Genomic DNA, 288,358 nt, shown 5'->3' on the forward strand with positions numbered 1-288,358 from the left:
AAAATGTCTTTTCCTCAAGTTCACTTAGAAGGGTTCTCAATTATGCTTTAATTATGCTCAATTATGTTTAAAAAGGCAATGGACTTACCCCCATGGGGCACAGACTACCTCACTACCTTGGTTTTCAGCCACTTATTTACATGACTCAAGAGGAAATATGGGATATGTTTATAAATATATGGCTACAACTAGTTGGAGGTGGGGTGGGAGAGGGTCCTTCACTGAGGAAACAGCTCTGAAACACAACTAATTGTCCAACAGGAGGGACTCTCTCCTTTCCACCTATGGGAAGACAGACCTGAGAGTTGAGGCCCTAAGAGAACAGAATTGGAGAATTTTTTTTGCCAATCCTGAACTAAAGGTCCTAGGCCTTTCTGAAAGAGCATAATAGCACTCCACTGGAAAAGAGAGCACTGTTGACACCCCAGTAGAAAGAAGAAAGTTAACACCCAACTGAGCCCGAGGCTGGAGGTGGAGAGACTTCAGCAGCTCATGGATGGATCGACCCATTCAGCAGAATGTGTCTCTGGTGAGGATCTGCCCAGCCATCACCCGAAAGGACTAAGCCCAGCTGACGCCATGCTACTGGAAGCCAGAGCAGCTTAGCAATGGGCTACTCATCTGCCACTGAGACGTACACAATGAGTTTTCACTAAAACTCCCTGGAGAAAGGGAACATGCAGGCTCTGCAAGTCCAGAGTAGTGAGTTGCCTTGGCCATACACGTTCCTCAACACGGGCTTTACCATTATTGTACCTTTCAGTGTCTGCCTATTCTACCCACATGGACTCTGTATATCTGTGGAAGAGTCTTACTAAGTTTCTTTATTTTTTAAAAATGCTTTTGAACTGTTATGCCGTTCGAATAAATGCCTTTTCTAAATCCTAATAGAATCTCCTGCATGTTTGGGAGGCACTACATAGGGGCTCATGAGTTATTGTGATAGTAGTCACTGACAGGGTTATTCCTAGAACCTGATGTATAGCAGCTGCCCCTCTGGGGACCCAACCTACCAGTGAGTTAAAGTTGGGAGAATGAACACAAAGGGGATACCACACAGACTTCAGCTAATTTCCTTTTTCTTCCCAATCTGATGCTGCAGAATTACTTAGAAGGCCCTGGAGTTTAGATGAATGTCTTTGGCTTAAACCCACACAGTAAGCACATGAAAAGTCTGACATAGAGAAAAAACATTGTAGTAGTGGTAGAATTAAGTTTGAGACCCAGCATTTACTATTTGATCTGTAAGTTTCAGCCTCATTGATAAAACGTGGATAAAATGATCAAAGAATGTAATCGCTAGAAAAGACTTTAAAAATCATCACATTCAACCCTCTTAGTTAGCCAACATGCATTTATTATGTACCTACCAGTGCATTGTACTAAACATTGGAAAAACAAAGAAAAGCAAAAATAGCCCCTACCTTCAAGGAGCTAACATTTTAATAAAAAAAAAACAACATGAAAATAACTAGATACACATAAGATAGATACAAAGCAGATGAAAGTTCATATCAGAGGGGAAGGCACTAGGCAACTGGAGGAACCAGGGACTCCTGGCAGAACATGAGATGTGAGATATGAAGGAATCCAGAAAAGTTAAGAGGCAGAAATAAGGGGGGAAGGAAGAGGCGAGGCAGAGAAAGATTCCTCTCCTGATGCATAGATGCAAATGTCCCCCATTCTTAAAAAGAAAAATCTTCACACCACCATCCCCTCAAACTGTCACCCTATATTTCTCCTCCCTTTCCCAATCAAACTCAGAAAAAGCTACCTATTCTTGTGGTCTCTACTTTTTCTCCTCTCCTCACTTCTCAACTCTTCGCAATCTGGATTCTGACCTCACCACTAAACTAAAATTGTCTTCCAAAATTGCCAATTATTTGTTAATTACCAAATGTGACAGTCCTGCCGTGCTGTGACCCCCCCCCCCCAATCTCTGGTTAGGCTTGGCTTTGACAGGCAATGAATGGGGTGGAGCGGATAAAGTTACTGGCTGACTGATTGCTATTTTCACATATATGCAATATCCCATACACAGTGCCTGGCACATAGTAGATGTTTAAAAGCTTGTTGATGGGTTAATTGATGTAAGTATGCCCCAAACAACATCATTTTGTAAGAACACTTTTTATGTTATCATCATATTGCATTGTGAGATCATAAAACCCTGTTTCAACAACTTTGGTCAATCACTTCTTTGTAATAACATTCCCATAGAAGTGACAGGATATTCCTGATAATGCTGATTCACCAAGCATGTTTTTGGTGGAACAAAGGCACAAGGTCAGATGGGATATCTTGCATACCTCTTCAGTGTGATGCCATTTGATGCCTCACCCAATTCTGGGCTACAGCATGAGTATCATGACAGCACTCTCTGGTGCAACCACGGTAGTCTTCATCTGTCTAGAGCTCTGCAAAGAGTTTGTTGACACCCATTATTAGATGCAAGGCACTGATCATACATTTTTGGAATTGGACTGAAAGATTAGTTACCACATTTCCCTGTTAAAATGACCAAAGAATGGAAACATTTACATTTAGGGGAAAAAATTTCAAGTAAATGTAAGAAATATAAGGAAAAAACTCCACCATGTTTTTCAGAGAAATTTTTTATAGGTAACATTGCCCAGTTTAATTCAGGTCAAATGAAACCCAGTTTCTTGGAGAAAAACCTCTTCTTTATATTGTGTATAATATTATCAATGCTAAGTAAATTAATACAGACAACTGGAACCAATATGACTTTAATGAGGCACATAAGATGGCAGAGGGGGAAAAAATTTAAAAAGAATGACTCTTAAGTTTTATTATTTTTAGAATACTGATTCTCATAATATGTATTTATACTATCCCATCAGGAATTATCTTTCACTTAAAGGCATTTTTTCTTCTTTACCGGACCCCAAGTGAACAACCACATGCATAAATGAAAACCCTAAAACACATGCATAGTTACTTTATAGGTATTCCTTCTGGCACAGTATAAATAAAATGTGTCATAAATAGTTAAATACTTTCCCTCCTACATTTGGAATGGCTAGATGTGCGCAAAGATTAATGTCTCATGAGTTATTATCAATAACGTAATAAGGAATACTACTTTTGTCAAGAAGACACTTCCATGATACAGTCACACATGCCCTTTTCTAATAATATCTCAGTCATCATCATTATACTGCTATATGCACCCTACATTATTAGTTTGATGTATGAAGCTCCCCTTTAAGGCAATCTGCATGAAATTGTATTACAAAATACTTTTTGTATAAAATTGCAATTAAACAGGAAAAAACAACAAATTGATATACTACCCATAACTCCTAACAAAGCACTAAGCTTAGGGGAAAAAACCCTTTCTTTAAACTGTAAAAAAATTTAAGCTGCTTTGCAACCATCCTTTACTAAAAGTTAGATACATTACACCATTCTAGCAGCAGATTAATAAATAAAAATTAAATATTCTATTTTACAAAAACATACAGATTGGCTGATTTAAAAGTAAAGAGATTGGGGAAAATTCCTACAAAATCATACTCGTTAAGAAAGAATAAGGCCATGCTCAAATGAAAGAATTGTCAGTGCTAAAACCAGTCTAGAGACAATCACATGAGTTATTTTAAAGTGATATGGCACCTTGGTTGCAAATTTTTTTTTTAAAGTGAGCTTCCAGGAACTAAGAAGACGACTACTTGTCTCATAGCTTTTATTAAGCAAACTTTATATAACCACCACATAGTGGCAAGAGATATAATAGCTGTTTCCAGCTACAGAAAGTACTGAATCCTACCCTAACATCCAGATCATTAAGATGTCACCTACAAGAAAGAAAGAAAGTAATATTTCAGTTTGTATTTCATTTCCTTGAAGGCATTTTTCACATGGGTCCAGTTTCATTTTCCTGTCATTTCTGTGGGTGTTGTTCAGTAACTATTTTCATGGCCAGCCAAAATGTAGAGATTGCTGTGTGCTGTAGGATTTTCTGTTGGCCTACTTTCCAAAACAACAACCCTGCAATTAAACCAAAACAATAGAACTGTTTAGAAGTAAAAGCATGTATTTCATGCTTCGAATAAGAACGCACCAGAAATTCATCTCACAGTTCACATTCTCATAAGACTACAACTTTGCTTTACATTCAATTCCTTAAAAGCTTTAAAATTCTTTATAGAGTAGTTTGGCAATATCTGACCTTAAGGAATCAGAAAACTTTGTTATATAGGATGGCTCTGGGAGGGGATAAAGGAGGTAGAGAGGGGGCAATTTTCGGCAATGCAAGCCAAAATGTATCAATAAAATTCTTTTAAAAACTTAAGAAGATTGAAGTTTTGCTCATTTTTTAACAGAAACAGAAAATTATATAATACTAAAATACTACTAATAATGACTAGCTGGGAGAATCAGTGAAACAGGCCCAATTCATCAAGAGGTCTCTTACTTAGACCGGTTCTCAAGGTAGTGGGAAAACTGGCATCATGATGAAAGTACTGATGTTCATCGCCTTTCTCTCCTGCCCTGTCTCTCTAGGGTATGTGTAAGCAGGAACAATTATGGACCATGAACACGGTAACTTTCCTGAGGATGAGAGGGAAGTCGACAGAAAGAAATACTGAAGATTAAATTTGACTACCACTGAAATTAGGGACAGGGAATACAACATATCTCACATTTATATATGATACTAACATTTTGAGCTGGAAAGGACCTTAAAGTCATGCAGTTCAACCACCTCATTTTATAGATGAAGAAACTAAGCCTCAGAGAAGTCAAGCGACATGTTCTTCATTGCACAGCCAGTAAGTACTTGAGCAGAACTTCTGCTCTGTTGTTAACAAAAGCCCTTTAACTCTGGACTTCTTCCTCTTATCCCTCTTTCATCTTCTGGCACTCATGGAAACCTGCCTGTGCCTGACCACTCTCTCCAGGATAGGCTGTTCTTCCTCTCCTGCCACACTAACAAAGTGACCAAAAGGAACGGGCAAACTCCTGGCTCCTTCGTAGATCCTTCCAGACCATCCTCCCCTCTGGTGCCATTACTGTGTCCTCTGTGCTCACGAAACAAACTCTACCCTTTCATCACTCTGCCCTGATTCGTGTAATTACTTATTATTAGCCTTCAGGTCACTATCCCCCTGACTCAGGTGCCTGGATTTCTTCAGTAGTTGGTTCAGTATTTGTTTCCACATTTATTCCTATTCTCCTACTGATGGACTTCAATATTTCTGTTGGTGTGCTCCCTGAACACCTCAGATTCTGAGTTCATCAAACTGCTTAACACCCATGTTAACTCCCATAACTCGTACCTTCATGGTTTCAGGGACATACCTTAGATCTCACCATCGCAGTAACTGTTCCACCTCCATGCTCTCAAATTCTAAAATTCCATTCTCTGCTCATAATCTGCTGCCCTCCCATCTTTCCCTTTGTTTGCCACCACCATTACATTCTGCTCTGCTATTCTACCACCATGTGCTCTGGCCTCACACCATACTTTCTGTATGTTATGTTTTCCCCCTGTTGACTTTTGCTAATTTTTTCCTGCCACTGTCCTCTGTGATGACAAATGAGTCTGTATGCTAAAATGGGGCTGCCATTGGTCATCATGTTTCTCTGGCTGGCAAGGATCTTACGTGTCCTCGATGCAGTGGTTGTAAGGCTCTTTTAGTCTTATCATTATGGCCGTTCACAGAATTAGATTTGGGGAGTAAGGAAGTAACTTCAGAGACCATCTTCTGGTCCAGGGGTGAGGAACCTGTGGCCTTGAGGCTACATGTGCCCCTCTAAGGACTCACGAGTGGCCCTTTGACTGAATCCAAACTTCACAGAAGTAGCCTTGAGACCACACGCTCCCCATCTCTCTAGTCCAATTCATACACAAAAGGAATTCCCACCGTAATATATCTGACAAGTGGTCATCCTTTGCTTCAAGTCCAAGGAGGGGGAACTTATCACCTCTAAAGGAAAAATACAGGAACTTTTGGAAGCAATTTTCCTCTTCACAGCTCCCACCCACGACTCTGGACCCAAACAGAACAAGTCCAGTCACTCCTCCAGTAAACAGCCCTTGAAATATTTGAAGATAAACTGTGTGCCTGCTCCATAAGTATTCTCTTATCAGTTCCCACAATCGATTCACATGTGACATGGACTCATGGGCTTTACCATTCTGGTTACCCTCCTCTGGACACTCTCCAAGTTAGCAATGTCCTTTTAAATCCACAGCTGAACATAATTGCTGCTTGTCTAATCTTGGAAGCTATGCCCCCCCTTAATGTAGCCCAAGATTACCACAGCCTTTTTGTCTAGGACATCACACTTACTCATATTGGGCTTGCAGGCCACTACACCACCCAACATCTTTTCAGAACAACTGCTGTGTACCCATGTCCTGTTCCTATTTTTTGCTGGTGAAGCTGAATTTTTAGTGCCTCAGTGAAAAACTTTACATGTATCTCTACTAGATTTCATCTTATTAAATTTAGCCCAACATGTTAGCCTGTAAAAAACTCTTTTGGATTCTGACTCTGTCATCTGGTGTGTGGGAAGCTATCCCTTCCAGCTCCCAACAAATGACTCAGTGATCTGTAAGTCTGACGAGCAATTATCTATGGCTTTATCTAAGCCACTGATAACAATGTTAACTATTCCAAAGCCAAACACAGACCTCTGGGTACTTCCTTGAAGAGCTTCTGCCAGATTGATATTGAACTTTTTACAATTATACTTTGAGTTCTGAACCATCTGATTGTAATAATGTCTAATCCAAATCTCGCCATCTTCTCTACAAGATTATCAAAAGGGTTGCAAATTTCTCTAAGGAATACTGATGAGAGTCAAGGTCTTTATTTTTATCCATTTCTTACTTTTAGGAATCAACTTCTTATTTAAAAAGGATGACTTGGCATTGTTGTAATTGCATGCAGTAGCCTCTTCTCATCTTTATCCTTTCTTCTAACTTGATATTAATTTTTAGCTTTACTTTATGTACAGGCAATAGACTGCACAGCAAGATAATTCTGATATGGTTCCCATACCAGTAGCCAATTATTTCCTATATGATGGAGTCAATTTCATTTTTTGTGACGTAGTCCAGTACCTTTTATATTCTGGAAGAAAATACTCATAACATATAGATAAGAGCTTCTGAGTAATTTACAAGGCTTGAGTATCTTATTTCTTGTTCCCAAATAATATTTCCTTGTCCTGCCTCGTATCACATTCACATGAAACTGAGTATCAAAATTTATGCTGAATAAATATGTAGATCTTGTCAAATTCTTCATGGAATTTATTTCATCATTCTTTGCAATGGTTATTGGTTAATAAGTTGCATTTATTTTTATCACAGTCCTACCCATACTCATCATGAGTATTATGAGAGATAACCAACCATCTCATGTAAATATTTTTCTTACTGCTTTTGGAAACATAGCAAAACCAATTATTCTCTACCATTTACAGTCTGGGTGACCTTGTGCAAGTCATTTTAACTCTATGGGTTTCTTAAGGTCTTGTTCAGCTCTACATCTTTCTTGAGAACTGCTTTATTTGCCTAAAAGTGGAAAACTTATGAGCCATCCATTTTACATCTTCTCATTTCATGTCAAAACTAATGTTGATTTCTTCTAGTATCTGTTAATTCACTAGTTTTTAGGAAAAGATCTCATACTTAGAGTACCAATAGTTAAACTAATATTTACAAACCGTCTAAAAATGGTGTGCCTTTCTTTCTACTGCCATCACTGCAAGAGTGAAAGGGAGTGCATGAGACTGAGTGCGACTTTTGATTTTTTTTTTTGCACCACTGCCCCCAAATTTATCATCTAGTGGCTAACCCGCTCATTCTGATGTCTGTATTTAACCAACCTGGTCCTTGGACAGTCTGTTATTGGGACCAGCAATGTAAGAATTAAAACTGCAAATCATTCAATGAGCAATTGTAAGATAGATGATGGATACAAATACACTCTAATAAAATATAGTGTACGACTTTCAAGGGAGAAGCACTGTAAAAGCATTGTCCAGGCACATTTGTAACTGGAAAAAAGTAATATACTTGTCATGTATCAAGAATGAGACCACTGATAGACAACCCAAGATATTATATGATCAAGAGGGAGATCTCTAGCATGTTAAATAAACTATCTAGATAAGATTCACATAAGATGAGATGGTATGGAGGGAGAAGGAAAGGTAGGTTGACAACTGCATCAGAAGATGAAAGCATAGATCTATTATAGATCCAAATTTTAACATCTTTTTTTGTACTTTTACTGGCTAGGCAATGGGATTGAGTGACTTGTCCAGGGTCACACAGCTAGTAAGTGTCAAGTGTCTGAGGCTGGATTTGAACTCAGATCCTCCTGATTCCAGGGCTGGTATTCTATCCACTGCGCCGCCTAGCTGCCCCATTTTTCTGCACTTCAAAAGGATATTATATATTTTAACTAAAGAAGAAATCTGTATTTTAAACAAACATTACTTGAAGGTTCAGACAAAAGTAAATCAAGGGCTTTTACAAAGGTTATTTACTGGTTTTTCATGGTCAATAAACACTACTATAATCTACATGGAGTAGGTTACTTTTATGGTAGGCAAGCAAGCAAGAATGAATATTTTGTTTTTTATGTAGTCTAGTTTGAAAGAAGGAAAAGGAACGTGGTGGAGGGTAGGGATGGGGTGGGGGGAGCTAAAACAACTTTGTGAAATGGTACGTTTTGGGGTTTATCTTTAATTTTTTCCACAAAGAGAGCTAAGACTCTTTAATGTTGACTGAGTTTCACAATAAACAAGGAATATTGTATTCCTTTTGATGGATGGGTAAGTGTTGAAAATCCAATCTGATTTTTAAAATACTTATTAGAGAATGATCAGAAAATTGTTTAGAGCAATTATAGGGTCTGATAATTTTCATAACAAAGATATGTTCCTTTTAATTTTAACTTTGAGTGATCATGACTAATAACTCTTATAGCAGTAAGAGATCTCTAAAAATATTAGATCATCTCAACAAGGAATTTAGAAATTTTCTCTAAAACGGCTGAGTATAGCATGAGTTCCATTTTTAGAATTTTCAGACTCACTTACATGAACAAAACATTTGCACCCTTTTAATTTTTTAAAAATTAATTATTACCTGTCAGAGCCTAGCAAACGGAAAACTCTAGTTTCATCTGAAATCTCCTGGGTAACCTAAAAAATATTAATAGTATGAGTCAGGTTAGATAGCATGCCAAATCATAACTATGAAAGTTTTCCTCATATATAACAGAAAAGTACAGTAAACAAATTTTCATAACAACAAGCATTTACTTAAGACAACAATTCTTTCAAATAAATTCAGAATTTACGAAGAGCCTAGCTAGGAGCTGTGAGAAATACAGAAGACACACATAAGACACAGTCTCTGCTCTCAAGAAGTTTATAGTCTTGTTGGAGAGAGAAGACGAATACACAAAGCAATTGCAATGAATACAAGAATATGTGCAGAGTTTTGCAGAACATGTTATAGGCGGCTCAGTAATAAGTAGTTCAGAAAAGTAGAGGCATCAATTCTACCCATGTATTCTATTCTTGTATACTTTCTGAGAATCTGTTCCATTAATTAGCATCTTAGTGTTTCATTTGTTTCCTCTCTGTCTATAACCATACTCAAACACCCGCTATTCTAAAAACTAAACAAAAAACCTGACCATGGCTGGTTAGTACTTGAATTCCTTTAAGAGATACCTGCAATATTTTTCTATGACATGGAAGTTTGGGATTTTGGCTACGGCATTCCTGAGACTTTTCCTTTTGCAGTTTATCTCAGGAGATGCATAGATGGATTCCTTTTTTTTTTTCCTTTTTTGAGAGGCAATTGGGGTCTGAGGCCAGATTTGAACTCAGGTTCTCCTGACTCCAAGGCTGGAGCTCTATCCACTGCACTACCTAGCTGCCCCAATAAACCAGTGACTTTTTCTTCCTCTCTGGTGAGGCAGTTGGGGTTAAGTGACCTACCCAGCGTCACGTAGCTAGTGAGTGTTATGTGTCTGAGGCCACATTTGAACTCAGGTCCTCCTGACTCCAGGGTCGGTGCTCTATAGCTGCCCCCTCTTGCTTCATTTCTTGTAGGTATTGATCTAGACACTGTAAGAAAGGCCACTAGTCTCTTTTTGAAGCTATTACAGAGTTACTATCTCCTTTTCAGAGATCTCTAGGTTTACAACAATTTTTTATAATGGTTGATGTTTTTCTTTGATTCACTTGTCTCTCCATATTAAAAGTTCCTGAATTGGGCTTTGTGCCAGGGCCATTCTCCATCCCCTCCATCCCCTTTGAATGAGGCTCTACTTGGTCTTGCTCAGGGGTCACCTGGGTTTCCATGCTGACTTCTACTTCAAGGGGTTAGGTCCTCCTGGATATTTGAGTACAAAGCACTGAGCTTTCAGGGCCCTCTCTGGAGGGCCTTAGAGCCCTTGGGCCTGGGGTGTCCTGGTCTGAGTGCTGTGGCCCCATACTGGCTACCACTAATAGAGGTGTTCTCCAGAACTTCCCAGGTGCCCTCCCCTCCCCTGGGGCCTACTACCCAAAGACATAAAACCTCAGCTGTCTCAAGTCATGCTGGGAGGCTGCCCTGTGATGCGGCTGGTAAGTCCCCTTTCCTACTGGCTTTGGGTTTCTGGCTGATAGCTGGGGTGGAAAGAGTAATTTCTCATTGGATTTCTTAATTATTATTTGGTCTGCTGAGTATTTTGAAGTTTTGCTAGAGGTATGAAGAAGGTCTGAGGTATGTGGAAGCTTTTTAAAAAAGTATCTAATAGATTCTATGGGTTACTTTTAAAACTATCTTGCCTAGGCTTCCTTCTGCTCTCTTTAGTCAGTCAACAACTCTTATTAAATGTTTCCTATGTTGTAAGTACTGTGCTCAGTGCTGGGGATACAAGGAGAGACAAAATACTGTATTGTTCGACTGTGCTTACTTGTTATAAGAAAGGGTTATTTTTCACTTGGAGGCAGAGGGTAGAGAGAATCAGGAGGAGAAAAGGGGCTAACAACAGTGATGCCTCCCAACCCCCCAAAAGAAGAAAAGTAAACAGAGTGCCAATGAAGCTTATAAAAATAATGCACAGAAGAGAAGATGAAAACTTCTGGGACAGAAAGTTAAGAACAGCTTAACATGTTGGATCTACCAAGTACTTAAAAAATAAAACAACAAGTGGAATGTTGTGAAGATTTGCATTTCCATAAGCAATCTTCTCTCATTAGATTCCATCAATGTGCTTCTCCCGATAATTATCAGTTGATGTTCATTAACTTTTAGAAGTATTTATGAATTGTAATAAAATAGCTGGTACAAAACATCCCCCCCAATTCAAGGGTCATAAGTCCATAGAGAAGTCTGGGGGAAAGTGGGCTCAAGCTTAGAACACATGAGGTAGCAAAGAGGGTAACAACTTCTAGCTCTTGGAATGGAAATTCTTTGGCCCCCCCTGGTGAGGCCTTCACGAAATTCTCCTTAAAACTATGGCCAAAGGGCTACAAAAATGTGCATACCCTTTGATCCAGCAATAGCACTTCTAGGGCTATATCCCAAAGACATCAAACAAATGGGAAAAGGACCCACATGTACAAAAATATTCATAGCAGCTCTTTTTGTGGTGGCAAAGAATTGGAAATTGAGAGGATGCCCATCAATTGCGGAATGGCTGAGCAAGTTGTGGTATATGAATGTAATGGAATACTATTGTGCTATAAGAAATGATGAACAGGCTGACTTCAGAAAACCTGGAAAGACTTATATGGTCTGATGCTGAGTGAAGTGAGCAGAACCAAGAGGACTTTGTACACAATAACAGAAACGTTGTGCGATGACTAATATTGTTAAACTGAACCCTTCTCAGCATTACCTAAAACATCTCCAGAGGCCTTGGGATGGAAAATGCTGTCCACATTCAAAGAAAGAACTATGGAAGTTGAATTGCTATCAGTTATTTTTACCTTCTGTTGAGTTTTGTTTCATCTTTCTGATGGTTCCTCCTATTGGTTTTAATTTTTACTTACAACTTCACTAATGTGAAAATATGTTTAATAGGAATGTAAATGTACAGCCTATATCAGATTATGCGCTGTCTTGGGGAGGGTGGTGGGGAGAAAAATTTTCAACTCAAAAGCATATGGAAGTGATTGTTGATAAATCAAAATAAATTAATAAAATTTTAAAAAAAATTCTCCTTAAGTACATACAGCGTAGCTTTCTGCTGGGCTGTCCTGAAGCTGCCTTCTCTCACTGTATCCACTGCTGTCCTAGGGACACTGATAGGATAGTGATGACAAGTTCAATCTTCTGACCCTTCAAAGTTCATCTGCTAGTCAAGGAGGGGAACTGTGGGGCTGGAGCAACATTCTTCTCCAGTACCCCAAGGGATTCTTTCTCAGGGGCCTCTCCTCTGGCTCCAGACATCTGAAAGCTGGAATCTAAACTAGCTTGATATTTTACACAGGCTCCAGAGGAAATGACTGAGTCACTGGTTGCAAACTCAACAAACTTCCTGTGTAGTGTCATTTCATTTCTTCCAGTTCAATCTTTCCAAACTGAGTATGGACTTTTCACACTTAGTTTAATGCCTTTAATTGACTTGTTGATTGAATAAGGGTATTTTCAATCTTATAAAGGCACCATCTTATTAGTTACTTTAATTGTGAGTAGGATGAATGGTTCAGTTAACCTGCCCCCCTTCCCCAACTTTAAATGTATTATCAGTACAGAGCAGAGACTCTAAAGAAACCCACACAGAGACAAAACAACAGGTAATGTCCCTTAGGCCTTTTGAATCGTAAAAATTTAAATCACTGAAAATCAATGAAAACAACTGATAGTAACTTACTTCATCTGACTTGAAGCTTTTACCCTGCATTCCATGTTTCCAGAAGGCTAATACACTGTCTTGAAGGCATACTAAAAAAGAAACACCAGAAAGTGAAATTTTTAAGCTAAAACCAGTATACAATGGTTTATTATGAATTTTGTCAAACAATTTTAACAAAAGAACTATGAAGTTCCTTTAGTGTTTGACCATTAGTTTCTAGACCATTAATTCCCAACATTTTTGTAGTTAAGCCAATCAATTCCGAGCTTCAGTAATTTGTTGATAATTGTTTATATGAGTTTTCAAAATTATATAACCTATGTACTCATTTACACCAGAATAAAGTTTTGATGACCTTAAGGTCAATTTTAGAACCCACAGCTATTTCTTTAACTGGATGAAACAATGGAAACACCATTCTTACAATAAAAAACATAGCAGTAAAATAAAATCATGATTTATTAAGTAACTTCTGTATTGTCTCTGTCACAAAATTAGGTTTTAAAAAATAAACTTGTTCATAGGCTACAAGACACTAGGCAGAGTCTAGATATAAAATATCTAATAATTAGATTCCAATAATAGGTTACCAATGAATTAGATAATCAGTAATAAATAATGTGATTTGGGATTTAGTAACTAGGGTGTCCACATAACAAAATCATTACAAAAATTCAAATGGAAGTGGCAGGAAAAGGTAAGCAAGATGTTATCAGATAAAGTCCTTACAATAGCCCTGCTATTCATAGAAATTAGATACCTTATAATTTAGTTGGGACGTGAGGTTGATTTTTTTTTTAAGAAGAATGTTCTAGCAGTATGATTTTGTCCACCATTTAAAATAAATTACAACTGATGGATTCACAGGCTGCTTCAAGAAAACACTGCTTTCACTAGAGGCAATTGTGAGTGAGAAGCAGAGTAGATTAGTGGATAGAGAGCCAGCCTCAAAATGAGGAAAACTTGGGTTAAAGTCCCACCTTTCAGTGTCCTGGGTAATCCTCTAATACTAGAAGTGCAAAGCAGGTACCAGTCTGAACTGGTAGAAGAACTCTCCTCAGAGGGAGTTCCTCTTAATGAAACCATAGGTTTGGTTTAAATAATGACAATAGTAACATATGGACTGCTAGCCAGATTTTGTTATTGTTGTTTAGTCATTTTAATCATGCATGACTCTTTGTGACCCCATTTGGGGTATCCTAGGCTGATCCTGGAGTCATTTCCTTCTCCAATTCATTTTGCAGATGAGGAAACAGAGGCAATTTAAGTGACTTGCCCTGGGTCACATAGCTAAGTGTCTGAGGCAGCATCTGAACTGGAAGACCTGTCTTCCAGACTCTAGGCCCAGTGTTCTACCAGTTGCATCACCGAGTGACCCATGTTATAAGCCAGAAGGCATCCCTAAAATCAATGCTCTTTCCATAGGATCATACTATTCTTCACATTCAAATGACTAGCTTTATTTTCAAATACAATTTGCACCTAATAATAAAGCTTAAGTTTTTGTGACAGTCATATCAATATAGTAAACTGTTATAATCAAAAATTTTCTCATGTCCCAAAGGGAAACTACCAAGACTTTTTAACTTCTGATTTAAGGCAATGTCAATTTTCCAATTTAAAAAAGAATTCTAGTTCACAAAATCTTTTTCACAAATTTTACTGCCAATAGGCCTTCTCTCAAACACATGCCATTTAATGCGCCACACTTCACCTATCTATATATAATTGATGAGATGAATAATATTTCTTGTGTAAAGATTAGCAAACATGAAAGAATATTTCCCCTAATATATACAGACACATTGCAATCAGAAGGATAAAATAAAATAAGTATATTTGTCAGTCTTAAAACTGTTCTGCCTTAGGGGCAGCTAGGTGGCGCAGTGGATAGAGCACTGGCCCTGAAGTCAGGAGGACCTCAGTTCAAATCTGGTCTCAGACCAAACACTTGACACTTACTAGTTGTGTGACCCTGGGCAAGTCACCCAACCCCAACTGCCTAAAAAACAACAACAACAACCTGTTCTGTCTTCAAGGGGCAAGTCTTGCAGGTATAAGAGGAATTTAAAATCATTCACCATCACAACACACCAAGCAGCACTTTACAGATAAGAAAGCCTTAATATATCTAATATTGTCACATCACACAAATACCTCCAAGGTATCAAAAGAATTGGGCTCAATGTAACTCACTTGATGCAGTAAAGGGGACAATGAAGAGAAACAAATGTAATTTCAAACTTTAAAATATTTAGAAATTTTAAAAAAGTTAGCTATGACCTAGTAACCTAAATGTAGTTTGAACAAAACATATCTTCCTATAAAAAATACTGAAGAAAAACTCACTGACTTACCTACAGATTCAATGCAAAAATCAAAACTCAGCTCAGATGCTAGTTTCTTGCTTGACTTCAGTTTTCCTTGAAGATTTACAATTTTCACAAACCCTCAAAAAAAAAATCCACAAAGACCAAGCATGGAATAAATATTATAGAAATAAATGTAAACTGATATGCATGTATAATAAGCAGGTAGACAGAAAAGTCCTGATGAAGTGAAAATAATTATAACTGAGTGAAAAGTACCTTCTTTTTCTCTTCATCAATGTATAGTCAGTAAAAAGTCAGGGGGGTTTTTTTGGGTATGATTTAATATATATTTCTACAAAGAATACTCTTTATTAAGATGTCTCCTTTGAACAAAAGGTAGATATCATGAGTTCCTTACTTATAAAGCATATAGGAAAAATTTTAATCTCTGTAACTGAATTTTCATAAATACATCACTTAAACATTAATGTCAACTAAATTATGTACTACTTTAAGAAAAATGGGCTATATCCCTCCACAAAATTAAATTATTAGTTAACTCATAAATAATATAAAACTAGATTATGCTAACAATTCATTTGCACAAAGTATAAAAAATACATTTTCTTACATTTTAATTTCCTTGGAGGAAATAAATTGGACTATGAAATTTAGTAAGAGCTAAGATAAGAAATGCACATTAACTTCTCAACTTTCCCTGAGTTTTAAGCTTGCTAGCTCAATTTCCATTTTGACTACGGCATCTCTTCTTTTTTAAAAACCAAATTCTCATTTATCCATAACCATACTTTTTGGCAAAATATCCACCTTCTGCCTTATGGAATCCTGGTTGTAGTATTACTCCCTGATTGACTCAGCTTGTTTCCTGGGCCTGGGATCTCCCAAATCCCCTTTTTTCTCTTAAGAAACAAAAAAAATTCAGTAATGAAGAAATTTATGATTGTATTTTATTGATTCTAATTAATAAAATTCTAATTAATAAGAGATTACCAGGTATTATATTTACAAATCTAATACAGAAATTTCCCCCAATTAATAACAAAAACAACAATTGCTAACATTTACATAGCACCTAGTATGTGCCAGGCACTACACTAAGTGTTTTTGAAAGATTATCTCATCTGATCCTTATAGCAATCCTCACATGTAGGGACTATTATTAGCACTATTTTAAAGCTGAGGAAATTGCAACAAACAGATGTTAGATGCCTGGCCCAAGGTCACACAGTTTGTGGTCGGGCTCACGGATTCAATTCAGAAAGAACCTCACAGGTCATCTATTCCAGCCCTTTCATTTTATGGATGAGGAAACAGAAGCCCAGAGAAATTAAGTGACTTGACAAAGTTTAGGGTTTGAACAAAGGTCCTAGGACCCCAAATCTAGCACTTTTTACCTTTAAAATACCAACTCCTGCATGCAGCCTTCCCTAAGTCACCCATATCTATAAGGACCTCTATTATTACATGGCATGGTTTTGCAACTTGCTGATGCATTTATCAGAGACTCTGTGCATTATAATGATCTATGTTTGCTTCTCATTCTCCTACTGTATAATAAGCTCTAGTAGGGAATGCTAACTACACTTTATATCTTCTCCCTTCCCTAGTACAGTGTCCTATATAAAACAGGTGCTTTACAATTATTTTAAAACACATTTTACCATTATAGAATACAGTGAAATATATAAAGCACTAAAATTATTCTAAGTACATTTCAATTTCCTTGATAAATCATAGGGTATTTCATGATTTTGTAAGATTTTATGAACATCAATTATCACTATGTAATAGCGTGAGGAAGATGGCAATTTGACCACTCCAGTTGTCTGTATGCTATTAGGATGTAAGTTGTTGAAGAGCAGGAACTTTTCCCCTTTTATCTTTATATTTCCAGTGTTTAGCAAACAGCCTGTTATATAATAGCTGCTTTAATAAATGTTTATTGATTTATCAATCAAAAGATGGGAATTTATTGCAGCCATTCAGGGCAACTCCATAATACTCAGTCTTTCTTACTCCTTGTGACAAGAAGATAACCCAAGAAAGGACATTGGGGCAATAACAGCATCTGGGTACAAAGTGTTCTCATCTGTAGGACAGTGGGCTAACTGATCTTTAAATGCTGCTGCTTCTAGCTTCAAATTCTACGATTCCATGAGGAATCTATAGTCTATAGAATAGTTCAGGTAAGTAATACTGAAATTTGAGAGAAAACATTACAACATATTCTCTAAAATGTTTTTTCACTACTGCAGAAATGACTAAATTTTAAAATTAATTTAGACTGGCTTTACTATAGCCAGTTAAACTGGTCAAAAAAGGAGTATCTTCTAGGAATCAGTACTAGATTAACAAATTCCACTACTTCCTAATAATTTTTTTTGAGTTGTAGAGAGTAAACTGAATATTTTAGGTATGAAAGAATATTCTTTTGAAAATTGATTGGACATCTTATGGAGAATAAAGATAATTCTGAATTAATTACCACATGATCATTATTTTTTACTGAAAAAGAAGTAACTATTGTCAACATGAATTGAAATGGAGTAACCATGAAACTTTTTGAAACAATACAGTCAAATTTTGCAATTACAGAAATTTTTAGAAAACAGATGAGAATAGTACTTACTGTCTAAACACACTAGAACTGTATCTCTTTCCAATTGTGTCACATGGATGGAATCTAACTGCTGGTTGCCTTGATGAAAGGGGAAAAAAAAGATTATAATTATGTGTAATCTTAAAAAAATTTCAAAACACAGAAACTGGAACTTGGAAAATATATACCATTTTAAAATTCTGCTCTAACTTTGGTTCTTTGGGTTTCCAGCTAACTATGGACACAAAACGAACAGTAATTAACATCGTAATCATCATCTTCATCTTTTTTAGAATAAGGTATTTGAGCAAGAAAAGAGGATATAAAAGCTAAACATACCCATGAGGATTAAGTTTGGTCTGTCGAGGTATATGGTGACAAAGAAACATGATAAAAGTAGATTTGCATTCCCAGACTATAAAACCTGTTACAAAGCAGTTATCAAAACGATTTGGTTATAGGTAAAAAAGGAAATAGATCATTGGAAGAAATTATGACTACTAGTCATACCTGCAAATATATATCAAAAACCAAAATTCTTAACATACTTACAGAAACTAAAAACTGGGGAAAAGATTTATTATTTAACGAATGTACTTGGGAAAAGTGACCAAGTATTTGGTTGGATACATACAAAACCCACATATCACACTACTAGCTCAGTTAAGTCCAGTGAGATGACAACTAAGCACAAAAAAGAATTGTAAAAAAATGGAAATGGAATAATGTATTTATATCCATTGTGAGAAGAGGTGAGTCAATCTATTAAAAACACAAGGAATCAGAGGGAACATATGTACTTGATTACACTAAGATAAACTGCACAAACTGGTAAAGATGACAAAAAGTGGGAATAGTTAATGTTAGAGGGCTTGTGGAAAGACAAGCATATTAATGCATTGTTAGTGCTGAAGCTATGAATTAGTATAACCATTCTAGAAAGCAATTTGTAATTATGCTAGTCAATGACTAAAATTTCCATAAATGCAGCCTAGAAACTGTGTTGTATATATCCCAGGGAAGTCTTTGACAAAAAGGCAACACACACACACACAAGTACATGCATGCATGCACACACGTGAATGCTAAAATAAAAAGTTCTGCTCTAAATGTTTGTAATAGCGAAGAACTGGAAACAAAGTAAATGCCCACTGATTTGGGAATTGCAAAACAAATTGTGGTAAATGAATGCAATGGAACGTTACTGTGTTGTAAGAAAAAACAAACCAAAGGAATACAGAAAACACGGAAAAACTTCCATGAACTCATGTAAAGTGAAATAAGCAGAGTCAGGAAAACACAATGAGTACAACAAAGTAAACAGAAAGAACACCCACCAAACAATAAAAACTGAATGTTATGAAATTATAAAGACCAAATTTGGCCCCAAAGAAGACATATGAGAAGATGGGAGAGGGAGAAGGATGAAGAATAAGGACAGGGACAGGGACAGGGGACAACAAACTTGGTTACCCAACTGGAACTGGCCAGCTGGGTCCCATTGGCTGAAAGAGGGAATAACACAGACAAGGGGTGGGGAACCTGTGGCTTCAAGGCCCGTTAATAAAAAGATTTGTGCTGTGAAGTTTGGATTCAGTCAAAGGGCCACACTTGAGGACCTAGAGAACGACATGTGGCCTCAAGGCTGCAAGTTTCCCACTCCTGACATAGACACTCAGCTGGGAGAGGGCTGAAGTTGACAAACTTTCATTAGTAAATTATCTTGTACTACGATATAATGAACTAACTCCTGACTAAAGCATTAAATTATATTTAAATGATTTTCTCTTTATCATGGGAGGGGGGTCAGGGAGAAGACAATATGTATTCTAAAAACAATTAAAAGCTTAAAAATTAGTTATGTTTATTTTTGTTACACATACAAACAACACCCCATATTCTTTTTTTTTTTTAAGGCAATTGAGGTTAAGTGACTTGCCCAGGGTCATACAGCTAGGCAAGTGTCAAGTGTCTGAGGTCACATTTGAACTCAGGTCCTCCTGACTCCAAGGCTGGAGCTGCAGCCCCCCATATTCTAAAAGAGAAAAGAACTCTACTCACCTGCACCAATTTCTGTAAACCATGAAGATGCAGAGTTCAAGTTGATTGTCTCAAACTGAACAACCTGACCTGATTCAATCCCCTTGCTAAGAGCTACACACACCATGGGATATTCTTGCTCTGGTATCACTAGCATTTCAAATACATTCAAAGGGCTGGGCAAAGGAAAATCAAAGTGCTATAGGAAAATAAATGAGAGAATTTTAGTTAACATATTTTCCTATCATTCAGACAGATACTGAATATGTATTCACTTCCTCATAGGTATAATTCCAGAAAGCATTACTTTTAACAGAACTTAAAACATGAAGCATGTAATAGTTTCTAAAAAATGTGTTGTATAGATTTAACTCAATCTTCAAAAATGTGAAGCTTCTCTGAAGTAGATTAGCTTAACAAAATTAAATTTACTTGTGCTAAATAAACAATAAAATTGGTAAGAAATTTTAACAAATGACATGATACTTTTATAATTCCACTTAATTTTGACACCAGTAGTAGCTCTTTATAATTTATTAGAAAAAGAAAATAAACTATAAATATAGAGAGCACACCTTTATTAACATGAATTTCTGCATTGGCTCATACCACTGAAGCAAAACAATTCCAGACTGCAAAGCTCCACAGAGGTACTTGTGTCCCGTGTAGGGGTTTCTCACTTGAAGGAAATATAAGAACATGAACATCACATAATTACAGCAAGAAATGACAAATCTGAAAGTACTAATATCCAAGTTTTTCTCATATTATTCTCCTCTATACATTCCAGGCAAAACGAATTTGTTTTTCCTTCAAACACACTGCACTCTCACTTCTACGTCTTTGCTCATGAGGTTCCCTATGCTTGAAATTCCCTCTTCCCCTCTACAATAATTTCATCCATTAAAGTTACATCAAATGTCAGGTCCTCCAAGAAATCTTGATTAATCATGACCTTACCAACCATTTTGGAAAGAATCTAGAACTGTACCCAAAAAGACATTAAACTGTACACAGTCTCTGACCCATGGTAGCCCTAGACATATACCCTAAAAGATATCAAAGAAAGAGGAAAAGGACCCATATACAAAAATGTTAATAGTGGCAACTTTTTGTTACAGCAAGGAAGTGGAACTAAGAGAGTGCTCATTAACTGGGGAGTGTCTCAAAAATTAGGACATATTAATATAATGGACTATTTTAACCATAACAAATGTTGAACATAACAGATTCAGAGAAGACAAGGAAAATTTGTATGAACTGAAGCAGAGTAAAGTGAGAACTTGGCTAACAATCTGTACAGTGACTACAGCATTGTAAAGGAAAACAACTGTGAAATACCTAAGAGCTGTGATTTCAGATGACTGGTGACAAATCATGCTTCCCACCTCTTGGAAGAGAGGTGATGGACTAGACGTACAGAATGAGCTGTCATTTTCAGACATGGCTAATATGTGGATTTTATTTTGTGTAACTACGTTTGTTATGAGAGAAAAGTTTTTTTGGCAGGAGGGGAAGGGGATGAGAATAAGTACTCATACAGCTCCTATCACATGCCAGGCACTGTACTAAACACTTGACAAATATTATCTCATTTAATCCTAACAGCTCTGTGAGGTAGGTGGTATTGTTATCTTCATTTTACAGATGATGAAGCTGAGGTAAAAAAAAAAAAAGATTAAGTGACCTGTCCAGGAACACAGAGCTAGCAAGTGTCTGCGGCTGAATTTGAACTCAGGTCTTCCTGACCCCAGGCCCAGCACTCTATCCACTGTATAGCCTAGGTACCTCAAGAATATTGAAAAGTAAATTTGAGGAGAAAAAGAAGATAGTGATAGTTACCCTAATAAAAAGGAAAAAAAGAAAAAGATACCAATGAATCATGTTTGCTGAATGAAGAGAAAATGATGAAATCTGGCCTTAATGTAATTTAATTCAAAAGTATTTATTAAACACATATTAAAGGTACAAGGTAAGATTATTATTTGATATGACTGAGGTTTAGAAAAAAAATTAATTCCATCCATAGAATATCTTTATTCACCAGAAGGGGAAGAAGAATCAGGATGCAAAAAATAGATGTGCATTATATTCTTTTTTAAACTTAAATACTTGCATATTTAACATATTTAGATAATCTGAAAAGTAAAAGAATCCTTAAAAAGACCTTCCCAAATAAAATAACGTTCTTACCACTTTATAGGAAAAAAATATTACCGGCAACTATTATTAAAGACTGACTTAAAATCTTGGTGCAATATTATATACCTATGTTCTTTTTTCAAAACTCAAATACTTTAAATAGTCTTAAAAGGGTCACTTTCCTTTCAATTAAAGCTGCCCATTATAATTCTCTTGGCAATCAGTTTATAGGCAAGTATAGATACATAAAGGAGACTATGCCTTTCAGATTACCCTTCCTCTATTCTACTTTAACCTTCAACAACCATAAAAAAAGTTATAATAGTGTTGTGTTACAAAAACTAATATTATCTGTGTATTAATAATCTTAGGATATAAAATGCTAGAAGGTATGGCTGTTTTTATATGGCATGTAGCTCAATAAACAGAAGAACACAACAGAAACATAAGCAATTTCAAACATTTATTAAATTCCTAATATGTCCCAAGCGCTATGTTAGGCAGTGTAGATACAAAGACAAAATGAAACAATCCCTGGCCTCAGGTGGTTTGTATTCTAATAGAGGAAAACAACATGTACTCATATAGATATATACAAAATACATAGGCAGGAATATACAGAACACCGCCCCCACACCCCATACATAAAAAGCAGAAAAAAAGGCAACCTTAGAGTGGAAGGCATTTTCAGTGGGAAAGATGAGGAAACATCTCATGCAGAAGTTGATGCTCAAGTTGAGTCACAAAGGAAACCAGGGATTCCAAGATGCAGAGGTAAGGAGGGAGAACACAGCTATGAAGACAGCAGATGGAGCGCTGTGTATAAGGAACAGCAAATAGGCCAGCACGTATATTGAGTAAGTGGAGGGCACTAATATATGTAAGAAGGCTGGAAAGATAAGCAGGACTTTAAATGCCAAACAGTAAAGTCTATATTTGATCCAAGAGGTAACAGGGATCCCCCAGAATTTGCCAAATAGGGAGGTAAAATAGTCAGGCTTTAGGAAAATTACTTTGGTAGCTATTTGGAGGAGGAATTGGAATGAAACGAGGCTGGAAGATTAAATGAGTGGTTATTTCAACAGTACAGATAAGAAGGAATGAGGACCTAATCTAGAATGGTGAAAAGCTGAGTATAATATGGGGGTGAGGGGGGGGATGGATTTTTAATGGAATAGAAGACTTTTAAGCATTTCTGATGAAAAGATCAAAGTTGAGAAAGGAATTTGAAATGAATGCAAAAGTCAAAAGAAACCTAGAAAGATAAATTTATCTGAGCAATAGGAAGGGGCTATATGATGATGAAGTAGGTTACCATTCTAATAGGGGGAAAAAACCCTAATGTCTCTTCAGAATTTTAATATCTTTAAAGAGAAGGAATTAATAAGAAAAACAGAAGACCTGGGAGTGGAATGGTTCTGTTCTGAAGGCCTGAAAAGGGAAAAAAAGAAGATAAAGTAAGAAGAGGAAAATACTACTATAGAATGGAGGGAGAAGGGGGTAGAACTGGGATATGTGAGATTATACTATGTGGAGGAAAGAATGAGGTGAGCAGGCATCAGATGTACCTCATTCTTATCTAAAATGGACGAAGGAGGTCTGAACACATACACAAAGAGCTTGGTGAAGAAAAACTCAACAAGAAAATAAGTGTGGATAGGAAGGGGAGATATTAAAAGGTAGGATGATTTTGGGGAGGAAATAGCTGCAAACAAAACAAATTTTCTGATTCTGAAGGAAGTAGTAGAAGAGAAAAAAGGAAATAAAAGCAAAAAACTAGGATCTGGGGGGGGCCCCTTAAATTGCCTTTTACACAACTGGGTAAAGGCTAATCAAATTATGTCATATTAAAGTAATGGAACATTACTGTACCATAGAAAATGACAAGAGAGATATCAGAAAATTCTGGGTAGTATGAACTAGTGCAAAATTAAGTAAGCAAAATCCAGACAATAATTTATACAACGACAGCAAAGTTGTAAAGTAAAACAATTTTAAAGGATTGAAGAACTCAGATTAATGCAATAATGATGTCTCCAGAAGACCTATAATAAAGCATGTTACCCACCGCCTGACAGATAACTGATGGATGTTAATGTTTAGAAAGACATATTTTTTTAACATGGTCACTGTGCGGATTCATTTGACTTGATTATATTTATATTACATGAATTATTTCTCCCCTTTCTTTCACTAGGTTTTCAGTGGGACAAGATTAACAATAGTGATGCCAAAAATAAAAGGGCCATTAGAACATTTTTCAAATGCACAGAAGAGAAAAGGAGGAAGTTCAGAAGGAAGCGGAGACAAGCAGTACAGTTCTCAAAGTAATGGGTAGAATTTATTATATACTTTAAAAAATGTAGGTGCTAAGGGCAGCTAGGTGGTGCAGTGGATAGAACACCAGCCTTGAAGTCAAGAGGACCTGAGTTCAAATTCGGCCTCAGACCAAACACTTGACACTCACTAGCTGTGGGACCCTGGGCAAGTCACTAAACCCCAATTGCCTAAAAAACAAAAAACAACAAAAAAATGTAGGTGCTATTCAATGGCAATGCATTGTGAATCCTTTTTGTTCTGCTGTGTGAGTATGGTAATACTCTTTTTGGTGTTTAAATTCAGAATAAATATTTTTAAAAAAGATCATGGGTAATTTTGGGAAAAAAAACATTTTCAGTTGAGTATTAAGAATGAAAGTCATATTGTAGAGGGTTTAGAAGAATGTACAAGGTTAGGAAATGAGGGGATAATAATTAAACATAACTATTTCAAGGAGTTTGGCTGAGAAAGGGGTGAAAGATACAGTATGATTACAGGTATCAGGAATGGTAGGATTTAATGATTTTTTTTTTTGGGGGGGCAGCTAGGTGGCGCAGTGGATAGAGCACTGGCCCTGAAATCAGGAGTACCTGAGTTCAAATCTGGCCTCAGACCAAACACTTGACACTGACTAGCTGTGTGACCCTTGGCAAGCCACTTAACCCCAATTGCCTAAAAAAACCCCAAAAAAACCCCAATTTTTTTAAAGGATGGGTGATACCTGAATGTACGCAGCAGAGAAGGAATCAGTAGATAAGATGGAAGATTGAAGAGAAGTGAAGGACAATAACAGTAGGGACAATATTCTAGAAAAGATGGGAAAGAGTTTCAAGGGTTCATGTAGAGTGACTGGCCTTAGCAAGAAGAGCCACTTCATCACAGACTAGAGTAAAGGAGTTCTTAGCACATGATATTGTAGGAATATGTAATGAGAGAAGAGGGAGCTCACGGTGAACAGCCTTGATTTTCTTGGTAAAGTATGGGGCAAATGATCAAATTCCTAGCTAAAAGGGTTACTGTGGGAAGCTTGAAGAGGAACTGGAAAGTTCAGAACAAAACTATTTGTGGTGTGAAGCAGAGAATCAAATAGGGAGTAAAAAAACTGCCTTGCTACTATCAGGGCCTGGTTCAGATTTGCTAACAAAAATCTGTAATGGATCAAGTTAGCATGGTTCTAGTTCAAGAGCACATGAGTTTTAGCAGGATATGAGCAGATAGAGATATAGCAGATAGTAAAAGTAATCCAAGGCTGAGGTTTGTCAATATATGAATGACAAGCACTAGTGATGGAGGGAATAAGCATTTATTAAGTACCTACTATGTGCTGAGTACTGTGCTAGGTGCTTTACAAATATAAGCAAGTGTGGATACTATAGAATTAAACTTGTTCATTAAAGGGTTGAGATTTGGAAGGAAAGGCAGTGTAGCCAGAGTAGGGATGATAGCCTAGGAAAGCACTAAGGGATAGGGGGACTAAAAGTCCAAAGAAAAGTTTTGGAAGAACAAGGTATAGGAGGAAATGGAGTTATAGATTACGTTCAGCTAAAGGAACCCTACCACTTGTGAATGATAGCACAATCAAAGTGGAGGAGCAGGTCATGAGTTTAGTGAATCAAGGAATGAGGAGGTTAGGGTTTCTCAGTCAACAACATGTTTGCTAAAGTGTCATAGCATGGGTGAAGGAATGAGGGCAGAGGGGGGTCTGTGAGCCAGGCAACTGAACTCATTGAGAAGGGAATGAGAATGTCTTGGGGACCAGTAAATAACAGTAACCAGGATATAGGGTGAGTGATAAGGGATTTTAAAGAGGATCTCAAAGGAGGAGAGGATGATGAATGATGCTGGTAGCACAAGAGAGTATGGAACTGGCAATGGGGAAAAAGGAATATTCTGACTATCTTCAGGACAATTGACTCAGGTGGTAGGAAGGAAGGTATAACCAAATCAAACCACAATAAAGAGAGAAAGCCCTTAGATAACACAGTAAAATGCTTTTAGAATTACACACATCAAATAGCAATAAAATAATGGTCCTCAAACTTTTTTATATTATGATCTCCCAGAGATATCACCAAAAAAGAAAACACAAAAACCTAAGAACTCCAAACATTATTCCTGGGCACTCTTAAAATAATATTTAAAAGCCCTTATCCTCCAGTTAAAAAATACTATTCTTACTTACCTATGCAGCATTTGTGACAGCCTTTTGTATCAGGAATCTTTGTTGTTAAGGCAAATTTCCTGAAATTATAAAAAGGTCTTAACATACTTTGCTGTACTCTTATGATAACACATATTGTATACCCTACTTCTCAAAATTAAGTTGGGGAATTTTCACTATCAACAAAACTGGATTCTTTTCTTTTAATTATTATTGGATAATATACTTTTTATTGATTTGGTTTTTAAAATGTTTTATTTATATGTTTTATCTTTACATCAGTCACTTCTGGAACTACCTTCTACCTTCACACAACACTGAATCCGTCTTTGTAATAAAGAAAACAATTAAGCATAAACATATGATATAGTGACTCAATATGACAATGTATCCAATATTCTGCCTTGGTAATCTTTTGTATCTCTGTAAAACAATATTCGAAGCCATTCACATATCTTAGGGGTTTTTTTTAACTGTTTCCCCGGAAAATTGTTATTGTTGCTGTTCAGTTGTTCCAGACTCTTCAAGACCTCATTTGGGGTTTTCTTGGTAAAGACAGTAGAGTAGCTGCCATCTCCTTCTCCAGCTTATTTTGCACATGACAAACTGAGGCAAACAGGGTTAAGTGACTTCCCAGGGCACACAGCAAGTAGGTGTTTGAGACTAGATCTGAACTCAGGAAGATGAGTCTTTCTGACTATCTAGTGCACCACCTACCTGCCCCTAATAAGCATTCCTTGTGTTTTGCTACCACAGAGAATGTTAGTATGAGTATCTTATATACTAGCCTTTGTTTTTATCTTTGATTTCTCTGAGGTATATGCCCAGTAGTATAACTGCTGGGTCAAAGTCATTTTTCTTAAGTACTGTATTCCAAATTGAGAACTCAAATGGCTAAACCAATTCACAGCTCCAACAGAATATGAATATGTTGGTCTTTTAAAACTCTTCCAACATTGATTGTTCCATCATGGTTTGGCCCATCTTTGCCAATTTTTTTTGTGTGAGGTGAAACTTCATTTGCTTTCATTTTAATTTATCCAGTAGTGATTTTGGAGTATGTTTTCAAATGGTCATGCAATCCTTTTGAAAACATCATATCTTTAACCACTCAGCTACTGGGGAATGGCTCTAGCTCTACCTATTACATATGTATCAATATCAGCCTTTTATCAGTAATATGTGGTGCAAACATTTTCTCACTCTACCATTCTTCTTCTAATTCTACCTATATTGCTTTCATTCCTGCAAAAGCTTTTTATTTTTATAACTTGTCTATTTTATCTTTTATGATTACCTCTATCCCTTAGCTTAAGAATTCTTCATAAGAAACAAAAATAAAAACATTCTTTGTCTACCCATAGCTGTGAAAAGTATCTGATCTCATTTTTCTCTTCTAATATTTTCATAACTTTTGGACACAGGTCACATATTCATTTTTAGCTTATTTTGGCATATGGTGCCAAATATCAGTCTAATTTCTACAAAATTTATTTTTAATTTTCCCAATAATTCTTGTTCAAAAGATAAGTTCAGTAATTTATATTTTTTGCATTTATCAAATGCTGGAATGCCATACAACTGCTTCTGCTTTTTGCTTATCCAAGCTGTTCCAATGATCTAATTTTTCTTTTTTAACCAGTAGCAAATAGTTTTGAAGATTACTGCTTCATAGTATGACTTAAGGTCTGATACATCTCTTCTATGTTCCCTTTCAGTCATTATTTCCCTAAAGACTCTAGATTTTTTAGTCGCTGAAATAAATTTTCTTAACTGTTTTATTTAGTTCTAGAAACTAAATGAATTTGGCAATATGCTCTGAAATTCAAGTGGTACTGCACTAAATACATAAATTAATTTAGGTACCATCATCACTTTAAGTATACTAGCACAGATGTACCAGTCACAGTAAATACTTCCCTCCTTAAGAATGGCTGTAATAATGATTACATAAATCTTTATTGTGTGGTGGCAGGCTAACTCTCAGGTATATTACGCATTTTGTAGTTATTTTCAAAGGAATTCCTCTTATCATTTCTTCCTGATTTACAAATGAGTGCATTTAAAAATATGATTATTTCTCAAAATAAAAGTTCATATTTTGTACCTTGGCAATATCCGATCTGGAAATCTGTGAGTTTGAATATGGGCCGCTAATCCTGGTTTTTTGGCTTGTTCAAACAAGGCTATTAGATTATGGGAATAGAGTTGAAAAGTTTTTCCTACAAAAGAGAAACATGTTATTTTTGTTATAGACATTCACAGCAGATTAATGCAATTTTCAAGTAAAAGTGTAAATATTTACCTTCTAAAAATGAAGAGTCCAGAAATGTTCAAAAAGCCAAACCCAAAAACAAGAAATTTTTAAAAAGTTAAAACTATTCTGAGAGAATTTAAAACAGTAGCCAAAATTATGTTTCATAATAAAAAATTAAGCATTTCTTGGTAGTACATAACCATAGTGGATTTTGCTTTTAAATTCTGACTTTAAAGAAAATTAATTATTCACAGAAGCATACACAGAAACATACAATCATTTATACCAACTGGGGATATAGCAAAAATTTAAAAAGTACAATATAGACTAATAAAAGCACCTTATAATGGCATTACAAAGCAAGCCAAAACATTCTTTTCATTGTGACATACATATGGTCCTCACCCTGCCATAATATGGAAAAACTAATAAAATGTGTTTTCCTTGCTTACTGCCACATATATTATGATAGTTATGTTGTAGGTATTAGGTAGAAATTTAAATTAACTTAGTGGATTAAACCTAAATGAAAATAGGCTAAAATCAGCACAGTACAAAATCAAAATTATATCTAAAAAATATCTTTTTAAAAAATCACACTACCAGTACTTGGCAGTTACACTATAATTTTAATGCCATCAGATATAGTTTTGAATAACAATTATCAGCATCATCCAAATGTAACATTGGTTCATAAAAACTTAAGAATATTTAAAACAGATGTTGCCATATCAAATGCTCAAATTTCTTTCAGCTAAACGGACTGAAAAGCTTTTAAAGTGTAGAGACCTGACCAAGGATATTAAAATAATGTGGGAGCAGGATGAGGTAAATAGCATCCACGTTGTATTATCTACTTTTGGAGTTGTACTGAGGATACTTTCATTGAGCCTACAGAAGATGAGCTTACATTTTAATACTTTTATTTAATTACAAAAAGCAATAAAGAATTAAAAAAAAGAACAGAATGTGAAACATAAGAAAGACAACTGATCTGGAGAACAGATCAAGAAGAGAAAACATAAGAATAATCTGACTACCTGAAAGCTATGATCAAAAAAAAGAATCTTGATACAATGATACAAGAAACAATTAAAGAAAATTGTCCTTCTGAAGCATTAGAACAAGAGGATAAAGTAGAAATAGAAAAAATCCACCGATCACCTCCTGAAAGAGATCCTACAAAGTAAACCTATAGGAACATAATAGTTAAACTGCGAAACTCCCAGGTCAAGGAGAAAATATTACAAGCAACAAGGAAAAAAACAACCTAAATATGGCAGTGCCACAATTAGAATCATACAAGACATAGCGGCAGCAACACTAAAAGACTGTAGATCTTAGAACACGATATATAGATAGATAGATAGATAGATAGATAGAGATATATACAGATTATATATAGATCTATCTCTATCTCTATCTATATCTATAAATATATATAGATATATATAGATATATAGATAGATATAGAGATAGAGATATATACAGATTATATATAGATCTATCTCTATCTCTATCTCTATCTATATCTATATCTATATATATATATATCAAAGAGCAAAAGAACAGGGGTTGGGGCCGAAAATATCATACCCAGCAAAGTTAAACATAATCTTGAATGAAAAACATGGACATTTAATGAATTGCCAGACTTTCCGGATTTTGTTTAAAAAACAAAACAAAACAAAACAAAACCTAAACTTAATAGAAGATTTGTTATATATGACCCAAGCGAAATATAAGGTACATAACATATTAAAGAATAAATACAAGGGACTCAATAAGGACAGACTGTTTACTCTTTATATGAGGAAATGTAAAATGTACGTCTAAAATTGTTATTAGTAAGTGGGTAGTTCAAAAGAAAGAATGGGATAGACCTAAATGTGATATGATTCCAAAAAGTAAAACCATTTAGGAAAAGGTAAAAAAGAGAAATTATACAAATGAGGTGCAAGAGGAAGAACTGACAAAGAGGAATTAGATGGGGGAGGAGGGCTGGTAGTTCTGGAAGCCTATTTTCATCAGGAATGGGTTTAAGAGAGAATAATACACACACACACACACACACACACACACAGATATACATATATACACACACACAAATTCAGAAAGAAATAAAAGGCTAAGGGGATAGGGATGGGGAGAGGATAAAGAAGGGATTTTTAGAGGGGAGGGTGAGGGAATAGGATAAGGGGGAGTAATAGAAGAGTGTTTAGATTAAAGGAATGGAAGAATAAGGGAGGGATCCTTGGGGGGATCCCCCAAGATGGGGTAGGTTAAGTAACAGAGATCAAAGTAGCAGGTGGAAATAAAGTAGAAGAGTCAGGAGGAATGAATAAGAGATATCCACAAACAAAATAAAAATCAGAATTAGAATTTATTAGGGGGAAAAAAGCAGGGGTGGTAATCATGATCTTAAACAAAATTAAAGCTAAAATAGATTTAATCAAAAGAGTAAAATAGGGAAACTGCACTATATGCCAGCCATATTAATAACTATTGTTTTAGACTTTTAAAATAACAAGACAGTATAAAGTGGGAATATCACTGTGGAGTACGAAATGATAAGTTGGTGAACTTAGAAAAATATGGAAAGACTTGAACTTATGAAGGAAGAGCTTATCCACCCTCAAAGAAACAAAGGACAAATTATATATGAATGTATATTTCTACATATGAGTATGATTATAAATATCTAAGCATATATATATGCATATTTTTGTGTGTATATGTATATGTTTGTGCATGTGTGTGTGCGCGCGTGCACGTGTGTGTGTGTGTGTGTGTGTGTATAAATAAATATAACTGTGCTTAATTATAGCTTTCGGGGGGGGCGGTGTGGAGGAAGAGGGGAAAAGAAGAACAAAGTAAAAAAGTGCACAGCAGAGAACAAAAAAAAAATTTATGAAGAAGCAAAGATGTACAGTTCTGAACACAATGCATAGGATTATACAGGCTTTCTTCAAATTGAAATTTATTGCTGTATATTTTGAATCCTCTCTTACATTCTGCTGTGCACATGGCAATGCCTTTTCCTCACCTTTTATTATTTTGTGTTTAAGTTTTAATATCTAAGTTCATAATGTTTCTTTTTCTTTTCATCCTTTAGGACCCGGCTTAAATGTCACCTCATCCAAGAACCTTTTCCTGCCTCCTCAACAAGATATTATCTTTCCTTCTATATTCTTATATAAATGTGCAGGTTGGTATATTTGTGTATTGCTGTCTCCTTACCCCAAATCCCACCATATTGTAAGCTCCATAACAGAAGAGATCATATCTTAATTATATTTATATCTTTTTTGATGTCCTGCAGTTTCTTGTTCATGGTAGGCAATTAAATGCCTTTAAAAAAAATTAATGAATACATAAAATTTATTAAGTACCTATTATGTTCAAGACATTGTGCTAGGTAACCAGGATACAAGGATGAAAAACAAATGAAGTAGCAATGTTCTTATTAAATAAAAATTAAAATTACTAGAACTAGAGAGTGAAAATGTAATGCAAGCTAGTTAGGTCCCTTTACTCAGAGGAGGGGGGGACATTCAGAAAGAGAAAGCTAGAATAACTGATGAATATCCAAAGAAATTCTACAAATTTGGCCTTGTCTGACCTACTTTAGTAGGTTGCATTTGTAAGAAGTTTCAGTTTCCTTTGTTTAACTCAGTTAAAAACTGTAAGGGCTATGAGACCTGTGAATCATCCAGCAGTCACACAACCGGGTGCTGGATGACACACTGTGGAGTTGCATGCACAATTTCACCTTCCTGACAAAGATAGGACACCCAGTGCTTGGCAATGAAGCAATGTATAAATCTTCTTGAGCACATACATATGAGTATGTCCATGATGGTTTGCATAGCAATTCAATAAACCATGTAGAGAAATAAGCTTAATTTATAAGGCTTTCTCTATGTTCCTTGAAGTCCTCAAGTTGACTAGCACAGAGTGTATCTTATTCACACAACTTTTTTTTCTCTTTAAATATCTCCCCCCAGACTAAAAATATTTTCAAAGTATTTTGCATTGTTCAGAATATATGCTCAGATATCTCCAACCTACCTCATTTGGCACACATCTGGCAAAAACTCAACGCCAGAAAACTAGTAATTTGCTAACTCGACTCTTATTCTAAATAACTAACATTAAAGGTATAGGAAAATTTTTCTGTTACCATTTTTCTGAGGCTATTTTAGCAACATAATACATTAATGCAATGCTTCTATATCTTATTTTATTGTAGGATTGTTGAGATAATGTGGTGCAGAATAAAGGGCACCAGAGTAGTCCAAATTCTCCCATTAACTAGCTGTGGAACCTTCAAAAAGTAATTTTACCTCTCTTGAACCTTAATTTCCTCAACTGTCAAATAGAGATAACAATATTTGCACTATTTATCTTCCAGGTTTGTTGTAAACCTTAAAAGTACTATAGAAATGTGATGACCCAACATTACTGCTACAGGTAATGGCAAAGAAATGAATACTACAGGTCAAGGGAAGCAATTTTATGTGTTAATTTTATGTATTAATTCAGAAGGAAAAATTCAGAATTAAAAAATTTACACACTAACTTCAGTTGAAGCATATTCTTTCTGTGAAGAAAGGGTTTCATAAACAAATAAAGAACACAAGCATATTTGTAAGGAAAAACATTAAATCTCAGAGAAATATCTGAATTCAAGTATGTTCCTGCATTCCAGAAATTATTTATACAAAATTCAAATGCTAATTCAATAATTTGTTCTATAATACAGGTCCCTGAAAAATCCCTACCAGGCAATACAATCAATTTAAGTTACTGTATATAAGTAATAATGTACCATTACATTTATAAAAAAATTCATTGAAATTCAGACTTTTCACTAATGTAAACTGATGTTCCCACTAATAAAGTAGAAATGAATGAGGTTGAATTGTGTTGGTATTTATACTTGGATGTATAAATAGATGAAAAGGTACACATACTACTGGAAATCTAGGGGCAATATAAACCCTAAGGGCCATGAAGCAAGCATCTTATTAGACTTGTTTATTATAGAGAACCTAGAGATGGTAATTAGCAAAGTAGAAAAGGTAACACTGATTTTTGGATGGTACATAAGAAATTAACTTAAATCATTCAAAGTAGAAAAAAGGATGAGAGCTCTAAAATCCTATCATTTTTACTTGGCAGAGCAAATCTGCATGTTACAAAGCTATTTTACTAAGTTATATATCCAAAATGGCATTTAGTTTTAAAGTAGTACAGATAAAATTAGCTGAATATGTACCATGCTTATTTTTTTACATATATTAGGCTACAGTATACATACCTGATAATGACATTAATGTATTATTAATAACATACAGCCAGGTACACTTCCGTGGAAATAACTATAGAAAAAAAATCATTATTTTAATATAATATGAAAATACACAAGTATTTTTAATTCTCCTATTCCCATTCTGTATATCTTAAAATATGGCTAGGATACTTTCTTTCCTCCCTGACCTTTTTCTTTAAAACAAAACAAAACAAAACAAAACAAAACCACCTTTCAAAGAAAACATGGCAAAGAAACTAAGAAAAATCATCTTGAGGGTATTTGAGAATGAAAATAGGAGGGCAACAATGGAAAAGATCTGCAAAGATTTTTCAGAATAAAAAACTCTTTTTATTGTAAAAGACAGTGAATAGCCATATGATTCTAGTGGAAGTCAGAAATGTCACTAAAGAATAGAAAAAGACGGGAAAAAGAGCTGGGTTACACCAAGAGTACAAAGACAAGAGCTGTGCTGGGAGGCAACACAATTTTGAGGGCACTGAGAAATTCTCACAGGTATTTGAATGACATGTAGAAAAAAAAAACTTTATTAATACCAATCAAAGTTAGCCAAGAGAACATCAATAACTCCAGAAATATATACTTACTCTACCATTTATATAGAATATTAAAAACTAATCTACCCTTACATAGCAGGCATACTCAATATACTATCAGAACAGAAAAGGCAAGCTTTCACAAGAGATACTATACAGGAGAATACATTTTTACCATCAAATAACTGACAAAGGTATAAGGAACACAACTACGGTGCTTACTGTGTGTTGACTGTAAAAATGAATAAATGAAACACACAATTCCATGTAATAGAGCAAACTGTTGCCTTGAAATCTGTTCTCTTCCAACAAACATACTGAAATTACTTTAAAAAATGAAAGTGGGGGTGGCTAGGCAGCGCAGTGGATAGAGCTCTGGCCTTGGAGTCGGGATCTGAGTTCAAATTCGACTTTGGACAAGTCACTCGTGATGGGAACCAAATGACATTTAAGGTCTTTCCTAGCTCTAAATCTATTATCTTATGAAAACCAGGGCTCAACCAAAGGGCAACAGATAGGTTCATGGTGGGTGTGAACAGATTCTAACATATAACAAATACAGAAACATAAAAAATAACTGGAGTAAAGGATATCAACAAAGAAATGTATGGGAAAAAAAAAGATGGGTTGGTTACATGACTAGAGAGGAATAACTAAGGGATAGCCCATGACCACAGGCATTCTAGCCATGTAAAGAGAAAGTAAGGAAGGTTCCCACCATGTTGGATGGACCACCTTGTGGTTAAATGGAAGGGTTCAAAATGAGGAGGATGATCATTTCACTGAATTCATACCTAGACCACAGTTAGAAGAGAATGAAGTTCACTTCGAGGCATCACATCTGAAACTGATGATGAAATCTCAGGCCCAGACCAAAAAAATATGGGTCCAGGGAAATGCAGCAAAGAGGGTGAGGGAACTGGCAATCATATCATATAAAGATTATTAAAGGAACTGGGGATGCCTAGCATGAAGAAGAGAAAATTTAGGCAAAAATAGAAAGCTTTCTTTCAAGTATGTGAAAGGCTCTTAGGTAGAAAAAGGATCTGGCTTACTTGGCTTTTGCTTCTGAGTTCAGAACCAGGAAGAAAGTTTAAAAGAGGTACAATAAGTGTGATATGAGGGGGAAAAAACAAAAACAATTTTCTAACAGAACGACCCATAAGTGACATAGAAGGCAGTGAATTTTCAATCACTGGAAATGTTCAGGTGGAGGCTGGATGACCATTTGTTCGGAATACCATAGAGAAGATTCTTTTTAAAATATGTTAGACTAAATGATACCAAAGGCCCCTTCCAACAGATTCTATTAGTTTATGTACTTCAGAGTACTATATAATTATCTGTCATTATTACTAATAATTTATAATGTTAATATATTAATATCAGATGAGAGAACCAGCCTTGGTGTCAGGAAGATCTGGGTTCAAGACCTACCTCTGATATATATTGACTGTGAGGTCCTAGGCAGGTCATTTAACTTCTCAGGGACCTAGACAACTCTTTAAAACTTTAAATCTCTGGTCTGAAATGTTAAGAGAGAATTTCCTAACTGATAGCTTTTTACACCAATAAAATCACAGGTCTGGATTCAAAAATAAAAAACCTTTATTTTATGATGAATAATAAAATAAGAAGATGTTTTTAAGAATTAAACCAAGGATATTAAGTCTAGGGCTTCAATAAAACACAATCATCTGATTTTTCCAGTTAACAAAATGGAATTCTAACTTGAAAATTCTTAATTACCTGTTCCATTGTTGCTTCATGTAGTTCATTTAGATTCAATGTGTAAATACCATCCTCAGTTCCAAAAATAATGTACTGATCTAAATGGAAGAGATGAAAGTTTTTGTAAATGAATTCCATCTAATTAATGTTAAGAAACTGCTCCTTATAGAAAACAGCTATTTTAGTTACTTATTATAGTCCAATTATAGATTATATAGCAAAAGATCATCTGAAAAAATAAGGTCAATGTAAAAATTTTATACCATCTCACTCTTCTCAACCCTATTGTAACAACTATTTCATTTTTCCAAATGTAGCTACAACAAATAGCTCTACCCAACAAGGTAAGCACTTACATAAAGAAACTTTTATTTGTTCTGCCCACTAAGAAGTTACAGATGTCATTAGATTAAGGTTGAGAAATTTCTTAAAATGTGACTAAATGCTATGAGTAAATGCCTCTTGGACAAGCTCCAATCTTGTGATTGAGACTTCTATGTTTCCTCTCTTTCATTAATCAACTGGCATGTCATTAAAAATGTTCATATTTGTAATATTTTCCTTTTTACATCACTTTCATTTCCAAATATGTCCCCCTCCCCCCTTTCCTACTCTGAACCTTGGGCAAAAAATAATTTTAAAAAAGAAGTTCAGTAAAACTAATCAACACATCAACTGAGTCGAAGAGTTTAGGCACATCCATAGTTTCCCACCTCTATAAAGAATGGAGAAAAATAGATTTGCCCATTTCTTTTCTTAGGGTTCTGCTTGTTCATTATAAAATGTATGTATATATCATGTGCATATGCATTGAAGAGTTTCATTTTTCATTGGCAGTGCTGTAAACATTGTGTGATGTTTTCCTGGTTGTGCCTATTTCACTCTGCATTGGTTCACATAGGGTTCACACAAGTCTTCCTATGCTTCTCTCAATTCTTTATAATTCTTTGCATTGTATAGAATAGTAATAGTCCATTATATTTATGTACACAATTTGTTCAGGTATTCTAAAATCAATGAGGATCCATGTTATCTCTAGTTAGTTGCTTCCAATAAGTGCTACTATGAACGTTTTAGTATATGTGGGATCTTCTTTCTTTTTCTGACACTAGGTCCTATTTTTAAGGTGATCAGGGAAACTCAGAAAACTTAAATCACTAGATTCTTAATTCTACTGTGCTTGGAATTGTATTATGAATTTATAATAAAAAAAATCCTGAAATTTTACCTTTTGTATCAGGATGTATCCAGGATGTTGCACAATTTATCTTCAAAGGGCAACCATCAAAAACCTTTGAAAAACACGCTCCCATCTTTTAAAAAATAAATTAAAATGATTATTTACTTCAATATAGTCATCTCTTATCTTCTTAAAAATAGCCCTGTTATAACTTGGGATCTTCAATCAAAGAAGCCTCTTCTTCCTCCCCCAACCCCATGTTCTACCTTTTGGGCATCAAGATGCCACTTAACTATGACTGTGACATATACTATATTATTGCTTTCCCAAATTTTTATGGATTCCTAATTTATCTTCAATGTGAAAATATAAGCTATTTTATTGCAGGCTGTATTTATATAGTGATTATATTTACTGTGAAACCCCCTTATAAGGTTGACATCACAGGAGAGGACTAACATATTTGTTTTGTATCAGACAAAATATAAAGGTACTCCCTGACAATGTGCAAAAGTTCTGTTCACACAAATAGGTGGATTGCATCATTCCAAGGGCAAATTCTTTGTGGACTACAAAGTGAGACCTGTGGTCAAAACTGCTATTGGCAAGGTAAAAAACATCAGGCAGTTGCACCTCATTCTTACTAATGGCTAGATAGTAGGTTTATGATCAAATACACAAGAATTTCTTCCTTACCACATATCAGTCCCATAGGCACAATGGTAGTTACACTGCCAGACTACAGTCTATCTGAGCCAAAAGGAAGTAGAATACTACTAGTATTACTTTAGTTAACATCTTTTGTGATTAAAAAGGTAATCTATGAACTTAATTTCCATAATTTCTATGAAAATGTATTTTAAGTTTCAAAATAATAATTAAAAATAAAATTTCTGGAAAACAATATCTGACACTGGAATTCCCTAGAGTTATTTTTGGAAAATATTAACTTATGGATTATGATAAATAATGTTAATTAATAGCATTTTATATAGTACTTTAAGGTTTGCAAAGTACTTTATGAATATTATCTCATTTGATCTTCACAGAACTCAAAGTAGGTACTATTTATTATCCCCATTTCACAGATGAGGAAACTGAGGTAAATAGAGGTTTTAAGTGACTTGCCCAGAGTCACACAGTTAGTAAGTGTCTGAGGCAGGACTTGAACTCAGGTCTTCCTAACTCCAAATGCTGAATTCTATTCACTATGACATGTAACTACTAAATCCATATTAACATTGCATTATATATAACAGTATTCTATTATCCTACTTTACATTTACACAATAACTTTCTTCCAATCAGATCACTCAAGATTGAATAAATATATACTGTTACCAAACAAAAACATGACAATTTCATATTAAAATACTTCTTACCAATACTTTTGGGGTTGGTGGAAGGCCATTGATGGCTGGTTTCTGTGGGAAAAAATGTTTTAAATACTCTAATATTGCATAACACACAGAAAAACTTTATATATGTATATATTAATTGTTAATCAGATAGGCCTAATTAATAACATTAAATATTCCATTTACACTGCAAATATTATTACTTCTTTCAGATTATCAACGGCATGGAATACCTACAGGAAAGTCTCGCTTGTCCTTTTTTCGTGGTAACTGTGGTGCTTGTCCTAATCCTCCTGCATTTTCACTAATCAGTTTCAAAACACCATCACCATTTCCTAAAAAGAATCATTAGTGTAAAGGAAAATTACTGTATAAACAAGTATACATATTTAATATACACATTCTTCTTTTTCTATAATATTATGAGTAATGGGTAACCCTTGATTTGATTATGTTCTTTGTTACCAGATAAGGAAACTCAAATCTGAAGCCCTCTTCTAACATGTGCCAAGGCCATATTATCACTTTAACAGCAGGCTTAATATATGAAAACATTTTGAACAGAAAATTGTTCCAAAAAAACTAACTCTATGTGGAAAAAAATAGCTGGTTTCTCAACTCTTCTAATATTTATCCATTTCCCAGTATTTGGCTCTGAAAAATTCAGGTCAGCAAACCCTGTTAGTCATACCAAGAGAAGAAGTCTCAATCCCAGGAATACAACTTTGTCTTCTGTGAACTTGTGGAGCTCTGTTCTCTGAACTGGGACAATATTTTATGGTTGATGACTTTTCTTCATCTGGGAAACTGTCCTCAGAATAATAGCTTATCTTTGGCTAAAACAAGAGAAAACAAAATACTACTTAAATACACTTGGATTAAAAAGGTTTTGTTCTATGCCCTCTTCTCCCTCTTCATTTGCTCACTTGGTGATTTCATTAGCTCTTGGGGATTTAAATATCATCTCTAGGCAGAAGACTTCCAGATCTAACATATCCATCCTGAGGCTCTCTCCTAAGCTTCCATCCTCCATCACCAATTGTCTTTTGGACATTTTAAACTAGATGTCCTAGAGATATTTTAAATTTACTATGTAGAAAATGGAACTCATTATCTTTCCCCCTAAACTCTTCCCTCTTCTAAAATCATCTATTTATGTCACCAAGACCTGTCACGCCTTTCCAGTCTTCTACTTGGCATCCTTGACTGCTCATTCTCCCTAACCCCACAGAGATAATAAACTGACAAATCTTACCATTTTGATCTTTATGGTATTTTTCACATATTACCTCTGTACTCAGAGAATGACCACCTTAGTTCACGTCCTTAAAACCTCTTGTTTATATTAATGCAAAATTCTCTTAACTAATTAATAACATTAAATATTCCATTTACATCGCAAATATATTACTTGTTCCTATTTGAGACGCCTACAAGAAATGTAGTTCAAAATGGGTATTAGTAATGTGAGACTTGAGCCCAGAATAAAGACTAAGACTAGATATACAATTCTGTAAGTCATTTTAATAGAGATGATAATGGGCACTGATAAGGTCATCAAAAGTGAGAGAACGCTTTCAATTTCCTCATCTATAAAATGAGGGAGCTGAATTAAAAGATTTCTGAGGTCTCCTCCCACCCTCAACCTTAAAATTATGAGTTTATAATAAGATATGCCATGTAATGATCCAAAGGACTTGGTAACATATTAGATAAGAGAAGTGAGGGAAAGGTAAGAGCCAAAGTTATAAAAGGTTTTGAATTAGGAGCAATGGATTTGGGAAGGAAGAAAATAAACTCAGTTTTGGAAATTGTACATTGGAGTACCACACAGAAAACCAGGTGAATGTCCTATAGAATTTAAAGATACAGTTCTAGATTTTACACCATAAGTCACAGTAGAAGTGCCATAGTCACTCAAGGTTGTAAGCCCACTGATGAAAGGCATGAAAGCTCTGATGTGCTCCATTTCTGACTAGGACTGGTTCACCCCTCCTTAGCCAGTCTGGTGGTCCCCTACTCCTGGGTGGAGTGCTTATTACCACATTGGTGCCAGACTTAGTGCGGTCACCCAATAGGCTTTAGGCCTACTGTAACTCAGATCTCCCAAGATGAAGCAATCCACCAGCCTGCCCCACCTAGTAACAGGGACCATGGGCATCCAGAGCATCAGATCTCACCTACATTCTGCAATATATTTATTATAAATATAAACTTCATCTTTGTTAAGTGACACTGTTGACTCCATCAACTATACTGAGATTTTTCTTACTCCCATGGAATTCATAGAAGATACATATTAAACAGCTTGCATTGCTTCTTTTTTTTAATTAGAAGAAAGCTTCCAGTTGAAGTTCAGTTATTTTTAAACTTCACAATAACTTTGCAACTTACTTTAGGAGGTAGTGGTGGTGGTACTGCATGCTTTAAAGTTGACCTAACACAAGGAGAATAGGATCTTTTAGAAAACATAAATTCAGAGAACATAAAATACTATCTTCTATAAACCATGAAACTATTAGAACTAGTAAATTCTAAGTGGGTATCAAGAAATCTGATTCTCTTTGGAAGGCATATAGGACAAAAAGTACAGCTTACATATACACAAAGAAAAAAATCTTTTGGGACAATGCTGTAAAGTCATCACAATTTAAAATATATTTTATTTTTAAATATATTTAAAACATGATTACAAAGCAATGAGACATTCCAAAGGCTGAAAAGAAAATTGTCTCCGTATCATAGTACTCTCAATATACGATCATTTACGTAATAGTTTATGGTTTACAAAGCAATTTTGTTTTTTTGCTTTTTGGTGAGGCAAGCAGGGTTAAGTGACTTGCCCAGGGTTACACTGCTAGTAAGTGTCAAGTGTCTGAGGTCACATTTGAACTCAGGTCCTCCTGACTCCAAGGCTGGTGTGCTATCCACTGCGCCACCTAGCTGCCCATACCAAGCAATTTTCTCAACAATCATTTGAAGTGTAGAATGTTATCCTTACGTTAAAAGTGAAGAAACTGAAGGATTAGGGGTTAAGTGATCTACCAGTGGTCATACAACTCCTAATATCAGGATTAGAACTTTTGTCTGGGGTTTTATTTTGCCTTTTTTTTTAAAACCAGTTAATTATTCCCCTTATAATTTTAATGGCACTGATTTTCACTGGCTATTCTCCATCCCTAGAATTCTTTGTCTCCCTATCTCCATTTCTTGGCTTTCTCTTCAAGTGCAAGCTAAAATCTTACATTCTACAAAAAGAATTTCCCAGTCCCATTTAACGCTAGTTTATCTTAGATGTTTGCATGTTGTTTTTCACATCAGACTGTGAGCTCTGCGATAGGAAGGCCTGTTTTGCGCCTTTCTCTTTATCTCCAAGACTTATTTTGTGCTTAGGCTTACTGACTTGTTGACTTTATAGATTGAGGCCATGTATACATCTGGAACTTATTGTGGTAAATGGTGTGAAAATGCTGATCTGAACTTGATTTCTGTCCAGTCTTCTCAGCATTTTTTGTCAAACAGTGAGCACCTGGGATCTCTGGGTTTATCAAACACCATGCTATTGTTCTCATTTGCTTCTGTATCTTGTATGTGTTACACTAAATGACATTTTTCCTATTAATCTTGATCTTTTGTGTCTAGCCATGTTGTGCGATGACTAAGACTGTTAAACTGAACCCTTCTCAGCATTATGAGGATCTAAGACATCTCCAGAGGCCTCGGGATGGAAAATGCTGTCCACATCCAAAGAAAGAACTATGGAAGTAGAATCGCTATCACTTATTTTTACCTTCTGTTGAATTTTGTTTCATCTTTCTGATGGTTCCTCATATTGGTTTTAATTTTTACTTACAACTTCACTAATGTGAAAATATGTTTAATGGGTATGTAAATGTAAAGCCTATATCAGATTGTGCACCATCATGGGGGGGGGGCAAGGAAGGGGAAGAACAATTTTCAACTCAAAAGCATATGGAAGTGATTGTTGATAAATCAAAATAAATTAATAAAATTCTAAAAAAAGAGTAGGACATGACTGAAATGACTCAACAAATGCTTTTTTGGTATCTGTTAATATAATGATGTGGTTTTGATTGCTTTTTTATTAACATGTCTACTATGACTTTATCTTAATACTGAATCAACCTTGCATTCCTACTATACATCCCATCTGGTCACAATGCACAAGCTTTTTTACATGTTTCTTAAGTCATTTTACTAATATTTTATTTAAATCTTTGCATTGATATTAAAAATATTGATCATACTTTCTCTGTTTTGTCTCTCCCTGGTGTAGGTATCAAGACATTTGTACCACAGAAGTAACGTGGTTAGATGCCTTTTTTCTATATATGATACTGGAATTACTTGTCCTTTGAAGGTAGGATAGAATGCACTTGTAAATCTAATCCTGGTGTTTCCTCCTCTTTAGGAGTTACTTTATGGCCTGCTTCATTTTTCTGAGACTGAACTACTTAAATCCTCTGCTTCTTGTTCTATTAATCTTGGTATTTTATATTTTTGATAATATACATCTATTTCACTTATATTGGCAGTTGTCTGGACATAAAACTGGACAAAATAGTTTCTAATAATTTCCCTTTTTTCCTTGTTTGTTAAGAATTTCTCTTTTTTCATTTTTGATATTGGCAATTTTGTCTTCCTAAAATGGCTTCTCTTTTATTAGTTAGAAAAAAGCTTCTAACTTAAATTTCTACTTTGATGTTTAGTTGACCTTTTAAAATCTGTTGGTTTTCTAGATTTTTAAAAAGTTTGTATCCCTAATTCATTGCTGTTCTTTTGAAGAAACAAAATGAAACAAAACAAGAGATACAGATTTTCCTCTCAGGACTTTTTGGCTGCATCCCAAAAGTTATGGCATATTATATCACTTCCTCTTATTTCTTTTTGATGAAATAATGTTTCCAAGATTTAATCTTTGACCTACCAATTGCTTAGGATTAAGTTATTCAATCTCCAATTAAATGGACTTTTAAAATGACCTTTATGGAATATAATTTTTATTGCACTGTGAATTAAAGGATATATTTATTATGTTTGTGTATTTCCACATAAATATGTGAGGTTTTTGTGCCCTTAACATTGGCAATTTTTGTAAAGTTGCCACATACAGATCAGAAATACATATATTCTTCTTGTGATCCCTTTCAGTAAACTGACAGTATATTGTAACTTTTCTAAAATTCTTCTCAGGCCCTTATTTTCTTTCTTATTTATCTTTTTGGTTAGATTTGTCTAGAACTGAAAGGAGTACACCAAAATCTCCAAACTATTATAGGTTTACTATTTCTGCAAATCAACAAATTTTTTCCTTAAGTATTTAGAAGTTTGTCATTCAATACCCACACCAAATACTGAAATTTATTATCTATGGTGCTTTAGGCACACAGTAATGAAGTTTCCCCGTGTTATCTCTTTTAATCATGTCCATTTTTACTTCTGTCTTGTCAGAAGATCATGAATATTATCCCTGCTGTTTTGAATTCACCTTAGGTATAACAGATTTTTCTCCTGTCTTTTATTTAAAGTCTTTCTGAGTCTTTTAGCTTCATGTGTATCCTACTGGATGCTGGGAAGAGTAAAGGGAAGGGAATAAGCAAGCCATTTACACAGTGCTTTCTATGTGCCAGGTACTGTGCTAAGCATTTTAAAAAAACAAGTATCATCTCGTTTGATCCCCATAACAACCTTGTGAAGCAGGTGCTGTTATTATCCCCATTTTACAGTAAGGAAACTGAGTCAAACAAAGGTTAAGTGACTTTGCCCAGAGTCGCATACCTGGTCAGTGTCCAAGGCAAGATTTGAAGTCAGGTCTTTCTTACACTAGGCCCAGTGTTCTAAACAGTGAGCCAGTCATTCCCTGGATTCTGCTTTATTATACATTCTGCCATCCTTTCCTGTTTGATGGGTGAAGCCCGCCACATTCATGTTATGGTTATAACTACTGAGTATTTCCCTATCTCCTATCTGCTTATACTTTTTTTCTTTTTGTACTCATTTGTGTACAATAAAGAAAGTGGCAAAAGAAAAGGAAAAGTTCAACATTCATTGTTTATATTTCGTGGAATCTGTTCTGATATGGTCCTTCTTTTCTCCTCCCCTTGTCTAGTTCCTGATGACAGGTTCTCATCTTTTCTTCTTTTCCTTTTATTTCCCTCCTCATCATCCATTCTCCAGACTTGGAATTTGTTTCACTTACAATTATCTAACTTGAATTTACCCTCCTTCTTAACTCCCAATTCATCCTCACTTCCCTGTTCCCACCTGTTGTTTAGTTTTATTCATTTTTACACTAAATTCTTTGTATATGCTTATCTTCAGCTTTCCTTTCTCTGGTTCTGATTAAAGTGATCTTCATGTATGTAGTTTGCTTAACCTATGTCTTCCTCTATAGATCAGGCCTGCAAAACCTGTGGCCCACCAAAGGATTTCCTCTACATACAAAAGGTGTTTTCCTCCACATTTTTCGTGGGCCACCCGAAATCTGTATGTAGCCTATGGGCTGCAGGTTGTGCAGAACTGCTCTATGTTGTATAGTCTTCTCTTGTACTTTGATTATAATAATCAATTCAAACCCCCCTACCAATTTTTTTCTTCTCTAGCATATTCCTTTTTCCCTTCTTTTTTCTTCTTATTAAAATATAATAAAATTATTTCCATGCCTCTTGCAGAAATTTAAAGTTCTGAGGTGACACATTACTTTTCTCCCTATTCTAATGTAAATACTTCAACTTCTTTACCACATAACACTGTAACACTACCATAATTAATTGAAATGTTAATGACATATTAACTTATTGTTAGTAAACTGAAAATACTAACCCACCTACTATATTAGACAGAAGCTATTTTTCAAAAATAAAATAAAAACATATATATGTATAAACATATATCTAACTATGAAGGGGCAGCTAGGTGGCACAATGGATAGAGTACCAGGCTTGAAGGCAGGAAGATTCATCTTCCTGAGTTCAAATCCAGTCTCAGACACTTACCAACTTAACCCGGTTTGCCTTAGTTTCCTCACTTGTAAAATGAGCTGTAGAAGGAAATGGCAAACCACTCCAGCACCTCTGACCCCTAAGTCGGGTCATGAAGAGTTGGACATGACTGAACAACAACACATAATTATGATAAGAAAACATAACCTTATACTACTATTCAATCTGCAATGTTATTGAGGCATAATTAGATATTAAGTACTTTCTCACTTGAAAGTATATAGATGAACAACACCTAAGAAGGTTTGTAAAAGGTACCTTTTCTCAAGTGCTCACTTATACAGAAAAAAATTATCTATCATTATTAAGTCATTACCTGCTGGTGTTTGCACTATCTACAAAAGGATTCCACTGTAATGAAAAGTCTGTGTCACCTGATATTACCTAAGGAAATAAGAAAATATAATTTAATGTCATACACTTAATATAAGATGAATTACTGCTTGATTCAGGAGAAACAATATTTCCATTCATTCAATCAATCCATCAACATATATTTATTGAATATCTATTAAAAATGAAATAATCTTTACTTCATAAAGAGCTGTATCCTAGTGAGGAAATAACAAAAAACTATATATATAACTACATTCAAAATAAATATAAAGAGAATAAATATAAATAAATACAAGTTAGTTAGATAAAATGTAGTTAGAAGAGAGGGCACCAGCAATAGGGAATTGAGAAAAGATTTCACATGAAAGATAGTATTTGAGTTCTGTTCTTGAAAGAAGAGAGAGATTTTTAGGACGTAAAGGTGAGAAGAGAATACATTCAAGGCATGGGGAACAGCCAGTGAAAATGTACATAAATGGCACACGTGTTATATATCAGAATAGAGAGCACTAGTTTAGCTGAAATGTAGAGAGTGGTAGGGGAAGAGGAATTAATGAAAAACAGGGCTGGGAAAAAGGGTAGGGCAAAGTTGCACATCCAAAAGAAATGAGATCAAGAACAGCAGTTCAAAAGACAAATTGAATGTCAAAATGTTACAGTCTAACTAAATAAAAACCAATAATGTGAAAAATGCATCAGCTATTTTTTAAAGGATGAAGAAAAACTCTAATTAGACAAGATTTCTAATTTTATAATAGAGAAGGTAGGAGCAAAAAGTGACAAGGATAGAAAAATGGAGATTCTCTTAAATCCAGAACTGTAAGTCAGATATTTTGTAAAAAAAAAATATAGGTATATCTCTGTATTTATACATATCTATACTTATATCTATCTCAAAGACAGACAAAGTAGTTAAACCTTTTCTTTTCAAATTGGAAACATTTTTAACTTAATAAAATAAAGGCAAAGTTAAAAAAGTATCAGTAAATTAAAGAATACATTAAAAAACTGTAAGGCATAAAAGTAACACAGATAATTTACGACAGTCTTATAGGAAGCAGGAAAGGAAAATAAGCCCTAACATTCAAAACATGGGAAACAACTACCTAGACAGAGACCTCTGTTATAAAAGTCTAACAAGTTAAGTAAATATTTTTATTTGGAAAGAGCACAAATCATTTTTTAAAATGTGCTATCAAAATCTACACCTGAAGGTAAACTCATGCACAACACTTTACAACCATTTCAAACTAAAATTTTGAGACTTATCATTTTCCATGTGTTAAATCAAATGATTGACATGAAATGAAGACAGCTATTTTGTTTAAAAATTAAAACAAAACAGAAAAATTACTAAGATCCTTACCATTTCATCACGTGCTTCTGTTTCTTTTCTTAAAGGAGGTTCAAATTGTAGTTTGTCAACTGCAAAATACATGTTTAACAAATAATTATTTCTCCAAATGTTCACACACTAAAATTTTGATAAAACCTGTAAGAATTAATCTGTGTTATAAGGCACTGTGGAAAAAATAAAAACGACAAAACCATTAGGTTCTTTAGGAAAGAGGTACATAAGATACACTTTATACATACTTTACAACAAATTCAGATCGATGCAATAATACTTTTTTAAACTAATTTTTTTCTGTTATTTTATACTGGACATGAAATATGAATACCTACATAAACAAAGAAAAGAAAAAAGCAAATGAATCTAATTATATTCAACTTTTTGAAAAATTCAGTCACTTAATTTAACACATTAGTGCCAAAGCTGCAATGTTGCTCTATAAATCGCCTGTTTTCTTCTGTGAATTTTCTTTAACTCTTTTCTTCTTTTTTTAAGTGCAGTTTGAGATATTAGAAACTAGTTTAAAAATCAGATTAGCTAATGTTTTAATTATTCTTCCTATCCCTCAAATCTCCTAGTATAATTTGTTTATCCAATAATTTTTTTTTGCTTTCAATTGTGTTAACCTCTAATTTCCCACTTTTCTATTTTTTAAATTTAGTTAGGGTTTTCTGATTGGCTGCTTTTCTAATTTTTTTTTAAAGGTACATGCCCAATTCATTGATCTACTCTTTCCATATTTTGCCGATGAAGAGATTATGCAATATAAAATTTCCTCTACAGGTTGCTTTGGATGCAGCTAGGTGTCACAATGTTTAGAGAGATGACTTGGGAATCAGGAAGACCTTAAAATTCTGCCTCAGACACTAGATGTGTGACCCTGGACAAGTCATTTAACCTTTCTCAGCCTCAGTTTCCTCAGCTGTAAAAAGGGGATAACAACAGTACTTACTTATTTACAAAGGCTCTTGTGAGGATCAAATAAAATAACATGCATTAAGTGCTGCCAAACTTTAGAACACTATATAACTAACTACTAGCTAAAATTATTATCCCCAAAATCTTGGTATATTGGCTTTTTCGTTTGATGAAATTATCTAGTCTTTCTAAGATTAGTTCTTTTGCTTACCAATTCTTTAGGATCAAATTATTTAGTCTTGAATTAATTTGAAACCCTTTTTCAAAGGTCCCTCATTGATTATAATTTTTACTATATTGTAGCTGATAAAAATTTAGCATTCCTGTTTTTCTTTGTGAAATTTTTATGCTCTAGCACAGGGTGACATGTGGCCTCAAGGGCAAAGGTTTCCCACCCCTGCTCTAGCACATGGTCAATTTTCGTAAAGGTGGCATGAATGGCTGAATTATGTATATTCTTTCCCACTACCAATGAGTAATCACTACAACTCTATTATATCTGACTCTTTTTTTAAGGCAATTGGGGTTAAGTGACTTTTCCAGGGTCACACAGCTAGTAACCGTCAAGTGTTTGGCCTCAGGTAACATTTGAACTCAGGTCCTCCTGACTTCAGGGCTGGTGCTGTACCCACTGTGCCACCTAGCTGCCCCATATCTGACTCTTCTAAAGTTTTATTAAAGACCCTTAACTTCTCCTGTTCACTTTTCTGTTGGATTTGTCTAGGTCTAAGAGGGATATATTGAATTTTGCTCTCTATTTGTCCTTCTAATTTCACTAACTTTTCCTTTAAATATTTGTATGCTCTGCCATGTAGCTTACATACATATAATCTCAAATCAACAAATATTTATTAAGCTCTTCCTATGTGGTAGGAACTGTGTTGAACATTGGGGATACAAAAGAAAGGCCCTTCCTCATTTCTAAAATATATAGAGGGGCAGCTAGGTGGCACAATGGGTAGAGGACAAGCCCTGGAGTCAGGAGAACCTGCGTACAAATGTGCCATCAGACACATAACATTCACTAGCTGTGTGACTCTGGGCAAGTCACTGAAACCCAACTGCCTCGAAAAAATAAAATAAAATAAAATAAAATAAAATAAAATAAAATAAAATAAAATGCATAGAGAACTAAGTCAAATTTATAATAATACAAGTAATTCTCCAATTGATAAATGGTCAAAGGATATGAACAGGCAGTTTTCAGATGAAGAAATTAAAGCCATCCCAAGTCATATGCAAAAATGCTCTAAATCACTACTGATTACAAAAATGCAAATCAAAACAACTCTGAGGTACCACATCACATGCATCAGGTTGGCTAACATGATAAAACAGGAAAATGATAAATGTTGGAGAAGACATAGGAAAATTGGAACATTAATACATAGTTGGTGGAATTGTGATACAACTATAATCCAACAATTTTGGAGAGCAATTTGGAACTATGCCCAAAGGGCTATAAAACTGTGCCCTTTGACCTAGCAATAACACTTCTAGTGCTGTATCCCAAAGAGATCACAGAATGGGAAAAGGACCTACATGTACAAAAATATTTATAGCAGCCTTTTCTGTGCTGGCAAAGAATTGGAAATTGAGGGGATGCCCATCAATTGAGGAATGGCTGAACAAGTTGTGGTATATGAATGTAATGGAACACTACTGTGCTACAAGAAATGATGAGCAGGTGGACTTCAGAAAAACCTGGAAAGACTTGTATGGTCTGATGCTGAGTGAAGTGAGCAGAACCAGGAGAACACTGTACACAATAACAGCCACGTTGTGTGATGACTAATGTTGACAGATTTAGCCCTTCTCAGCAATGCAAGAATCTAAGACATCTCCAAAAGTCTTATGATGGAAAATGCTATCCACATCCAAAGAAAGAACTATGGAGTTTGAATGAAGATTGAAGCATACTATTTGCTATTTTTTTCTCTTCTATTTTGTTGTTTCCTTTTTCTTGTTGCTCCTCCTATTGGTTCTAATTCTTCTTTACAGCATGACTGATGTGAAAATACGTTTACTAGGAATGTATATGTATAGCCTATATCAGATTGTGTGCCATCTTGGGGAGGGAGGTAAGGAGGAAGTGAGAGAAAATTTAAAATGCAGTGCAGAAACTTGTGAATGCTGAAAACTAAAAATAAATAAATAAAATACAGTGAGTTTTGGAGTAAAAAAAAAAAGAAGAAAGAAAGAAAGGCCCTTAAAAATGGCCCGTGACTTTAAGGAGCTCAAAATTTAATGGAGGAGACAACATGCAAACAGCCCAAGAATAGAAGACAATGTGTCTGTGTGCATATATGTATATAATATATATGTACATACACACATATAAATAAAATCTGAAATTCTATAGTACTTTTTACACTCATTAAATGGATTTTTATCACCTATTCCCATCAATTATAATAACTATTAAGCCAATGTATATAATAAACAGAATCTGGTCTTATGTCATAAGTGTTAATAAATTAAATCTCTACATAGCATGCTTACTTATGTTTACTTGGTAGTTTAAAAAAATTGTTGGTTTAAGAAGGGGATGGCTAATTCAATTTTGAATCTTTTTCAACGCATATGATTACATCGAATTGAGGTATATCGAAATCAATAAGTCTTATAACCGTAACGTCTATTTTTTAAAAAAAAATTAAAAGTAACCATTGAAATAAAGAGGAACAACAAAAATTCAGTGCTTCTAAAACCTGTGATAATGGCAGATACTTATATTCTAGCCTTTCAAAAAATAACTGTTTTCTATAATCTTTCTCTAAAAATCATGTATAGATATTTATTAACCTATAATGTATAAATTTGACAACATACTAATAATAGCTGCAACTAATTTTTTAAAAATAACACCTCACTTCCATCATAATTCTTCACTTTAACAAAATAATAAAAACATGTCAAACTAAGATGCAGTAATTAAGACTGCAAAGATAAGCCAAATTTTGGTATTATTTTGTCAGAAAATAATTTTGAAAATCTGTAATTATACATTCAATCCTGAAAATTCTTTAAAAAACATAAGAATCATACAACATCACAGACAAATTAATATATATTGTAAATACATACAGTTTATCTCTGATGCTGTTCGTTCAGCTCTGACATTCCTGTTTGTAGACCGAATAGTATGACGAACAACTGCATGGGGCTGTTAATGTAACACCACAAAACAATCGAATTTCAACGACTCTTTTGTAATTTAAGTTCTCCAAAAACTTAAAAACTATGAAAATCAAGTATAAGTTAAAGGAAAATTCAAGGAAAAAACATAATGGATATAGGGAATAATTTTGATAATTGTAATTAGTCAAAGGCTTCCTAAAAAGTACACAACTTACAATCCAATTTTTAACACTTCATTTCATTTGCTTTTGAAACTCTTGCTCATTAATCCAAACTTCACAACTGTGATTTAAGAAATACTTTATAAATTCTTGACTATTTCTACTCAGTGAGCAAACATGAAGAAATCTGGTTTTAAAATACTGGTGATTGTTTTCTACTGAGGTCCAATGACCACAAAAAAAATCAAAGGCCATTAAACACTTATTTTTTAAAGAAAGAATTAAAATATAAAATGTGTCCACTTTATAAATTATCAGGAGAAAATTACATATAATAAATTTTAAAAGTTATGTAATATGTAAAAAGAGAAATGAACAGGAAAATGAAAAAAGAAACAGTAGGAAAGGAAGAAGAAGAATGAGAATAAAAAAAATGAGAGAGATATGTAGACTTTGTGGATATTGGGAATATTGTTACTAAAGATTTTAAGCCATGTTGTGTTTTCACAACCATCGGCATGTGTATGTACACCTATGTGTACACACACACACGCACACATGCACATTTATCCTGATGTCTGGGTGAAAATAAGCTGAGGACCAGATATGCCTCAACCTGATCAAGACTTTAAAAGTAATGAACTTAAAAAAATCAAACCTATCTTTACTATAATATTTCCCAGAAATGTTAAGCACATGGTTAAGCTTGATTGAATAAAATTGCTTCAGAAAATAAGGAGATTACAATGGAAGCAACTTACTTTGAAGACTCCAAATATAATATAAAATCATTTGTGTTTAAAAAATTTTGCAAATTGGAGAAACAAAGAAATATCATTCCTGATTCTCTTGTTGGTTAACTGCAATGTTTATATAAACTTCAAAAAACTTAAATTGATAAAATTATCAATTTAATTAAATTGATATTGAATTAAATCAATAAAGCAAAGAAAATATGCTATCAAATTCTCAACTGAACTGCTGGCTCAAGATAGAAACTAGAGTTTTGGGAGAAAGTTTTGGCCAAAACAACATGCAGTATTTATGGATCGAATTGCTTCTAAGGGAAAGACTATCTGCCATGCTGACAGATGAGCATAGAGATTGCATACTTCATGACCTATGCTTAATTCTAACTTCTTAATGACTTTACCTTAATGACTTTACTGGGGACCCAGATCATAAAACATTAATCTGGGGATAAAGAAAGCAGTAAAAGGAATAGCCCAGAAGACAAGATTTGCTATCATCAGCAAATTTAGGTAGAGAAAGTGCTGATTTTATAGGCTAATCATTTTTGTGGGCCAAAAATTTTTAACAGTAGTTTAAATTATATGACATAAGCTATTAATTATACCTTTATACATATTTATTCTCCAATATGAGAGTACAAATGTTTCCTCACCTCAAAATCATCATCATCTCCTTCAATATAATGTGCATGGTTGTCTGGATTATTTACTTTGTCCAACAATTCAACTGCTAGTGCCCTTGAGAGACCAGGCTGTCCTACAAAACTATGCTTAATTAAAAAAAAAAACCAAAATATATTCTGAGATTAAAATTTTATATATGTATGCGATCTACAAAATTCATTATTTTACTTTTTTCATTCAGTAAATTGTATAAAAGCAAATAAGAGAGCCGCTACTATGCAAATCAACTTTAAAAAGTATTGCATTACATGTCATTTGTATACAATTTCCTTATAGCAATGAAGTCCATAGTGGAGAGTCAGAGTTTCTTTTGCAAAACTGACTGACCCAAATATGAATCAAAGTTAAAAATTTGGCTACAATTAGTATTACATTTTAAGACACTGGCCAATGATCTCACAAATGTTATATATATATTGGGTTGGTGGGCAAAAGACTCCAGATGGTTCAGTGCAGTCCATTATCTACCACTGAAAAATCAACTCAAAATACATATCAGTAAAGAGAGCTCATTATCTTCATAGAAAAAACCAAAATATTTAAACCATGAAAAAAAATTTAAATGAAATTTCATCAAAAATGTTCTTCTCTGGGTGACTATAAATTCTGGCACTGATTTTTAATAAGACATCATTGTTTATGCTTACAGACCTGAGCTATAATAATAAAATCACAAACCCCAAAGTATTTTATTCTTCTATGAGAAAAATATTTGGTTCCTCTTCTAGGAGTAACCATTACAAAGGAAAAAAATGAATATTTCAGTTCAAAGGAGAAAGTCATTTGTTCTGATAATATTTCAAAATCCTGTTTGAAATTACATACAAATATCATGTAATTAAACACTTACAGTTAGAAGTCTTTCAGCTGTTGGCCTCTTTTTTGGATTTTTGGTTAATGCTATTTTGACAAAATTATGGAATGTTGATGACCTTTAGATTTAAAAAAAAGCATGTACAGATAAGTTTCATTACTATTGGTTTTACACAATATTACTGACAGTACTCTGTAAATATAATTTATAAAGTATGGTAAATATCAATATATATTTGAGCACCAAAAACCTTCAAAACTTACACAAAAGTTCAACCTGTTCAGTTGAAAACATCTAAGCCATTATTGGCAAACAAGGATTAGACAATATTAATGTAATAGTACAATTACTAAGAATCAAATACTTTGATAAGCGGAAACAAAAAAGTTGGACAATTAAGAATACAAAGTTCTGTATTTTATAATAAAAGTACCATTCAGAAACCACAATTTCCTTTTTAGACTGCCGAGTCTGTGAAAGCATAGCTATGAGGACACCCCAGAGGTAAAAAAGCCAGGTGTCCCTAAAGACTATTTGTACCCTACTACACCTCTGAGGAAAAGAAGACGCAAAGAAGACAAGTTGGGAATGAGAGATGTTAGCAACGGAAGGAGCTTTCTTATCACCTCCAGGTTTCCTGGGCTAGAAGAGGGACAGCAGTGTGCTGTAATGGAAAGAACACTGGCTCTGGTATCAAAGAACCTAGGTTGGTTCTGGTGCTGCCACTTATTACCTGTGTGACCTTGGGAAGTCACAACTTCTCTGAACATATTCCCCCATCTCTACAATGAAAAGATTAGACTGCCTGATTTCTAAGGGTATTGGCAGCTCTAAATTCTATTACTATAGCCCACTCAAAAGGGTCTGGATGACAAAGGTAGCTTTTTTGCTACTACCATTATATCTGTTAGGGGTTAGGAGAAAGAAGAAGCAATTGGCCACTTGAGAGACAGACAGTAATTTCGTCCTATAAACCACCATAATTCATCAAAAAGTGATATCAAGGTACCAAAGTCTTTTACTCTTAACTGTCAGCTGACTTGAGTACCTGGAAATGGAGGCACTGAAGGATGACAAAGATACCTAGCAGCTATAGAAGGTTCTTAAGACAGGAGCGAGTTGTGGGGAGGGGATGGGGAAATCAACTGTTTGTAGTACAAATTCTTCATAGATAAGTCCATTTTTTAAAGTGAAAACAAAATTTCAATCAAAGTCAACAAAAGTGAGACTAATGTAGCAAATCTGCTCCAATTCACAGTGAATGCAATGTAGTGATTATCTAAAGGAGCAGACACAAATGAGGTCAAATCTGAACTGGCAGATGTTTGTTTGATCTCTATGCTAGAGTGATTTGCTCCTGTCAGCTGGCATAAGCTGCCTGCTTCAATATGAAAGTGAAGTGTATAAATCTGAAATTAAACTATCTTTGTGTCGAATTTTAAAAAAACTACTAATTATAGCAGTTATATTAGTTACATTTCTCAGTGGCACCACTACCACTATCACCATTCAGGTTCCCTATGTGTTCAAAGGTTCTCCCTATTTTGAAACCAGCTTACGCTTCAAATTCATTCAGATCATAAGAACATTTAATTCCTGAATTAAGGCTTATGTCATTCCCAACTCTTGCTGACAGTATATCAAATGAGTACAACTATTATTCATACAGCATATCTACAAACTTCAAGTTTTCAGATTTTTGAAGGATATTCTGAGGTACAACTTAATTTGAACTAGATATTTAACAACTGAACAGTAGACCACATCCATAGTTCAACTCATCTGTGAACCTTAACAAACCATAATACTGAGCACTTGAGATTCAAAAATCATTCACTGTAAAATGTGATGGGTTAAACATTCTTTCCTCAAAAAAAAAAAAATCCAGCAATAGCACTTCTAGGGCTATATCCCAAAGAGATCATACAAATGGGAAAAGGACCCACATGTACAAAAATATTCATAGAAGCTCTTTTTGTGGTGGCAAAGAATTGGAAATTGAGAGGACACCCATCAATTGGGGAATGGATAAGCAAGTTGTGGTATATGAATGTAATGGAATACTATTGTGCCATAAGAAACGATGAACAGGCTGACTTCAGAAAAACCTGGAAACACTTATATGGTCTGATGCTGAGTGAAGTGAGCAGAACCAAGAGGACTTTGTACACAATAACAGCCACATTATGTGATGCCTAATATTGTTAAACTGAACCCCTCCCAGCATTATGAGGATCTAAGACATCTCCAGAGGCCTTGGGATGGAAAATGCTGTCCACATCCAAAGAAACAACTATGGAAGTCAAATTGCTATCACTTATTTTTACCTTCTGTTGAGTTTTGTTTCGTCTTGGTTTTAATTTTTACTTACAACTTCACTAATGTGAAAATATGTTTAATAGGAATGTAAATGTAAAGCCTATATCAGATTGTGCGCTGTCTTGGGGAGGAGGAGGGGGAGGAAGGGGGAGAAAAATTTTCAACTCAAAAGCATATGGAGGGGCAGCTAGGTGGCGCAGTGGATAGAGCTCCGGCCTTGCAGCCAGGAGGACGTGAGTTCAAATTCGAACTCAGACACATAACGCTTACTAGCTGTGTGACCCTGGGCAAGTCACTTAACCCCCATTGCCGAACAAAAACAAAAAAAGGCATATGGAGGTGATTGTTGATAAACCAAAATAAATTAATAAAAAAAAAATTTTTTAATTATTAAATAAGCCACAATGGAATACCTTTCAGTAATGGAAAAGCAGTACTTTTATTGAAGAGATTTATATTTAGGCTGTTTAGGGAAAAGACTTTCCTTCCAAACTATCTCATATTTAACTGCTTTGTACAATTATTTCTATTTATTTTCTATTTATTCTGTATAAACTAGTGTACGTACTTGTCTCCCTGTAAGATGCAGGTTCTTTGAGGAGGGATTGTGTCACTCTGTACACAACTAGCAAAATGGTTCTCCTAAGTATAGGTCTGACCATGTCACCCCTCTCTACTCAATAAACTCCAGTGACTCACTCTCACCTCCAGGATCAAAGATAAGTTATCTGTCAATTAAGCCCTTCATAACATGCCCTCTTCTCTACATATGCACCTTTCAAATATTCTTATACCTCCTATGTGTTCTGTGATATAGAGATACTGGCCTCCTTGCTATTTCTTGAACAATATACTCCATCTCTCAATTTTCGGGGCCTTTTCACTGGGCGTCTCCCATGACTTGAATGCTCTTCCTCCTCATTGCCACTTCCTAGCTTCTTTCAAGCTCCAGCTAAAATCCTACCTTTCAGAGAAAGCCTTTCCCAATCCCTCTTAATGGTAGTGACTTCCCTCTGTTGATTATTTTGAATTTATCCTGAATATAGCTGGTTTATACATAGTTGTTTGCATATTATCTTCCCTTTTAGACTGTGAACTTCTTAAGATCAAGGACCTTTCTGTGTGTCTCCAGTGCTTAGAACAGTGTCTGGTATACAGTAGGCAGTTAATAAATGCTTGTTAATTAACAATACGGAAAATTCAGAAACTTAAGATGAAAAGGCTTAATTTTCTTTCAATTCCTTGCTTCAATTCTTTCCTTTGGTTTGGTAAACCAAGCCCTCTCCCATCTCCCCCCAAAAAACACAAATTATAAAGTCATATAAGATTATTACGCAGGCCTTTTCCATTATTTAACAAATTCATGACAACACTAAATCAATTTTTTTAAAAAGCCTAAGAAAATGTGTTGGACTTAAGAGTCAGGAAGACCTAAGTCCAAATTCTGCCTCAGAAATTTATTAACTGCATGACTGTTGACATGTCACTGAACTTCTATCTGTCTCAGTTTGCTCATCTATAAACAGAGACACTCCCAGATTGCTGTGAGGATAAAATGAGACAATATTTGTAAAGCCCTTTGCAAACCTTAAAGTGCTTTATAAATGCTTTCTATTATGATGATAATGATGAACAAAAATTTTATTAAAAACAACCATTCATGATCAAAGTTAGGGCAGAGTAAGGGTACATATACGTAAGTGTTTGAAATTTTTAAAAAGCAAATAAAAATTTAATTATGAAATCATTCCATTCTGTAATGTTTTAAAAGTGAGTATCTTTTTGCGATGGATAGCTACACAACTGATTTGAAAGGGAAATTCACTGAAGCAGGTGAAACTAGTCTAAGTAAAGATAAGAATTATAGTTTAATCAGTGTAAACATTGAAAAACTAAATTCTTTAACCCAAAATCTAAAAAATAAGCATCTACTATATCCTATCATTCAGATCCTCAAATATCTTTAAGTACTATTACTGACAAAAAAGAAAACTACTGTTTGCTTTGTAACAATAGGTAGCATGCAACCCAACAAACTGAATCTGTATTTTGGAAGTGGACATGCATGGTGGCAAGACGAGATTTTTCCAAAAAGAATTAAGTGCTTTTATTAAGCAAATGAACCTTTTAAAAAGTTTTTAAAAGATACTAGGTCTGTATCCGCAAAAGATATATATTTTTCTAAAAAGGACCTATATGTACAAAAATATTTATAGTAGCTCTTTTAGTGGTAGCAAAGAATTAAAAATTGAGGGAATGCCCATCCACTGGGGAATGGCTGAGCAAGTTGTGGTATATGAATGTAATGGAATACTATTGTGCCATAAGAAATGATGAACAGGCTGACTTCAGAAAAACCTGGAAACACTTATATGGTCTGATGCTGAGTGAAGTGAGAAGAACCAAGAGGACTTTGTACACAATAACAGCCACATTATGCAATGACTAAGACTGTTAAACTGAACCCTTCTCAGCATTACCTAAAACATCTCCAGAGGCCTTGGGATGGAAAATGCTGTCCACATCCAAAGAAACAACTATGGAAGTCGAAACGCTATCACTTACTTTTATGTTCTGTTGAGTTTTGTTTCATCTTTCTGATGGTTCCTCCTATTGGTTTTAATTTTTACTTACAACTTCACTAATGTGAAAATATGTTTAATGGGTATATAAATGTAAAGCCTATATCAGACTGTGCACCGTCTTGGGGAGGGTCAGGGAGAGAAAGGGGGAGAAAAATTTTCAGCTCAAAAGCATATGGAAGTGATTGTTGATAAATCAAAATGAATTAATAAAATTAAAAAAAAAAAGAAATGATAAGCAGGATGCTTTCAGAAAAGCCTGGAAAGACCTACATGAACTGACGCAAAATGAAGTGAGCAGAACCAGGAGAACACTGTACACAGTATCAGCAATACTGCACGATGATCAACTGAGCTAATGACTTAGCTCAATCTGCATTCAAACTCCACAGTTCTTTTTTTGGATATGAACAGCATTTTCCATCATGAGACCTTTGGAGATGTCTTAGATCCTTGCATTGCTGAGAAGAGCTAAGTCTATCAATGTTAGTCATTGCACAACATGACTGTTACTGTGTACAACATCCTCCTTGTTGTACTCACTTCACTCAGCATCAGTCCATGCAAATCTTTCCAGGTTTTTCTGAAGTCTACCTGCTCATCATTTCTTACAGCACAATAGTATTCCATTACATTCATATACCACAACCTGTTCAGCCATTCTCCAATTGATGAATATCCCATCAATTTCCAATTCTTTGCCACCACAAAAAGAGCTGCTATAAATGTTTTTTACATAGCTAATGACTTAGCTATTCTCAGCAACAAAATGATCTAAGACAATTCCAAAGGATTCATGATGAAAAATGCTATACATGTCCAGAGGATGAACTGAAGGAGTTGGAATGTAGATCGAAGCATACCTTTTTTTAAACTTTCTTAATTTTTCTTAGGATTTTTTTGACCTGTTTTCTTTCACAACATGGATAATATGGAAATGTTTTGCATGACCACAGATGTATAATCTGTATCAAAGTGCTTGCCTTTTCAATGAAGGGAAAGTGGAGAGAATTTGGAACTCAAAATTTTTTAAAATGTTAAAAATTGTTTTCACATGTAATTGGAAAAAAAAATACTAAAAAGTTATACATGGCTGTATCTTCTATATAGCTTCTTCTTCTTGATCACAGATAACCAAATACTGATCCCCAGATGACCCCAGTATCCTTGGAGGCAGTCTGAGTCAGAAAGTTTGAAATATCTTTGGTTTTCAACTGGTGCTATCTGAACCTCAGAAGGGGCTCTTCTATATCTACTATACAGCTCCTTGGAGGAGAACATTCATAGGAGGATAAACCCAAGACTTGGCCTGGCTTGCTGAAATACAAGGACTTAGAGATAATTAGAGAGTATAGTGCTAAAGTGAAATGTAAAATCTCTGTTTAGTAATCCCACAAACTGCATAATGTTTTGGCGTTTTAAGTTTCAACCTCCCATGAGAATAACACAATAAGTAGTAATGTAACTATTGCTGTATATTTTTCTATTAATGTGCCTTTGTGTGTCTGGGTGTATTAAACATTTTCTTGTATAATAGAAACAAACAACTTTCCTATATCTGATCTACATTGTAGGCTGAGTGCCCTTCTACTTGACATTCTGAGGAAACTCTAAATATGAGCCAAAAGTTAAGCATAAGCAAGTAATTTCCCCTGGAGCTATGGAGTGAGCGTGGAAAGAGATGAGAGAACCTAGCAATAGCACTTCTAGGTCTGTATCCCAAAGAGATCATAAAAATGGGAAAAGGACCCACATGTAAAAAACATTTATAGCAGCTCTTTTTGTGGTGGCAAAGAATTGGAAATTGATGGGATATTCATCAATTGGAGAATGGCTGAACAGGTTGTGGTATATGAATGTAATGGAATACTATTGTGCTGTAAGAAATGATGAGCAGGTAGACTTCAGAAAAACCTGGAAAGATTTGCATGGACTGATGCTGAGTGAAGTGAGTACAACAAGGAGGATGTTGTACACAGTAACAGTCATGTTGTGCAATGACTAACATTGATAGACTTAGCTCTTCTCAGCAATGCAAGGATCTAAGACATCTCCAAAGGTCTCATGATGGAAAATGCTGTTCATATCCAAAAAAAGAACTGTGGAGTTTGAATGCAGATTGAAGCACACTGTTTGCTATTTTTTTCTTGTGTTTTGTTTTGTTTTCTCTTTCTTGTGGTTCCTCCTATTGGTTCTAATTCTTCCTTACAACATGACTAATGTGAAAATGTTTAATAGGAAAGTATACGTATTTGTTTTTGTTTTATTTTGTTTTGGCTAGGCAATGGGGTTAAGTGACTTGCCCAGGGTCACACAGCTAGTACGTGTTATGTGTTTGAGGCTAGATTTGAACTCAGGTCCTCCTGAATCCAGGGCCAGTGATCTATCCAACGCACCACCTAGCAGCCCCTTAGGAGTGTATATGTGGAGCCTATATCAGATTGCACACTGTCCTGGGGAGGGAGAGGGAGAAAAATTCAAAACCCAAAAGCTTATGGAAGTGACTGTTGATAGATTAAAATAAATTAATAAAAAAAAAAAAAGAGCAAAGTAGCGGGGGTGGGGAGGGAGAAGCAGGTAACTTTTGGTTTTGATTTCATGGGATTACTTATGTTTCCATTATTTTTTCAATAAGAAGAGGAATATACAGATCCCAAAGTTTAAAAAAAGAGAGAGAGAGATAAGAGAGAGGGAAAAGGAGAAAAAGAAGGAGAGAGAATGTCAACCTGACCCTTGTTTTAGGAGAATATGCTTCCCAAGGACTGTCACCTGGTACATGGATCCAGAACAGAGACAGGCCCCATAGTGGAGAGGGAGAAAGCAAGTAAGTTCCTCAGACCCTTGGGCCCAGTCAGGGTTATGAATGTTTAATTATTAAGATAATGAACATGAAGCCATTCATTTTTTTAAATTACCTTCTGAAATAGATATTTAGTGGATATTTATTTATTTATTTTACTCGCTTTTAGTGAGTATTTTAAATTAATTAATCAATGTAAGGTCATTAAATTTACACTCTGATCCAGAAGGATAAAGTGACTACACTTATGAAAAGACAGGGCTACAAATAATTCAATAACCCACCCACCCCGCATCTTCCTCAAAACAGAATATTTCCCAATTTTTAAATAACACACCCTCCAAATAAAACAGACAACCAGGCTACAAAAGCACTTATTGTTTTACTCTTAAAGGCAAAGACTTGCCTATACATGGATGAACAGATGCCCATTTGCCTTGGGTAAACATGATATACTTTGTCTCACTCCAGCTGAAGTAAAACCATTAAAGACTATTTTGGGATAGCACATTCAAATGACCGTCAGAACCTAAAAATCTTATGACATTCTGAATTTGGGTAAATAAGGCGTTCTCTAGTTTCTCTAACTTAGCGTTACAGATTGTGCTAACTTATCCCACAATTTTGTGTGAAACAGAATTTTCTTCTATATCTATCATAAACACAATAAACACAATCCTGAATGTGGCTGAAAAAGAAAGACATCAAATTTTGATAATTTACATTGAGAAACAAGTCCACTCAAAACAGTTTTGGATTTAACTATCAGGAAGGGCTATTATTTCACTTTTTAAAAAGTAACGACAGGGGCAGCCAGGTGGCACAGTGGGTAGAGCACCAGCCCTGGATTCAGGAAGACCCGAGTTCAAATCCAGTCTCAGACACCTAACACTAGCTGTGTGACTCTGGGCAAGTCACTTAACCCCACTGCCTAGCCAAATATTTTTTTTAAAAAAGTAATGACAACAAAAAATTTAAGTATAATTTTATTTAAATGTGATTTCTGAAAGTTTAAAATCATTATCCATAACCATTCTTGAGTTATTTCAATTTTTAAGAAGTTTCCCTTTTAAAAAAAAAATTAAATCATACAGTATTTACCAAAATAAATGATATTGAGAAATAGAACTGATATAATGGCACTTTTAACTCCCACATGAAGACTAACTTTGAGTTCACAAACTTATCATTCCAATGTGACAAGCAGAGAACACTACACATCTGTGTCATAAACCTACATTCAGTGACTGGGATGTACAGCACTGTTATTGTCCTGAAATCTGATGTGCCATCACCACCCTACACTGTCAGATGGAGTGAATTTGACATGTCACTCTCACTTTTGTTGACTTTGATTTCAACTTTATTTTCACTGTAACAAATGGATGTATTTAACACAGGAGATGTACTAAATAATAAAAAATGATGTGTCCACTACTTCATACCTCCTCTGAGAGAAGACTCTCTCTCCACACTTCCTTTCTAGGCCTCAATTTCCTCAGCTATAAAACAAAGTTAGGGGATGTAGCTAAGGTTCCATCTAGCCCAAAAGTCTATGAATCTGTGCATTCTGACTTACCATTTTGTCTTTTCTTTTAGCTTTGGAGGTTGAAAATTGCTTTTTGACATTAAGAACAAAGCCCTGAAATGAAAAGTACAAGTAGTTTCATTAATGCATCCTCACTTTCATTAAAATAGTCAAGATCTATCATAAAAGTACTGCAGTGAATTTACTCAAGGTATATTAACTTATTAACTGTACTAACAATACAAATACCAAGTTTATATTGTATAAACAAGCTGGAGGCAGGATTAAACAAGAGAATAGATGGCCTTCTGGCAATTACAAAGTTCCTTTGGTGACCTCAAGCTCCTCCTAGGAACAAAGGCCCATTTAAAAATATTCCTACAGTTTCACTGTATGGCTACAAGACATGGAAGACAAGAATAACCAAAGAATAAGACAATGAGCATCAAACAAAGGGTGATCGAGGCGAGTTGGCTGCTGCAACCAATAACCAACAAAGAAAACTGGAAAAGAACAGCAGTAAAAGCTGCCACCCAGGGACAGCTAGGTAGCGCAGTGGATAAAGCACACGCCTTGGAGTCAGGAGGACCTGCGTTCAAATGCAGCCTCAGACACTTGACGCTTACTAGCTGTGTGACCCTGGGCAAGTCACTTAACCACACTGCCTAGCCAAAAGTAAAAAAAAAAGAAAAAAAGCTGCCACCAGAGAAATCTATAACAAGAAACAGCCCATCTTCTTGGGATTTACCTTGAAGCAAGGGCCAGAGGTGACATGTGGATGGCTGAGCCTCCTAGGCTTAAGGAACATCCCAAACAGAAGAGGGCATGGATCCATTTGAGCACTGGACTCATTAATGAAAATACATATGGTTATGCCTAGACCAACTAGGTAGTTTCATTTGTCTAGAGTGACTCCTGGGGAGTGCCTGCTTTGCTATTACAGACTCAAGTTTTAGAGTTTCTGGGAGTACTAAGAGATTAAAAGACAGTAAATGTCTGAGACAGGACCTGAACTCAGATATTCCTAACACTACCACTAGCTCTCTATCAATGGCTGCTTCTCTCTAATTATGTGAACAATACAACTACTACAATACAAATGGAAAGAACTATACAGCAAAAAAAACTTAAGTAAATCCTACAAAATGAACAAAATAAAACCAAAAACAAAAGAGTGCCTCAAAACAAGAGATATGAGAAGACGTGGCAGTCCTTTGCAGAGGTGGCAGGGCCACAAGTCTTGCACATGTTTTTTTAAACTCATTCTTCTGGGCTACTTCTTGACTTTGCACTTCACCTAAGTGTTGAGCTCTGCTCACTTCCCCGGGTATGTCTAGTGTGAGCTTCTGTTGCTCTGAAGCTCAGTCTGAGGGGCTGCACGTTTTCAGTGCTTCCAAAGGGGTATGACCTGGGAGAGGTTCACAGCTCTGCTGGTCTAAGTTCTGCAAGTTCCTGAGGCAGGTCTGGGCTTGCTGGTGTGTGTGCAGTTGAGTTTGGGTAGACTACTGCTGCAGCTGGTCACTGGTTGCACACTGGAAGATTCTGCAGGATCAGAACAACTGAACCGCAGGCTCTTCTTTGATCTTGGTCTCTTATCCTTGAGTTTCCCACGCAGGCATTTGTGCTGGGCTAAAGGTTAGGACGGAGGCACTGCTCTGCTCCTGGGCCACACAAGTCAATTTCTGGACTTCATATCAGGCTCAATCCTTAAGCTGGGTCCTGCACATAGCTGTGCATACTTCTCTACACCTTGGATCTATGAACCAGAGCTGAATGACAGGAGACAGCTCTGCCAGATAGCACCCATTCCTGCTCCTGGCGCTAGTCAAGGGAACCCTGGGATCTTGCTTTGTCCCAGTGCTTGCTGCCCTGGTGTTCTCACAGTCCCCTTCCTGTGCCTGGGTGCTAGAACACTCCCCATTCCGCTTCTGCTGCTGCTATCACCATGCTGTGCTCCTAAATAACAGTGTCCAAAGACCTGTATTCCTAAATTGCTCTGGACTGGGAAAAAAATGACTCATTAAGGCTTTTTTCTTGATTTTTCCAATCAGAATTTGGTTTAGAGCATTTTCTAGGTTGTTGAAGAGGAAGCGTGTTGGAAGAGCTAGGCATTAATATTGCTGTCTTTCACTATAACACTCTGACTCCACCTTATCAAACTTTCTTTTTAAACTACTGCAAATATTTTCACACTTATTCAATGTATTGATCAGTTATGCTAATTTTTCTTCTTTAAAAGAATACTATTTGTTGGCATATGGGATGGCTCTATCTAAAGGGGAGGAGAAGGGATACCCGGGAAAACTATGGCAAAAACCACTCCAAAATTTCTTAATAAAATTTATTAAAATTTATGAATGAATAAGTGGTCTTTATCCACAAATGTATTTAATCACATTTCCCTGAACCATCATTAGAGACAGAAGGAATTGCTGGATGTCCTCCACTGCCTCTTCAACCCCAGGCTTCTAGTTCATTCAACTTTTCACTGTCAACATTTTAAAACCGAATTTTTAGGCCCTCTAAAGTTTTTTTATTTTGTTTTTGTTTTTTGGGGGTGACAAAAACCTAAAAATACATGAATGCTATTCAATGTAGCCACTAATATTATTAGCCACAAGGAAAGGATAATTGTTCATTATTCACGGTTCTCAGCTGAGCCCCTTGATTCATACTGTCCTAGAAAAAGAGAATCTCAAAACCCCTAGACATTAACTCCCCCTCTCTGTGTCTTTCCTCTAGCCCCTAGGGCCTAATGCCAAACCCTCTATATATAGCCTTGATTCTGTCTCTGAAATCAAGTTGTTCCCATCATCTTCCTCTACCTCTAATCTTTATTATTAATGGTTCCTTTCTCTACTGCCTACAAATACATGTAAGTTTTCACTACTCATGCTTAAAAAGCAAACAAAAAACCAAAAGAAACAACACTGCTTCAGACCCTACCATTTAAGTCATTATCCCATGTCTTCTTTTTCTTTGCCTAGAAACACCTAGAAAAACTTGCCTCCACTTCTCATTTTTCAATTTTGTTTTTTGACGTTTGAGGTTTTTATTATGAATTTCAGAAACATTAATATTTCCCAATACAAAGAACAGTGTGAACGTTATAAATCAAACAATCTTAAAAGTATATTTCAAATGTAACAAAGTAATTTCAACATAGCCCTGTCTGGCTCTGTCTCCTTCTGAACTTTCTTTTGCTCTCTTCTATATATTTACTACTATTACTATTATGAGAAATTATTATTAATAACCAATGATTTGGGGAGATCCAGTTTCCCCGATTTTAAAAAGTTTAGTCTCTTGAAGGACATTGCTGATAATGAAATTGGACTTCCTTGTTCAGACTCCACCCACATGGAGTAAGTACTGTATTTTATTCAGATGTGGGTAGCGCATAAATTGTCTAAATAGATTGTCCAAGGCTGGGGGTGGGGGTGGAGTGTTGTCTAGGTATGAATGACATTATAGCCCATTTACTGGTCTGGTTCATGGTAGGTGCTTATTAAATACTTATTGACTTGTATTCGTATAGCTCTGATGTGTGCTTTAATAGGTAGACATTGAGGAAAATTAATATTATACTGTATCAACTGATAATTAATATTAATATATAGTATATTTTTTTTGGTCAAAACCCCCATCTCTTAATCTAGCTCCAAAGGAGACCTCTCCCAACCAGAACTAAGGTGTGGCTGAGGAATGTGATTGCTCCCAGGCCCTAAGGCATCTGCTTATTAACCGGCTCAGTCCCACTCCCCAAGTGTGACCCTTCAGTCAGAAAACCAGCTGCAGCTCCTCTCCCCAGGGGACAGGTCTCCAGTTCTTGCTTTCTAATCAAAGTTAGGAGTGACTTGGTCTGCAATGTGGAAGCTAAAACCAGAAAGAACATGATTGTGATGGGTTTTCTCTAGCCAGGATTGCTAAATGCAGCTGGGTCTCATGATGCAGCTAGCATTAAGTGTCAGAAAAGAGCATGCATAAGCAGCCACATCCTAAGGTTTGTCCACTACCCCTAGCTGCAGACTGATCCCTTCACAGAAGGATTAGTCCTGGCTCCCCCCACCCCACCCCAAAGATGAAGTAACAGGGAGGAGTTGTTATTAACCCACCTTTGCCTTAAAATGTCCACAATCGAGAATTGCCTTGCCTTTACCAGGAGAGGTCCAAAAGATGTACTGTCAGGCCAATCAAAAGGAAGACACACCCAGGGTTTCTTGGCACAAATGGAGGTAGGCAAGAGACCCTTTATTAATAGGTATGGTACTCTATTAATAAACTTGTCTCCTGCAGAGAACTGCCTCAGTTTTCCCTTTTGTTAAATTCTACTTGTGACAATATTTAGTTATTTTATATATGTCTTACGGTTATTATAAAAGGAATTTCTTTTCTATCTCTTCATGCTGGACTTTGTGTGATAAAGAAAAAGGCTTTTGTTTTTTTGTGGTTCTATTTTATACCATGGTGCTTTACTGAAGTTATTAACTATTTAAATTAATTTTTAAGTTAACTTTCTAGAGTTCGCCAAGTAAGCCAAGTATGTTATCTACAAAAAGTCATAATTTTGTTTCCTCTTTGACTCTGCTAATTATTCCTTTAACGCTTTTTGTTATTGCTAAAGGCTAGTGTTTCTAGACACATATAATAATTACGACATAGACATATTTGATATACCCCTGATTTACATAAAGGCATCTAGAATTTTTCCATTAGATAATAATGATGGGGGCGGGGCCCAAGCCCAGATCTTTGCCCTTTGCCCAAAGGGAATCTGACTCACAGACCCCAGATCCTCATCTCCTTGAAAACCCTGGCTTAACTTTAGATATTGTTCAGATGCACCTTCAACCCTTGCCCTGAATAGAATCTGGCTCCTGTTTGTCTACAGGACCCAGAAAATCCTTAAACCATCAAATTTCCTAATAGACTCCCCTCATATCCCTTTGAAAGCCTTAGGCTCCCTCTTGTCTATAGGCCCCAGAAAGGCCTTCCTTTATCTCCTTTTGAAAGTCCTAGCCCCACCTTGATTTTGTGCAGATGCCTTTCAAACTTCGGCCTTCCTGTTTCCTCCATTATCTATTCCCACTGTCTATTCAATCTCTCTGACCTCCTCAATTAGAATTCTTATCTAGACCCTTTCCCCAACCCCCTTCTCTGGCCACCCAATGTTAACTTTAGTATCTAAGATCCACCTTGGCCCTCATTCAGATGCTGAGAATCTCATGCTCAAAAGGCTGAGAACCTCTCATGCCTGCTCGTCTTTACGGGCGTCACCTGGTCAATGTTATTTATCACTAATAAACTTTTCCTCTGGCTGAAGAAGATTTGAGTTGAATTCATTCAGCAGGGCCCGGTACCGCGATCTTGGGGTCCCAGCACCCCAAAACCCTAGACCTCTTCAATGCTGTATCTTAGTCTTAGTTTGTCAAATTAAGGAAGGGTACATTTACTCCTGAATGGGATGTCCCAGTGAAGACTCCTCAGTGTAAAGGTTTGGGATAAGGCTGAGAGGGATGAGGGTCCCGTGAGAACTTCTTAGAAGAATAAATAGAAATTGTATTAGACTCAAGGCAGGCATAACAGCCTGACAGGTCTAAGTTTCGATTTATTAGAAATCACCTGATTTATGGGAACTCAACCCCAAGTACCCCCCCATGCCATTGTTAAGTAGTTAAAGTTTGTCAAGCCTGAAACTCCTGAAGAAGCCCCCCTGTATTTTGTTGATGCACCTGTTGCTATATTTCGGTCATGGTGACCTGGCTATACAGTATAGTGTCTAGCTTGACTGCACATCTTTAATTGCTTCTTTGGTATTACTTCAGCAAACTAAGAAATATAGATATGTATAGTGTGTTCATTGTTTTGTCTTCAGTTTCTATGGACATTGAGATTGTGAGCCAAATAGTGGCCAGCTGGTGGGAGGGGGGAATTTGCCCATTACGGTATATAATCTGGTCCTTTGCTTCTGTCTGTGTCTCCTTTCATCAGAGTATTCTGGTGGAGGGACACCCAAATCTCAAGGTTTGATATAATAATAATAAATTAACTTTCTGTTTCTCCTTGGATACCTCTGTGTGTTCTTTATTTTGAGTGGCATCCCACATACTCCTAATCTTTTTAATATATATATATTTTTTAACACACAGGGGTGTTGTATTTTATCAAAAGTCTTTTCTGCATCTAATATAATCACGTGACTTGTATTTTTTTTTAAAAGGAGATATTCATAGGGTCTATTATATTTATGGGTTTTCCTAACAGGAAGCTAAGTGGTGAAATGGATAGAGCATAAGATTAAAAGTCAGAAAGACCTGAGTCAAAATTCTCCCTCAGACACCTACTAGTTCTGTGACCCCTGGGCAAATGACTTAACCTTTCTATGCTTCAGTTTTCTCATCTGTAAATGGGGATAGTAATAGCACCTACCTTATAGGGCTATTATGAGAGTTAAATGAGAAAATATATGTAGAGCACTTTACAAACCATCAAAAACTATAGAAATGCAATAAATAAATTATAAAAATATTGGACTAACCTTGCATTCCTGGTATAAATTCAATTTATTCATAGTGTATAACATTCTTCACATGTTGTTAAACCCACTTTACTAATATTTCATTCAATGTTTCTACACTGATACTTATTAGAAATACTTACTCTGTATTTTTCTTTATCATTCCCTGGTTTAGATGACTATTTCATAATTAACTGGATGTAGAGAATATAAGATCACATTGTATATTTGTTTGTTTATTATGTAAAGCATTGTCTCAGGTAGATGGCCAGAGTGTACCACTATTACCGTTCAGATATCAGGAGAAGTAAGGAAGGCCTGTAGCACAGTGGGTAGACCCCTTATAGATAACCTTTATGGAAGACACTGATGAGAGCCATATAAGATGGCCAGATGAGATGGGCTGTGATTTGCCCCTGAAGTAATAAAATCACAGATCCAGTTAATATTGGAAGAATTTGACAGGATTTCTTCCTTTTTTAAAAAACAACTTATGCAATACTAGAATTTCTATTTGAATATTTGATAGAATTCACTTTTAAATCCATCTGCTTCTGGATTTTTATCTTTTGGAGTTCCTTTACGGCATATTCAATTTCTTTTTCTAAGACTAGTTTATTTTAATTTTCTACGTCTTATATTGTTAAACTGGGCATTTTACATTTGTATAAATAACCATCTTTTTCATTTAAATTATTAAATTTCATTAAATACTGGACTTGGGAGTCAGAAAAACCTAAGTTCCTATACCTCAGACAGCTTGAAAGTCACTTCACCTCAGGCATTTAAGCTCATCTGTTAATTAAGAAAAAGAGTATCTATTTCACAGGGAAATATTATAGTACTATATAAATGCTAGCTTTCGTCATCATTATTTTCCTATAACTTCTTTAATTTTATCATGTTGTGAATTCTTTTTAAAATTTTGGCAATTTTTAAAAATCAGATTAGCTAAGCTTAATTATATTTAAGCTTATTTTGAAAAACCAGCTCCCAGGTTTATTTATCACTTCATCTTTTTTGTGTTCTATATTGTCTTTTCTTTAATTTTCAGAATGTTTTTGACTGAGGTCTTTTAACTTGTTGCATAGATTTTAATTTTTTCTAGTAGCATTTCTAATTCATTATGTTATTTCTCTTTATGGCTGATGAAAAACATTTAATAAAATTTCCCCTAAGGACTACTTTTGGCTGCATCCCAAAAGTTTTTCATATGCTGTCTCATTGTTGTTTTTCAATCAGATTATGTAGGTTTTTTTAAAATTTAAAATTTTTTTGTTATTCTGAACTTGACAAACATCAAGAAACAGAACACTTCCACAGACAAAATAGAAAATGAAGACTGAATTGTAGATGAAGCCATAAATCTTTATCACATACAATTTGCATTTCTTTTCAAAGAATATAATTTCAATCCATAAGTTTCAAAGCTGTCTTGCTTTTCTGTACCTTCTTCTGAATATCCTGTTTTCTTCTATGCATTAAAAAAAGGATTCATTTATTCTTTTTCTTCTGTTCTTTTTTTATAAGCAATACCATTGCTAATATACCTCTTCCTCCCCAAATCTCCCTCAATTAAAAAAAAAAACCCTTGTATCAAATAAGAATAGCCAAGGAAAAAACTGCACACATATGGCCACATCAGAAAATGTCCATTTCCTCTCTGGTAGGCAGTGAGTAGCATGCTTCACCATGGATTCTCTACAGCAGTGGCTGGTCAAGGTTTTGATCAGAGTTAAATCTCTGAAAATTCTCTTTAAAGGGGCAGCCAGGTGGCGCAGTGGATAGAGCAATGGCCCTGAAGTCAGGAGCACCTGAGTTCAAATCTGGTCTCAGACCAAACACTTGACACTAGCTGTGTGACCCTGGGCAAGTCACTTAACCCCAACTGCCTTAAAAAAAAAAAAAGAAAGAAAATTCTTTTTTAAAAAGTGTTACAGTCACTATGTAAATTGTTCTTAGGTTTTGCTCACTTCATTCTTTATTCTGTTCCTATTTCATACAAGATTTCTCTGAATATATCTCGTTTGAAATTGCTTGGCCCAATAATATTCCACTACATTCATAATCTGTTTAGCCATCCACAATTAGGGGCTTCCTCTTAAGTTTCCATTTCTTTGCTACAACAAAAAGTGCTGCTATAAATATTTTTGTATAGATGAATCATTTCCTCTTTATTTGATCTCTTTGGGGTATATGCCTAGTGGTGGTATCAGTGGATCAACAGGTAATTTTTTTAAGCCTTATATCAAATAAGCATAACTGAGCAAAGAAAAAAACACCCACATATTGGTCATGTCAAAAAACCTTCCCTTCTATGAGTTTAGTGTCTTTTTAGTTACAGTTTCAAACTGTCTTCAAGAGGGGCTGGACCAATTCACAGTTCTACCAATAGTACATTGGCATACTTATTTTTCCACAACCCCTCTAATAGCTGTCATTTTCCTTTTTAAAAACAATCTTTGCCAATCTGATGAGTGTAAGTTGAAACTTCAGAGTTATTTTAATTTGCATTTTTTATTAGTAGAGATTTGAAGCATTTTTTTATGTTTGTTGATAGCTTGAATTTCTTCCTTTTAAGAACTGCCAGTTCATACCCTTTGACCATTTATCTATTAGAGAATAGGTCTGGTTTTTATATCAATCAATCTAGTCAGAGTGCTGGCTAGCTCCAAGTCCATTTGTAGGAATTCAATCTCACTTCTCTGGCTTGGCTCTTCTCTATTTCCCCAACCCTCGATACTTCTGTTTAAGGTACCACCATCCTTCCAATCACTCAGGTTCACAACCTCAGCAACATCTTTGACTCCTTAGTCTCATTCAACCAACACATCCAATCAGCTACCAAATACTGCCTTTTCTATCTCCACAAAATCTCTTATATCTGTTGCTTTCTCTCCATTCAGTTTGATTATTTTAATAGAATCTTAACTAATCTCATGGCATGAAATATCTCCACTCTGTAATGCATCTTCCATATATCTAGGAAAGTAATTTTTCTGAAGTATAGTTCTGGTAACGTCACTCTCCTATTCAATGAGCTCCAGTGGCTCCCTATTGCCTTTAGGATCAAATATAAATACTCTGGCATTTAAAGCCCTTCACAATCAGACCTCAATCTACCTTTCTCGGCTCCTCATATGCTCCTCCCCTTCCCACATTCTAGAATCCAGCCAAAATGGACTTCTATTGTGCCTCATATAAGACATTCCACCCCATCTCCATGCCTTTAAAATGACTGTCCACCAAGCTTGGATTGTACTTCGTCCTCACCTGTCTCTCGGTATCCCCAGTGCCTTCAAAAACCTAGCTCAAACTTTAAAAACTCAGGGGTTCTTAACCTTTATGTCTTGGACTCTCTTCAATAAATCAGTGAAACCTACAGACTCTTTCTTAGAATAACATTTTAAAATGCTTAAAATAAAATACACAGGATTACTAAAGAAACCAATTATATTAAACTAGTTATAAAAACATTTTTAAAACCAAGTTTATGGATCCTAGATTATGAATTCTTGCTCTTCATAAAGCCTTTCTTAGTAGTCCCTTCAAAATTACCTAGTATTTACTCTGCATATAATCATCTATTACACAGATGTATATCTTCTTGACTGACCGAATAAGTAATTTAAATTCCTTAAATGACTGCAAGGACTATTTCATTTTTGTCCTTTTATCTCCAGTGCCTAGCAGAGTTCCTGGCACATAGCAGGTGCTTAATAAATGCTTGACTGATTGATTATAGTAAAAGAAAATATAAAGAAATTCATAGATAACCCTAATTCTCTTCCTCCTAAATTCAAAACTCATTTTTGTTAATAGCTTCAATCTCTTCCCTAGTCTCATTTTTTTCAAGATCAGCATGACTGATACTTGGTTTTTACCTTCATATTTTCCCTGCTGACTCCTTAGGGAAGATCAATAGCAAACAATCAATAAGGAAGGAAAAGGAAAAATAGTTAAAGGTCTAGAAAAATCTAACATGCCAGATAACCAGTTCTGGAACATAAGAAAACTGTTTTTGTGATCAATTCTTTTCTATTTCCAAAGAAGTGGACAAAAGAAGGAAAAATGGTTTAGCTTCCAGCAAAGTTAAAAATGTAATGAAAATTTTTTTGGTAGGATTAGATTCTTATAATCTAGCCAAAGGCTTGGATTTCTAAAATCTAGCCACTGCTTAGATTCTTATAATCTAGCCAATAGCTTACTATGTTCCAACTCCTTAAGAGTCTGCCCAATATGACTAATGTTCTAATAAACCTTGTCTTTGGCTGAAAAAAAAAATTTCTTGGTAGCTGTTAAACACTAGTATATAATCATCAAACTAAACATTTTCCATCTTTGTTTTGAGTGCTACAGATGTAATGCTATCAGAAAGCAGGACTTAAACTACATTATTTCAAAATTTCTTTTACAGTTGTATTATTCTACAATATACTGAAAATAAAACTTGAAATGTTCCAGTTATTAGCATTTTCAAAGAATATCATTATCCCAAAAAATGCGTTAACATCTTAATAAATACCTCATTGGATGAAGATCAAACATAGGTGGCTGAAGTTCTCCAAGTTCAATTGCTGTTATCCCTACTGCCCATATATCACAAAGTTGGTTGTATCCACCATTCTTTTCCACTGCAGCAACTTCTGGAGCCATCCTGCAATATGTTTGTATATGTGTGTATGTATATGTGGTGTGTGTGTGTGTGTGTGTGTGTGTGTGTGTGTGTGTGTGTGTGTGTGTGTGTGTGTGTGTGTGTGTGTGTATAAATATATATATATATATATATAAAATTCAATATATTATCACCAATGAAAAGAAATTTTCTATTTTTAAAACCTAACAAATGAAATCTGTTCCCTCTAGTTATATATAATTCTTACAATGTTATAAAAGAAAATCAGAACAACTTCTACAGTACAAAGTGGCTCTAAAGCATAAAGATTTTTTCCCCTCACGTGGTCTTTTAAAACAATGTTTCTCAAATTGGGGGAAGAGAACATGCAGTTAGAATTTTTACAGAGGCCTAAAATACTCTGACAGGTACACCAACAAACAAGCTGTATAAAAACTGTTCCTCCTTGTTTCTGGATTTTTTACCCCTCTATTCCCCTCTTAACACTTAAACATCTACAAAGTGTAAACAAGTTCTTGGTTACCACAGCATCACTGTTCACTAAGGTGTACTGTGAGGCCCTGCAGAGCTCTAATGTCTTGACTGCCAGCCCTGAGAGTTCTACTGTCTTGTGGTATGTCTTCTTCCATATCTCTTATTCCACTTCTCTCCCCAGCATATGAATCGTATTGGGAGCTGAGAGTTTTTAAACTAAGCAACAACACAGCACTACTGATTTCCAGCAAGTGCTAAACCTCCCTGATCATTCTGACCTTGTGTCTCATATAGTGGTAGTTTCCACATTTGAACTAGGCCCTTCTACATAGCTATGCTGGCACACATATTAACAATATCATCAACAACAAATACAAAGCTCTGTGCCAGATGCTGGGAATCCAAAAAGATATATGGGGCAGAGAAAACTATTAGAATACTACTTTAATAGTCCAGTCACAAGATGAGGGCCTATAGCTGAAGGGTGGCAGCAGGAATGAAAGGGAAGACTCAAGAAACAATAGTTCTCACACCTATACTCTCAGTGGCAAAATCAGGAATCATTACCAATTTATTATTGGGAAGAACAGGGTACTGAAAAACAATTTCCAATTGCATATATCAAATGATAGCTTATAATGAAGCCAAAGAGGATCTAAGTAGTCTGACAATGTCAAATGATTTCTTTCCCTTCTAGATCAGGGGTTCTTAACCTTTTTGTGCATCAGGGACTTCTTTCATAGCTTCATGAAGTCTATGGACCCATTCCTAGAATAATACTTTCAAATGGGTAAAATAAAACATATAGTATTACAAAGGAAACTAATTATATTGAAATAGTTGTCAAAATTCATGGACCCTGAGTAAAGAATTAGAGCATCAACCTTTTATAAAGTTATAATTATATTCAACAATCTTAAGGCAGATCCTAACCTTTAACAAATGATGAAATATCAAATGCAATTAAGGCAATTTCTTACCAATAAGGGGTACCAATGAAAGATTTCCTCTTTGCAATGGTAGCTGTTATTTTTGCAGCCACACCAAAGTCAGCTAAAAAACAACCCCCCCCAAAAGAAAATTGTTACATTTTAAAGAGATTTGGGGCTCTGGTTCATCTTAATAGAAAAAAAAACTGATGTCTACAACACAAAAAATGTAAAATCATAAAGAATACTTCAGAGACATGCAAATAAATCAGAGATGGAATATAAAACTAGAGCAGCTATCTAAAACACCATTATTTAAAGTTTAACCTTCGATTCACAAGGCTTGAAAACAAGAAAACTTCCTGACTTTTTTTTCTTTTCAGAATTTACATAGAACTTAATTTTTTGAAAAAAATTTATCTTGGAGGAGTTTGGGTTTCTCTTCCTCTCACCCCCATGTTAGAAGATCAATGACCACTCAAGGAGCCCAATCCCACTGCTGATTCATACCAAAGTTTTAAACTACTCTTTATAATTTAGGTTAGTTCTCCCCTTAGGAAGCTTGCTGGTCCTCTGCTCCCAAGGGCTCCCCAGATTGCTGCTAAACTTAACGCAAACACCCAATCCTGACTGCAGTTCAGAATTCTCCAACTTCAGCAAGCCATCAGCCTTAGCCTCCCTAGCACGAGCATTTTTAGCTAATCACACAATTCTAATATTAATTTTAAAAGTTTAGTAATAAATTAGCATCTTGAAATAACATACCTAATTTAATGTCACCATGGTCTGTCAATAAGATATTTGCACCCTAAAGCAAAAAACAAATATTACTGAATTAGGATTACACATTTTTATGTCTTTTTATGGAAAAGCATAGCAATTTAAATATTATTTTAACTTACCTTGATATCTCGATGCATTTTCCCCTTAGTATGCAAATAAGCAAGACCCTAAAAGTGACAAAAACAAAATACATATATACGTTAATATAACTGAAAAAACAACAACAAACCACAAATGTTCCATTCAATCTTCAGCTTAATAGGAAAGCTGGGATATTGGGGGGGGGAGAGGAAGAGAATAGAAGAAAGTTTCTTAATTAGTTACGAGGGTTGCTATTACTAAGACTTATAAAAAAAAAGTTTTTAAAAATCACCTCATCTAAAAACATTTAGTATGACTGTGACCTGCAGGGGAGTGAAATTGATAGAGTATTATGTATTATACTATATAAATACTTCCTTTTGATCACTGCTTATTTCTTGAAGGTTTCCTGGGATGAAATTCACAAATTTTTATTAAAATATCATTCTCATTGTTCAGAAAGGCCTACTTGATCTTGCTGGTCCTTTCAGTAATTTCCTACCCTCACTTCCTACCAAGAAACTTTCCCAATCATCTTTGCCTAAGAAGGGTGATTAAATATCATATCATGATACATAGTAAGGAGTAACAATTACTAAGTTATCAAATTAAAATGTGTTTATCTATAAAATGGATGGATTGGATCTTCTCCCTTCAGGTCTAAAATTCGATGATTTCTATTCTTCACATCACCTCATATTTCTATGTAAAAGTTGATCTTTCAGAGCATAAACAGGAGAGAGGCCTCCCATACCCCAGATATGGGCTAAGGGTAAGTATAAAGGCAGAGCAAAAGGTAGGGTATTTTTTTCCCCAGTTATTAGGGCTTGAGGGGAAGGGGGTAGGGACAGACTCAATCTGTATAGCAAATATACTCTCTTTTTATCAAGATGTAATGATTGACTATCCATTCTTTGGTAGTAGTAAACAAGCCTTCCCTAATCTACTTGTTGAGAATGAAAGGACTTAAGAGTAATTAAATAAATGGTGAGGGAGGGGAGAAGAAAGAATTTACAGGAATTTCAGGACAATTTAAATTAATTAATTCATTAAATTAATTCATGTTTTCTGATTGTTATTTTCCTGTAGTATTCAACTCCAGTTCATTCAGCCAGAGTTAGTCTCCAAAAAACAAAGGTAAAACAAACTAAGGACTTTAAATGCAATTTAGGGAATTTGCATTAAAACATTGTAGAACTGGAAGTTCTGTTTAGTTCAAGTTCTGGGTCAAATTCAATTGCCCCAGTGGGTTGACTAGTCTAGACAGGTAAAGTGATTTGCTTGGCAGGAATCTGAAACCTGGTCCTCTGACTCCTAATTCAGTGCTACTTCTGTATCAGGCTGCCTCCCTAAAAACTACTTTATTCCTTTACATACTCTACATAAAACCTTGAGAACTGTATGGAAAAATGAAGCATGATATGAAAAATAAATATTAAAACTGTTTAAAAACAAAAGAAGAGCTGAATAGCAACTGGGAACGTTTTATATTTTGCATTCTAAATTAAGGTAAAGTGAACATTCCTCATGCCCAATATTTGGGTTAAGAGCTCAAAATTTAACCACAGTCAATTAGGCTATGTGTTTAATTAATGCATTTAATTAAGCTTCAGTAACTCTTAAATCTTACTTTTACTCTGTGATGATCAGGCCATATTAATGTACTGGCTCTTACAATATTAAAATGGGGGCTTGTAGCCTTGGGGCTAAAGGAGCAGCAAGGGGTCAAGCTGTGGCTTTGCAAAGTGGAGAAGCAAACCTGGGGCCTGCTTTCTACTACCACCAACCATGCCAGGACCATTTCTAGAGTGAACTTCTGGCCCAATACAACTCAGGTCACACAGATCTGCCTTCTACTCTTGGAGATGGAAACCAGCAAGGGTTGGGGAAAGTCAGGTCAACATGAAACTGTCTATAACCCATTCATCCACACAGAAACAATACAACTAATTAAATTAGGGTGGAAGGGTGGCAAAGGGAAAAGTAGTGCTAATAGTACAGCACTAGACAAAGGGCAAAGTGAGAATGAAAGAAAGCAAACCTTCTTAACATTTCCTATAGAATGCTGGCTCCTTCAGGACACAGATCGTTTTGATTTTGTGTCCTTGGTGCGTGGTATATTGGCACTCAGTAAATGTTTACTGAATGAATAAATGAAATTTTTTGTTGGGAGAACCTGACTTGATGCTCTAATTAAGGAAGTAGATCTTAATTAAAATTAAAAAATTTTAAAGTTGTAAGTCATCTAGTCCAGTGGTTCCCAACCTGAGTATGAGAAATATTTATTGGTTGAGAACATAATGACAAAAAACCACCAGGAATTCAATTATATTTTTAAATGAATTTTATCAATTATAAAAGTAATAATATACACATATTGTGAGACATCTTATTTGTTCAGTCTAAACAAAATACGCTTACTTATTGATTCAAAGGAATATTTGGAGTTCCTACCAGAAAAACCTTACACTGCCCTCCCTCTAGCTCTGAAAGGTGTCTGGAGCCTATAGGTCAGAAATCTCTCATCTCATCTAGTTAGAGAAAGATATATGGATGAGAAAGAAATCAGTGACATATTCACGGTCATACATCTTGTTATCGGAAGTACTGGGAATAAAATCTAGGTCTTTTAACACCCAATTCAAAGCTTTTTCTACTACTTAAAGCCATAACCAGCTTTGGGAATAGCAGCAAAACAATTAATCTGCTCACTGTTCTGAGTTCTATATGTCTGACGTGTGATAAAGATAGTGACAGGGACCAGACCTGTGATTTTCTTGGTATAGGGAACTCCCAGGCAAGGAAACTCCTTCTACCATTGAAGGTCAGCATGAAAACTTTTAAGCTTAAGAGAATGGTATAGAGCAGTGATGTCTAACTCAAATAGAAATGGCTCCACTAATCTGTACATAAAGATTTCTGCAGGACTACATGTTGATTTAGTTTTACAATATGATATTGTCTATGTTTTATTGTATTTTTATTTTTTTTTGTTAAGTACTTCCCCACTACAGGTTTGGCTACACTTGGGAGTGTTGTCTGTTGGTCCCCAGCCTGCTGGTCTACAGCACTGAGAAGTTAAGGGACTTGCCAAGGGTCACACAGCCAGTACATGTCACAGGTAGAACTTGATCTGAGGTCTTCTTGGCTTTGAGGTTACCTTTCTATCTACTATGGCATGTTAAATATACACATGCATGTGTGTCTATGGCTGTACTATAGATTTCTCTACGTAGGAAATAAGAACTATAAAAACATGTGACTTTCTTTGCAATGATTTCTCGCTCGGACTAGGTTAAAATGTCAACGGCCAAAAAAGTCCACAAATGGCATAAGTTAAATGCTGTTTTTATTTCTAAACAAGCTACTAGAAAAAAAATAAGGAAATCAGACTGTTTGGCCTCTGAGGTTCCACCCAGCTCTAGATCTGGGATCCTATCCACTAATATAAAAATCAACAACTTCTTCAATTGTAAACTAATATACCCAGTAATGATTATAATTGATCTGTAAAAAAAATTTAAATTGAAAGTGATAAAATTGTTATCTCCTAATCTCAATAAAAGGCTTTTATTGGTATGGTAGGCTATTAAATATGAACACTACTGTTAATCATAAAGTTTTTGGGTTTGGGTTTTTTTTTTCCTGGACCAAGCAAAATGTGTTACTAATTTTGAAAATGGCCACTAACACATACATTAATTCATGAAAATCTTAAAAGCTACTAAGCTCTTCATATTTTTCTCTCAGATATCAAATCAGCCTAGCTTTCCTCAATGCTTTGGCAGAAGGACATTAGTATCTACTGGTAGCGCACACCACCACACTAACAAGGCAGTTTCCTCAAACCAGTACAGTGATACAAAGAAACTGAAGTACTGGGTAATGGCAGTACACAGCCAGAGCTGCAAACAAGATTAGTGACCTTTCCCTGCATCCATCTTACTCCCTTGAATTCCCCAGCTCAAATGATTTGAGGCCCAGAAGTCAGAGAATACTCAAGTACAACTGTCCTCCTCCCCACTCCACCCCATTTTTAGCAACTCAGTTTATGTGAACTCTGTCTATTCAACGGCCTAACAGAGGGAAAAACCAGGCTTTCAGAATAAGGTAATAATTTAGCTTATCCATTCCCTTGCCCTTGGGCAGGACCATAACTATATTCTAATACAGCTTTATTTATACAGTTTCATGTCAAATTATCTTTCCAGCTATATACAAGTACCTGTAATGTTTCTCTGCAAACATAAGCTATTTGTAATTCTGACAACGGTCCAGTAACTAGAAAAGTAAAGAGATCACATTTTTACACATCTCACATAACATATAAAACAACAATTAAAGAGTGCTGCAATTGTCTAACAAAAACCATTCTAAATGAAAAAGGATAGAATGAGGCAATTTAAAATCATATGTGCAAGTGAAGCAAACAAAATAATGTAAACAATATACACAACTACTACAATAATGTAAATGTGACATAAAAATGAAACAATTTCGGTGGGGGTACATTGGATATATGTCAGACACAGTTAATACCTCTGGATGGTTTTATTAAACTACTTTTTTGTAACTTTCTTTTTTAATCTTTTTAAAAGAGACTGCTTTGGGAAGATATATTTGGAAATGAGATATAAACAAAAAGCATCAATAAGAATAACATTTAAATTTTTAAATGCATATCACACAAATTTACTATTTTTATGCCAATGGATTCCTTATAATTTTAATCCGAGGCATTTATTAAACATACACTGCCCGCAAAGGCACCATAATAAGGAAAAGAGGGGTTTACAAAGGAAGTAATAAACATAATCTCTATTCTAAGAAATTCACATTATAATGGAGTAGACAGGACAACATAAATATTTATATATATATATATATAAAAGAAAAATTACATATATACACATACATATGAATTTTATAATATTAGAATAACTTAAAAATTTTCCATGAAGGTCACATTTTCCTTAAGGTAAATTTGTACTCCAATCTTAGTGTAATTCTTTCCTAGTTCCTCATAGATGAACCTATCTTTGGGACTACTATGGGATAAGGCTTAAAACCACAGAAAAGAAAAGTATAAAGCAAGGTAGGGAAGTCCCATGAAATACTGATGTTTCTACATGCTGCAAATGAGTAAGCAGTAAATTCTAGGAGTAGAATAAGAAGGCTGAGGAGGGAAAGATACACAGACCACTTGTATTAGACCTTAAGTTATCCTTAAATCTCACTTCTAATCTGAACAGATCAGCATCTATTTTTATACTAGCTGTTAGCATACTAAAGCACTGGCAAAACCTGGTAAAGGCACGGTCACTTTTTCAGAATCAGACTCCAGTGGTTTCCAATCTTTCCAAGTACGAGGCCTACTTTTAAACTTTTTTTTCCCCAGAGATCTCTGTAATTGGATAAAATTCAGGAAAAAAATAACATTACCAGGAAAATCCTGATGAAATTATGAGGACAGAGAACTTTCCTTCTCCAAAACAAAGATTAGTGGCAGAGAGCTTTCAACTGGCCTGGTACAAGCTAAGTACCCACAATTTTAAAGTTCCCAAAGAACTCAGACTCTAGCTCAAGTTTCAATGTGTGTGCATTGTAGAGGGAGACGGAAGAAAAATGAAAATAAAGAATATAGGGTCATCTGGGCAGGAAAGAAAGAAGTTTGAGTTTATTCCCAGAACAATCTGCCAAACTCATGGCAGAGATGGTAGGCTGAGGAATTGTCTGAAAAAAAAGCAAAGATGAGATAGGAGTATAAAAAAAGATGGGGCTAAGTGGAGTACAGCAGGTGGGAAGGGATAAGAAGAGACAAGAGCAGAAAGCCTGGAAAAAGATTTTCCTTTCAATAAAAACGAAAGGTTAAAAATATTCATAATAGTATTTGTGGTAGGAAAGAAATAGATACAAATTTGCACAACTGACTGTGGAATGACTTTTAAAAAAAAAACAAACCTCAAACCCCAAATTCCAACTCTGGCCAATGAATGTAATGGAATATTATTGTGCAATCAGAAATCATGAATATGAGAAATTCAGGAAAACATCGTAATATTTATAATAACTGATGCAAAGCAAAACCAAGAGAACTGAATTACTACAACAACGTAAATAATAAAAGAACTAAAAAGAAGTTAAAACTCAAAAACTAAAAAACCGGTGACAGTCCAGGAGAAGACAGGATGAATCATACCTCCCTTTACTGAAGGTCTTGGAACAAGGGAAACCAACATGCTCAGACCCATCCCTGAGGAAGGAGCCATGTGTATCAGTTGGAGAGTGGCAAGGGGATTGCTGGGGGAGAAAATATTATAGTCTTCTTGGTTAAGTTCCTCTTGTCAAAAGTCAAAGAAAAACCCAGCTGTCTTACCTCGGCGAATAACTGAAAAGAATACCAAAAGACCAATGAAAATGAAAACTGAAAAGAAATGAACGTAAGTTTCTCCATTGAATCTGGTAGGCAGCCTCCGGCAAACCACTTTGAGACTAGAACAGAAGCTAGGAATTGAGGCAGGCAGGGTACAGCCTAATATCAACCATCCCATCCAGACCAGCAGAGGCCATTTAGAAAGGACCAAACAAAACTTATCAAACCCATTCACGCGTGCCAAAGAGGACAAACCCAGGTATAAAACCACAAAGCAAGGAGAGAGGCCAAAAATATTAGTAAACAGAAGGAAATATGGAATACAAAAAAAGAAATATTTTAAAGTTAAGAGGAGCCCATAAGATAAATCCAAAAGAAAAGAGTAATTAACTCTGTACGTAACAAAGAGTGGATTCAGGAAAAGAAAAAAATGGTTTGACCACAAGGACTATAAGAATGGCTGGAAAAAATGAAACAAGAAGTAAAAAAATAAATCAAAAATAAATGAGAATTCAGGAGGAAAAACCTGAAGAATAAAGTTTAGAAAATAACATGGAAAACTTTACTACTACATTATTATTCTCCATAAATACTATAACGAACCAAAAAGAACTATATAGTACACAATGAGACAACAGCAAATATTAGTACAATGTTAAAAGACTGAAAATGCATGAGAAAATATGTTATCTATTATCAAAAACTGACTTAGGAAATAAATGAGGAAGTGTAATTTAAGAATCATCAGACACACTGAAAACCATGTCCAAAAACCACACAAAACCTAGATACCATATTTCAAGAAATTTTTAAAAATGAGAACCAAAAAGTCCTGCTTATAATAGCTAGCATTTATATAGCATTTTAAGATTATTTCAAATTTTAAAAAAGTTTTGAATGAGATGTATAAAAGGCAAAGGATTAACGGGCTATTATTATCTCCATTTCACAGATGAAGAAACTGGAGCTGAGAGAGATTAAGTAATTTGCCCAGGGTCACATGTCTATAAAGTGAACGATGTAGGATTTGAATCCATGTCTTCCTGACTCCAATTCCAGCTTTTTTTTTTTTTACTTATTGTACCACTTGATTGCCACATCTATTATAACCTAAGGGTTAAGGATAGAGATGGAACCTGTGATTTCATTAGTAAAGGGAATTCTTAAGTAAGACTTCAATGCAAGTTAGTACCTTCTTTGAAATTTATAATTTTAGACAACTGTCTAAAATTTAGGTAAGTTGCCTAAAGTAGAGGTGTCAAGTATCTCTGAAAGTATTGATGAACCTTATTAAAGTATAATTAGAGAAATAGTTAACAAAATAAATAAAAATATAATAAAATATTAACATTACATTTAAAAAATAAGTGAATATTTGGCCTGCAGGACCCTTGCTACGTGTGGTTTCATGGCCCCCATTTCTAGTTAAGTTTGACACCACAAGCTTAGAGCACTGAGAGGTTAAATGACTTGCTTAGGGGTCATGAAGCTAGAATGAGTAAGAAATGACAAACTTGAACCCAGGTCTTCTTGGCTTGTAGGGTGGCTCTCTATCCACTATGCCATGCTAACTCTAATGTTACCTAGAGCCAAAAAGCAAAGTTAAAAAAGACAGAATCTATTGATCATCTCACCATCTTCAAGAAAACAAAGAAAAATTCTAAAGGAAAAATATCAAAATGGCATGGCAAATTATCTAGGGCTTCCAAGTCAAAGAAAAACTACCACAAGCAGTCAAAAAGAAAGAATTCAAGTACCAGGGAACCACAATTAGGATGACATAAAACTAAGCAGCAACTAATACATGAGAGAAAATCTTGGAATACAATGTTCCAAACAGCAAAATATAAAGGTTTATAACCAATGATAATTTACCCTGATAAACTTTTAAGTATAATCCTACAGGACTAGGATTAATGGACTAATAGAACAGAAAGCTTTCAAGTATTCCTGATGAAAATACAAGAGATAAGTAAAATTCTGAAGTACAAATTTAGGAGTCAAAAGAAACTTAGAAAGATAAACTTGAATAACTGGAAGGGAATATATTATGATGATGACATAATTACATTCTACTAGTCTTCATTCTTCAAGGATCACAGAGGGAATTAAATAAGACCAATACAGGTCCTGGGTGGTGGGTTGTTTTGTTTTAAGAGAGGAAAGAAAAGGAGAGAAAAAGAAATACACCATGGAAGAAAAGAGGTAAAGAACTTAATTATGTCTCAAATGGAGTATAAGAGAAGAAAAGTATATAAACATTGAAAAAAGGATGGAAGGAATAGGAATCTCATGACTTCACTTCTATCAGAAAAGAGAGGGCTGAAAACACACACACACACACACACACACACACACACACACACACACACACACACACACAATTTGTTGTAGAAATGCATTAAATTCTAAAGGAATACAGGCTGGGCCAAGGAAAGAGGACAAAGAATTATAAAAGGAAAAGCAGAAGTGGGAAGGGAATAGTCAAGAGCAATATGAACCTCCACTTTGAAAAGGTTAATCAAAAAAGATGAATACAAACAGAGAAGGTATAAGGAGATCAGGGTCTGGGCTTACTGCAGAGAGGAGAGGCAGAGAAGGAAGAACAGACCACTTCAATGATAGGTTTTTAGTGCTGATCAGGTTCCCTATTTTTCTTTCCATCCCATTTTTTATTGAAAAGAAGGGGGCAGGAGGAAAAGAGAGTATAAGAGGTTATAATGGAGAAAAATATATAATGATCATACAAGTGAATATGAATGGTTAGGCTCACTTGTAAACGGAGAATAGCAAAAATATTTTTAAGGAGAATCCAACTGTAAGTTGTTTCGAATAAACACAGTTGGAACAAAGAAGCACAGAATTAAAATGAGGGTCTGGACCCAAAATATTATGTTTTAGACAAATTCAAAAAAGCATGAGTAGCAACATAATCTCAGAGAAGGCAGTAGTCAAAATAGAGACAGTTAAAAGCAATTACCATGAAAACTACATTATGCTTAAAGGCACTATAGATGATGAAATAATATCAATACTTAATATGTAGTAACCAAATGACATAGCATCCAAGTAACTTAAAAGTAAAATTAATCAATAGAAATGGGTGACAAAACTATACGAGGTACAGACTTAATTGTGTCCCTTTTATAGCTAGACATCTAAAAAGAGATGAAGAAAAGAATTTTGGAAAAGTTAGATTATCTTAGGTAATAACTGAAAGTAACATGTATATTTCAGTTATGCATGCACTTTTACAAAAACTGACCATGTGATAGGGCACAAAGCCCTCATAAATAAATGAAGTACAAAAATTAAACATATTCTTTACTGACTACAACACAAACTCATGCAAATAGTCAATAACTGGTCTTTGAAAAAAGAAACCAAGCCTAAATGGAGACTATATAACTTAAGCCTACAGAATTGGTAGATCAAAGAACAAAACATAGAAACTATAAATAATTTCAGTAAAGAAAACAAGAAAAATGAGACAACATGCCAAGATGCTTGGGATGCAGACTGATAGTTAAGAATTGCCCTGCCCTTGACTGCACAGCTGAAGCTAATCAGGACACCCAGACCATAAACATTCCAGGAAGTCTCTACAGCTGTGTTCTTATCTAGTTGGCAATTACTTATGAATAGCTATTTTCAAACAGTGGAGTTCTATTAAGCATTCCAGTGACTGTTTTCATATAAAACAACTTATATCTCCTTAACTTTTTTCTAGCTCCCCACAATGTATACATTAAAAGACTTGTGCTCCAAATACACCTTATTTGTGACTCCTAACTAGTCTTCACTTTGTATCACAGACTTATGAAATTTCCATGATAAGATAAAGCAGTCTATAAGAGAAAATTAAAAACATTAAAAAGCACAAGGGGAAAAAAGGAGCATTCCTTAATAGGATAGACAGTAGTTCTCCAACCAAAAGCTAACATTATCTTGAATGGAGAAAAGCCAGAAATCTTTCCAATAATATTGGAGGATAAAGCCAGGAATACTGCTGTTGTCCCTCTTATCTGATGTAGTTCTAGAGATTCCAGCAATAGGAATATGACAAAAAGCAACTGAGGGAATAAACATAAGCATTTACTTTTTAAAAGAACACATATATGATGGCTTACTTGGAGAATCTTAGATATTCAAATAAAAAATTTTAAAATAATTAACTTTAGCAGCACAGCAGGATATAAACTAAACTCACAAAGCCAGCAAGAGATAAAGAGAAAACTATATTAAAAATAATTCTAGAATGCATAAAATATGTGAGATACCAGCTATCATTAATGTACTACAACACAGTTTTCAAAAGAAATGACATACCTAACTGAAGAAATATTAATTGCTCATATAATAAATATGACATTTTAAGGAAATAATGCAGAGAAATATTAATTGTTCATGATATGGTCACACCAATGTAATAAACATGACAATGTTTTTGTTGTTCAGCTGCATCTTGACTCTTCATGACCCGATTTAGGGATTTTTCTCAGCGAAGATATAGGAGTGGTTTGCCATTTCCTCCCCCAGCTCATTTTACAGATGAGGAAACTGAGGCAAAGAGGGTTAAGTGACTTGCCCAGGGTCACACAGTTGTGGTATATGAACATAATGGAATACTACTGTGCTACAAGTAATGATAAGCAAGTGGACTTCAGAAAAACCTGGAAAGACTCGCGTGGACTGATGCTGAATGAAGTGAGCAGAACCAGGAGAACGTTGCACACATAAACAGCTACACTGTGCAATGACTAACATTAACAGACTTAGCCCTTCTCAGCAATGCAAGGATCTAAGACATCTCCAAAGGTCTCATGATAGAAAATGCTATTCATATCCAAAGAAAGAACTATGGAGTTTGAATGCAGATTGAAGCATACTATTTGCTATTTTTTTCTCTTCTGTTTTGTTTTGTTTCCTCTTTCTTGTGGTTCCTCCTATAGGTTCTAATTCTTCCTTACCACATGACTAATATGAAAATATGTTTAACAGGAATGGATATGTAGAGTTTATATCAGATTGCATGCCATATTGGGAAGGGAGGCGGAGAAAAATTTAAAATTCAAAAGCTTATGGAAGTGATTGTTGATAAATCAAAATAAATTAACAAAAAAATGTTTTGAATAATAATGACATTGATCTACAGGAAAAAAAAGTCAATAATCTTAAGAGAAATCACAAGGGAAAAAAGGAGAAGAAAAGGGGCCTAGACATACCAGATCTCAAACTATCCTACAAAGCAGTAATCATCAAAACTATTTGGTAGTAGAAAGGTCGATCAGTGGAATAAGATCAAGTACAAAAGCTTGAAGCAATCAAATACAGTGTCCCGGTGTGCTAGAAAGCCCTTAAGGATTTCAACTACTCAAGTAAAGACTAAGTGAAAACTGCTGGGTAAGCTGGAAAGCGGTCCGACAGAAATTAAATTTAGACCAGTATTTCACACCATACACTAAAATCAGTTCCAAATGGATACACGACCTAGATATAGTCATATAATGAACAAAATAGAGGAGCAAGGAAGAAAATAACTTTCACAACTACAGACAGGAGAGGATTAACAAAGATGAAATGAATAATTCTGGTTACATAAAACTGAAAAATTTTTACATGACCAAAACTTGTTTTATTTTATTTATTTAGTATTTTATTTTCCCCAGTTACATGTAAAAACAATTTTTAATATGTTTTCAAAACTCTGAATTTCAAATTCTCTCCCTCTGTCACCACACTGCACTCTACTGTCACCCAGAGCCAACAGACCTTTCCTACTGACCTTCTAAGTTGTCTTTGGCACCTGTGGCCTGAATGGTCTGAAAACCACCACTGCTGCCACTGATTCTGTCACCCTGAGGCTTGCTGTAGGTTTGCTGAGGTCAGGTATGGGCTGGTGGGGTCTGTGTTGGACTGTGTTCCTCCCTTACCCTGTTGCAACCTTTCCTGCTGACCTTTCAAGTTCTTGGGCTGGATATGTGCTTTACTCTGTCTTTTTGTGGGTTCTGCTGCTCTAGAATTTGCTTAGAATCATTTTCTAAGGTATCTGGAGGCTTTTGGGGGAGAGCTCAGGCGAGTCCCTGACTTTACTCTACCACCTTGGCTCTGCCTCATGAGCAAAACTTATTAAATTAAAATTAGCAGGGGCGCAGTGGATAGAGCACTGGCCCTGAAGTCAGGAGGACCTGAGTTCAAATCCGGCCTCAGACCAAACACTTGACACTTACTAGCTGTGTGACCCTGGGCAAATCACTTAACCCCAATTGCCTAAAAATGAATTAATTAATTAATTAGCAGGGGAATAAATAAACTGGGGAAAATCTTCATGTCTAATTTCTATGATATAATGGTCTAATATCCAAAATATGCAGGTTGTCCCAAAAGCCTTTGTTCAGTTTTAATTTATTAAAGTTAAAACTGCACCAAAGCTTTTGGGACACTTGGTATAGAGAACTCAAATATATGAGACATTACCCAATAGCTAAGTGGTAAAGATAGGTAAATGGTAAAAAGACATGAGCTGCCAGTTCTCAAAGTAAAAAATCAAAACTATCAAGTTATGAAAAAATGCTCCAAATCACAAATAATGAAACCCAAATTAAAACAACTCTAAAGTTTCACCTCACATGCATCAGATCTGTAAACATGACAAAAAAGGAAAATGAAAACCACTGGAGGAGTTACAGGAAGACAGGTACACTAATGAACTACTGGTAGAAAGGTTAAGTGTTCCAGCCCTTTTGAAAACCATTGTGGAACTATACCTAAAATGTCACTTAACTGAGTACACTTTTTAAACTCATCAGTACTACTACTAGGCCTGTACCCAAAAATATTTATACAATCTGATACAGGCTGATCCTTCACCTGAAAGGTCATCCACCTGAGAGCCAGTCTGGCTTCAGAAAGGGCTAAGGAATGGGCATCATGGTGTTTGCTGCCCAACAACTCCAGAAGCAGAGCAGAGGTCTGTACGTAACGTCTGTAGATCTGACCAAGGCCTCTGCTGCTGTCAGTTGTGAGGGCTTATGGAAAATCATGTCACAATGTGGTTGCCCAGAGAAGTTCATCAGCAGAGCATATCAATTTCATGATGGCATGCTTGCCTGGGTTCTGGATTATGGACAATGCTCTCATGCTTTCCTAGTCACCAATGTAATGAAACAAGACTGTGTGCTTGCTTCCATGTTTTTTAACACGATGTTTTCTGCCATGTTGTCAAATGCCTTCAAAGAGCATGAACACATTATCAAAGTCAACTATCACACTGATATTAAATTCTTCAACTTGAAAAGGATACAAGCCAAAACCAAAGCAGAAGTATTAGTGAATGATGTTCTGTTTGCAGATGATTATGCATTCAATGCAGCTTCTGAAGCTGAGATGCAACAAAGTATAGATAAATTCTCTGCTGCTTGTACAAATTTTGGCCTAACGATTAACAGCAAGAAAAAAGAGGTGCTCCATCAGCCACCACCACACCATCCATACATAGAACCATTGGTTACAACAAATGGAGAAGTTCTGAAAGCCGTGGATAAGTTCACATACCTTGGTAGTGTACTTTCTAGAGATGCACACATTAATAATGAGGTTGACTAACACACTGCCAGAGCTAGCTCAGTGTTTGGGAGGCTCCAAAGAAAAGTAGAGAGAAGAGGGGACTGACTACCAACTAAAGGTCTACAGAGCTGTGGGGCTCACCTCATGGTTGTATGCCTGTGAAACCTGGACAATATGCCAGCGCTATGCCAGGAAATTGAATCTTCCATTTGAATTGTCTTAGAAAGATTCTAAATAACATCTGGCAGGATAAGACACCAGACACTGAGGTCCTTTCTCAAACTAAACCGCCAGGCATTCAAACTCTACTGCAGAGAGAGCAACTCCAGTGGGCTGGCCACACTGTTCGACTGCAGAATGTATGCTTGCCAAAAAGACTATTTTATGGAGAACTCACACAGGGCAAGCATTCACATGGTAGTCAGAATACTCTCAAGGTCTCACTTAAGAACTTTGGAATTGATCATATGAAATGGGAGACACTGGCACAGGACTGCCCAGCATGGCGTGCCCACATCAGAGAAGTTGCTGTGCTCTATGAGCAAAGCAGAATTGAAGTAACTGAAAAGAAACCTCAGATGCACAAATTTAGAGAATCCACCTCAAATGTTCACATGGACTATTTGTACCCAACCTGTGGTAAAACATTCTGAGCTCATACTGGTCTGATTAGCCACAGTCAGACACACTGTAACTTGACTCTAGCATAGCAATGTCATTTTGGTCTCCTTTGAGAATTAAGGACAACCACCCATCAACCAACCCAAAAAGACAAAGATAAAGATAGAGGGAAAGGACTCATATGCACAAAAATATCTGTAGTAGCATTTTTTATTGTAAGAAAGAAATGGAAACAAAGTAGGTGCCCATCGATGGGGAAATGCCTGAACAAATGTTGTATGAATATAATGGAATATTAGCACAACATAAGCAATGATAAAAAAAAAAAACTGAGAGAAACAAGGAAATCTTAAATGTGATGAGATACAGTGTAAAGTGAGTAGAACCAAGAGAAAAATTTAAACAAAACTTAAGAACCATGATCAATACAACGGCCAATTACAACTCCAGACAAATGATGACAAATCGTGCTTCCTGCCTCTTGGCAGAAAGGTGATGGACCAGAGGGGAAATATAAGACTTACATTTTCAGATATTCACAACGTGTGGATTTATTTTGTGTGATTACATTTTTTTTGTGGTGGGGGAGGAGGACAGGAGAGGGCTTTGATTTGCAGGAAATGGAGAGTTGGTCAAGGGAGATACGATACTAAAAAAGGAAGAAAATAAAGGGGCTTTAATTAATTATTTTAAAAAATAAACATAAGAAAGCAAAAAGAAGTTCAGGAGACATTATGGACAAGCAGGACAGTGCTGGGACTATCATAAAATTTTAATTATAAAAAAAAGTTGTATGCAGTGGGAAAAACCAAACTGCATTAAGTTCACAGTTTCATATATAATTCCTTTTGCTTTTTTGTATATTTAAATGTTTGTGTTTGTGGAGATTTAAATTCATAATGAAAAAGAACATTAATGGAAATAAAAAATTTTAAAAGAATACATCATATTGGTCCAGGCAAGGTGATAAGGACATAGACTAGACTAATAATGGCAGAGAAGAGAGGATGTCCATTAGGTAGTATTTCCAGAGCTGAGCATTTGATTGTAGATGGGGGTGGGAGAGAGTTGTAAGAGTTCAGAGACAGGGTTAAGGATGACTAAGATAATAAAACCGATACTTCCAGACTGTCTCTTTTCCATCATCACTCAACAACTCCTTTTCCTCTCAGGGTTACTTATTCAATTTATGCCTCCGTTTAACTCCTAGTTGTAACATTTATTAACTTTCAGGTCATTCTGCATCCTCTCTCAGAAAGTTCATGGCTCAGTCTTTATTTCTAACCTTACCCCTACCCTCACATCTGGAGTACTATTCATATCAAGGTCCCCATGAATACCCTGATGTCTCAGTTTATGAACCTCCCAAACTCACAACAATCCGTCTTTAGTTTGACTCAGCTACATATACTCAGTCATAACCTTGATCTGATCATCACCCTAAACTGTTCTATCTCCAGGATGCAAGACTCTGAAATTATTCTCTCCAACCACAACCCAATATCCTTCGATTTTTCATTCTGCTTAATCTATCCTGAGCCTGTTCTTTTTCTTCATTCTGTCTCTGTCTTCATTATGACTGAATTTCTTTGCTTGTCTTCCTTTTCTCCTAGTTCATCATTTATGCTTTGGTGTTCTTTCTTTCCGTTTTCAGATCTCTACAATTCTTTCTCTTAACCATACTCTGTCAGTTATCCTTAAATTATTTGCTCCCTTGTTTTATCACATCATACCTTGCCAAACTCCAGACTTGGGTCACCCCTCACTGTCCACTTTCTCCATTCCTACTTACAAGCTGCTAAACACTCACAGAGAAAGTAAGCCATAAAACACTCATCAGGTGGGTTCATTACAAATTTAGTTATCTAATCTCAACTGGGCCCTCATTGCTACATGCTTTTATTTTTTTCCCTCACTATCACACTCCTCCACAACAGCTATGCTAAACTTTCTCTTCCCTCTTCAACTCTCAGATACCACCTCTTCCTGACTCCTCTCAGCAGAAGGAAAATCTCACCTCCTACTCTACCAAGAAAATAGCAGGCATCTGTAGCAAGCTCCTTCTTTTTCCTCAACTACACCTCAAAACCTCTCTTTATCATGCCCCATTCTCTTCTCCTTTCAGTCTCTGATGAATAAGTGGCACTTCTCCCCAAGGCTGATTCCTCCACTTTCTCTCCTTTCAGTCTCTATATCTAATTCAGTCACTCTGTGCTCTTCACCCCATTCCCTTTTTTCCTCCAAAAGCCCGCTTCCTCAATTATTCCCTCTCATTTTCAATTTTTCCTTATTCAATGGATCCTTTCATCCCCTGTCTATAAATGCTCAGATTTCCCCAACCCTTAGAAAATCTTCACTCAGTCCCACAAATCCCCTCAAATCATCATTCTGTACCTTTTCTCCTTTTGAAAACCAAACTCCTAGAAAAAAGTGATCTATAATCATCATCTCTACTTCCTCTCCTCTGAACTTCTCATACTCTAGAAATCCACTTTCCAATTCCACCACTCTACTGAAATAACTGTCTCTAAGGTTTCCAATGATCTCATAATAGCCTACTCTAAATCTTCATTCTTCCCTGAACTCCAGTACCATATTTCCAGATACCTACAGGATACTGCCACTGGATGTACTGTGGCATCTCAAATTCATCATGTTCAAAATGGAAATCTTTATGTTTCGCTCAATAATCATCCTTCTAAACTTTCCTAGTTCTCTTCTCCCTACTCTTCGACTTATTAAATTACCAAGTCTTAAAACTTCTACAAACTCTACAACATCTCTTACAGCTATTTCCCACTCTCCTTTCACATAGCCTCTATACTCTAATTTAAGCCCTTTTCACCTCTTTATGAGACAACTTCAAAAGCTACTTAATTGGTCTCACTGCTTCTAGTCTCTTTCCGTTCCAAGGTATCCAGGTATCCCTTCACATAGCTGCCAAATCCATATTGCTAAATTACAGGTTTGACCGTGGCACTTCCTACTCAAAAAATTTTCAATGGTTTCCTACTGCCTTTAGGATAAGACACAAAACCCTCAGCCTGTCCCTGGTCTGGCTCCCACCTTCCTATCTTATTTCATATACTTCCCTCTATAAACTTGCTATTCCAGTCACACTTCCCTACCAGGTGTTCTCTTTTCATTCTATCTTCTGTCTTTGCAGAGCTAACACTCTATGCCTTGAGAGCACTCTCTCTCCTCAGATAACCGCATCTCAAGCTTTCTTTAAAGCACACCTTAAGTGCCCCTTCCTAAAAAAAGCCTTTCCTGATCCCCTTAATTATCAGCACCATCTCCTTAAAATTATGTTAAATATACTTCATATCTGTAAATCTGTATACATGGAACCAAGTAGAATGTAACTTCCTCAAGGGCAAGAACTATTTTGTTCATGTTTTTGTCCCCAGTGCCTCACACAGGGTCTTGCAGGTGGCAGGCACTTAGATGGTTGGTGAAATGAATTGAAGGGAAAACACCACCCAGGAAACACGAGTGATGTTTGTTAAGGGTTTTGCAGCCAAAAGAAAGACAGGTGTAGGACCATAATGTGAGGGAATGTCAAAGGAAGATTTTCTTGAAGACAAGGTCAAGCATAAGACTTGAGTTTATAGGCAGCCATCAGATACTGAGATAATAAAGATGGGAGAAAGGACTAATGGACTAGAATCTCCTGAAAAAGACAGAAAGCAGAACACAAGAAAAGGCTTAGCTTTGGCATGTAGAAGGGTCATCACATCTTCTGAAACTGGAAAGAGAAGAAGAGGCCTTATGGGTGAAGAGACAAAAAGGTAATGAAGGAAGATGAGGAAGTTTCTAATAGAAGGTCTCATTTTTCCTCAGTAAAGTACAAGTCAAAGTCATCAGTAGGAAAACATGGAGTTGGAGTTTTCAAAAGAGATGAGAACATTTGGGATACCCACTGCAGGAAACATGACCGTCACTTTGAGAAAAATAAAAGGACTGACAATGTGATCTTAAACAACATGAATTTTTAGTGAACCCATCTGGTACAACTGTGGTATCTCACTGTTCAGTAGTGAAATAAAAAAGACAGATGGTAGGGATTACCCAGGGTTGAGGACTGGCAACACATGGAAGGCAGAAGGATAAGGGGAGCAAGAGAGTCCAGGGGAAATGGCAATGAGCAATTAAAATAGTTAGCTAAAGAGTAATGGCTCTAAGGAAGGAAAGTGAAGCCAAAACAAAGTGAAGGACAAAAATAGGGAAAGCTTAAAGGGCTGCAGGTTATAATAAAGATGAAGAGTTTTAGGAAGAATGGCGACAGGAGATGGAAGGAAATGAGATGATAATTAAAGCAATGAATTTCAGAATCCACGACCATGGTGAACGAATAGTTTGGGTTAATTGTAAGGTCTAGGTCATCCCTTGTGGAAGGCAGAGATCACGTGAAATTAGTTTGGTGAACTAGGATTCTGGGATGTCTGTTTGTTTGTCTGTTTGTTTGTTTTTAAGGCAATTGGGGTTAAGTGACTTGCCCAGGGTCACACAGCTAGTAAGTGTCAAGTGTTTGGTCTGAGGCCGGATTTGAACTCAGGTCCTCCTGACCAGTGCTCTATCCACTGTGCCACCTAGCTGCCCCGATTCCGGGATGTCTGAAGAGACAATAAAGAGATCCTCAGTCCCAAGGACGAGTGAAAGCGCTGTTGTGAGGAGTAAGATTGTGAGGCAGTTACTGAGGTACTTGATAAAGGAAGAAGAATGTGCACCTGGAGGGCTAAGAGATTGTAGCAACAAGGATCCAGACAGGATGAACTTCAAAGATGCAAAGATGCAAAGATGGGAGGCAGCTGAGTAATGATAATAGAGGAGAGGGTATGGAAATGGCAGTGAGAAGCAAGGGTGATGCTTTTCCTGAACCAGTGGATAGGAGGCCTTAAAAGAAGGGACAACTAGTACTAGAGAAGGTATTGGATGAGGTATTTCCTAAAAAATAACAGATGACTACAAGAATATGGGTGGAATATGAGAAGAGATATAGAATGAATGGTACAAATGATAAGAAAGCACAGAGTCTTGTAACTAAAAGTTGCTTTGGGAAAAGGAAAAAGCTTCCAGAAGTCTCTCATAAGTACTTTAAATGTGTTAAAAACAGCCACCAAGGACAAGGGGTAAAAAATTTATGAGACTTCAAGTGAAAAGTCAACATTGGCTCATTACATGTCTTTCTTTCTTTTTTTCAAACAATATAGTCAATTTTTAATGGATCTCATCAGCATGGTTTCATGACCTTTAATCACTGGATAAATGTCTCAGTGATGTTCTAGTAAATGTTTAACAACTATCCTGCTGAAAAAAATGTACACATGACACCTTTTTAGTTTAATCTACATTATTAATGTTTTCTCTATCACTTTCTTAAATCTAGGTAATCAACAAAAAATAAACTAGCTTCTTATATGTAATAAAAGTTTGTATTTTTATACTTGTCATTTATCATAGACTTCTGAAGTGTCCTGCTTTCTAAGTGGTTTCTTTCTAAGCTGGTTCTATTTAGCCCAGTCCTTCCCAAAAGCATGTTAGCATAATAGTGGATAGTCTGCTTATCAGAATTCTTCAGAACTCTTGTAGTACTTTGTATCTCTCTTACACACCAATCACAATATAACTTCATAAATGGGTTAACAAACCCTTAATCAGAATAACCACTCAGGTGACAATGGGATAAAGGATGCTTTGCTATAGTAAAAGGGTTTTTTTCTGTTTAAATGAATAAAAAATAGTTAATTTTTATTTTTGTGGTAATTATCAAAAAGCTAATCCTTGTCCAAGTTTAAAATATAAGCACATTTTAACCATCTTGACAATATATATTGTTCAAAATGGTAGCTCAGAGCCCAGGCTATATCAGATAGTAAATTTAAATTTTATTTCACAAGTTTCTCATTTTAATATGTTAAATTTTATTTTACATAGAAATAGATTTATTAGAAAGCAATTCTCTTACTCAAAAGGGCAGATGGATAAATTATACTTCAAAAAGTCTTTTTCTTTTGTGTAAGTTTAAAATATTTTAAAAAGTATACAGTACCATGGTAAATGTCTTGAAGTGATCCACCACCACAATATTCCATACAGATCCATAATTTTTCCCGACTATTGTGAAAAAGAAAGAAGATCAGAAGTTAGATTATAATTCTTGACAATTAAGACCCCTGAAAGGCATTTTAGCATTTGGAGATTCTGGAGTCAGAAAGACCTTAGTTCAAATCCTGCCTCAGTCAAATTCTGACAGTATAAGCCTGGACAATTCACTTAACCTCTCAAAGGCCTCAGGCAAATTTCTAGGATTCAAATGAACAGGTGCTGGTTTGCACTGGTAGATAAAAGTTCCCTTACCTAGAGTTCTCTAAGTCAATTAAATCACAGGTCCAAAACAAAATGAACAATTTTCTAAAATTTGTTTTTAAAATTACTTCTCTTTCTCTTCCTTCATGCACTTAAAGCGAAGAGAGGCAAGTATGCATCAGTGCAGTAGCCTAATAATCACTCTTTCATTAGAAGACCATAGAATTCTGTCCTTCCTTCAGAGCTGGTAAGTTGTCAACTTTAGCTGAGTTTCTCCCAGCCTGGAGTGCTATTAAACTGGCTTATTTTAAAACTTCTAATTTCTAAAGTATATAATATTACTGATACTAGTCTCAAATGCAGTTGTAATCAGACTAGTAACATTTTTACATGTTTCAATTAAAACAAAGGCCTAGACTATCATTATGCAAATGTCATTCAATTCGATTTAACAAAGATATGTTAAGGACTTACTGTGTTGAAAGCACTGTACAAAGCCCTGTTCTCATAGACCAAACTGAAAAAACTTTCTACCCTCAAGGTGCTTACCTTGAAAGAGAAGGGAAGATTAATGTGTACACAGTTAAGTAAATATAAAACATATACAAAATAAATTCAAAATATTGGGGGGGGGTGTTGAAAACATGAAGGGAGCAGAGGAAAACAGCAAAGATCTTTTGCTGCAGGTAGGACTTGAGCTAAGCCTTGAAGGGAGATAGGATATCAAGAGACAGAAGGGAGGAGACAGACCATTTCAGGCACTGGGACAGCTTGTGCAAAACAACAAAGATGGGACACAAAGCAGCAGCATCTAAAGAAAGAGAAAGTAGCCAGTTTGGCTGGAACATAAAGTTTATAAGTAGTAGCAATGTGAAATCAGTTTTGTAAGATAGGTTAGCGTCAGACTGTAAAGGGCTTAAGACGCCAGAGGGATTTGTATTTTATCCTACAGCCATAGAGGCTTCTGGAACAGAGGAGTGACAAGGATTAGCAAGAACAATATGCCAATCGGTGGTAGTCTCAGCAATTTTATTTAAAAAGAACTGCAGCTCTGTAACAAAAAGAGGTAATTTTCTAGAATAAGGTTTTCCTTCGGTTACTCATATAATTTTACACCATTTTGATTAAATTTTTGAAGGGAAAATGCCTTTATTATTATTTTAAAATACGTAATAATTTGGAAAATAATCAGCACTCTCTTACATTAAAAAAAAACTTTATCAACTAAAAAAAGACTTAATAGCTTTTTAAACAGAAAGTCCTTAAAGCAGAAAAATAATGCGAATCATACCTTCAAATATATTCTACTTCAATCAGAAATAAAGTATTCTACCCCCTTCTCCTAAATTAAGATCTCAATGGCTATTTATTAAGGTTCTCCATCATTTTCTAAGAATGAAAATGAAGTGCTCCACATAAGCAACTTTTCTAGATAAATGTGTAAATACCCACACTTTTAACCATTTTAAATGAAAATCTTTCGAAAATACTGAAATGCAGCATACTAGCTTTTCTGAAGCATAGTACACAAAACATAATTTAACCTTGTATTAATAATATAGGGTCACCAAATCACAGAATTTGAGCTGGAAGGGACCTCAGTGGCCAACCAGGTTAGCTGAAAGGAATTCCACTATAACATACTTGAAAAGTGGCTATCCAGCCACTAGCTGAAGACCAAAAATAAGGGGAAACCCACTCTGTCTTGAGGCTTCTGTCATACCTTAAGTCTGTAAATCTAAGATTCTATGTGAAAATCTATTCCATTTTGGGAAAATTCTAATTGTTCCAAATTTTTCCCAACACCCAAGCCTAAATTTGCTGCTTCTTTTTTTTTTCCTTGTGTGAAACATTTTAATGGAAAAATATTTACAAATTACAATTAGAGTACATCATGTATTGATTAAAACATTAAATTCCTCTTACCTAATAATGAGAGATACATGTAAGGCTTAGGATTATCAAATTCCAATTGAAGAGAGTAAACGAATTTGGATTTGGTTATCAACACATTAGAACATTAAAAAAATACAAGTGTGTGTAATAATGAAGGTAAAAGGATTATAAAACATCAGGGGAATATTTAAAAGGAATAGCAAGTTATACATAACAGAATTGCAGCTTCACAGGCCATCATCTTTTTTATTATACTATGTTATGAAATGCTTGTTTTACTCCATAAGTTAAAAGTAAAATAAATTTTAAAAAAAACAGGTGAAAGTTTATCCTAGGAAAACAGGCATGACTCCTACTCCCACAGAGCTCATAGTGCAAGGCGGAATGGGGATGAACCAGTCCCTAGAATACAAGGCTCCAGAATTGGGGGCAACTGACCAGGTTTGAGAGCCCAGAACAATATCTTAAGCAGAGTGCATGCTGCAAAGTGATTTTTCAAAAATATTTTTACATCTGTCCCTCGAACTGCTTTTAATTGGGCATATTATTAAAAAATAAAAATAAAACTCTCATTTCATAAATGCATAATCTAGAGAAACAAATTCTCAGAATGCCCATGTCCAAAAATCTAAATTTGTTTCTTTGCAACTTTCACCCACTGATCCTCCTTCTGCACTCTGGGATCAAGAAGAACAAATCTAATTAACTTTTACGTGACTACTCTTTAAATATGTGAAGGGTATCAATGTTCTTCTTAAACTAGGGTACCCAGGCCTGAACACAATACTCCATATGGTCTGACTAAAAGGTAGGAATCTTAAGACTTTCTGAATGTAACACAAGATCACGTTTGGTTTTTTTGCCTGCCACATCACACTGCTGTGCTTATGCAGCCTGACTGTGCAGTACAACAAAACTCTCAGATGTTTTTTAGACAAACTACTAATGATGGTTCAGCCATTTTGTACCTTGTGAAACTGATTTCCTGAACCTATGTATATATTCTTGAACCTTTATGTTTATCCCTATTGAATTTCATCTTATTAGACACAACTCAATGCTACAGACCAGGGGTCAGCAAACTACAGATGGCATCCAAGCTAAGAATGGCTTTAACATTTTAAATGAAGTTTTATTGTATATAATAAATGTGAAAACCATGCTTAGCTCACAGGCCATATTAAAAAACAGGCAGCTGCCAGATTTAGCCCTCAAGGCCATAGCTCACCCACTCCTGCTCTAAACAAAAATTTTGGTAACTGACTGCCATTTGCTGGATAGCTGGGAGCTATTTTGATAAGCATGCCATCTATGCATGCTGTGCACAGGGCCTGGCACATAAAGTGTTCAATAAATGCTTGCTGACTTGATGATACCATTATCTAAGTCACTGATAAAAATGTTAAAAACAGCCATTCCCTAATCAGTGGGTTTCTTTCTATTACCAGTTCTTTGCTACAAAGTAGATGTCTATCATTTGAGGAATGGAGGAATCACAGTACAACAATGTAACTGAATATTACTACCCTGTAAGAAATTATGAATGTAAAGAATATAAAGAAGCAGGAGAGTTATGTGAACCAATTCAAAGTAAAGTAAGAAGAACCAGGAAAACAGCATATCCTGACTACAATAACGCAAATGGAAGGAAAAACAACATACACATACAACTGAAATTGACTACTGTGTAATTATATTGGCCCATATGTGCCCTAAGCATATGAGAATGTACCTCCTTCTGTCTGCAGAAGTGAAGACTATGGATATGGAACACTGAATATGACCAGTTCAGTTGATGTACTGGTTAGTTTTGCCGAACTGGCTAATTTCATTTTCATTCTTTATTACAAGGAACACCTATCTGTCTGGGGAAAGGAAATAGGAGGGTTCTATTGTAAAACGAAAATGTTCTAAAAATATTATGTTAAAAACATCTCATGTTAAACAGCACATGATCAACCATAGCTCCCTAGGGCCCTCCACTGAAGACCTTCTCCCACAGAAGACATTTATCCATTAAGTTTGGACATTTAACTAGTTTTAAATCCATCTAACTGTAACTGTCTAGTCCACACCTCTACATTTTTTCCAGAAGAATAGTAAGAAATACCTTATCAAAAGCTTTGCTAAAATGGAGCTAAAACACATCTGTAGCATTCACCTTATCCCACCAGCTTAATAGTCCCTAAAAAAAAAAAAAAGTTTGTTTAGCATGACCCTTTCTTGATGGGGTAAGTTTATGGTAGCTCTCCAGTTTTCTATAATCTTTCAGATATCACTGACAGGGTCTCAGCAATACCACTTATCAGTTCTTTCCATACCCAAGGATGAAGTTTACTTGAGTCAGGTGACATTCATAGAGGATAACTAGGTATTCTCTTAATATAACCTTGCTTATGTTGGGTATGTCCATCAGCCGAGTGACTTCGAGTACAAAAGTCACTATCCTTAGCACAGAAAACAGAAGCAAAGTAAAAACTTAGCAGCTTTGCCTTCCCTCTGTTGTCAACTGTTAACACATCTATCCCAATCAGAGACCAGTAATATTGTAAATGGAGCACTGGGCGTAGAGTCAAGAAGATCTGAGTTTCAATCCCACCTCAGACCCTGATCAGCTATGCAACCCTGGGCAAACCACTTAGACTCTCTGTTTCTAAAGTCTCTTCACCGGCAAAATGAGGGGATGGGCCTTGATGGCTGCTGAAGTCCCCTAGAGATCTCAATCTATGGTATCAGAATTCCTTTTTTTTGGTGATCCTTGGATTACCTTATCAACCTCTGATTAAGAGCTGCTGTACTTGTGACACTTTTCAACCAGTCATGAAATCCTCTCCTCAGCATCCTCTGTGACTTGCCCTCGCTTCTACACATTTCTTTTTTAAGTCTAAGTGGGTTGGTGAACTTCCTATACATCCATATTGGTCTTCTGAGAAAATTTTCATTTGTCCTTCTCATTGGAATTTTTTCCTTTGGACTCATAAGAATTTAATTACAATTACAAAAATTACAATTACATTCACAACAAATTTATCTCCCCTTCATTCCTGGACTGATAGACAGGATTTTAGTCCATAGGATACTATTTACGTTTCCTCTGAAACAAATGAAATATGCCTTTCCAAAATCTAGGGTGCATATCATAGTATTGTTGGGGGGGGTGTGGGTGTGTGTGGTATGTATCTATGTATGTGTATATATATATATATATATATATATATCATATCTAGTTTTCCTTTCCTTCTCTATTACAAACTTTAGGAAATGGTCCCTTCTCCAAGGGTTGCTCTCATTTGCACCCCAGCAACCAGTCCCTTCCTGTTATTGAGAATCAGATCCAGAATAGAACTTCCCCTTGTTGGTTTTTTCCATTTTTGAAGGATGATATTATTAAGGGAAATCAAAAAGCTACTTGCTTTTCTGTTTTTGGAAGAGAAAAAGGGCTCCAATAGATGTCTGGATAACTAAAGTCCTCTATCACTACATCATCATATTTATGTGACAGACTTGTGATGTTACCTAATTTTTCATTTATTTCCTGTGTCTGTACAGGTAGACCACTGACAAAATCATTTCTGTTTCTCCCTTCTTCTACCTCTCTTACTTGATTTTCAAAATCCTTTTTGAACTCTTCCACAGCCTGACACCAATTCATATATTTTTCTTGAAGGCTTTGGATATTGGAGCTTTGACTTTGTTATCTTCTTCTGAGTGTTTGTTTTGATCTTTGTCACCACAGTAACTTTCTATGGTCAGAATTTTTTCTGTTGTTTGCTTATTTTTTCAATCTTTCTTGACTAAATTTTAACTCTTTGTTAAAGTGGGGCTCTGCTTCCAGGGTGGAGGGCACATTGTCTCAAGCTTCAGGGGTTTTGTGCAGCTGTTTTCAGAGACACTTCTAGGAACCTGTAAGCTTTCAGTTCTTCCAAGGTAAACTACTCTCCTGGCCTGTGTGCTGACCTGTGAGTGACCACAAGCACTCTTTTCTGCCCTGGAACTATGACGAGGATTGCTACTCTACTGTAGCTGTGAGCTCTGGTCTGCTAGTAGTTCTCCTCACCCTGTGACTGCCACTCAGGTCTGAGTATGGTCAAAGCAACAGAGGCCTGTCCCCAGTGCCAGCAAAGAGACTCCTGTAATCTCCTGTAATCAGTTGTTCGACTTCTTTAATGTCTATGGGCTGAGAGCTCCAGAAGCAGCCACTGCTGATTCACTAGCTCCCAAGATCTGTATTTGGTTTGGTGGGACCCAGTCTGTGCTGGAGCAGCCTGTACTTGACTGTGCTCCACTCTCACCGAGGTGCAACAGACCTTTTCTGCTGACCTTCTAAGTTGTCTTTGGCTGGAAAATTATTTCACCCCACCCTTTTGTGGGTTCTTCTGCTTCAGGAACTGTTTTATGGCATTATTTAAAGGTGTTATGAGGGGCTTTCGGGACAGCTCAGGTGAGCTGCTATCTTTTCTCCACCATCTTGGCTCTGCCTCTCTGTTTGACCCTTCACTGACCTACACCCAAACACTTCATGTTTTCTCCCTCTGATCCCTGGATTTCCTCACATAACTATACTTTCTTAATACACAGTGCACAATGGCCCCTCCCCCTTTCTTTTATCTATCATACTTCTTCTGAATAAGCTAAAAACCCTCCAAAGCCATATTCCAGTCACAGATTTCATGTAAATCTTAATGATATATATGAGGTAAAATCTGCCTCCTTTTATTTGGACCTTTAGTTTATTTTGCTCGCTGCCTTAACTTGTGGGCACTTGAGGCCAAGGTTGCTTTCTTAGCTTTTGCTTCACATCAACTTCTAGCTATCACAATTTGTCTTCTTCCTTCTTCAAAGCTACTCTCTATAGTATCTGGCATGGTGGACATACATAAGCAGCTGTTTCCAGCTCCATTCTTTTTAGTTAAAACTTTTTAAAATTTTAATTTACAAGATACCTGACAAACGCACTCTTATCCATTTTTGTTCTATGTATTTTCTTTCTGCTATCTCTAATGTTTTAAAGCCACTGTCCAGGAGTCCAAATCCCATTCTCAGAGAACTTCTTTTTAGTCACTATTTCCCAAATCAAATTTTCTTTCCTTTATTTCTTACTTTCAGTGGACAACAGTGAGGAAAAAAATCTACATCCCTGTAGTCTTCAGTTTCTTGCCCAAGACTGTGTAACCTTCGGCTTCAAGTACTTTCTGTCAGTATTATTTGGGCTCAAATCTCTTACCAGAAGGGAGCACTAGCTATGTCTCAATTAGGCTTCAGAGGTTCTCTGTTAGGTTTTAGGTACGTGTCTGTATTTCTGTTATCATCCTGGGTGGCCTTAAGCAGGGACCTACGTCCATTGCTCTGGATTTTAACAGTTGTCCTCACGGTTCAAATGTCTTCTGCTTTTAAGGTTTTTTGTCTCCTCCCTTTCTGTTAGGTGTCACTTCTAGTCATTTAGCCTGTCTAGCAGTGCTCATTTCTAATTTTGTACTTCTAATCTGATGTGTGCTAGGTAACCAGGTCATGGATGATGTAGAAGATATTTCTGTAGTGGGAGGAACTCTGAAGTCTCTTCCCAATTCAGAGGGTTTTTTGATAATTGAGCTTGTTATAAATGTGTTTAAAGTAAGAATAAATGGACTTTATGAGTTCTCTTTGGGTAAGACCAAGGTAAAGTAAACCTTTATTTTATTAACTGATTCTCAATTGTGTCCTGGGCATTTACAACTGCCAGAAAAACTGATCTCTGAACAAACAGGATATTACTTATATATGGAAAGGGGGATCCTAAGAATATTGTAGAAATTTGAGAATTCCAGAGAAATAGTATGACAATAGAAAAACACATAAACAATATGGCATTCAAATGAAAGAGTAGTAACAAAAGGGGTTTAAAATCCAAACAGAAGACAGATTTTTTTTACCTGAGATAGCTCCCAAAGTAAGCAACAATATTACAGTGTTTACATTCTTTAACCATGTATATTTCTTGTTGAATCAGTGAAAAGTCATCTCCTGAAAAACAAGAACATTCACATCAGCATCAAACTAGACCTCTGTATCCTGAACATTTAAAAAAATATTTCATTTCTAAGGGTCAGAAAATACCAGATGGCTAAGGAGTTAAAAAACAACTCATTTACAAAGGTCAACCTCCCTCAGGTTATTACTGATACTTGGTATCATATTCAATTATAACTTTACACAGAAACATGATGTTTACTTCATAGAATAACCTAATGCAGTATGTTGGAGACTGGAAGAGTGATCCTGGAGAATCAAAAGATCCTTAGACTTCTAACAATACCCATTTCTAACAACTCCACAGAAATCCTCTGGTCATTTCAGAACTGCAATCACTAGCCTCCCAACAGACTTGAACTATCATTCAAGGGAGTAAACAGGGTCAGGGATGGAAAGTAACAGAAATTATACTCTGTTTCCCCCACACAATTTCTGAAACTTTCTTCTAAAAGCAAAGAAATCAATGGAATTACTTCCATCCTGGTCCATTGTGAGTACACCAAATGGAGCCTCAAATCTCTTTGCCATGCTATCCTATGAATACTTTTAAAGAAGCCCATTTTATTTTGAGATGTTTTAAAATTAGCCATCAACTCAAATAATATGAAAAATAAGGAATAAAATCATACACAAACCCTTTGATATAAAGCACTAATCATTTCAACAAAGTAGTCCCAAACAAAATCAATACCAAACAAAAGGTACATGTATTGTACCTCTTGCCAAATCTTTTTAAAGTTCCAATTATTTCATTATACACACATACATATACAACATTATATAGCTATAAGTCAATTACAATTGTTCTGGTTTTTATGATACCATAATAATCCATTAAATTAATAGACTTCAATTTATTTAGCCATTCTCCCAACACTGGGCTCACAGGTTAGTGATTATTTCTATTTTACTGTTATTTTTCTATTACAAATTAAATAGATTAAAGTGTTTTTATAGAGAGACGTCCTTTTTGTCTTTTCATGATTTTTTTGGGGGGGGAGTGGAGATCTGTAATTTCACTGGTATACAGAACTCTCAACACAGAAACTCCTTACACCAAGGTAAATCGACAATTGCAACTCATAGGTTTTGAGCAGTCAAGATGATGGATTTAGAAATAGAATGTACCTTAGAAATCTTCAAGTTGTAAAGGTGAGGTCCCTTGACAATTACAATTAAAGGATCAATGGATGTGATAAAGTTTTAAGTCACTTCCTTGTCACAGGACCAAGAAGATGGAAGGCTAGATATTCTCTCCCATACCAGGAGCTCTCAAACAACTCCAAAATAAATATTATGCATCAGAGATAAACTCTCCACTGTCTAGGGCACCAAGAATCCAAACAAGGTAAAAATTTGATAAACCAAGAACAGAGAAAGCGAATAATATGCTCACTAAACATCCCCTCCCTCATTACCCACCATGCTCCCAGCAGCGGCTGCACAAAGCAGACCCAGTTACCAGCAACAGAAATAAAGCTAGGGGCAGCTAGGTGGCCCAGTGGATAGAGCACTGGCTCTGAAGTCAAGAAGAACTGAGTTCAAATCTGACCTCAAACACATAACACTCACTAGCTATGTGACCCTGGGCAAGTCACTTAACCCTACTGCCTAGCTTCCCCACCCCCAACCCCCTGCCAAAAAAAGAACTTAAATCTATACCTGACTCCGCCATCCCCACCAAAGTGGTAGAGATGCAAACAGTAGAAAGCAGTTCAGGTTACAACAGTAATAAGGAACTTGACAGCAGTAAGACGCAATAGCACTGTGCTGCAACAAAGTTTAATCAGAGAATGGAGGATCAGAAGAAACTGGGACAGGACACATGTATGTGGCAATGTGGTAGTGAAGGAAAGTACTCGTCATCCAACAGAAGCCAGTCGTTCCCTGAAAAGTCACTTAGGGCAAAACCCATGGATAGTGAAGTGTGAATTGCCCAGCTTTGGGGTAAACGGAGACTAAGAACCAGCTCCCCAAGAGAACAGACATCTAAAGGGAGAGAGTGACAATGCAAGCAACAGGGAAAAATGAGAAAAAAGACTGAAATTACTAAAAATCTCAAGAAGTAGAACATTCAGTTAAAGACCTTGAGAATAAGAAAATAGACCACAAAGGAAGATATTAATAACAGAGGTGAATATACGGCCTCTAGATCAGGCAAAACACTTTGGGCATCTATGACAAAATATTTTAAGACAAAGGAAAATGATTCACATCAATATCTGATGGGGCAAAGGACCCTGTAGAAAAAAAAAAACTCCCATGAAACCACAGAAGGATGTTCCTGAATGCTTTAAAAAGAGAAACAAAAAAAAATTTTTTTTAAAGGCAATTGGGGTTAAGTGACTTGCCTAGGGTCACACAGCTAGTAAATGTCAAGTGTTTTGGTCTGAGGCAGGATTTAAACTCAAGTGCTCCTGACTTCAGGGCCTGCTCTATCCACTGCGCCATCCAGCTGCCCCGAAACAAAAAATTTTGCAAGAAGAATTTGATATGCGTAGTAGAAAAGGGCAGAATAGAAAAACTTGAATCAATAATGGGAAGTCTCATAAAAGAAATGAGAAGATAACTGGAGATGCAAATACACAGAAGAGAGGAAATAAATAGAAGAGAAGCAAAAACCAATAATATTCAACGAAAGCATGATCACAATAAAAGCAAAACACTTATCTCTAAGACGGGATGTTTAAATACAAGTTAAGGATTTTAAGTCTCCCAGAAGAACAGGACAAGCCAAAAAATCTGAAAACCATAATGTAAGAAAGAATACAAGCAAACTGCACAAAACTTCTGAAGAAGAACAGAAAACAAAGTACCAACCAAAGAATCCATAGATTACCTGCAAGGAAAGAAACAACAAAAAACCAAAAGCAACCTTATGCTTCAAACTCTAAGATACTTAGAAGTTAAGTTTAACAACTGCATTGGCAAACGAAAATTCTACAAGCTACCTCCAATTCAGATAACACAAGATTATCCTACACCCATCAGAAACCACAGGAGGAATGGAGAAATGCATTCCAAAGAACAAAGAATCTCAAGATGCAGCCTAAAGTGACCTACCCTGCAAATGAGCTGAACCATAAAGGAAAAGAGATGGATATTCACTAATAAAAGAGGCATTTGAAATATTCCTAGAAAGAGAACCAGACCAGAAAAATTTTTTTATTTTGTCTCAATGCCTCAGACAATAGAAATATAAGAGGGGTAAAAAAAAACAGATCAACCAAAAACAATAACAAAATAACAGCAGAGACACCATTAAAAGCTTTTCTTTCCTAACTATGTACTCAATGCAACAAGGGTGAAAGCAGAAGTAATGGAGAGATAAGACTGAAATATCACAAACTAAAACTCACAACACACTGTCTACAGGTGAATCAATGTTCTTGTAGGACTAAAAATTACAGAAATGGGTGGGCAGATAAAAAAGGTAAGGAAAAAGAGGAGAATATGTGCTGTACTCTAGTCAAGTCAAAGGCTAGCAATGAAGGGGAAACAACTCCTGTCATTCTCCAGAAAAAGTAAACCTACAAGAAAATGGGCAAGGAGATAAAGAAAGGACAAAAGCGGGGGACGGACAAAAGGGAAGAAACCTTGTTTCCGGGGTGCCACTGATGCATGCTCCTCAGAGACAAGAGATAGATGTTCTATAAAGAGACATAGGGACCTTACAACGGATGTTACCTGCAGAGATTTAGTGCTTAGAGGCTGCTCATCTGATCTCAGAAAGGGAATCAGAGCTCCTAGGGTTAATTGACACATAAAAAGAGCAGGAGTAAATACACCCAAAGTAAAGATTTTAAGGCAAATGGGGGGGAGGGGAGAGGATGCCTAAAGACAGTGAAAAAGTCGATAATAAATTACACAACCAGGTGTATAGATAGATAGATATAGATATAGATATAGATATAGATATATACCAAGGAGCAATAACGTCTCTATACTAATACTCTACAGGTATTAGTTATTTCTAATAGTGAAGCAAAACAAAAAAAAAAGGGAGAGGAGAACAAAAATAAGATCTGCAAGGCAATACTAGAAACTGTTAGAAGAGGGTACCTCAGTTGTTTTAATTTCATGAGGAATACGGAGAATAAAGTACTAAATCAGCATAAAGGCTATGAATCAAAGAACAGAAATCTAAAATAAAATAAAAAGGTCAGATAAATAATGAAAAGAATGAGAAAGAAAACCTTTTTTACACAGACACAGAGAATGAAACTAATGAACTTTAAAAAGCAAGTTGAAGAGAGATGCAACTTGACTACTTAATTGGGAAGAAAAAAAGAAATAAAGGAGTATCTTCAAAAATATAAAATACCCAAATTAAAAGAAGACCAATTGGAGACTAAGTTCAATCGTTTCAGTGGTATCCGACTCTCCAAGACTGCATCTGGGGGTTTTCTTGGGAAAAATACTGGAGTGATATGCCCATTTCCTTCTCCAGCTCATTTTACAGATAAGGAACTGACACAAACAGTGGTTAAGTAAGTGTCTGGGGCTGGATTTGAACTCAGACCTGCCTTACACCAGGGCCAGCACTCTACCCAATGGACCACCTAGCTGCCCAAATAGAGAACTTAACATAATCAGAAAAGGAAGCTGAATTGTAAAAGAACTACCACCACGGTGTGGTTGTTGGTCTTGACAGATTATGGCAAGAATTCTATTAAAATTTTAAAGAACAAGTAGTATCCATACTACACAAAGTATTCTCAAAAATGGAGAAAAGGACCCTAGAATTCTATTATGCGACAAGTATAATCCTAATACCTAAGCCAGGAAAGATGAAACACAGAAGAGAACTACAGGCAAATATCATTAAGGAATATTGATTAAAAAATTTTAAATAAAATCCTGTCAAACAGATTACAGTGATTTATCCAAGAGAATAATTCATTATGACTAAACTGGATTTGTATAAGAAGTGAGTTCAACCTTAGGAAAACAATCAGGATAAATGAATCACATTAAAATCTAAAATATTCAAAACCACATGATTATCTCAGTAGAAGCAGAAAAAGCATTTAACACAGTACAACATTCATTTATGCTAAAAACTCTACAAAGTATAGCTATAGAGAGATTTTTTAAAATATAAAAAGTATCTATCTAAACCTAAAATCAAGCATCATAAGCAATAGAGATACACTAGAATTTTTTCCAATAAATACAACAATAAAGCAAGGATGCCCACTCTCAACACTATTACCATAAGGGAAACTGAGGAGGATAGATCCTCCCCAGCCCCCTGTGTAACCATCTTATGACCTAACGGTGTAACTGATTCCTGACCTGACATAAAGATAAGATGGAGTCATCAAAGTGCAGCCAGGATCAAGAAGACTGGAACATTAAGAAACAACTAAACAATGTTACCTGGGAAACCAATCTATCTCAAGGAACATTTTTTTTCTTGAGAGGAAGGCTGTAATTGTCACTCCTTGGACAATTACACAACAAACAGGTAGTTGGAGCTCTGATCAAGCTCCAACCATTGTTAGAATGTGTACCTACCTGGGATCTGAGTACTCACCAAGGAGCCATACACAAAACAAAATATCAAGATTGTTTTTCCCTGGTTTACATGGATATAAAAAGGGTCATTGGAAAGGGAGATTTTGGAGACTTTGATTGCAGAGATAGGGACGCTGATTCTCAGCTGGAGGCGAACCCCATGCACGGCCTTCTTTGTGTTCTGGGGTAGGATGCTCCCCGTTGCCTCCCTGACCAGACCTTTTGGCCGTTCTCCGGTCTCCCCAGTCTATTAGGTATTTGAGCTCACCTGGTCAGTGAGTATATATGCTTTCTTTTCTTATTCCTACTTTCCTTTATGTTGATTATTACTTATTGCATTAAATGTTATTCTTACCTTTACTGCTTGTGTGGTTTTTAATCATTATTAACCATTGTAAAATAAATGTGATTATTTGTTAAGTTTATCAAGAGTATGTGTCATTATATCTTGAGATCCGAACCTAAATTGAATCTGCGCAGCACGTAATCCTTTCAATTACAATTACTTAGTATCATTCTGGCAACACTAGCAATAATAAGAAGGGAAGGGGGAAAAAATAAAGGTATAAAGACAGTTAAAGTATAGATAAAATAATCCCCAATACTGATGATATGATGGCTTACTTAGAAAAAGATGGGAAGCTATTAACAGTGCCAAACTGACCTATTTAAATAAAGTAGGGGACTATCTCCATCACCTGTGAAAAGTTTAGCTAATGAAAAGCAATTATGACAAAGAGGAGGCCCAAAAGAGCCTAGAAACCACTTCAAACACTTGATCTTCAAACATGTGATCCCAAGTAGAAATAGATATGTACTGGCCAAAAAAAAAAAAAACCAGCTTACAATTTTTAAACTTACAGAGGAAGGTGGCTTTAAGACTATGAATAGTATCACCGCATAAAAAAACAAGAAGTTGTGGAGGGTAAAAAGGTATGGAGAGTCAGAAAGAGAAAAAAATGAAAAAAAAATGTAAAACAGTATTAGCAATTGAATAACAATTATTTTCTCCATCAATAATAGCGAACACCATTCAGGCCCCCCAAATCAATGTCTAATGTAATACAAAGAAATGGAAATAGCAACAAGGAAAAAGACAGAAATGACAACTACACCAGCCCAAATACACAAAGATAAGTTTCAGGCAGGAGTTGAAATAATTTTGAGGGTATTAAAGGAGTCTCAAAATATTTAAAACAGGAAAAGACACTGAATTAGATTAGGAAAAAAAAGATACTATTAACTTAAAAGAGAATGTGAGGGTCATTAGTAAGCACTGACTCACATGCCTATTTGTTTTATTTGCTAAGTCTTGGTAATACAAAAAAGAAAAAAGCAGACTTTCACAAACAACCTTGTATCACAGAACACCTTTTTAGCATAATACAACTGACTGAAAGGTACAGAGTATAAAAATGCCACTCTGCTTGTCTGCTGACTATGTTGATCAATGAAAACTGGTTTGACTGGTATAGCCCCAGTCCTATCAGGAGGCAAGTATGCCAAGGCTAATAAATCAAGAAATTGGGCATTAACCCTTTTCAGCCTCTTGCTAGACTGAGATAATTAGGGTTAAGTTCCTTATTTCCCGCAAATTAAAACAACTGTGAGCCACCTCACACCTATCAGATTGGCTAATGTGACCAAAAAAAAAAAGGAAAGAAAAGAAAAGAAAATGATAAATGTTGGAGAAGATGTGGGAACTAATGCACTGCCGGTGGAGTTGTGAACTGATCCAACCATTCTGGAGAGCAATTTGAAACAATGCCCAAAGGGTTAGAAAACTGTACATACCCTTTGATCCAGCAATACCACTAGTAGGTCTGTATCTCAAAGAGATAATAAAAAAAGGGTTTGAAAAGGGCCCACATGTACAAAAATACTTATAGCAACTCTTTTAGTAATGACAAAGAATTGGAAATTGAGGGGATGCTAATAAATTGGGGAATGGCTAGACAAGTTGTGATATATGAATGTATGGAATACTATTGCTCCATAAGAAACGATGAGCAGGCAGATTTCAGAAAAACCGGAAAGACTTGGATGAACTAATAATGCTGAGTGAAGTGAGCAGAACCAGGAGAACATTGTACACAGCAACACTGTGCAGTGACCAACTCTGACAGATTTAGCAATACAATGATCTAAGACAATTCTAAAAGACTTAAGATGGAATATGCTATCCACACCCAGAGAAAGAACTATGAAGTCTGAATGCACATCAAAGCACACTATTTTCTTTTTTTCCCATTTCTCATGGTTTTTCCCTTTTGTTCAGATTCTTCTCACAATACGACTAATGTGGAAACATAATATGACTGTATATGTATAGCCTATGTCAGATTTCATGTTGTCTTGAGGAGGGGTGAGGGGTATATGCTTGAGCCCTGAGCTTTTGACTAAAACACATGGATACTCTGTCCTTGTCCCCTCACCACCACGCTGCCTACTGCAGGAATGGAGGTCACACACAGAGACTGTCTCTGACTCCAATATTCTCTTCCCCTTGTAAATAATGATAAAGTTTAATTAAAGTTCTCTCTGTGCTGGTCAATTTTCATCTGAATTCCCAGGTACTACACTATCAAAAATCATTTGTAAAATGCAACCTTTGAAGCTCTTCTCCAAGCCTCTCCCGCACATGTTAAAATCTTACAAGAATATTCCCTGAAAGATACTGCAACAGAGATAATTTTGTCCTATACCAACACAGAGTATCCCAAAATCTTGGTGCAATTTCAATAGTTTAAAACTGCTCTATAGCCTTTCTGAACACTGCAATGAGCAAAGCATAAGACAAAAGGGATATGTGCTAGCCAAAGGTATCTGACACTATCATTGAGTACGTCCTGGACAGAATCCAAATGGAGGAAGAAGGAGGTCCTGGAAAGGTTGAAGTCCTCTAGCTGCTTCTTTTGGGGGCCTTTGTGCTGTTCCTCACATACACCCTACCCCTAGCCTTCCATTTCTATTACTTTGCAATTTCCATGCCTGGACTTTATCTCACTTCAGAATTACTTAGAATTCCCTGCTTCCTTCAAAATTCTGCTCAAGTGACATCTTTTATATAAACTTTTCCTGTTTATACCCTAATGCTACTAGCGTTCTCTCCTCCTCCTAAAAAATTACCTTGTATTTATTTTGTTTCTTTTCTTTTTGTTTTTAGGCAATTAGGGTTAAGTGACTTGCCCAGGGTCACACAGATAGTTAAGCGTCAAGTGTTTGGTCTGAAGCCGGATTTAAACTCAGGTCTTCTTGACTTAAGGACCACTGCTCTATCTATCCACGCCACCTAGCTGCCCCCTTGTATTTATTTTGTATACACTTATTTATGTACATGTCCTCTTCAACAAAAAATATAAACTCTCCCAGAGCATTTTTTGTATTCTCAAGTACTAAGCACAGTTTCTGGCACACGGAACCCACCTAAATGCTTGCTGACTGACTGAATAGCATGGTATAGAAACTGTGTGAAGCCTTGGAAAACTGCAGTCACCTAAATAGGATTTTCATTCACTCAAAAGAGTTTGACACAAGAACTCATACAAGAAAAAACAAGTTAATATATTTTGCAGATTATCATATTCAATTAGAATGACAGCCCATGGAACTGGCCCACAATCACATATGTCTTGCACAGGCCCTGCAGATAAGACAATGATCTGGAACCAAAACTGACTAGGAGGAAGAAAGCAATCTGAATGGCCTTTTGGAAATGGAGCAATGCTTTTAAGGACCAAATTGTCTCTGTGAAACAAAGGTTTATCCTTTTAACGTCAATATTCTTCTGGTGATGCCACAAAGTCATAAATTATGAAATACCACACCCTTCAAAGAATAAAAAATTTGAGAGTACATATGCTATAGCATTTTTAAAAAATAAGACTCCAATTAACTTTCTTCTCCTCCCTTTCCCCCCTAAACCAACTCCCAAGGTTCTTTTTGGATCAGTCTCAATCTGGCCACAAAAAACATCTTAGAGGTACTTTGAGTGGATGAAGAATTGAGGAATATTCTGAATTAAGAAGCAGTAACACAAACTAAAAATAAATAAATTTTTAAAAATAAGGAGTAAACCCAGCAGCACTAAAGCTCTGGAGAACAGACAATGTGGAGGAGAGAAGAAAGAGCAGAATGAGGGCAGAACATACATAGAAAGGAAGTACAAGAAACTGGGTCTTGTGAATAATCTGTTAATAACTGAATAATTTTTTCCCAAAAAAAATTATTGATGCTTTTTGTATTTACATCTCAGTCATTTCCCCATATCTTCCTCCAGAAGGAATCCCCTCTTTTGACAAAGAAAAAGAACCAAAAAATCCAATACAGAATCCACATCCAAAAAAACATATATTATGTTCTAGTGGGGTTCTCCATCTCACTGTCATAATGAAGGAAATGTATTTCATTCTCTCTCCTTCAGGCCCTTACAATGGCTTTTCCATTACCCACCTTTCTTACAGAGATCTTTTCATGTTTTTTGCAGTCATTCTATATTTTATCCAATTAATTCTGCTCATTCATTCTTTATCATTTCAGCTAATTCTTCCTACATTTCTCTGAATTCCTTATGGATATCATTTCTTAATGCATAATACTATTCAATTATTTTAATATTCCATGGTTTTTTCAGGCATTCCTCAATTGATGTTTGTTTCCTATTCTTTGCTACTATAAAGAGTACTCCTATGAATATTCTGGTATACTCTGAACCTTTGTTTCTGTCTTTGAACAAGATTTAAGGAATCTTCTAGACTCCAAGGCTGGCCTTCTATGTACTATACCATTCTGCTTCTCCTTATAATCAAATAAAGAAAGAGGAATGGGGAGAAGGGGGAGGGAGACAAAGGGAAAAAAATACACATAAAAATATAGATGGGGTTCTATGCCCTACCTCAATTATCATAGAAGGTCCAGAGTGCCAGGGGTGGGGAACTTGCAGCCTCGAGGCCACATGTGGCCTTCTAGATCCTTGTGTGTGGTCTTTTGACTGAGTCCAAGCTTTACAGAACAAATCCTTTTATTAAGGGGATTTGTTCTGAGAAGTTTGGATTCAGTCAAAGCGCCCTACTTGAGGACCTAGAGGGCCACATGTGGCCTCAAGGTTCCCCACCCCTGGTTCAGACACTTCAAATGAATAGACTGACAGAGTAGTAAGCATTAAGAAAGCTTCCTACAACTCTTAACAACGCAATTATACATAATTAGGTGGTAATGACCACTTTACTAGGTAAAAACTCTCTAGTTAGAGGAAGAAAGAAATACAATTGCCTTCAGAAGATTAGTCATTTCCTTGAGCCTATGTATAAAAACAGCACGCCAGGGAGTTTGGCCAGTCTTGAAACTTTAGTAGATGAGAATGCCTTGAAGGAACAAACCCCTTAGCCTGTATCAGAAGGCAGGGGCAGAAAGAGGGTAGGGAGGAGAAATCAAGAAGAGTATTGTACTCCTTCCAGCTGGAAGCAAGGCAGTGAGAAGAATGCAGAGAGAGGAGGGAGAAGACAGCTTCAAGAAGTGTGACCCTTTGAAACAGAAGAGAATAATGACTAAGGAATTTAAAAAGGGACTGTAAGCCTGGTGCCTCACTACCATTGTACTCTTAAATTTGAGCCCATCCTTCCCAAATACTCTGTGTGTATCTGTGAATAGTGTGCCCCTGGCATTTGAGATTAATGCTTTATCCCAACTATTCTTGCTTTACTACTGTTAGAGTTAGAAGGGCTTAAGTTTCCACAGGTAGAATAATGCAGAGATTTAAAGAACAAAGGTCCCAGGAGGTGGTACACTGTAGGTGGGCTGGGCTTGACCAATAGGAAGTAAGTGGATTGTTCCAAGAAGACCCCAAAATCAAGATAGGGGTCGAGCCAGCTCAGACCAGTTAGGGTCAACCTGAGGACACTTGAAAAAAGTCAGTGCGCCTGCTTCATTGCTATTATCTGACACGCCCCGCATAAAATTAGAGCCTCATTAACGAGTATGACCAAGGGAGGGGGAACATACTTGAGCATATCAAGGGGAAACATGTAAGGAAAGGTGTAATCTGGGAAGGATTGGACCCATCCCGGCCTGGGAGGTTTCGTGCCGAATTCAACTGCATAAAAGCACACTTTCCCTTGCTCTCAGGGCCCACCCCTCCTGAAGAGGGGTAGAGCCTGCTTCTGGCCAGAAACATCTAAATCCTCTGGACTTTCTTTATAATAAATTTTCTTGATTCTAACTTTTTGGTGTCAAGACTATTTCTAACACTACCTTATTAAATGCTGTCACTAAAAGCTAATTAAGTATACTAACTAATACAGGTCAAGGCTCAAAAGCTACCGTGTTAGGAATAGCCACAGAAAAGGTTATCCCTACAATCTGAGAGATCAGTACCTCTTCTGGAGACCAAACCTACAAGTGCAAATCATGGAGAGCAGCTCAAAGGAGATGTTACATAAGAATGATTAGTAAAATAATAAGGAGAAGACGTTCAGACAAACAGCTATAAGAAATATAAAGAGGAAAAGTTACAGCAGTGTCGGAATCCAGAGTTTCAAGTGCCAAAGAATCACAGTCAAAATCACATAAGATTCTGCTTCTAATGAAAGGACATCTTGTAAAAGATCAAAATAACCAAGAGTAACTTACCCTGAAAAGCTGAGTATAATGGACCTTAATGGAAAAAAAGACTTTTAAGAATTCTTGATAAAAAGATGGGTGCTGACTAGGAACTCTGAAACACAAACATAAGAGTGCAGAGAAACCCAGAAAGGTATCTGTATTTAAACAGTTAGGAGGAGCTATATTATGACACACAGAGTGCTAATACTCTAATTTAGGAGAAGAAATAAGAATCCTTCCAGAACCCTGAATGTCTTCAAAGGGTATTAATGGAAGAGAGATTCTGTTCTTGGGGTTTAAGGAGGGTAAAGAGAAGAGGGAATAAGAGGATGACTACACTAGTGTAGAAAGGAGAGATGAGGAGGTAGAATTTTTTGTTTCTCATAATTAAGTGTACAAGAGGACATAACAAACATGGAGAAAGGAGAAGGGGGAGCAGTTAAATCAGATAAATCTCATTTTGACCAGAAATAGATAAAAGACTCTCTCTCTCTCTCTCTCTCTCTCTCTCACACACACACACACACACACACACACACACACACACACACACACACACACAGAGCTGTTATAGAAATACATTAGGCTCAACACAGAAATAAATGGAATTAGAGACTGGCATAGCATGTTAACAGACAGGATAATACCAAGGAGGGAATGGCTTCCCCACAAACAAAAAAAAAATTTAAAAATTTAAAAAATTAAAAACAAAATCTTTCTAATCTGAAGGGGATTTAAAAAGTGGTGGGAGAGCAAAGATCTAGAATTTAAGAGGGTGACCCCTCCTTCCACTGGGGAATGGCTAAATAAACTGTGGTCTAAGAATGACATGGAATATCACTGTGCCATAAGGAATGACAAAACAGACAATTTCAGAGAATGCTGGGTAGTACCTACTAATGCAAGGTCAAAAGAAGAATCAGGTGGACAATTTATACAAAGACAACAACAATATAAAGAAAAACAACTTCGAAAGAGCTAAGAACTATAAAACACAATGACCAGCCACATCTCTGATGGGGGCAGGGCCCAAGCCAAGATCTTCTGCCCTTTGCCCCAAAGGGAATCTGACTCACAGGCCCCAGACCCTCATCTCCCTTGAAAGCCCTAGCTTACCTTGAGATCTTATTCAGATGCACCTTCAACCCTTGCCCTGAATAGAATCTGGCTCCTGTTTGTCTACAGGACCCAGAAAACCCTTAAACCTTCAAATTTCCTGATCTACTCCCCTCATATCCCTTTGAAAGCCTTAGGCTCCCTTTTGTCTAAAGGCCCCAGAAAGGCCTTCCTTTATCTCCTTTTGAAAGTCCTAGCCCCACTGATTTTGTGCAGATGCCTTTCAAACTTCTGCCTTCCAGTTCCCTCCATTAGCTATTCCCATTGTCTATTCAATCTCTCAGACCTCCCCAATAAAGAGTTTTTACCTACACCCTTTTCCCAGCCCCCTTCTCTGGCCACCCAAAGTTACTTTAGTACTTAAGATCCACCCTAGCCCCCATTCAAATGCTGAGAATCTCAGGCCCACAAGGCTGAGAACCTCTCAAGCCTGCTTGTCTTTACGGGTGTCACCCAGCTGAGAATTTCTCGTGCCCCAAAGGCTGAGCCTTTCTCATGCCCCCCTGTCCTTATGGGTGTCACCTGACCTCTGTGATTTCATCACTAATAAACTTTTCCTCTGGCTGAAGAAGATTTGAGTTGAATTCATTCAGCAGGGCCTGGTACCGCGATTTTGGGTTTGCAGCACCCCAAAAGTCCTAGACCTCTTCAGCTCTATGGGACATATGATGAATGTTACCCAGCTCCTGACAATCTACTAAACATTTATCAAGAGCCTGATGAGGTCTAGAGGTTTAGGGGTGCTGGTGATGAGTTTCAGGAGTTCTAGAACCCCAAATTCATGACATGGGTCCTGCCTTCTTTCAGCCAAAAATAAGGTTTCTCAGATCTTTAGATCTGCCATATTAGCTAGACTCTTAAGAAATCCGAGCATCTGTGAGCTATTGGTTGGATTATAAGAATCTAAGCATCTTAATGGAGACAAGATGGACCTTATATACAAAAATACTATGGGAAGTATCTAGGAGTGGCCCAGATTCCATGGGGGTACCCTCATACATGGGGAGTTAATTCAGTGGAATTGAAAAAAAAAAGAGGCAGGGCAACAAAAGCAGTGTGAAGTAACCTCAAAAGCCTAGTTTCTGCTTTCTGTAAAGGAAGGCATTCAGAAGAGTTTGGTACTCTGCCCTCAAGCAGAAGGGAGAAGAGGCAGAAGCCATTGGTATCAGTTATGACTTGAGTTAGCAGTATGGTAGTGAGGTTTTCCCCCTTTCAAAAAAATTTTTTTGGGTTTCATTTTAAGTTCCAAACTCTCTCCCTCCCACGATCTGACATAAATTCATAAATATATGTAAAACCACACTATGCTACACTTCGATTTATCAGTTCTTTCTATGAAGGTGGATAGCATCTTCCCTTATAGGTCTTTTGTAGTTGATTTGAGTACTTGGTTGTTCAGAATTATTCTTTGAACAATACTGCTGTTACTGTAAACAATGTTCCCTTAATTCTGTTCACTTCACTTCCCATTATTTCATGCAAGTCTTTCCATGTTTTTCTAAAATCAGCCAGCTCACCTTTTTTTAATATGACAGTTGTACTACATCAAAATCATAAACCACAACTTGTTTAGCCTTTCTCCAATTGATGGGCATCCTCTCAATTTCCAGTTCTTTGCCCACCACAAAGAGAGTTGCTATAAATACTTCAGAACATATAGGTTTCTTTTCCTTTTTCCCTGATCACCTTGGGAAACAGACCTAATAGTGATATTGCTGGGCATGATTCCAGACTGCTCTCAAAAATGACTGGATCAGTTCACAGTTCCACCAATAACGTATTAATGTCCCAATTTTTCCATGTCCTCTCCAACATCTGTCATTTTCCCCTTCTATCATTTTAGCCAAGCTGATAGGTGTGAAATATATTAAAATTATTTTTTAATTTGCATTTCTCTAATCAATAATGATTGAGAGCATTTTATATGACTATATATAGCTTTGATTTCTTCATCCAAAAACTGCCTGTTCATATCCTTTGACATTTATCAATTGGGGCATGACTCATATACTCATAAATTTTACAAAGTTCTCTGTACCTCTGAGATATGAGACCTTTATCTGAGAAACTATCTATAAAAATTTACCCCAATTTTCTGCTTTCTTTCTAATCTTGGCTACATGAGTTTAATGTGTACAAACCACTTTTAATTTAATGTAATCAAAATCTTGATGAGTAGTGTAAGATATCTATTCCCAATTTCTGTCACACTGCTTTCTAGTGTTCCCAACAATTTTTACAAAAAGTGTATTCGTATCCCAAAATCTCAAATCTTTACATCTGTCAAACAAAAGAGTACTATAATTATTTACAATTAGTTTTGACAATTACTAACTTAAGTAAGTATAGTTTAAGACCTGGTACTGCAAAAACTCCTTCCTTTACTTTTTTTTTCCATTAATTCCTTTCATATTCTTCATCTTTTGTTCTTCTAAATTAATCTTATTACTTTTTTTCCTTGCTCAATAAAAATATTTTTTTGGTAGTTTAGTTGTGATGGTACTTACTAAAGAGATTAGGTTAAATTGTCATTTTTATTATATTGATTCTGCCCACGCACAAATAATATTTTTCAAATTATTTAAAACTGACTTTATTTGCATAAAAAGTTTTATAACTATATTAATATAGCTCCTAGGTTTGTCTTGGCAAGGATACTCCGAGGTATTTTATAAAGTCTACAGTTATTTTAAATGACGTATCTCTTCCTATCTCTTCCTGTAAGGTTTTATTGTTAATATATAGAAATGGTGATAACTTATGTGAGTTTATTTTATATATCCTGCCACTTCATTAAAATTATTTCAATTAACTTTTTAGTTGAATCTCTAGGATTTTTCAAGTATATTATCATATTGTCTACAAAGAGAGATAGTTTTATTACCTTATTGCCCATTCTGATTCCTTCAATTTATTTTTCTTCTCTTATTGCTATGGTTAGCATTTATAATACAATATTAGTGATAAGGGGCATCTTTATTTCACACCTGCTTCAATCTTACCACCATCACAGGTACAATTTGCTGATTGTTTTAGGTAGGTGCTACTTATCATTTTAAAGAAAAATCCATTTATACCTATGGTTTCAATTTTTAATTGAATAATAACAGGGTTTATTATCCTATGTAATCCAATAATTAACAGGAATGAGTATTGTATTTTGTCAAAAGCTGTTTCTGTATCTATTGATATACTGTGTTTTACTGCATAATCGCCACCAAATAATCGTAAGACCCTGTTTTTTCAGTCCAAAAATTGGTTTATAACTTTTCATCTCATAATTATCACATGGTATAATCCCGTTCCTCATGCCACTTAAAAGGTAAACAGAGCAGCAATGTATTCACCAGTGGCATATAGATATGCATTTATATCTCATGCATTTCCAACCAGAAGCCTAGAATTCTCAGCACAGGCACACTGTTAGTATTTAATTTTAATGTATATTCAGGAGTATTCTGTGGATCCTAATCATGCATCAAAGACAGTTGAGTAATAAATGATTTTTAAGTAATACTGGCAAAATTAAAAAAAAAACAACCTGCAATTCATGGTGGCATCCCACTTTCTCGGAAAAAAAAAAGTCATAAAATCTCTGACAATTACGCAGTAAAATACTGGAATCATATGATTTCTGTTACTTTTGTTATTGATATAATCAATTATGTTAACAGTTTTCTTTATGTTAAATCACCCGTGCCTTCTTGGTATAAATCCCACTTGATCCCCATGTATAATCTTTGTAGTTTTCTGGCTAGTATTTTATTTAGAATTTTTGCAACCATATTCATTAATGAAATTGGTATATAATTTTCTTTCTCTGTTTTTGCTCTTCCTGGCTTACATATCAGAACAATACTTGTTTCATAAATGGAGTTTGGTAGAACTCCTTCTTTGCTTGTTATTCCAAATAATTTATTTGATACTGGAATTAGGTTGATCCTAGAATTCACTTGTAAATCAATCTAGTCCTGATACTTTTTCCTTAGAAAGGTCATTTATGGTCTGTTCGATTTCTTTTTCTAAAACAGGTTTACTTAGATATTCTATTTCCTCATCTGTTAATCTATGCAGTTTATATTTCTGTAACTATTCTTCCATTTCACTTAAATTATTCTATTTATTGGCATATAATTAGGCAAAATAACTCCTAATGATTGCTTTTATTTCATCTGCATTAGTAATATATTCACCCTTTTTATTTTTTGATACTAGTAATTGGGTTTTCTTCTTTTTAAAAAAATCATATTAACCAACGGTTTATCTATTTTATTGGTTTTTTCCTTCATAAAACCAACTTCTAGTTTTATTTATTAATTCAATGGTTTTCTTACATTCAATTTTATTATTCTCATCTTTAAATTTTACGATTTCTAATCTGGTGTTTAACTGGGGATTTTTTAATTTGTTCTTTTTCTAGTCTTTTTTAATTGCATACCCAATTTACTGCTCTTTCTCTATTTTATTGATGTAAGCATTTAGATATAAATTTTCATCTGATTACTATTTTTACTACATCCCATAGGTTTTGATGTGTTGTCTCATTATTCTCTTCAAAAAAATTATTTACTGTTTCTACGACTTAATTCTTTAACACACTTACTCTTTAATATTAGGTTACTTAGTGTCTAATTAATTCCTAATCTGTTTCTACTGCCATTTATTAAATATAGCTTTTATTGTACTGTAATCTGAAAAGGATCTATTTAATATTTCTGCTTTTCTGTATTTAACTATAAAGTTTTTACACCCTAAAATATGGTCAATAAAGGTATTATGTACCACTGCCTATTACTTTCTATTCCCATTCAATTCTCTCCAGATATCTATCCTATCTAGCTTATGTAAGACTCCATCTCCTTGACTTCTTTCTTATTTTTTTAATAGATTTATCTAGCTTTGAAAGGGCAAGACTGAAGTCGCCCACTATTACAATTTTGCTATTTCCACTTGTAATTCATTGAGCTTTCCTTTAAAAATGTGGATGCTACAGCATTTGGTGCTTATAGGTTTAGTAGTGATATTGCTTCATTATCTATGGTTCCTTTTCTCATAATGTAATTTCCCTGTTTTTCTCTTTTAATTAAATCCATTATAGCTTTAACTTTTGAGATCAGGATTGCTACCCCTCCTTTTTTTTTTTTTGCATCAGCTGAAGCATAATAAATTCTACTCCAGACCTTTATTTTTACTCTATGCATATCTTTCATTTTTTAAATGTGCTTCTTATAAACAACATATTGTCAGAATCTAGTTTTTAATCCATTCTCCTATCCATTTCTGTTTTGTGGGTGAATTCGTCCCATTCACGTTCAAAGTTATAATTACTAGTACATTTTCCTCCATCCTATTTTTCATTACTATTTATCCTTTTCTCCCTCTCTTTTTACTTTATCCATCTAATTGACTTCTAATCACTGCCTTCCTAATCCAAATACCTTCTTAGAATCTCTCCCTTAACCTCTCCCTTTACCCTCCCATTCCTTAATTTACCCACCTTTCTAGAAGTCTCTCTCTTAATCCTTTAGAGTTACAGATTTCCCATAAAGATTTTGAACTTATTAAGTCCTTTACAATTGGTCTTGAATGTTTACCTTCTTATGTTTCTCCTGAGTCTAGTAGGTCAAATTTTCCATTTAGTTCCGGTCTTTTCTTCACAAACACCACAAAGTACTTTAGTTCTTTAAAGATCCTTTTTTTCCTCCATTCAGGATAACACACAGCTTGGCTCAGTAAGTTTTTCTTGGGTTGCAAGCCCAGCTCCTTTACTCTTCAGAATATATTGTTCCATGCCCTTTGATCTTTTCTAAATCTTATATTATCCTGCCTGTAGTTCCACAGTATTTAAATGGGTTGTTGTTTTTTTTTTCCCTAGTTACTTGTAGTAGTTTCTCCTTGACCTGGAAACTTCAAAACTTAGCTATAATGTTCCTGTGAGTTTTCATCTTGGGATCTCTTTCAGGTGATTATTGGGATTTTTTTCTATTTCTATTTTATTTTCCCAATTCTAAAACTTCAAGGCAAATTTCCTTAACAATTTCTTGAAGTATAATAGGATCTTGATTGTATTTTTTATCATAACTTTCCAGGTAGTCCAATAACTCTTATATTGTCTCTCCTAGATCTTTTCTCCAGGTCAGCTGTTTTTCTAATGAGATGTTTCACGTTCTCTTCTATTTTTTTCATTCTTTTGATTATGTTTTATTATTTCTCGGGGTCTTAAGATGTCATCAGCTTCCTCTTGCCCAATTCTGATTTTTAAGGATTTATTTTCTTCAGTGAGATACTGTACCTCCTTTTCTATTTGGCCCATTCTGCTTTTCAAGGAGTTCTTCTCTTCAGAACTGCTTTGAAAGTAACATGTAGAATTTATTATATGCTTTTTATAAAAAAGCAAATGACATGAAATGAAGAATCATGGTTTCATAACCTGAAGTCCTCAGCAGGATAGATTTCAGGGGAGTAGGCAGATTTCAGAATGACCTGGAAAGACTTACACAAACTGATACTGAGTGAAGTGGGCAGAACCAGGAGAACACCATACACAGCAACAGCAATACTGTGCAATGATTAATGATGATAGACTTGGCTCTTCTCAGTAATACAATGATCCAAAACAATTCCAAAAGACTCATGATGGAAAATGCTAACCACATCAAGAGAAAGAACTGTGAAGTCTAAATGTAGATCAAAGCATACCATTTTCACTTTTTTGTTTTTTCTTTCTCATGGTTTTTCCTCTTTGTTCTAATTCTTTTTTTCATAACATGACTAATGTAGAAATATGTTTAAAAAATAAGAGAAAGAAAGAAAGAAAGAAAGAAAGAAAGAAAGAAAGAAAGAAAGAAAGAAAGAAAGAAAGAAAAAAGAAACCCAGTCCTATCAAGACAACACACATTAATAGAAAACATTTAATTAATACATTATATAGAAGTTAAGGGCAAATGCTCTTTATTGGTGAGGAATTACAACAAATAAAGTTTTATAGTCATAATGGACAGTTTTAGATTAAAAAAAATCTGCAAAGCTATTTAAGTAAAACTATCGCTAATTTTGTAGAACAACTGAATTACAGAAAGAAATCTAAAGTCTTTCTGGTCTCTGCTCTGCTACCAACTAGTTGTATGAACTTCTGAAAATCATTTAACTCTCTGGATTTGAATTTCTTTATGTGAAAAATGAAAAATTGGCTATGAATGATCTCTTAAAAATCTCTAAATAAGAGAAATTGCTTAGTGGGTTTGGGCTTGGAGCAGAGATCAGGAGCATAACAAGTTGGTGACTATATTTTACAGAAAGCCTAGGAATAAGAAATGGGCAATTTTGAAAAGTTCTTGGATGTATAAATGGTAGTTTAAGTAAATAATATAAATAACACTTGAAAAATACCATATATTATGAATTTAATCTTTAAACTAGATTTGATACCTATTATTTCAATAGGAAATATTATTATTATTCAATAATTGCCATCTTTCAGACTTTATGGCTAATAATTAAGTTATTACTTTTGGTGCTGAAATGTTTTCTATTGAAATCACATGGTTAGTGACACATATATTTGACTCAGATGAGTTAACTTTTAGTCTATCCAGGAAATGTCTAATTAAGATTTTTCTAAGATCAGAAAAATAAGCTACATAGCATATTTCTAATGTATTTATGATGAAGGATGATAGTACTAGGCTAACTCACATAAATTAGACAGCAGAAAAATAGTTCATATTAGGGAATTAAATTAATTTCCAGGACAGATTTTCAAGGCAGATTTCAAAGATGAAATTTGCTATATGAGGGTTCCCCTTGGAGTACAGGCCTTGTCAGGGGTACTTGGGCTTTTCTCACTAGATACCTATGGCAAAGCGTTTGTAATAACCATTACTATAACAGTCACCAAAGTTGTAATATAGTATCTTATAAACAGTAGCTCAATAAACATTTGCAGACTAATTCTACATTAGCAAGGATAATGGATGTCAAATCAAACAGTACAGTGTTTAAATTGCACGTGTGTTAAATTAACTGTGTATTAAAGCGATTCTTCTCCCAAAGAATCTTTATATTCATATTCATAAATGTAATAATCATGAGACTTCCTAACAAATCTGAAAATGGGCAGGTCTGAATTTTAGCATTAATTTCTGTTTCATCTGCAGTTTGTAATGATCTAAAAAGTAAGACAACAGTAAGTTGGCTAAAGGTCTAGGGTTGACTGATGGTAGAACAACGAGAGCTGAAAAGAATAAGTTGGGGGAAGAAAATGATGTGGGATAAGGGAACAAATTGGTAAGAGCTGAGGGGTATGCTACCTGAAGTCACTGGGAGGACAAAAAATTATGATTTTTTTAAAAAGAGTCAAGTAAGTGGTATTAAAGTAGAGTCTTACCCTTATGCTTCTAAAAATCCTAACCATATATCCTCCTGAGTTCTTTCTATAAAAGACCAGAAGCAGCAAATATGAGTGATCTAAAAAGATAAGCAGAAAATCAAAGAAGGGCTTAGGATGAAAGTAAGCTTCCATTTCAATCATGTTCAGTACCTTGTAGCAATTTAATTTGCAGTGAATCCAAAATAATCTAAAATTTTCAAGGCTTTCAAAGAAAAGTATGGATGACAACTGTATTATAAAAGTATACCCCAGGGCAGCTAGCTGGATAGAGCTCTAGTCTTGGAATCAGGAGGACCTGAGTTCAAATCCAGCCTCAGATACTTGACACTTACTAGCTGTGTGACCCTGGGCAAGTAACTTAACCTAACTGCCTAGCCAAAAAAAAAAAAGTATATCCCATCCACACTATCTACACACACACACAGACACACACACCCCAACAACAACAACAACAACAACAACAACATTAGAATCCTTTACTTTATTGAGGGAACTTCCAGTGAGTTAGTGCTCTCTAGCAACGCAAATCAGCAATTGTTAGCCTTAGAAAGTTGTCTGGATCACTAAGAGGTTAAGTGATTTGCTTAGGGTGATACAACCTACAGTATGTCACAAGGCTGAATTTGAACCATTGATTCAGAAGTTGATGCTCCATTTTCTTGCTCTCTATGTAATATAACATGCTTCTTCTCCCATCAAAATAATACAACACAAAAAGAAAATGTTAATTTAATAGTTTCTTCATATGGCATTACCTCATTCTGACTCATATAATGGGTTTACCATTTTTAAAAATGACATATTCTATTCAAAACTATTGTAGGCTTTTTCAAGAGTCTTGCCAGTGATCCAATAAGACATTTGAAAAGAGGCTTTTTTCAGCTATAGTTTATTACAGAGCTGCAAGAAATGGCAACACATGGTGTATCTCTGCGAAGCACTGTTTTACTACTTTAACATTTTCCACCAAGGGAAAAAAAAATTCACTTACACAGGAATTATACTTTGAAAAACAGCAACAATTCACCAATCTGATGGTGACTGCTCACCAAAAATCAATTTTTTCTGTGGAGCAAACAACTCAGTTTCAAATCTCTGGAAAGATATTTTCTAAAGCTGTGACTGAGTCCCAAAATTCCCCCAGGGAAGGCTAAAAAAACAGTATAAGGATTTCATTCTGATCCTGATCATTCAGAATGTATAACTGAGATCAAGTTTATTTGTACTATGAAAATAAGTTCTGCTTAAAGCAGATTATTGTGTAAGTTGGACTACAAAGGCAGATATTTTATTTCAAATTATTCTCGAACATTTTAACAGTATCTATATAAACACAATTGATGTGCTAAAACTACAAAAGAGTATCTGTTCATTGGAAAGCAGCATGCTACTGTGGGAAAAAAAAACACTGAACTTGGAGTCAAAAGACCTGGTTTCCAGACTTGATTGCTCTAGTTTCTCATTATACGATCCCAGGCAAGTTACCACAGCTTTCTCAAGATGGGGATAAGGACCCAACTTCTGATGTTGTTACTGGCATAAGTAATTTCCTCTATCAACGTAAACTGGCACCTACTCTGCTATTTAGTCTTTAAGAGCTGCCTAGAGGCTAAAGTGACACACAACCAGCACGTGTCAGAGGGCTGAGCCTTGAACTCAGGTCTTCCTAATTCCAAAGATGAGCACTCTATTTACTACACCTCTCTTGTAAAATCTGTAAAAGAAGGATACTATAATATAAAATCAATGTACGTTATGTTTAGTATTAAAGGAGAGTAGGACTGATACTTGGCCACTTCCCCATTAGTGGTTTGTTTTTTTTTTTTGGCATGTGAAATTACAGAAGTAAAACAGACAAGACTTAGCAACCAACTAGAAATAAATGAGGAATGAGGTAAATGAGGATAAAGAATTGAGTATGACTTCTAGGCTGGCTTTCTAAGTACAAGTGCAGCATTCTTTCTACAATACTACGTTGTCTTCTCTATCAAACTGCATACCATCCCCAAATCATGCTGTTCAGAAAACAGTTTTTAAAATCATTTCTCGGGGAAGCTAGGTGGTGCAGTGGATAGAGCTCCAGCCTTGGAGTCAAGAGGACCTGAGTTCCAATCCAACCTCAAACATTTGACACTTACTAGCTGTATGATCCTGGGCAAGTTACTTAACCTGACTGCCTAGCCAAAAAAACAAACACAAAAAAATCATTTCTCATGCTTTTGGCCTTTAATACATATTTAATACTAAATTCATTAAATATTAAAATTAGTTGCCAGTGGAATAATAGTACAGACAAGAGAAATGAGGGTTTTCTACATTCTTAAATTTGTATTTTTGCTCTTTAACTTCTAATAATTTTCACTGCCAATGCTTTAGAATATGTAGATTCCTTTCTTTCATTTCTATGGGGGGTAGTTTTTCCCTATATGTGTGTTTTCATGAATACATTTTTCAGAATTTCTGTGTGGTATTTAGTATTTATGTCACAGTTGTTTAACAAAAGTGAAGGAGATTTTGTTTTTCATTTTGAAAGGAACTTCAGGGACTATTTAATTTTAAAAAAACATCACAATAAGTTAATGAATTTCTCAACATTTGGTTAAGATTCTTGAATTTGTATTGAAGCCAAAATAATACAAAAGTGCTTCCTTGTATGGATTTAACAGATGAGCCAGAGTAGAATTTTATTTGGACAGGAAAAGATAGCCACATGCCAAAAAGACTCATTTTGTGGCATAGCAGGAAAAAAAAATTTCTGAAAGTATATCGAGTAACTCACTAGCTATGCTCTAAATTCTATATTAGGAGCCCCTGAAATTTATTAAAAAATATTTTGATAACTATTTCAAAATAACTGGTTTTCTTTGTAATTTTGTATATTTTATTTTATTCATTTAAAAACTTTATTCTGAGAAGGGGTCCACAGCTTTCAACAGACTGCCAGAGGGTCCATGGGACACAAAATATTAGGAACTCTTACTCTAGGATAGAACAATTTTACATCAAGATACATTATTAAAGTTTGTAATTTTAAGTACCTGAAATTTTAATCACAACTTACTAAATAACTGTAACTAGTCAATAAACATTTATGAAGCACCTACTATAAGCCAGGCACTGCACTAAGCTTTAGGGATACAAATATGAAAAAGACAGTCCCTGCCATGAAGGAGCTTACAATCTAACGGAGGAAAACAACAACACATAAAAGGAAGCTGAAAAGCAGGGGGAGGGGAGAGAGAGGTACCTGACTGGGGACTTACTGGACAAGTCTCAAAGTAATATGGCCACGTGAGAAAAGGGAAGATTCTCTGTGTTGAGCTCCCCCTTTAAATGGAGGTTGGGAGTTCTTGGCCCCAACCTCCAATCAGAGAGGCAGAGGGCAGTGATGAGGCAGAATACCCAAAGCTGATGAAATCTTATAGGATGATGAGGTTATCTCAATAATGAGCTTCCTGGGGCATGGTGGGCAGGTCAGAGAAGTCCCAAAGTAGTACGGCCAAGTAAGGTCGATTTCACGTTCACATCTGTCTCATATATACATACCCTTCTCTTCTCTGACAATGACACCACTCTGGTGTAGGCCCTTATCACTTTATACCTGGACTATTGAAATACCACGAAATAACAGATGGTCAAATAGTTTGACAAAATCTTTTAAAAGCTTTATTTATTTTAACTTGGAAGAAATTAATATTGGGGCAGCTATATGGTGTAGTGGATAGAGCACTGGCCCTGGAGTCAAGAGGACCTGAGTTCACATCCAGCCTCAGATATTTGACATTAGCTCTGTGACCTTGGGCAAATCACTTAACTCTGATTGCCTCACCAAAGGAAAAAAAAAAAGAAATTAATACTCATTTAAGTATTCATCAATGCATTCCTTTCTGAAACATTTTTTACCATTATATAGAGAGCTATACATTTGGTTTTTGCCAACTGCTTATGGAAAAGCTGTGTTGATTTGACTTTTGAATAACAATACATATTTTTTTTAGTATTTTAAACAAATGACATAAAAAAGTATACTTCTAGATCTTTCGTCCAAGACAGTTGCCTGAATTGGGGGTGAAGGACTGGCAGTTGGCCCAAATATCCCCCCTTCTACCCTCCTATACTCCCCCACCCCGCTCCAAACACATACAAAGCACCAGAAGAATGATCAAGAAACTACAGTGCCAATGCCAAAAATATATAAAAAGTCAGCTAGAAGCCTACAAGGAATAGGAAAGCCACACTCCTCCCAAACTACCACTAGCCCAGAGAAGAGAAGAGAGTAGTCTTCCAGAGTGACCAAAGATCAGTCAGAGACACTTGTAACCTAGAGGATTCTCTATCTCAAGACTTAAGTAAGAATAAAGGACTCCCCTGAGAAAGCTCCAGGGTGACCCAATAGTAAGGAGCCTTGGAAATCACTGGGAGTGGCAACAATCAAGTGGCATTAGTGGTTAAGATTAGGACACTTCTGGCCAAGGTACTAATAAGGTCCCCAGCATTCTGTCCTGAGACACCACAGAGGTAAAGATCCAGTTTCAAAGATCCAGAGGAGCCCAACGGCTGAAGACAGAGGTCAGCCAAGGAGAACCCAGGTACCCAAGAAAAGCAGACAACCTTGCCCCAAAGCACTGCCAGGGATGGAGCCTAGTTTTGGTACAAAACCACAATAAGGAACTAATGAAGGAAAAGTCAATAGTCAATAAACTACTGTGTGCCAAACACTTTAATAAGCACAGAGGATATAAATAAGAAAAAGTCAGTCCCTGCACTCAAGGAATTAACACTGTAATGGAAGAAGACAATACACAAAATGAAGTAGAAAGCCTACCCCTAACCCTATATCTATCCACCCAATCTAAGGGGAAAGGCAGCCTGAGGAAGTGTTGAGTATCAAAATGGAATCAATATACATGATGAGCTGATCCTGGGTGAGGCATGATATTCAAGGAGTTGAAACCAAGCACAGTGGCTGATGGGAAAAGATGAGTTGATGGGAGATGAATAAACACATGATGGGAGAAGAATAAATGTAACATATTGACAACTTCTAAAGAGCTCTAACAGTTTCAAATGTACTCAAAAATCTAACCTACAAGAAAGGAATAACTTCATAACAACTGCAAGCAGACACTTCAGGGGAAAAAAGGACTTCCCACAAAAATTTATATAGATATCTAGAATAAAGGGATTCTTTTTCACAAAATAAAAGTTCTAGAGGAAAGAACTGGAAGAAGAATAAATTTCTTGACCACAAAATGGTAAACACTACCCAAGTAACAGACCCCCTGAAAATTAAAATAGATCAAACAGAAATCAATTACTCCATAAGAAGTGAAAAAAAATTTAAGCAAAAGATTGAAAAAATTATAAGAAAAGTAAGCCAATCAAAAAATAACTGACCTGGGAAAAGGGTCAAGGAAAAATGATTTAAGAATCACTGGTCTCTGTGAAAATCATGATTTAAAAAGTCTGCACACTAAATTTCAAGAAATCATAAATGAAAATTGTCCAGATCTATTAAAATCATAAAGCAAAGTGAAACTGGAAAAAATACACTAAGTACCTCTTAAGAGGAAGCCACCAGAAAAAAATTATTTTAACTAAAAAGTGCAGTCAAATAAAAAATCCACACAGCACTGATTCTGAGCTGAGGTTTTAAAAAGGGGATATAAAAGAGACAGGGGGAAAAAAAGTGTTTCTGTAGAAAAGAGTTAAAAAAAAGGTGGGGTGGAACTTTCTATTTCTTATAATGGAGTGGGTGAGAAGAGCATATAGACGCGGCAAAAGGGTAGTAGGGCGAATGAGTATCCGGTAAACCTTCATGTTGTTGCTGTTTTCTGAATCTAATAAAGGAGGGCTGAACACACAAAGAGTTTAGTGTAGAAATATATCAAACTCAACAAGGAAATAGGTGAGGATATGGAATTGGAGGTTAAAGAAAAAGATCTAAGAAGAGAACAGTCATAAGCAAAACAAACTTAATCATCCCAAGATGGGGGAGGGGGGGAAGAGGAGGTAAAAGAAGAAAAGAACCGGAAACTAAAGGAGGGTGTCCATCAACTGGGGAAGCATAAGGAAAGAAGAGAAGAAAATTTTGAAAAAAATTCATGCATGTTGCATCTGTTGTGTAACAGAGTTAAAGTTGTAGTGATTATGTTATTTTCCAAATAAATACACAAAATGCAAGTGATAATCAATAAGCGGTCAAGTCGGCCAACAAGTCAAATGCTGGCAGATGAACCTGTCATATATTGTTGGGAAGTCCAGCATGCATCGGCAAGAATAGTGTGCGTGCAATAACTCATTTACAATATGATACTATACAGTTACATGACACAATATTGCATCATCAAAATTTCAAAGCAGGAAGAACCCCATAATTTTACAATAAATTACTAAATTTAAGGTGTGTCTTTTTTTTAAATTATGTGTTTTGAAATGATGCAAATTTAAAAAAAAAATTAAAGAGTAAAAGAAACTAGATTTCCAGGGGGAAACTGAGTAAATTTTTTTTTTTGAAAAGGGGGCAGTAGGCCAAATAAGTTTGGTAACCTCTGCTCTAGAACATGCTACCCATCTCCTGACGGAGAGGGAATACACTCAAAGTGCAGAAGTAAAAGAACATTTTTGCACATGGTCACTGTGTAAATTTGTTTCATTTGACTATGCTTATTTGTTAAAAGAATTTTTTCTTTGTGTTTTTGATGACAGGGAAAGGGTAGTTGAGGGTAATGAAGGGGATGCCAAAAAAAAAAAAGACAAGGGCTATTTTAAAACATACACAGGAAAGAACAAAAGGAAGTTCAGAAAAAAGCATAGAAAGTAGAGCACTGAATTTACTCTCTACTTTTTTAAAAGCAAGGATTCATGATTTCATATACAATCCTCTTTTGGCATTCTATTTTGTATATGGGAATGTTCTTTTCTTTGTTCACTAAGTTCAGATTCAAGAAATAAACTTAAATAAGGAAAATAAAGGTGATGTTAAGGAGTTTTTCTACAACCCCACAAAGTGTGAAAGAGTTCCTTAATAAACTTTCTATAACAAAATGATAGAGCAATGGCCAGTAAATGAACACTGTTATCACACAGAGAATATCTAATGACTGACTGAGAAAAATCAGTCTTGTCCCTTAACTTCATGATTTCCTCCAGCTGTATTCAGCAGTGCCTGAGTAGGAGCAAAGGAGGCAAATGAGAGCTGGAATTTGGCAAAGTATGTTTGATATTAAGGACAATTCATCAAAGTATTCAAGAGCACAATATAGTGTAGAATTAAACCAGTTCAAAGGGTCAAAACTGGGAAGGGAGGAGAATATAGTCACAGCTAAGATACCTGACTAGTACTAAGGGATAGAGATCACAACGAGTAGGTTTAGGAAGAGTGAGACATAGGGAGAGATGGAAAGATAAAAGATCATGATCAGTTAAAGGAAAACTTAAAATTCTTGAACAAAGAAGTGGAATATACCTGGTTCATGCAAGATCAAAGATAATGTTGTCTCTGTGTAGAAAAGTATAGCAAGTGATTTGAATAGACTGAGGAACTGGGGAGTTAGGGTATTTGAGGGAATATCAACATATATGTTTGAAGTTTCCTAGAATGAACAAAAAGAATTGGAACAGAGAGGAAGACTGTAATCTAGGCACTAAAGTCATCAAGAAAACAGGAAGAATATACTGAAGATTAAATACAGCTACCAGAACCCAGACTGAGTGATAACTTTGGATTGAATAAACCTCAAAAGAGAAGTTTCTGAGTGATAGAGGGAGAACCTGGAAGTGGCAATAGAGAACAAGGAGTATGCAATTCCCCCTACCAAGTCCAGTGAATAACAAGCTGGGGACACAGGATCATCATGAGGTAATGAAATTACAAAGGACTTTTAAAGGTTCATGACATAACAAAAGTTTACTTTGAACTGCAATTTTTCTCATTAACTACATTCATGACACCTTATTTGGTGTACCCATTGATATTCCAATATTGTAAACTCTGATTTATCAGTAAAAAGTTTTAATTAAAGGATATTTTCGAAGACATCCAATTAATTTATAACATACATTGTACTACACTTAAAAATACTAAGCCAGACTGGCTTTCTTCCTCAATCCAAAGCAAAATTGAACAGTAAAGTCAATGATGCATGTGATATGAAACAATTCAAAGGCAGAGAATGACTCATATTTCCATGATTCTATGAATCATATTTCCATCACAATCAAATGCATACTGTAGGAGCCCTGGAACTAAATGTTAGAAGAGACAGTAAAACTATTAAAATAACTTGTACCTCCCAGGAAATAAAAAGGATATTGTTTGTCATCCCAGAATATAGTCTGGAAAGACTCCACCATTTGCTATTTCAATTATATGCCTAGCTAATTACATAAACAATGTTCTAAGTGATGTCTGAAACCCAAAATGTTTTAAATACTCCAAAAGTAGAATCAGGGACACATTATGTATCCGTGTTTTCTCTATATGTTAAAGTTCATACATCTACAAGAGGTAGGATGTTCTTTGTTTTATCAAGTGAAAAAATGAAAATTTTATTCAATTAAAGGCAACTTTTCTTACTTGATATTAACAGACCAATATTGGTTATTATTTCTAGCAATGATAAAATTATGTTGGTGTTTGCTATTTTTAACCTAAGATTAATAAACAAGTGGTAGATTTCTGTTGGTTGATTTCCCCCCACTTTTACACAAAAAGATGACAAAATGATGTAAATCAATCATTTAGTTGAGAATACAATTATCAGTTGTGTTGTATGACCTATTAATTTTGAAATTACAAAGTGATATTTTATTTTTATTTACAAACCCTCAGCATGTACAATAAGCAAATTTTGAATTCTGTTCATTTTCTAATTAAAGATCATATCCATATATAAACCATGTTTAACCATAAACCAAGAAGCATAAGAAATTTAACTCGGCTTTAATAAATGATGCATATTTATCTTGTTGAAACATCTAAAAGCACACTGATGTAATTTAGGAAGGAGGAAAACATAAAGGCAAGAAGATACAGGAAATGCTTTTTTAAAAAATTACATTTGTTCATTCACTCCAGTAGAAAAATATGCATGAATAGTTTTGAAGGATATGAAACTTACCAGGCTCCAATTTGATGATTTTTACTGCAGCCAACTCTCCTGTATGCAAATTTCTAGCCTAAAATGAAAATAAATTTTTAAAAATTATTACAAAAACATAGTAACTTTGTCAATCTTTCTTTTTACCTTATAAGAAGACTAGATTATGAAAATCAATTCAGCAATTTCATCATGTTCTTTGTTTTAGAATATTAGGAAATGAGGACTGTTACAATGATTGGTACAAAATATAAAGGCATGAAATATAAAACAAAATAACACAGTACACTTCAGTTACTAAAATGAATTATATTATCAGAAACAGTACAAAAACAAAGGGAAAAGTCATATACTTCAACTTCCACTAATCTCCTAGGTTATCTGATTAGCAGACATCCAGAGTAACTTAATGGACATTATGATTTTTAGCTTTGAAATAAGAAAATATTTGTCTCATATAAGCATACCCAGAACTATTATATTTGCACACATCATTAAGTCAATTCTACATAAAGCTGTAAAGACAACTGGTGAACATGAACAGCATACTAGGACAGCTGGGAGGCATAAAGTTGTATAACAGAAGGCCCCTGGCTCCCTGCTTTTTGAGCATGTGCAGATACTCTGCTATGGATTCTGGCCTACTAGCTGCCTAGTGAACAGAAGTCACTTTGACAGGCTGTGGAGCCAGAACAGGGTGCATTCAGAAGTCTCCAACCAGCCACAACAACTCTCCTTCTGTGCTGCTTTCCTCACCTAAGATGTGGTGAGACAGAGATGCTGTAAGCCCCTCTGGGGAGAAAGGCTCAAGGTTTTTATCTCTATCTAAGGCCAACATATGACCCATGAACACAGGCCTTTGTTCTTTGCTTCTGTGTTTGTGTTCTTTCTAGATTTTAGGTGGAGTCCTCGAGACAGCTAAAACAACCTTTAGAATTTTAAAATGTCACAACAGTGAGCCACTGAAAGTCTGGAAGCTAGTGTGTCCATTGCTAGGTTTTGCAGCCCAGCCGCAAAAAAGCACTGAGGTTCTAACTCAACAGGGGCTGAGGTGCAGACTCATCCAAAAGGTATTCTGCATTTGTAAGGGAATTCGGTGGAACTAATGCTTTAAGTTAAATCCTGACCTCCCTAAGTACTGAGATGTACAGGGAAAAGTACCCCTAGATGTTGAAGGAAATGTTAGTATTTCTGTCTTACTCTATCTTCCCACTAAATGTCCTTTGTACAAGACAACTGGTATTAATTGGTTAAATGAAACTAATGGGAACTCAAAGTGATAGCATTAGAAAAAGTCATATCATCTTTACAGGGTATATATAAGCCCCTAAATGGGCACTATAGCCAGCCTTTGCTATAGGAGAGTGAATCCAGGGTCTCACTCCATAATCAAAGAAAACCTGGTTATTATAAATAACATGTGCTACCCATTATCACTTTCATAATCAATTAGGTAGCCTCTACTTTTAAAACTTAAAATTATAAATTTCTAAATAGTTACTCCTATATGATGAAATAAATGTTTAAATAAATATTTATCTGATCAACTAATTTTTAACCTAGAACAAAGGCCAATGTTCATGAAGCAAAAAATCTATATTATGCAGGTCAAATTCAATATAATTTTAATAGGATGTGAAAATTTTAATCATCTTACGACAATTCTTAGGATATTTCTTAAGACAAATTAACCTGGTTTCCCTTTTCAGTCATCCTCTGAGTAATTCCACCAACCCCTGGAGTTGTAAGGTTAACAATCCTTCATTTTAAGGCCAAAAAGGAATCTGTGCATTCAGATTCCAGAAGGGATGAGAAAGTCACTTTGGTGAATGGCAGGAAAAAAGACTCAAGGGTCACACAGGAAAAAAAAGATACATACATAGGAATTTTTCTTTAATAAAAAAAATACATTCATTTGATTCTTAATAACAAACAATAGATAATTAATATTCAATAAAAGAAACACTAAAAAAAGGTCAGTTTCTATCTTGGCCAATTAAATGGGGAAAGGGAAATAAAGGAGAGAAAAGAGGAGTGAAATAAAGAGTGAAAAGAAAGTGAAAGAATATAAGAGGAATCATACAGTCACAGATGTAGTATTTGAAAAAACTTTCACAGTCATGTAGTCAGACTCTTCATTCAACAATAAATGGCAAACTAGGATTTGAACCCCTGTTCTCAGACTCCAAATTCAGAAAACATTCATTACACTGTGAGCTCCAAAACAGCAGTAACTGATTTCCTGCCTTTCTTTGCATCTCAAGAGCTTAACACATTACCTGGTATATATATAGTAGGCCCTTAATAAATGCTTATTGGCCTTGACTAACATTCCATTTACTAGGACACAGAAGGGGAGCAACAGCATCATTATTCCATATTTTTGCTACATTAGAGCTAAGTAAATCTATTTTTGGCAATGGTTAATGACTTCCTAGCACCTTATTTCATGTCCAAAAGAAACATGAACTAACAGGGTACCAGCATAAGGGTCACCCCTAACAGATGGAATCCTACCAAATTCCTTCTACTATCAAATATGGTTTTGATAATCCCAACAGAATCACAACAGAGAAAACTACTAGTTACTAACCCAATGAACACAGATACAAAAATTGTAAATAAAATAACAAAATGACTAAAGAAACATATCAAAAGATTATGTTCTAGGACCAGACTGGATTCATACAAGAATTACAGGGTTGATTCAATATTATAACTATAAACATAAAAAACACAACAACAAAAATCATGTCATATCAATAAATGCCAAATAAAAGATTTTAGGGGCAGCTAGGTGGTACAGTGGATACAGCACCGGCCCTGAAGTCAGGAGGACCTGAGTTCAAATATGGCCTCAGACCAAACACTTGACACTTACTAGCTGTGTGACCCTGGGCAAGTCATTTAACCCCAATTGCCTAAAAAAAATTTTAAAAATAAAAACTTTTAACAAAATACTAGAAAACAAAGGAATTAGTAGAACCTTCCTAAATATGGTGAATACTATTGACCTAAAAGCAAGATCCAATATTATATTTGATAGTGCTAGTAATGCTAATTATAGCAGTGAAAACAAGAAAAAGAAATATGAAATAAACACAGGCAAAGAGAAAACACAGTTATCACTTTTTGAAGATTCAATGTTGATTTATATAGACGACCCTAGAGAAACTAAAAAATTATTGAAATAATAACTTCAGCAAAGTTTCTAAAAGTTTCTAAACAAAACCCAAAATGAAGAGATAGAAATAACTACAGAATACAGACTACAAATACATAAAAAAATAAAATTTAAAAATGCACCTGGATTAAAAGAAATAAAACTGATTTACAATATCAAACCATTTAAGTAAAAAAGAATCTGGTGAAAAAATAAATTAGACAAAGAAGAAAATATCTTTTGGATCTATGGTTAGGGGAGAGGGGAGAGTTCTTCGCTAAAGGAACAGAGAGGATTAGAGAAAAGAAAATGGACAATTTTAGTTCCATAAAATGAAAAGCTTGTGCAAAACCAAAACCAATGCAGCTAAAATTAGAAGAGAAACAGTTAAAAATTAGAAGAGAAACAGTTAACTAGGATAAATTCTCTACAGCAAGTTTCTTTGATAAATGCCCTATTTCTCAGATATATAAGGAACCGATTCAAATTGCAAGGGCAGTGCACATTTCAATCTTCTGCATTGATCCTTCTCCACTAGGGGAAAGTCACTTTTAATTCACAAAATTCAATTCTTTGTTACTGTTTTGAAAATTAACTGAGTTCTAAGGAAATCCCCTAGTATAACGTGGAGGTGGCTTAAATTACTAGTCTGGAAGACCCAGGGATAGCATAGTCAGTGATCCTAAAAGACAATTCACCACAATTACCAAAGTGCAGTCTGAAGGACACAAAGCATATTCCCATTGGTCTCTTATTGCTAAATGTTCACAAATAGTTAATTCACCAGTCAGTCCCCCAGGGTTTGGTTGGAGAAAGTGTCATGTTAAAACAGCTATCGCTGGGAAAGGCAGCACCAGAAGCATCATCACAGACACAGGGGCCAGCCAGTGCTTATCTTCCTCTGCATTATCCATCTGTCTATCCCCACCCCCTATTCTACTTGCCTCTCTCATCTCTCCCCCTCCCTCCATCATCCAGTTCCAAAAACTTCCCATCATGTTATGAGCTAGGTCTAACTCAGGAAAGTTTCCTGGTAGTTTAGGTAAGAAACTGGGGGAAAAAATATGAGACACTCAATCCATTTAACAAAAAATTTACTTAGGCAGAAGGACAGTCAGGGCATTGATTCAATTGAGTATCCCTTCGAACTTTTTGCTCATGCTACAAATTTATGGTCTGAAGGCTGGTAAGAGGTAGGAAGGGATAGAGGCACTCTAATCTAGTCATGTCCCAGATGTTTTGTATCCAGGTGATGAGGAAGTTCCTTTAATGCCCTGAGTCTTAGTCCCCTGAGCCAATCAAATCTCAAGGGCAGTTTCAATACTTCATGAAGAAAAACTATCCCAAGAGAAGTGTGATTCTTAGGATACTGCTCCCAACAGATGGCTCCTAGTAGTTCTTCCAGATCCAGGGACCTAAACTCATTTAGAATGCTGCCAGCCCATCTCCTTGCTTGTTTATCCAGGTTGCTAACATTTATGTCCTAACCTTCCGTGTTCAAAGGCCATTGTGCTCAGAAGAGAAAATAAAAGCAAAATAGAACCTGGCCACCGGAATTTCTCATAATCCCATCTATGTTGAGTAGTGGCATCACATTTCAGGAAGGAGTAGAAGTTGGCAACTCAAAGAAGGGCACTCATGATAGGAGGGTCCTCAAAACCATACCATAGGAAGATGGGCTGAAGGAGTTCTAGAGATGTTTGGTCTGGGGAAGAGAAAACTTGAGAACAGGATACAATTACGTATTTGAAGAGCTGTCATGTGACAAAGATTTAGACTTGTTCCGCTTTGCTTCAGAAAGAAAAATTAGAACTGTCAGTAAACAAAAATGGAATATAAAGCTTTGGAGAAAAAGCTGGACTTGGCATGGACACTGTAGAAAGGAATCTTTGTCAAGGAAAATGGTAGAACTAAATAGCCTCTCAAGTTCCTTTGAATTATAAGATTCTGTGACTACTCTAAATAATGCTTAACTTTAGGGATTCAGAGACATCTCAGGCCTTAACCCCTTCCTGAAGATCCCAGGGCAATCCAAAGCTACATTGACTGGCCTTTAAGTGCTGATTGAGGGAAGAATAGACCAGTTCCAGAATGATCCTAATTAAACTACTAGAGCCCCCAACTCTAGAGGCTCCAGGATGAGTGTCAGAAAATAAACTGCCTACTTGCCATTACTGGTCATTACAATATCTGCTCTGACCTACTTAATGAAGTTGTTGTAAAAATAAAATAAGATCATATAGATCACACTTTAAAAAAAGTAAAATCCTTATATCATTGCAATTAATAACAGCAACAGACATTCACATAAAAACACTACATTTTCAAAGGTATTGTTCTCACCAAAAAACCTTTTGAGGTAGGGAATATGAATGAGGAAACTGCAAAGAGATTAAGGAGCTTGCCTGGTGTCACACAGCTAGTGTCATAGCTAGAATTCAAACCCAGGTGTCCTGACTGTCTAGCATCCTTTCTACTATACCATATAGACTCTCCCAATAAATATAATTATTTGTGAAAACAGCATGACATAAGGGATAGAATACTGGGCTTAGAGTCTGGAAGACCTGGGTTCAGGAACCTGGTGACCCTAGAATCTCTGTCAGCTTCAGTTTCCTCCGCTGCAAATCGGGGATAACAATAGCACCGGGTTGCTGTGAGGATCAATGTGAGCATTATGTAAAAACACTCTGTAAACCTTAAACTGCTATATAAGTGTCTGTTCTTATTTTTAATCTTTGCCCACAGCATGCAAATGAATGTTTCTGCCCCGAAACAAGTAGTGACATTGTTTTACTTTCCAACAGTCAAACGGAAGGATTTTTTCATTACATTTCAGTTACACAGCTTAAAAGAAAGCATTTTTAAAAATGCCATTGATACAATTTTGGAGTTGGAAGGGACTTCAGAAGCCATGTAGCCCTACTTATACCTGAACACCATTCAAATAAAGGGCCATTCAATTCCACAAATACTTAATAATCAGGAATTTTTCTAAGTCAATCAATTCCACTTCCTGCCAGTTAATATTTCCCCTAAATCTACTTCTTTGAAACTTCCACCCAGTGCTCCAAGTTCTCTCTTCTGGAACCAAGCACAACTATTTCTCCTCTGAGTAACTAATTTCATTATAACTGGATCATATTAAGGGGAAGTACTGACTATAACAATATTTACTGTCATGATAGCCAACCTGCAATACACATTTGCAGAGCTTTATTTTTAAAAAGGCCCTTTTTGGGGGGGAGGGGGGACACACCTTGGGCTATATAAACAACAGGATTTCAAGTTCTGATTTTATGACTTTTAAATAAACCATGAAAAAAATTCACCAAACATCCACCTAAACATAAACTCAATCTAATAAATATGTATTAAGCACCTGCAGTACTTATTTACTTAACACAGTGCCAGGTACTATGCTAATCTTCAGGGATACAAATACAGAAAAAAAGCAGTCCCTGCCTTCAAGGAGCTTACAATCTACTGGGGGTAGAACAACTCAGGTTTGGGGTAGAGGAGAGATCTTGTTCCGAGGATCTGAAACCAGTCAGGGCAGAAGATGTAGAGGGAAGTGACTCCAAAAGTTAAGTTTCTGCCCTCTATAAAGCAGCGGGAGGAGATTGGTATTCGGCCTTCTAGCCTTCCAATCAGAGGGGCAAAGAGGCTGAGAGGGGCTAAGGTGTCCGTCAAGGCTTAAGTTAGCAGTATTAGTACTGAGTTTATAAGGGATGAGTTTATCCCAGGAGAGGTTTCTTGGTCCATGGAACAGGGCAGCAGATGCAGAGCTAAAGCTTGATAGACAGGACTGAGGCTGAGTGACAATGCAAAATTGATCTTGGTAGTCCTATACTATCCTTCACTACTCTTCCTTTCTCAAACCCCAGTACCACCAACATACTAAGTTAGAAGTAATTTTCTGGAAAGCGTTTTGGATAGACACACTGAAAAAAGGACAATTTAAGTGGACCTGTGAGAGTCAGTTAAAGGTTAAATTTCCACAGAGAAAAGAGATTAATGCAGAGATTTAAAGAACAGCTCCAGCAAGTAGTACACTGTAGGTGGGCTCGAGCTTAACCAATGAAAAGTACGCTGGTTCCAAAAAGACCCCAAAATCAAGACAAGGGTTGAGCCAGTTCAGACCAGTTAGGGTCAACCTGAGGACACCTGAAAAAATGTTAGTGCGCCTGCTTAATGAACTTCATTACTATTATTATTTGACACACCTTGAATAAAATTAGAGCCTCATTAACGAGTCATTGGACGTATTGATGGGGGCGGTGCCCAAGCCAAGATTTTTGCCCTTTGCCCCAAAGGGAATCTGATTCCTATTTGTCTACAGGCCCCAGACACTCATCTCCCTTTAAAAGCCTTAGCTTACTTTTTAATCTTATTCAGATGAGCCTTTGTCCTAAAAGAACCAGGCTCCCTTTTGTCTGAGCCCCAGAAAGGCCTTACTCTGGTCTCAAATGGTTGCTTATCGACTCCCCTTATTTCCCTTTGAAAGTCCTAGCCCCACCTTGATCTTGTGCAGATGCCTTCCTGTTCCCTCCATTAGCTATTCCCATTGTCTATTCAATCTCTCAGACCTTCCAATCAGAATTCTCACCTAGACCCACCCAAAGTTACTTAAGTGTATAAAAATTCCACCCTGGCCCCCATTCAGATGCTGAGAATTTCAAGCTCAAAAGGTTGAGAACCTCTCATGCCTGCCCGTCTTTACGGGTGTCACCTGGCCAATGCGATTTATCACTAATAAGCTTTTCCTCTGGCTGAAGATTTGAGTTGAATTCATTCAGCAGGGCCTGGTACCTCGATTTTGGGTTTGAAGCACCCCAAAAGTCCTAGACCTCTTTATATGGTTCCTTGACCCGGAAAAACTGCTAAATCTCAAAGTCACGACTGGTAAGCCTCCCCCTTCCCAATTCCTTTGTTGTCTTATGGTTGGGAGGGGGATTTCCAAGCACCTAGCTAGGCTTGGTTTGGAAGGGTTTTCCGGCCTGATCTCTCAGGTCCCTGTAAGTCAGACAGCTACGAGGCTGTCTCGAACTCCGCCTGACACTCCCAGGCTTTTCGGTACAGTGGCTCTGCTTGAGCACTTGGACAAGGGTAATACCTTCCTTAGCATAGAGGACGGACTCCCCATCAGGAAGCTTAGGTCCACTCCTCTCAGTTCTCTCAGCGCTAGGGAATTGGGAAACTGTTGGATATTCTTGTTTTTCTTTTTCCTTTCCCCTAAGCCCGCAATGGGTCAATCCTCTTCAATTCCCAAGAATTCACCTTTGGGCTGTCTTTCACAGAATTGGAAAAGTTTTAGCTTTTGTAAAGAACTTCTAAAAATGCACCAGCTTTTTCTTTTTAACACTGTTTGGCCTCAGTGTCACCTGGAAAATTATGAGGCATGGCCCCTTTTTGGGACATTACGGGTAAAGACCCTCTCAGAGTTAGAAAAATATTGCTGCAGAGAAAGAAAATGGGTGGAGATTTCTTAATGGCTTTTGTTGAGCTTTCTAGAGACCCCATTCTCAGAAAGGGTTGGAGAGTGGGGATCAAATGGACCTTTTGGATGATCCTCTTCTTATGCCTCCCAGGGTTCTGACAACCCCTCTTCCCAACCTCCATCGGCACCACCTCCCCAATACCTATCTCCACCCCATTCTCCTCCAGCCTCCCCGGCTGTTCCCCACAGACCTCTCCTGCTCCCCATTCTCCCTTGACCCCTGCATTTCCCTATTCTGCCCGTTTCCCATGCCCTCACCTCCTTGCCCATCCCCCCTTTTCCTTGGTTCTCCTTCCCTTTTCCTCTGGCTCCTGCATTTCCCTTCCAAGCCCCTGCTCTAGAGGCTGCTCCTACTCAGGCCTTGAGCAAGGGTCTTGCCCCAGCCTCTACTTCCGAAGAGACCCCAGCTGAAGCTCCGGACAAAGGTCTCGACTCCGTGCCTCCTCCCCAGACCTCGACTTCCGATGGGACCCCCTACTCAGGCTACAGAGGAGGGTCTCGCCTTGGCTTCTTCTCCCCTGATCCCTCCCCCTCCTCCGGTGTCAGGTAATCTTCCCCCCTTGTCAGCCAGATTCCTTGGCCTTGCCAGTTCAGCTGGCACTTTCCAGGCCCTCACTCATGAGAAGTGGGACTTCCTATCTCCCTCCCTCGCAAGCCCCTGCTCCTGCAGGGCCGTCAGGCCTTTTTCCTTTGAGGGAAGTACCTGCCTCTCCTAATGGGACACTTAGGGTGCACCTTCCATTCTCCATTTCAGATCTCACCCAGATTAAGGAAAGGCTGGGTCGATACTCTGAAGATCCCACCAAATTTACTGAGGGCTTCAGGGATGTGTCCTTACAATTCGAACTTTCTTGGGGTGATTTGCATGCCCTCTTCTCCACCTGTTGTACCCCTGAGGAGAGGAAGAGAATCTGGGAACAAGCCCAAAACTTTGGGGATCGCTTTGCTAGCAATAACCCCACAAAATACCCCCCAGGAACAGCTGCTGTTCCTGCTAGTGATCCGGGGTGGGATTATCAGAAGAGTGAGGATAGGGGAAAGAGAGACTTACATGATAATTTGCCTGTTAGAAGCCCTGAAAACGGCCTTTCAAAAGTAGGTAAACTTTCAAAAGATTAAGGGAATTACTCAGGAAGAAAAGGAAAATCCTGCCCTTTTCCAAGATAGGCTAGTAGAAGGCTTTAAAAAGTATACGAATTTAGACCCTGACTCTACAGAAGGGGCAGCAAATCCTTAGCATGTATTTCATTAACCAATCTGCCCTAGATATTAGGAGAAAATTACAGAAATTGGCAAAGGGACCCCAAACACCTCAGGCCCAGTTACTGGAGACTGCCTTTGGAGTCTTCAGCAACAGAGACTTAGCTGGGAAGGCAGAGGGCAAAGAACATGCCCTATTCCTGGCTGCTGCCATGGTCAGGAAAAGACCCAAGGGTGTTCCTGGCAACTTGGGCAGTGGGAAAACCTGCTTTCGATGCCACCATGAAGGTCACTGGTCCAAGGAGTGCTCCACCAGGGCGCCCTCTTGGAGGAAGCCCCCAAGACAGACACCTCCAGAACCTTGCCCAAGATGTGACCACCAGGGACACTGGAAGAAGGATTGTCCCCAAGGTAGGAGAAGTGGTAGAGCAGCCCCCCAAGTACCCTGTCCTCCAGTTTTCTCAAGACTGGGGGAGGACAAGGGAAGCCTGGGTGCGGGCCACACTCCCACTTTCTCCATCTCTCTCACCAAGCCCTGGGCAGAAATCGAGGCTGAAGGTAAGGTTACCCACTTTCTCATGGCTATGTTCTTTGCTTTAACCAATTAATCTGGCCCTATTCGCTCCTTGACCCATCCGGTCATGGGCATTCCAGAGGTAACTGAGGGATGTCTCCAGACATACCCCTCCCCCCCTGCTTATTTGAGAATCTGTTGTTTAAACACTCCTCCCTTATGCTCTCCTTGCCCCTGCCCCCTCCTTGGGGAGCCAGTTTTCTCTAGTTAAGGTTCCCATCTCCCTTTTTCCTCTGTGTGCCAGACCTCCCCATGCTCCCCTGGAAGCGTGGGAGACAACTCGGGATACTTTTGCAACCCCTGTTGTTCACCTCCAAGACCCTAAAGTATTTTCCTATCGCTGTATTTGTAGCCCCACCCCAAGAGGCTTCTTTGTCCCCTGCCTCAGGAGTGCTTAATTTCTTGGGACCTCAAGGCTATAGGGTCTCTTTGAACAAAGTTCCCAGTCTGTAAAGTTTCTGGTCCAGGAACTCCCTGTCCCAGCCACTAAGAAACAATTTGGAACTTTTCTAGGCATGGATAGATTTTGTAGACTCGATCTCTGATAAAAGTTTGATTGTTAAGCCCCTTTAGGACTGTCCTCTGGGCCCTGACTCACTCCCTCAAGAGTGTGGCCCAGACCAGACTAAATCTTTTGTGTTTTTAAAATCTAAATTGACCTCCACACCCCTAAATCAGTCCTTAGGAGCCGCTGGAAAGCCGGCAAGCTTCCTTGCGGTGGCTGCCACAGTCATTCTAATTGAGGAAGCCTCTAAATTTGCATCTGGCCTCCAAAAGTGGGGAAATATTTCCATAGTGAAATGGGAAGCTCTTTAGAACACTCCCACCTACACCCACACGTTAACTGTCATCTCCACAAAGCCCCCCTCCCCAATACGACTTTCTCAGAAGTTTATGCTTTCCACTTCTCTGTGGGCTACTCTGTCTGTATCCACACCTTGCTTCCCCACAGGGGAATATTCCCTTACTTGGGAGACAAGCTCCAAGGCCACTAGACAAGTTAACACCCCTGTGGAGGAAGGGCTTGTTAGAGTTTCTGCTAATATTTTGACCTATGCAGACACCACTAGTGACAAGAATTTCGGGGAAGAGGTGAAACTAAGTGCCAACACACTAGACTACTGCCTTGGTCACTCAATGTTTGACACCCTACAAAGTAGACTTTGGGGTGTGCAACCTTGGATTTTTAGCACCCCCCCTTCTTCATTTTCAATGCCAAACAGCCCACAGTCTCTAACTTAAAGGCAAAACATGGATTTTGGGGAAATGTCTCTTAAAAAGGGAGCACACTATCTTATGTCCTGGAATAACCTACAACACGACCATATTCTCTCTAACCTTATACAGACGATATACCAGTTGGCAAAAGTGACTGTTCATGGTGTCCGGGAAATGCAGCAATCTCTGGATTCCTTAGCAAAAGTAATTCTAGAAATAGAATAGCCCTGAACTACTTGCTTGTCTCCAGTGGGGGTGTATGTGCTTTAGCAAACACACATTGTTGCACATATGACAACTCTGGGCATCCGATAGAGTTCTGCACTGGTCATATTTTGGAAAAAGCTAGTTGGATGCAAGAAATTCACAATAACTTTAGTACTCCAAAATCTTCATGGGAGACCTGGCTTCTTCCTGTACTGGCCCCTATTCTCTTTCCACTACTGATCATACTTCTCTTGTTTGGTCTATGTTTACTAAATATTCTTGCCAGATTCCTTTCTTCTAGGGTCGAAACTGTCAGCTTCCAGATGACTGCTCAGGCTGTATACCAACCCAAGGTCTCTAGTCCACTGAACCTGGCATCATCCAGGTTTTGAAGTTTGACCCCTCAGATGGGACCCACAGAGGCAGGGGACAGCTCTGCGACCTTTGCCCCTCTCACCAAAAGAATTTGGTTCCAATTTGTTTGATGGGGGGAATGATGGGTTCGGGGCCCAAGCCAAGATCTTTGCCCCTTGCCCCAAAGGGAATCTGACTCCCAAGTCTACAGGCCCCACACCCTCATCTCCCTTTGAAAACCTTAGCCTTACCTTTTAATCTTATTTAGATTCGCCTTTGCCCTAAAAGAATCTGCCTCCCTTTTGTCTGCCCCAGAAAGGCCTTACTCTGGTCTCAAATGGTTGCTTGACTCCCCTTATCTCCTTTTGAAAGTCCTAGCCCCACCCTTTGATCTTGTGCAGATGCCTTTCAAACTTGTGCCTTCCTGTTCCCTCCATTAGCCTATTCCCAGGAATTCTCACCTTAGACCCTTTTCCCAGCCTCCCCTTCTCTGCCCACCCAAAGTTAACTTCAGTATACAAAAATTCCACCCTGACCCCCATTCAGACCCTGAGAATCTCAAGCTCAAAAGGTTGAGACTTCTCTTGCCTCCCAGTCCTCACGGGCGTTAAATGATTGAGAATCTCTCATGCTCACTCAGTCCTTATGGGTGTCACTTGGCCCATGCAATCACTGATAAACTTTTCCTCTGGCTGAAGATTTGAGTTGAATTCATTCAGCAGGGTACAGTGATCTTGGGGTCCCAGCACCCGAAAAGTTCTAGACCTCTTAATTCCCAAGACTACCTCATTAGCCCCACTGATCTGCTTTTTTAGCTAAGGCAGTTCATTAACATGATATTTCCTCCTGAACCCAAGATATGCTGTCCTGCAAATACACATTAAGCTTATGGGGCAGAGGGATATGAGATTAAAGTGCACTGGAACTGAGTATAGGGAACAAAAGGTAACTTAGAACTCTAGGACCTCCCCATAATTTCTTTTATTACAGATGCTCCACTTCTCAGCTTGACTCTGTGATGGACAGATAGTGTTGACTGGATGGGTCATTTTGCTGCTGTAACACTTCAGGCATCTTGCTTGGGCTTCTCACCAGCCTCATGTACTGGTTTGGACTTGGAAGATTGCCCAGCTCCCGGATCCTGCTACTTTTAGGCACTGAGCCACTGGTTGGCTGCTGGACTGGACCAGGAAGGTCATTTTCAGCTTCTGAGCCGCCAGATAGAGCTGGACAGGTTGCTTAGTGTATATGCCAAACTCACCATTAAGTATGCTAAATAGTGTGATGGAAACACTAAATCAGACTTAGAGTTATCAATGCATTATCTGTTCAATAATTCATACCTCAGACCCTCTAGAAATAAAGTGAAGAGGTCTAGGACTTTGGGTGCTGCCTGAATGAATAGGAAAAGTTTATTAGTGATAAAACACCCAGGCTAGGTGACCCGGAAAGCTTTTGGGTTTGAGAGATTCTCAACGGCAGAATGGGGCAGGGTGGATCTTAAATGGTAAAATAACTTTGGGTGGCCAGAGAAGGGGTGCTGGGAAAAAGGTCTAGGTGAGAATTCTAATTGGGGAGATCTAAAATGGGAAGAGCATTTGTCAAAGGGAAAATAAGAGGAGTGAACTGTTTATGGGGCCTGTAGACAGATGGGAGCCAGAGTGCCTTTAGGGTAAAGTGGGGGGTGTGGGGACCACCAAACTCATTCTTAAAAGGTCAGTTGTTACCTACTTAAGATAAAACAAAGACTAACAGGTATGTCTTCTTTACAGCAATATATTGCTGTATCCATTACATTTGATCCATTACATTTGACTGTCTGTGGTTGGTTAAGTCATTAGGTTTCTGGGCTCTGCATCTCAGGGTTGATCCACTTAGCTTCTCTGGGGCTTGCTTTTTGATGATCAAATTGTATGGTAGTGACTAGATTGGAAGGAAGCTTCCCTTTTGATGTCTTTTCAGGTTTGTTAGGAGTGGGAGAATTCATTCATGGTTCCCCACCTAGGCTTGGGGCAAAGGTATGAAGAGCCAGGTGCTTCTGTTTTCCTCTGTCTCCAAGTGGCTTGGCCAGGGTCACACAGCTAGAGTAACTGAGTCCAGATTTGAAATTTGTTTTTTAATCTTTCCCTACTTCAGGGTTTTCTCCGATCTTCTCAATATGGCTAAAGTACTGACCTTTATGGACTTATCTGCTGGGTGATTTAGTATGCTGTCCAGATTTACCCTAGCTTTCCTTCCTAAGGAGCAGTGTGCTTGATCATCTGGGATGATCTTTGAGCAGAAGAATATAAAATATTCTCCCTCTATTTAACTAACAGGAAGCGATGGAAGTCCTTTTTCTCTTTGACTCATTAATTCCAGATTTTGACTCCTCCCGTCTGGCATGATGCCTCAGAATCTATTAGGAAAGGGAATGTTTCCTTTTTTCCCCCCATTTCAACATTTCTTTCTGAAACCTGTTTCTAGCTTTTGTGGAGGGGACTCTTCACATGTACAGTCAGTTGTGGTTTCCCTTTCTAGGGAGGTTTTAGCCTAAAAATGACCAACTAAAAAGCTTTAATGAGATTATTTTAGAAGGAACGTTTGTCATCCTATATTAACATATTCTTAACTATAACAGTAAACATAAATTGGGCTTCCTTAGACCAGCCCAAAGTTTTATTTTGGTAAGTCAGGTTTAAGACACTCCCACTAACGCGCCCCCCCCCCAAAAAACAACCAACCCTAAGACGAGTGTTTTGGGAATTAGGGACTTTGGTTGATAAAAGTGTGTGGTTCCTAAGAAAGACAAATGAAATAGATTGTTTGATACGTTTTACTTTCTCTCCATGCTAGTTGGAGTCCAGAACTGACTCGATTAGGGGTGCCCAATTTATATGTCAAGGCCCAGGGGCTGCCAACTTCCAAATTAGATCACTCTCAGCAGATGTAGTCAGAAGAGATCAATTCAGGCCAGGATAAAAAGACTGAATATGAAAGTGCGCTGAGTGCAGGAATAATTTTTCACAATCGTGAAAGGCCAAGTATGGGGTGGGGGGGGGCGGCCGGTGGTGTCTAGCCTCCCTGCACCTGCACTATATTCATTCATTTTTTTTTATCATAGGGATTAGTTTCCCTCAGAGTCCCTTTGGATTTTGCAAGACATAGCTGTGATAAATATTTCCTTTAATTTTCCTGATGTCCCAATCACATTTGAAACAACAAAATATGTGTGAGAACGTTGGAGTTATACTTCCACTTTTCTTTTAAACAGAGATATCTTTTAGCTGTTGTGTTAAGCTTTACAAACTGCACAAGAATAGGAGGAATACATTTTGATCACCAACCCTGCTCTCATTAGATGTTGTTCTAACTAAAAAACAAGCAAGACTTCTTTGCAATTTTGTTTAAAAAATCTTCAAGTCAAAAAATGCTCATAAGGGGCTCCACTGGACACATTTACAAAACTGAGTTCCTCCGTGTGACATTAAAAGTATGTAGAAACTGAGGTCTTAAAACCATTTATTTGGGAGGAAAACATAAGACTCCCTTAACCGAAATTTCATTGGTTTTTTGAGTCATGTTGAAAGAATTTAGTTTTCATTTATTGTGTATATTTGTATATTTTCTGCATCGTTCACTAAGAGCTTTCACTGTTTTACTGCATTGTAAATTTCTTTGAATCCTACAATTTGAATTCCAGTTAACAAAAATCTCGTTTTGTATTAGGACCCAATACTGGAAAATGCAAACAATATACCTTTATGGCAACCCTGTCATCTCAATTAATTTGCACTGTTTTACTTTGCATTTCTAGTTTACTTTTTATCATCATCTGATAGCTTTCTTGTTGGTCTCCCTGCTAGAATTTTCTCTCTCCTCCTGGCATTTCTTCAGATCACAGCTAAACTACATCTTCTCCAAGAAGAATAGTCGTTAATATTGTGCCTTCTCTTTGTGTTATGTTTGTCCTCTTGGTATCTTTTTCATACATATGTTGTATGTTATCTCCCCCCTTTAAGTGACTCTTTGAGATGAAACCAAAAAACTTAGTGCTCTAAAGTTAAACACTTCAAGGTTAAATATATGAAAAGATTATGTGTACATGTCTTCGGGTGATATGCTTTCTCCCCCCCCCATTTAGGATCTGATTTTGTAAGAAATGATACAAATCCCAGCATTGTAATGAATTTACTGTCTGAATATTTTAACTCTAAAGTTGTACAGTTTAATTTCTGAAAGATCTCTTTAATGAGCTGAATCTGTAGAGTCTCTGTTTAGGAAATGCATTTTTTCTTTCTAAAAGACCTCAGTGCCTTTCATTATAAAAGAGCCTGGTACAGCTTTCTGTCTTAGAAATCTGGCTGGAAAGTTACAGTGTTTGAACAATTGCCCCATCAGTTTTTCATTTTGGTGGAACAGGATATCATCAAAGCAGAGCATAAAATTAGGTGTTTTCCTCTATCACCAGGGTTTTTAATTTTCTATTCTTTCCTTACCTTTTTACTGCTGTAGCTAGTAGGAAATGTGGTTGGTAACGTTAATGGTGTGACTGAATTAAAAGTTCTATTTTGTCACATGTATTTTTATTGATGAGGAAACTGAGATGTAGGGGACATTAAACCATTCTTACTCTAAACCTTTCCTCAAGAAGGTGTGTAAAAGCCTGAAAATAAAAATTATGTAAGGCAGTCTCTGAATAAGAAGCAATTGAAAATACATGAAGACTTGTTTTGAGCCCAACCCATCCTCCACAACTCTTCAAAAACATTTTTTTATAGTTAAGTAACTACCAAAAATCCCTCCCTAAAACCAGATTTCCTCTCCCTCTCCAGTCTTAGATGTCATTTCAACAGCTTTAATCTAGATAGTAAAGGCCTACATTTCCTACAGAAATCTTTGTGATGCTAAAAGCTTGCCCAGTTCTGACTGTTGCCTCTTGTTGGTTGGCCTCCCATGACTTGACTCAGATCATGCATCCAAGACTTACTTTTTTTCCCCTCCTCCCCTTTCTTAGCAAAAGATAGAGAATTTGGTAAAATGATTGCATCATTTTTGCCACCACCCCACCAGACCTCTCAATAACATAAATAATCTATCTCATGAGATGTCTGTATGGGGCAATCAATTCTGGGAGATTAATATTTTGAGTTTGTGTTGCTAGCCGAGTTCAAACTTCACCTTCCAATGTAAGCCTTTATGCAGCCTGGTTTCTCTGTTACAATAAAATTATTGTAGATTGGAAAAAAAATAGAGAACATAAGATGGGGCTTTGCAGGCTGGAAGACCCGAGTGGCACATTATTACTTCTCTGGCCCTGGGGAAGGGCCAACTACCTCTTCCTACAGTTATCGTCCAGTTTTTTAAAAATTGACCAAAAAAAGCCCCTCCTAAATACTTTTTGGGTCTTTCTTTTTCATCTTCTATTAGAAATACAATAAAACTTTAAGAGCAAACATTTCAATTAGTAATTGCCATGAAGTAGAAAAAATAGGATTTTTTATAAATGCTTGTTGTTAATCTTATTCTTTTGTAATTTTACTGTCTCTTACTGTGAAAATCTTGCCAGAGAATCTGATTCATAGACATATGACCAATTTTACTGATAGCAGAATTAATCTTTCTAAGACTTGTGTGTGGGTACTTCTGCCAACACACTGACGAAATAAAATTGTGGAGGCCTGCTTTTTCATTTTGCCAGTGATTTCTGGACTAAAACTGCACTTTTTTTGGTTATGCCTAAAAATTAAAAATATCTTGTTGGTCAAAGTACATCACTGTAAGATGTATACATTCCTACCAGTGATTCAGATTGTAACTAATCCATGCCTGCTTATCTTCTTGTTTGTGTCCTCCACAGGGATTAAAAGAATGTGTGAGGTGTCCCTCACCTTGCTGTATGATCAACCCATCTTGTAATTTGCACACAAATTTGATGCATTTTCTTTGCACCATTCATTATCATATACTTTTGGCAGGTATAAGACACTGGAAAAATATTAGAGGTCATTAAAAGAACTTTGGAATTCATTAAAGGCCACTCTCCTACTGTTCAAACATGCTTGACACCAAAAATACAGTGTCAAGAAAATTTATACACAAAGTCCACAGAGGATTTCTGGGCAGAAGCCGGCTCTATCCCTCTTCAGGAATGTGTTTTTATGCACTTGAATTCCGAGGGGAACCTCCCAGGCCAGGCTTGGGTCCATCCTTTCCCAGGTTATACCTTTTGTTACATGTTTTTCCCCCCCTTGGTCATGCATCCCATGACTCGTTAATGAACATTTTCTCAGGTGTCCTCAGGTTGACCCTAACTAGGTCTTTTTGGAACCATCAACTTACTTTTTTAAAGCCCAAGCCCACCTACTTCCTGGAGCTGTTGTTCTTTAAATCTCTGCAGAAATTTAACTTAAATTAATCTGACTCTCACAATTCCCTCCTCTTTTTCTCCATAAGAATTGTTTCCACACTTCTTTCCTCAAATCAGAAGGAGATCATCAATCATCATCCTACCTCCTGTTACCTGAATTCCCATAGCCATTCTATTGGGATACTTTTAGTTAGCGGGGCTTCTATTAATTTTTGCACTAGTACAAGGGATGATGCAGCATCTTACTGCTATGATTAGAGGTGATGATGCTGCTATTTCCCTTCTATTTGCCATCACTTTAATCTATCCCAGAGTTCTCTCTGCCAGCTCCTCAGGTAAAGTGGTTAAACCTTGCAATGCCTTAGTGATGGTTCTACCTGGGACTGTGCTGCTGGGCAACATTTTGAGGACTTATGGACAATGAGAGAAGGAAGGGAAGAGTTGACTGACACATTGACAAATTTAAAAGTACAGACACCCAAAAGTACTGATAAATTGTCCATTTAAAGCTTCAGAAGTCTTTTTTCATACTGCTGTCTGACACTCTGGACATCACCAGTGAAGTCTTCTTGTCTAAGTGCTGTTCAAACAGTGTACAGCAGACTTTCCTGCAGAGATCCTTCTCCTTGTATCCACTCTCCTACAAGATTGATCTCAACACAATTTTAAATTACCTTACAATTTGCCATGACAAGATCAAAATTAGAACTTCAGGACACTCAAATTAAAAAAAAAATAGAACCTAGCATTACTTCTAGTTTTTATACCTTCATATTCTCCCTATCAGGAGGGTGAGATTCCACTAAGGAATAGTATCAGTACGTATCAAATAACACAACAATCCCAACTTCTAGATGCTTCTTTCAAGACATTACAAGATAAGCCATTCCTTTTAACATGAATTGTAACAACCCCTTGCCCCAGAAAGAATGTGGCTCTCTAAGGACCTCAGATCCCTGTCTAATTTCTTCCAGTTCCCTTCATTATCTATTCAGTCTCTCAGACATTCTGATCAGAATTCTCTCCTAGACAGTTTTCCCTTTGGTCACTCAAAGTTACTTTAGTGAATGTAAGATCCACCCTGACCCCTATATAAAAATTGCAGAGACTTTAATCTGGCCTATATGGTTTATCTTGAACAAACTCTCTCTCCCCCCGCCCCCCCCCCAGCTATAAGACCTGGGCTTCAGGAGGGGCCCTTCCATTATGAGAAATTAAAGGATCCTGACTTATATAGGAATATACTTAATTCTGAAATTCTAGGCCAAATAACTCAGTCTTTAGCATCTTATGATGTTCCCACATCAATATATTGGCTTAATAGATTCAGTATTTGTTCTCACAAAACTCATGATTAGAACATAACTTAAGTAAGGAACAATGCTTCCCTAGATTCATGTCAACTCCAGGCATAATCAACTGCATTGAGCCAGGTTTAAAGTCTGAGGAGAATCCTACCATTCTGCCATGCGGAAAAGTCGTTCTCCCGACCTTCCCATGAGAACACCTTCCTGCACCTCATAGGTACAGCTCTTTGCAGGTTGCTGACATCATGTTCGTTGATTAGACTTATTTAGTCCGTTAACAGTTTCCAAGATGGCAAATTCCCCTCATCAGTTTCAGGTGTGACTACAGTTTCACATTAATTAGGGAACATCTCCAAAATGAGTAGCTTGCATAACACATGTTCTGGTTCCTAATAACATCCTAAGTAAAATCAAATTTCCATTAAAATCATAAATTCCTACTCTAAATAGATTTGCCTTTTTGTTTCTCAAGCTTATCTATCCCTCTCTAACCATCCTTAATCTGAAAGAATGAGACACTTTCAGGACCAGAATCTTATATATAAGTTCAAATAGTAATTTTAGCTCTTTCCAGGCCATGGAATGAATTCAGATCAAAACAGTAAGATCTTTCCTACTTATAGCTTATTACAGAAATTTAGATGCTTTAGTATTAATCACTAGCCTTAGATCTCTGATGCTGCTTCCATTGAGACTGTTTCTCTAAAAGCACCCAGTTAAGCCCAATCCCCAAAGGCACAACCCAGGAATGAAAGTAAAGTTTATAGGGGATTTGAACATAATTCTTATCAACAGTAAATTATTACTGCAACATATTAGCTTGCAGATAGGAATTTAGTGGGCCCTCTAAAAGAATATCAATGACTTCATCAAAAGACTTCATCTTTGTAAAAGTATCTCCTTTTCTTAAAAACAGCTTACAATTTCCAATTACCATTGTCGACCTGAATGTTGTAACCACAACCGCATCTCAGGACGTCTGGGTTACTCAGTTTTGTGGTCTCCAAATGTTTAACCTGAACATGAGAAAGGAAATTTAAATAATATAGGCAAGATCCAGGATATCTATGTCTCCTTTACCACCATCCAGGTAGTGTCTGGGTTAAAGGTTCATAAACATAAGAATGCTCTTGATCAGCTTCACCTAATTTCTTTAGTCCAGGTGTCTGCAATGGGCCACTGAATCAGTAAGAGTTCCATCTCACAAAACAGGATTGATAAAAATTATGAAATTTTACCAAGTCTTTCTTTGTATAATTACATAATTTCTTTGTACACACACACAAATACTTCTGCCAATAACTGCAAATAGCTTAGTTAACAATTTTAAATTCTGTGAGAGCCAAATAATCCCAGCTAAAACTTTCCTTAAAACAGAAAACTTTTAAGTTCTCATTTCTCAAATTATAGTACTTAAAAAGGAAATTTCACAGAACAGGGTCATATAGAATACCCCAACAGCCTTTACCCATTCCTTTTTTCTCTTAAGGCACAAATTCTTAATTTAACATTCTAGGTTATAAAAATGAATTGCTCTTCCAACAACATAACTGATGCTATTATCAGAAATAAAAAAAAAATTTTCTGAACCCTTTCACCAGGTTCAAGTCTCCTAGGGCCACTCCCACCCCATTAAGATTGGCTTTTCTTTATTATCTGTGGGGTCTGATACCCTCCGGCCACATCCAGATTAAACCTTAATGACACTACCCCACTGAAGCCTCTGCCTCTCTTCTCATAAGGCCCATCCCCCATATCAATAAGTTTTTCCACAATAAAATATGTTTGTACCACAGGGCATACATTATAAAATTATTTTCCACAATTGTAGTAAACTTTGAAATGACCCACTATTAATTTAGAAAGATCATTCATCATTAATGTTGAGACTATAACTTTAAACCACCATATATTTTTACAATAGTCAAGATTTTAAATGGAAATGTATCATAGTCTTAGAACCCAATATAATATACCTCACTTAACACTTTAAGTTTCAAATTATCTCAATTTCATCACTAAAGATAAAGGTTTCCACTCTTCTACCTTGCAATGGTCCCTCGAATTTTACAGTCTAAGAGTTTTAGAAATACAATACAATTTAGAAATACAGTAATACCTTAAAACAGTAAACTCCAGATAACTGAAGAGCTCTATGACTTTTCGGGTGCTGGGACCCCAAGATCACTGTACCCTGCTGAATGAATTCAACTCAAATCTTCAGCCAGAGGAAAAGTTTATCAGTGATTGCATGGGCCAAGTGACACCCATAAGGACTGAGTGAGCATGAGAGATTCTCAATCATTTAACGCCCGTGAGGACTGGGAGGCAAGAGAAGTCTCAACCTTTTGAGCTTGAGATTCTCAGGGTCTGAATGGGGGTCAGGGTGGAATTTTTGTATACTGAAGTTAACTTTGGGTGGGCAGAGAAGGGGAGGCTGGGAAAAGGGTCTAAGGTGAGAATTCCTGGGAATAGGCTAATGGAGGGAACAGGAAGGCACAAGTTTGAAAGGCATCTGCACAAGATCAAAGGGTGGGGCTAGGACTTTCAAAAGGAGATAAGGGGAGTCAAGCAACCATTTGAGACCAGAGTAAGGCCTTTCTGGGGCAGACAAAAGGGAGGCAGATTCTTTTAGGGCAAAGGCGAATCTAAATAAGATTAAAAGGTAAGGCTAAGGTTTTCAAAGGGAGATGAGGGTGTGGGGCCTGTAGACTTGGGAGTCAGATTCCCTTTGGGGCAAGGGGCAAAGATCTTGGCTTGGGCCCCGAACCCATCATTCCCCCCATCAAACAAATTGGAACCAAATTCTTTTGGTGAGAGGGGCAAAGGTCGCAGAGCTGTCCCCTGCCTCTGTGGGTCCCATCTGAGGGGTCAAACTTCAAAACCTGGATGATGCCAGGTTCAGTGGACTAGAGACCTTGGGTTGGTATACAGCCTGAGCAGTCATCTGGAAGCTGACAGTTTCGACCCTAGAAGAAAGGAATCTGGCAAGAATATTTAGTAAACATAGACCAAACAAGAGAAGTATGATCAGTAGTGGAAAGAGAATAGGGGCCAGTACAGGAAGAAGCCAGGTCTCCCATGAAGATTTTGGAGTACTAAAGTTATTGTGAATTTCTTGCATCCAACTAGCTTTTTCCAAAATATGACCAGTGCAGAACTCTATCGGATGCCCAGAGTTGTCATATGTGCAACAATGTGTGTTTGCTAAAGCACATACACCCCCACTGGAGACAAGCAAGTAGTTCAGGGCTATTCTATTTCTAGAATTACTTTTGCTAAGGAATCCAGAGATTGCTGCATTTCCCGGACACCATGAACAGTCACTTTTGCCAACTGGTATATCGTCTGTATAAGGTTAGAGAGAATATGGTCGTGTTGTAGGTTATTCCAGGACATAAGATAGTGTGCTCCCTTTTTAAGAGACATTTCCCCAAAATCCATGTTTTGCCTTTAAGTTAGAGACTGTGGGCTGTTTGGCATTGAAAATGAAGAAGGGGGGTGCTAAAAATCCAAGGTTGCACACCCCAAAGTCTACTTTGTAGGGTGTCAAACATTGAGTGACCAAGGCAGTAGTCTAGTGTGTTGGCACTTAGTTTCACCTCTTCCCCGAAATTCTTGTCACTAGTGGTGTCTGCATAGGTCAAAATATTAGCAGAAACTCTAACAAGCCCTTCCTCCACAGGGGTGTTAACTTGTCTAGTGGCCTTGGAGCTTGTCTCCCAAGTAAGGGAATATTCCCCTGTGGGGAAGCAAGGTGTGGATACAGACAGAGTAGCCCACAGAGAAGTGGAAAGCATAAACTTCTGAGAAAGTCGTATTGGGGAGGGGGGCTTTGTGGAGATGACAGTTAACGTGTGGGTGTAGGTGGGAGTGTTCTAAAGAGCTTCCCATTTCACTATGGAAATATTTCCCCACTTTTGGAGGCCAGATGCAAATTTAGAGGCTTCCTCAATTAGAATGACTGTGGCAGCCACCGCAAGGAAGCTTGCGGCTTTCCAGCGGCTCCTAAGGACTGATTTAGGGGTGTGGAGGTCAATTTAGATTTTAAAACACAAAAGATTTAGTCTGGTCTGGGCCACACTCTTGAGGGAGTGAGTCAGGGCCCAGAGGACAGTCTAAAGGGGCTTAACAATCAAACTTTATCAGAGATCGAGTCTACAAAATCTATCCATGCCTAGAAAAGTTCAAATTGTTTCTTAGTGGCTGGGACAGGGAGTTCCTGGACCAGAAACTTTACAGACTGGGAACTTTGTTCAAAGAGACCCTATAGCCTTGAGGTCCCAAGAAATTAAGCACTCCTGAGGCAGGGACAAAGAAGCCTCTTGGGTGGGGCTACAAATACAGCGATAGGAAAATACTTTAGGGTCTTGGAGGTGAACAACAGGGGTTGCAAAAGTATCCCGAGTTGTCTCCCACGCTTCCAGGGGAGCATGGGGAGGTCTGGCACACAGAGGAAAAGGGAGATGGGAACCTTAACTAGAGAAAACTGGCTCCCCAAGGAGGGGGCAGGGCAAGGAGAGCATAAGGGAGGAGTGTTTAAACAACAGATTCTCAAATAAGCAGGGGAGGGGTATGTCTGGAGACATCCCTCAGTTACCTCTGGAATGCCCATGACCGGATGGGTCAAGGAGCGAATAGGGCCAGATTAATTGGTTAAAGCAAAGAACATAGCCATGAGAAAGTGGGTAACCTTACCTTCAGCCTCGATTTCTGCCCAGGGCTTGGTGAGAGAGATGGAGAAAGTGGGAGTGTGGCCCGCACCCAGGCTTCCCTTGTCCTCCCCAGTCTTGAGAAACTGGAGGACAGGGTACTTGGGGGCTGCTCTACCACTTCTCCTACCTTGGGGACAATCCTTCTTCCAGTGTCCCTGGTGGTCACATCTTGGGCAAGGTTCTGGAGGTGTCTGTCTTGGGGGCTTCCTCCAAGGGCGCCCTGGTGGAGCACTCCTTGGACCAGTGACCTCATGGTGGCATCGAAAGCAGGTTTTCCCACTGCCCAAGTTGCCAGGAACACCCTTGGGTCTTTTCCTGACCATGGCAGCAGCCAGGAATAGGGCATGTTCTTTGCCCTCTGCCTCCCAGCTAAGTCTCTGTTGCTGAAGACTCCAAAGGCATCTCCAGTAACTGGGCCTGAGGTGTTTGGGGTCCCTTTGCCAATTTCTGTAATTTTCTCCTAATATCTAGGGCAGATTGGTTAATGAAATACATGCTAAGGATTGCTGCCCCTTCTGTAGAGTCAGGTCTAAATTCGTATACTTTTTAAAGCCTTCTACTAGCCTATCTTGGAAAAGGGCAGGATTTTCCTTTTCTTCCTGAGTAATTCCCTTAATCTTTTGAAAGTTTACCTACTTTTGAAAGGCCGTTTTCAGGGCTTCTAACAGGCAAATTATCATGTAAGTCTCTCTTTCCCCTATCCTCACTCTTCTGATAATCCCACCCCGGATCACTAGCAGGAACAGCAGCTGTTCCTGGGGGGGTATTTTGTGGGGTTATTGCTAGCAAAGCGATCCCCAAAGTTTTGGGCTTGTTCCCAGATTCTCTTCCTCTCCTCAGGGGTACAACAGGTGGAGAAGAGGGCATGCAAATCACCCCAAGAAAGTTCGAATTGTAAGGACACATCCCTGAAGCCCTCAGTAAATTTGGTGGGATCTTCAGAGTATCGACCCAGCCTTTCCTTAATCTGGGTGAGATCTGAAATGGAGAATGGAAGGTGCACCCTAAGTGTCCCATTAGGAGAGGCAGGTACTTCCCTCAAAGGAAAAAGGCCTGACGGCCCTGCAGGAGCAGGGGCTTGCGAGGGAGGGAGATAGGAAGTCCCACTTCTCATGAGTGAGGGCCTGGAAAGTGCCAGCTGAACTGGCAAGGCCAAGGAATCTGGCTGACAAGGGGGGAAGATTACCTGACACCGGAGGAGGGGGAGGGATCAGGGGAGAAGAAGCCAAGGCGAGACCCTCCTCTGTAGCCTGAGTAGGGGGGTCCCATCGGAAGTCGAGGTCTGGGGAGGAGGCACGGAGTCGAGACCTTTGTCCGGAGCTTCAGCTGGGGTCTCTTCGGAAGTAGAGGCTGGGGCAAGACCCTTGCTCAAGGCCTGAGTAGGAGCAGCCTCTAGAGCAGGGGCTTGGAAGGGAAATGCAGGAGCCAGAGGAAAAGGGAAGGAGAACCAAGGAAAAGGGGGGATGGGCAAGGAGGTGAGGGCATGGGAAACGGGCAGAATAGGGAAATGCAGGGGTCAAGGGAGAATGGGGAGCAGGAGAGGTCTGTGGGGAACAGCCGGGGAGGCTGGAGGAGAATGGGGTGGAGATAGGTATTGGGGAGGTGGTGCCGATGGAGGTTGGGAAGAGGGGTTGTCAGAACCCTGGGAGGCATAAGAAGAGGATCATCCAAAAGGTCCATTTGATCCCCACTCTCCAACCCTTTCTGAGAATGGGGTCTCTAGAAAGCTCAACAAAAGCCATTAAGAAATCTCCACCCATTTTCTTTCTCTGCAGCAATATTTTTCTAACTCTGAGAGGGTCTTTACCCGTAATGTCCCAAAAAGGGGCCATGCCTCATAATTTTCCAGGTGACACTGAGGCCAAACAGTGTTAAAAAGAAAAAGCTGGTGCATTTTTAGAAGTTCTTTACAAAAGCTAAAACTTTTCCAATTCTGTGAAAGACAGCCCAAAGGTGAATTCTTGGGAATTGAAGAGGATTGACCCATTGCGGGCTTAGGGGAAAGGAAAAAGAAAAACAAGAATATCCAACAGTTTCCCAATTCCCTAGCGCTGAGAGAACTGAGAGGAGTGGACCTAAGCTTCCTGATGGGGAGTCCGTCCTCTATGCTAAGGAAGGTATTACCCTTGTCCAAGTGCTCAAGCAGAGCCACTGTACCGAAAAGCCTGGGAGTGTCAGGCGGAGTTCGAGACAGCCTCGTAGCTGTCTGACTTACAGGGACCTGAGAGATCAGGCCGGAAAACCCTTCCAAACCAAGCCTAGCTAGGTGCTTGGAAATCCCCCTCCCAACCATAAGACAACAAAGGAATTGGGAAGGGGGAGGCTTACCAGTCGTGACTTTGAGATTTAGCAGTTTTTCCGGGTCAAGGAACCATATAAAGAGGTCTAGGACTTTTGGGGTGCTTCAAACCCAAAATCGAGGTACCAGGCCCTGCTGAATGAATTCAACTCAAATCTTCAGCCAGAGGAAAAGCTTATTAGTGATAAATCGCATTGGCCAGGTGACACCCGTAAAGATGGGCAGGCATGAGAGGTTCTCAACCTTTTGAGCTTGAAATTCTCAGCATCTGAATGGGGGCCAGGGTGGAATTTTTATACACTTAAGTAACTTTGGGTGGGTCTAGGTGAGAATTCTGATTGGAAGGTCTGAGAGATTGAATAGACAATGGGAATAGCTAATGGAGGGAACAGGAAGGCATCTGCACAAGATCAAGGTGGGGCTAGGACTTTCAAAAGGAGATAAAGGAAAGCCTTTCTGGGGCCTGTAGACAAAAGGGAGACAGGTTCTTTTAGGGGGCATCTGAATAAGATTAAAAGGTAAGCTAAGGCTTTCCAAGGGAGATGAGGGTCTGGGGCCTGTGAGTCAGATTCCCTTTGGGGCAAAGGGAGAAGATCTTGGCTTGGGCCCTGCCCCCATCAGGAGGAGCCACTTACAAGTTGCCCCCAAGATTCTAAAAGTAGCAGCACCAATCCTCTGGTGACCAGTGTAAACTGAGGTAATGAGTGTTACATAAATAACATACTGGACTCCTAACTACCCAGTCTCTACCAAAAGGAATGAAGAGCATTTCATCTTTTATAATTTAGGGCAAAGATCAATCATTATGATTACTAAGAGTTCAATTTCCTTTCAAAGATGTTTTTAAAATTATTTATAGTGGGGTGGTTAGGTGACACAGTGGACAGAACATCGGCCCTGGAGTGAGGAGGACCTGAATTCAAATCCTGGCTTCGGACACTTGACACTTCCCAGCTGTGTGACCCTGGGCAAGTCACCTCACCCTGATTGCCTCACCCAAAAAAAAATTTATTTATAGTTATTATATACTTTGTTCTCCTGGTTCTTCTTTCTTCATTCTACATAAATCTTCCCATCAACAAAAATTTATTAAGCTTCCACCTCATGCAAGATCATGTCCTCTTCTTGAGGATCTAATTAGGGTCTAAGGTGGGTTAGGTTGGATATCTAAAAATGTTGTCATTTTGAGAAGTCTATTCCTTTTTCCAATACTCTGCAGTAACAGAAGGATTACTTCTGTTGGATGGAAAGGCATGGATAGGAATACTGTAGTTCTAGTTTACTCAGACTGTAGCAACGCATCTAATAAAATATCTCATGTTATTCTTGTGGAAAAGTGATAGAATTCAAAAGAGGCTGAATGATTACACATGAAACTTTCTATATCAACCTGGAAGGAGGTCTCCAATGGGATGCTACATGAAATTCTTATCGACCCTGGGCAGTTCATCAACAACCGGAATAAACATAAGAGGGATGTTCCGTGCTCAAAACCCTAATTAATAACTAAGAAGCTCTCACTCTCACATTCCCTCTCCCCTTTCAAGGACTGGTTCAAATGTCACTTACTATAGTGCCCCTTCTCATATTTTCATATATAATATACACGCGTGTATAATATATACACATGTAAATATTCTTACCTGTGCATATGTTGTTTCCTTCCTAACAGAGTCAAAAGGCTGGAAAGGGTTCCAGTCTTGCCTTTTTATTCCTACCACCTAGTATAAGCTGGCACACTGCATGAAGCTGGTACTGAGCAAGTGCTTGTAAGTAAGGGCAGATTTGAGAAAATGGAACAAGGACAAATGTGAAGTTCAAACTATAATGGGAGATGAAACCACCAGAAGAGAAAGTCTATGGCCTACTAATCAAATGTAAATTATCTGCTTTTCCTTGTATAGCACCTATTTTATGTAGGCTGGGTCAATCAAATCTCAATGACAGTTTCAAGACTTTTTAAAGGAAAAAACTAACCTAATTTGCATAGGGAAGCAAAGGGGAAAGGTGAATTGGAATACTACTCTCACCACACCCTCTTTCCTTTGGTTATTAAGTTCTTCCAGAGGACCTTCTACCACCTAAATTACCTTAGGGCAGCTGTTAGTTAACTGTGCTGAAAGGAGCGGGACATAGGCAATACTGAAGGAGGGGGAAGAAAACTAAACCAGACAGAGAGCAAAAACAAAACAATTTATCAACCATCTAAAAGACTAACTGGGTCTCAATGTCCATGTGTTTGGTGAAGCCAAATCTTTGCAGTTCATAGTGGGTCAAAAAGTTGCTTGTAAGCAGGAGAAGCACTAGGAACATAATAACTACAGCAAAGATGACATTTCCTATGTCGTCACCAACCCTCAATCAAGGGTCAGGGAAAATTGACCTGGAGCCTGATTTACTGTCCTATGGATAACTAGCCACAACGCACCCTCCTCCCTGGGAGCCCCATATGGCTTGGGGGTGCAGGGGAAATGCAAAATCTTTGTCCCATTACAGACTTCTCAGGAACTGCCCCCCTCTTCTTCGGAGGGGGCTAGATAGACACTTTTACCTCTACACAGTAGACAGAGAGCTGGCCCTAGAATCATAAAAGCTCATCTTCCTAAGTTCCAATAGGGCCTCAGACACTAGCTGTGTGACCCTGGGCAAGTCATTTAACCCTGTCTGCTTCAATTTCATCATCTGTAAAATGAGCTGGAGACGGAAATGGCAAACCACTCCAGTATCTTTGCCTAGAAAACTCCAAATAGGGTCACAAAGAGTTAGACACAAGTGAAAAATGACTGATCAACAGTTGCCAGACAGCAAGCCCCTCTAACAATACTATCCCCATAGCCCTTCAAGTCCTCTCTCAGGAGAAGTTATCTAATAACCACTGGAAGTTGTACTAGCAGCAACACGGAAAGGTCAATGATTTCTAGATGATAGGTAAACAAAGGGCTACAGTGGACCTGCCTTTGACGCTGCCCATACTATTGCCCACTCTTCTGTAGCCCATGTCTCTATTTACTGCCCACAGCCACAGTGGCATGCACCACTGCCACAGCTGATGTCCACCGGGGCTGCTGCTCCACAGCCTGCTACTCATGCTGGTTAGTGTGTAGGGCTAAATAGAAGCCCTTGAGATCTCATATACCAACCAGGAAAATTAACAGTTTTTTAAAATTAAGTGAGAGGCAGAAGTGAGTGAAAAAGCAAATCATCATCAAAACAATTTGGTACTACTTTAAAAAGAGAGAGAGAGGTTGATCATCAGAAAGATGAGGCATATAACATATAGAAGCAAATGAATCGAATAGCAACATAGCTAAAATGAGAAGCAAAAACGCTAAGTGAGAAAAGATCTTTGCATCAAGTTTCTCCTGAATTCAACTTTGGTCTCAAGATACTTAACTAGCTTACTGACACTAAGCAAATCACTTTACCCTCCTTATCTGTAAAATGGAGATAATAAAAGCCTGTACCCCCAGATTGTTGTGAAGATAAAATGAGAAATCTGTAAAGCACTTTGCAAACCTTAATGCACTATGTAAATGCTAGCTATTCTTATTACTATGTGCCAGGTACAGTGCTAAACACAGGGGATACAAAGGCAAAACCAAAAAAAACAGTTCCCACTCTCAAGGAGCTCCCAGTTTAAAGGAGACAAAACGCAAACAACTATGTATAAAAAAGACAGAGACAGGATAAACACAATTTAACAAATGAATGAATAAAGCATTTAATTTAAGTGCTTATTATGTACAATCACTGTGGTAAGCACTGGAGATACAAACAGAAAAGTAAGACAGTGCCAGCTCTTGAGGAGCTCACAGTCTAATGGGGGAAATGACAAATATGGAAGGAATCAACTGCAAGTCAAATGGAAAAACCCCAAGGCCCTTAGGATGGAATGGCAAAGCAGATGATAACACCTCTTTTCTAATGTCATTTCCACTGATTAAGTCACATCAGTTTCTGATACTGAACCATTTGACGGTGTCAAGGCCTCTGAAGACAAGAACCTTCTTTTCTAGGTCCTCAGTAGCTATGGCTGCAGCAGTAGCCAGGCTGCCACTATTCAGGGGCTGCTTATCAGGATAATGGCTGAGGGCACTGGGCTGAAAGCACTGCTCTTGTGTTCAGGGTCCTGGGCTGTCTCTATTGAGTTCTGAGAAAGTGATGGGGGCGGGACCCAAGCCAAGATCTTCTCCCTTTGCCCCAAAGGGAATCTGACTTACAGGCCCCAGACCCTCATCTCCCTTTGAAAGCCTTAGCCTTCCTTACCTTTTAATCTTATTCAGATGGGCCCTAAAAGAATCTGGTTTCCTTTTGTCTATAGGCCCCAGAAAGGCCTTCTCTGGTCTCAAACAGTTTCTTATCAACTCCCCTTATCTCCTTTTGAAAGCCCTAGCCCCACCCTTTGATTTTGTGCAGATGCCTTTCAAACTTCTGCCTTCCTGTTCCCTCCATTAGCTATTCCCATTGTCTATTCAATCTCTCAGACCTTCCCAATCAGAATGCTTACCTAGATCCTTTTCCCAACCCCCTCCTCTGGCCACCCAAAGTTACTTTAGTATTTAAGATCCACCTTGGCCCCCATTCAGATGCTTCGAGTCTGTCCATGCCCAGAAGGCTGAGCCTTTCTCATGCCCGCCTGTCCTTATGGGCCTCACCTGGCCCATCACTAATTTATCACTAATAAACTTTTCCTCTGGCTGAAGAAGATTTGAATTCATTCAACCCATATACATTCTCATTAAATATATTTTCATGTTAGTCATGTTGTAAAGAAGAATTAGAATGAATAGGAGGAACCACGAGAAAGAAAGCAGAGGTAACATTCCTGATCCAAGGATCTGAACTCATTTCTAAGCCTTTCTATTTTTCTTGCAGATGAATTTTCTTCATGTGTCGTCTCCCCCAATTAGAATGTGAGGTCCTTGAAATCAGACTGTCTTGCTTTTGCTATTTTATTCCCAGAACTTAAGAGAATGCTTGGTACACAGTAAGCACTAAATTCTTTTTCATTCACTCAATAATTAATATTTCAAAAAGCACAGCTTCTAAATAGGTAAAAAAAAAAAAAGTTAATTGGATTCCAGAGAGAAATAGAAACTAAAACAAATCTAACCAAAATATAAGCAAGAAAAAAGTTAAGGACCTGAAAATAACTTTAGAAAATTTAAATATGATAGAGCTCTAGTGATTATTAAATAGTTTTTTAAAGGAAGTTTACGAATTCCCCAGCTACATATGGCACTTTTACAAAACTGATCATGTACTGAAGCATAAAAAGCTCACAAAGGCAGAAAGCAGAAATATTAAATTCATTCTTTACTGACCACAATGAAATAAAAATTATATTCAATCAAGGGCCTTTGAAGAAAGTATTAAAAATTACTTGGAGATTAAAACAATCTTAAAGAATTAGTGGGTCAAAGAACAAATCATAGAAGTAATAAAAATATCATCAAAGAAAATGACAACAATGAAACTATGCCAAAATTTTTGACATTCAGCTAAAAAAAATCTTAGGTGGAAATTTCTATCTTAGAGATGAAAATTGATGTAAGTCAATAAGAAAAAGAAACAACAGAATTAGGCATGCAAGATTAAAAATAAAAATAAACCTTGAAAAGCGACAAATTAAAAAACCCAAAATAAACCCCAAATAAATCATGAAAACCAAAGATATTAATAAAACTGAAAGAAAAAATGGATAAATAAAACTAAAAGCAACATTTTTAAACAGCCTGACCAAAAAATAAAAGAGGAAAACTAAACTGCTTGTATCAAAAATGAAAAAGAACTGACAATTGAAGATGAAATAGATGAAACTATCAGAAACTTACGTTGCCCAATTACAAGCCAACAATATTGATAACTCAGAGGAAATGAATTGTTTGTAAAAATATAAAACACCAAGATTAACAAAGCAAGTGAGAATTTAAATAACACAATTTCAGAAAAATAAATGAGACAAGCCATAAATGAAGTCCCATGGGAAAAAATCAAAATTCTAGCAAACATTTAAAGAACAATGAACATAGATAGATAACAAATAGATACAGATATAGATAGAAGGGTAAGGGTGTGTGTGTGTGTGTGTGGGTGGGTGGGTGGGTGTGTGTGTGTGTGTGTGTGTGTGTGTGTGTGTGTGTGTGTGTGGAGAGAGAAAGAAAAAGAGACAGAGACAGAGATACAGACTAGTTATCCCTATCTCACCCAGACTACAAGTGCAGAGGCCATTCATTGGTCCAATCCTACTACTAACTGGCACAGGATCTTCGGCCTACTCTATTTACAACCTGGATCAGTTCACCCTGCCTTGGACAGCATGGGGGCTCTCTGCCCAGAGTTTACCATATGAGTGCTAGGCTTAGCAAGGACACCTCATCAGTTTAGCTCTACTTTAACTCAGAACTCCAGAGCACAAGTTATTCTAACCTCCCTCAAAACAGGGATTACATCACCACAATATGCAACTGCAGTATTTCATAAACTTGCTAAAACAAGAAGATATCTTATCAAACTCCTATAATATAAATATGATCTTGATACCTAAACTAGGGAGAAACATAATAGAAAAAGAAAGCTATAGAATGATATGCCTAATAAATGTTGATGCAAAAATTTTAAATAAATACCAGCAAAGAGGCTACAATATGTTTTAAACTATGCACTATGACCAGGTTGGCTTTATATCCAAAATGTAAGACTGGTTCAATATTAGGGAAACTATAAATATAATATACCATATTAATAAAAAAAATTGAAATTGCATTATTACAATCAATAGATACAAAAAAATTTTTGATAAAATATAACACCGATTTTGATCAAGAATTTGGAAAAAAGCAAGGGAATCAGCCTTTGTTAAAAGGAAAAATAATAACTCTCAAACCACAAAAGGCTTTTCTAATGAAATCAGAAATAAAAGATGCCATTATCACCACTATTTGGCATAATGCTGGGAATTACTATAGCAATATTACAAGAAAAACAAGGAATAAGCACAGACAAAAAGAAAACAAAATTATTGCTTTTTTTAGATGATGTGTGATCTCTGTAGGGATCTCCAAGAATCAAATAAAAATTAACTGAAATAACAAATAACTTCAGCAAAATCTTCAAGATATAATAAACCCATATAACCCTCAGGCTTTCTGTATATTAGCCAAAACAAAACAAAAACCAACAGGTTAAGACAGAGAAATTCCATTCAAAATAACTACAAAATGTATTTAGGAGTATACTTATCAAGACACACTGAAACTATGTGAATTCAATAGGAAATACTCCTTACAGAAATACATACCTAAATAATTTTTAAAATATTATTTGATCATGGATAGGCCACACCAATATAATAAAAAGTGACACTACATAAATCAATTTATTCAGTGGCATTCCAATCAAACTATGAAAGGATTACTTCAGAGAGCTAGCAAAAAAATAAGAAATTTCACCTGCAAGAAAAGGAGAATTTCAAAGGAAATGATGAAAAATAGGGAAAAGAAGTGATCCTAGTAACACCAGATTTCAAACTATACTACATCAAAACTTTGCTACTGGTTGGAAAAATAGAGAGATCAATCAGTGAAATAGATGGGTTATACAAAAGAGAAGTAAGCAACCAGCATCATAGTGTCACATAAACCAAGACTCCAACTACTACAATAAAGACTTTTTTCTCCCCCTAATTTTTACTTTCAATTCCAATTCTCACCCTCCCTCCCTTTCTCCTTACCACTGAAAAAGCAAGAAACACAAAACTCATTATATGTGCAAAACATTTCCATGTCAGCCATAGTGTGAAGGAAAAAAGCCATGAAAAATAAAGCGAAAAAATAGGCTTTTATCTGTCCTCAAGGATTTCTCAGTTCTCTCTCTGGAGGGGAACAGCATTTTCATCACGAGTAAGGACTCATTTTTTTGACAAAAACTGCTGGGAAAACTGGAATGCAATCTGACAGAAGTTAGGTATAATCCAACAACTCACACCAAAAACCAAAATACACTCCACATATAAAAGGTTGTAGCATAAGCAAATCAGAGGAGAAAGGAGAAAGATATCTTTTACAAGAAATGGATAGGATACAATTTCATGACCAAACACAGGAGAAAAAGGATCACAAGTCAACAATCATTTATTAAGCAACTACTATATGTCAGGCACTGTGCTAAGTGCTAAGAAGATATTTTGGGGAGAAAGAAGAGAAATAGTAACAACAATAATAATGGCTAACACATATCCTGCTTAACTATGTGCCAGGAATTATTTATTATCTCATGTGATCCTCACAACAAGTGCTATTATTATCCCCATTTTACAGATAAGGAAATTGAAGCAAACAGAGGTAAGTGACTTGCCCAAGGTCACACAGCTCTTAAATGTTTGAGGACAGATTTGATCACAGTTTTTCCTGACTCCAGTAAATAAAACTGTAAAGCTTTATTCAAGTAAAACAAATTCCCACATTGACCATGTACAAAAATGTATGTCTCATTCTACATCTTGAGTCTATCACCTATCCATTGGGAGGAATGGGTAACATGCTTCCTCGTTTAGAATAGTGGTTGGAATTGCACCAGAGTTAAGTCTTTGTTGTCACTGCATACATTGTTCTCCTGGTTCTGTCGACTTCATTATGTATCATTGCATACCAGTCTTCCCAGAAAAGAAAACAAGGGATTGTTAACTAAAAAAGAAAAATTGAAAAAAAAAGCTTTTGCCAAATAAAATAAATTCCATTAGAACTATAAGGGAAACAACTATGAAAAAAATTTGGCAGCAACTGTATAGAGAGTTCAAATATATAAGACTGACAGACATTCTCCAATACATAAATGGTCATAAGATATGAATAGGAAATTTTCTAAAGATGAAAAGCAAGCTAATTCAACATCCAAAGAAAAAAATGTTCCAAATCACTAGTAAGTGAAATGCAAATTAAAACTGATGTTCCAAATCACACCTATTAAGTGGGCAAAGATGAGAAAAAATGAAAATGCAAATTGTTGGAGGGCCAGTGGGAAGACGGGCCCACTGATATGTTACTGGTAGAACAGTAAATTGACGAGAACTTTATGGAAAGCAATATTGACCTCCACCTAAAAAGTCACTAAACTCTGCATACCCTTTAACCTACCTATACCTCTACTAGGCATACATAACCCAAACAGAAAGGATTTTAAGTACAAAAGTATTTAGTATCTTTTCTTATAACAAAGAACTGAAAAGTAAGTGTTCAATGGCTGAACAAATCATAATATATTAATTCCATGCAATACTGAATGACAAAGAAATGTCAAATGACAAAAGAGAAAGTTTCAGAGAAACTTGGGAAGACTCATATGAACTAATGTAAAGAGAACAGAACCAAGACAGTTTATACAATGACTACAATAATGTTTTTTTAAAATTTAACATTTAAGAACTTTGATCAATGCAATGGCCAACCAAAACTCCTGGGGATATATGATGAAGCATTACTCCTAACTCTTGACAGAAAGCTGTTGGACTAGAGATGAAGAATGAGATATATATTTTCAGGCAGGGCTAATGTGTTTTGCTCAACTATGCCACATTATGAGAGAGTCAATGGAACAATTAAAGAAAATGCACAGAAGACATCAAAAGAAAATTCACAGGGTAACAGGACAAGAAAAAACGTTGGACCTACCATGTCAAAAAGAGTACACATTTTTAACAAACCCAAGTCATAATGACGTTTGGGGTTTCATACACAATTTCCATTTTCTCTTCTCTGTACACAAAAGTATTCCTGTTACAAGGCAGATTTTTATTTGGGGGGGGAGAGGAGGGAAAAGGAAGTTGTGGAGCATAGTAGGGTGGTAGCTATGCCACCCCTAAAAGAAAGAATAAGTATCAATTAATGATTTTTTTAAATACATAGAAGTGAGCAGAAGGAAGTCTAGGAGACAAGGACAAGCAGAACCCTTTCAGGGCACACGTATATATCCCATAAGTAATACAGATTTAGTTTACACATTAATTCCTCCTTTTTTTTCTTTGTACATGGATATGGTTTTTTGAAACATGTTTTTACTTTAAAGATTTTTTTTTAAACCGTACCAATTACCGATGCTTAAAAGAGAAATGATGGCCTTGGAAGATGATGGAATCCCCTTCTTGGAAGCCTTCAAGCAGAGACTCAAAGATCCCTTGTGTAGTATATTATAATAGGGATTCCTTTCAAGAATGGGTTGGACTAGATTGGTGTAAAGTTCTTTTCCAACTCTATAATTCTGTGATACAAAATCAGTCACACATTCTCCAAAAATCACTAAATCACTAAATAAAAAAAAAAGTCCAACAAAACTTGGAAAGACTGGATAAAGTTGTGTAAAACTTATGCTTCCCTAACAGCAAAGCAAATAAATACTATTTATTTGAAAAATACTATTTATTATAAGTAGTCCATTAGGTGACTTACAAGACAGTTAACTGACAACATCAATAACAACAGTAATATTCTATACTTAGAAAAAAACTTTTTCAAACAACTTTACAAACTAATAAAGCAGACAAGGAAAATGCTAACATTCTGTTGCAACTATTTTCATATAAATTAATTTAAAATTTTCTAGTATTCCAAAAGTAACTTGTCAGAAAGAACAGCATTGGACCTGGGAGTCCCAAAGGCCTGGGTCTGAGTTCTGTCTTTTCCACTAAATAAGTGACCTTTAGAGCAGCCTTTTATCTCTCTGTACTGATTCTTTCCCATTCTTCCAAAATGCTTTCAAGATTCTTCCCACAAGAGTACTGTTCAATATTATCTCTAACTTTTCCACCTACATCTGAAATTAATTTTTATCATAAATTTTGTTACTGTCAAGAAAATCTGCAAGGGAAAATTAAAGTCAGCAAGTCACAAGATTAAACTAACTTACCTGACTATGAAAGCCAGAGCCAGAAAGCAGAATCTTAGTATATCAGACATAAGAGAATACGGTGTATTTCAAATGCTTGCTTTTTTTTTTTAACTTTAGAGTTTCACCTTAAACCCAGAACAATTACACATCCTTCAGACTTGTTCATCACTTGAAATTTATAATACTTGTTTTAACATAATAGAAGCAGAGAATATTGCTGCTAAAGCTATACTAAAACAAAATAATGGATAGAGACTGATCTCTAAAGACAGGAATTAGTAAACAGCAACCCAGAGGTTAAACCTAATCTAATTAAAAATTGCAAGTGGCTTGCTGTGTACTGATGTATTCCAAAACCAGTCCATGAGACTGAGAAAGGTAATGGGAGCCTTAATTCTCCCAAGTTTTTAATTTAGTTGGAGTAGGGACAGCTCAGATAGCCCAATAAACTAAGTAAATAGAGTCACTTAAAGCTTTTTCTAGTCCCTTTTCAAATCTTTCCCCGAAGCCCCTTTTATTACAAGTGCCTCACTAAGACTACATCATTAGTGTACAGTTATATAGCATTTTTGTGTTTACAGTCTGCTTGACATAAATTATTTCACTCAATCCTTGTAAATTGTGGTAGTATCGCAACATTATCTCCATTTTACAAAGGAAAAAATTAAAATTCAGAGATATTAACTGACTTTCCCAAAGTCAGTCATTAAGCAGCAATGTCAGAATTCAAAACGAGGCCTTTGGGACTCCAAGTCCAGGACTCAGTTATGATCATATGGAAATAGCCTGGCCCAAGAATCGATGAAAATGTCTGATCTAAAGGTAAAACATTTATTAAGTGATTATTATGTACCAGACACTGTGCTAATAATGCCTGATTTATCACATCACTGTGATATCAAAGTCTATCACTGGTCTATCAAAAGAAGATCAGAGCAAAAGGTCTCTACCTTAGGATACTAATGTCAGATACATGTTTAGTAGAAGTTAATTTCAGGAGTCAAAAAAACCCCCCAAAACTCTACTAGCTGTTATTACCTAAAGCATTGCTAGCTCTTGTTTTCTTTCTACCTCCAAAACTTATCTTATTGAAAGTCTAATTTCAACTCCTCTCAAACTCCTCCTATCCTCTTAAATTCAGGAGCCCTCTAACCGGCTTAGGTGATGGAGCAGAGTACTACAATGCGATGATGCTCTCTATGGATTGACGATCAGACACCTGACAGAAAATGAATATTCATACACCCCATGATTTCTAGGAAAAGGTCAGGGTAGTTGGCAACAAACATCCATCCCCTGTAGCTTAACCTGACTGTCTATAATAGAGCTCCCTAACCACATCTGTGGATCATTGGGTCTATTCTGATAAATCCTAAAATCATTCTAGAAGTACACTAGAAGATCCTTAGTCACAGCAAGGTGTTCTACAAGCCAATTCCAAGCCATCCAGGGAATGCCCATACACTAAAGTCCAATCCAAGAAATCAATATGAAAATCTCGGGTTGGGCTAAGGAATAACCTGAAAAATGCTGTTCTGCAGCAAATGCCCTGCTGGCTTACATTTGCCCACTGTAACCGGGCTAGGGCAAATATCAATACACTGACTGCTAACTGATCGTTGGAGTACCAGAACAAGGCTCACAAATGTCTAGATGTGCCAAATTTCTATTGAAAGCTGCTAAGTAAATTTACAATGGTTACTGATAGAATTTGTCCATTTTAAAGCCTTGTCTTATTTATTCTTCACATTTTCCCGCTTTTATCCTTTCTTTTTCTTTCTGCCCTTCTTTTTCTATTCCTGCTCACAACATTACATCTCTTTGTATTAGTCATAAAATACAGAAATATTGGAAAACCTGTAACTACCTCAGTGTGGCAACTCCTGGTATGGAAACTCCCTGAATCCAAATTCATCACTCTATCCAGTACATACATCTCTTGTATCCAAAAAAAAATGCCCAACTCACCAAAAAAATACATTCATCAAATCTTTATGTAAGTTCCCAATACGTGGATTTTATAATTTTACCCATAAAAGGAATATTTCAAGGGTATATTCAGAAGGCTGACTTTTTTATATGAAGTATAATAAGCTAATACCTAATGCTGAATAAGTGATAAGAAAGATTTCCTCTTACAAACTGCTGAGTAATCTCAAAAGCCACTAAATCAGGATCTCTGACCTCTATCATAGAAGAGAGAAAAATTCTCTTTTATGATTGTAATGAAACACTATATTCTAGTAATTAATTTCATCAAAGCAAACATTTACTAAGTCTGTGTAACAATGTAAGTTTTCATACTATTCAATTATGCAAATACAGGAGGGGTAGGGCACAAAATTCAACTCAATGTACTTGTCTTTTGGGGTGGGGGTATGGAGGAAGTGATACAATGCTCTTCCTAAATACAGTTATATAGGAAGACTAATCCACCAAAAATCCAAATGTACCCACTAAACTTCTCTGTCATTTTAATTCTAAAAGTTTATATTAGGGAAGGAAAAAAGTGAGTATGTGTGCCTACTGTCACCCACTTTATTAACCTGTAGAATTCTTACCTCCTTTAACTAAGATAACAAAACCAAAATAAAATCTGTCTTAAGTTACTCAGTAATCTTTAGTTGGAACTTATATACTCGAACACTTCTTTATTCCTTATTCATTTCTTTGAGTGGTCTACAGTGGCTATAAGAGGAAGAAAGGGACTTGTAAAGAACTGAAAAGTGGTGTTTACATTTTGGATTTCCTTCTCTCAAAAGAGAAGGGAGCCAAATAAGAGAAGAGAGTGACATGATAACTGCTTCCTCAATCCAAGTGAACTAGATAAAGAGAGACTGAGAGGAGACAGGGGGAGGAAAATGGAGGAGATAAAAAGTGAGAAGTAGATGAATGGATGGAGTGGAGTTATTAAATAGTTAGCTCTTCTCTCCCTTCCATCAATACCCTACCTATTCTAACCTTGATTTAAAGTCTTGCCTACCCTGGCATAAACCAAGCAGGTAAAATTTAGAGATGCCTCTTCTGGCATCAAACAGTAGATAAGGAGAGAGAAGAAAACAGGAGGGAGAAAGGATTACGAGAAAGATACTTTTTCTTGATTTTCTTCTTAAAAATGTGTGCTAAGGGAAAAAGAGGAAGATAAAGATAAAAATATTCAAAATTAAATACTGCATTAAGAAGAATTGGTTTGCATAGCTCTATGCCCAAAAATATGCAGATGGCGTATGTGACTGAAATTCTAAAAATTAAATGCAATACTAAAAAATGGATAATCCATATTCAAATCACTGAGACTGATTGTATTTCAAATAAAAGAAAGATAATACATATGAATTAATGCACACATTTTTTCAACTGAAGGGCACACACAAGATTAAAAATTAGCTCTTTCCTGAGTTGGAGTTCAATAGGGATAGTGCTACAAATATGAACTGTTAATACTACACAGAAGGCAAGAAAAGCAAAACAAAAAAGAGAAGGTATGTTTTCACTGCTTGTACAATAGAGTAGGTAGAAAACAGCAAATGATTCCAAACTAGTCCATTGGGGTGGTCAGAGAACCGATGACAAAAAGGAATTCCAAAGTGAGTTCCTTGAGGGCAGGAATTGTGTTTCTGCCTTTCCAAATATCCCCAGAAGCATCAATAGGCTATTAATGACCAGGTCTCTACTAGGATTCCATTACACTTTACAACAAAGAACATATTCTTTAACACACTATCATTATTCACCTTAATTTTACGCAGGCCTGTCACCTGATCCACTCCATTAACTGAACAATGTCCAGAGCTAAAACTTGGCATATAAATAAGAAACAGCTCTTCTACAGAAAACCGACTCCTTGAATTACAAGGCAATGTAAACGACATTACTGAATTTCCCCATCCATCCACCCCCCCAACACACACACACACACACACACACACACACACACACACACACACACACACACACACACACACACACACACACTCTCTCTCTCTCTCTCTCTCTCTCTCTCTCTCTCTCTCTCTCTCTCTCTCTCTCTCTCTCTCTCTCACTCTTCCACGGGATGCCAACAGTGAAAAGTCACACGCCCTGGAAAGTGAGAGGGCTTCGAATGGTCCCCAGTGAGTCACAGGCCCAGGTGTGCAAGCGTGTCCCTCACCTTATACACGTCGCCGTAGGTGCCACTGCCCACCCGCTGGACCAGCTCGTAGTCGTGCTGGGGATTCCGCCTCAGGATGTCCCCCGTGGGTCGTGCCGGGGCCTCCATCTTCTCGCGGGGCCGGGCCCCCTCCCGGCGCTGCACAGGCTGCACGGAGCTCGGGCTCGGGCTCGGGCTAACTACGAGGAGCGGCGGCGGCTGCGTTTCCCAACATGGAGCTCGAGCGATCCCCGTCGGTCTCTCCCCGCGTGCGGCGCCGCCTGCCCCTGAGGAAAATGGCGAGAGGACGGAGTCAGCGCCGCAGCCAAATCTGGAGGCCCCTGGAAGCCGCTGCGCGCGATCGCCCGGCCGCCCCCCAAGCAACCCCGGCCGGCCAGCGCTCCTCCGGTCTCGCACCCCTCCCCGCCGGCGATCCCGGCTCTTCGCGCCCGCCCCACCCCGCCCCCTCCCGGCCAGCGCTGTGAGGACCCAGTTCCAGCCTGGCCGCCGGTCCCCTTCCTGCTTGCGCTCCCCTCTGTCCTGGAGGCTCCCCACGCCACCCCCTCTGTCCTGCAGGCTCCCCGCAGCCCTCCTCTTTCTGTTCTCTACGTTCCCTATTCCGCTCCCGGCCAGTGCTCCGCGCTCCGGGATCCAGCCTGCCCGCCGGTCCCCCGCACCCCTCCCTGTGCGTGCTCCCCTCTGCCTTCTGTGACTCCCCGGATATCCCGGCCTACGCTCCCCCGCTCCTCCTGGGGCTCTGCACTCTTCCTGCCCGAAGCTCCCCGTTCCCTTCCAAGCCCCCAGACGACTCCTGGCCCGAGCTCCCCTCCCCGCCTCCGTCCGTCTCGGGCTCAGCCTCGCCCCGGCAGACGCCCCGCTCGGAGTCGGAGGGCAGCGGGGATGGGGCGTAGCGGGCGGAGGTGGCGGTGGGAGCAGCCGCCGCCTTGGGCCTGCGCTCAGCCAGCCGCCGGGAGAGGCCCGGTCCGGCGGGGCGGGCTCCTCGCCGCGGCGGCCCGCAGATCCTCCCCACCTCCCAGCCCGGAGCGCGGGCCCAACTCGGGCCGGTACCTGAAGCCGGGGACCTCGTTCTTTGTCCGGCGCCGCCGCTGGCCGGAGCGCGCCAGCCCGCTTCCTTCTCCCGGCTCCCCGTTTGCCGAGGCGGCCGCTCCAGGCCAAGGCTCGGAAACGGCGAGGCCTCGCAGGGGGAGAGGACTCGGGGTCGCGCCTCCAGCTCTGGCGGCCTCCCCCGACCTCACCGCACTCCTCACTCGTGGGCCTGGTCACGCAGCCGCCCGCCCCTCGTCCGCCTCCTGGACCGTATGTGTGTGTCTGAGTGTATCCCAGAGTGTATGCCTCTCCCACCCATCCGCCCGCCCAACCTGCGCTCCAGCCGCACGCCTCGAGCGCCACCCAGAGGTCCAGGCGAGCCACGACAGCCTCCAGCCACCTCAGGAACTTGGGGACCTGCCCTTACCCCTACGGGCATCCCACTGCCTACCTACAGTACCATCCCGAAAGGCGAAGGAGGGAGACCGAGTGGGAGAGGGATCCAGATTCTAGGGAAAAAGAAATGGAAGGAACTGTGCCTGGGATAGCATGGCACTGGGGGTGGAGGACAGGGAAGTAAATGCCAGGTGAATTGAGCAGAGGCACACCCTACCCCACCTTCTTGTTTTGCAAAGCGTCCCCAGTGCTGCCTGTTTGAGGTAGGTCGGAACACCTGCACAACCTGTCTCTCGACTGATTTCTCTAGAGGAGAGACTTATGATGGGGCCTGATTATCCATGATGTCCCAACTGCCTTGTTCAACATCTTGACAACCTTTCTGCCACGCCAAGAATACAGCTTTTGTAATGTATGAAATCCTATCCAATTCTGACTTACCCACATGTTTATTATGTGACTTTGGGCATCTTATCATATTTGACTGTTTCTCCAGGTCTCTCAAAAAACAAAAAAAAAATTCTGACTATGAAAGATTTTCCTATATATAAAAAGTTCTTAATGTAACAGTTGTTGAAAGAGCAGTGGGAGAATATGCAGGCTATTATACTACTGATGGAGGTATGAATTGATCCAAACATTGTAGAAAGCAATTTGGAGCAATATCTGAAAAATTACTCAATTGTGCACATTCTTACACTTAGTTATGCCACTGTTAGGTGAATCTCCTTAAAGAGATCAGAGAAATATGGAAAGTACTTATGTTTATAAAAATATTTAATAAAATATTTTTTAAAAATTTAGTAGCATCTTTTTGCACTTAATAGTATTTTATTTTTTTCCAATTACATGTAAATGTAGTTTTCAGCATTCATTTTTATAAGATTTTGATTTCCACTGTGTGACCCTGGGTAAGTCACTTAACCCCATTGCCTAACCAAAAAAAAAAAAGGTTTTGAGTTCCAAACTTTTTTCTCCCTTTCTCCCTCTCTTCTCCCTCCCCAAGACAACAAGAAATCTGATATAGGTTACACATGTACAATCATATTAAATAAATTTTCACATTACTGTTATGAAAGAAAAAAAGAACAAAAGGGAAAACCACGAGGAAAAAAAACAAAAAAAGGTGAAAATAATATGAGAATGTTGCTATTTCTCTGTACAATGTTCTTCTGGTTCTGCTCACTTCACTCAGCATCAGTTCATTTATGTCTTTCCAGGTTTTTCTGAAATCTACCTGCTCATCATTTCTTAGCGCAATAGTATTCCATTACATTCACGCACCACAACTTGTTCAGCCATTCCCCAATTGATGAGCATCCCCTCAATTTCCAATTCTTAGTAGCACTTTTTCTTGTGGGAACAGGATACTCCAATTGGAGAATAGCTGAACAAATTATGGTATAAGAATATAATTACTGCAATGAAAGAAATGACAAAAGGGATAAATTCAGAGAAATTGGTAGGACTTGTATGAACAAATGATACTGCTTTCTCCTGGTTCTCTTCCTACCTGTCTGACTCCTCCTCTATCTCCTTGGCTAGATCTTCATCTACTTCACACCCACTAATTTTGCCAGTTCCCCAAAATTCTGTCCTGGACACTCTTCTTTTCTCCCTCAGTACTATTTCACTTAGTGATCTCATCAGTTCCCATAGATTCAATTATCATCTATATACAGATGACTTTTAGACCTATTTGTTCAGATCTAGCCTCTCTCATGACCTCCACTCTCACATCTCCAACTCCCTATTAGTCAACTTAATCTAGATGGCCTTGTAAACATCTTAAACTCAACATGATGGAATGCATTTTTTACTATAGAGAACCACTGTCTTTCCTTCAAAACCCTTCCCCCTTCTAAACTTCCCTGTTATTGCTGCAGCTACCACTTTCTTCCCAATCACCCAGGCTTACATCCGAGGTGTCATCTTTGACTCCTCTTTCTTTCTTACCCCCCACATCTAACCACTTACCAAGTCCTACCATTTCTACCTTTATGATAACTCTTGTATGTGCACCCTTCTCTCCTCTGATACTGCCACTATCCTGATGCAGGCCTTTTTACCTCACACCTATACTACTGCACTAGTCTGCTGATTGGTCTCCCTGCCTCAAGACTCCCCACTCCAGTCCATGCTGCACTCAGCATCAAATTGATCTTCCTAAAGTATAAATCTGACCACATCACCTCCCTATTCATTGAACTGCAATGGCTCCCTATTTCCTCCAGGATCAAATGTAAATTCCTCTGTTTGGCTTTTAATACCCTTTATAATTTGGCCCCTTTTACCTTTCCAAGTCTTCTTACTCCTCTCCACATACTCTGTAGTCCAGTGACACTAGCCTCCTTACTGACCTCCTGGACAAGACACTCCATCTCTTGACTCCTGTTTTTCCTAGTTGTTATCCTTCATGCCTGGAACTCTTTCCATTCTCATCTCTGCCTCCTAATTTCCTCAGAGTCTCACCTTCTGCAAGATTTTCCTAGACGTCTTTAATCTTTCCTCTATTGATTGTCTCCAATTTATCCTGCATGTATCTTTTTTTGTACATGGTTGTTTCCTTGTCATTTCCCTCATTAGACTATAAGCTTCTTAAGAGGACTGGTGATTTTTGGAGGGCTGGGTTTTTTGTTTTTGTTTTGTTTGTTTGTTTTTTGTTGTTGTTGTATTGTTTTATTTTTTTTTGCTTTTCTTTGCACCCACCCCCAGGGCTTAGCATAGTACCGGGCTCATAGTAATTAAGTTATAAATACTAGATGCCTGACTGAATAATTGACTGAACTAATGCAGAATAAAGTGAACAAAACCAAGATATTCTGGGTCAGGCTCAATCTGGCCAGTCCAGTGATTCAGGGTTGAGGGCTAAAAATGTAATGAGGTACTCATGGATCCTAAAATGCAATTAAACCAACTTTATCAACAAAAGATTAAAAGAATACAATTTCAAAGTTAAAGGAACATAGAATACCACTTCCTTCTGCCTCCATAGTCACCAATGCAGAAATCCAGGAAGGTGACCTAAAAGCAGTTAGAGCTCAGGAATAACCTCAATTTCCCTTCATACTTTTAAGTAACAAAAATAGTCAAATTGCCCTGTCCCCTACCCAGTATAATACATGATGACCAGGACTATCCAAAGCAAAAAAGGAAGAGGTAAAGGGGCAGGGGTTGGAAAAGGAGTGAAAAAAGACACTGGCCACAATCTGACAGGAGTGGTATAGGAGCATAGGCAAGGTCCCTCCTTAACTTTGGCCCTCAAACACCAAACTAACCACCCACAAAAAAACTAGAACAGTTCCTACCATGTCCCACCCCCTGGAGGCAGGGCCCCAAAAATCTTCTAGGGGAACTTCCACCACTAACAAACCCAACAAATGTAGGTGCTTGATACAAATAAAAAAACCCATAAACTACAAATGATCTTCTTTAAAAGTAAAGGAACAATGTCAGGAGCAGTTAATGAGAAAAACAATATCGAGGGCCAGAAACAGCACAAAGAATATTAGGCCCACCAAATAACAGTACCTCCAACGCTATTACCTGATCCCATTACAGGTCTAGATCGTGTAAACTGAGATAGCTACATGGACATAGTACTCTTGAATGAAACCAATCCTGAGGCCAAAGATGATTTCAGGACTGGCCCATTCACACTGTTCCCCAAACTAACAGCCAAACTTTCCTCCCCTGGAGCCCCATCAGTAGTATGGCACCAAATATTTGTCCCCATGGAAGCCTCTAATAAGGGGTTATTCCCTTCAATAGGTGTTGGATGAAGACTCCCCTTCATTTTCATACAAGGATTCAATACCATCAAGTCAGCTAAAGGATCACCTTTGTTTTTTCCAAATACATCATTGTTTGCCATGATAAAAAGTTTTACCTCTCCCATATCTTTAAAAAGCAAAACTTTTCCCAGTAGTTATACCTCTTGTTCTTCCAAACCCTTTCTGGAATATCTATCAAAACCATTCCCAGGGAAAGGAAAGAGGGACACGAAAGATTTCTAAGGGTTATACAGAAATCTTTGAGAAAGGGGGTAGAAATGTTGAGGCCCAAGTGACCATGCAGAGGATGGAATAATGAAGAGTATAAATTTGGGCTATGTCCAGGTATAATCCATCCTAGTCAGGTTAAATAAGTCCTCCTGAAAGGCTTGATCCAAGAAACTACCAGAGTGGAGATCCCTCCTCCCCCTTCCCAATAATCAGAGTATGATGACAAAACTTGTTTTAAAAGCCTGCCCCAGTGTTCTACAATACCAGCTGCATGATCTGTGGAAAATAGAAACCCCAGCAAATATGATGGTGACAAAGCCCAATCTTGGACAAATGAGCACCATGATCAGAGACAGTGGTACAGGAAGCCCATGAGGAAATATATTCCTTAATAATGGCTGGCATTGTAAAAATTTAACTGACACTAAAATCCCATATCCAAAATAGGTGTCACCTACAGTGAGGGCAAACCTTTTCACCCTGAGATGATAAAAGAGGTCCAATATAATCCAATATAATCCAAGACAAGTCGAGAAAGACATGTGATCATGCTATACTCCAAAGGCAAACTTTCTGATTGGCATAAAGAGTATCCGTAAGCAAAAGTATCAGTACCATCCTTCCTTAGTTAAGGGGACTGTATGCTACATGCGCCCATGTAGCATTTTAACCCCTGTGTCCAGATGGAAAATGAATTCAATCCTCAATACTTTCTGTTCTTGTGAGAGCATCAACCTCATTATATAGTTCAGCAGAGAGTGTATGATGTCCAGACACTAACATGCCCCACAAACTACTACATGTATTAGGGGGCATCAACAAAATTCTTCTACTGGTTCTGAAATCAAAGTGAAAAGCCTTATTCAACAAAACCTGTTATCTTTAGACTCCAGACCACTCAACCAAACTCACATCCGCCACTCAGGAACCAGTATAAATAAAAATCTTGTCTGCCCTGTCTCTTCAAGTTCCCACATAGCCAGCCACGCAAGCTCCTAGCTTGGTCCACTAAGGGGATTGCCAAGATGCCCTTCCCTCTAGTTGTCCCCATTTACTGAATTTATGGTTAATGAGATGCAATTGCCTATACTTCTCTCATAATGGGCAGAACTATTAGCCAAGCAAAACAACATTACTAAAGAAGCAACGTCCTGGTAGTCAGGATTCCATAACAGAGAAGACAAAGCATCAGGGCTGGGACTAAGCCTCTCTCAGAGTTGCAACCTATTCACGAAGTGTACTAACACTTAAGAAGCCCAAATGAGCACGATCTCGAATATACTATTTCCATTTAAAAAAGGAAGCCTTCATCTTGTTACAGGAACCATCACTCAGCTCATGATGTGTAACTCTGAGTAAAAGGTAAGAGAATGAACTTGTGTCATTTATTCAGTTCCAATTAGGGCCCAAATATAGAGCAGCTAGGTAGCACAGTGGATAGAGTGCTGGGCCTGGAGTCAGGAAAACTCATTCTCCTGAGTTTAAATCTGGCCTCAGACGCTTACTAGCTGTGTGATCCTGGGCAAGTTACTTGAATCAATTTCCTCATCTGTAAAACTGAGCTGGAGAAGGAAATGGCAAACCATTCCAATATCTTTGCCAAGAAAACCCCAAAATGGAGTCACAAAGAGTCAGACACAACTGATCAATAACAGGGCCCAAGGATAGGCAAGCAACTACTTTTCAAATGTACTATTTCAAATGGCCACTTCAAAACACTGATGGCTCCAAAAATCTACTAATTACTTGATCTTGCCCTGATTTGGTGCCTTTCAGATGTTCTACTCATATTGGAGCTTATGAACAGAGTCTTCTAAGAACACGAGCCTCACAGGACTTTAAGGACCCAAGAAAAGAGATTGCTGGACAGCCCACTTTAAATGTTCCACAGATATAGCCTGATGTCATCCCTACTTAAAGAAACATATTTGTGACCACTGAGTAAACAGAGGCTATCAAGATACAAATGAGGAATATAAGATCTCCCAATCCAGAGTCCAACAAGCTTCTGAGAATCTGTGGTAAGACCATAGATTCCCATTTCCAAAAGTAAAGATTAGTTTTCCCTAAAAGGCAACAAAGCTGTCCCTGGACTTTGATTGACCCCTGCCTCCTCTGACACAGGTTCCTAGCCATCTTAGGACATTAAAAAGTCCTACTCACATAGACTCAGGGCCACTCTGATTCAGTATCTTTCTGAAGGCCTCCTGTCCTGCTGACCAGACAAGTTTTCATATGGAGAACAGGACAGGACACCGCACCCAAAAAAGCTAGGTACTAGTGGATTATTCCTGCATATTCTTGTTGTGTTAGGGCAAAGTAAATCTCCTTGTGTTAACTGTTCAATGATTTTCAAGCACCTCATTTTGTCCCAACATCAAACATGAACAGAGTGCTAATGTTAAATCAACCCCTAACAGCTTCTTTTTTTGTCTGCACTGGAAACAAGTGTCACTAGACTGTCATGGAGTACATCTAAGATCATCTGGGTTCTCCCCATCCAATGTTTTGCCAAAAATTTAACTGAGTGGACTGGACTCTGAATTTTCATAGGGTTGATACCCTACTCCTTACCTCTCATGTGAGCCACCATCTGATCCAGGGACTCTGCGACCATGTCCTCACCTGGCTCAATCAACATTACACTGTCAATGTAATTAGTGATGCACATCAATGACTTCAGGAAGTAGGGCCTCTTTTAGATCTCTCTTCACCAAAATATGGCAATATGAAAAGGAATTTATGAACCCTGTGAGAGAATAGTAAAATCATACTGAACTCATTCACCAGTAAAAGCAAACTTCTTGACTAGTGTCACCCACAAGAATATAGAAAAAGGCACTGGCAAGATCAGTATTTCCATACCTCTAACCTGAAGCCTAGATGACCTAGTTGATTATTCTAACAAGACCAGAACAGCTTCAGCAATCAGCATAATAACCTTATTCAGCTCCCAGTAAACTACTGTACCATCCCTTCCTTGCTGGCCAATTATTATAAGACAGTTTGTATTATAAAGTATTCAACCTCCTTCATCTTCATAATCAGGAAAGAAATATCTCTACTCATACCTGTTCTGAGGACTTCCATTTAGTCCTACCAATAATAATTAGCATAGGGATGAATATAAGTGCCCATACAGGACTCAATATCCTTGCTCCCAATATACTCCCCCTAATCAGTCATAACAGCTGAAACCCAAACAGAATTTGTATATACCTTCATCTGAGCAAGACGACTCCTTCCATTGGTGGTCTTACCCTCAAAAAAAAAAGCTAGAGCAATCCCTAGGTAGATACTCCTGCATTTGTATTTCAAAAGGTCTACATAGTCCTGGACTTTTTGTCAGAAATACTTGGAAATCCTCTATTTCATTAAAATTACACTTTTCTACTTATAAGATTATACTCAGCTTTGCTAGATGGTTTACTTTTAGTTATTAACATTTATCTTTTTCTTTTCAGAATCTTTATAATCCAAGTTCTCTTCTCCTTTATAGAGGTAATTTGCAGCTTTTGTGTGATCCTGATTGTGATTTTATTGGTACTTGAGTTCTTTCTTTTTGACTGCTTGAATTATTTCTTTTTGACCTAGAAAGTCTGGCTTTTGGCTATGATAGGGGTTTTAATTTTCAGATTTCTTTCTGGAAGTGACTGGTAGATTCTTTCTATTTTTACTTTGCCTATGGTTCTAATAACATCTGAGCATTTTTAATCCATACTAATAGCTAGTTTATTTAGTGCCTCCTATGTACCAGGTACTATACCAAGAAATGTATATTCTCTCTCTGTCTTTTTTTTTTTTTTGCTTTGGCAGTCAGGGTTAAGTGACTTGCTCAGGGTCACGTAGCTAGTAAGTATCAAATGTCTGAGGCTAGATTTGAACTCAGGACCTCCTGACTCCAAGGCTAGAGCTCTATCCATTACTCCACCTAGCTGCTCCTATTCTGTCCTTTGAGGCTCACAACAACCCTGAGAAGTAGGTATCATTATTATCCCCATTTGCAGATGACTCATATTCTTACAAATTGGACTCAGTTTTCTCTATATATATGAGAAATGAGGCCTTTATCAGAGAAATTTGTTGTAAAATCTCCCCCTTCCCCTCCCTGCCAGTTTTCTGCTTTTCTTCTAATCTTGGCTGCATCAGTTTTATTTGTACAAAACCTTTTAAATTTAATGTAACCAAAATTACAAGGAAATAATGAAGGGGATGGTTTCAGAAAAATCTGGAAAGACTTATATGAACTGATGCAAAGTGGAATGAGCAGAACCTGGAGAATAATTTACATAGTAACAGCAATTTTATAAAGAAAGTGAAAGACTTAATTACTCTGATTAATACAATTGCCACAATTGAAACTAAGATAAACTGAAGCACAAAGCTCTGAGCATGGTTAATTTAGTAGCAAAACACAAATTTGCCAATAAACAGGGTCTCAGCCTCCTCAACAAGCTAAGACCCCAAATGATGGCTAACAGATCATTTTTTATAGACAAAAGGAAAAGCATTTAAAATTTAGAAGACAGCATCATAAATGGGGGAAATAATATGATTGGCTGGAAATTGGGAATCTGGGGCTAGCAACAAACTCTCCTATCTGGTCACTAAGAAATTGTGATTGATTCAGTCCACCTGCAAGAATGACTAATGGTATATAGATAACAAGAGTTCTTCAAATAGTACAGCTAGTGGTATTGAGACGACAGGTTTTCTTTAATTAAAGTGGTTTATAGGGAAACCAAACTTCTAAACTTAATCCAGAGAAGACTGAACTTCTGAACCTAATGAACTTCTGAACTTAATCCAAAGAGGAAGAAACATGAAGTAGGGAGTTATACAAAATGTCTGCAGTGATACAGAATAGAAGCAATTACAAAACAGAATGAATTTCGCTTTCTCACAATGATCCACCACAATTCCAAAGGACTCTTAAAAAAATATGACTCACTTCTGGATGTAAAACTGATGGACTCAAGAGTGCAGATTGAAGCACGTTTTTTCTCTTTCTTTTTCTTTTTTTTCTCTCAGAATGTAGTTTTGTTTTGAATGACTTGATATTTTCAATGGTTTTCTATTTCTTGCCTTCTCCATGGGTGGGAAATGAGGGGAGAGAGAGAGAATTTGGAACAGAAAACATAATAAAATTGAATTTAAAAAGAAAAAGTGACCTGGGGATGGATTGTTTCAGTTCAATGTTTTAAGAAGGGAGACAAAAGAGAGTGAAAGGAAGTGAAGGTAAGAGGAAGAAGGGGGTTGAACTGTTATTTCTCATAATTAGGGGAGTGTGAGATTATACAAAGGAATGAAAAAGAAATAGAAGTGGGCATCAGATAAACCTCAATCTTTTCAGAGATGGACAAAGGAATGAATACAGATATATAAACATACATAAAAGTGCACATACACTACATACACTGCAAACAGCAAATTCAATGTAGAAATACATCAAACTTAACAGAAAACAAGTAAAGGAAGGAGAGTTAAGAGAAGGGATAATACGAATGATTAGATAGTCAAAAGCAAAACTAATTTTCTGATACTGAAAGGGGGATTAGAAGGAAAAAAAGAAAGAAAAAACTAAAATCTAAGGGGATGCCTATAAATTAGGGAATGGCTGAATAAAAGGGGGTACATGGATGTAATGGAATATCACTTCATTGTAAGAAATTAAAAATAAAAACAACAATTTTACCTAACTAATCTACTTATTCAATACCATCACAATCAAATTACTAAAAACAAAATTCATTTTGAAGAACAAAAGGTCAAGAATTTCAAAGAAACTAGTGGAAAAAATGTAAAGGACAGAGGTTCAGCAGTACTGATGGAGTAATGGGACCTGGACCCCTAAGACTGTCTTTGCCCAGAACTTTCCAAACAGGCATTTTGCCTGAGGCATCTGGTCCATCTCAGCCTACCCAGATACCCAATAATCCTTTAACTGTCCTTTCACTGTGGCTCTCTAACCACTTAACTCTTTTCATTGTCTGCACCTGGATCACCCCAGGCAATTTACCACTCCTCAATCCCATTCAGATCTCAGAGTTTTTTCTACCAATCTTACCTCCATTAAATATCGATGATTCCCTAGGAATCTTGCCCACCTAACTGGTGTTATAATAAAACCTCACTACTCTGACTGAAAGAAGGCTTGAATGGTCTAATTCTTTCAAGACAGACCCTTGCATTTTGGGGTTCCCAGCACACTAAATCACAACAATACCAGACCTCAAACTATATTATATGGCAGTAAATACCAAAATTATCTGGTCCTGGCTAAGAAATAGAAAGATAGATGAGTAGAACAGAGTAGACATACAATACAGTAACCTTGTGTTTGACAAATGTAAATTTAAGTTTTGGAGATGAGAATTCATTATTTGGTAAAAAAAAAATTGGTTGGGAAAGCTGGAAAAAAGTTTGGCAGAAATTGGACATAGGCCAATGTCTTCAAGTATGTACCAAGATAAAGTCAGAATGGATAAATGGCCTAGATATAAAGGGTGATATCACAAGAAAATTAGAAGAACATGGAATATATTACTTATCAGACTCATGGAGAAAAATTTATGAAGAAAAGAAGAGACAGAAAAGCATTATGAGGAATAAAGTGGATAATTTAGATTATATTAAATCAAAAAGTTCTTGTACAAATAAAACCAACATAGGCAAAATTAGAAGGAAAGCAGAAAATTAGGGAAAAAATTTCATAGACTGAGGGAATAACATACATACTCAGTTGGGTATAAATATCTATCTTACCATATAGGAAAGTAGATGTGGCTGATAAAAGAGAGGGCAAACTGGAAGAGTAAAAGTCAGAAGCAAAACACCTTTGAGACTGGACAGGGTGAAAGGGGAGAGAGAGGAGGGGAGGATAAATGGGGGAGGGGAGGAAATAAAATGGAGGGAAATACATAATAATTATAACTGTGGGAAAAAAATTTACAAAAAGTTTTTCTGGTACAGACCTCATTTCTCAAATACGTAGAGAACTGAGTCAAATTTATAAAAATAAGAGCCCATTCCTCAATTGAAAAATAGCCAAAGGACATGAACAAATAGTTTTTAGACAAAGTAATCAAAGCTATCTATAGTCATAGGAAAAAATGCTTTCAATCACTATTGATTAGAGAAATGCAAATTAAAACAACTCTGAGCTACCACCCCACACCTATCAGATTGGCTAATATGAGAGAAAACAAAAATGACAAACATTGGGGGGTTGGGGGAAAATTGAGTCATTAATGCATTGTCAATGAAGTCGTGTACTGATTCAACCATTCTACAGAGCAATTTGGAACTATGCCTAAAGTACTATGATACCACGCATACCCTTTGACCAACCAATAGCACTATTAGGTCTGTATACCAAAGAAATAAAAAACAAAAAGGAAAAGGACTTATATGTACAAAAGTATTTAAAGCAGGTTTTTTTTTAAGAGTGGCAAAGAATTGGAAATTGAGGGGATATCTGTCAATTGGGGAATGGCTGAACAAGTTGTATATAATTGTGATGGAATACTATTGTACTCTAAGAAATGACAAGCAGGATGCTCTTAGAAAAACCTGGAAAGATTTCTAGGAATTGATGCAAATTCATGAAATAAGCAGAACTAGGAGAACATTGTATACAGTAATAGTAATATTTTATGACAATCAACTATGAATGACTTGGCTATTCTTAGCAATACAATGATCCAAGACAATGCTGAAGGACACATGATCAAAAATGGTATCCAACTTCAGAGAAAGAACTGATAGAGTTTGAATGCAGATGGAAGCATACCCTTTCTTTACTTCATTTTTCTTGAGGGTTTTTTTGTCTGTGTTTTCCTTCACAACATGATGAACATGGAAATGTCTCGCATGACTGCACATGTGTAACCTATATCAGATTGCTTACCTTCTGCCCTAGGGCAACCTTTGCCTGGAAGCATCACCCAGGTTCAGCACATCCTGCTCAAGGTAAAGAAACTAGCCTCCAAACTTGGGTAAGCATGCTTTTCAAAATTTGTAGTTTTAACTGTTAATGATGAGATGTTGATTCTCTGTGTAATTTGGAAATGCATTTAACAAAACTGAAGTCACCTGACTGGTAATGGGTTTGTTTCAAATTTCAAGTTGGTGAACTTTTTCTATCAGTTATGTCAAGCAACTCTTCATAATTTGGTTACCACTAAAATAATTTGGCTATTGTTGGTTATTGTTTTAATGTGTAAACTTGTCAAAAAGCTTGCTTGGGTTATGGCTTCCTGAGAATTTGCAAGTGTATAGAAATCTCTAATGATGGGCTTTTTATATGAGGACAAATTTAAGTTTGAGATGTAAATCCTGGAAAAGTTTTTCCTAAGCTATGATTAGTGAAACTTGGTGTTTGAGGTAAAAGCTCATAAGATTTTATTTTGTGTTGTCTGATGGATCATAATAATCCATCGATAATCAATAATCCACCATCTGAGAAATGCCATAAGCTACCCAGAGTGAATGTGATACTGGTGGGAAGTCAGCATTGGGAAAAAGCTGAGAGGACAATTTTAGCCTCAGTCTAAGATGGGATCCTCCTGGCTCAGTTTTCCCATTATGTTCCTTTGAAAAGGAATGTCACCCACCTGGCTATTCCTGAGTCTGGCTATGAGGTGGATTTGATATTGCATGGTTGGAAAACTGATTTGAATCCAAACAGAGCGAAGGATGTTTTATCCTGTCACATCTAGCCCTTGCAGTCTTTTCTGTCAAATTTCTGTCTTCCAGGCTATAGGCCATTCACCTACAGTTGACAGCAAACATTGAGTACCAGCCAACATCCCCCCATCATTCCCTGGATACAGCCTGTGCTTGATTCTAGTCAACCTCCTCTTTGAGACCCGGTCAAGGCAGGAACAGCTCTGTGCCCCTTGCCAGCAGGAAGCAGTTTCAGAAGTCAAGACTTTCTCCCTTTACCCCAAAAGAACTTGGGTCCCATTTGTTTGAGGGGGGAATGATGAGGATGGGATCTAGACCCCAGAAAGGAAAAACCCCAGACTATTCCACAAGGCCAAATCTCTGACTTTCAACTGAGGTTATATTCCCATCAACTGGCCTTTTGTTATGGCCTCTGCCCAATCACCTGATTCTATTACCCTTAACCTAGCCTAGCCCTCCTTTGTCTTACCTCCCTATGGCCCCGGGTGATTTCCCACCCTTAATCCCAGCTAGGTTCCATTCTCCCTTGGCCACATGGTCCAGGTCCCAGGAGTTCTCTTCAACCCAGTTTACTGTCTACTCCCATTCAGATCTTCCTTAGACTCCCCAGGGACCTCCAGTTACCCCAAACTACTTGGCCACTCCTAGATCCCTCCCACAGTCTTTATGTATATCTAAGCATTAAGATGCTTAGATTCTTATAATCTAGCCATGGGCTTACATTCTTAAAATCTACCCAATAGCTTACTAATGTTCAGAGTACTTAAGAGTCTGCCCAGTATGGTAGATGTTCTAATAAACCTTGTCTTTGGCTGGAAGAAAAAAAAAAGACACATACACCTTATCCTGCAGTGACTTATAAATATGTAGATCACATCTGGAACATTGTTTTCAGTCCTGTGTACCAGTCAGTTAGTCAACAAGCATTTATTAAGTACTTACTAAGTGCTATGTGCTAACAAAGAAAGGCAAAAGTAGACCCTGCCCTCAAGAAGCTCATATTCTATTAAAGAGATGACGTGTAAATAACTAGGTAGATATTAAATATATACACATCTAAGGTATATATGTATGGGGCTGTCTAATTATATAGACACAGCTTGTGGGTGCCATGGATAGATATGATTTGATATGTGGTGTACCTTTGCCAAGAGTAAGAGGAGAGGGATAGTTATGATCTAGAATTGCTAAGGCTGGGTGATCTCTCCTATACCCAAATATTGGTCTAGACATAGTTGCCACCCTTCAAATACCTCTAGTCTAGGGATAAGAGTCTGGATTCAGAATGAAATCAATTCCCTGATCACTCTCAAAGAGCAAAAGTAACCTTTAATTTGTGCTATAGAATTTAGCTCCTTCCCACAAAAGGCTGGTTACATAAAAAAACCCATCATGAACAGCTAGCAAACCTCTTTATCAAATAAATCAGCAAAGAAAAATTAGAGAAGTTATAACAAGTATAACATCAAATACACAAAGAATAGGGAAGATAAAACACCTCAACTCAACAAGTGAGAGCAACCTGCTTGTCATTTCCTAAGGTACATGTCTGTGTAACCCTGCTTTTGCCCAAGCCTATAGTAGTTTGGAACAGATACCTGAGGAATGCTGTCTCAGCGGTCATTAGAGCTACAGGCACTGGAAGTCAAGGAACATGATGAGGGCCAGCTACCCTACAGGGTCTATGGCTCTTGCTTCAGTCAGCCATTCAAAAGCCCACTCACTACTCACCTTTCTCTTGACCTGTCACTCGAAGTCCTCTGTTAAGGTATCCGTTTTCCCATAGCTCCTCTAGAATTTGTCCTTTGCCTTTTTTTTCTGGTCAATCTGGCCAATCTGAGCATGTGAGATATAGCCTCAGAGTTGTATTTTTCTAATTATTAGTAATTTAGAGCATTTTTTCAAATAGCCAAGACCAGTTGAATTTCTCCTGAAAACTGCCTGTTCTTGTCCTTTGATCATTTATCAGTTGGGAAATTATTTTTACTGACAAATTTTTATCAGTTAATTATGTATCATTAAAGATTAGATTTTTCACAGAAATTTGTTGCAAAGAGTTTCACCCAGGAACTGGAAGACTATAGGGGCTCTGATCTGAGACAAAAAAAATTGCCTGTCCTCTGCTAGGCTTTAGGGGAAATTTTCTTGAGTCCTGCTTTGGACATGTGAAGTTCCAGATGCCTATAGGACACCCAGAGGGGAAACTGAGCAAGTTAATTGATGGAATGACTGGGGTTCAGGAATAAGATTTTGGTTACATATCTAGATTTAGGAATCATTTCAATGGATAACACATGAATTATTGCCACCCATATTTAGGGAGGAGATGATCCTTTATCATGTTGTTTTCTTCTATTTATTCAAATCTCTAGGGTCATTTTGTGTGGCTGTTATAGAGTGACTCTCTTGTTTAGAGAGGTCATTCCCTGTTTGAGCATGTCCCTGATGTCTTGTTCTCGTGTCAGTGACTTTCCTCTTCCCTGTGTGACTCTGGGCAAGTCACTTAACCCGTCTGCCTGTTTCCTCATCTGTAAAATGGGGATAATAATAGTACCTACCTCCCAAGTTTGTTGTGAGGCTCAAGCGAGATAACTGCAAAGCACTTACTACAGTGCCTGGCATATAGCAAACATTATATGTTAGCCATTATTATAATTTTCTAATTTTTTGCTACCAGAGTTTTGCTTCAATTATTTTAGTACATACGGTCCTTTCCTTTATTTACCCAGCTCCAGATATGTGCGAGGTAGTAGGATGGTTGAGTTAAAAGGTAAAAGAGTTTAGTAATTTTCTCGGATAATTCTAAACTTTCGCAGAAAAGTTGGACCAATGCTCTGCCCTGCCAACACATAAGCAACCATGCTTGACTCCCCTCGATATTGGCCATTTCCTACTTTAATTTTACATCTTTGTTCATTTGATGAAACTTTGATTCGAATATTTTTATCTAGCGATTTCAAAGATCTTTTAAAAAATGGTTGATACTCTGCAATTCTCATTTTTAAAACTTGGCACTTAAAAAGTTTTAGTTTGAGGATAGGTTGACAGGAGCTGGACTGCACCTCACGCACAAAACAAATTGTAACAACACCAGATTACTGGGACTGAGTTCCCAGGTGACCATGAGAGCATCAGGACCCCACAAATTACCAAGAAGTAATAGGCAAAGATGCTGCTCCTCGGTGCCTTCTATTGCAGGGAATAAATGAAATCGGCTCTCCCTCCCCAGCAGGCACAGAAAAACTCTTTAGGGGCTCCAGCTGAGACCCTCGGGCAGCCGCCTTCCTCTCCACATTTCTATCCTCTCCACCAGGTCTAGTGGGGCTGGTCTGCATGAAAAAAAGCACTAAAATGAGAGCTCCGCCCAGCAAATGCAGAACAACCCGTGGATCGGGCAGAGAAGTAAAGAAAAATATCAACTCGACCCGGAACCTAATTCCACAGTGCAACCCAGATTTTCACGCCCCCCCCCCCCCCCCCGCCCCCGCTCCCGCCCCCGCTCCCGCTCAGACACGTGACGTTTGGAACCCTGGGCGGAAGGGAATTAACGTTCCGACTGGCCACTTTACCCAGAATTCCACAAGTTCCGGAATCTTGCCCTTCCCCCAGTGGGCGGGGCAAACAAGTGAAACAATTGCAGAAGTGCCTAGAGCCCAAACCAGCTCTGCTAGGCGCAGGCCCTGCCCGGTGGGGGGAGATAGTCACTGGCTGTAACTGCTTGCTGTCCCAGCTCTCTCCCACTTCTCTGCCAACCAATCCGGACTCTCTGTTTGGCTAGAGTCACCAATCCGAGGAGGGTTGCGGGAAATTGAAGTTGCCCGGAAGTGGAAGTAGGCATGACGGTTTTTTTGGAAAATCCTGCGTTTCATTTTCGGCAGGCTGACTGTTCTTTCTTCTCTCTATAATCTAAAATTAGAACTTTTAACTACGAAGTTTTAAAAATAAATACAAAGTACCAGCCATTTAAAAAGTTGCTTGAAATTGCTAATAATAATAGATACACAGATACTTTGCACATTCAATCAATAAACATTTATTAAGAGTCTGCTATGTATCAGGTTCAGTGCTAAGTGGAGGAGACACAAAAAGAGACAAACAAGTCTCTGCTCTGAAGGGCAAATCTAAGGAGGGTGATATGTAAACAAATATATGCAAAATAAGCTGGTTACTGGTTGTTGTTCTTCATTCTTGAAGAGGACCAAAATGACATCACTAAGCTGGGGTCAAGTTTCAGTGTGTCCAGACTGTGTGTGGCTGATCAGACCAATACGAGATAGGAATGTTCTATCACAGGTGTGGCACAAAATGTCCTTGTGAACATTTGGGGTAGATTCTCTAAATTTCCGCATTTTATGTTTCTTTTGAGTTGTTTCAATTCTGCTTTGCTTATAGAGCACAGTACTTTCTCTGATGTGGGCGTGCCATGCTGAACTGTCCTGTGCCAGTGTCTCATGTCACACGATCAATTCCTGAGTTCTTAAGAGAGACCTTGATAGTGTTCTGACTACCATGTGGATGCTTGCCCTGTGTGAGGTCTCCATAAAATAATCTTTTTGGCAAGCTTACTTTTTGCATTCCAACAACGTGGTCAGCTGGGATAAGATACTAGACACTGAAGTCTTTTCTTGAACTAAACTGCCAAGCATTCAAACTCTACTTCAGAGAGTGCAACAAAACAAGCTATATACAAAGCAAGGTTATATACAAGATAAATATATAAAAGATACATACAGGATAAATAGGAAATAACAGAGGGAAGGCATTGAAATTAAGAAGGTATAGAGAAGACTTCTACTATGCCAAAGGGCTACAAAAATGTGCATACCCTTTGACCCAGCAATAGCACTTCTAGGTCTATATCCCAAAGAGATCAAACAAATGGGAAAAGGACCCACATGTACAAAAATATTCATAGCAGCTCATTTTGTGGTGGCAAAGAACTGGAAATTGAGAGGATGCCCATCAATTGGGGAATGGCTGAGCAAGTTATGGTATATGAATGTAATGGAATACTATTGTGCCATAAGAAATGGTGAACAGGCTGACTTCAGAAAAACCTGGAAACACTTACATGGTCTGATGCTGAGTGAAGTGAGCAGAACCAAGAGACCTGTGTACACAATAACAGCCACATTATGCGATAACTAATATTGTTAAACTGAACCTTTCTCAGCATTACAAGGATCTAAGGCATCTCCAGAGGCCTCAGGATGGAAAATGCTGTCCACATCCAAAGAAAGAACTATGGAAGTCGAATCGCTATCACTTATTTTTACCTTCTGTTGAGTTTTGTTTCATCTTTCTGATGGTTCCTCCTATTGGTTTTAATTTTTACCTACAAAATGTGAAAATATGTTTAATGGGTATGTAAATGTAAAGCCTATATCAGATTGTGCCTCATCTTGGAGAGGGTGGGGGGAGGAAGGGGGAGAAAAATTTTCAACTCAAAAGCATATGGAAGTGATTGTTGATAAATCAAAATAAGTTAATGAAAATTTTTTTTTTAATTTTTAAAATATAGAGAAGACTTCTAGTAAAAAATGGGGATTTTAGTTCAGACTTGAAGCCAGGGAAGTGTAGTCTGAGCAGAGGAGGGATCACATTCCGGGCATGAGAAACAGATAGTGGAACAGTCAGGAGGCCAGTGTCACTGGATCAAAGAGTGTGTGTGTCAAGGGTGTAAGGTGTAAGAAGACTGGAAAGGTAGGAGAGGGCTAGGTTATAAGGAGTTTTGAATGCCAAACAGAATGTTTTGGTTTTTATTCTGGATGCAATAGGGAGCCCTTGGAGTTTATTCAATAGGGGGTGTGACATAATCAGACCTGTGTTTTAGGAAAATCACTTTAGTATCTAAATGAAGGAAAGATTAGGATGGGGAGAGACTTGAGGTAGGCAGACCCATCAGCAGGCAATTACGGTAGTCCAGGCCTGAGGGGATGAGATCCTTCACCAGAGTGGTGGAAGTGTCAAAGGAGAGAAAGGAGCATAAGGAGGGATGTTGCAAAGCTAAAATCTACAGGCCTTACTAATAGATTGGATATGGGAGGTGAGAGACAGTGAGAAATGAAGGATGACAGCTAGGTGGCAAGCCTGAGGGATTGGGAGGATGGTGTTGCCCTCTACAGTAATAGGGAAATTGGAGGGGGAGGGGAAATTTTAGTGAGAGAGAGAATGAGTTCCCTTCTGGACAGGCTGAGTTTAAGATGTTTACTGGACATCCAGTTTGAGATGTCTCAGAGGCAGTTGAAGATGCAGGATTAAAGATCAGCAGACAGATAAGAGCAGGATAAATAGATTTGAGAATCATCAGTGTAGAGATGATAATTAAATCTATAGGAGCTGAAGATATAACCAAGTGAAGTAGTATGGGGGAGAAGAGAAGAAGGCCTAGGACAGAACCCTGAGGGACAGTTAGAAGGGGCATGATTCAGAGGAGGATCCAAAAAAGGTGACTGAGAAGGAGCAGGCAGATCAAGTAGGAGGAGAATCAGCTTAGGTGTCCTGAAAACCTAGAGATAGGAGAAAGTGATCAACAGTGTCAAAGCTGCATAGAGATCAGGGAGAATGAGGATTTAAAAAAGGTCACTGGAATTGGCAGTTAAGATATCTTTAGTAACTTCAGAAAGATTAATTTCAGTGGAATAATAAGGTTGGAAGCCAGATTGTAAAGAGTTGAGAAAAGAGGAGAGAAAATGGAGGCACCTATTGTAAGCAGCCTTTTCAAAGAATTCGGCTCCAAAGGCCTAAGAGATATAGGACAATAGCAGGGATCAAGGGAGGTTTGTTTTTTTTAAGATAGGAGAGATATGGTCAAGTTCACCTTAAATTCATCAAATGGACAAAGATGTTTCCTTCTTTTTACTTGTATCCTCAACACCTAACATAGTTCCTGAAACAAAGTAAATGTTTATTAAATGCTAATTACTTAAGTTATTCATAGTTCTAAAGCATTATTTTTTACCTTTTATAATAACATTCTGAGAATTTCTCTTCTTTATAGTGTTTCTTGCCAGGTTGAGTGTGATCTTGACTGTGGTTCCTTGGTACTTGAATAATTTTTTTTCTGGTTTCTTGTCATATATATATATATATATTTTTTTTTTTTTAATTTTGAATCTCTGAATATTGGCTGTGATGTTATTGGGTGTTTCCAGTGTTAGAGTCTCTTTCAGGAAGTGAGTGGTGGATTAATTCTATTTTCATTTTATCCTCTGGTTTTAATAATAAATTTTCCTTCACAATTATTTGAAATGGGACGTCAAGGGCTTTTGTTTGGTCATGTTTTCTTGAAACATATTGATTTTTAAATTAAATCTCTTTAACCTATTTTGCATAGCAGTTTTTGAGAGTAAATACCTTACATTTCCTATTTTTTCCAATCCTTTGACTTGGTTCTAATCTTTTTTCTTATCCCTAGAATCACCATGTTCTGCTTTCTTCATTCAGTTTTTCAAGGAGTCTACTCTTGGATAAAGTTTTCTGCCTTCTCTTCTAAGCTATTCCTTCTTGTTCAGTTTTTTTATTCCTTCCAGTTCTCATTTCATTTATAATTTTCTTTTTTATCTACTGTTTCTTTCAGTCATTCTTTTTCTTGTGATCAAGCCATTTTTTTTTCTTCTGAGCTCTGCTTAGAGATTGTTAAGTTTTTCTCTTGGGTACTTTTAACCCATGGTATTTCTTTATTGTTTTTTGGGGGGGGATTGTTTTTGTTTTTGTTTTCTCATATTTGTAGGCTGAGTTCTTGGTTGGAGCTTTTGTTCTTGGACCAGCCCTCTTGGATAGGTTGAGCAGGCTTTTTGTGTTCCAGTCTCCTTTTTCATCTTGTTGCTTTTGCTGATCCAAATGGGGTCACTGATATTGGGCCCCACCTTCTGCCTCAATATGACTTCTGTATGTTTCCTAGTATTCCACTATGGATTCTGGCTCTTCGCCTAACTCTTCTTTTCACACACACCCAAAATGGAGTTAACTCTACTCCTGTTGTGCCTGACAAACCCCAGTGTATGCTAGAGATCATTCTGAAATTAGGCCTCCTTAATAGCCCTCCTAGTGCTGGCCCTATTATTATGGCTCCCTATTCTCCAAAGAATGCCCTAGTTGGTTCCGTCTCACTATACAGTGATCTTTGGGGGCTTATTCTGTTGTGTCCAACTTTTCATGACTTTGTGGACTGTTACACACTAGGCCCTTCTGTCCTCCACTATTTTCTGAAATCTGTCCAAGCTCATTTTCATTGCTTCCATGATAGAATCTAACCATCTCATCCTCTGCCATCTCCTTCTCCTTTCTAATGAGTCCTGTCTTTTTTGACGGGGTGCCTGTGTTTGCGTGCTTGTACTTGGACCCCAATTTCTCCCTAGCCTCAGAAACACTTTCCCTTGATAATCATTTAAGATCAATTGAGCCCCAATAAGGGCCAAAAAACCTAAATTAATCTTTTTCTCTCTGAGTGAACTAAAAACACTCTTTCCTGTGTCAGCAAATTCTAGGATCAGATAGAGCTGATCAGTATTCTTCCTGTTTGCTATCACTGAGCCCAGGATGTCTGGGCCCAGATACTCTCTTGAATAATGGGATTTTTCTTATCTTGAGTTTCAATTGGGAACTGACCACTCCTTAACCACTCCCTAATCCCACCCTGAATCACCTAGTTAGCATATTTGACATATGTTTTATTGCATTTTATCCTATATAAACTTTACCTGTACCTCTCTAAGGTTGCAGGATCCTTTAAGAATCCTTGCCCGCTGAAAAGCGTAACAATAAACTTTGCCACCTTGAATTAAAGAATGCTTGAGTCTGTGAATTATTCCAGATGACCTGTCCTGTACTCTGGCCTTTGAGGGGTCACAACCTCTCAACCTCTCAGCCCACAACATTTTCACTATGTGGCCAAAGTATTTAAGCTTCAGTATTTGACCTTTCAGTAAATAGTATGAAGTAATTTCTTTAAGCATTGACTGATTTGATCTCCTTTCTGTCCAAGGCACTCTCAAAAGTCTTCTCCAGAACAATTAGAAAACCTTGAGCTTTCCTTATAGACCAACTCCCACAGCCATACATTACTACTGGGGAAAAAAAGTGCGTAACTTTGACTATGCAAAACTTTGTTGGCAAGGTGATGCCTCTGCTTTTTAGTATGCTGTCCAGATTTGCCATAGCTTTCCCTCCAAGAAGTTGCTATCTGCAGTGATCTTTGAGCCCATGAATATAAAATATGACACTGTTTCCATTTCATCTCCCTCTATTTGCCAGGAAGTGATGGAACCAATTGCCAAGATCTTAGTTTTTTTCATGTCAAGCTTCAAGCCAGCTTTGACACTCTCCTCTTTATTTCTTCACTTTCTGCCATCAGAGTGGTATCTTCTGCATATCTGAAATTGTTGATATTTCTTCTGGCAACCTTAAATCTGGCTTTTTGTTCACCCAGTCTGGCATTTTGCATTATGTACTCTGCACATAAATTAAATAAATAAGGTGACAACATACAGCTTTGTCATACTCCTTTTCCAATCTTAAAGCAATCAATTGTTCCATGTTTGGTATTAACTGTTGGCCCACATAAAGGTTCCTGAGGAGACAAGTAAGGTGATCTGACACTCCCATCTCTTTGAGGACTTGCCACATTTTGTTGTGATCCATATGGTAGAAGGCTTTAGTGTAGTTAATGAAGCAGAAGTAGATATTTTTCTGGAACTCCCTTGCTTTCTCCATAATCCAGTTAATGTTGGCAATTTAGCCTCTAGTTCCTCTGCCTCTTCAAACACAAGCATGTTCTTTTGGAAATTCTCTGTTCATGTATTGTTGTAGCCTAGCATAACCTTGCTGGCATGTGAAATAAGTCCAATTGTTTAGTAATTTGAACATTCTTTGGAATTGCCCTTCTTTAGGATTGGGACAAACTGATCTTTTCCAATCTAGTGGCCATTGTTGAGTTTTCTAAATTTGCTGGCATATCGAGTGCAGCACTAACTACATCGTCTTATAGAATTTTAAATAGTTCAGGTGGAACTCTACTAGCTGTATCAAATCTTCCTAAGGCCCACTAGATTTCATCCTCCAGGATGTCTGCCTCTAGACCAGTAACCATACCATTATAGTTATCATTGATGTTAAGATCTTTTTTGTATAGTTTTGTGTATTCTTGCTACCTCATCTTAATCTCTTCTACTTCTGTTAAGACCCTGCCATTTTTGTCTATTATCATGCCTGTTTTTGAATGAAATGTTCCCTTGATATCTCTAATTTTCTTAAAGAGACTTCTTGGCTTTCCCATTCTATTGTTTTCTTCTATTTCTTTGCATTGCTCATTTAAGAAAACCTTATCTCTCCTTGATATTCTCTGGAATTCTGAATTCAGTTGGTTGTTATCTTTTACTTTCTCCTTTAACTTTTGCTTTCCTTCTTTCCTCAGCTATTTGTAAAGCTTCATCAGATAGTCATTTTGCTTTTTTACTCTTCCTTTTTCTTTGGGATGTTTTTTGCTGCTGCATCCTGTATCTTTTGAATCTCTGTCCATAGTTCTTCAGCCACTCTATCTACCAGATCTAATCCCTTAAATCTATTCATCACCTCCATTTCATATTTATAAAGGATGTTATTTAGGTCATACCTGTATGGTCTGATGGTCTTCCCTACTTTCTTCAATTTAAGTCTGAATTCTGCAATAAGAAGCTCATGATCTGAGTTGCAGTCAGCTCCAGGTCTTGTTTTAACTTACTAGACAGAGCTTCTCCACCTTTGGCTGCAAAGTATATAATCAGTCTAATTTCTTTCTATATTGACCATCTACCTTTTGGTTTGTTGAAAAAGAGTGCTTGCTATGACCAGCGAGTTATCTTGACAAAACTCTATTAGTCTCTGCCTTGCTTCATTTTGTACTCCAAGGCCAAACTTGCCTGTTATTCCAATTATCTTTTGTTTTCCTACATTAGCGTTCCAATCCCCTATGATAAATGTGCCATCTTTCTTCCTTTCTTTTTTGGGGGTGTTATTTCTATAAGGTATTGTAAGTCTTCAAAGAACTGATTAATTCTGGCCTCTTCAGCATCAGTGGTTGGAGCATAGACTTGTATATTACTGTGATGTTGAACAGTTTGCCTTGGATTTGAACAGATATCATTCTGTCATTTTTGAGATTATACCCCAGTACTGCTTTCCTTACCCTTTTATCGACTATAACAGCTACTCCATTTCTTCTAAGGGATTCTTGCTCCATACAGTAGTATATGTAGTGATCACCTGAATTAAATTCACTCATTCTTGTGTTCATTGACACCCAAGATGTCAGTGTTTAATCTTTCATCTCCTGTTCCGCTACATTCAGATTACCTTGATTCGTAGATTTAATGTTCCTATTTGATACTGATCTTTACAGCATCAGACTTTCCTTTTAATGCCAGACACATCCAAAGCTGAGCTTCCTTTTGGTTTTTGCCCGATCATTTCATTAATACTAGAGCTACTTGTGGCGGTCTTCTGCTCTTCCCCAGTAGCATGTTGGACACCTTCTAACCTGAGGGGTTCATCTTCTAGTGTCATCTCTTTTATCATTTTAATACTGTCCATGGAGTTTTCTTGACAAAAATACTGGGGTAGTTTGACATTTCCTTCTCCAGTAGATCACACTTTGTCAGAACTCTTTCTACTATGACCTGATTGTCTCTGGTAATCCTGCACAGCAGTCTCATTGAGCTATGCAAATTTCTCCAACACAGCAGGGATCCAGGAGGGGACTTAGAAGCTTCCTTACATAATTCAGCTTTAATTCTACCAAAAGTATCTAAATTCCAGAGAAATATGTATGTATAGGAACATGAATTTTTCATATTCATCAGGTTATAATATTTAGAGCTTGAAGAAATCCCTTCAGAGGCCATGTAGTCTGACCTCATCACTTTACAAATGAGAAAACTAAGGCTGAGAGACCTTAAGTGAATCATAACTGGGAAGTACCTGAGGCAAGGTTTAAATCCAGGTCTTCCTATCTCCAAGTTTGGCCCTTTATCTACTACAGTACATTGCCTCTCATTACATCATTATTCATTAACCTCACGTTTTTTCTGTCATCTAAAGTCTACTAGTAAAAATGATTTTTAAGAGTAGTCAATGTTATTCATAACTAGTTGAAACTGATTCTGTAATTTATCTTGGAAATCAGAAGGAACAAGACTCTAACACAACATTGTTGTTCAGTTGTTTTTCAGTCATGGCTGATTGTTCTGTGACCCCCTTTGGGATTTTCTTGGCAAAGATACTGGAATAGTTTGCCATTTCCTTCACCAGATTATTTTATAAATGAGGAAACTGAGGCAAACAGAATTAAGTGACTTGCCCAGGATCACATAGCTAGTAAGTGTCTGAGGCCAGACTTGAACTCAGGAAGAGGAGTAACTCTAGGCCCAGTGCGCTTTGCACTGTGCCACCTAGCTGCCCACATCACAAGATAGTATATACATTAAGATTGAGTTCACAGAATCACAGTTTAGTGATTGCATTTTGCTTTAGCTACAAATATATAGGATAGTCTCTTCTCTTACCTGCCCTAGTAAGTGCTAGGTCTCTAACCTGGAAGAGACTTGGTACTAGATGAAGGAAGGCAAGAGATACTTGTGTCTCTTTCAAAGCCATGGAGATGTTTTGTTTTGTTTTTAATTGTCAGTTTGTTAACAGTACTATTATGCATAATAGTAAATTGTAATTTCAAGCCTGACAGCCTCAGGTTGAGACCCATGTTAGGGGGTTTCAACAAACCTCTAACAGAAGATTCTTGAAAGACTTTAAAAAAAAACTCATAAAGGACATTGAGTCCATTTGACTAGGGTATTTCCTGAGCCATGTACAGGTAAAAGTTTTGATGGCCAACAGCCTCTTCTCCCATGTGGGAAAAAATCCTTGGCACTTTGCATTTCAGCCAATGTCGTGTTCCTTTTTTTTTTCTCTTCCCTTTTTGTGGGGCAATCGGAGTTAAGTGACTTGCCCAGAGTCACACAGCTAGTGTCAAGTGTCTGAGGCCAGATTTGAATTCAGGTCCTCATGACTCCAGGGCCAGTGCTCTATCCACTGTGTCACCTAGCTTCTCCCAATTTTTTTTTTTTGTGAAGCAATCAGGGTTAAGTGGCTTGCCCAGGGTCACACAGCTAGTGGGTCACACAGTCAAGTGTCTGAGGTCAAATTTGAGCTCAGGTCCTCCAGACTCCAAGGCTGGAGCTCTATCCACTGTGACACCTAGCTGCCCCTTAGCCAATGTCTATCAGAGACAATTTACTAATACTCAAGCATTCCTGCTTGGAGGAAGATCCAAACAGGCAAAATTTCTTATCTATTTGGAATTCTCACCCAAGCAGTATCTACTTACATTTATAGTAATTATAAAGCAAAAGAAAAAAATTCCACAGCATGATAGCACAAAGGTTGTAATGTTTAAGTTTTAGATTTTTTAAAAAAATTAGTTTAAAATTGTAATGTTGATGGTGGCCCAGCCTTGGAGAAATGTCTTCCTGAAACCATTCAGTCTGGTCAAGGGTGAACATAGAAATACTGCAACAACTGCTATGTCAAAATATTAGGAGACACCCTGTTTTCCAGAGCTAAGGCCCAGTAAGCAGGCTGTGCTCTGAGCTTGGCATGATAACAATCCTTTGTGCTCACCCTCTGGATGAGCTCAGCCAGAGCAAAATCCCAGAATTATTTCTAGTCATGAAACCCTATTATGAAGCAGACTTGTCACATTGTGGCTGTTACCCCTCATTGGCAGGGCTACAGCTCACTGTGTAGCCATAGGTGTAAGTACTAAGATCTCCCCACACTAAAATGGTCCGTCCCCACCAGGGTAGGGGCTTTGGCACGTGTGTCCTTGCTTCCAAGCCCTTTCCCTCACTTTGAAATTAAACTTCTTTTTGATTCCTGACACTCCTTTCTCTAGTCTACTCTGTTTGGCTCCAGCGACCCACGAGTTAGAGGCCAGTTCTGGTGCAGTTGACAACTACTAGCATTCATATAACACTTTTAAGATTTACAAAGAGCGTGCAAAAAAAAAGAAGATTTACAGAGAGCTTTACATGTGTTATCTTACTTGATGTTCACAACAACCTTGTGAGATGCTGTTATTATTTTTAAAATAAGGAAACTGAGGTTAACAGAGGTCTACGGTGTTAACCAAGGTCATACTGCTAGTAAGTGAGTGAAGATTTGGACTAGGAGTGCACAACATAAAGCCCATGGGCTGCTTGTGGCCTGCCAATAATTTCAGGCAGCCTGCAAAAAATGTAGAAGATATAAAAGAAAGTAAAGATGTAATGAGTGCTTTGTCCATGCCCAGCTTAACCCACCTTCCACTAGACACTATTGTACCCATCATGTAACTTGGTGGGTGGGTTGCCACTGTGCATTCTTTCCTATTTGTCACGTGACCCACGGCATCCAACCATCATCAGTCTGTCTCTAGTCTGAGAGGAGCGAGAGTCATGTCTTCTCTCTGTGTTTTTAGTTGTTAGTGGCATTAAACAGGGACAAAGTGAGTGCAGCCATGCACCAATGCAGCTGACGCCAGCTATGCAATGAGTGACAACAACTTGAGGGCTTCTTCCCCTCCCTCCGTGCATGGCCGCCCTCCAAGTTACATGAGTGCCTGGTGCTCTCTCCAAGGTCTGACACTCAGTTCAGTATTTCTTTGTACGTAAGCGGTCGCTATGGAGATTTTTTGGTTCTAACATTAGTTTTTGGGATGACTTTGTAAAATGGGTGATTTAAAAAAAAACCAGAAGATCGAATCAGAACATAGAGTGTTTAATCCAGAGTGGACAGATAGATACTTGCTTATTTACATGAGAGACAACATAATTGTGCCTTGTTTACTAAGAAGTAATAGCTGTTCCGAAGGAATACAATTTTTGTCACCATTTCAAATCAAAACATCCTGACTTAAGCAAATTGGGCACCAATGAAAAACAAATTAAAGCATCCAAATTGTTAAAAAATCTCAGTGTGGAACAATGATTTCTCAAGAAAGTAAACTCAGAAAATGAAGCGGCTACCAAGGTTAGTTTTCAGATTTCTGAAGAAATCGATTTTAAACATGATTCCAGAGGGTGAGAAACTGATTGCTGACAAGAAGTGTAATATATCCCATGAACTAAATGTAAACAGTAAGAAGACCTGAAAAATGTGTTAAAACTTGTACCACTTAGCAAAGTAATTTTTTTTTTAACATTAATGTGATTTCAGGGGCAGCTAGATGGCTCAGTGGATAGAGCATTGGTCCTGGATTCAGGAGGACCTGAGTTCAAATCCGGCCTCAGACGCAAGACACTTACTAGCTGTGTGACCCTGGGCAAGTCACTTAACCCCATTGCCTAGCCAAAAGAAAAAAAAACATTAATGTGATTTCATGAGAAATAAAAATCTTAATTACAGAGTATAATTAATTGAAATTTCCCTTTTTAAAGTATGGCTTATTTGCAAAACAGTTTAATCATTAATTATACCTTTACTTGGAAAGTAAGCCACTAAAAACCTACCTGCAGCCCGAAAAAGTTTAGCCTATTTTACCTTTAGCCCCTACCTACTGCCAAGTTATGCAGGTCTCATTTTGTACTCAGGAAATCCAGCATTCTATCCATGTCACTATTAATCAAAATATATTACTACTCATTCTAGTCATCTTATCTTAATTTCAAGGCATCAGGATTGCTTTCCCAAACATGATTAGGCCTTTGATAAAAAAAAAAAAAGAAATTAAATCAAAGATTTCAGAGCAGAGCATTCCCTCCTTGGCAGTGATTAAACATTGATATGAGGGTGTTCATTCACCAAGAGTACCATCAGAATATTTCTTAATTTCAAAGAGAAAGAAAAAGAAGTTTAGTATATGTGCTTTCACACCCTCATATATCTACTACTTTTTTTTTCTCTTGAAAATAAAAATGAAATAAAAAGCCTTGGGAATCACCAGGCTGGTCCCTAATTTTGACTGGTTCTGATTACCATTTATTTTAATTTATTGTGATAGTAACATACAAAAAGATGATAAACAAGGAAAAACAAAATATACTGCTATAGTTTGGGGATAGGATTGTACCAAAAAATGCTAAGTGCTGTGACTGCCTAAGATTTGTTAAACTTTAAAATTACTTATAAGATTATAGAACACAGGAATAAACAGCTTTCTTTATTTTTAGGGTAGGATGGCATTCTCATGAGTTCTTGATACAGAAGGGCATAGAAATGATCAGAACCAAAGTTGCTCCCTAGAAGTCAATTATATGGAAGGAAAGCAAATTTAGGAAATTTGAATGAAATAGATACTCTGGTTTTATAGAAGTCAACATCTCAGTATTAGAAGAGAGAATTCTTCTTCAAATGGATTAAATAATTGATAATATTTTGAAAATGTGTCAAGCCCAATGAGTAAAGATTATTGTGGCTTTAAAGCTATTGGAAAACTTTCTAAGAAACTGGTTGACAGCATGAAGGTATTCACCCTCTACCAGAAAAAGTGGAGCTTTGACAAAACATGTTTGTGGATTTTTGTTTGCTTTTTAATTGATAAGACACTGTGATTGGGGATGGAAGGAAAATATAAAAAAATTGGAATAAACTTTGTGGGAATTTGTCTAGGAATCAACAAGAACTGGCTGAAAAGGATTATAATAGTGAAGGCCTCCTTAAAATTAGAGAGTATGGCTGTATGGAACAAGTTTATATCTATTGAGATATTTCACATACTGTATTCCTTGTTCTTTTGCCTTGGAGTCAACTACCAGTATTATAACCAGTGAAAGGAAATGCTTCAAAAATATAAAGAAGGAAAGCAATTTTAAGAACTGAAAGAACAGCAAGAGAGAGCCAGGTATGGAATATTTAAAGGGGGGCTTTACAGACTTGATGCACAATTTCTTTTTTCTCTTTCACAGAAGAATGCAGTGAAATCTGAACCAACAAAGGTAGATATAATGTCTTAGTTAGACGAAATAAATTAGCTTGTCTTTTAATCAGAATTTTTTTTTAAAGTCTAAATGTTTTGTAATAGCTAATTTTTAGTTAGGAAATATCAGCTCCTGATGCATAGGCATTTTTTTTCTTTTTTCTTTTTTAATATAAATTTATTTATTTTTAGTTTTCAACATTTACTTCCACAAGATTTTGAATTCCATATTTTCACCCCATCTTGCCCCTCCCCCCACCCCAAGATGGCATGCATTCTGAATACTCCTTCCCCTACTCTGCCCTCCCTTCTATTCCCCCCCCTTTCTCTTATCCCCTTCCCCTTCTATTTTCCTGTAGAGCAGGATAGATTTCTGTACCTCATTTCCTGTATTTCTTATTTCCCAGTTGCATGGGGAAACACTTTTTTTTTAAACATGTGTTTTTAAAACTTTGGGTTCCAAATTTTCTCCCTTCCTCCCACCCCACCCACCCTCACTGAAAAGGCTAGCAAGTGGATAAAGTGCAGTTATGCAAAACACTTCCATAGTAGACCTGTTGTGAAAAACTAACTCTATTTCCCTTAATCCTATCCTGCCCTCCCATTTATTCTATTCTTTCTTTTGACCCTGTCCCTCCTCAGAAGTACTTCCTTCTGATTACCCCTTTCCCAATCTGCCCTTCTCTCTATCATCCCCTGCTCTCTTGTCCCCTTCCTCCCCTATTTTCCTGTAGGGTAAGACAGATTTCCATACCCAATTGATGTGTATGTTATTCCCTCCTTAAGCCAAATCTTATGAGAATGAGATTCACTCATTCCCTCTTACCTTCCCCTGTTTCTCATCCACTGTAAGAAACTTTTCTTGTCTCTTTTGTGCAAGATAATGTACCCCATTCTACCTCTCCCTTTCTCCTTCTAGTATAATCCTCTCTCACCCCTTAATTTTATTCTCCAGATATCACCCCTTCATCTTCAACTCACCCTGTGCCCTCTATCTATCTATCTATCTACATACATACATACATATAATTTTTTTCCCCTCCACTACCCTAATACTGACAAAGGTCTCATGAGTTATAAATATCATCTTTCCATGCAGGAATGTAAACAGTTCACCTTAATAAGTCTCTTATGATTTCTCTTTCCTGTTTATTCATGTTCCACTTGAGTCTGTATTTGAAAGTCAAATTTTCTATTCAGCTCTGGTCTTTTCATCAAGAATGCTTGAAAGTCCTCTATTTCACTGAATGACCATTTTTTCCCCTGAAGGATTATACTCAGTTTTGCTGGGTAGGTGATTCTTGGTTGTAATCCTATCTCCTTTGCCCTCCGGAATATTATATTCCATGCCCTCGGTCCTTAATGTAGAAGCTGCTAAATCTTGTGTTATCCTGATTGTGTTTCCACATACTTGAATTGTTTCTTTCTGGCTTGTAATATTTTCTCCTTGACCTGGGAACTCTGGAATTTGGCTAATATTCCTAGGAGTTTTCCTTTGGGGATCTCTTTCAGGAGAATTGTGGATTCTTTCAATTTCTATTTTGCCCTCTGGTTCTAAAATATCAGGGCAGTTTTCCTTGATAATTTCTTGAAAGATGATGTCTAGGCTTTTTTTTGATCATGGCTTTCAGATAGTCCAATAATTTTTAAATTCTCTCTCCTGGATCTATTTTCCAGGTCAGTTGTTTTTCCAATGAGATATTTCACATTGTTTTCTAATTTTTCATTCTTTTGGATTTGTTCTACTGTGTCTTGATTTCTCATAAAGTCACTATCTTCCAATTGCTCTATTCTAATTTTTAAGGAAGTATTTTCTTCAGTAAGCTTTTGGACTTCCTTTTCCATTTGGCCAATTTTGCTTTTTAGGGCATTCTTCTCCTCATTGGCTTTTTGGACCTCTTTTGCCATTTGGGTTAGGCTATTTTTTAAGGTGTTATTTTCTTCAGTATTTTTTTGGGTCTCCTTTAGCAAGCTGTTGACTTGTTTTTCATGATTTTCTTGTATCACTTTCATTTCTCTTCCCAGTTTTTCCTCTACTTCTCTTACTTGCTTCTCAAAATCCCTTTTGAGCTCTTCCAAGGCCTGGGACTGATTCATATTTTTCTTGGAGGCTTTGGATGTGGGAGCTTTGACTTTGTTGTCTTCTTCTGGTTGTATGTTTTGGTCTTCTTTTTCACCAAAGTAAGATAATATAGTCTGACTCTTTTTGCTCTGCTTGCTCATGATCCCGGCTAATTACTTGAGTTTTAAACTCTTTGTTAAGGTAAGAGTCTGCTTCCAATGTGGAGAATGTACTGTCCTAAGCTTCGGGGGTTTCTATAGCTATTTTCAGAGATGCTTCTAGGGACCTGTAAATTTTCAGTTCTTCCAAGGTGGTATGATAAGGGTCAAGGTGTTTACTCTTTTGCTGGCTCAGGCTCTGGTCTTTGAGTGACCGGCCACAAGCAGTCTTTTCTCTCTAGGAACTGTGAGGGGGGTTTCCTCTTCACTGCCACTACAAGCTCTACCACGCCAGTACTCTACCTCACCCCAGGACTGCCACCCAGAACTGTGACCCAGATCCAAGCATGGGCAAAGCAAGAGATTCCTGCCTCAGCACCAGCAAAGAGATCCCTGCAGTCCCCCTCTGATCAGCCACTTGATTCCCCCTCAGTCTGTGGGCTGGAAGCTCAGGACATAGCCACTGCCCTAGCGCTCTGTACTCTGCAACTGGCTCTGACCTAGCTCTTCTCTCACCAAAAAAACAGACTTTTCCCACTGACCCTCTAAGTTGTCTTTGATGTTCATGGATTGAGGAGTCTGAAAGCTACCACAGCTGCCCGTGATTCAGTCCTCTGAGGCCTATTCCAGGTTCTCTGCAGCCTGTGCGCCCACACCAAACTGCGCTCCTCTTCCCCCTGGCATGATATGCCTTTCCGATCAACCATCCAGGCTGTCTTGGGCTGGAAATTTGTTTTACTCTGTCTTTTTGTGGGTTCTGCTGCTTTAGAATTTGTTTAGGGCCATTTTTTATGGGTATTTGGAGGCGTTTGGGGGAAAGCTCAAGTAAGTCACTGCTTTCATGATGCCATCTTAGCTCCACCCCATCCTTGCCATTTCCGTTTTTTTCTAGATTAGGATTAATAAGTTTCCTTAGTTAGGATTTGGAAGAGATCGTACAATTGATTCTCTCTGCAGATGATACTAAACTCTTCTAGGTATTGAAATGCCAAATCTGTAGGAATAAATTACAGCAAGACCTAGAGAAATTGGTAAAATAGTGGCAGAGTAGTTTTTGTATATGTAAGATAATTTGTAGAGGGTAAACCTTATAAATTAATGTGCTATGAGTAATAACCTAGGAGTCATTTATGGATTATTTTCTGAAGACTTCGACCCAGTGTTATGAAGCTAAAATAGCTAACAGTGGACGTCATTAGGAAGGATTTTGAAAGTAAAACAGAAAGTATTAGACCAATTAGAGTTGATATTATTATGTTTTTGTTTTTAGGCAATTGGGGTTAAGTGACTTGCCCAGGGTCACACAGCTAGTAAATGTCAAGTGTTTGGCCTGAGGCCAGATTTGAACTCAGGTCCTCCTGAATCCAGGGCCCGTGCTGTATCCACTGCGCCATCTAGCTGCCCCTCTAATTCTTTTTTACAACATGACTAATGTGAAAATATGCTTAATAGGAATGTATATGTAGAACCTATGTCAGATTGCATGCCATCTTGGGGAGGGAGGTAGAGAGGGAGGGAGAGCAAATTTAAAATTCAAAAGCTTATGGAAGTGATTGTTAAAAACTAAAAATAAATTAGTTTAAATAAAGAAAGGAGAATAAAAGATAGAACCCTTTTTTTGTTTGTTTGTTTTTAGGCAATTGGGGTTAAGTGACTTGCCCAGGGTCACACAGCTAGTAAGTATCGCGTGTTTGGTCTGAGGCCGGATTTGAATTCAGGTCTTCCTGACTTCAGGGCCGGTGCTTTATCCACTGTGCCACTAAACTGCCCCAACCTGACCCATTTCTAAGGCATATAACCTATCCCATTGTTCTATTAACCTAGACTTTGATAACCTCTGATATGCCAGTATTTTTGTTTTCCTTTTGAGATGCTATTATGTGTTTAGTGGTCACAATGCGAAAGGAGGATTTTCTGATAATGATCCCTTGTACCATATTATGTTATAAAGATTTTCTATGACACTTTAGTTTTTAAATAGGCTGAGAATTCTTTTGCCACTGGAATTGCCAAGTGCATTATTAATTTTTGATTCATCTAAATCCAAACATTTGTTCTACATAGAGAAATGTTTAAACTGACAGTTCCCCTCATGATCTCTGGTATCTAATATAAGTAATTTTTAAGTCCTAATTTATGTGATAAGAGTTATCTCCCAATTTATAAAAGGTCAAAGGATGTGAATAGGCAGCTTTCTAAGGTAGAAATCAGTAGTCGTGAAAAAATGCTCCAGATCTCTAATTAGAGATTAAATTAAAGCAAATTAAAGTAATTCTGAGCCTCAACTTCACTCCCACCAGATTGTCAAAGTAATATTTCATAGTCAAGATTGAATAAGGGTCTAGAGTTTAGGAAAAAATTCAGTTATCAGTTTACTTCCTTAAACAGAGCAATAGAGATTTAACTTTTGGCACACCTTGGAGAATTATTTTCCTAAAACCATCCAGATGCTCTTGAACTACTGTCTTCAACGATTCTCCTTGCCAGCTGGTAAATATTGCTCTAACTTCCTTTAACTGAAGAAATCAAAAAGGTTTTTCCTTCCTCTTTGGAGGAAGGATCATTATCCTCATCCAGTGGCAAGATACAGATAAGGACAACTGGAGTTAGCCTTGGATGCAGTGGGAGACCTTGGCCTTTTTAAGCTAAGGCCTTTCCCATCTTGCAACTGAACCCAGATGGCTCTGGAGAAGAGAGTAAGGCTGGTGACTTTGTACAACCCTGCCTCACTTAAATCTAATTCACTTGAAAGTCTAGATATCACCTTCCCAATGTGAAGGTCCTCTTCAAGAATGAAGGACAAACAATAACAACAATTATCCTCATCCATGCAAGACATGGAGAAAAAAACTAGGTGAATCAAACAAGGGCCCTTTGCCTTTGGTCACTTCCCTAATTACTTCAAGGGAAAAGTCTGTTCTGGGATAATTAGAGAGAAGGCAGAAGTACATTGTTTCAGAATTAGTAGTTAAAGACTGATGAGGTTTCTCCTTCCAATTAGTCTAAAGGCTTCAAATGATAGTTAAAGAAAGAATAATAAGTTTTCTCCTTCGAATTAGTAAAAAGGCTTCAGGCTAGGATAAATTTTAAACGCTTTCTTAATATTTCATCTGTTTTCACAATATAACGTTTTACCCTAAGTGAATGTAGCATCAATTCGGGGCAAGGGGTGGAGAAGAGAAATCCTTTGTCATTTAGAGTCCCCTGAAGCAGTTAAAAATACAGATGGGAAAGTATAAGGACTATTTCCCTTCAGATTAACTCTCCTAGGAGGAGGCCTGTGGATAAACCTTGTTTTTTGAACTCAAAATCTATCAGGGTGATACAGATTTTTTTGTGTGTGGTTTTCCACCTCTTTTTCCCCTCCACTTCCTGCACTGGTGAGGTACAGGCAGGGGTGGGGGAACCTGAGGCCTCAAGGTCACATGTGGACCTCTAGGTCTTTTGGCTGAAAGCCAAATTAACCCTTGGGCTGAATACAAACTTCACAGAACAAATCCCCTTAATAAAAGGATTTGTTCTCTAAAACTTCAAAGGCCTAAAGCCACCTATGGCCTCGAGGCAACAGGTTCCCTACCCCTGTTAATTTGGAGAAGCAAGACCATCTTGGAAAGTTTAGGACAATTAGTTACCTAATCACATTAATTTGTGTATTCATTTTATTTTAAAATGCAGTTTATTGTGTTTCATGAAATTATGGTAATATCCATTTACCTAAAGAAAATCTCTGGCACCAGGACCACAGAACAGGTATTTTTTTTGTTATAAATATTTCTTGGTGGCACTCATTGTGACCCTTTGTTACTGAATTGCGTGGTATCCATAGGTCTTTCTACTCCAATAAGACTGGGGTACCATTTTTTTGTCATTGATCCCTTGTCAGTCTGGTGAAGGCTATGGACTCCTCAGAATAATGTTTTTAAGTGTATAACATAAAATATAGGAGATCACAAAGGAAATCAATTATATTAAAATACTTGTCAAAATCTTAATGGAAAAAAAAATTAAAAGCCCCTGCACTAAGTACATAGTACAATTTTCAGGCCTTTTGGAGGCGGAGACTTGTCCTTTCATAGATGTTGGTAAATCCCTCCACAGACGCAGAGCAGCGAAGTTTTAGGGAGTTGCCCACAGGCACTGAGAGGTTTAATGATTTGCCCAGAGTCATAGGGCCAATCTTTTTCCTGACTCCAACACCAGCTTTCTATCCAATCCAAATTGGATATGGCTTTGTTCCAGTATAAAAGCATTCCACCAAGTGTTAACTTACTACTTACCTACCATCTAGGATTTTCCTCCCAAAGTTGGTGATGAAGAAAATAATTTCTAATAATTTTAGAAAATCATCAACATAAAGTTGATGAAATACTTCTGGGAAAAGAAAATTATTTTGGATGCAAATATTTCATCACAAGCAAAAGGATAGAATTCCTTTGCACCCAAAGATTTTATGTTTCATCTATTGCCAATCTAATAAACTACAGAATACAGTCTATTTTCCTCCAAAGTGCAAGTGTTTTCTCAACATCCTTTTGTTTCTTAAGTCTTTAAAGATTAAGGAGACTAGAAAGCAGTCTGGCAAAAACAGGCTTAGATCAACACCTTATACCATATTCTAAATGGATGTGCAACCTTAATATTAAAGATTATTTTAAAAAATTCAAAGAAAAGCAGATCATACACCTCTCACAGCTAGGGGTAAGAGAAATATTCTTAATTAAACAAGTGATAGAGGCAGCAACAAATGATAAAATGGATAATTTTGTTTACATGAAACTGAAAAGCTTCTATACAGATGAAATTAAAGCACCTAGGATAAGAAAGAAAGTGGATGAATGGGGGGAAAAAATCTTAGTATCAAATTTCTCTGATGAGGTGGTATCCAAGATATATAAACAACAAATATACATGTCATATATGTATATATATTTATATAAGTAATAGCCATTCCCTAATAGATATGGGGTCAAAAGATGTGAACAAATAGTTCTCAAAAGAAAAATTGTAAAGTATTTATAACCACATGAAAGAATGCTCCAAATTGCTAATAAGAAAAATATACATCCAAACAGCCCTGAGGTTTTGCCTTGCACCTTTCAAATTGGCAAAACTGTCCAAAAAATGATAATGATTGAAGTTGGAGAGGTTGTGAGATGATAAGCACACTCATGCATTTTTGGTGGAGCTGTGAATTAATAAAACCATTTTGGAAAGCAATTTGGAATTATGCAAATTAAGTCAATAAAATGTCCATATCCTTTGAACCAGACTCCATTACTGGGCTTATACACTAAGTAAAGTGTTGATAATGAGAAAGTCCTCATATACAACAAAATATTTATAGTAGCATTTTTTATGATAGCAAAGAACTGGAAACAAAGCAGATGCCCACTGATTGACTAAGGAATGACCAAACAAGGCTTGGCACATAAATGTAATGGAATATAACTGTTCTTTAAGAAACAATGGTGGGGAGGGAAGAAATAATGAATGTAATGAATACAGAAAAGCATGGAAAGATCTCCAGGAATTGATGCAGCGTGAAATATGCAGAGCCAAGAAAATAATATGCACAATGACTACACCAACATAAACAGAAAGAGCAACCACACATAGAAAGACGAAAGTGAATGTAGCAAAATTACAAAGATCAAGGATGACTTGAATGAAGAGATATAAGAGGACACCTCCAACCCACCTCTTCTCTGTAGAAGGTCCACAGGTACTGCACATTGCACATATTTTTGGACTTTTTCAATGTATTGATTGCTTGTGATGATTTTTCTTTCTTTTTTTTTTTGGTCTTTAAAAATATTATTTATTATATGGGATAGTTTTCTGGGAAGGGAAACAGGAGAGATGCTGAGGAAATCCATGATTATATAAAATCAATAAAAACATTTTTAAAATTAAAGAGAAGTTATTATATTTTAATTACTTTATTACAGTTGGGTTTTTTCCTCTTTTTTTTTTCTGCAGTTGGGTTTTTTAAATAAGCTATGTGGCAAAAGTTAGTCTTCCCTGTTATGTTTGGCCTATGTTTTTATAGGCATAAATTCTTGAATTTGAGAGATATTTTTGTTCTTTTTCTCCAAAATAACACAAGGTAATCTACGTTTTTAAACGATATTGTTTATCAACGCAGGTAGTACCAAACTTGGGGAAAACACAATTGCTGCAATAATATTTCATAAATGCTTATTTATATAACTTTTTAAAAAGACTTCTTTTAAAAATAAGAAAATAAGTGTCAAGATACTTTATAAAACTAAGGAAAACAAATAGAAGCTTGAGATGGCAAGATGATTATAGTCACTTTGTAATGGTTGTCAGCAATTTTATCTTCAAAGAATTTATCCAGGAACTTATTTTAGTGAATTCTAAGTTTCCCTTTGTACTGCTCACTGAGTCCTCTACAGACTTTGATCTTAGCTGAGCCTCCTATGCAACAAGGCAGTCCGTTTACTGCTCACCAGTTGATTCCCTATCCCAATTGCAAGATAAGGTATTTCAAACCTTCTCTCTTTAAGGATTCTATGATACCCCTATCAGCTCAGAACCATGCTTTATACTTTACTTAGAAAATTGAGGTCATTCACTACAAGGTTCCTTTTCTCCCCTCCTCCTCAGCTCACAGTTCCTTGATATCATCCTAGACTATTTCCTCCTTTATTAAAATAAAGCTCCTCCTAAAGAGGTTGTCTTTTGCCTCACCAAAGTCAATTACTCTACATAAATCTATTATCTCTTCTTCCCTTCTTCAGCAGATTGTTGCCACAATCATCTTTCCACACTTTCTAATCTTCAATCTCACTATCTATTGATTCTTTGTTGCCTACACTCAAGTTTAACATCCTTTAGAAACCCTCACTAGATCTTAGTATCACTGCTCACTATTGTGTAATACTTCTTTTCCTCTTTTTAGTCAATATCCTAGAAAAAGCCACCTGCACTTGGTGTGTTCATTTTCTGTCCTCTCACTCTCTTCCAAACTTGCATTGTGATCTGCCTCATCATTCAACTGAATTGATTTCTCCAAAGCAACTAATGTTCTCTTAATTCCCAAAATCTAATGGACTCTTCCCAATCCTCATCTTTCTCTTTGTAAAATTTGACACTATTGACCAGCCCTTCCTTTTGTTTTTTTTATGACATTTCTCTCTTTTGGTTCCCACTGACCTGTCTGACCACTCCTTGACTGGATTATCATCCAGTCCAGTGCCCTCCACCCCCTAACTGTGGCTATACCCATAAAGGCTCTCTTCTCTAAATACTGAAGTTTAATGAATGCTTGCTGATTAATTCAGGAAACTTGGGTTTGAATCCTGGTTTCAACATTTACTAGCTGTTTGACTATGAACAAATTACTTCTGAAGTTCAGTTTTCTCATTTATAAAATACTTTAATAAAATAAAATACTTTTACAATGTGGCTGTTGTGAAGAATCTGCTTTATAAACCTTAAAGTACTATGTAAATGATTTTCTTTCATATATGCCACACTATATTCTTCCTTCATGGTAACTAAGAAAAAATTCAATAAACTAATATTTTTATTAAGCATCTACTATATGCTAAGTACTTGGGATATAAGATTAATATTCCTAGAAGAGATGAAGCAAGAATTTTTAAAAGAGTTTGAAGTTTTTATAAAACAACAAAAACAAAAAAAAAAGGGGGGGCAGCTAGATGGCACAGTGAATAGAGAACCAGTCCTGGAGTCAGGAGGACCTGAGTTCAAATGTGGCCTCAGACACTTAACACTCACTAGCTGTGTGACCCTGGGCAAGTCACTTAACCCCAATTGCCTCACTAAAAAAAAAAAATTTATAAATAAAATGAGAGTGCTATAGGAAAAAATTGGAAAAGAAATGAGAAGTATGGAAGAAATACTTGGAAAGGCAATAAATAACTTGGGTTGAGAAGTACAAAACCTTGGCCAAGTAACAAATTCTGTGTAAATTAGAAGGGATCAAATAGGAGTCAATGACTGTGGGAAAATAAGAAATATTAAAACAAATTCAAAAGACTGAAAGATAGAAGAAAGTGTAATGTCTATATGTAATTAGAAATAGCCTTTAGTCAGAAACTGAAAAATTGACGGGATACCGCCATGAGTGAAAAGGGAAACTGAAATTGTATGTTACTGATGTTGGTAAGAGATCATTCCTATAGTATAGCATCTTAACCTTATTTTGCAGATTAAAAAAAAAAGGTGGTCTATTTTGGAATTTGATTATTGCTCAAGAAGAGGGTTTTAGTTTGATCTTGACATTAATTTTCTATTACTTTCTGTCAAAGAAGCTTATAGGTGACAGGACATAAATAATTTTCATTATTTGATGAAATTATCCCTGTGACTCAGAGCTTTGTTAGATCACAGAACTGAAACTGCTTTCTCAAGTTGTCATTGATCCCTTAATTGCCAAATTGGACAGCCTTTTCTCAAAACTCATCCTTTTCAAACTCTTTGTAGCATCTGGCTCTGTTGACCGTTCTCTCCTCTATGATTTTCCATGATACTGTTCTCTCTTGATTATCATCTAACCTGTCTGACCATTCTTTCTCTGTCTTAGGCCCTCTCCATCCTCTTTCCAGCCCCTTCTCTTTCACTCTTTACTCTCTCTCTTTCCCTTCTACTCCCTCTCCTAGGTGAGTCAGTCAAAAAAGCATTTATTAAATGGCTATTGTATGCCAGGTACTGGGTTAAGTGAGGGGGATAGATGGGGAGGAACACAAATAAGAACCCAAACACCTCAATCCTCAGTATGCATATGTATGTATGCATGTGTACATTTGTATATGTATGTATGTATGTGTGTGCTTAGACTATTGAGCTCTAGTTACACATCTCAAACTAGTTATTAAGATGTTTCAAATTGGCTATTCCACAGACATCCAACATATCTAAAACTTAATTCATTATTTTTATGTGTCCTCCAACCCACATCCCTTCCAAAATTCTCTATTTCTATCAAGGATGCCACCATCCAGTCACCCAGGTTCCCAATCTCTCCATTATCCTTGACTCTTCATTGTATATTGTATATTGGTCAATTGCTAAATCTTGCTTTATCTTTTGTATCTGTCCTCTCTACTCACTCTAGTTCAGGCCTTCATTACCACTCAATTAGACTACTGACTACTGCAATAGCCTCTTAATGGTCCTTGCTTGGAGAGGCTTCTTCTCTCTAATGTATCTTTCAAACAGCTGCCAAATGACTTTCCTGAAGTTTAAGTATGTCCATGTAAGTATGTCCCTTCCTCAAGGTCCTCCAGTGCCTCTATTTCCTCTAGGATCAAATAGAAGCTCTCTCTTTAGCTTTCAGCCTTCTTAGATATTTGTCTCATTCCTGAACTTTGGTTTATCCAAACTGGCCTTCTTCCTGTTTCTTATATACAAAACTATCTCCCATCTTTATGTTTTTGCACTGGATCTCTGACTCTTAGAATCTCTTGTTTCCTTCAAAATTTTGCCCAAGCAACACCACACTAATCCTTTCCTGATGTAAGGGGACAAGGTATCATGCTCCCACAATTTAAGATAATCTTTGACATCCTACAACATCAGCAAAGAAGTTACATTTTTTTAATAAGCTTGCAAAACCTTGAGAGGGCAAGCCAATGAGAAGGGCCCTAATCTTTTAGTAGACCCCAAAGTTCTAGAGGGCAGAACCGGTTTTAACTAGCCCTAAGTAGGACAAAGGGCACCGGCTTTTAGATGAGGAGGGATGGGGGAGGCATGTGGAGGGGACATGAGATTGGTGGACTTGTAAGAGTGTAACCTGAAAAGGAACAGACCAATCCGGGCCTGGAAGGGAGGAGTCTAAAAGTATAAAACTTTTTCTAGCTTCTGTAATCGCACAGTCTGTTCTGAGGTGTGCCTGGTTCTCTCACAAGAACCATAAATAAACGATTCTTCACTCACTCCGAGCTTAGTTTCGTTTTTGACTAGAAGGCTTTATTTCTCTAAGGACTTATTTCTAACACGGATTTCTCCCTCACTAGCAGCTTCTCAAAAATTTACCTTATGTTCATTTTTATATATCTCTGTATATTTCAATACTTTATCTATGTACATATGTGTGTGTGTATTTTGTTGTTGTTCAGTTGTGTGTGACTTTCCACGAGGAGACTCTCTTTTTGAGGTTTTCTTAGCAAAGATACTGGAGCGGTTTGCCATATCTTTCTCCAACTCATTTTACAGATGAGGAAAATGAGGTAAACAGGGTTAAGTGACTTGCCCAGGTTCACATGACTAATAAGTGTCTGAGGCCGGATTTTAACTCAGGTCTTCCTGACTCTAGGCCTCCTCACTACCAAAGTGTGTGTGTGTGTGTGTGTGTGTGTATGTGTGTGTGTGTGTGTGTGTGTGTGTGTGTGTCTGTGTCTGTGAATGGCATGATAGAGATGTTAGAGTTAGAAGGGCTTACATTTCCACAGGTAGAATAATGCAGAGATTAAAAGAACAGCAGCTCCAGGAAGTAGTACACTGTAGGTGGGGGCTCAGGCTTAGCCAATAAAAAGTAAGTTGATGGTTCCAAAAAGACCCCAAAATCAAGATAAGGGTCAAGCCAGCTCAGACCAGTTAGGGTCAACCTGAGGACATCTGAAAAATGTTAGTTCTCCTGCTTAATGAACTTCATTACTATTATCTGACACCCCGAATAAAATGAGAGTTTCATTAACGAGTCATGGGACGTATGACCAAGGGAGGGGGAACATACTTGAGCATATCAAGGGGAAACATGTAAGGAAAGGTGTAACTTGGGAAGGGATGGACCAATCCAGGCCTGGGAGGTTTCCCTTGGAATTCAACTGCATAAAAGCACATTTGCCCTTGCACTCATGTCCCTCAGGCTGAAAATGAGCTTCCATCTCCCATCTCTGACTCTGGCCAAAAACGTTTAAATCCTCTGGACTTTCTCTGTAATGAACTTTCTTGATACTAAATTTTTGGTGTCAAGCGCATTCTAACAGAGAGCTGGACTCAAATCCGGGAAGTTCAAAACCTGCCTCTGGCACATACTGACTTGATGACCCTGGGCAAGTCACTTAATCTCTCAATGTTCCAGGCAGATCTCTTAAGAGAATAAGTTGCAGAATAGTTCCCTATTTGTATGCTATTGGTAGAATTTCCTAAACCAATGAAATTGTAGGTCTGCACCCCTCCTCATGCCACCAACCCAAAAATGGGGATTGGAATGCTCACTGCACAGTCAGCTGGTATACAGGCCAGGTATTTAGGTTTTTGGTTTATAGATGAACTTTAAAAAATTTTATTTTTTTAATTTTTTTTTTGTTTTGTTTTTTGGCTAGGCAATGGGGTTAAGTGACTTGCCCAGGGTCATACAGCTAGTAAGTGTTAAGTGTCTGAGGCCAGATTTGAACTCAGGTCCTCCTGAATCTAGGGCTGGTGCCCTATCCACTGTGCCACCTAGCTGCCCCCAAAATTTTATTTTTCTAATAGCCAAAGATCTCATTCATACAACAGTTGGTCATACAAAACTCCTGATAATTGAAAGATTTAAATAGTTTGAAGGACTAATGAATCACTATGATTATGAGTGTGGTAAAAAGGCTATCTGGATGGATTTTGAGTTATAGTTAATTTTCAGGTAAACAGCTGTTTATTAGAAATATAACTTTTAGGGGCAACTAGGGGTCATAGTGGACAGAGCTCCAGTCTTGGAGTCAGGAGAACATGAGTTCAAATACAGTCTCAGACACATGATACTTACTAGTGACTAGGGTCACTTAACCCCACTTGCCTCACCAAAAAGCAAAAAAAAAAAAAGAGAGATAGAGAGAGAAATATAACTTTTAAAAAGACTGTAGGGTTTCCCCCCCCCATATTAATATAACAATATTGTTTAATATGTGGAATAGGATTCTGGGTTTTTTCCAGCAGCAATGCTAATCCATAGTAACAATAAGTTTGAAGTTGAGTTTCAAATCTAGTGTTACTGAGTACTTCATTGAATTTTGGTTAGGTACCCTTTTCTTTCCAGGGAAATTTAGTAAGAATTTTAAGTCTAAAGATTCCATCTGATTTTAAGGACAAGGAATGAGAAGGTTGTTCATGAGCACTATCCTTTACATATATTTTAAAAGTGAAAGAAAAAAGTGAATACTGAAAAATTATTGCTATTTTAAATACCTAAACCAGATTATTTCTGATAAATAACCTAATGATACTTAACATTGCAGCTATTTAGTTTTTACATTCTCGTTTCTAATTTGTGTTACCATCCTTCACCAACATTTATTCCTTGTTTTTCTACATTTCTACATAAGCAATTTAGCTTATCCTGACTTGAAGATATTTATGGTAAGTTATTTGTGTTAATATTATGATTGTGTGGTTAGCAGGTTTCAGTTATTTCCTGTTTCTTGCTGTAACTGGAGAAAGGGATATGAAGCTGGGCAAAATAACTTACCAAAGTTCCGTTAAAGTTGGTGACAAAGCTAAAATTGGGCCTGAACTTTTAGTTCTTTAATATTGTATTCTAGAACCCATACTTAATTTTATTTACTTTTATGTATATTTAATTTTCTGTTATACTTTTACTGGATCATGAATTTCCATTTAAAAGGATACTAATATTATTGGAGTCGTGCGTCAGTCAATCTTGTCATGATTTATAAACTATTATGGTTTCATCTATCTAGAAGATGTAAACAAAAAAAATTGAAAAACTGAGTAAACTTTAGTAGTCTGGATGGTAGCAAACAAATACTGAAAAATGAAAGTTCATTTATGTAAACTAGTCATCTTAAAATCTGGTCTCAACTTTTGTATGGCACTTCAAATACACATTTTTGTTATTAAGCTTTAAAAATACTTCGTATGATATTTTTACCATTGAACAGAATTATTCAACAAACATTTATTGATTACCCTAGCTGCTAGAGCCTTCCCCCTCCAGGGTTACCTTGTATCTGCTTTTTCATATATGTTTTTCCTGTATTAATATATGTACACGTTGCCTTCCTTCTTAGAATATAAGCTCCTTGAGGGCAGAAATTATTTTGCTTTCATCTTGGTAGCCCTAGCAGCTGGCACATGGGAGAACTGGATTTACTGTGGATAAAACTAAGTCTGAGGAAACCAGCAACGGATAAAGGGACAATAAAGAAAGAATAATCTTAAAGGTTCGGGGTACTCAAGAGGCTGCATTCTTCCCAATTTCTCAATTCCTCCCCCCTCCTTCCTTTCGTTTTCCCCAACCCCTCCCCCAAATGAGTACTCTCTTCCTCCTCTGACCCCATTCAGATTCTTTTCATGTTTTGTCTTACCCATTAGAATGTAAACTATAAGGAGTGGAGCGGTGGGGAGGGGTTAGGAAGGGGAAAAAAAAGAAATTTACATGACACTTTTGTTGTATATGTGAAAGGAATAGCAAGCTGTATATAGTAGATTTGTAGTTTCATGAGCAATCATCTTTTTTATTTAACTATGTTATGGAAATGCTTGTTTTATCCCAAAAATTAAAAATACAATAAATTTTTAAAAAAGAATGTAAGCTATTTGAGGGTAGGGATTTTTTTTTTTGGCTTGTATTTTGTTCCCTTAGGCTTAGCACAGTGCCTAGCACATAGTGCTTATAAATGCTCATTGAGGACTCGGGGTGGGGGAGGATTTTTGGCACTGCCCATCTACCATTGCTAGAGAATGAGATGTGAAAAAAGAACTGGGGGAAGTGAGAATAGTGGAGGAGAAAAGCAGAAGAGAAAATCCCAGGCTGCAGCTCTGGAAATACTAAGTTCCTGTGGACACTGGCCTAGTCACATAACTATATATGAGACATCTATAAACTTTTCCCAGGTCTGTTTTTCCTTTTGCTCTGGGTCTACAGGTGTTTAAAAGTTCCATATTTTGATACATCTATGCTGAAAATTTGCCACAACACTAGTACCAATAAGAAGAGCTATCTAAAAGTAAAATTAACTCATAAGGTGGTGAGTTCCCTATATCTGTAAGGCCTCCAAATGAGAATGACTTACTTGTCAGAAGGGAGGGCCAGTGTTAAATAACCACTGTATGATCTACAAGTATAGGGCACACAAATTAGAAACTGATCTTATCCCTTCATCCAAAGTGTATTTTCAACTCTTTACCACCAGGTGTCCTTTGTCCCACTACTTAGAGCTAAATGAACAAGCAGGAAAGGCAGCTGCTATAATACAAAATAAGCTAAAAAGTTTATATCTTTTTTTCATTCTTATATGTTCTAACCCCTAGAATACCTGACATGGTTCCCAGCAATAGTTGTAACTTTTCTTATTAAGAGGTAATTTTTGTGGTAGAAGGAAAACTCCATATTTTATGATTTGCACAGATCAACTTAAATTGCAAATTTTTATATTATTTAGTCTTTCTTCTTATGGAAGTTCATGCAGTCTCTTTTTAATTCCCCTCCTCCAGCCTTTCTGCTCTCATCTACCAAACATTTGGTCAGCTTTCTCAATGACTTTGGTACCTGGCTCACCATCTCCTCTATCTCATCGCCTTTGATTATCCTCAGCGACTTTGGTATTCATGCTGATGAACCTGCAATGATCTAATCACAGACAGTTGGTCAATAAAGTATTGATTATTTCCAATTTGTCCGGAAGAGACCTTGTTTGTACTTAGGTTTTTTTGCACATTGTCTCTCCTATTGGACTGAGTCCCTAGAGAGCAGGAACTGAAGAGGTCTAGGACTTTTGGGGTGCTGGGACCCCAAGATCGCGGTACCGGGCCCTGCTGAATGAATTCAACTCAAATCTTCAGCCAGAGGAAAAGCTTATTAGTGATAAATCACAGAGGCCAGGTGACACCCGTAAGGAGGAGCTGGCATGAGAGGTTCTCAGCCTTGTGGGCCTGAGATTCTCAGCATCTGAATGGGGGCTAGGGTGGATCTTAAATACTAAAGTAACTTTGGGTGGCCAGAGAAGGGGGTTGGGAAAAAGGTCTAGGTAAGAATTCTAATTGGGGAGGTCTGAGAGATTGAATAGACAATGGGAATAGCTAATGGAGGGAACTGGAAGGCAGATGTTTGAAAGGCATCTGCACAAAATCAGTGGGGCTAGGACTTTCAAAAGGAGATAAGGGGAGTCAATAAGGAACAGTTTGAGACCAGAGAAGGCCTTTTTGGGGCCTATAGACAAAAGGAAGCCAGATTCTTTTAGGGCACATCTGAATAAGATTAAAAGGTAAGGCTAAGGCTTTCCAAGGGAGATGAGGGTCTGGGGCCTGTGAATCAGATTCCCTTTGGGGCAAAGGGTGAAGATCTTGGCTTGGGCCCTGCCCCCATCAGAACTGTCTTTTTGCCTTTCTTTGTATTCCCAGTACTTAGCACAATTTCTGTCACAAAGTAGGTGCTTGATAAATGTTATTGGCTGAACTTTCTGCATGCTTTCAAAGAGTCCAGAGTCACCTCCATGCCACAGTGAGGTAACAGAGTAGGATTTTGTTCAGGAGGACATTGCTATGATGGTATGAATATCTATCAGATCTGGATCTAAAAATGGCAGATTGACCTCTCACAAGGCAAATTGAAAATATCTACTGTGTGTCCTGAACTTATATAAGGTGATTTAAACACTTTAAATTCCTCTTCCATCTGCACTATGCACCTTACTCTCATGCCACGTACCATTCACAATGCATTTCAGAGTGAGCATTCATTGTATAATTTAATCACAAAAATAAAGCAGATATTATTTGATATGGAATATAGTTTAAATAGAATATAATTTATATAGAGCTTTATTATTTTTATTTTTGAATTTATTTAGCATTTTATTTTTCCCCAGTTACATGTAAAAACAATTTTTAACATTCATTTTTAAAACTTTGAGTACCAAATTCTCTCCGTTCTTCCCTCTTCACCCTCCTCATTGAGAAGGCAAGCAGTTCTGTGGGGGACCAAAGGCCTGGTATGGAAAACTATTAGTGCTGGCAGCTGTTAAGGTACCCGTGTGAAAAAGAACAAATTGCTGTTAAAACTGTAAAACTGTATCTCTTTCCAGATCACCCCGCCCCTATACTGTTGGTGGAATTCCCCTACTTCCTCTTCCTGTGTGTATAACTACCCTGAGCTTGCCTTCAATAAACGAGACTTGATCAGAAAGCCTGTCTTGTCTCCATTTCCTGTGTCCCCTGCTCCCCTCCTTCTTTTTCAGGTCCGGACCTCTGTTGATGTCCCGCGGGTCGGGACACAGTTCAATATAGATTATACACGTGTAGTCACGCAAAACATTTCTATATTAGTTGTGGGGGAAAAAAACCATAGATCAAAAAAAAATCCTCAAGAAAAATAAAGTTTAAAAAAAGTATTCTTCATTCTGTATTCAGACACCCTCACTTGTTTCTCTGGGGATGGATAGCTTTTTCATCATAAGTCCTTCAGGGTCCTCTTGGATCACTCTATTGCTGAGAATGGCTAAGTCATTCACAGCTGATCATCTTACAATATTGCTGTTACTTTGTACACACTGCATTTCACTTTGCATCAGCTCATGTTAGTCTTTGCAGGTATATAGAGCTTTTTATATAGAACTTGTAGGGTTCATTCAAACCCATAAAGGTATTGGTTTAGATTAGCAAGGTGACTCAGTGTCTCTAAGGTTGCAAGGACTGTTTTTTTCCCCCCATTCTTGAGCAGGGAATTAGTTATCACCACTTCAGTGCAGACTCTCATCAATGCATACCTGGATTATTGCAATAGCCTGCTGGTGAGTCTGCCTGCCTCATGTCTCTCCCCACTCCAATCCATTCTTCATTCAGTTATCAAAGTGAATGTCCAACCATGTCACCTCTCTTACTCAGAAATGTCCAGGGGCTTTCTATTACCGACAGGATTAAATACAAAATCCTCTAGTTGACATTCCAGTCCCTCAAAACCTAGCCCTCTCCGACCTTCCCAGTTTTCTTTTTTTTTTTCTTCCCAGTCTTCTTACACCTTACTCCCTTCCACATCCTCTTCAATCCAGTGACCGCCTGGCTGTTCAAGAAACTACATCTCTTCACTCCAGGCATTTTCTCTGGCTGTTGCCCAGGCACAGAATACTCTTCCTTATTGTCATTCCCTGGCTTCCTTTCAGTCTCAACTAAACTCCTGCTAGCAACTTTTCCCAATCACTATTAATTCTAGTGCCTTTCCTCTTTTAATTTTTTTTTTCAAATTTATCCTGCATAAAGTTTGGACATGTTTGATTTTTGTCTCTCCCATTAAAAATTGTTGAGTTCCTTGAGAACAGAAACTGTCTTGCCTCTTTTTGTATCCCTAGCACTTAGCACTGTACCTAGCATATAGTAGGCTCTTAATAAAGATTTATTAACTGACTAACAAACCCTTCTGTTGAATCATTAACTCCCAGAGGAAAGTCTTTAAAGTGGAACATACAGATTCAAGGATGAAGATCCTGATATTTAATAATTTAAATTACCTGGTGGGGTCTTTTCCCAGTAGGTTTTTGGGCAGTCTCCATTTTCACTGGCCTTGAGCAAAGAATTTATTCTTTAACATATATCATCAACATCTTACTGTAACAGAAAAACTTAATCATGAATAAAGGGAAAAAAGTAGCCTGCTGTTTCATTATTTTGCACTATTAATATGACTACCTAAGGGATAAGTAAGAGACTTGGACGTATGCCCATAAGGCATATAATTTGCATTGTAGTATCAGGAGAATAATTAAACTAAGTATCTATTAAATATGCAATTATTATCTAAATATTCTGGGCAGCTAGGTGTGGCAATGAATAGAGTGTCAGACCTGGAATCAGGAAGATACAAGTCACTTAACTCTGTTTGCCTCACTTTCCTCATCTATAAAATGAGCTGGAAAAGGAAATGTCAAACCACTCCAGTTTCTTTGCCAAGAAAACCCAAAATGGGGTCACAAAGAGCTGGACATGACTGAAATTACTGAACAACACCACCCAAATATTCAGCAATCTCCCTTTGGTTACAAACTTAACTCAACAAGGGTTGAAAGTTAGTGGCCCTGCGAATGTTTGAGTTAATCCTCACACTTTCACAACATCAAGAAGTCTATTTTGAGCCAACACACTGAGGAGACATCTTGAAGCAGTTTGAATTAACCTTGCCCCCAGGTGGATTGACTTGAGATCCCAGCCTCAGGCCCTTTGGGTACAGAGAATATAAAAACAGTTTAGGATTTGAATGGGGAGCTCCTGAGACCCCAGGGAACCTCCTTGCCTATTGCTTTTAATTTCCTTTTTTTGTGGCTTTTACGTGCCTGGACTGCTTTTTGCTACCTTGTAGATTGCCTTTTACCTGGGGTTGTTAGAAGTTTTTATTAAGGGAATTGTTTATTTTGTTTTCTTTTTCTTTTTTTTTGGCTAGGCAATGGGGTTAAGTGACTTGCCCAGGGTCACACAGCTAGTAAGTGTTATGTGTCTGAGGCCACATTTGAACTCAGGTCCTCCTGAATCCAGGGCCGATGTTCTATCCACTGCGCCACCTAGCTGCCCCCGGGAATTGTTTATTTTGAAGTCTGAAACTTTGAGTGATCCATTAGATCTGACATGGTACCAGGACACAGGTATATAGGACAGATAAGAGGGTAACTGGATTTCCCAGATTGCCATCTAGTATATCTAAATGGGTATTTTTATGATAAGGATATCACAAATGGTACAGAGCTAAAAATAATAATTATAGTTTGTTTCAAACTTCAAGAAGCGTAAGACGCTTCATTCCTCCACCCTGCTCCCCTTGTGGGAAGAAGGCAACTTTGTGCAGTTGTCATTAACATACAAATTTCAAGAACTACAGAGAGTAGTATAAGTATTATATGGAGAAAATTCAGAGATCTTTCTTAATCAAGAATCACAAGCACAAAAAGATGACAAAAAATAGAAATAAGTCTAAAGTCCCTGTCACTGTCTTCATAAAGTCAGGTTACCTCATTTTCCTTCATATTCCTTGTGAGAACACAGAAACTTTGAGGTTGGTCAGGAAAGGAGGTAAGAAGGGGGCACATGCTTTCATTATGCTTTATATATCAGCACATAGCACAATTTACTCTAACATGGCCAAATATAACTGATGAGGTCTAGATTCTTGGGGTGCTGGGGCCCCAACACAACACGCAGGTTCTGCCCAAATGAATTCGACCCAAATCTTCTTTCAGCCAGAGACAAAGTTTTATTAGAGATGGGCCATACAGGCTTAAGGAATCTGAATGCTAGTGAGCGGCTTGAGGAAATCTCAATGTTTAAATGGGGGCCAGAATGAATCTGATATACAGCCAAGTAATTTTAGGGTGTTGGGAGGAGGGGCTAGGAAGAGGATCTGGGTGACTGGGGGAGGAGTTTAAGGAGAATGGGAATACCTGGATAGGGTCACCCAGGAATAGACAATGAAGGGTTAGGCTTTTATTAGGGTAACAAAGAACTGGAAGAAAGACATTGGTAAGATCAAAGGTGGGATCAAAGACTAGGTTTCTTCAAAGAGAGACTGGGAGAGCCAGTTCAAAATCGGAATAAGATAAAGAAAAGTCAGTTGAGTGGAGTATAGCCTCAAGCAACCATTTGAGATCAGAGTGAGGTCAAAGAAAGTTTAAGGGTTTTCTGGGGCTTGTAGACAAATAGGACCCAAATTCTTTTTGGGGTGAGGGGCAAAGCTTGGGCCCATACCCCATCATAACAACATTGAATATAAATTGATTGTGTCTAACCAAAATTTAAGGTAAGTTGTTGAGAAAGTAAAATTCAAAAATGTTTTCAGTTTTCTGCTATAGACTCCAATAATGTTTACCATATTAACAAGGAGTCTTTTTCCCTGCACAGGAGTCCATCACTGTAGAGTTATTCCATAATAAGATGGCAGATTGTCGTTTACATTTGATAACCCAGATGTATCCTAAGTAGAGGTCAATATTCCATTACATTATGATTCCATATATAAGTTTTAACCTCTAAATAATCAAGACAGTTATATAATTTAATGGTCATGGAATTTGAAATTTTGGCCTTGAATATTTTAGAAGAGCAAAGTGTGTGTGTTGTCTTGGCTAAATAAACTCCTTGGCAATATAGATAAGCCAGACTAAAGCCCTAGTCAATGAATTTTTTTACATATAATTATATATAAGTCATATATTGAAGTAATTTTTCACATCTGTAAGCACTAAATGATAATTCTCCCTCAGTCTGACAGGAAGGAGAAGGGCTCATTTACTGAGAGGAGTTATTTAAACAAAGCCACATTCAAATATTCCCTCTATTTTAATATGTGCAGACTGTGAAGTTTAATGCATGATATAGAATAACTAAAAGATATCTCTTTAATTGAATTAGAAAAATAGAATCGTGTGTGTGTCACCTTCTGAACTTTGCTTCTTGACTTTTAATTTAAAAATATGACATGAATATCTCAAACCAAAATATTGAAAAATTTTCTCTTGTTTACCCCCCAAACCACACATGCAGTTTATGTTTTTTCAGACATGGGGTGGGGGTGGGGCGGTTAACCAAAGTATAAACTTTGAAAACACTAGACAGGCATACAGTGGTCAGAAGAAAAAGGTTAGCTTAACAGCTGCCAGTCACAGTTATGGGCAGCTAGGTTGCACAGTGGATAGAGTGCCAGGCCTAGAGTCAGGGAGACCTGAGTTCAAATGTGATCTCCGATACTTACCAGCTGTGTGACCCTAGGCAAATCACTTTACCCTGTTTGCCTCACTTTGCTTATCTGTAAAATGAGCTAGAGAAGGAAATGGCAAACTACTCCAGTATCTTTGCCAAGAAAACCCCACATGGGGTCTTGAACAATCAGACATGACTGAAACGACTCAACATACTAATCCCAGTTATAAATTATCTTGGACTAACCCTAACCCTAACCCTAACCCTAATTGCCTTTGCAAGTAAAAAGTACTTTACAGCAAAATATTTGCTCTTCCCAAATTGTTCACAGCTAAATTAAAAGTTACTTACCATTCTCTCTGGGTTTTTTTGAGGCAATTAAGGTTAAAAGACTTGCCCAGGGTCACACAGCTAGTAAGTATCTAAGGTCAGATTTGAGCTCAGGCCCTTCTGACTCCAGGGCTGGTGCTCTATCCACTTCACCATCTAGCTGCCCTATGATTCCCTCCTGAGTACCTCATACGAAAAAGGAATTATTAAAGACAATAAGACCAGACTGCTTTTTTTTTTTTCATAAATTAACACAGAAATTTTCTGCTGATTTTTTTTCCTCCCAAATTCCACACCAGATTTTGAGACTTCCCTTTAATTCTATCCTCTAGTCTGATGCTGGCAGTCCCTTGTCCCCCCTCCTCTTCACTCACAGTAAAGCCTTATTCTATTTTAAACAGGCTGGAGAAAATTTCCTTATTTTGGCATTGCTGCTTGTTTCAATTATTTCTGGAGGGTTACAAGTTGTTCATTGATTGGGTGGTGGGGTGTGAAGGCTGTCTATTTCTCCTTTGCAGCTTTTAATTTGCACTCTGAGTTTTATAACTTTATAAACAAGAATTCAGTTTTACAATTTGTCTGCACACAGATACAAAGTTTTCCTAAGCAGAATCAGCTTATTTAAAAACGGAAATACTGGGGTTCCAGGACCTAGCTTCATCTTGTCACTTTTTTGATTCTGAGACAGCTCTATAGTGAATAATTTTACCTGGATTAAAATTCTCATAAGAGGAATTTGATTTAGGATCATATTGTATGTAAAATTTCATTTTTTTTCTAAGAACTTAAAGGTTTTGAGATGCATATAAAGTAAACTAGCAAGTCCGCAGGGCATAGGAATGATCTTGGACTTCAGATCTACCCCATCTTTCTAGGACGGGTGGGTGGTACTGGACTTGGAGTCAGGAAGACCTGAGTTCAAATCCAACCTTAGACACCTATTGGCTATGAGACTTTGGGCAAATCACTTAACTGCTGTCTGCCCTAGTTTCCTCATCTATAAAAGGGGAATAATAAAAGCACCTATTTCCCTGGGTTTGTTGTGAAGATAAAACGAGACATTTGTAAAACACTTTGCAAACTTTAAAGTAATATATAAATTCTTACATTATTATTATTATTATTTCTAGGGCTTTACTGCCCTAGTCCACTCTTCCCTGGAGTCCTCTTGATTCCTAGTTAATACCAATTTTACATGCTTCTTGTCAAGTCCTAAATTTACTAGGTCCTTTCTGGTCATTCAAGATTTAACCATTTGTTTGTCACCTGGAGCAATAAGATGTATGGAGGATTGACTGTAGCAATGTGTCTTCCTGCCTCCCTATAACTCGACTTAGCCTAGAGGAACCACAAATTTTAGCAAGCATTCATAGTCTCTCATGCTTTGCTGGTTGAAAAAGAGAGTTATATGAGTAGATCACAGTACAATTAGGTGTGAATGGAATGTGGTGAAAACCCCTCATAAAATCTAAACTCAAAATACAGGCCTTTTGCCCAACTGTGTGAACAAATGGTTGTATCATGTCTTCAGGGGACCGGGGTGGTGTTGGAACAGGAATTTTGCAGGGATTTGCAGAATTCGAACATTTCAAGATAACCACATCTGTTTGTTTGTCACTGTCCCCAGGAAGATTTACCTTCAAGGCTTGGGGGTGGGGAGATGAACTGTTGGGGAGGTACTTATAAAAACCTGCTGTATCTATGTTTGGGGCGCCCTGACACTGAGAGGTTTTTCAGTGTGGGTTGCCCTTTCTCACGAGATCGTAATAAAATTCCTTTCTGCCTTCTACCTGGAGAAGCCTCTGAATTAATTGGAAATAAGGATAGCTGTCCACACAGGTAGATTCAAAGCTATATTAAAGAGTAGTCATTGGTGTCAACTTGGAAGGAAGATATATGCTTGGTCTTATGCACAAATCTTAGAGGTGACTAGATCATGGAGAAGTCAAAAGGCTAGACCTAGAGTCAGGAAGACCTGAATTCAAATCTAACCTTGTATACTTACTAGCTTTGTGACCCTGGGTGAATCACTTAAACTCTCTTTGTCTTAGTGTCTTCATCTATAAATTGGGATAATGATAGCACATTACCTCCCAGGGTTGCACAGTCAAATGAGATAATATTGGTGTAAAGCTCTTATCATAGTGCCTGGCACATATAGACATTTTATAAATGCTTGTTTCCTCCCTCCTGTTATTTGGTACTTTTTTTAAAGCAGTGATCTGGAAAGACATCAGTGGCATGCTTATCAAATTTGCAGATGACACAAATTTGGGGAAGAATAGCAAGCATATTGGATATCAGGCTCTATAAAGATCTCAATAAGGTAAAACATTGGGCCAAATCAAATACATTATCCCTACTAAATTTGAAACCTTATCCATGGGTGCAAAAGATTGGTTTCTTAAGCATAAGACAAGGGAGACATGGCTAGGTAGCGGTTTGAAAAAAAAATTGGAGGTTTTAGTGGACTGTGTGAAAATTAATATTGATCTTATATTTGATTTTACTGTAAGTGATTTTATTCTGTAAGCCTCTTCTCTATCTCTGAATGAAGCTCATGTGTACAGTAGTTCAGTCTCCTCTCTCTCCAAAGTCAGATACCAAAGGCTTAAGCTTTCCCGAAATCACTGTTAAAGAAAACTCTGTTCTCAATGCCCTCTGAAACCATTATCTCAGCATTTCCTGCAAGGTTTGTGTGTTATTCTTGAGAAGCTGGATTAACTGACCTTGTCCCTTCTTTAGAAATTAAAAAGATGATTTTATCTAATCCCTCAGGTGTCAGTGAGTCTGCATACCTGGATATCTATCAGTGAACTCAAGGATGCTGCTGGGACCTGTAAATTCACAGTAACATTCATTAGATTTAGAGAGAGATAGTCTTCATCTCATGTGTGTGCTATGCCCACTTTCTTTCATGTAAACAGTCAGATCCCTCACCCCTGTGATTCTGGCCAATTATATGATTTCTATTCTGTTCTTTGACCTATGCTTATAAAAATGAGTTGCATCTTCAACTTGGGATCTTTGGCCAGAGGCAGTGCCTTTGACCCATCCTTTATTAATAGGGTCTGTGCTCTGTTAATAAACTGTTATCTTGCTCAGAGAATTTCCTCAATTTACCTTTTTTGTTAAATTTCACACGCACCAACTACAAACTTAATATGTCATAGTCTCAAAATAGCTAGTATTTCAAGATTTACAAATCACATTACGTATGTTATTTCAGTTGACCTTCACAACAGACCTTGCAAAGTAGATGCTATTATTATTTCTCTTTTGCAGATAAGGAAACTAAGACTGAGATGCTAAGTTCTTTGTTCAGTGTCCATACCTAGTTAAGTGTCCAAGCCAAGACATGTACTCAGATCTTCCTGGCTCTGCCTCCAGTATTGTATCTACTGTGTCACCTAATTGTCTTATCAATTTAGAGCTGGACGAGACCCCAGAAGTCATCTTGTCCTATTGGCTCATTTTACAGATGAAGAAACTGAAGCCAAGTGAGGTTAAATAACTCACCCCAGGTCATACTGTCAATAAAAAACAGAGTTGGGATATGAACCCAGGTCCTCCAAATGACAAAGCCAATAGTCTTTCTGCTATACTGGGTTGCCTCCCTGAGTGATCTAGCAGAGAGAAAATTAAAACAATCTGAGACTACATTAAGAGAGGCATAGTAACTCAGGTTAAGGAAGCAATAGTCAAAATACAAACTCTGTTTGGCATTCAAAACACTTCATGCCTAGCCTTCAATCCAGTGACACTGGCCTCCAGGCTGTTCCACAAACAAGACACTCCCATCTCTCGGCTCCAGGCATTTTCTCTGGCTGTTCCCCCATTCCTTGAACATTTTCCCTCCTCTGTCCAGACTTCTGACCTCTCTGGCTTACTTTAAGTCTCATCTAAAATCTCATCTTCTACTCAAAGCTTCCACAACCCTTAATTCCAGTGCCTTCCCTCTGCTAATTACTGTATTTATTTATTTGCATGTTGTGTCCCCTGTTAGACTATAAACTCCCTGAGGGCAGGGACTGCCTTTTGCCTCTTTTTTATATCCTCAGCACTTAGAACATTGCCTGGCACACAATAGGCTTGATACATGTTTATTGATTGATTGATACTGGACACATTACATCAGGAGTACTATGTTTTCTGGGTGCTACCATCAGGCATGACACTGATAAGCTGGAGAGCATTAAGACTAGGAAGACCAGGGACCTCAAGGTCATGCCATATGAAGATCACAGGGCCTCTCCTGTGGAAGAGGAGACTTAAGTAGAATATCGTGACTGTCTTTGAGTATTTGAAGGGATATTATGTGGAAGAGTTACTAAATTTATTCTTCTTGGGCTGAGAGAACAGGCCAAGAAGCAAAGGGTGAAAATTGTAGAGAGGTAAATTTAGATAAATTAAGGAAAAACTTCCTAACAATTTGTTATTGTTCATTTTTCAGTCGTGTCTGACTCTCCATGACCCCATTTGGGGTTTTCTTGGCAAAGATACTGGAGTGATTTGCCATTTCCTTCTCCAGCTCATTTTACAGATAAAGAAACTGAGGCAAAGAGGGTTCAGTGATTTGCACAGGGTCACCCAGCTAGTAAGTGTCTGAAGCCAGATTTGGATTCAGGGAGACAAGTCTTTCTGACTCCAGGCCTGACACTGTACCACCTAATTTCCCCATGACAATTAGAGCTAACCAAAAGTAGAATAAACTTCCTTGAGACGCTGTAGGTTCAAGTAAGGGTCAACCTTTATTTGACAATTCCTTGTCAAGTATGCTAAAGAAATGATTATGTCCACTGAGGTTCCTTCCAACTTTGAAATTCTGTGAAGTATCTGAAGAGCTGTCATACGAAAAATAAAGTAGACTCACTGGGAGCAGTGAGTAGACGCTATCAAGAGGCAAATTTAGGCTTGATATCAAGTAACATTTCCTAGCAACTAGAGCTGTCTCAAAACGGAATATTTGTTCCAGAGCATGGGGCCAGGAGCAATGAGTGGAAGCTGCAAAGAGGCAAATTTAGGCTTGATATCAAGAAAAACACCCTAACAACTAAAACTGTCCAAGAGTGGAGCAGGTAGCTTCAAAAGTAGTTGGTGGATTCCCCCTCTTTGTAGGTCTTCAAGCAGAGATTGGGTGACCACTTGTCATATGTTAAGAATGCAGATTCCTTTTGCATAGAGATTGGATTAGATGGCTGCTGAAAGCTAAGGTTTTTCCAGTAGTAATGTATGGCTATGAGAGTTGGACTAGATTTACTAGAAATAAAGCTAAGCAGAACTGACATTTTCAAATTGTGGTGTTGGAGATTTTTTAGAGTCCTTTGGACAGCAAGGAGGTCAAATCAGTCAATATTTAAGGAAATTAATTCAGGCTATTCACTGGAAGGTCAAACACTGAAGCTGAAGTTTAAACTTGGGCCACACAATGAGAAGACAGGACTCATTGGAAAAGACCCTGACGTTGGGAGAGATTGAAAGCAAAAGGAAAAAAAGACGTCAGAGGATGAGATGATTAGACAGACAAACATTAACATGGACAGACTTCAAGAGATAGTGGAGGATCAATAGAAGGGCCCAGTGTGCTCTGATCCATGGGGTCACGAAGAGTCAAACACAACTACATAACAAGATTCCTTTCAACGCCTAAGAGTTTCTGTGATTCCATGACTGAGAAAAGGCTGTTGAATTGGAAAAGGAGGTTGGTGAGTTTGAAGAAAAGTTTTTGGTTTTGTTTCTGCTTTTAGAATAGACTATCCTTTATGTAATTTCAACTGTAAAAAGGAGGAAAGATATAAGAAAGTTTGGTGGTGGAGCAGGGGTGAAGAGATGAGAGCATCAAGAGAAATGGATCCAGTCAAACCATTTCCATGATTTCCTACAGTAGAAATTGAAAACTCATGGGTGGGAGTGGAAAAAGCAAATGGTGAAGATTATCAAGATGGCAGCAACAGCAGAAGCAAAAGTGGTCAAGAGTGAAAACAATATATTGATGAGCTGCCTAATGGCAGAGTCAAATTTGTGAAAGGAAGTGAAGGCACAAGAGGAATGATAAACTGTGAAAACAACCATGGATCAAGGAATCAGAAGTTACAAGTACAAAAAACAAACTCAGAATAAAATGGAAAAACAAAAGAATATGATCAGAAAGGGGAATTGGCCAGTTTAAGATCTTTGAGGCTGCATAGTCTGGGGAGATAGGAAGATTTAAACCTGAGTATGGCTGATGTAAAGTGAAAATGGATGTAAAGAGGTTTAAAATTGATAAGGAGGCCAGGGCATTAAGTCATCAGCAGATATATTAAAATTACTCAAGATAGTGCCAAGGTGTTCAGGAAAAAGGGAAGATCATAAACTTTAAGGGAAAGCCAAGGTTCAAGACAGTGATCTCTGAGGTCCCTTCTAATTCGAACATTCTATAAATCTTTTGACTTTCCAACCGGGGCCAGGAACCAGAAGGAAGATATTTTAATCGATGAGCATAGTGCTCCACAGATATTCACATATACGTATAAATAATGGGTAAGCAAAAAAATGTCATTATCTTTTAAAACAGGTCCTATTTAAGACTAGAATGTAGGAATGATAAATATAAAATAGAGTTGGAGGTGGTGAGCCTGGAGTGGTCTACTGGAGATGAAAGGGCAGTTCATTTTGGAGGTCTTCTGTTTTTTGGTGAATCTCTGGAAGTGAAAGAAAAATCTGGGATTTTCTGATAAAATACTTTTTTTCTTTTTATTTAGTCCAGACCTATGATTTCCCATATTTGTGGATCTCTTAGTATGAAAATGTTCTTTGCTGATAAAGATCAGCAAGTAGTCTAAGAGAACTGAGGCACTGAGAGTTTAAGTGAACTAACTATGGTCACAGAGACCTAACCCTAACCCAACCCTATGTGAGAACAGAACTTGTAACCAAATCTTCCTTACTGGCCTGCAAAGCTCTCTATCTATTATACCATACTGTCTTACTTACCATCCAGGACTGACTGGTGAGTGAATGCAAATTTACCCCTGTTTAGCTGGCCTCGGGCCATCTACTCTAGATATCATGATATCTGATGTCCTGACACACATACCCTACTTAGCATCATCACCATTACTCCTCCTCCTCATGACCTTTTACTCTAGGAACAGTCATCAACAGTACTACCATTGCTTCTGGAAAGGATAAGACAATTAACTTGGCTTCATCCGGCATTTTTGTGACTGTTCAGATCAAAACTTCCTTTCCTGGCCAGTATTCATACACGTACACGTACACATACACACACCCCCCCTTCTATATTATGATCACTCTTTCTTTAAATGGAATCCAGACAACTATGGTGCAGACACCCGTGTATGTGTGTGTGTGTGTGTGTGTGTGCGTGCGTGTGCATGTGTGCGTGCATGTGTATAATTATAGCTTATTGGAATATAAGCTTCTAGAGGACATGGACTATCTCACTTTTGCATCTTGATTCCCAGCATCTAGCATAGTGCCTAGCATATATAAGACATTCAATAAATGCTTTTCCACTCATTCATTTATTCCATCTACCCAAACCTAACCCTTCTTTAAATTATGAGAATTGGGACAGGGAAGTAAAGATGCAATGTGTGGAATTTGAAGTCAGATATAGTTTTGATTTTTCTGTTTTTTTTTTAAGTACTTTTATATTAAGATTACTATATGTTTTCCGCCCACGAGTCTTCACTATTTTACCCAGCGAATAAATTACAAATGACTCACATTAAAAGAAAACACACACACAAATTATACTTAGTGAAAGAACATTTATTAAATTTTGTGTGGCTATGACAAAGAAAGTAATGGAGTATTTGTACCTTTAAAATCTCTCCCATAACAATCAGGAAGCACTTAAGTATATGTTTTACAGGAAAATTCCTTTAAAAATATTTCTGATCCTTTAAATTTATATCATAGTATGTGAGGTACTGGTAAGGTTAATATCACCAGAAATGCTCAGCTTATTGATCTCACGGAAATTTTTCATTCGATGATTATACTGCAATAAGTGGGCATCATTGACAGCAACCTTGAAATGATCAATCTCAACGAGCACTTGAATCTGAAACGATATGTAAACAAACTTGGTTATACACTCCCATCTGCTTCAGCACCTAGATAACTTAAGTTCAAAGGTCCAGATTAATAACAGGGTTACTGGCCATCCCTGTGCTGACCATATTGGTTCAAGGCCCTAGAGCTCCACTATGTCATAATGACTTTCTCCATGTTGCCACTTTATGGAGTCTACTAACAGAGCTTCAAAGGCAGGGTTGAGAATTAGGATCTGAAATGCCTTCCTTTCCCCTATGGAAAGCAAGATTTTCACCAAAATGGCCAATGTAATTAGCTATGTTTCACCTCATTTCTAAAAGGTTATTTTAATCTGATAGATCAACTCCACTTTGTATGCTAAAAAAATCATGCCATACACAATGCTTTCTGTTGTTCTCAAACCATTGGCCTGGATCACTCTTTCCTTGAATGGAACCAGAGAACTATGGCGCAGGCACCTCTGTTGTTTCTAGGCGTGGATTCGTAATGCTACAGGTAAAAGAAGGGATCAGAATAGGAGGGGATAATTAAATGTAGATAAAGACAAGAATACCCAACCATTTAGAAAGGAACCACTTCTAATTTCTCTCCAGTCATATGACTGATATAGTGGGGAAAGAAAGAGCTGACAGTGTTAATCATGACGAGAGAAGGGAGGGGTTTTTAATGTTCTTACACAGCCCTGAGAGAATTGAGAATTCCAGCAAACCTCAAAGAAGGGAGAAGGTGACATGGAAACAGGCCTAGAGATATAGGAGCATATAAAAACCTACTGTTTGGAGAATCCCGAGGTAAGAACTTGATAGCAAACTGACGGCAACCATCCCTTTTAGAACATTCAAGTTTAAGCTATTTCATGTTTCATTTGCATTTCATATAAAAGACTCTTCACACTGACTTACTTTGAATGGTTTGCCAGCTTCAAATGGGAACATAGCATGTCTTTCCTCCTTTCCCCAGTTATTGTCGAATTTTGAATTACAAACTATTACTCGTCTGTTGCCCTCATTGAAGCGAGGATTGAAGTGGAAGGCCACATCATTCCCTTTCTTGAAATCCAAAGCAAGTCTATTAAGAAAAAAAAAAGACTTTAAGTAGAAATTGAGTTTAGTTACAAGGTCATACTTGTTGGACACTTCTAAATGGATGTCCTGTAAGTATTTCAAACTCAATATGTTCAAAACAAAACTTATCTTTCCCTTCAAGTCCTCCCTTTTCCTTAACTTCCTTGTTTCTTTTGAAGGTATCATCATCCTTCTGGTAACCCAGCATCAGAATCTGAGTTATCCTTGTCTCTTCCCATACCTTTACCCCTCACACTCAATCAGTTGCCAAGCCTTGCTGATTCCACTTACACAATTTATCTTGAAACCATTCCCTTCTCTCCACTCACATGGGTATCAGCTTTGATCAAGCTTTCTTTGCCTCTCAAATGGACTAGTGCAATAACATCCTAATTTGCTTCCTTGCCAAAGTCAGTCCCCTCTCCTAAGCATCCTCCATAAAACTGCCAAACTGATAGACCTAAAGCACAGGTCTGACCATGTCACTTCCTGCTCAAGAAGGTCCTTGGGTTCCCTATTGCTTTTAGGATAAGATGTCAATTATTCTGTTTAGCTTTTAAATCCCTTCTAATCTGGTTCTAGTATACCTTCCTAGTCCTATTTTTAAATTACTCTAATTTGTGCACTCTATGTTTCAGCAATACTAGCCTATTTGCTATTCCTTATATATGATATTCCTTCTCCCATTTCCAAGCCATCTCCCTCAGGTCATCCCCCATACCTGGAATACGCTCCCTCTTAAACTCGGCTACAGAATCCCTAGCTCTCTTTAAAGCTAAGTTCAAGTGTTCCTTCCTACAAAGTCTATTCTGATTTTTCTTACTTCCCATCACCCCCAGGTATTAGTGCTCTCCTTCTCTCTGGAAAGTAATTTAAGGGGCAGCTAGATGGCATAACGGGTAGAGCACTAGCCCTAGAGTCAAGAGGACCTGAGTTCAAATCTGGCCTCAGATAAGTGTCTAAGTGACACTTACTAGCTGTGTTACCCTGGGCAAGTCACTTAACCCAGATTGTCTCCCCCCAAGAAAGAAAGTAATTTACATGGTTTTGTATTTCGTTTTCTACGTGTGTTATTTTCGCCCAATAAGCTCCTTGAGGCAGAGACATTTTTTAAAAATCTTTATATCCTTAGCTCCCAACACAGTGCCAATGAAGCTAAATAAATACTTGTTCAATTGAATTGTCAAATGACTATCAACTGTTCAAGTTTTATAAACAAAGGAGATCATTTTAGTTGAGGGCATCACTTTCAATTTTACTGAGAAAAGGAGGTGAAAATGGAGCTCATTGTGGGCTCCCTCTTTTCCTCAACCATATATCTCAAACTCTGCCCAGCATCATTCTTTATTTTCTCCTCCATTCTCTGATATAGAGGATTCAGGTGCTTGTATTAGCATGGAGGAGCAGCTAGGAGGCACAGTAGATAGAGCATCAGACCTGGAAGCAGGAAGACTCACCTTCCTGAGTTCAAATAAATCCAGCCCCAGACACTACCTGTGTGATCCTGGGCAAGTCACTTAACCCTGTTAGCCTCACTTTCCTCATCTGTAAAATGAGCTGGAGAAGGAAATGGTGGTCTGTTACTTCTGCCAAGAAGACCCCAAATAGGGTCATGAAGAATCAGATACAACTGAACAACAACAATTAGCATGGAGGAAGCTGGCACATCTTTAAAAGCTGAGAAGTCAGTCCTTTATCTGCAAGTACTGGCAACTGGTTGGTGCGTGGATTGAGCTCCAGGCTGGAGTCGGGAAGACATGAGTTCAAATCTGCCTTTTTCTGGCTGGGCAAGTCACTTAACCACTGTTAGCCTCACTTTCCTCATCTGTAAAATGGGGATAATAATAGCACGTACTTCACAGGACTGCTGCGAGGATCAAATGAGACAATAATTGTAAAGTGCTCACCACAGTGCCTGGCATACAGTAAGCACTGTACAAATGTGAGCTATTTTTATTTTCTCTACACACTTGCTATCCTTCCAATATCTGGTGTTTATTGTAATCCATAACTTCAACAATTCATATCCTACAATAAATCTCACTGTAATAAGGAACAGTGTGTTGGTTTTGCTTTCAACCTTTGTAGATAAGAGAGGAATGTTTACCACATAATTATTCATTTAGAAAGCATTAGTGCTAATGGACAGGCGAGAGAATGTGATCATTCCCCAGCCATTGCAATGAGCCTCACAAACCTAGAATAAATTCCCAGGCTCAAAAGGCTATTGTGGTTCCCTAGTCCCTTTAGACTAAAATACAAAATCCTTTGTTTCACACTGAAAGTCCTTCACAATTTGATTCCAATGGACCTTTCCAGACTCACACTGTTCTGTCTCATGCACTCCATATTCCAGCCAAACTCATCTCTTTGCTGCTCCCCTTATACAAACATTCCATCTTACACAGGCAGTCCCCTTTGTCTGAAATAATCTTCCACTTCTACTTTTGGGGAGAATCCCCTAGCTTCCCTCAAGGACCAGCACCAGTACCACCTTGTACACAAAGCCTTTCCTTATTCCCGAAGTTGTTAGTGCTTTTCTCTTAAATTACAGTATTTAATATATTCTTTCAAAATACTTTTGTCTTGTATCCCTCCAGTAAAATATGAGCTCCTACACTCAGCAGGCACTTTAAAATGCTTGTTGAATTGAATTTTCTAAAACAGTCAGTTAATAAACATTTATTAAGCCCTATTTTGTGATACAAAGAAAGCAAAAGATGGTCCCTGCCCTCAAGGAAACTGAAATCTAATGGAGGAAGACAACACATAAAAAGAAACTGAAAAGCAGGGAAGAAGGGAAGAGAGGAATGGACAGGGAGGGTACCCAGTGAGCAGGTGGGAAATATAATGAGATGGCTGCCCTGGGCACCTTCTTTAAATGGAGAATCTAGGAGGAACTCTCTGATGTCCACCCTCAAAACCTGTCAGCAAAAACAGACAGCCAAATGAATTGGAACAGGGTTATGAGAAAGGAGACAACAATGTGAACACTAGATAAAATGTTCTGTATATTAGGGCCATGATGTTGAATGTTTGTGAGTACATTTATGTTAAATTTGTGACCGTCTCTCAAGGAAAAGGTGAGAGGGTCTCTAGCTTTAAAGGCTGAAAACATGACCACAGAAAATAGTGCATTGGCTGTTATTGAACTTCAGGCAGCCAGCCTGTATACAAGGCCAGTACCTGAATACTTGGCCTCCAGAGGAGAAGCCCTGCAGAAGAACAGAAGATAGCGCTACTGCTGCTGCTGCTAACAATAACAACAATAATAATAGCTAACATCTACAATTAATAATCTCATTTGATTCTCACAACAACTCTGGGAAGTTGGTACTATTATTATCATCTCCATTTTATAGATGAGGAAACTGAGGCAAAACAGAGCCCAGGATCAAACAGGTAGTCAGTGCCTGAGGTCAGTTTTGATTTTTTTTTTTTTTGGCCAGGCAATCCGGGTTAAGTCGCTTGCCCAGGGTCACACAGCTAGCGAGTTTTGAGGCCACATTTGAACTCAGGTCCTCCTGACCCCAGGGCTGGTGCTCTATCTACTATGCCACCTAGCTGCCCCCTCTGAGGTCAGTTTTGAACCCAGGTCTTCCTGCAGGGAATCAAGAAATTCGAGGTAACTTGAATTTCTTGAGGTTGCTTCCTGGAGCCATTAATTTCAGAGGCAGATCAGATTTTGAGACTCTCTGGTACCTAAGGAATGAAATTTTGCTTCTGTGCCTATGGAAACTCCAATTCCATGCACTGTAATTTATATAGTTACTGACTCCACTTTGTTTAGTATTTTATTTTTCCCAGTTACATGTAAAAAACATTTTTAATATTCGTTTCTAAAACTCTGAGTTCCAAATTCTCTCTTCCTCCCTCCCTACCCCTACCCCCATTAAGAAGGCAAGCAATTCAATATAGGTTAGACATTCGTAGTCATGCAAAACATATCCATAATAGTCATGTTGTGAAAGAAAACAGACAAAAAAAACTTCAAGAAAAATAAAGTAAAAAGTATGCTTCGATCTGTATGCAGACACCATTAGTTCTTTCTCTGAAGATGGGTAACATTTTTCATCATAATACTGATTCCACTTTGACATTTCACTTAGTTAAGGAGATTTGGTTTTATTTTATTTCCTGCAGGAATCAAAGTAAAATGAAAGAGATGGGGCCATCTGTAGTTTTTTGACACTAAGAGTAGACTTTAATTTAACATTTAATACCTTTTACTTAAATATTCCAGCAATTGGACTTCAAGTTGAATGTATGGAGGCTGAACAATTGATGAAATCTTTCTAAATGCCTTAAATTACAATATATACTGCCTAAAAAAAATATGGAAAATCTAAAAAACAAAAGCACAAATGCTGCCTTAAAATCACAGTGTAGTGGCAAGAATGCTACTTGACCCAGAACTTATAAATCAATCTGTGGCATAATAACAACAACATTACATATTTTATCTAATTTGAGGCATATAATAACCCTTTAAGAGAAGTTCTCTTTCATTTTACGGAGAAAGAAACCGGGGGGGGGGTGAGGAGGTAGGTGGAGTAGAGCACTGGCCCTGAAGTCAGGAAGACCTCAGTTCAAATCTAGCCTCAGACCAAACACTTGACACTTACTAGCTGTGTGACCCTGGGCAAGTCACTTAACCCCAATTGCCTTAAAAAAGAAAGAAACTAGGGTTAAATGAATTGCCCATTATCATACAGCTTTTCTGGTTGTTAGTCGTTACGTGGTGTCCAACTCTATGTGAACCCATGGATTTTTGTCTCAGCAAAGATACTGGAGTGGTTTGCTATTTGCTTCTCTAGTGTGTCCCCATTTTACAGATGAGAAATTGAGACAAATAGGGGTTAAATGACACCAGGTCACAAAGCTAGTAAATATCAAAAGCAGAATTTGAACTCAGATCTTCTGGGCTATAGGTCCAATACTCCATCCACTATGTCATTTGGTCTCTTTAATATGTTAAAGAGATAGTGAAGCCTCTTTAAAAGCTGCATTTTACTGTACTGAAAATAACCCTTCTTGGGGTTGAGGATAAATAGAAAGAAAAAGATGGGAAGTTAAATATAAAATTTCTATGATCAGCACACCACCTTTAGTTCTTAAAATAAAAATCCTATTGAAAGTAAAAATTAAACATTTTCAACTTTTCCAAATGCTAACATAAAAATCATATTATCATTAATTCTTCTCTTACTTGTTTGCATTAGGTTTCGTTGTGCCCATAATGGTTATTAGCATGCGAGGCATAATTCCTCCTGGCAAGGGAAGATCATAAGGCACCATCTGCAAATGAAAAAGATATTTTACATATATATATGTGTATATATATAGAGAGATACAGATCTATGAAAAGCAACCTCCCAGACACTCCTATCTCCCTAAACTTCTCTAGTCACCCAGATTCTGTTCCCAGCCCCTCCTTCCAACACCCCAAAATTACTTGGCTGTATATGAGATTCATCCTGGCCCCCATTTAAGAGCTGAGATTTCCTCATGCCTGCTCTTCCTTACAGGCATCACTAACGCTCAGATTTCTCAAGAGTCTAGACTGTATGGTCCATCTCTAATAAAACTTTGTCTTTGGCTGAAAGAAGACTTGGGTCAAATTCATTCGGGCAGGATCCATGTGTTGTGATTTCAAGGTCCCAGCACCCTAAGAATCTATACCTCATCATTGATCAATCAAACTGGCATTTATTAAGCAGTTACTATGTGACAGGTACCATGCTAAGTGCTGGGGATGCAAACAAAAAGCAAAAACAGTGTCTGTCCTCAAGAAGCTTAACTTCTATTGAGGAATACAACATGTGAATGATTAAGCACATGTGAGATACATACAGATATATACAGATGAAAGGTAACTTTTGGGGAAGAGACACTATCAGTGGACCAGGAAAGGCCTCCTGCAGAATGTGGCATTTGAAATAAATTCTGGGGGCAGCTAGGTGGTGCAGTGGATAGAGCACTGGCCCTGGATTCAGGAGGACCTGAGTTCAAATGCGGCCTCAGATACATAACACTTACTAGCCGTGTGACCCTGAGCAAGTCACTTAATCCCGTTGCCTAGTTCTCTCCTCCCCAAAAAAAGAAAGAAAGAAATCCTGAAGGAAACCAGCAATTCTAAGAGGAAGAGGTAAGGAGAGAGAATATCAGACATGGAGGACAGCAAGTAGAAATGTAAAGAGCAGAGAGATAGGATGTTATTAAGAACAGCAAGCAGGCCAGAATGCCTGAATTCCATAGTTCACGGAGGGTAGTAATGTTTACAAAGTCTGGAAAGATGAGAAAACAGTTAAGAAAAAAAAAGATAAGAAAGATAAGAAAATACCAGATTATGAAGAACTTTAAATACCAAAGAACTCTATATTTGATACTAGAGGTAACAAGGCACCACTAGATTTATTGCTTAGGTGAGTGGTCAGGTCTATACTTTTAAGAAAATCACTTTGGCAACTATTTGGAGAACGGATTAGACTCGGGGAGAGGCTTGAGACAGGAAGACTAATTAGCATTATGACCAATTATAATTCAAGAGAATTGATGATGATACCCATCTCCTAACTGAGAAATGATGGAACTCTAAAGTGCAAAATGAGACATACATTTTCAGATACAGGTAATGTGGCAATTTTTTCCCCTTGACTACGTATATTTGTTGTAAAAGTTTTTTCTTTCTTTTTTTTATTGGACAAGGAAAGTTAGAAAAGAGACGGAGGTCTATTGACAGAGTGGCCAAGAAAAGAAAGAAAATAGCAGAAAATGAAAGAAAGGGGGAAAAGATCTTTTTTTTTTAATGCACAGAAGAAAGCAGAAGGAAATAGTGACAATCAGGATAGCTTTGAAAGTTACAAGTTGAACTTATTATATACTTAAAAGGAAAAGCAAACTATACCTAACAAAGCACTGTAATTCTATTTACAATTCTCTTTTTATGTTCTACTATGTGTATGAAATGCTTGTTTTATTTGGTGGAGTTTTTTTAAGTCCAGTGTTAAAGGTGAGGCTCCATTAATTAAGCTATTCCACTTCAAAGTAATTACTTTTGTTAGGTAAGAACATTTATAGATGCAATCGATCAATAAGAACTGAGCTGAACAGGGCCTATAAGACTCCTTGAATCAATCAAAGCCATGATGTAAGAGATTTAATTACGCCCTGGGGAACTTGTATAAAAAGCTGGATCTCTCTCAGAAACAGAGAAATTCTGAACGTCTGGAAGTAGAGAAGAGCGGGGTCACACAGACCTCAGCCAGAAAGAATCAGCAGCCCAGATGACACTTATGTAAGGAAAAAGAGATAGTGGTACTGAGCCATGACAGAAAGGAGGGAGCAAAGGACAGAGCTGTCACACCTATAAGAATCTTGGAGCACAAGATTCAGGTTGACAGCACTAGTTGTACCCACTTACTCAAGGGCTAAGGGAAATTCCAGGAAAAAAAAAAGTATTGCTTTCCCTCTTAGAATCTGCTTATCCACAGACACTATCTGGCTATCTGAATTTTGCCTTAAATACAGTGTCCAGGAGTTAACTATCGATAGATAAAAATTTAAATTAAGGCAGAGAGCCATAGCTTAGCTTAAATGTTAGGAATTTTCCAAACTTAGAGCTCAGAATGATTGTGATTATATTCACTGATTTTCATCTAAAATAAACTCTCTAAAGTCATGGAGATGGGGACCATATGGATGTTAGGGGCCATTACATTGCCCCTAAGCCTTTTTAAAAAATTAATTATAAAAAAAAAAGTTATAAGATTTTACAACAGAATTTAAAATGTGCACATATTTTTAAAAGCTATCAAAATAGTTTAGGTGAGAGGTGATAAGGGCCTAAATTAAGGTCATGGCTCTAAGAGTAGAGAGGAAATAAATATGAGAGATTTTGTGGAGAGAGAAATGACAAGATTTGGTAACTAACTATATATGAGAGTATAGATTAGAGCAGTTTTACAGGACAAGGTAACAGTAGCTCACATTTATACAGTCCTTGAAGGTTTACAAAGCACTTCTTCTAACCCCCATTACCGTGGGAGGGAGGTAACAGATATTGTTAACGCCATTTTACAAAAGAAGAGAGTACAATGTACACGTCAGCCCATCCTTCCCTGAGTAAACACCTAAAATTTGTAAAAACCAACATCCTTTACTATGGGATTGGCATGAATTATTGCAGCTTCTAGAAAATCCAATTTGATAAATGCAATTCTACAAATATTGGTTGTGTTTATCATTTGCAGAGCACTGTGTATTGGGAGAAACATGGTTTAAACATCTTTTGGGGAGGGGGTGTAATCTTTCACATGCACACACACATCAGCATGATGTAAATAAAGTACTATATGTTAAGTCCATTAGAGTGGTGTGAAAAAGCGTTACGTGATATTTTGGGGGGAAAGGCCTTACTAACTATAGTGAACGATGTTTTCTATTTTAGTCTTCCAAATATTCCAATAGTAGACATTAGACTTCCACCACAGATTGTTTGACCGCTAAAATTAGAGGAGGAAGTAGAATATCATATTATAATGTGACTACAGAGTAAGTCAGATGTTGGTCCATGTACCTTTCTTTAAAGAGAATAAAACGACTGAGGCAGTGAGAAGAGTTGGCCTCAAAACCAGAAGACCTGGGTTCAAGTTCTGCTTCTTGACACATACTGGCTATGTGACCCTGGACAAGTCACTTAATTTCCCTGTGCTTTAAGTAACTCTCTAAGACTATTAAGTTGCAGAGAAGGTACTGATCTGTATTGACAAAGGGAGTTTCCTCACATAAGAAGTTCCCTATACTAATCTAGTAGCTATTCTTAAAGACATGAGAAGAAAGGAGTGCTAGGGAAGCTGCAGTTTCCAGGCATATGGTTAACAGCATGGACATTTTAGGTCTTCTTGTCCAGTATTTCACATACATATATGGATCTTGACACTTTTTGCATGTCTGAATTACTGACCAGAGTTTGTTTTCTACAAAAGCATCAAAAATGACAGTTCTGCTTGTACTGGACTACAACTTTGCCTTTTCTTAGGCTTTGTCAAATTAACAATAAGTCAGACACCTGGGATCATTCAACTCGAGCTCACCAGTGGGCCTCCCATAGGAGGTGTTGGTCCACTAGGGGTAACCATGGGCCCTGAAGATGGATAAGCTCCAGGAGCACTAGGATGTCCTGGACCAGGGTAGGGCCCAGGCCCTCCTGGACCAGGGTAAGGCCCAGGCCCTCCTGGACCAGGGTAGGGCCCAGGCCCTCCTGGACCAGGGTAGGGGCCAGGCCCTCCTGGACCAGGGTAGGCCCCAGGCGCTCCTGGACCAGGGTAGGCCCCAGGCGCTCCTGGACCAGGGTAGGTTCCAGGCGCTCCTGGACCAGGGTAGGCCCCAGGCGCTCCTGGACCAGGGTAGGTTCCAGGATATCCTGGGTATGCTGCAGTACCAGGGGGCTGGTTTCCCCAACCTTGTGGCCAACCTTGTGGGTTTGGATTTTCAGATGCAGATAAGGCATCATTAAGCTGGAAGAAAGAAGAAAACAACCATAAGAATGAAAACAATTTTTATAAACTTTTAAAATAAAATCAGGGGAAGCAAAAAATGGAAACCGAAATATTTCAATCTAGAAAATAGTAAGAGCAAGGATAAAAATAAAATTAATGCATGTGAATTTTGTTACTTATTGTGTTAGCTGCTCTAATAAAGTTTTTGTTTGCACAGAAGGTTTAAATTATTTGCTTCCTGGATTGGGTCTTTTATTATATATATTATTATCCCCCGTTATTGCAATTAATTCATTATTACTTCTAGATACTCTTGTATAGGATTTTAAATTGTAATCTCAAACTTTAAAAAGTCAGTGTTAGAGTGCATCAAAAATTGCTGGGCTTCAATCCAATTTTATATTGCCCAGAATATTGCTCCATTTTAGCCAATGGGTGCTATGCTCTCTTCTTTCTAATGCTTTCCCACTGATCTGGGTTACTATTAATGACTCATGAACTTCTTTACCTAATTTATGTTCCTTGAACCTGTGGCTAAAAAAACCAAAACAAAACAAAACATCAACTGTAGCTAACAAGTCTTAGCGTGGCTGCAGTGAAAAGAGGGCCCCAGAATCACTGGCAGGGTAATTAAAAAGGGAAAGTCTAGTTATAAAAATGCCTTACCTTTAGTAGAACATATTTTAGGAATAAAAATATGGAAATGAAAAACTTACAGAAAATCCGTCAGCCATTTTCCTAAAAATGAAAATAGAAAAGTCCATCAATATCTAATCTTAAAATCCCATTTACAGACAGAGGAATCTTACCATTAAGAAACTTTCTCTTTCTCGTTTTACGCCATTTTTAGACTAGTCTATCCTAAACTTTGGGCAACTAGGTGGCACAATGGATAGAGCGTTGGACCTGGAGGTAGGAAGATTCATGTTCCTGAGTTCAAATATTACCTCAGACACTTACTAGCTGTATGACCTTAGGCAAGTCGCTTAACCCTGTTTGCCTCAGTTTCCTCATCTTAAAATGAGCTGGAGGAGGAAAAGGCAAAACCTCAAATAAGGTCACGAAGAGTGAGACATGACTGAAATGACTGAACAAGAAGCCTAAACTTATAAATACCTTGAAACATACAGAATCCCCGTTTTTTTCCTTTACTCTCCTTCATTCAACCAATATTACTCTCCTAACTTTTATAACTACTGATAAAATCTGAAGTCAGCCTTTGACACGGTTGATAACCCTCTCTCTCCTCTCTAGGTTTTCAAGGACACCACTGTCTCCTGGTTCTCCTCCTACCTATCTGACTGCTCCTTCTCAGTCTCCTTTGCTGGATCCTCATCCAGATCATGCCTTCTAACTGTAGGTATTCCTCAAGGTTCTGATCCTCTTCTTTTCTCCATCTATACAATTTCACTTGATGATTTTATCAGGTCCCATGAATGTAATTGTGAACAATTCTCAAATCTACCTATCCTATCTCCCACTGCCTTTCAGACATTTCAGATTGGATGTCAAGGAGACCAAACTCAGTATTTCCCCCCCAAAACCCTCTCACTCTTACCTGTGTTATTACTGTAGAGGGCAATGTCATCCTCCCAGTCCCTTGGGCTCACAACTTAGCTGTCATCTCTCATTCCTCACTATCTCCCACCCTCCAGATACAAGCTATTACCAAAGCCCATTAATTTCACATTTGTAATATCTCTTGAATACACCCTCTTCTGTCTTGTGGTACTGCCAACAAACACTCCAATACAGGCTCTCATCACCTCATGCCTGGACTGCTGGTAAGTCGGCCTGCCTCGAGACTCTTCCTACTCTAATCCATCTTCCATTCAGCCATCAAAATGATTTTCCTAAAGCACAAGTCCAGTCATGTCACCCCCTTACTCAGTAAACTCCAATGGCTTCCTATTACCTCTAGGCACAAATACAAAATGCTCTGGTATTCAAAGCCCTTCATAATCTAGCCCCCCTCGTATCTTTCCAGTTTTCTTACACCTGTGAAGGGAATTATAATTTTTATAATAGTCAATAGGATATGTGTAATGAATATACTAATAGACTAGCTTTTTTCAGAATTGCCTCTCTTGTGAGAGAGCTCACAACGCAGCTTAAAATGATCGAATAAACTTTGACAAGGCTCGTAATCACTGGCATCCTTGTGCCTGCATACCTAAAGTGAAGCAAACCCAAGACTGTAGAACCTGTTCCCATCACAGAATTCTGGTCCTGTGACCCACCAAGTAACAACCCCCAAGGCCTTGAGCAATATTGCTCCCACAGGACTCCAGAATTGTTGTATTGTCTTCCATTTGTGAGATTGTTGGGGGAAACCACTCTGGCCCTGGGAAGGATTTTTAATGATCCACCCTCCCCCCTCCTTTCCCACTTGTGATTTATGTGTATAATCTCTGTCTTCACTTTGGCAGGGTGCAATTCTGATCAGGAGACTTCCCAATTTGCAAATCTGTTCCTCATAATGAAACTAATTAATTAAATGGCTACCAGATTACTGGCACTTTGTCTATGGACTACTGTTTCATCATTCTCAGGTAAAAGACTGACTCGGTAAAATTCTATTAACACCTCACAATACACTCTTCGATCCAGCGATACTGGCCTCCTTGTTCCACAAACAAGATGCTCCATCTCTTGGCTCTGGACATTCTAGGCTGTTCCCTATAACTGAAATATTCTCCTTCTTCATCTCTGCCTACTGACTTCTCTGGCTTCCTTTAAGCCTCAACTAAAATACCATCTTCTATAAGAAACCTTTCTCAACTCCTTTTAATTCTAGAGTGTTCCCTTTTAATTATTTCCTATTAATTTTGTATATAGCTTGTTATATATATATTTGTTTGCTTGTTGTTTCCCTCATTAGATTTTGAGCTCCTTGAAGAAAAGGATTGTCTTTTGCCTTTTTTTTTAAATCCCCAGTGCTTAGCACAGTGCCTGGCACATAATAAGCACTATATAAATGTTATTATTATTATTATTATACTCTTTGACTAAGCTATTACCACTACCATACATATACTCCCAAAGAGAAAAAAAATCCAGAAAGTAAAGGTCTCATCTGCACAAAAAAAACCACCATTTATATTAGCAGAACAAAGTAGGTGCTCATCATTTGGGGAATGGCTATAGGACACAAATATAATGAAATATTACTGGACCATAAGAAATGATAAAAGGGACAGATTTATGGAAACTTGGGAAAACTGTATTTGAACTGACGGGAGGATTATGTGAACAAAACCAGAGTAACAATTCATGCATTAACTACAATAACGTAAGGGAGAGCAACTTCAAGAGATTTAAGAACTGTGATTGATCCAATGACCATTCATGACACTAGAAGATTCATGATGAAGCAGGTTTCCCATCTCTTGGCAGGGTGGTGAATGAGACATATAATTTCAGACATGGATAATGTATTAATTTGTTTATTTGTATTTGTTACAAGAGAGGGCTTTTACTTGATAGGAATAGGTGGGTAGTGATAGTCATACAAAACAACAAAAAAAGGCCTTATAAAAAAAAGACCTTATCATCACATGGCCCTTTCTAACCACCTAATTTCATTTACCTTTCTAGGTTTCTCTTGAATCTTCTGTTTGTATTTCAAAGTTCCTACTCAGCTCTAGTCATTCATTAGAAAGGCTTGAAGGACCTCTAATCCATTAAAGTTCTCTCTGCAGTACATACCTCTATTTCCTGACCAGTGTTTTCCACTGGTCAAGTAACTCCTGTTCAAAGCTACGTGGCCAATTTTTAGAAAGGAGTGAGAAATCTCTTCCCCTACCTCGGGAGTGTTCTTCATAGGTAGCACCTGGCCTGTCTTCCCTTGAATTGCCAAATTCAGTCCAGGCCTTAACCTCTTTAAAGCCCTACTCAGCTAATTTGTTTCCAATTTGTCCAACTTTTGCTCATCCCAATAAGGCTCAAAGGTAAGTGGTTAAACTTCAGCAAAGGCATTCACAGATTAACACTTCATCATCCTATTTTCCACTCTTTGCTTTCAATGACTTTAACAACCATGGGTGAGGGAGGAACCAAAACTCCCGCTGTTCACAGAGGGAACTGCTGAAAAGCAGAAGAAAAAACAGAGAATATCTAGGTCCTGATTTGTTTGAATAAAGAATCCCATTAAGTGGTGAGATGCATTCAAAGTCACACTATTTAAAGTTATAATTATATATTGTTGTTGTTGTTTAGTGAGTTCGGTCATGTTCGGTTATTTGTGACCACACTTGGGGTTTTCTAGGCAGAGATACTGGAGTGGTTTGCCATTTCCTTCTCCAATTCATTTTACAGATGAAGAAACTGAGGCAAACAGGCTTAAGTGACTTGTCCAGGGTCACACAGCTAGTAAGTGTCTGAGGCCACACTTGAACTGAGGTCTTGACCTGGTACTCTACCCACTGTACCACCTAGCTTGCCCCTTTGCCAGTTAGCTGCCCCTACTCTACTTTACTTTGCTCAGAAATGTACCCTGCCCCTTCCAAACAACATAGGCACCAGAGAGCTAAGTCCAAGTGTTCCATGACTAAATGAATTTGGCAATCATTGCCCACGGCCATATTTTAGAGTCATTAATCTGCGCGTGTTGTCGTGTGTGTGTGTGTGTGTGTGTGTGTGTGTGTGTGTGCGTGCGCGCGTGCACGTGTGTGTGCATGTAAAATAAAAAGTTCAAAGTAAAAAGTTCAAAGTCAGTTTTGAGAGTTAGAAAAATTTATATTATTAATTATAGAACTATCTCATTAGCTGAGTTCTCATGGACGTACACCTCAAACTATAATAATAAAGTTAGGTACCATTGAGATTAGAACCCATGAAGAACCAAATAATGAAAATATGTCCAAATTTAGTACTTATTCTCTTTCTATCATCCACACTCAGCATAGTCACTTTACTTTCCATCTTGGTCAAATGAAATACAGAAAATAAAAAGGGATGAACATATGTTTCCTCTATCCTTTTGTTGAAAGTCTGAGGGTTTTCTTTAATGACACATGAGACAAGACCATAAAAGGAATAATTACACTCTGTTCTTGTCTCAAAGTATCATACTTGGTAAGATTTAAAATTTCATTTACAGTTATTTCTCTGAATTATTCTTCTATGCCTGAGCTAAAAGCTTTAGAACTAGGGCCCTCAGAGGACTTCTAAACCACTCCGCTTATTTTATAGTTAAGGAAACTGAGGCCCAGGGAACTTGGCCAAGGATACATAGGTGTAAGTAGAAATGAGATGTCAGGTCTCAGCAACTACAAATGTTTTAAAAAGTAAACAAACTGAAGACAAAATGTTAGTATTTCATGTCTCTTGGTAAACTAGATGACTCAGATGTTGACTCAGAAAATTCCATTTTGCATAGTCACTATGGAAATTAAAGCCACATTTTAACCAAGGGAACTTGAATTTCCAATCAACATGCACAAGTATTACTATGTTGTTTTGCTGACCTCCGAATTTTATTTTTCTTTTAGGAGAAAGTTTCTAAGCTTATTTTGGATCCAAATCAAGGTGAAAAACTTTAGAACTTTTTCTAGAAATCTTACACTTAATTAAGCAAATATATTCCCATTTGCCTAGCATATTTCTACCTCTATCTTTTTCAGATGAGTGATTTATGTTTAAAGAACTAATCAAAACAAGATGTAAAAAGCCCCTCATTCCACAAAGACATTATGATATAAAGGAAAGAACTCTCTATCTGGAGTAACTAACCGTGGCTATAGGAATGTGACTTCAAACAAATCACTTAACTTTTCTGTGTTTCAGTTTGTCCATAAAATCAGAGCGTTGGATGGATGACCCCTAAGGTACCTTCTAGTCTATGATTCTAGAAATTTATCCATGTAAGAATTTTTTTTCTAAGTCTGGGACCTAGCAATGAAACCACAAAGTCAGCAAAGTATTGTCTGTTTATAGAGACACTAAGCGGGGAAATTATCATGTGATTAGGAAATCACATGATAATTCTGTGTAATTTTCAGATAAGGAAAAACAAACATGAGTCAGTCAGAAATCTTTCATTTTAATAAACACAATTGCCAGGTTACCCCTTTAATAATAAATACCTCTTTGTAGTTCAATACAAGCCTTTGCCTGCCCAGCAATTAATATTACATCCTGGTCTTTCCATCTCATCCAATTACCTGGGTTCCCAAGAATATTTCTGCAACTCCTGCTCTTGAAGAAGCCTCTCCGTTCTTTATAAAATATTGTCAGAATACCAAAAAGTTCCCTTACATGTATTTTCCCAGAAATCCCGGGCCTTACTCTACTACTCCTCCCACCAAATAGCTTTGAAATTCTAGGTCACAATAGAGATGTTTCTACTTCACAGCAATTAATGAAACAGAGAGTTCCTCAAAGAAAGTCCAAAGAAATTAGAAGAGATAAGAATTTAGATGAAATAATTTTAATTCTTTCTGAACTTAAACAGTTTAGAATCTAGGAGGGAACCATGGTACATATACAAATAACTATGGTATATAATCAGAACATAGGATGTTACAGGACATAAAAATAAACATGAAAGCTTTTTTAATGTAACTTTCCTTAAAAAAAAAAACAAAAAAACTATTAAAAGTAACAACAGTAAGCCAGATTGTCTTCTTTTTCTCGAAAATGCTGTTTCTTAGGGCTTTAAGGACTTCCTCTACTGTAAGGATGTTATGAGTGAAAAGACAGCAGGATTTGTTTTGTATTTGGGCCAAAATTGCATTAGAATGATGTAACAATTCTGAGTGCTGGAAACTAATTAAAACACCCAGGAGCAAGAGACTCCCCTAACAGATGATTTCTAACAGCAAAGAAGACATTTCTAGCTCTACAAAAATGTAGATGCCAATAGAAAACTGATAATTTTTAAAGGATTTGTGAGTTTCTTCTCTGTCTCTTCAAGTAATTGAGGGGAGGAGAGGGGGAGAACAGAAAAAAAAAAACAAAACACCCAGGCTGTTATTACTGATTTTCATGTGCTTTGATAGTCTTCTTCAATATCACATTATAAAACTTAGTAAATGTAGCTTTTAATCCTTTAAAAATTTTTTTTAGCAGGTAGCCTTTTATAAGGCATATAAAACAAAGGCTTCTGCTTTCAGGACATTAACTTCCCTGAGACTGAGAATGTGGTTTTTCCATAACTTCTTCCTGAGTTCCATTTAAAACGCTGCCTTTTAGGAAAAGCTTGCTTATGTTGTTGCTTTCAGTGTACTGCAGCAATCTGCTTTTTTTTTTCTGTGCTACTAGAACTTACTGACTGTGTGATCCTGGTCAAGTCACTTAGCCCTATTTGCCTCAGTTCCTCATCTGTAATATGAGCTAGAGAAGAAAATGGCAAACCACTCCTGAATATTCACCAAGAAAACCCCACATAGGTTCATGAAGAGTTGGACATGACTGAAATGGCAAAACAACAAAAGAACTTATGAAAAAGGGTTCATTTGTTTCTTTCTATATATATTACATATGTGTAAATACAACTAAAAAAGAAAAAAAAGAAAATAAAGTTTCAAAAATAGAATGAAGTAGTGCTAAGGTAAGACAACTGAGATAATACTTTAACAAGATTTTTTTTCCCTTACAGTAGGATCACAGGTTTTAGAGCCGGAAGTAATGTTGCAAGCCACCGAAGCCAACTCCTTCATTTTACAGAACAGAAAACAGAGACTCAGACTTACTTGCTTTGAGTCATTATCTAAGGCAGTGTTTGACCTCGTCTTCCTGACTTCCAAGTCCAATAAACCATAAAGGAGGAAGAATTGCTCTGTGGATTGTGTTTCCAATCCACACCTATCCCAGCCCTGTTCTATTTTCTTCCCCACCCATCACAACCCCAACCCAAGGTGAAATGCAATAAAGACGGAATTTAGAAGTGATATGGAAGTCTCTAGTAATCAGGGAAGGATCTTCTGTAATTATACACTCAGAAATTTATGAATGGGGCAGAGAACTATGTAGTTCCCCTCAGCACATTTAATAAATGTATTGTCTAAACTAACCTAAGTGGAAAGATAAACTAAATCCATCAAAGGAAAGTAGATATCTTTGGCTGAAGGTCCATGAGTCTACAGGTTTATAGAAGTCAGTAAACATAACATGATAAGGTTATTGCTGCCTGTTGATTTTCTTTCAATGCAGGTTTAAGATATAGCTAGTGGGGATAATAGTATGGATAACAGTATGGAACTAAACGCCACCAGTTTCATTATAATTTTGATGAGTGTGGGTCCCTGCCTTCAATACTGATCATCATGCATTTACTAAGCATTTATTATATGCCGAGTACTATGCTGGACAAAATAAATTACTTGAGTATCCCTACTACATGTTGCAAAATGTTTCTTTTTCATAAACTTTGCTGATAAGTGAACTGATCGGTTACATTAGATCAGCCTTAATTAATGAAGCATCAGTAAATGCCCTGTCATTATACTTCCTTTTCTATGAAATCTTTAAGGGAAATCTTAGCTATAAAATCTTTTCCTTTTATGGCATGTCCCACGTTATGGAAGAAAGAATGGCCAAATTTGGAATCCTAGAACTTCAATCCAAAACCTAGTTCTGCTACTTGCTAACTTATATACTCTCTCTGGATGTCCTTAATCGCAATTTAAGGCATTAGGATGAGATTGCCATTAAGGTTTCTCTAAGTTCATCTGCATTAGAACCACCACCTAAATTTATCTTCTCAGGAATTTTTGTCAATAAAACTATGTGGTGTAGTGCTGGACTTGGAGTTAGGAAGGCCTAGGTTCAAATCTGCTTCAGACACTAGCTGAGCAACCTTGGGCAAATCTCTTAACCTGTCTTCCAGCCTCAGTTTCATCATCTGGAATATGGAAATGGCATCCACCTTACAGGGCTGTTGGGAGGATCAAATAAGATAATACATGTAAAGCACTATATAAATGCTAGCTGTTATTATTATTAGCTATTAAAGCCTCTCTTCCTCTGCCACACATCAGAAAAAGAAGTTTTACATATCACGTCAGAGGAGTACAGAAGATGAATCCTTAGTTTCATTAAAAATGTCTTAAATTTTATTTCTAAGATGTAGGCACATGTGAAGCATTTTTGGAAAAGATCTACGAAAGTATCCCTAACACAGATACCATAGGGTGACTTCTCCATTTCCACAGCTACTTTTCCTACAGCAGACTCTTCTTACTAGAAGCGAGTAACTTACAAACTCTGGCCATGGTGCTGCTGTCATTAACATTCAGAAATACTCAAGATCTGTGAACAGTAGTTGAATCCATTTATTCCTGAACAGTTTTTCAACTATTTCTTTGGGTTAAAAAAAAATTCTACCTATCTATTATCCCTGTTTGGCCCCACGTAGAACAAAAAATCTGGATTTTATTTTGGTAGAAAAATTCAACACAACAAAATAACTGTTGGTTTCAAACATGCACTTCAATCAGAGGGAAATAAGTAGGTCTAATTCCTTTGAAAAGGAGGAAGAGAAGAAAAAATAAGAGGACAAGATAAAGGAAAAGTTTTTGGTCAAAAGAACTTTTAGGCATAGCAACTAACTGACACTTCTAAATCTTTAAAGTCAAGTTCTGAAACTAAGGTCATCCTTCACAATATGGGAAATGTTAATAATTCCATGAGAAGATAAACCTGTATTTTAGAAACTCTACAATTTGAAAAGAAAAGCAGATAAGTTGTTTCCTATTGTGGAAAGGCTTACTCTAAACTTATAGAGAATTAGTCAGAATTTCAAAAAGCAATGGTATTTTTTTTCTGATGCCTGGTGTCCATGAATACCTGGATGTGATTTGCCTCTCACTATCAATATCATACCAGAACCTATGCAAGATCCATCAGCCCTCTCTCTGTTTCCCTATCTTTGGAATGCTAGAAGTTGTATTAGTAATGTCAAGATGCACTGATTTCCTTGAAACTTAAAAATGGGAAGTCATTTTATAGTTATTCTACAGTATCTTGAATGGAAAACTGAATACTTTGAACATCTGTTCAAATGGTTGACTTTTTGTTGTTGTTATTGGGGGATATTAAAAGGAAAAGGGAGAATGAAAAGGAATATACAGTCAAGTATTCTAATAGCATTGGGAAGCAATACTTTATGGTCCCATGCTTAGGTGTCTGGCTGGATACTGGTATTTAGGAGCCTCTAGCAGGTCTAAATTTAGAACTAAAATAGATGTTAGGGGTCTTGTCACCCCACTATCCTTATTTTACAGATGAGGAAACTGAGGACAATAAAGGTTAAGTGAGTCACTTGAGATCTCATAGTAGTAATTGGCACAGTTGGTATTTAAACTCAGGTTCTCTGACTCAAGATACACAACTCTCTCCTCTTTTGTAGTTCTTTCTCTTCTGATAAATATTGCTTTACCTCCTCATTTTCAGCATTTAACCCTCATTCTCCAGTTTGGGAACATTTTCAAATTCTGTCACTTAAGAAAGAGGCAACAATGTGTAGTGGAAAGAATGCTGAACTTGGAATTTGGAAGACCTGGGATCAAATCCTACCTTTTTACTTGCTAGATCGTAGGCAGGTCACTTAACTTTTACATAAAACCTTACACAACTTTTTGACTGAGTCACAGCTTGGTGAGTAGAACAAGAAGTCCTCTATACTGAAAAAAATCACAGATCCTTTACAAATTCATTTGAGGAACTGATGACTGAACAAACCCTTGTACCCACTTTAAAAGCACCAGACTTAGCTTTCTCCCTCCTACTAGTCAAAGACTAAAGAGGCACCAATCCCATCCTCAACACAATGAGTCACCTTTTACAGGGTAATTCTAAACTTACGTTTTCAAGAATCCATGGTACAATGACTGTTTTTGTATATTCTTTTTTTTTTCTTGGCTGCCATGTTACGACCTGATGCTGGGCCCGGTATGCATAAATTCAGAGAATTATAAATTTAGAAATGGCAAGGACTCAGTGAGTCTAACATCATCCCCCTAGCTGTGTGACCCTGGGCAACCCACTTAAACTTTGTCTGCCCCAGTTTCCTCAGCCATTAAATGGGGATAACAGTAGCACCCAAATCAAAGGGTTGTGGTGAGGATCAAATAAGATTATATTTGTAAAACACTTTAGCACAATGCCTGGCACATAGTTAAACGCTTAACAAAAGCTCGTCCACTTCTTTTCCCCTCATTTTATAGATGAGAAAGCTGACACCCAGAGACCTAGATCACGCAGGCCTTAACTAGAACAGACACAACTTGAACGCAGGTCCTGCAACCTCAAGTCCGGTGATCTTTTCACTATATCACTTCTGCCTCTCAAGTTAGACAGCCGAATCTTCTGATGAGCTAATCCTGACCAAACTCAAAAGAAAAGTCATGTGAATCCTCTTCCCCATCCCCAAGTTTCAAAAGCACTTCTGCAGTTATGAGATTCTACTGGGTGTTTCTAGGTAGGTGTGATGCGGGCCTCGGTTTTAAGCATTAGATTTAATTTAAGCATTTAAGCATTATTATCCTAGTAGAACTTTTCCATGTCCTTCAATCTTGGAGGGGGGGAGGGGAATCTTGCGCTCTGCTTTAGGCCGCTGTTGGATTACACTTGCCACCAGTTCATTACTTCTAAAGTGTCTGAGGAGGATCAGAGGCTAGGTTGCACACGGGTATGTTCGAGAGTGAGAGGGGAAGGGTACAGGGGACTGTTCCACTACGGTGAACCGTAGCGGGACACCTCGAAAGCGCTGCAGCTGTCCTCTGCCCTTGGGCGTGTCCTGCCATCCTGCGCCCAAAAGGACCTCCACCCCACACCTCTAGAATTTTAACTACAACAGCTTCAGCAAGTAATTGAGTCCTTGAAGCCAGGTCTCCTTAAAGAATATCCCTCACTAAAGACAGCTAAAACTTATCCCTACAATAGCTTTAACACTTCGAGCCAGGAAGGTGCCCCTATACCTAGTCACCTCTGTCTCTATTTCCTCTGACTTTGTCTCTGCCTACATGGCTCCCCACCGTGGCCCCATCCCAGAGACTACGGGGGAAAGTTGAACCTTAGCAACTCCTGGAAAATCTGCGTTCTAGTTAGCTCTCGGAGGTGCCCTCCTCCCGTTCCAACCCTCGCCCGCTGTGCTGCCCCGCTCACCTGGTTTGGTGGCTTTTGTCCCGGTCCTGGAGTGGCTGAAGCGGTCACTTGCTAGAACTAGACCAGCATCAGCTACGCAGCACAAATAGAACCCAGCCCCACCATCCAAACTCCGCCCTGCCAACCTAGGAAGCAGGAGTGGGCGGGGGCGGTCCTGGGTGTGGACGGGGCCTCTGGGCACTGAGGATTTTGTAGCTCAGTAAGTTACAAATCCAGAGCAATCCCAGCTTCGGTTCTCTAGGGAGGGAACAGCTGCCCCAGGCAGGGATCCACCCTCGTATCTTTAGGGAAGCTGTGATTCGGTGTTTAACTGAGCAAACGTGAACGTGTCTTCCGTGCAGTACAGGACTCCCTAACACTTAAAGCAAAGTGGAAAGTTGAGGCCTACTCAAAAGAAAAACTCACTTTGGCGTGCTTTTTATTTGCTTTTGATTTTTTTCTCCTAAGGCATCCAGCAAACTATATATCTTCACATTCATTTTCAGTGCTTTCCGGTAATATGTAAACTTAACTGAGGGATCTCTGTCCAATGGTCTTAGTTATGTGAAATGTTTGTGACATGTCCCAATTTCCTTTCTTCTTGCATATGGTTTCAGAATTGGTTGGGCAACAACACCCAGATGAAAATAGTTATGCGTCTCATCAATTAGAGCTCCGAATATGTTTAGTAAGGAGGAAAGAGTTACATAAATCACCTTGGGAATACCAGAGAAGAGACAGATTCTGGACAGGTTTCATTATGTATGCATGTGAAAGGACTTTACGGCTATTGAAATATTTGTAATGATATCTGAGCGAATTTTTCGTGGCTGAGCAGGATGAAGTCACGAATTTTGTAGACTAGTATTATTATTGTTAAAAGTTTGGATTGCATTGGAAATATGGCATATTTAAGATATAGGACCTTGGAAATGTTGATTCACTCACTATTCACCAGACTGCCAGAGACTAAGGACTGAGTTTGCTCATTAGCAAAATGAGAAGGTTGAAGACCTCACCTACTAGTGCAAGGACTCACTCTTCCACAAAAACTGCTGGGAAAACTTATAGGTAGTCCGGCAGAAATTAGGTTAAGGTCAATATCTCACACAAAGTGCAAAGATAAGCTCCAAATGGATACCAGACTTAGATATAAAAGGTCACATTGTAAACAAATTAGAAGAGCAGGGAAGAAGATAGACTTGCTAACTCTGAGTAAGAGAAAACTATATCAGAGAACATAGCCAAACAAGGGATAAAGAAGATCACAGAAGAAAAAATGTAAAATTTTTATTAAATAAAATTAGAGAGAGGGGAGGGCTCTTGATAGAGTTTCAGTGCCCAGGTGCTCACACCCACACTTGCATATATACAGGCGCTTGTGAGAATCTCATAACTGCAGAACACACACACACACACACACACACACACACACACACACACACACACACACACCCCACTGAAAAAAAAAGGAAAGAAAAGAGGAGCATTGAAGCATTTTTTGAAATAATGCAGTAGAGAACAGAAGGGCCAGAAAAACAGACAAGCGTAACAGTTTTCAAAGTTACTGAATTTTTGTTGAATTTGTTAAGAGGTAGAAGACAGCTGTTATAATACAAATCTGGAGTTTCACATACAATCTTTTTCTATCCTACTTTATAGTTGGAAAGTTTCATTTTATCTGGCATTCAGTTTAGTGGGTTTTTTGTTTTTTGTTTTTTTTAATGAAGGGGTTAGCTTAGCCGATCTCTGAGGTCTCTTCCAGTTTTGAACTTAATTATCTTATTGCAACAATAAGGTCCACTAGAGCTGTGTTGGTCACCCTATACCTCTCCACTAAAGTGGCCCCTGTCAACTCAGACTTATGCATAAAGATTAGGTTCAATGCTAGTGAACCTAAACTCCAAAACTGAATTCTCTGGCTTTTTTCTGTCCTCACCCTAACCTAAAATTAGATTTGGCTCACGTCACCTCCAAAGGAGGTAGTATAAAGATATTCAATTTACAACATAAATCAGGTCCTGGACTATTATTTATTTCCTCTATACAAAAAAAATTCTAAAAACACAAAAGACTGACAAGTGTTTGCGTTAACAAGTATCTAAACAAGCAGCAGCAATTTATATTATCCTGTAAGGTTGATACTTAAAACACTGAGCTTGATGTTATAGGTACGAACCTCTTAACTTCACAAGGATTTATAGGACTTCTCTTGGTATTTAGGCTTAACTAATATCCAAAGATTTTAACTTAACTCTGCCCAAAATTTTTAGTTGTGTGATATGTTCATGAAATGTCCCAGTTGTTTTATTTTAGGTTCTTTTAAAAAAAAATTTATTTTTAAATATAAATTTATTTATTTTTAGTTTTCAACATTTACTTCCACAAGATTTTGAGTTCCAAATTTTCACCCCATCTTGTCCCTCCCCCCACCTGAAGATAGCATGCATCCTGAATACCCCTTCCCCTAGTCTGCCCTCTCCTCTATCTCTCCCCCTCTTTCCTTTTCCCCTTCCCCTTCTATTTTCCTATAGGGCAGGATAGACTTCTGTACCCCATTTCCTGTATTTCTTATTTCCCAGTTGCTTGTGAAAACATCTTTTTAAAACGTGTGCTTTTAAAATTTGGGTTCCAAATTTTCCTTCCTCCTCCCACCCACCTCATTGAAAAGGCAAGCAACTCATATAGGTTATACATGTGCAGTTATGCAAAACACTTCCATAGTAGATATGTTGTGAAAAACTAACTCTATTTCCCTTAATCCTATCCTGCCCCCCCCACCATTTATTCTATTCTTTCTTTTGACCCAGAGGTATTTGCTTCTAATTACCCCCTTTCCCAATCTGCCCTCCTCTCTATCACCCCCCTGCTCTCTTGTCCCCTTCTCTCCCTATTTTCCTATAGGATAAGACAGATTTCCATACCCAATTGAGTGTGTGTGTTATTCCCTCCTCAAGACAAATCTCATGAGAATAAGATTCACTCCTTCCCTCTAACCTTCCCCCGTTTCTTCTCCACTGTAAGAGCCTTTTCTTTTCTATTTTTTGTGAGATAATTTACCCTTTCTACCTCTCCCTTTCTTCTTCTCCTAATATAATCTCCTGTCATCCCTTAATTTTATTATCCAGATATGACCCCTTAATCTTCAACTCATCCTGTGCCCTCCATCTATCTATCTATCTATCTATCTATCTATCTATCTATCTATCTATCTATCTATCTATCTATCTATACATACAAACATATAATTTTTTCCCTCCAACTACCCTAATACTGACAAAGGTCTTGTGAATTATAAAAATCATCTTTCCATGCAGGAATGTAAACAGTTCAACCTTAATAAGTCTCTTATGATTTCTCTTTCCTGTTTACCTCTTCATGTTCCACTTGAGTCTTGTATTTGAAAGTCAAATTTTCTATTCAGCTCTGGTCTTTTCATGAAGAATGCTTGAAAGTCCTCTATTTCACTGAATGACCATTTTTTCCCTGAAGGATTATACTCAGTTTTGCTGGGTAGGTGATTCTTGGTTGTAATCCTATCTCCTTTGCCCTCCAGAATATTATATTCCATGCCTCGTGGTCCTTTAATGTAGAAGCTGCTAAATCTTGTGTTATCCTGATTGTGTTTCCACAGTACTTGAACTGTTTCCTTCTGGCAGCTTGTAATATTTTCTCCTTGACCTGGGAACTCTGGAATTTGGCTACAATATTCCTAGGAGTTTTCCTTTGGGGATCTCTTTCAGGAGACCATTGGTGGATTCTTTCAATTTCTATTTTGCCCTCTGGTTCTAATATATCAGGGCAGTTTTCCTTGATAATTTCTTGAAAGATGATGTCTAGGCTCTTTTTTTGATCATGGCTTTCAGATAGTCCAATAATTTTTAAATTCTCTCTCCTGGATCTATTTTCCAGGTCAGTTGTTTTTCCAATGAGATATTTCACATTGTCTTCTATTTTTCATTCTTTTGGATTTGTCATGTCTTGATTTCTCATGAAGTCACTAGCTTCCAATTGCTCCATTCTAATTTTTAAGGATTTTCTTCAGTAATCTTTTGGACTTCCTTTTCCATTTGGCCAATTTTGCTTTTTAGGGCATTCTTCTCCTCATTGGCTTTTTGGACCTCTTTTGCCATTTGGGTTAGGCTATTTTTTAAGGTGTTATTTTCTTCAGTATTTAGCAAGCTGTTGACTTGTTTTTCATGATTTTCTTGCATCACTTTCATTTCTCTTCCCAGTTTTTCCTCTACTTCCCTTACTTGCTTCTCAAAATCCCTCTTGAGCTCTTCAAAGGCCAGGAACTGAGTCATATTTTTCTTGGAGGCTTTGGATGTGGGAGCTTTAACTTTGTTGTCTTCTTCTGGTTGTATGTTTTGATCTTCTTTGTCACCAAAGTAAGATAATATAGTCTGACTCTTTTTGCTCTGCTTGCTCATGATCCCGGCCAATTACTTGAGTTTTAAACTCTTTGTTAAGGTAAGAGTCTGCTTCCAATGTGGAGAATGTACTGTCCCAAGCTTCGGGGGTTTGTACAGCTGTTTTCAGAGATGCTTGTAGGGGCCTGTAAATTTTCAGTTCTTCCAAGGTGGTATGATAAGGGATGAGGTGTTTACTCCTTTCCTGGCCTGTGCTCTGGTCTATTAGTGACCACAAACACTCCTTTCTGTCCTGGAATTGTGAGGAAGGTTTCCTGTCCACAGCCACTACAAGCTCCACCACACCAGCGCTCCTCCTCACCCCAGGACCGACACCCAGAATTGTGACCCAGATCCAAGCACGGGCAAAGCAAGAGATTCCTGCCACAGCACTGGCAAAGAGATCCCTGCAATCCCTCTCTGATCAGCCACTGGAATCCCCCTCAGTCTGTGGGCTGGAAGCTCAGGAGGCAGCCACTGCGCCGGGGCAGTGCTCAGTGATCTGCGATCAGGAAGTGGCTCTGAGACCTAGCTCCTCTCTCACTGCAGAAACAGACTTTTCCCACTGATCTTTTAAGTTGTCTTTGGCGTTTGTGGGTTGAGAAGTCTGGAAGCCGCCACAGCTGCCCTCGATTCAGTTCTCTGAGGCCTGCTCCAGGTTCACTGCAGCCTGTGTGCCCACACCAAACTGCGCTCCTCTCCCCGCCCGGTGTAATATAGCTTTCTGATCAATCATCCGGGTTGTCTTGAGCTGGAAATTTGCTTCACTCTGTCTTTCTGTGGGTTCTGCTGCTTTAGAATTTGTTTAGAGCCATTTTTTATAGGTATTTGGAGGGGTTTGGGGAAGAGCTCAAGCAAGTCACTGCTTTCATTCTGCCGTCTTGGCTCCCCCAGTTTTCTTTCCTTTTGCACACCAAAGCACTTGATTTCAGAATTAGTTGGGCAACAATACCCAGATGAAAATAGTTATGCCTCTCATCAATTAGAACTCCAAATATGTTCAGCAGGGAAGAAAGATTCCCACAGGATTTATGGGAAATTCTGGATCCTTATTTCATTTTTGCCTTGGTCCTGTACCACTCAAACAATTCTCTCTAGGTCCATGCTTTCTGGCAAGCCAGGCTAGAGGTGGGACTCATCCTACATCATTTGACTATGAGTTCCTTGAAAGCAAGACATATTTGTTTTGATATGTTTTGTTGCTGGGTTTTGTTTTGTTTTGTTGACCTTGTATATTCAGTGCTTAGCACAATACCTGGCACACAGAAAGAATTTAATAAATGCTTCTTGACTTGATTTGATCAATGAGATCATCTTCTCCAAACAGTGATGGAATTGTTGGGAACAGTCTTCCTAAAGTGCAGCAAACACTGATTAAGGACACAGGAGCTCCCAATATCACAAACTGGTGAGATTGGCTCTAGGGCTGGAAAATCCATCTCAGGATTGCTGCTCAGTCACCTATACTCAGGATAAACACAAAGCAGAAGAAGCATCTAGAACTTTGAGATACAGTCTTAAACTCACCTAGCTAACACATGAATTCACAGGCACCATGGTGCTAGAGTGAGGAAAGGTATGCAATACTCCATCCCTCCAGGGAGAGCCTCGAAGAATTTTCATATATTAGGTTCTTGGAAAGAGAGAGCCAGAAGCAAAGGGCAGAGTCATTTCCTTTAAAGTCGATTAAGTGGGCCACTCCTCCAGCTTAGTGTCCAGTCCTTTGTGAAGGTGCTTTGATGATGCCTCTCTCCACTTTTAGCCATCATGGTGAGAGGTTTGTTTTAGGAAGGCAAAAAATAATCCAAATAGAGAATAACAATTTATTTCCTCCAACACAAAATATATCCTCAAAACACAAAATACTCACAAGCTCATATTGACAAATAATTAAAGCATGATAGATTATATTTAAAACATGACATTGTAACCCATTATTTCTTTTGTACTCTCCTGGGTAGTTGTGTGACTTATAAAAAATTCGAGAGACATAGTTTCTGGGTAATTAATCATTTTATTAATCATGCTAGTAATAATTAATAAAAGGAGTAAATGACACTCTTGAATGCCAAAGACCCCTCATGGAACCCACTCAATGCTTATATACCCTTGGAAGAGTGGATGCTCCTGAGGGTGGCAATTGACTCTGATTGGTTAACAAGAAATGAGAGAATGAATGTTATGATGAGAGGTGGGCCTGTTCTAATGAGATTCTGGGGGGCATGACTCTGATCACTCAGTCTTGGTCAAAGAGACTTATCAATACACATGTCAAAGAGGGAATCTACTTCTACCTCTGCCTAGGGCAATCTAGACAAAAGGGTATCCACTTCTGCTCACACCTGGCTGAGTGGAATACAGTGAGCTATAATTCACCTTAAATTAAAATCTTTGTAAGATTCTTTAGTTGGATGGGGCAATTACTCCCACCCAGGATGAAAGGCAAGTACCCTGGGTATTTGGGTAATCTCATCCATCCAAAACATCAGCAATGTCCTGTAGATTCTGGCTTGGCCTAGTAGAGAATGAGAATCTAGGAAGGGAAAAAACCTCCAATAATTGGTTACTGAGTAATCATTTCTCTCAGTTGATGTTAAAACATGAAACACTGTGGAGTACTATCGAACAGGCCTACCTATCACCTCAGCTTTACATATAGTTGAAAAGGCATCTCCTACGGCTAGTCACTCTGACTTCTCAATGACATACTATTAACTCAAACCTCTGAAGTCCATGAAGTAGCTACCAAGGTTTAAGAGGATTGCTGTTGACTCACCTGTGCTCAGGATGAAAAATACAAAGCAGAACAGGTAGTCAGAGACCCAAAGTCCAGGCTTAGGTCCAGCCTGGGAAAACTTCTTGCTACCATGTGTAAGCAGCTACCATTACTGCAAGTAGAGAGGTAAGCTCCTCTTTCCACCACTGGAAGCTGGAAGGAGAGTATCACACACTTGAAGAGGGAAAACAAAATGTGAGTGTAGTCACTCCATTTAATGTCCTTTTAATAATCACTCTTCCTGACTGAATAACCAAGCCTCTTTGATGCAGTTCTGACATTGCTAAGGATAGATGAGGCACACATAGAGATCCACTAGAAATTTCTGCTTGTATGTGTCTTTTATCAAGGGGCCCCCTGGAAAGGACCAGAATATATGTGTCATTGTAGGGGCCCAGCTCCAAGGATTGAGTGTTTGTCCCCAGAGAGAACTCAAGACTCATGTGGCTGTGGAAGGAATCCATCTCTAGGCATGATCTCCAGAAGGAATGGCCACTATCCCCTATCATTATCTAAGATGAAAATTTATATTAATAAGTGAAATAAAGTTAATTCATGAAAGACTTACATTGTATTAAATTTTTAATAATTTAAAATTTAATATACAAAAAATAATTTTTGGACCCAGAAATCACTCCTTCTGGAAGGTCTCCTCTCTTTATTGGCACTTATTATGAAAGAAATTACTGATTTTTGGAATAATGGAATCTTATAGATAGAAGGAACCCTAGAGTTTATTTAAAACAATCCCTACTGGAAATATTAATCCCTTCTTCAACATCTCAAGTGAATGATCATTTAGCCACCAATAAATATCTGCATTGATGAGGAATATATTACTCCTCAAGACAAACCCACTCCATTTTTGTAAAGTCTTAATTTTGGGGAAGTATCGTACTATAATGAATGCTGAAATCTTCCTTGTTTCCACTTTCCTTCTTGGTACCTGGTTCAATAAACAACATAAATCTAATCCCTCTTTAGCTAAGAGTTTAAATGTTTGAAGACAGTGGTTACCAGGTCCCTTAAGTGTTCTCTTTCTCCAAATCAAACATCCTCACTTCATCCAACCATTCCTGGTGTGAAATGGTTCCATTGCCATCATGTTTGTTCTCCTCTGGATGTACTACAGCCTGTGACTGTCCCTTTTAAGGCAAAGACTTCCTTAGGAGCTACATCTCTTCCTGAAAAGTTGTGTGTGAGTGGAGTGAAAAATCATTTTGTTAAACAATCATCTCATCATTTATTTTTTGTGTAAATCCAGAGTTCCACGTATCAAGATAGATAAAAGCAAGGACCCCTAAAATGGGTTCTTTAGTTCGCACTCAGTCCCAATGTTCAGGAGTACATGAGTTACAAAGACTTATCACCAGCCCAGAAGTTCAAGAATGTTACCTGATAGTGAGAACAACTTATTTAATTAATTAGTTTGTTTGTTTGTTTTTTGGTTAGGCAATGGGGTTAAGTGATTTGCCCAGGGTCACAGAGCTAGTAAGTGTTATGTGTCTAAGGCCAAATTTGAACTCAAGTCTTCTTGAATCCAGGGCTGGTGCTCTATCCACTGTGCCGCCTAGCTGCCCCGAGAACAACTTATTTTAGAGTTTAAAAAGCACTTTCCTGAAAAGGACTCATATGTACAAAAATATTTATAGCAGCTCTTTCTGTGGTGGCAAAGAACTGGAAATTGAAGGGATGCCCATCAATTGGAGAATGGCTGAACAAGTTGTGGTATATGAATGTGATGGAATACTATTGTGCTATAAGAAATGATGAGGAAATAGACTTTAGAAAAACCTGGACAGACTTGTAGAGTGATGCTGAGTGAAGTGAGCAGAACTGGGAGAACATTGTACACAGTAACAGCCATGTTGTGGATGACTAACTTTGATAGGCTTAGCTCTTCTCAACAATGCAAGGATCTAAGACACCTCCAAAAGTCTCATGAAGGAAAATGCTATCCACATCCAGAGAAAGAACTGTGGAGTTTGAATGCAGATCAAAGCAAACTGTTTGCTCTTTTTTTCCCCTTCTGTCTTGTTTTGTTTCCTCTTTCTTGTGGTTCTATTGTCTATTGGTTCTAATCCTTCCTTACAACCTGACTAATGTGAAAATATGTTTAATAGGAATGTATATGTAGAGCCTATATCAGATTGTACACCATCATAAGGGGGGAGGGGGAGGGGAGAAAAATTTAAAACTCAAAAGCATATGGAAGTGATTGTTGAAAACTAAAAATAAATTAAGAAAAAAAATTGACAAGTGCTACAAAAAAAATTAAAAGCACTTTTCTTACAATAATCCTATGATATGAATAAAAATAATTAATAATGATAATATATTAATAATAATAATAATAATAATAGTAATAATAAAAAATAATTGAACACTCTAAGGTTTGCCAAATACCAAGGTACTTGTTATCTCTCATTTTATCTTCACAAAAACCCTATGGGATAGGTGCTATTATTATTCCCATTTTACAGATAAGGAAAATGAAGATAAAGGAGGTTAAGTGAGTTGCCTAGCTTGTAAGTGCCAGAGCCAGGATTTAAGTGCATATCTCTTGACTCTTAGACCAGTACTCTTTCCCCTACACTAGTTTTGTCCACTCCATCACACTGCTCTTCATATTTAGTGGTTGGTATCCTGTGCTTATTTACTGGACTGAAAACAAACGTACTCCTGACAATAAGGGGGTGGAAATGCCTTTTTAATTTGGAATAAGAGTATAATGTCAGTGGAAATGGGAAAGCTTTTACAAAAAATTTAGTTTTTAATGGTTTTTTACTCACATTGATTAACTGATACCAGAAAACCTGGTTAAAACTTAAAAGTTGAGTTAATTAGTTGTTTCATCTAAATGATGCTAATAATTGGGTACCTTCATCCAAATCACTGATAAAAATATTAAACAGTACAGGACTAAGCACATATCCATGGGCCAGAGACCTGCTGCAAGTTGACATTGAACCTTTAATGACTACTCATTGAGTCCAGCTGTTTGGACAGTTCCAAATCCATCTAATTATATTATCAACAATTCTATACATCTCTATCTTCTCCACAAGAATACTTCGAGATTCTTTATCAAATGATTTGCTAAAATTTAAACTGTCTCAGTAGCAGTACCCTGATTTGCTAGTCAAAAATGGAAATAGTTTGACACTGGTTCTTTGTAATCATTGATTCTTTGCCTAAGTGTTCAGTATGTTGTTGTTTAGGGTTTTTTTTGTTCATGTCCGTTGTCCATGACCCATTTGGGATTTTCTTGACAAAGATGCTAGAGTGGTTTGCCATTTCCTTCTCTAGCTCATTTTACAGATGAGGAAACTGAGGCAAACAGGCTTAAGTGACTTGCCCAGAGTGACACAGCTAGTAAGTGTGTGAGGCCAAATTTGAACTCAGTTCATTGCGCAACCTAGCTGCCCAAGTTTTCACTAGCCGTCTCCTTAATGATCAATTTTAGAATTTCACAGGAAATTCTTTTTAAGCTCACTGGTTTGCAAACTAACCATGTCCAGATGCTTAACAAACATGTTTATGGGTAATTGATAATGAGGTCAGAAGAATCCACATTGACTACCCACATAATAAAACTGATGACATTTAGATCTGTGCATATCTGTAATCACTACTAGCTATATCTAAATCCTAAAATGAAAGAAAATTAATATGCAGTATATCTTAAACATTGTGTGTTAACTTTTACCTACTGACTTGTGTAAACTTAGATTCATAGGTACTCAACTAATGATCTTTAATTTTTATTTTTGAGATAATTTTAATTTTTTTGTCATTCTTTACTTGACAAACACCAATTTACCTGAACATTTCAGTAGGCAAAGAACAGACTAAAAGATTATACATGATATTGTAGATGTCTATTACAGATTGCTGTTTCAAACTAAAGTAGATTCAACATGTTAGCTTTCAAAATATTGATTTTAAATCAATTCAGCTTGTCTGTATCCCCTCTGAACCTCCTTTTGTTCTCTTCTATGTATTTAAAATGTTTCAATGACTCTCTTATTTTTTATTCTCATTTTTTTTTGCCATCACTATCATTTATTTGGGGGCGGGTAGGTGCCACAGTGAATAAAGCACGGGGCCTAGAGTCTAAAAGAACTGAGTTCAAATTCAGTCCCAGATGCTTGCTAGCTGTGTCATCCTGAGCAAGTCATTTAACCCTGTTTGACTCAGTTTCTTCATCTGTAAAATGAGCTGCAGAAGGAAATGGCAAACCACTTCAGTATTTTTGCCAAGCAAACCCCAAATGGGGTCACAAAGAATCACACAAGACTGAAATGATTGAACAAATCCTCTATCCCCTTCAAAGTACTCCTGTGATACCCCATTTTAGCCTTAATATCTTAACTTGGTGAGATCACAGGCTGTAGACAAAGTACAAAAATTCCAATTCAATTGGAATGGTGTAGAAGAATTATATATGGGAAATTTGTCCCAGGGGTTATCTATCAATTACCAAAGTAATTATAACTCGTAAGGTTGGAGCAAGTATGGTACTCAGACGGCCCCACTGAGAACTAAGGAGAGGCCTGGGCTTTAGCTTTGCTCCTCAGTCTCTTTCTCCTCTCCTCTTGTACCTCCACCTCTGGCGCTAGAGAAGGGCTCTGTGAGTTCAAAGGGTCTAGAGAGCATAGGTTCCCAAAGTGGGTGATACTGATGGGGTATGAGCCCAAGACAGGTCCCCCCCCCAAAACAACAACAACAACAAACTTCTTCCTTGAAGCTTACTTGAACTTTTACCTGGTAGAGGAAGTCTAGCAGTCTCCTGAGGTTATTCTTATTCCTATCAACTGGCTCTTTCTTATTGCCTATGCCCAATCTCCCAGTTAACCTAATTAAAGTCTATAGTGGCCTGATTGCCCCCCCCTTCCCCTTACACTTCCCATCCTGGATCTTAACCAGATCCCATTTAACCTCCCAGACACTCCCATCAAGATTCTTCCAGGACCCTCCCCCAGTCACCTTGGCTTCAAGATCCTCCCTAAACTCCTCCTCCAGTCACCCCAGATTACTGTCCACTCCTATCAAGACACCCCTTTTCCCAGCCCCTTTTCCAGCCATCCCAAACTATTTGGACACTCCCAAATCCCTCCCATAGTCTTTCTGTACATAAGATTCATCCTGGCTGCCATTCAAGGGCTGAGACTTCCCCATTGTCCTTAAGAGTCTGGCTCATCTTAAATAAACTTTGTCTTTGGCTGAAAGAAGGCTGGGGTCGAATTCTTTCGGGCAGGACCCACATGTCATAATTTTGGAATCTCAGCACCCCTAACATCTAAACCTCAACAATACCACCCCCTGAGGAGTGCTGGAATAATCCAGGGGAGTGGTAGTAGTCTCAGGTGCGAATGGAGGGGGGGAGGCACGGAAGCATAAGGAAAGAAGATAAGAAAATTTTGAAAAACTGTTGGTTTGTGTTTCATCTGTTGTGTAACAGAGTTAAAATTGTAGTGATTACGTTATTTTCCAAACAAGCACACAAAACACAAGTTATAACCAATCAGTGGTCAAGTCCACCAATAGGTCTTAATAAGCAAGTGTTGGCAGGCGAGTATGTCATGAATTGTCGAGAAGTCCAGCATGCATCGGTAGGAATATGTGCATGTAATGACTTGTTTACGATACTGTACTATATGGTTACTTGATGCAATGTTATATCATCAAAATTTCAATGTAGGAAAACCTCACAAATTTACAATAAATTTTTAAATTTAAGATGCATCATTTAAAAAATATTTTTTTAAAAAAATGTTAAAGGGTTAAAGAAAGTAGATTTCAAGGCAGGGTACTGAGTAATTTTTTTTTTTTAAGGAAACAGTGTTGGACTTCCCATCTTCCCCTTAGAGTCTTGGCTAATAGCAAGGTCTGCATTGGAAGTCAAGAACAGGTGGATGCAGATTCATAAGGCTCAAGGGGAGATTTTTGAGCACCCCACAAATGGGAGAAAAGAACTTTTGTTAACTAAGCTTAGCCCTTCACTAAATGCACTGTCTAAACTTGAACCTACTTTCTCTTGGAATCTGTATGTACTTGTGGGAGAATGTTTCACAGAATTGGGGGGGGTTATATCAATTCTTCTTAATCTTCTTAGAAAATACCTCTTTCTAAAGAGAAATCATAAAAGACTTATATTAAGATTGAACTGTTTACATTCCTACATGGAAAGATGATATTTATAACTCATGAGACCTTTGTCAGTATTAGGGTAGTTGAAGGAAAAAAATTATATGTATGTATATATAGATAGATAGATAGAGGGCACAGGGTGAGTTGAAGATTAAAGGGTCTTATCTGGAGAATAAAATTAAGGGATGAGGGAGGATTATACTCGGAGAAGAAGAAAGGGAGAGGTAGACTGGGGTAAATTATCTCACAAAAAAAAAACCAGAAAAGAAAAGGCAGTGGAGGGGAAACAGGGGAAGGTAAGAGGGAACGAGTGAATCTCATTCTCATAAGATTTGGCTTAAGGAGGGAATAACATTCACATTCAGTTGGGTGTGGAAATCTGTCTTACCCTACAGGAAAATAGGGGGAAAAGGGGACAAGAGAGCATGGGGATGATAGAGGGAAGGGCAGATTGGGAAAGGGGGTAATTAGAAGCAAATACCTCTGGGTCAAAAGAAAGAATAGAATAAATGGTGGGGGGGGCAGGATAGGATTAAGGGAAATAGAGTTAGTTTTTCACAACATATCTACTATGGAAGTGTTTTGCATAACTGCACATGTACAACCTATATTGAGTTGTTTGCCTTTTCAATGAGGGTGGGTGGGGAGGGAGGAAGAGAGAAAATCTGAAACCTAAAGTTTTAAAAACACATGTTTTAAAAAAATGTTTTCACATGCTACTGGGAAATAAGAAATACAGGAAATGGGGTACAGAAGTCTATCCTGCCCTATAGGAAAATAGAAGGGGAAGGGGATAAGAGAAGGAGGGGAGAGATAGAAGAGAAGGCAGACTAGGGGAAGGGATATTCAGGATGCATGCCATCTTGGGGTGGGGGGAGGGGCAAGACGAGATGAAAATTTGGAACTCAAAAACTTGCAGAAGTGAATGTTGACAACTAAAAATAAATAATTTTATATTTTAAAAAAAAGGAAATACCTCTTTCTAAAAGTTGGTTGGCTGACTAAAACTGATTTTCAACTAATAATCTTGTGAGAGGGATGGCATTAGACAATCACTCTCAGTTCCTCCTGGGTACCCCTATGTCCCTGAGGGGGAGATATTGCCTGGCTCTGAGACCTGAGCCTCTTATTTATGAGAATGGAAGTTGGGATAAGGCTCCTCAGATCTTATTTGAGCTACAGAAGTACAGTCAAGCAAAACAAAGCTGCACATTATCTCTGTCAGGGAGTGAGCATGTTTCATAATCACACCTCTTGGTTACAGCATTAATCAGAGCTATTAAGTCTTTCAAAGCAATAAATGTTTAATATTACAGCAAACAATGTTCTATGGGATTAGTATACTCTGCTTTAAAAACTTCAAATCACCCTATAAGGACTCAAATCTTGAAAATAATACCAATGACTTTTTCATATATCAATATAAAACAAATAATTATGCCTACAGCAAGCATTCAGAACTTGCTTATAAACACATAGAACATCAATCAAATTCAGCAATACCCATATACATAATAATAGTTTCATGCTAATATCAGGTAGAGTATAAAGTTAAGCTAGTCTGGTTAAGCTCTTCATATCTGTAAAAAATAAAACATTTTAAAAAATAGCACTGAAAATAAACAGGGTTCCCCTGAAATTTTCCCTAGTATACAATTCCAGGAGTTATATACCTATGTCAGAAGAAAATTGAGAGCCAAGTACCTTCACTGAAAAGAGAATAAAGCAAACCGGCCAGTAGGCTCCACTTTAAAAAAACAAACAAAACAAACAAACAAACAACAACAACAAAAAAACACCTAAGCTGAAAAACTTTTCTTCAAAATCACCTTTAAAAAAAACCAATAGGACCACTTAAAACTGAAAGCCTGTAGCCAAGGGATATTCAGAATAAAATCGCTGTTGAGACATAGGCTCTCAGAAAAAGGCAATGGGAAATCCTGAGGCAGAGCCCAAAGAGATCTTCCTTAAGCACAGCACAGGACTGACCTTGTCACTTTCCTTTTCAATAAACTAGGTACTCAAGTTATCACCTCTGTTAACAAATAGAAACTCCTCTGTCATTTCAAGCCCTTCACAACCAACCTCCATTCCCCACTTTTCTGGTTTTCTTACACACACACATCCCATCACCTGTCGAGGTTTAGAAGTTTAGGGGTGCTGGGACCCCAAAATCACAACACACGGATCCTGTCTAAAAGAATTCACCCCAAGTCTTCTTTTGGCCAAAGACAAAGTTTATTAGAACATCTGTTATATTGGCCAGACTCTTCAGGAATCTGAGCAGTGGCTAGATTTTAAGAATCTGGGCACCTTAATATACAATACAAGATGGACCTTATATACAGAAAGACTATGGGAGAGATCTAGGAGTGGCCAAGTAGTCTGCAGGGACTGTGAGGTAATAGAATGCCAGGGATCTGGACCACATGGCCAAGTGAGAATGGAGCCTAGCTAGGATTAAGGGTGGGAAGTGGCTGGGGGCCATAGGGAGGTAAAACAGTGGAGGGCTAGGCTAGGTTAAATAAGGGTAACAGAAGTGGGAGATTGGGCATAGGAGATAACAAAAGGCCAGTTGATAGGATTATAGCCTCAGTTGAAAGCCAGAGAACTGGCCATGTGGGAAAGTCCAAGGTTTTTCTGTTTTGGGGTCCAGATCCCATCCTCATTACACCTACTCTTTGATCCAGGGGTACTGGCCTTGCTATTCCATAAACAAAACACCCCATCCTTCTGTTATGGTCATTTTCTCTGATTATCCCCTATGCATGGAATGCTTTCCCTTCTCATCTCTGATCTCTGGTTTCCTTCAAATCTCAGTTAAAATCCCAGCTTCTTTGGGAAGCCTTTACCAATTATTCCTAATTCCAGTGACTTCCTTATGTCAATTATTTTTTTTTAATTATTTCATTCGGAACTTAAGAAAAAAAAATACGCATTTCTATAACACAGCAGAATAGGGGGGGGAAAGCTATCTGACCATGAAACTGCACTAATTTATCCTGGATATAGCTTGTTTGTACATAATTTCTTGTATGTTGTCTCCCCAATTAGATTCTGAGCTCCTCAAGGGTAGGCACAGTCTTTTACCTTTCTTTGTAACTTCAGTACTCACCTCATACATAGTTGGCATTAATAAATATCTATTGACTGACTACTAAAATTCCAATACTTTTTTTTAAACCAGGAGAGGTTGAACTGAGTGTTCCTACTGAAAGTTTGAACAGACCATCTTTTACTCTCTTCCCTAGCAGATTTTGAATGAGGAGAATTGCTTTGAGCTGTAACATGAGGAGGAAATGGCCACTTTTCCCACCAACCTCCACCTACCTGATGTGTTTATTCTTTCTGGATTATAGGTAAATGAATATTCTAAAAGCAGAGAGTCCTCAGTTGACTGAAGGAAGATCCATCAAAGAGCTCACCAGCCAGTAGAGTTTGCAACAAATTCTATGTATTAGTAGTGACTAGTGACGGAGGGAGCACCTGCAAGTGGAAAGGAAAAGACCACCCTCCAAGAACTGAGCCCAGCAGAAAGATAAATTTAAGGATAACCTCGTAAGGACTCCATGAGAGCAGAAAAAGAAATTTCAGGGCAATAAATCGGGAGCTAGCTTCTTATCCACATACATTTTCTGCAAATGTGCCTCACTTTCACTGTACTTTGAACTTGAGCCAACTCTCCTCAAGGACCTTGTGTGTGCAAGGAGAGAGTGTTCCTCCAGTTTGAAGGGATTAAAAAAAAAAAACTTTAGCCCTTGCTATCCATTCTCAGTAAATACTCTTTTTTTCTAGAATCTAATAGTGTTCTATTGGTTGAGTGATAATTAAGAAGTATATCAGATTAGGGCTCTTGGACATGGTCCAAGAAATTCCAGTAACCTCTCAGAGTTACCTCTGGAACTCTGAGGAAAGTAAATTCAACACACGAACACCTGAGAGTAGCCCCAGAGAGAGTACTACAAATTTGTAAAATGAAAAGTGGCAATTTGCTTCAATTTCACTCAATATAATAATAGAGAGATAATCTTTGGGTGTTTAAAAAAAAAAGGAATCCACCCAGAGTAGTGCCCTTTGTCTCATTGGGAAATACTATTAACCTTAAGAATATGAGTCATAAACATATAGCCAGACTTAGCTTCTTTGTCACACAGAGGGTTAGTCACTGGCAATAAAAACAGAATAACAAAATTCACTGTCGCAGAAACATAACTGTGATTTCTTTTTTGTTGGTTTGGATGATTCATTCATACTTTGTACTTCCTTCTGGGGTCTCTGGTTACAGTAAACATAGGCTTTAAGAAATTTCTATGGCACAATCTAAGTGGAATACTTGAACCTTGGAAAGCCCTTCTCTCTATTTAACCAAGCCTTCATTACCTCAGTTTCTTCCCAGTGCTACTTTCAACATGATCATAATAACATTCATATAAGCTACTACATTTGTGTGACTTTATATGATTGCGATGCATTTTTTACATTTGATCTTCACAACAGCTTTATGAAGTAGTATAGTATCCATTTTACAATTATTGAAGTCACATAGCTAGTGAGCAACAAAGCTAGGAGTTAAAACAAGTTTCAAAATGCTTATTGTTGAAGAAATATACGTTTTTGAGGATCAAGGTTCTAGAGAAAAGTATCAACTAAAATGAACAAATTATTTCAGTGGATTCCATTTGATGAGTTGACACATGTAGAGGGAATGTCTGTAAAACTTCATTTCCCACAACACCTGGGGCCAAGAGCATACCCCACAGATAAACTACATCTGCCTTGACAATGCTTTGGTTGGGCATGTGCCTACAGCATGATAATGTCATCAAGTGAAAGCTCTGATTGGTTGGAGGGTGTTCTATAAGATGGGCATAAGAGTGGAGTAGAATGAATAGCCGTTTAGACAGGAGCGGCAGGAGACAGAACTGGAGGTGGAATGGGGAGATAAATGACCACATGGAGCAATGTGGTTATGGTATCCTCAAATTCTATTGTCACATTTAGACCATGACGATTTCACAGTCAGGGCAAGCACTTTCAACTGTTCTTCTAACTACTCTCCAGAATCAAAGTTCAGCTCATTGTTGAACATTGTTGGTCTAGATTCTATCAAAGAATCATAGACATATGTCTTTGTATTAGAATATAAAATCATTGAGAGGAGGACTGTGTCTCATTCTACCCTCATATACCTAATTCCAATTCTTTATACTTGATAGGGACTCGATAAATGTTAAGTGAATGAATATTAATTTTTTAAAAGTTGGATAACTGATTGAGCATAGGGAACAAAGGATAAAGAATAAAGGATAGATTAATAATGACTTATGTCATACAGCCAAATATATCTGCCATCCCGGCCTTCCCTGGAATAAGCTATGTTGATCTGCAATGTGGGTGACTGAGTTCAAGGGTTTTTGTGGCACTTAGGTATTTTCATGTGTGAATACTTTCTTTTCCCAACTAGACTACAGGCTCCTAGATGGCAAAGACCTTGTCTTATATTTCTTCATATCCCCCCACTGAATTTTGCTCAATAAATATGTTGATAAATAAGGAATTTCAAGGTTTTGAGCCTCTTGACTGGATGAATAGTAGTGATGTCATGTTCATAAATAGGCAAACTGGAAAAGAGAACTAGTTTGGAAGAAAGACTCTATTGTTCAGTTATTCAGTTATGTCCAATTCTTTGTGACTCTTTTATCCTCCACTATCTCTCAAAGTCTGTCCAAGTACATGTTCATTGTTTCCATGACACTATCTATCCACCTCATCCTCTGCCCTTTTCCTTTTGCCTTCAATCTTTCCCAACATCAGGGTCTTTTCCAATGAGTCCTGTCTTCTCATCACGGTGGCCAAAGTGCTTAAGTTTCAGCTTCAGTATTTGACCTTCTGGTGAATAGCTTGAATTAATTCCTTTAAGTATTGACTGATTTGATCTCCTTGCTGTTCATGGGGCTCTCAAAAGTCTTCTCCAGCATCACAATTCTAAAACATCACCTCTGCAGTACTCAGCTTTTCTTATAGTCAGACTCTCACAGCCATACATTACCATTGGAAAAACCAAAGCTTTGATTATATAGATCTTTGTCAGCAAGGTGATGTCTCTGTTAGTGTGCTAACAGGTTTGCCATAGCTTTCCCTCTAAGGAGCAAGCGTCTTTTGATTTCATGGCTACAATCACCATCTACAATAATTTCTGAACCCAAGAATATAAAATTTGGCACTATTTCCATTTCTTCTCCCTCTATTTGCTAGGAAGTGGTGGGACCAGTTACCAAGATCTTAGTTTTTTTGATGTTAAGCTTCAAGCCAGCTTTTACACATTTGTCTTTCACCCTAAATTTGCCTAATCCAGCAGGTAGTAGGAGGCCTGAGGTGGGAGCTTAAATGAAAGTTAATGACTAGAGATGTTCCTGAAATAATGAAAATTTACTTTAAAAAGTTTTGACTTTACTTGCACCTTGATAAAGGTATGTGTCTTTTTTTTTCTTAGTAGTAGTGATGCATTTGTTCCAAACCATCCATACTCTCTCACCTACTCTCCTTAACTAATGGCACACATTTGCAAAATGGAATACAGGTCCATATACCCATTCAATAATAATCCTGTCTCCATCAAACCTTGGTTTTTACCTTTATTATTCTAACTATGATTACCACTGTCAGGCCAGATGAGTTACATTTTGCCCCTCCTCCAGGGTTCTTTGGCACCCTGAAAAGGGCTTAAAAGTGTATTTAGTCACTGCCATTGGTTCAAGCCCCCACAAATTATGTTCCCCCAATTTTAGGGGTCTTCTGTACCCTAGTTCCATTTAACAACAAATCAGATCAGCTTTTACAAAGGAATATTTACTTCAAAGGTATGTAGCAAAAACAAAAAAAAACATGCAAAAATTTTCCTCCACATACATATACCTGGGAAGCATAATCTCCCCTCTTATACTACCTCAGTCTCTGAAGAAGTGATAGGACTTGTTTCGTAGCTTAGCTTAGTTGCTATACAGCATAGTCCCACCAATTCCAAGTCCAAAATTCCCCTGGGCTTGAGTCCCAGCAACCTCCAACCTGGAATTCTCACTCCAAGGTTACCATGGCTCAAGCTCCCAGGTGCAGGAGTTTTCCTGCCTGTGCCTAGAACAAAATGACAAATAAAACACACCCAAACCCTTAAGCCAGTTCTTGAGAATACAGAGCCTCAAAGAGAAAGGAGGAAGGTAGCATTTCTCTAACACCCAGCTCAGTGCACGATGCCTATGCTTCAAGTGGATAAGAAACATTCATTTACCCACTGGACACTGCCAGAAACAGGGACCAAGCCTGTCCCAGTCTGGTAGTTTTAAAGATGCAGCCAGTTCTGGCTACTCAACCAATGGAAAGAGGCTGCTTCCACCTGTGTAATAGGAGAATGAAGAATGTCTCATTGCAGAAGCAGGTTTCTGGCATCTCCCACACTGGTGCTGTCATCTTCTTAGGTGATCTGGGCATGCACAAAACCTGGCAACATTATTCATTTATTCTATATCATTTTAGACTTTAATACTTCAGTGGAAAAAACAAATGCATGATACCTTAAAAAAATATACTTCAATGGACCTGTGAACTCATCAATGAGTATCTAACTCATATCACCTTCTTATCCTGTTTGATTCCTATCCATATTCTCCCACAGATCCCCCATCCATCCTCTACTCTACAGTCTTTTTATATTTTGTGTGTGCTAGTACTAGCACTATACTTAGGCTATCCATCTCCCATTCCTTACATGCAATAATATAGGGATTATTTATTGTGTCTCCGGTGCTTAGCCCAGTGCATGGCCTGTAATAAAGAGTTATTGATTGATTTATTGACTTATTCATCCCTTTATTTTGTTGCCTGAAGAGCCCTCTTCTGTTTCTAATCATATTTTTCCTGGATAATAGTCTTTATACCAATTCTTATTAGAAATATGCTATGCCCACTGTGTATCTCTCTATTTTCCCCCAGGAGAAAATGTCATCAGTCTCCATCCATCCGCCTATCTGAGCCTTGTCCTACTATCCACATAGCATTTACCCTAACATTTATTTACACCACAGCTGTACCAATCTCTCATTCAAATGTCACCAGTTATTCTGCTCACGACTGTATAGTGGTGTGGTAGAAGAGGCCCAAAGCTAAAACCTGACACCACTCAAGTGAAGGCCTCAACCAGAAAGAAGAATCTAACTGCTCTGAATATGAGCTGGTCATAGGGATAGGGAGTCATGGTGATGTGATATACCTCCAGTCTACCAAATCCATCTTCTTTAGTTATTTCACTCCTTCCCTTGCTGATCTCTATTAGGGAACCAACTGTAAAGAGAATTTATATTTTGGGAGCCAAGGACGAACAAATCCCATTTCAGTCAACTAAACAAAGGATAGTCCTTATTGGGTGGGATCTCTAACTGATAACTAGCTTTTTGAAAGTAAGTTTTCCTGAGATTCTCAAGCCCTAGGAACTCCAAGAGGAGTTTTGCATTGGTCTTATTCAACTATGCCCTAACCAACCATTATTCCACTGACTCATCCAGTTGTTATTTACACTTCTCATGTAACTTCTTAGGTTCTTTGGTAATGACAGCCTGCTAGTCTTCTAACTCCCCAGTGGAGAAAGTTATCCCCCTCACCTCTCCAAATGGAAATAATAAGGTAAGCCTAAAGCTCACTTATTAGGGACAGCGGATTGTTAATTCTCATCATTATTCCCATTTCATCCTCTTCCCTGGATTCACTGTGATTCAACATGTTTTCTAGCCAGTCCTTTGGGTTAGAAGCCATACTTCCTACTGGGGTGAGTTCCCACTCCTGCTAGCATCACCCCTTTTACCTGTGCTATTACTAAGTCCAGTTAATTGCCCCTCTGCTTCTGGCCCTGATCCTTAAAAACCAAGAACTCTTCTGTTTACTGAATGCAGGCAGTTTACTTTCATTTTCTTTATGCTGACAGCATAGCTTTCCAGGGACTAATAATAATACCCAGGTTCTGGCACTATCTTTTATTTTCAATATTAACCTTCTTTAGCATCCAGTGGCTAAGCCTATGAATTAGTGTCACTCTCTTCCCCCCACCCCACCCCCATCTCTGTCCCATTGAGTGGACTATTCATATAAGACAACCACAAGTCTTGTGACCATAGGGTGCCAGGTTGTTGTATCTATCAATCTGATCTCCTAAAGCGTCTCATCTTCCTCCACATTGCCTTCTCCCTACTTCAACCAGCTACTAGGTCATACTGTTCCAATTCTGATAGTTAACTTTAAATGTTTTAGACCAGTCCTGACTCAGGTCAGCTTGGTGGTTCAGACTCAGAACTGGAATGAAAAGAGACATTTGTAAATCATCCAGTACTTAACAACAAAGAAATTTTCTTAATAATGGCACAGAGAAAGGATACTCGGCAAGGATAGATTTGGTTCAGGTAGATGCAATCCCCTTCGTCTCCATACAGAAATGTATTTGGTCACAGGGGTGTGTTGAGTCACAAGGGTATGCTGACTGGCACAAAAGTGAGGCATCATTTATGTCCAAAGGTTGACAACTTCTCATTAAATTAGCTGGGCTTTTTTATCCCCTAGGTACCGAGGGGGACACATAGGTGTACCACATCAATGGCTCTAGTCCTAGTCCCCTGGACCAATGAAGTCTGGCAATGGACTGCCTACCTTTTAAGGGAAAACTAGACTAGCCTATGTGGCAGGGAGTCCAGTCCGTATTGCTCCTACCAACTCTGATTTCAAGTACCTCCCTTACACCCTTTCCAGGAAGGCAGGAAATGTTAACCTCTTATTTTCTGCTTTCTTTCATTCTGTCTAGCTAGTACTTGGAACAAATAGCTTTAGAAGAGGACAAGGATTCCATAATTCAAAAAAAAAATTAAAAATCCACAAAGACATTTTGTAGAAGTTATTTCCTTTCCATTCTCTTTTGCTGTGAGACTTTAGCACAAACAATAATGCTCTATACCTTGCTAAAAAGTGCCCCTGTCTTTTTTCAGGTCACCTAACTTGTCCCAATTTCATTCTGATTCTTGTACCTTTTTGATCCTAAGGCATGACAGTCTTATTTTCACTTAACATCTGTTACAAAGGCAACACCGTTATCAATTTTTCTTTTGAAAAAAAATTTTTTTTTTTAAATATAACTCACAGTGTGGACTTCTTGAGCTTCTACCCAGCCTATTTATTATACTTGCAAGAATGTAACCCAACAGCTTCCACACCCAGATGACTCAGACTCAGATTTAATCAGCAAGGATACTGCTGCAGGGTTTGCATTATAATTTTGGCCCTGTGCTGCCCATGAACTTCAGTAAAGATTTTTGTTTGAGATCAGGACATGACTTTTGCTAAGATGTGTGAGAATTGGTTCTACATGACTTAGTGTGGTGGTGTAAAAAGAGTTCTGGATTTGGAATTGGAATTTGAATCCTGCCTTATTCTCTGTGTAACCTTGGGCAAAGCACTTAACCTTCCTGGGCCTCAGCTTTTCTAAAATAAGGTCAAAGGTATGCCAGAAAGTATTTAACAACCAGCTCTCTAGAGGGGAAAATGTATACTCTACTTACCTTCCAATTTAATCTGCATTATCAATATTTTCTCCATCATTTTCTTAAGTCTTGACAACCAATGAAATAATAAACCAAGCCCTGATTTGCTCATACTGAAAATTTTACAACCCGGCTCTCCGAGTCAGTTCAAGTTGCACTAGATGATCTCTAAAATCTCTTTTTGGATCCAAATATCACAATCCAATGAAAATGCTTTGGACCAGCAAGAGACAAAGGAACATACACTCCTTTGTCCCATTCTTCTTCTCAGTCATACTGTGGACTGAAGTTCAGTTTAGCTCCCCATAGGTATAGCATAAGAGATGTAGCTTAGATATAAGGAAAGACCTATAGTGGGGAGGATTGCCTAAAGAAACCTAAATTGAGTATAATGGATCACCAAGGGAGGTTGTAGAATTACTTCCAATTATGTCCTAAAAATTAAATTGATCCTTCCTCCTTCTCTCACCCTGGGATGGTATAAAGAAGCATGGTTTATTTTTTTATTATTATATGCTTGATTGGTATAATATTTAGAATGTTTAGTAGAGGTTGGCAAATTAATTCATCCTTAGATAAATGAAACATGAAGGACTGAATTGATAATAGGTCACTTTTATATAGCATTTTGCAATTTTAATTCAGTTCAACAAAAATCTGTTAAGCACTTGCTATGTTGTGCTATACAGCAAGACATTTTGTTAGAGATTTGAGATGTCAAGATGAAAGATGGCATTGTCCCCGCCCTCAAGAAGTTATCATTGTAATAAAGAGAGAGGTGACATTTATACAAATGAGTATGAAATTTCACATAGAATCAAAGATTTAGAATTAGCAGGAACCTGAAAGATCACTAAGTCCAACCCTGTATTTTACAGCTACAAAGTAGAACGTGTTAGAGACAGAGAAGATCTAGGCAAAGTTCCAGGAGAACAGCTCAATCTAACCTTGAGAAACCATGGCTAGGTCTAGAGGGATTGCAGCACTCCCTGATCTGTATCCTAACATGTGATTTGGACAAGGTTCTGCCATAGGGCGCCTGACTTCTAATGAGAGGCGTTGAGACTCTCAGTTCTCATACTCATACCCTGGTGCCCCAGGGAAGATTTTATTTATAGCCTATGTAACTAGCTCCTACCAAAATAGGATGGGGAAGGGGTAGCCCTGTTTTATAATCTTCATATGAAGGAAGATGTAATTTCTTGAGTAGGAGCCAATTTACATTAGGTTGGTTCTCATCTGAGGCTTCCCCCAAAAGGGCAGAATAAAAAGGTATTCAACATAAAATTTGATTGGGGTATGAGACAGGCAAGAAAGGCAGCATGACATAGTGGATAGAAAACTGTCCTTGGTATCAAGAAGACCTGTGTTCAAGTCCTGCCTCTGACTCTTACAGGTTTCATGGGTCCACTTAACCTAGGCAAGTTACTTAGCATCTCAATG

At 37.6% G+C, this 288,358-nt stretch overlaps 2 protein-coding genes across 3 annotated transcripts; both read right to left on the minus strand.

The window, feature by feature from the left end:
• Window positions 1-2,734: 2,734 nt before the first annotated feature.
• Window positions 2,735-179,222, minus strand: MAP4K5 (mitogen-activated protein kinase kinase kinase kinase 5). Of its 2 annotated transcripts, XM_020991307.2 has the most exons (32): window positions 179,138-179,222; window positions 178,091-178,356; window positions 136,195-136,252; window positions 105,348-105,438; window positions 97,286-97,350; window positions 80,899-80,954; window positions 76,712-76,759; window positions 76,575-76,617; window positions 75,861-75,933; window positions 74,296-74,427; window positions 63,305-63,367; window positions 54,061-54,142; window positions 53,180-53,296; window positions 51,560-51,638; window positions 47,567-47,625; window positions 46,181-46,248; window positions 41,237-41,279; window positions 39,534-39,678; window positions 39,080-39,177; window positions 38,867-38,908; window positions 37,533-37,617; window positions 36,323-36,402; window positions 34,026-34,086; window positions 28,553-28,667; window positions 26,467-26,525; window positions 20,399-20,502; window positions 19,845-20,022; window positions 17,814-17,882; window positions 15,209-15,301; window positions 12,870-12,940; window positions 9,140-9,195; window positions 2,735-4,014 (listed from the first exon to the last, which is right to left on the minus strand). In XM_020991307.2, exons 2-32 carry the CDS (start codon window positions 178,196-178,198, stop codon window positions 3,927-3,929), a joined length of 2,529 nt encoding a protein of 842 aa, XP_020846966.1. In that variant the 5' UTR covers window positions 178,199-178,356; window positions 179,138-179,222; the 3' UTR covers window positions 2,735-3,926. The 2 variants fall into 2 exon arrangements, with proteins under 2 accessions (XP_020846966.1, XP_078006474.1); XM_078150348.1 differs by lacking the exons at window positions 2,735-4,014; window positions 179,138-179,222 and adding an exon at window positions 4,021-4,578 and having other exon boundaries at window positions 178,091-178,296.
• Window positions 179,223-240,043: 60,821 nt separating this feature from the next.
• On the minus strand, window positions 240,044-263,277 carry LGALS3 (galectin 3). The gene is made up of 6 exons (XM_020991305.2): window positions 263,025-263,277; window positions 251,633-251,654; window positions 250,512-250,934; window positions 246,626-246,714; window positions 241,255-241,420; window positions 240,044-240,359 (listed from the first exon to the last, which is right to left on the minus strand). Exons 2-6 carry the CDS (start codon window positions 251,648-251,650, stop codon window positions 240,204-240,206), a joined length of 852 nt encoding a protein of 283 aa, XP_020846964.1. The 5' UTR covers window positions 251,651-251,654; window positions 263,025-263,277; the 3' UTR covers window positions 240,044-240,203.
• Window positions 263,278-288,358: the final 25,081 nt, after the last annotated feature.

Source organism: Phascolarctos cinereus, unplaced genomic scaffold, assembly GCF_003287225.1.
Source record: "Phascolarctos cinereus isolate Bilbo 61053 unplaced genomic scaffold, phaCin_HiC Scaffold_2;HRSCAF=192, whole genome shotgun sequence".
Lineage (NCBI taxonomy): Eukaryota > Metazoa > Chordata > Mammalia > Diprotodontia > Phascolarctidae > Phascolarctos > Phascolarctos cinereus.

Excerpts from the sequence above, each read along its gene's own strand:
- MAP4K5 (XM_020991307.2), bottom strand. The coding sequence starts at position 178,198 with ATGGAGGCCCCGGCACGACCCACGGGGGACATCCTGAGGCGGAATCCC. Across the intron at positions 97,351-105,347 it reads TACTTTGGGAGCTATCTCAG|TCGGGAAAAATTATGGATCT; the intron begins GTAAAAAAAATC and ends TTTTCACAATAG. Across the intron at positions 39,679-41,236 it reads CACCACCACTACCTCCTAAA|CCAAAGATAAGCTATTATTC; the intron begins GTAAGTTGCAAA and ends CTCTTGTTTTAG.
- LGALS3 (XM_020991305.2), bottom strand. Across the intron at positions 241,421-246,625 it reads ACGAAACCTAATGCAAACAA|ACTTGCTTTGGATTTCAAGA; the intron begins GTAAGAGAAGAA and ends TTTTCTTAATAG. Across the intron at positions 240,360-241,254 it reads AAGCTGGCAAACCATTCAAA|ATTCAAGTGCTCGTTGAGAT; the intron begins GTAAGTCAGTGT and ends ATATCGTTTCAG.